General features: G+C 37.6%; 44 protein-coding genes and 1 non-coding gene across 45 annotated transcripts; 18 read left to right on the plus strand and 27 right to left on the minus strand.

Moving 5' to 3' along the window:
• Positions 1-4,840: 4,840 nt before the first annotated feature.
• PKNH_0932900 (DNA-directed RNA polymerase I subunit RPA2, putative) lies at positions 4,841-9,605 on the minus strand (the record flags this gene model as incomplete). The annotated part of the gene is made up of 2 exons (XM_002259318.1): positions 4,841-7,926; positions 8,072-9,605. The coding sequence occupies 2 exons, from the start codon at positions 9,603-9,605 to the stop codon at positions 4,841-4,843; spliced, it is 4,620 nt and encodes a 1,539-aa protein (XP_002259354.1).
• Positions 9,606-11,466: 1,861 nt separating this feature from the next.
• Positions 11,467-13,020, plus strand: PKNH_0933000 (coatomer subunit delta, putative; the record flags this gene model as incomplete). The annotated part of the gene is made up of 1 exon (XM_002259319.1): positions 11,467-13,020. One exon carries the CDS (start codon positions 11,467-11,469, stop codon positions 13,018-13,020), a length of 1,554 nt encoding a protein of 517 aa, XP_002259355.1.
• Positions 13,021-14,099: 1,079 nt separating this feature from the next.
• On the plus strand, positions 14,100-16,100 carry PKNH_0933100 (conserved Plasmodium protein, unknown function; the record flags this gene model as incomplete). The annotated part of the gene is made up of 1 exon (XM_002259320.1): positions 14,100-16,100. The coding sequence occupies one exon, from the start codon at positions 14,100-14,102 to the stop codon at positions 16,098-16,100; it is 2,001 nt and encodes a 666-aa protein (XP_002259356.1).
• A 1,006-nt stretch (positions 16,101-17,106) lies between these two features.
• Positions 17,107-20,040, minus strand: PKNH_0933200 (protein phosphatase PPM8, putative; the record flags this gene model as incomplete). Its single annotated transcript, XM_002259321.1, has 1 exon — positions 17,107-20,040. One exon carries the CDS (start codon positions 20,038-20,040, stop codon positions 17,107-17,109), a length of 2,934 nt encoding a protein of 977 aa, XP_002259357.1.
• Positions 20,041-22,496: 2,456 nt separating this feature from the next.
• Positions 22,497-25,594, minus strand: PKNH_0933300 (regulator of chromosome condensation, putative; the record flags this gene model as incomplete). Its single annotated transcript, XM_039114057.1, has 2 exons — positions 22,497-25,325; positions 25,547-25,594. 2 exons carry the CDS (start codon positions 25,592-25,594, stop codon positions 22,497-22,499), a joined length of 2,877 nt encoding a protein of 958 aa, XP_038969683.1.
• A 1,043-nt stretch (positions 25,595-26,637) lies between these two features.
• PKNH_0933400 (conserved Plasmodium membrane protein, unknown function) lies at positions 26,638-27,867 on the minus strand (the record flags this gene model as incomplete). Its single annotated transcript, XM_002259323.1, has 1 exon — positions 26,638-27,867. One exon carries the CDS (start codon positions 27,865-27,867, stop codon positions 26,638-26,640), a length of 1,230 nt encoding a protein of 409 aa, XP_002259359.1.
• A 2,032-nt stretch (positions 27,868-29,899) lies between these two features.
• Positions 29,900-30,688, minus strand: PKNH_0933500 (conserved Plasmodium protein, unknown function; the record flags this gene model as incomplete). The annotated part of the gene is made up of 1 exon (XM_002259324.1): positions 29,900-30,688. The coding sequence occupies one exon, from the start codon at positions 30,686-30,688 to the stop codon at positions 29,900-29,902; it is 789 nt and encodes a 262-aa protein (XP_002259360.1).
• Positions 30,689-31,673: 985 nt separating this feature from the next.
• PKNH_0933600 (conserved Plasmodium protein, unknown function) lies at positions 31,674-32,525 on the minus strand (the record flags this gene model as incomplete). Its single annotated transcript, XM_002259325.1, has 1 exon — positions 31,674-32,525. One exon carries the CDS (start codon positions 32,523-32,525, stop codon positions 31,674-31,676), a length of 852 nt encoding a protein of 283 aa, XP_002259361.1.
• Positions 32,526-33,833: 1,308 nt separating this feature from the next.
• Positions 33,834-35,699, minus strand: PKNH_0933700 (uncharacterized protein; the record flags this gene model as incomplete). Its single annotated transcript, XM_002259326.2, has 5 exons — positions 33,834-33,861; positions 34,252-34,314; positions 34,500-34,586; positions 34,692-35,384; positions 35,533-35,699. 5 exons carry the CDS (start codon positions 35,697-35,699, stop codon positions 33,834-33,836), a joined length of 1,038 nt encoding a protein of 345 aa, XP_002259362.2.
• Positions 35,700-36,784: 1,085 nt separating this feature from the next.
• Positions 36,785-42,764, plus strand: PKNH_0933800 (condensin-2 complex subunit D3, putative; the record flags this gene model as incomplete). The annotated part of the gene is made up of 5 exons (XM_002259327.1): positions 36,785-37,195; positions 37,602-37,784; positions 37,992-38,136; positions 38,314-38,859; positions 39,052-42,764. The coding sequence occupies 5 exons, from the start codon at positions 36,785-36,787 to the stop codon at positions 42,762-42,764; spliced, it is 4,998 nt and encodes a 1,665-aa protein (XP_002259363.1).
• Positions 42,765-42,886: 122 nt separating this feature from the next.
• Positions 42,887-43,303, minus strand: PKNH_0933900 (conserved Plasmodium protein, unknown function; the record flags this gene model as incomplete). The annotated part of the gene is made up of 2 exons (XM_002259328.1): positions 42,887-42,997; positions 43,190-43,303. The coding sequence occupies 2 exons, from the start codon at positions 43,301-43,303 to the stop codon at positions 42,887-42,889; spliced, it is 225 nt and encodes a 74-aa protein (XP_002259364.1).
• Positions 43,304-44,015: 712 nt separating this feature from the next.
• Positions 44,016-44,480, plus strand: PKNH_0934000 (conserved Plasmodium protein, unknown function; the record flags this gene model as incomplete). The annotated part of the gene is made up of 1 exon (XM_002259329.1): positions 44,016-44,480. The coding sequence occupies one exon, from the start codon at positions 44,016-44,018 to the stop codon at positions 44,478-44,480; it is 465 nt and encodes a 154-aa protein (XP_002259365.1).
• Positions 44,481-45,814: 1,334 nt separating this feature from the next.
• PKNH_0934100 (3-oxo-5-alpha-steroid 4-dehydrogenase, putative) lies at positions 45,815-48,298 on the minus strand (the record flags this gene model as incomplete). Its single annotated transcript, XM_002259330.1, has 10 exons — positions 45,815-45,848; positions 46,028-46,121; positions 46,299-46,415; positions 46,589-46,646; positions 46,826-46,934; positions 47,103-47,225; positions 47,365-47,494; positions 47,636-47,716; positions 47,995-48,036; positions 48,196-48,298. 10 exons carry the CDS (start codon positions 48,296-48,298, stop codon positions 45,815-45,817), a joined length of 891 nt encoding a protein of 296 aa, XP_002259366.1.
• A 3,935-nt stretch (positions 48,299-52,233) lies between these two features.
• Positions 52,234-61,732, plus strand: PKNH_0934200 (conserved Plasmodium protein, unknown function; the record flags this gene model as incomplete). Its single annotated transcript, XM_002259331.2, has 2 exons — positions 52,234-52,300; positions 52,617-61,732. 2 exons carry the CDS (start codon positions 52,234-52,236, stop codon positions 61,730-61,732), a joined length of 9,183 nt encoding a protein of 3,060 aa, XP_002259367.2.
• Positions 61,733-62,730: 998 nt separating this feature from the next.
• On the plus strand, positions 62,731-64,461 carry PKNH_0934300 (conserved Plasmodium protein, unknown function; the record flags this gene model as incomplete). Its single annotated transcript, XM_002259332.1, has 1 exon — positions 62,731-64,461. The coding sequence occupies one exon, from the start codon at positions 62,731-62,733 to the stop codon at positions 64,459-64,461; it is 1,731 nt and encodes a 576-aa protein (XP_002259368.1).
• A 315-nt stretch (positions 64,462-64,776) lies between these two features.
• Positions 64,777-67,652, minus strand: PKNH_0934400 (conserved Plasmodium protein, unknown function; the record flags this gene model as incomplete). The annotated part of the gene is made up of 5 exons (XM_002259333.1): positions 64,777-65,149; positions 65,281-65,527; positions 65,665-65,788; positions 66,032-66,159; positions 66,299-67,652. 5 exons carry the CDS (start codon positions 67,650-67,652, stop codon positions 64,777-64,779), a joined length of 2,226 nt encoding a protein of 741 aa, XP_002259369.1.
• Positions 67,653-70,738: 3,086 nt separating this feature from the next.
• Positions 70,739-74,176, plus strand: PKNH_0934500 (tudor staphylococcal nuclease, putative; the record flags this gene model as incomplete). The annotated part of the gene is made up of 2 exons (XM_002259334.1): positions 70,739-70,811; positions 71,046-74,176. The coding sequence occupies 2 exons, from the start codon at positions 70,739-70,741 to the stop codon at positions 74,174-74,176; spliced, it is 3,204 nt and encodes a 1,067-aa protein (XP_002259370.1).
• A 420-nt stretch (positions 74,177-74,596) lies between these two features.
• Positions 74,597-77,107, minus strand: PKNH_0934600 (signal recognition particle subunit SRP72, putative; the record flags this gene model as incomplete). Its single annotated transcript, XM_002259335.1, has 1 exon — positions 74,597-77,107. The coding sequence occupies one exon, from the start codon at positions 77,105-77,107 to the stop codon at positions 74,597-74,599; it is 2,511 nt and encodes an 836-aa protein (XP_002259371.1).
• A 3,185-nt stretch (positions 77,108-80,292) lies between these two features.
• Positions 80,293-82,680, minus strand: PKNH_0934700 (casein kinase 1, putative; the record flags this gene model as incomplete). Its single annotated transcript, XM_002259336.1, has 8 exons — positions 80,293-80,428; positions 80,672-80,771; positions 81,040-81,216; positions 81,400-81,549; positions 81,693-81,765; positions 81,952-82,100; positions 82,310-82,379; positions 82,564-82,680. 8 exons carry the CDS (start codon positions 82,678-82,680, stop codon positions 80,293-80,295), a joined length of 972 nt encoding a protein of 323 aa, XP_002259372.1.
• A 7,455-nt stretch (positions 82,681-90,135) lies between these two features.
• Positions 90,136-93,066, plus strand: PKNH_0934800 (conserved Plasmodium protein, unknown function; the record flags this gene model as incomplete). Its single annotated transcript, XM_002259337.1, has 1 exon — positions 90,136-93,066. The coding sequence occupies one exon, from the start codon at positions 90,136-90,138 to the stop codon at positions 93,064-93,066; it is 2,931 nt and encodes a 976-aa protein (XP_002259373.1).
• A 1,016-nt stretch (positions 93,067-94,082) lies between these two features.
• Positions 94,083-96,313, plus strand: PKNH_0934900 (armadillo-interacting protein AIP, putative; the record flags this gene model as incomplete). Its single annotated transcript, XM_002259338.1, has 7 exons — positions 94,083-94,155; positions 94,271-94,514; positions 94,656-94,715; positions 94,906-95,006; positions 95,165-95,251; positions 95,451-95,529; positions 95,695-96,313. 7 exons carry the CDS (start codon positions 94,083-94,085, stop codon positions 96,311-96,313), a joined length of 1,263 nt encoding a protein of 420 aa, XP_002259374.1.
• A 1,611-nt stretch (positions 96,314-97,924) lies between these two features.
• PKNH_0935000 (DnaJ protein, putative) lies at positions 97,925-99,699 on the minus strand (the record flags this gene model as incomplete). The annotated part of the gene is made up of 5 exons (XM_002259339.1): positions 97,925-97,966; positions 98,141-98,199; positions 98,395-98,491; positions 98,590-98,718; positions 98,896-99,699. The coding sequence occupies 5 exons, from the start codon at positions 99,697-99,699 to the stop codon at positions 97,925-97,927; spliced, it is 1,131 nt and encodes a 376-aa protein (XP_002259375.1).
• Positions 99,700-105,066: 5,367 nt separating this feature from the next.
• On the plus strand, positions 105,067-109,314 carry PKNH_0935100 (subtilisin-like protease 2, putative; the record flags this gene model as incomplete). The annotated part of the gene is made up of 2 exons (XM_002259340.1): positions 105,067-108,119; positions 108,342-109,314. The coding sequence occupies 2 exons, from the start codon at positions 105,067-105,069 to the stop codon at positions 109,312-109,314; spliced, it is 4,026 nt and encodes a 1,341-aa protein (XP_002259376.1).
• Positions 109,315-111,044: 1,730 nt separating this feature from the next.
• PKNH_0935200 lies at positions 111,045-111,244 on the minus strand. The gene has a single exon (XR_002461727.2). It is a non-coding gene; the product is annotated as a U2 spliceosomal RNA (small nuclear RNA).
• Positions 111,245-112,222: 978 nt separating this feature from the next.
• On the plus strand, positions 112,223-113,134 carry PKNH_0935300 (ribosomal protein S9, mitochondrial, putative; the record flags this gene model as incomplete). Its single annotated transcript, XM_002259341.1, has 1 exon — positions 112,223-113,134. The coding sequence occupies one exon, from the start codon at positions 112,223-112,225 to the stop codon at positions 113,132-113,134; it is 912 nt and encodes a 303-aa protein (XP_002259377.1).
• Positions 113,135-113,774: 640 nt separating this feature from the next.
• PKNH_0935400 (apical exonemal protein, putative) lies at positions 113,775-115,082 on the minus strand (the record flags this gene model as incomplete). Its single annotated transcript, XM_002259342.1, has 1 exon — positions 113,775-115,082. The coding sequence occupies one exon, from the start codon at positions 115,080-115,082 to the stop codon at positions 113,775-113,777; it is 1,308 nt and encodes a 435-aa protein (XP_002259378.1).
• Positions 115,083-116,765: 1,683 nt separating this feature from the next.
• On the minus strand, positions 116,766-118,715 carry PKNH_0935500 (CLPTM1 domain-containing protein, putative; the record flags this gene model as incomplete). The annotated part of the gene is made up of 1 exon (XM_002259343.1): positions 116,766-118,715. The coding sequence occupies one exon, from the start codon at positions 118,713-118,715 to the stop codon at positions 116,766-116,768; it is 1,950 nt and encodes a 649-aa protein (XP_002259379.1).
• Positions 118,716-120,459: 1,744 nt separating this feature from the next.
• Positions 120,460-121,758, minus strand: PKNH_0935600 (conserved Plasmodium protein, unknown function; the record flags this gene model as incomplete). The annotated part of the gene is made up of 1 exon (XM_002259344.1): positions 120,460-121,758. One exon carries the CDS (start codon positions 121,756-121,758, stop codon positions 120,460-120,462), a length of 1,299 nt encoding a protein of 432 aa, XP_002259380.1.
• Positions 121,759-123,476: 1,718 nt separating this feature from the next.
• PKNH_0935700 (ribosomal protein S14, apicoplast, putative) lies at positions 123,477-124,137 on the minus strand (the record flags this gene model as incomplete). The annotated part of the gene is made up of 2 exons (XM_039114060.1): positions 123,477-123,580; positions 123,729-124,137. 2 exons carry the CDS (start codon positions 124,135-124,137, stop codon positions 123,477-123,479), a joined length of 513 nt encoding a protein of 170 aa, XP_038969684.1.
• A 1,140-nt stretch (positions 124,138-125,277) lies between these two features.
• Positions 125,278-126,782, minus strand: PKNH_0935800 (conserved Plasmodium protein, unknown function; the record flags this gene model as incomplete). The annotated part of the gene is made up of 2 exons (XM_002259346.1): positions 125,278-126,351; positions 126,471-126,782. 2 exons carry the CDS (start codon positions 126,780-126,782, stop codon positions 125,278-125,280), a joined length of 1,386 nt encoding a protein of 461 aa, XP_002259382.1.
• A 771-nt stretch (positions 126,783-127,553) lies between these two features.
• PKNH_0935900 (calcium-binding protein, putative) lies at positions 127,554-129,665 on the plus strand (the record flags this gene model as incomplete). Its single annotated transcript, XM_002259347.1, has 1 exon — positions 127,554-129,665. The coding sequence occupies one exon, from the start codon at positions 127,554-127,556 to the stop codon at positions 129,663-129,665; it is 2,112 nt and encodes a 703-aa protein (XP_002259383.1).
• Positions 129,666-130,870: 1,205 nt separating this feature from the next.
• PKNH_0936000 (sporozoite surface protein essential for liver stage development, putative) lies at positions 130,871-131,522 on the minus strand (the record flags this gene model as incomplete). Its single annotated transcript, XM_002259348.1, has 2 exons — positions 130,871-131,292; positions 131,480-131,522. The coding sequence occupies 2 exons, from the start codon at positions 131,520-131,522 to the stop codon at positions 130,871-130,873; spliced, it is 465 nt and encodes a 154-aa protein (XP_002259384.1).
• Positions 131,523-133,649: 2,127 nt separating this feature from the next.
• On the plus strand, positions 133,650-136,266 carry PKNH_0936100 (conserved Plasmodium protein, unknown function; the record flags this gene model as incomplete). The annotated part of the gene is made up of 2 exons (XM_002259349.1): positions 133,650-135,664; positions 135,957-136,266. The coding sequence occupies 2 exons, from the start codon at positions 133,650-133,652 to the stop codon at positions 136,264-136,266; spliced, it is 2,325 nt and encodes a 774-aa protein (XP_002259385.1).
• A 1,632-nt stretch (positions 136,267-137,898) lies between these two features.
• Positions 137,899-146,733, plus strand: PKNH_0936200 (conserved Plasmodium protein, unknown function; the record flags this gene model as incomplete). Its single annotated transcript, XM_002259350.1, has 1 exon — positions 137,899-146,733. One exon carries the CDS (start codon positions 137,899-137,901, stop codon positions 146,731-146,733), a length of 8,835 nt encoding a protein of 2,944 aa, XP_002259386.1.
• A 1,132-nt stretch (positions 146,734-147,865) lies between these two features.
• PKNH_0936300 (ubiquitin-related modifier 1, putative) lies at positions 147,866-148,243 on the plus strand (the record flags this gene model as incomplete). Its single annotated transcript, XM_002259351.1, has 1 exon — positions 147,866-148,243. One exon carries the CDS (start codon positions 147,866-147,868, stop codon positions 148,241-148,243), a length of 378 nt encoding a protein of 125 aa, XP_002259387.1.
• A 793-nt stretch (positions 148,244-149,036) lies between these two features.
• Positions 149,037-149,771, plus strand: PKNH_0936400 (uncharacterized protein; the record flags this gene model as incomplete). The annotated part of the gene is made up of 2 exons (XM_002259352.1): positions 149,037-149,250; positions 149,428-149,771. The coding sequence occupies 2 exons, from the start codon at positions 149,037-149,039 to the stop codon at positions 149,769-149,771; spliced, it is 558 nt and encodes a 185-aa protein (XP_002259388.1).
• Positions 149,772-150,148: 377 nt separating this feature from the next.
• Positions 150,149-150,580, minus strand: PKNH_0936500 (conserved Plasmodium protein, unknown function; the record flags this gene model as incomplete). The annotated part of the gene is made up of 1 exon (XM_002259353.1): positions 150,149-150,580. The coding sequence occupies one exon, from the start codon at positions 150,578-150,580 to the stop codon at positions 150,149-150,151; it is 432 nt and encodes a 143-aa protein (XP_002259389.1).
• Positions 150,581-152,121: 1,541 nt separating this feature from the next.
• On the minus strand, positions 152,122-163,755 carry PKNH_0936600 (guanylyl cyclase, putative; the record flags this gene model as incomplete). Its single annotated transcript, XM_002259354.1, has 1 exon — positions 152,122-163,755. One exon carries the CDS (start codon positions 163,753-163,755, stop codon positions 152,122-152,124), a length of 11,634 nt encoding a protein of 3,877 aa, XP_002259390.1.
• A 5,520-nt stretch (positions 163,756-169,275) lies between these two features.
• On the plus strand, positions 169,276-171,858 carry PKNH_0936700 (protein phosphatase PPM2, putative; the record flags this gene model as incomplete). The annotated part of the gene is made up of 1 exon (XM_002259355.1): positions 169,276-171,858. The coding sequence occupies one exon, from the start codon at positions 169,276-169,278 to the stop codon at positions 171,856-171,858; it is 2,583 nt and encodes an 860-aa protein (XP_002259391.1).
• Positions 171,859-173,257: 1,399 nt separating this feature from the next.
• On the minus strand, positions 173,258-175,159 carry PKNH_0936800 (beta-catenin-like protein 1, putative; the record flags this gene model as incomplete). The annotated part of the gene is made up of 3 exons (XM_002259356.2): positions 173,258-173,358; positions 173,475-174,882; positions 175,100-175,159. 3 exons carry the CDS (start codon positions 175,157-175,159, stop codon positions 173,258-173,260), a joined length of 1,569 nt encoding a protein of 522 aa, XP_002259392.2.
• A 1,858-nt stretch (positions 175,160-177,017) lies between these two features.
• Positions 177,018-183,116, minus strand: PKNH_0936900 (conserved Plasmodium protein, unknown function; the record flags this gene model as incomplete). The annotated part of the gene is made up of 4 exons (XM_002259357.1): positions 177,018-182,438; positions 182,593-182,671; positions 182,848-182,887; positions 183,035-183,116. The coding sequence occupies 4 exons, from the start codon at positions 183,114-183,116 to the stop codon at positions 177,018-177,020; spliced, it is 5,622 nt and encodes a 1,873-aa protein (XP_002259393.1).
• Positions 183,117-185,088: 1,972 nt separating this feature from the next.
• PKNH_0937000 (WD repeat-containing protein, putative) lies at positions 185,089-191,339 on the minus strand (the record flags this gene model as incomplete). Its single annotated transcript, XM_039114063.1, has 7 exons — positions 185,089-185,108; positions 185,255-185,419; positions 185,715-186,032; positions 186,194-186,322; positions 186,459-187,212; positions 187,404-187,629; positions 187,825-191,339. The coding sequence occupies 7 exons, from the start codon at positions 191,337-191,339 to the stop codon at positions 185,089-185,091; spliced, it is 5,127 nt and encodes a 1,708-aa protein (XP_038969685.1).
• Positions 191,340-199,970: 8,631 nt separating this feature from the next.
• Positions 199,971-204,878, plus strand: PKNH_0937100 (RNA-binding protein, putative; the record flags this gene model as incomplete). The annotated part of the gene is made up of 1 exon (XM_002259359.1): positions 199,971-204,878. One exon carries the CDS (start codon positions 199,971-199,973, stop codon positions 204,876-204,878), a length of 4,908 nt encoding a protein of 1,635 aa, XP_002259395.1.
• A 2,163-nt stretch (positions 204,879-207,041) lies between these two features.
• On the minus strand, positions 207,042-208,515 carry PKNH_0937200 (VPS9 domain-containing protein, putative; the record flags this gene model as incomplete). Its single annotated transcript, XM_002259360.1, has 2 exons — positions 207,042-207,362; positions 207,640-208,515. 2 exons carry the CDS (start codon positions 208,513-208,515, stop codon positions 207,042-207,044), a joined length of 1,197 nt encoding a protein of 398 aa, XP_002259396.1.
• Positions 208,516-209,969: 1,454 nt separating this feature from the next.
• On the minus strand, positions 209,970-218,470 carry PKNH_0937300 (AP2 domain transcription factor, putative; the record flags this gene model as incomplete). Its single annotated transcript, XM_002259361.1, has 3 exons — positions 209,970-210,356; positions 210,574-217,505; positions 217,651-218,470. The coding sequence occupies 3 exons, from the start codon at positions 218,468-218,470 to the stop codon at positions 209,970-209,972; spliced, it is 8,139 nt and encodes a 2,712-aa protein (XP_002259397.1).
• Between the last annotated feature and the right edge of the window lie 8,014 nt (positions 218,471-226,484).

Here is a 226,484-nt window from a genome sequence, read left to right on the forward strand (position 1 = left end):
TTCTCACTGCTTTATTCTGCGCGATAACCATTAAAACCATAACGTGCGCCTATAGTACATAAATACAGAAAACAAGCAACAGAATTAATCAAAAGGAGCATGCCCCCTTGCAAAATGAACAAAGAAAGAAAAGAAAAATCCACACACCTATTCACGCAGACGATACAACTAATTGCAGGCGATCCCTCCTTTTAGGAAAAACAAAATGTAAACCCCGAAGTGTCTACACATACGTACGAGCATGACAACATAAAAACATATCAACGTCTGCACACCTCAGTGGTTACCACTTGTCAGTATCACAAAAAAGGGGAAGTATCTCTCTGGAGGGACTCTCCAGCTAATTATTTCTGCGCGATTCGAAAGTATAATTCAAATGCGCGACATGAAGAGAGGCTCATATATGCGATGCTACCCTTACACGGGGAAGGGGGGGAGGAGTAGACGTTACAAAAATTGATTCTGAAAGGGTTACAAACACAAAAAATTGGATACACGCAAGCAGTGCTTCTCTCTTCTCCCAGTACAACTGCACCTTTGTCGCTCGTTTCAAGTGATGTCCTAAAATGGATTATGCACGTATCTATGTGTGTATCTATATGTGTGCATATATGCAAGCACCTAAACACGTAAAATGGTTTTGTAAATACAAATATAGCTGTAAAAATAAATGTACGTCAGGCTTGTTCTGGGGAGCTACTTCTCCCAAAAAATATATTAGGATGACAGTGAATGTGCAAAACGTGTACTCATAAAACTGAACATCACTTTTTTTTTTTTTTTTTTTTTTTTTTTTTCCATATATATATGTAATGAGAAAATATGTAGTATGCTCTTTAATTTTAATATATTTCTCGAAGTCTATGTGAATGACCCTTTTTAAAGTACATTGAACATGTGACTTCAAGCTCATCAGTGGGTGTGCCTGAGCACGGCCCTATATATACACGTATGGTCGGTTACACCTTTAAGGGCATAATACTTTTGCATCAAAATTTTATTTATCCCTTTTGTGCTATCTGCAGCCACGTAGACGCGTTAACACGCAAGCAGAGGAAAATTTTCTTTTCACGTGGCACTAAGGCAAACGGTCTCAAATCAAACGGTGCAAAAAATAAACGCGCCAGATGGGTGTCCAATAAAATGGCGCGCACGAACAACGCAGAAACTCAGTGGAAACTTCCTTCCAGGAAGATCAATATATGTATACGTTCGCGATTGGCTAGCCCCTGTTTGGTTCTGTTTATATTCCGACGTCCTCCTTCATAGGAACAACAGAGCGCGTATACAAAAAGGGACGAATTTGTGCAAAGGCGTATAAGAATATGTACTGAACAGATTGCCTATACAACGCGTATTTTTTATTTAATATATATATCATACGAATGTGTTGTATGCATATAATAATTCCCAGTTGTGTCAGTTGTACTTTTGCCAAAATGGCTTATTTTTCCTTCAATGGACTTTTTTTTTTAATATTTTTTCTTTTCGTAACTGGTACATCTGTGTGCCTCCGAAAATGTAAATATACTCTTTTGACGAGCTTAAAAAACAAAGTGGCAAAAAAGAAATAACGTAAAAACTGTACTATTGAAAAAAAAAATAAAATAAAATAATGAAATGAAAAAAAATTCCAGAGGTCGTAAATTTCATGGTAGATTAACAAACCATGCAATTGTGTAACAAAACTGTGGAAGATCGGGGGTGTGGGCGGCGTGATCTGGGTGTAGAGAGAGTTACACCCCCTTGGTGGAAATGTAACGTGGGCCTGTGACGAATGAACAGGTGTATATATAAGTGTGTAGTACATATATACGTAACGCAAAAAGGGTACGAACTTATAGTGTACAAAAAGGTGTTCTATTTATTTTCAATGTGCAAAAAAAAAAAAAAAAAAATTCCAAAGTTGCAAAGTTGCAAAGCTGCAAACTTTTGGGTTTTCCACTACTATGGTTCTAAGTTTTGTAGAGATTACGGAACGTTTGCGCAACCACTAGGTTTAATTTTTTTCAGCGTATACAAATGGGGGAACCGCGCGTGGGTATGCACATGCGTACATACATGCGCGCGTACGCACGCGTAAATGCTGATGAGTTGTGTAGGATCCCAAGGCGGCATTGCAACCAGCTCTCTCTACAGTGTTGTTCGTTACGTACACGGAAAATGAAGAGTTCTTAACAGGCACAACCGCACAAAGGAGAAAACACGCCCAAATGTATCCTCTTCGGAAAAGGGCAACTAACAATCCAATCCTCTGTTTAAAAAAAAAAAAAAAAAAAAAAAAAAAACGAAGGCTTGCAAGTACACTTAAAGGTACATATGTACGTTACACGCGTGTATGTGTACTGTACTGACGTAGGCCGCTTATAGGAAAATTATACATGCGTGTATCATTACATTCATCCACTTTCACACATGCGTAAGCAACTCAAAACATCTCTATATGCACGTATGTTGTCGAAAGAGAAGGGTTAATTCGTTTTTCAGCTTTTTCGTAGTTTCACAAAAGGAGAAAGAGTTAATTTAATGAAACTGTTATGTAAGGGGTTCCCAAATTTACAGCATATTTTTTTTTAATTATGGTGAAATGTTATTTAAAAAAAAAAATAATAAGGGAAAAATTAAAGGAGAAAAAGAATTTGTTTTAATATACATAGCAGAATTTTTCATTTTATGTCCATCAGGAATTTGTGTTAACCTAACTGCGGTCCGTTTAGTGGGTGAGTAAAAAAAATATATATAAGCAAGTGAACAAGAAAATACGTAAGCAGACCAATGAACTATCATATAATGGGGGAGTTAACTGGAGAATGAACGAGTGGGCGAAGCGGTTGTGGTGATTTAACCGCTAATACACGTAAATCTAGGATACAGCGAAGAAACAAGACCACATACAATTTTGCCAGCCCACATGAACTTCGGGCGAAGCTATTTGTGGTCTGCAATTTGCCCCAATGGGGTGTTATATCGCGGTGCGGGGCAAACACAAAAATGAAGAAAAAAAAAAAAAAAAAAAAAGGCGAAAATAAGCTGTTTCATACTTCTACCCATTTTTATGTAGCTACAAGGGAAAATAATAAGAAAGAACCGGAAAGAAGTAACCACTCTACCTTTGGGGGCGCCGTACTTTTTTGTGTGCATTAATTTTGGTGGAGCTTACAATTATTCTTCCCATGCCACATTAACTTTTGTTTATCGTTGCATTTGATCCATTTAAGTGCACATTATTTTTTTTTTCGTGCATACGTGTGACTACTTCATTTTATGTTTTTTTTTTTTTTTTTTTTTTTTTTTTTCCCATTTGGCCTCCTGGTAGAACAAATCTTTGATAACGGAGAAACGGGGAGCGGAACATTTTGCCCCTAAAAATAACGTACTTTGGGGGAAAGCCTTATCCACCTCCCAAATTGAACACTTCTGCACTTTAGTGAGAATTTGCAAAAGTTTGACGAACAGTTGTGGGTGCCATCATCTTTTACTGGTCCTTTTCAATTTTAAGCTTGTTTGCGCACATATACTGAGATATGCATATAGATATAGGTGTAGTTACTTGTATAAAAAAATATATTCATTTATTCATGTTCGTATGCACACGTGATGATGCACATTTCCATGTTATTGCCACCTCTTCCTGCAAAAAAAAAAAAAAAATGCTTAACTGCACGGAATTTCATACATGTAGAACTATGGCGATCAACATTTTTCACATTTTGCGAGAAACGTTTTTGCAACATTTTTTTTTTTTTTTTTTTTGTTCCATGATAACGTTGCACAGTTATGTACAGAACTATGCTTGAGCGACACGAGAAAAAAAGAAAAATACTCATTGGAACGTAATTCCACTTTGGTATCACCTAGATGATTGATGGGTGGAATGAGCAAATGTCCCCACAAAGGAACTCCTTTTTATGGAAGTGGACCAAATGAGGGTATTTAAAAGAGTTTTTTTTTCCCCTCTGCTGGCCAAACGGGTAAATGTGCAAAAATGTATATATATGAGTATATGTATGGATTACCGACTGCGGAAGCCTGGCCGCGGCGACATGAAGCATCTTTCCCTCGTCAAATATTCCTCTTTTTTTCGCCTCGCTTAAATGGAGAAAAAACGAAAAATGCGAATTTACACACATTACCCAAGCGCGGTGATATTTTATATGTTGGTCTGATATTTAAAAGGCAAAAAATCCGCGCCGTTTTGGAAAACGGGAAAAAAAGGACTTTCTACATTTTGAAAAAAAAGTGCAAAACATACCGTTGTTCTTCATTTTAAAAAGGTTAATTTTGAAAACGAAACTTCTCCTGTTGAAAGAAGTGTCTACATGAGTTATAGCATTAAAAAAAAAAAAAATAAAAGGCTAATTATTTTTGCGAATATTAAGAAGGGTTAAAAGAGGGATTAGCAAAAAGGAAAGTTCTAGCGTAGCCGGCATTAACTTCACGTTTATGTGTAGCCCGTTATTCCCAACGGCTTGCATCGGAAGCTACGCCCTGGTGCAGGCATAGACCAGCACTTCCGGTTCCTTCTTCCCGTTTTGCCAAAAGGGGAAAAATATATTTAATACGTGCATGGGCACGGAAAATAGGGGTGTGGAAAGTATTTTTGTTTCCACTTGGCCATTTTCCCGTATCCTACACGCAAAAAAAAAAAAAAAAAGAACGCCATTACATTAGCGCGCAGAACGAAAACAAATCGAATTGGTCACACGTGGTCCTTGGGTCACGCATAACGTAAGAAAAAAATAAATAAATAAAAATAAATAAATAAAAATAAATAAAATAAAATAACTAAATGACCGCACACACGCGCATGAGCACGATATTCGATGGATACTCAGCCCCCCTACTTCATATCAAACATGTTCTCCACCGACTTGATATTTAGCCGGATGGTGATATTTAGGCAGATTAATTCATTTAGTAAATAGCGCAAAACATAGGGGACATAAACAATTTTACAAGAAACGCCACAAGACTTGCAAACTGCTACTTTACTCCTTCCACCAATGCTTCTCCCCTTAACCATTTCCCCACTACAGGTGAACTGCATAATTGGGGATAGGATTAGTCCACACTGGGGACAAACGAAGCACTCATGTCCATCTGAGTTAATGAGAAATCTTTCATTAATTATAAAACTGCAACCGTGAGATATTAAACCATCTCGTTCCATTTCTCCTAATCTGATTCCTCCATGTTTTTTCTTTCCCTTCAAGGGCTGATGGGTTAAGTTACAGATTGGTCCTGTTCGCCTGACTTGCGCCTTGTCATAAGCCATATGTCTTAACCTTTGGTAATAAATGACGCCAAAGAAAATGTGCGCTTGGAGGGGTACCCCATATATGCCACTGTACAATAACTCCGTTCCATAATAATCGTAGCCCTTGTTTAACAGCAGCTTTGCGAAGTAGTCAATTTTTTCGTCATACGTGATATTGTTTTTTTCGCCCTTTGGGGTTTCTCCCTTGGGAATATCATTTTTTTTTTTCCCCTTATGGCTGTGGCCAACCTCCTCCCCAGGAGCGTGGGAACTACTATCCTTTCCATCTTCATTTTTGCCCTGTTTAACTTGCTCTAGAAATCCCTTAACGCCACAGTTGTCAATCCACTCATTGTTGAAACTTTTCTGTTTGGTGTACTTCCTAAAAGGAGTGGCGTCAATTCTCTTGCCATACATGCAGGCAGCCTTTCCACAAATGCTCTCGATAAGCATACCAATGGTCATACGTGAGGGTATACCATGAGGGTTGAAAATGACATCGGGGACAATACCACTTTCCGAAAAGGGCATATCTTCATGTGGAAACAATCTGGAAACAACTCCCTTTTGTCCATGTCTTGATGCAAATTTATCTCCCACGAGAGGTGGTCTTGTCGTGCGTAATCGGATGATGCCAATTTGATTCTTCGTACTTTTGTAATTAGTTACACAGTCTACGTAATATTCTCCATGTTCTTTAAATTTCTCGTACACGGTTAGTTCGCTTGCTTTATTGACATAGGAGTAGAGCGGATTGAGCTCCACCATCTTCTGTTGCACGCGAGGCAAGCCGTCCTTATTTAAAAACTTGCCCATATGTTCGTACTGAAATTTTAAATTATTCTTCGCTGTGCTGGTACTGTTCGCGCTAGTTGCATTTGTCCCCGCATTTTTGTTCGTGTATCTAACATTATTTCCTAGTGCAAAATCCCCAGCACCATGATTTTTCTTCAAGTCGATAATTATGGTTTTGTAAATATGGGTCCTGAAAATACCTCTTTCTGCACTGGACTTGTTTATAATCAGTGCATCTTCCATATCGTATCCGGTGTACGCCAAAATGGCCACAACTGCATTCGTGCCGCTAGGAAAATTATCCACTCCATACAGTTCGTAATCTCTTGTGACCACTAGTGGATATTGAGGAGTTATCATCCTATAAATTTTGTTCGTGAATGTATACATCATGTTTAAGCTTTGTATACCCATCGTCTGCTTCAACATTTGGCACTGGTAAATATTACGCGGGCTTTGATTGTGGTCGGAAAACGGGGTCAGGGATCCCAAGAAGGACAGGAAAGAGGTCTCCTTCAATTCCATGTATTCGAATTTTTCCGGCATTTGCTCGTAGATGTCAAGGTTTACATTTTCGTCGCTGTCTGTGTAGGAGGTGGGAGGTACGCTGTGGCGATATTTTCCCTCACGTTTGTCGCTTCTGTCGTCACTTTGACGATTGCTTTGATCATCGCTTCCTTCTCCGCACGAGTCCCCGCTCGAGTCGTAGTTTGAGCTGCTTATGTAGTCGTCTTCGCCATCTGTAATGTCCCCCTGGCTATCAGTATGTTCCCTCTCCTTGTTTTCAGAATCTTCCAGAAGTTGCAACACTTTTCTGCTAATCTTCGATTCCGACGCCCCAGAATCCTCCTTCACAGGACTGCTATTTTGCAGAGCATTTCCCTTTGAGGAGGATGCCAATTTCATCCTCCTGGCATGAAATAAATACTGCTCCTTTATAGTCATTTTTTGTTGCGTCCCTTTTTTGGAACGAACTAAGCGCTCCTTCATCCTTAACATTTTTCTAGCTAAATTGTTCTTCTTGATATGTTCGTAATTTATGGCAATAGCTACGTAAGGTTGATAAGCCGGTGAAATGTACTCTATGCACTTCATTTTTAAATTAAACAAGGGCCTGATCAATCTCCCGGGGAAGGTGTTAATTATTATGGAGTCCATCAAGAGGGGTTCATTCAGGTAGGCATTGATTTCAAAGTAGGCTTTTAAATTGTAGAGGTTGTGATTCTTGGCATATTTTAACTTGTATACAACTCTGTTGAAGTCTTGCTCACTTATGTACGTTATGGGAACCGAGTCCACAAGGATGGGGATGGTTTGGTCTTCATATATTGTGGGGATACCACTAGTATCATCCAGATTTACGTTAACGCCAATTTTTTTTAAGTACAATTTTATATTCAATTTATGTGATTCGTTGCTAGCCGAATTGTGAACGTAACTAAATTGAGACAAATGATTTAGCAAACCGCAAGGGGAACCGTCAGGCGTATGGACGGGACATATAAACCCCCATGCTTCTCCCAGTAATTTTCTTGGACTTAAAACTTTAACTTCCTGAAAAAAACATCCTCTATGTATTGCTCTAAAATTGGTAATAAATCGGAGACTGTTAATTTCGTCTGCTCCGATGACCCATCCACTTCTTTGCTGATACCCTATATTTTCTGAAGAAATATTCCCCGTTTTGAAAAAGAATATGATGGGCATAGTGAGCGTTATGAAACTCTTTGAAATATCTACGAAGAGATTGTTGTCGTTGTAAAGCTCCTGAATATAGCTCTCGACGCTGCTGAAGAGCTTTTCCTTCTCGTCCATGAAGATGGATTTTAGTTTTTTCACTGCTTCGCTTTTATTGCTCATGGCGAGCTGGTTACCTGAGGGAGGGGGGGGGGAGAAGAATTAAAAAAATGTACAACAGTTTGTCTATCTATGCGAAAGAGTTAGCCTAGGGATGTATAAGGGTCTATCATATCCTGATGCACGGGCTCGTGCATGCACACGGAGTCACCCTCTGCTCACCTGAATCTGCTGCCTTGGAAATATCCGAGTCATCACCCTCCAGCGGCACCATGTTGAGGTGCTTCTCGTCCAGTTCGTCCATAACCATCTCCTTGTAACGAAGGTAAATCTGCTTCACCATGACCTTAAATGAATCATATTTTTTCTCATAAAATTTGTAAAAATTTCTGCTATATCTGAAAACTAAGCGGCCGAGGCAAGTGAGAATTTGTTCCTTCAACAAGTTTGACAGCAAATGGCTACAAGTGGTGACTGCATGGTTTTCAAGAGAGTCCTTATTAATTTTCGCCATTAACTTAAACTTGCTAAAAATTAATGTCTTAAACATCATGCAAATCGTTTCGAATTTCTCTGAGTAGCTCTGGATGTGAGGTAGAATCGCATACCTGAGAATTATTTTACCTTTTCTCTCACCAGGGGCGACATTATAACGAAATATTCCCCTCCTGAAATAGGAACTGTTGCCTAGATACTTCAAATTATATTTTTCGAAGACTTCTTTTTCGTTTAGTCCATTTTTCATAAATATGGACTGGATATACTGTTCAATATACTTTACTGCATTTTCATTTTTTATTCCCATTTTCATTTTATTGAATAAGTAACTTTTTTTCTTGATGGGACTTAGAAGTAACAGAATAATATGCAGAGGGACTACCATGAGGGAATTTTGGTATCTAGCTCCATAGGTAAAGAAATCAAATTTGGGACAAGACAAAAAGTTTACATAAACTGAATTATCATTTAGTAGGCAATTCATGTGGACTTTATTTTCATCATTAAGTAGAATAGTATTATACTTTGGATGAATTACATATCTTATAACTTTTAAATGTCCTGAGATGACGAAGAATCCTCCTAATAGACTTTCGTCTTCTCCCTTTTGAGGGAGCATCTTTTTACTTAAGCTACTCAAATTACACAGATTTGACAATACCATCACAGGGATGGTTCCTGCACTCACTGTCGTGCTAATTATTTCATCATTCGTTTTTCTGTTTATTTTTAATGTAATTTCTCCTTCATATGTTCTGGCTGATAGTTTACACAGATAGGGATAGTCGTTTCTTGTTTCGCCCTTATCGTTTTTCAACACGGGGTTTCTTATTCTTATGTCACTTACGTAGAATTTTATCGAATCTGTTGATTTACTGTTAAAGTTTTGCGTAGCGTATGTGTTTATTTTGGGGGAGAATTCCACCACTGGAATGTTCTCAGGCATGTTCTTCAGGTACACATTTACGAAGGAGTTGTAGTCATCTATATGAGATTGTATTAGAAATTTGGTGAAAATGTTATACGTCCCGTTTATTAGTTTATCTACTTTGGGCTTCATGTTAGGGTACAGTGCCTCGATTATTTTCAGATGCATCCTGATTTCCTCATCAGTGATTTTCAGGTTTATTTTTTTTAAATCCTCCGCCTCCGCCGCAGGGGGGCTGACACTTGGGTTGTCTCCAACGATTCCGTTGGTTTTGTTCACGCGCGAGGCTCCACCGAGCCTACCGCTCACTCCTTGCTTGTTCTGCATCATCTTCCGTTACGCTTTTTTTTTTCTTTTTCTCTCTCTCACTTATGTGAATGTTTATTTATATGCTCGCCGTTCCTCCTACAAGGGGCCTTAGCTGTGTACTCGATCACAGACGCGCCCCTTTTCGTGGGTTCGCACGTGATAACCTACTGCAGTATGGACCTTTCTACGTGGATGAACAACTTCGCCTAACCCCCCCCTGTTAGCCGTAAATAGTAACAACTACCGAGATTCTATCCGTCAACGCGTTTTCATAATTTTGGGGGGGGTTAATTCACAACACAGAACAGGTTAAGTTGGTGCCAATTTTATAATGCTCTTTTGGGGTGTGAAGAATATAACAAAGAACAAATTTTGCGCAGACAGAAAAAATGGGGAGAAAATGTCACAACGCTGAAACGTTTACTGACCCCGTCGGTATGATCAAAAATAGGATGGCTTAAAAAGGGAAAACAAAAATTGTCCTGTGCTTTTCTGCGTTGTCCTGCACGGAAGGAATTTACAAAAGGCTCTTCAGGGAAACGTTTAAGAATACCCAATTTCGTCGTTCAACTTGGTCAGTTCTCTCTATCCGATGGAGCATCCACGGGATGCACAAAACAATCGGAGAAAACTGGCCTAACGCAAACTTGCCGTAAAATTACGAAACGTTCATTAAATGATGTCGCAAAATGCAGGCCACACGAATAAAATGAAGTTAATTTAAAAGCGCTAAAAAAGTGGCAAACATCATACGCATTAGTGTAGCTACTGTTCTTGCGTATTTTATTTTATTTTATTTTATTTATTTTTGTTTTTTGGAAATTTGCTTTACAACAAGTGGCATATTGAACGAGCACGAAGAATGAGCCAATAAAAAAAAAAAAAAAAAAATTTTCTATACTGACGCTACATGTTAGGGGGGCAAATTATTGTCCCCTGATTTTTCTGGGTTACTCCGTTATTGCGGCATTTTGCCGTTGCTCTTTTTTTTTTTTTTTTTTGAAACCTCGCGCCCATGCGAATGGCCGCATATATATAATGAATGTATATAAACGGGCACCACACGTATAACTACTATTTGTTGTTATTGCGCATATCACATTTATGTTTATATTTCTTTTTTTTTTTTTTTTTTTTTTTTTTTTCCTTCCCGTTCTTGCATTAGGCTAGGCACGCGCGCGAAGGATGGCACATTAGCGAGCAAAACCAGTCTCCTCTACCGCACAAGTCCGTATGTTTACGAACGACGAACTTTTTGCTTGCACTAATTTTTCGTATTAGCATTTCCCTTTGCTCGAACCGCAAAATACACATTACCCTTTTATCGCGCGATTATGCATTATTTTTCTTTCCATGGAATTTGAACTTGCTCCTTTTTTATGTGCCAACCATCCTGTTTAAGTTTGCCCCCCCCCCCCTATTGCTTCCACTCCGTTTGCATATCTCACGGGTATACAGACCGTATGCATATGATGACGTACGTATGTATATTCACCCATATGAATTTTTAAGTGTTCTTTTTTTTTTTTTTTTTTTTTCTTGGGGGGGGGATAGCAGAAAGATTCTTTTTTTCCCTTTTTTATTCATGATGCTATGACCTGAACTGCGTGTTAAAAGCATGTGACCGCTTCTTCGCACAATATTTAATCTTCCTATTTGTTTTTTTTTCTCAATCATATGGGTAGGACACTTTATCATTGCTCCTCCCCCATCTCAGTGTTATTTGCTTTCCGTGTGTTCAGGTATCCTTACACGTAACCACATTGGCATTTCTTGAATGCGATAACAGAATAGTACTATATAACCAGTTTGGCGTAACAACGCGAGATATACCTAAAAGCGCAGTGGCAACCCAACCTGTCGAATAACCAAGGGGGCGAGAATGACTGTATTAAGCGCGGTCATAAGCACAAAGAGCAAAATTTTGGTTTCGCGGCAGTTCCAGAACATAAGCAAATATGACTTGGATTCTCTGACCATTCCGTTTCACAATCTAATAGAACGGGAGAGGAGCGACCACACATATATAGAAACGGACAAAGTGAGATATGTGTACCAGCCTCTGGATAGCATTTATATATTCCTAATAACGAACATAAATTCTAACATTATAGAGGATTTGGAAATAATTAAGGTGCTTAGTCAGATAATTCAAGACCTATGCCAGGGCAACATCAATGAAAGTACCATTTTGAAGAAATGCTTTACCATTATATTTTACATCGATGAGTTGATAAAAAATGGAGTGCGCGAAATAGTAAACAGTAATCAAATAAAAACGTACATTGAAATGGAATCACATGAAGAGAAATTACAGACCATAATTAGGGAGAATAAGGAGAAGGAGGAAAAAGAGAGAAGGAAATTTATTGCTTCCAAGTTGGAAAAGAATAGACAAAAACAGGGCAAAGCTGGTAGTAACAGTTTTCTCTCCAATGACATCATCACAAATGCGGATTACAACAATAACATGGGTTTTAACAGTAACATGGGTTTTAACACCAATATGGGTTATAACAGTAACATGGGTTATAACACGAACATGATGGACCACTTTCTATACAAAACGGAGGAGCCCAGTAGTGATATTATCCTAGATGAAAGCTTCAATGCATATAGAGGAATGCAAATCGCTACGAAAAAGGAGCAAGTGAAAATCCTAAACGTAGTAGACAATAATAAAATGCTGAACAAGCCAAACATAAATGTAAATGCCCTCTTTGATAAGCCTATCAATATAGTTATAACTGAAAATATTATATGTACACTAAGTTCAGAAGGAACTCTGTGCGATTTAGACATCCAAGGAACTTTTAACATGCAAATAAATAATCACAAGTATTCCAAAGTTATCATAGAATTGGATAATGAGTATTCTGATAAAGCCAAGATACACCCCATATTAGACAAAAGCAAATATAATTCTAATGTACTAGAATTAAAAGATAAAGGGAAAAATTTTAGAGTAAATACAACTTATCCTTTACTCAAGTGGAAAATAAATCACCTGAATGATTCGTATATACCACTTAACATTAGTTGCTGGCCATGTGAAGACAATGAAAGTACTCTCCTAAATTTAGAAATTGAAAATAAAAGAAAAAACCCTGATGATGTGATATACGACTTGAACGTGAATTTAATGTGTCCCTCTTCTAGTAAGCCACAAATTATGAGCAAGGACAAAGGAATTATCGAACATGATGGTATTCTGCTGGCCTGGAAGGTAGATGCTCTAAAGAGCAACCAGAATTGTCAAATTGAAATTTCCATTCAATCAAAACCTGAGAGCGTTTTCCCCTTCTCTGTTGAGGCCAAATCAAACATACTGGCGCACAAATTGAACGTCTTGAAGATCTTTGACGAGGATACACACGAAGATATCGAGTATGAAATTAAGAAGAATATTACTTACCTCTTCACCATCAACAAGTAGCTTGTTCCGATGCGGAAACCGGCATACCAGGTGTGCCTCCCACTATAACGGGCAAGATCAATTATGACCCGTTTTTGTGCCAAATTGCATACCCATTTTGTGCCCACCTTATTCTCTTTTTTTTTTTTTTTTTTTGTCATATCGATTCATTTCAAACTATTAAAAAGGCATAGTGCAGCTTAATTGGATCCTGAGGGAGAAGATCCCTCGACCGGCCATCCATTTAATACGTGTCATTTTTATGCAGGGATGATCGTCGCAGCACGTTATCCCTTTCCCCTCCGTACGTGCCCACGGGATGGTGTTGGCTCTCTGCACCTCCATGGGGTCATATAAATTCATGCAAAGAAAAGAAAAGTAAGCATACGATTACAAAGACTGAGGGGAGGTCCAAAGGGTGTGCTCTATAAGAATAGCTACATTGGGGTGAAATCATTTAATGCGTTCTTTCTATAATTGTACCCCCGCATGGCTTCCCATTTGAGCGTATGCATTTTTGAAGGAAAAGGAAAATGCCATTTTAAAGCTTAAAAAGTGTACTCTCCCCCTAATGTGCACAGAGAAGCAGTGATACGAATACGTTCTGGGATGGGAAGAATCCCTACTTTTTTTTTTTTTTTTTTTTCTTCTTTTGTGCATTTTATTATGGGAAAAGCCACGGTAGGAAGACCTCTGACCACTATATGTGTGAATACAATATGGGAGAGTCGTATCATGGAGGATCAGATCTCCTTCGCGTTCGTAACTTCATGGGTCCCTTCGATGTATCCCCTCCTATCCTTGTGCTCGTAAAACTATGCACACAAATCTACGCTTGTCTTTTTTTCTCGCAGGGTAACACTGTGGGAGGGGAGTAATAAACCGCCTTACCAAATCACTTCAGTAGTGGAAGGGAATAAATGCTCACCTCATTTGGACGTGTGCTAATGAACAAAAAAGGGGTGAAAAGAAAGCTTTAAAAAAAGAAAATTCCATCATCAAGTTATCACTGTGCATAGCTTGCTAGATAGAGGATCGAACAAAGAAGTGGATTCGTCCTGGAAGAAGGAAAATTTATTACAATATATTGTGTCAAGTTAATGAACGAGAAGGCGTTGAAAGGATGCTTTTACCGGGACTGCACGCTGTACGTCGGGGAGTATATTCTGGAGGATGAACCCAGTCATGATAAAGTGCTCGCGGAGAGTGGGGCCACTTTGAATAAAGGAAAACATGGAAACATAAAGGGGTGTAAAAACGGGGATACAAATGAGGATCCGCATGGGGACACTAATGATGGGGCGGTAGAAGATATAAGCACTGAAAATATCTCCTTGGACAAGAACTCTAGTCAGGAGGGGTCCCCCGGGAGAGGCATCATTTTCCATGGTCAGGGAAAGTACATCAGAGCGAACGAAATTTTTGTAGGATATTTCCAAAAGGGTAATTACAGAAAAGGCATATGGATAAAGTACAAAAATATTCACAACTTATTTTACTACATGAATATACACCATGCCTTGTCTAGGGAAAAGGACTCCATCAACCAGGGGTCAACAAAAAACTTTAAAAATTTTTTATATGTACCCTTGAAGGAGGTGAATATATACATAGGAGAGTTTGACAATAATATGTTTAATGGTTTTGGCGTGTACTACTTTTATCCGTTTCTCTACGTCGGGTACTTTATAAACAATACGATGGATGGCTACGGCTACATGTTTTACGTTAACTCCGTTGGGGAGAAAATTGGGGAGGATACAAAGAAGGAAGATAACACAAGGGGTACTACTAAAAATTTGTTCGATTTTTTATTTGTGCCAAATGAAAAAGGGGGAATTACCAACATGTCTGCGGAAAAACGAAAGGAAGAAAAAGACGCCAAAGAGGTTGTGCAAAGTGCGGAAAGCGAGAATCGTGTTGGGGGGAAAATGGGCGAAGAGACCTGCAGCACAGGGGGACTGCTCCTTAGGGTGTATGAAAAGTTGGAGAATATGATGAAGGAGTGGGAAGGTGACCTGGGGGAAGAATCGCAGAAGGTGCAGAAAACTCCGCTGTCTAATCAACCAGGGTTCGTGCCCAGCGGGGGAAGCCTCGTGGAAAAGCTCAGAAAGGATATTTTCAAAAACTTCAAAATGCAGACACGCAGAAAAAACAAAGTGAAAAAAATAAAAAAGTTCTTTGAAGAAAATGAGAGGGAAAACATTTTTGATATTTTCAAACTTATATCATATGAACACCTACTCTACCAGGGGTACTTCCATAAGAACAATTTTTTCTCCACCTCGGATGAGCAGATCCTATACAGGAGTTTGTTCCTCCAGATGTATGTCGAAATGGTCATCGAAAAAGTGAACTCTTTTAGAAGAAATTTAGCTGAGGGCATGGAGCCCCAAGACTTGTGCATAAGCGAGGACAATGTTTTGTGCGTGCTAGAAAGGAAGAAGAAAACACCAGAGGGGGAGACGACACAGGGGGGTTCAATCGTCAGTGGTAGTATCATTCCAAATATCAACGCGGATATACGAAATGACGCTGCAAATAACGAGCGCAGCGATGTACCTGAGGAACTGAATGAGAGTGGTTCGCGCGTAGAGGCTAAGCATGGAAGTGTGTCCAGCCCCGACGTGCATGAAGGAATTCACCCTGGAGGTAGTACCCCTAATGCAAGTTTATCAAATGAACACTACAGAGACATCATAGATCTCAACCTTCTCAAACGCATCTTCGAAGCCACAGCAGACGACAATGTTGACTATCAAGTAGAGGTAGTTACGGATAAGAAGCTCTTAAAATATAAAAGTACATTTGGAGGATTAAAAACAGATAAGGAGAAAAACCACCTAGATAAAGCCACACTACATTTAAATGGGTATTACCAACTGGTAATCATAAATATCAAATGTACGAGTGACACATCCTTTAGCTTAAGCACAAAACAATGCAATATACAAAATATTTACAAAATAAAAATGTTCTTAATTTCTTCTACCGAATCATCAATAATTAAGTACAACAAGTTTTTCCTTTACTACATTTATGTGTACGTTAAAAATTGTGATAAAAAAGGGAAAGGGAAAGTGAAGAAGAAGAAGGGTTAGAGCATTTGTGATAACTTCCCCTCGGGAAGTACATGTGTGTATGTGTGTTCGTTTGTGTACGCTTGGCTTTCACACAAGGGGTGCGCAATCAGAGATAGGTTGAAAAAGCGGAGAAGCAGGTGCCACCCGTGCCAAGTAACAAGTTAGACAGTTCATTTTTTTTCAAGTGAACTTTTACAAAAATTTACCCACGAGAGATAAATTACGCCTTCTTAGAGCACATCGCGTTGTATACAGGATACTGTGTGCATTCCGGTCGACATAGGGACAGAAATAAAAAGAGAAAAGCAGCGCGGAGGGGTAGATTGTCTTCCCCTGATGGGACTAACGCCGTAAACACGTAGATGCTTTTTTAAGAATAGCATTATTAAAATTAAAAAATGGTGTATATTCTTACAAGTGTTTATGACGGTTTGAATGAAAGAATAGAAAAAACAAACAAAAAAAAAAAATAAAATAATAAAATAAAATAAAGAAATCTTAAAATTTATTAGAAGCTTATAAAATCACATTAAAAATAACAAAAGGTAGGGTTTGTAATATGATGACACATATGCGTCTGTGCATGCATATTCATACGCGTACATCTAAAAAAAAATATATATTTTTTTTTGAGCTTGCACGCAGAATATAAATATTGAGTAAAATTGTGCTTTTCGCATTTTGAAAAAGAAAAAAAAAAAAAAAAAAAAAAAAACTTCACGTGCATGTGTTTTTGTGCGTGTATTTTAAAGTACGAATTTTAATAACAAATATTATGTGTGAAAAACAAATCTCACATGGCAAAAAAGACAAATGTAGGAGGAGGGAACCTTTTCAAGATTATCATGGAAATCGATTCTCAGTCGTACATTGGTTTGGTTGCCTCGATCCTTGACATGTTCATATTGGCATGTTCATATTGGCATGTTCATGTTGGCATGTTCATGTTGGCATGTTCATGTTGGCATGTTCATGTTGGCATGTTCATATTGACATGTTCACCTTGCTTGTTCACATTTCTTCCTCACTTCAACTTAATGATAACCACCGACATATCGTCGAAGAACTTCCTTCTCTTCTCGAGGGGAACGAACATCAACAATTCCCTGGGGGTCATGCGCTCGTGCAGGGCGGCCTTGGCTAAAACGGTCTGAATCAGAATCTGCGATATCTTATTCACAGAGAAACTGTAGTCTTTCACGATGTCGTATATTTCCCTCTCACTTAAGTGATCCGAAATACCATCAGATAACAACACGAGAAATTCATCATCCTCAGTTCTCCTTATTTTAAGTACTTCGGGAATGGCAGAAATGTAAGGAAAGGAGTGTGGCTCCTTAACGAGGAATCTATTTTTCCTGTAATCGAATGAAAAAAGTTTCTGCTTCAAGTAAAAATCTCCAAAACTCCTTGTGCATTGTAATCTTCCTTTCACATAACATCGTCCAACATTATACACTTGAAAATGTGCACTTTGTGGAGTTAAGTTAGAAATTTCAGTGATTCTTTTATTTCCATATTTCACTGATCTTTTACACATAACCACATCATCTTCGTCTGGATGCTCCTGAACTAATCTCATTCTTTCTGCTATTTCACTGGCATTCTGTATATTATTTAACCTAACAACGGAATCTTTCTTTATTAGTAATCCTTTTGAATCTCCTAGGTTGCTAACATAGAAATAGTTCTTATCCATGAGGACACTGATTGAACAAGAACCGACTCTTGTGTATTTGACATCTCCCTTAAAGAAATATTCCTTTGCTTTCCTTAAAATATCATTGTCTAGCTGAATGTGGGCTTCTTCCAGACTTTGTACTATATCACTTGGGGGTAAAATCTGGTAATCATTACTTCTTAACTTTTCCATCAATTGTTTCTTCACGTAGAATCCTAGCCACCTCTTGACTATGTCTGCAATCACTTCTCCTCCATGACCATCTATCACTGCAGCGAAGAGGAATGATTCATTAAAGGTTCTCATTTCGTCATAATATTGGCTATACCTCTCGAATGCCTTGCTCGATATTTCTTGTTCGTTTAGGTAATCGCTCGGTTTCATTATTGATGGACCTTGTGTGCTACTACCTTCACCTGTTTGGGCTCCCTCATTAGCAGATGTTGAGGTTGAAGGGGTTGCCTCTGTTGCGGTAGATGCTGAGGTTGAAGGGGTTGCCTCTGTTGCGGTAGATGCTGAGGTTGAAGGGGTTGCCTCTGTTGCGGTAGATGCTGAGGTTGAAGGGGTTGCCTCTGTTGCGGTAGATGCTGAGGTTGAAGGGGTTGCCTCTGTTGCGGTAGATGCTGAGGTTGAAGGGGTTGCCTCTGTTGCGGTAGATGCTGAGGTTGAAGGGGTTGCCTCTGTTGCGGTAGATGCTGAGGTTGAAGGGGTTGCCTCTGTTGCGGTAGATGCTGAGGTTGAAGGGATTGCCTCTGTTGCGGTAGATGCTGAGGTTGAAGGGGTTGCCTCTGTTGCGGCAGGTGTTGAGGTTGACGGGGATGCCTCTGTTGCCATAGATTCTGAGGTTGACGGGGTTGCCTCTGTTGCGGTAGATTCTGCATTTTCGGCAACTGGTGCTTTTGCACTTTCCGCAGATCCTTCTTCCATACTTTTCACCGATGCATCGCCTCCTACAGGTTCCACATTTTCGACGACTTTGTCGGAGGTGTTCTCGGTGGCGTTGTCTGCCGCATTGGGTGTTTCTTTGTCTGGCACATTTTCTGCTGCTTCCTCTGTTGCGCCCTCTCCAGAATCCATATTCATCGGATCGGTTGTTGGTTCTGTAGTTTTTCCGGTTGCCTTCGTTTGCACAAAAGCCTGAGGCGACTTAGTGGTCGAGGGTGCTTGTATCGAGGACCCAGATGTGGTCGAGCCATTATCTGGGTTAGACATTTCTACAGATGACCCTGTAGATGACGATCCCATGGATGATGACCCTGTGGATGATGACCCTGTGGATGACGACCCTGTGGATGATGACCATGTGGGCGATGATCCCATGGATGATGACCCTGCGGATGACGATCCCGTGGATGATGACCATGTGGGCGATGATCCCGTGGATGATGACCATGTGGGCGATGATCCCGTGGATGATGACCATGTGGGCGATGATCCCGTGGATGATGATCCCGTTGATGATGACCATGTGGATGATGACCATGTGGGTGACGATCCCGTGGATGATGACCATGTGGGTGATGATCCCGTGGATGATGACCATGTGGGTGATGATCCCGTGGATGATGACCATGTGGGTGATGATCCCGTGGATGATGATCCCACTAGGGATCCACCTACCGGAGTAGGCTTTAGCTCTGTTGAATCCCAGGGTGGCCTTGGTCCTAAGACGGAAGGACCAGCAAACCCTTCCCTATGTACTCCCTTCTTTGTGCTTTTTCCTTTGCCTCTTTCGAGGGCCGTGTTGCTCATATGTCCATTGTAATTACCACCGGTGAGGTGATCAATTGTGTTAACATATTTAATTGCGCTTTTTTCGAAGGCTTTAATAAAATATTTGTCCTCACTATGTTTTATCCTTTGGTAACTACCAATGGGTTCTAAGAATTCATTAGTCATATCTATTTCGTGCACAAAGCATCTGTCCTGTATGGGTTTATTCGCGGGAAATTGAAGCATACTAATTTTCTTGATATTCTCCGTAAAAAAGGAGTTGTTCAGTTCATCCAGATATTCAAATTTCACCCTAGATCCACCAAACCTTAAGCTCCTGTCTTCATATGGATCGTCATCGGGGTAATTGAATTCATCTTCGGGACCATTAAAATTATTATGTTCGTTTATTACTGATTCTTTTGTGGAATTAAATGAGGAGGCATTTACACGACCTGATGCCGTGGCCAGCAGAGTGATAACCGTTAACAGAAGTGGCCATTTTTTCTTCGGCGCGGCCTTCTCGTACAGGTTGAAAACGTTACTTACAATGTTAATTTCCATTTTCGGCGTCCTTCGCTACCATCATTTGTGGCCTGTGGGGCCGTTGTGGACGCGTGTGTTGGTTCGTTTAGCGGATTGCACAATGAGAAGACTATGCGTGTGTGTACAAGGATACCTTCGTGCGTGTGCATGTTTGCACGTCTTTTTTCCTTTCCTTCCTTCCTCCCTCTTCCTTCCTCTTCCTTCCTCTTAGGTGCACCCTTCAAATGAATGAGATCCAATTTTGGGGGGCAGCAAAAAGGACGATGTACCACTCTTACTAGAAATAAATGTTCTCCTTAGAATAACAGGGAAGAAATGTACTTGGGTGCGTTCCCATGCGAACGATGAAGGGATGTAAAAATATATATATATATATAAGTGGCGGGAAAAAAGCAGAGCATGCAAAAATGATGCTCGGTGGCGGAGTGGAGAATCGCACGAATAATTCAAAAGAAGGAATACCAAATGGTCACCATGGATTTAAAATTTTGCGTAAACAAAACTTCGCTCGGCCGGGGGAAAGGTGCTCGAGTGGGGGAGCGATCATTCTCCGTCCACTATCTTTTGAAAAAAATACGTAGATGGGGGGTTCTCCAAAAAATGGGAAGCGCCGGCGAATAGGTAACCTTCATGTATTATGTATATGCAAATGCACTTGTACGCACATATGCGCATATAATAAATGTGCACAAGTTTCTACGTTGCCGGCCCAACGTACTGCTGTTGAAGCTGTGGAAAAAAAAAAAAAACTCGTCCAGGTGTTGTAAACGTGTTCATGCAAAACTCTTGGGGAGAGGAAAAACAGTACACGTAAATTGCGCGAATGGTAAAATTGTACACATATTCGAATAGGTTATATACGCAAGTGGAAGGTTAAAATGAAAAAATAAAAAAAAAACAACAAACATTTCCTAATACCATTACTACATTTACGTAACATGCAATTTTATCTACTAATAAAATACCTGCATAACGCAAACATACGTACACGTGGCGTTTCTTTGCTTCTGAAAAAGTGTGGGTATAGAGAATCTTATTATGTAAACATAACTTTTTTACTACAGAGACAAATCGTGCGAATGTTTTCCCCTTTTCCTTCGATCGTCCATTTGAAACAATGTTTTTTTAAAATAAAAAGGGGGAAGCAGAAAAAAAAAAAAAAAAAAATGTGCAAAGTAAAACAAACGAATTGCAATGCGAAACGAAGCGGAAGCTAATTACTACTCGGTCAAATGAAGCAAAATTTGGTGAGTTCTTTATTCAAATAAAAATATGTATGCTTAAAGTATTATCTATATTATGTATATAAATATAACATTTCTATATAAAAGTAGAAGTTTTATAATTTTTTAAACTTTTAAAATTTTCGTTAAAAAAAAAAAAAAAACTGAAAAATATTCTCAATTATTCATCCACGTCAAAAAAAAGAAAAAAAAAAAAAAAAAAAAAATATATATATATATATATATATATATATATATATATAATACAACAATACGTATTATATATATATACTCATATGTTGAAGCGTCATGTAGGGCTTAGGTGGAGGAGCAATGCGTGGTATGTTTTCCTTCGGGCGAAGTTAATTTGGGGCATAAACATAGAAATACAAATAAATGCTCACAAATGGCGTATAAATAGTGCGTATAGCTATAGGTGTATATATAGTGCATACATATGTATACATTCGTACATGTACCACGTTCACATGCAGTGCGTTTTTTTCCGCCCCGTTTCTTCATATCCTCGAGGGGAAATTATTTCTACGCGAGTAAATTCACCTATCGTGGGCCACTGACAATTGGTACAAACGGAAGGAACATTATTCCTTGTACAACAATTTGAGAAGCATAAAAAAGAAACATATATTTATGCGATTATATAACTCCGCAGCTCTTTTTTAAATATATATATATATATATATATATATATATATATATATATATATGTTCATTCCCCTGCACGCCCTGTATATACTGTATACTACGCGAAAGGGAAATAAGTCAAACCAATCAAAAATGCAGCTTCACAAAGAAAAAGAAGGGGGACCAAATTATTTTACCCCACAATAAAATGATGTTGTTCTTTGTTGAAATAAGGAAGAGACCATTTGATGAAGTGGGAGGGGCATATACGTATATAGGCTTTATGCAAATGGTACCTGCTTATGTAGTGCCTGCTTTATGCGCTCATACTATTTTATATACAGTTATCTGTTGTTATATTCCTTCTTGCACACACATACAGCTTATTTTTAACATGCCTTACGCCACAATCCCCCCTCCGCATCCCCTCCGGAGGATGACAAAACGTTTTCTCGTACTCCCATTTGAATGTTAATATACAGGAGAAATAAGAAAAGCGAAATAAGAAAAGCGAAATAAGAAAAGCGAAATAAGAAAAGCGAAATAAGAAAAGCGAAATAAGAAAAGCGAAATAAGAAAAGCGAAAGAAGAAAACCGATGCTTCTTCTAACTATGCAAAAAAAAAATTGGAATATTGTTCAGTTTATCATTATGGTCATCTTTCCTCTTGACAAACAAATCGGGGGCTACTTCGTCCAAAACCTGCAAATTGTTTGGGACCCCTGGCGCGTTTTCGCTTGTGAGATTTATTAGGTCCGCAGATTGGTTTAGCGAAAAAGTGCCCCCGTTATTTCCGTTGTCATGACAGCGATCATAGGGGCCATCGTGGTTTCCTCCATCCTCATCATTATGTGCACCCCCCAAATGCACGTAATTTTCCCCTCCAGCATAACCATTACACGAAGCAACGCAAACACCTTTTTTCGCACCCCCATCCAAGCACAAATGTAAATTAACGCCTTTATTTTCCTGTCCTCCCTCCGGGGCTACATTTCGCTTTAAATTTGCAAATTTCTGCAAATTCGAAATTTTCCTCTTAAATTTTTTTTTTTCCTCCTTCAACTGGTTTAACTCCCTCTGGAGCCTATTCAGCAGGTGGCAGTAAACGACGTTTATTTTTTTCTGTTTCTTCAGTTCCTGCAGTAGCACGATATTTAATTGTGCGTATTGATCTTCCCCCATAATCGACGTGGGATGCCTTGCTCCGTATTTACGGTTAGATTGATTTCTCCTTTGTCCATTCCGTCCTTTTCTGTGTCCAAAAATGTCCTCCTGTAACCCCAGTTCGCCGTCCAGTGATAGGAGATTTAAACAATGCCTATTCCTGTTAATGATGTGCTCCGTGTGGTTCAGTATGTAGTCCCCTCCCATAGTTACATCTTCTGCGTTTATCGAATTTATCTTCATGTAGCTTCCATTTTGGATGAAGTGATCTCCTACACCATCCCTGTGCTTCGCTTCCTTTTTTTTCCACCTCTGATTATGGCATAAATTATGGTGTATATTATTGCCCTCAGTAGTGCTGCTTTTGTCTGCTCTTTTTTTTTCCACTTCGCACACTCCCTGCAAATACGAATGGTTTTGTCCCATTTTGTTTTTACTTTTCCTAAATTTGACGAATGTTCTTAAGGAGTGCCCTTCCTTATTAATTTCAAAGGGGGACACGTCGGCATATACCTCTTCCTCCGTATATTGTTTTTTCTCCAATTCGTCCTTTGCATCGCACCCTCGGGAGAATGTGTATTCCTCCTCTACTCCAGTTTGCCCCGCTCCTACTGCATCACGCTTTTCATCCCTCCTCTCCCCTTCGTACCTTTCTCCCTTTTTAAGTTCTTTTTTTGTCCGCATTGCATAATCATCTACATTCCCCATTTTTATTCCTCCTCCTGTGCCTGAAAAAGATATTCCATTTTTTGTGGTTGCATTATCCAGGGAATCCACAAGATGGACACCTTCGTTCGCAAGAATCTGACAAGAGAGTGACCCCGTCATTTCGGTTTCTCCGAACTTTGCTTCCATATTCATGGGGCAGAACATTTTCTGTTCCTCCAAGTTAGTAGTTGTACTTGTTGTACGCTCCACCAAATGGGGGTCCTCACAATTTTCTCCCACATTAATATGTTCATCCTTGACGCTAACATCATCTTTCGTGCCCATACTGATATAGGCATATAAATAGTTTCGTCCATTTCCCACAGAGTTGTATTTAATAAGGTTATTGTTTACCTTTTTATTATGTTCCAATTTTGTATTCAGGAGTTTATTCATACATTGAACCTTCTTGGAAGAATCGAATAAAAACAACTTTTCATTTTCTGTCAATATGATAATATTATCATCATTGCATGCAAAATGTCTGATGCGCACATTGGCCATGTTGTTCATTTTTTTTATCCCTCGAATGTTATTACCCCAAATGTAGAAAATATGATTTTTCGTTAAACAGGCTGAGTATAATTTCCCTAGGGATACCTTCACTACTTTGTCCTTTTCGGGTATATCAATTTTTTTTATTTTGTAACTGGACTTGTTGCTTCTTATGCCCAACTCACCATCTCGGCATCCCCCCCAGGTGTATAACCTTCCTTTGCTCGTTAGTAGAGCACTATGGTTGTAGCCGGCGTGTATGCTAGTAATTTTAATTTTTTTTCTTAATTCGATTTTTTTGGGGAAGTACACATTTTCCTCGTCTTTGAAGCCCAGTTTTCCGTCTTCCCCGCAGCCACAGGCGAGGATATGACAATTGGGCCGATCACCACAGAAATCTGCACGGGAATCGACGCAGTCGTTCGGAATATCGTCTGCATCGTCGTCATCCGTTTGATCATCTTCCTCCACGTCATTTTCCTCTTCACCATTGTCGTCTTCCTCCCCATCATTAATATTTATGTCAATTCCTTTGAGGTAGCCTGAGCCCACTTGCTTCTTCCCCTTCATTACACAGGGGGATGTTCCTCCTTCTTCCCTCACCTTTACCTCGGATGCACCCAAATGGCCCCTAGCATTTCCATCTTCACATTCTGTTAAAAAAAGGGAGTGGTTCTTACCACACGCAATGTCTATGATTTTTTCTTGAAAATAAATGAGAAGTGGCATAGAAATTTCATCCGTGTTATTTCCGATGCCTAATTGTCCATAGTTATTATTTCCCCAGACAAAAACATTGTGGTTCCACATCAAGGCAATGATATGCGCATCCCCACATGATACCTTTCGTACTTTCTGTTTTGATAAAATTGGGTTGATGGTCAATTTTATTCTATTCTTTTTGTCGCCCAGACCCAGCTGTCCATAATTATTTAAACCGACGATTTCAAAGTCATCATTTTCGTATATAATTATTAGGTTATTTGGCCCGTTGTATATATCCTTAATGTTTGATGAATTTTTTATGTTAATCAGAGAAAATTTCTGTTTCTTTTCTATTAAGAATTCCTGCGAAGAAAGAGAGGCGACGTTGATAAATGAACGATTGATCGAAAAGTTCAATTTTGCATTTTGGGCCTTTGCTACACTGCTATGTGTGTGCGCTTAGGAGATGCTACTGCTCAAAGACAGTCATTTGGATACATTGTACAACTTGCACTTTCATACATATGTGTGTGTAGGGCGAACATATGACCTTCCAACTTGCGCCCACATGTACAATACCTTACATTCGTTCCGTGAACGATAAGCCGATTTTTCCCCTGTCCATTTCCCATGTTTGGTGTGGAAGGTTTATTCTTATGGAATTATAATACCAAGGAAAAAATAACAAAATGATAAATAAAAAAAAAAATAAAATTTAAGCGTTCAGATATAAAATCCGACTTACACAACAAGTGTGTGCTATCCAAAAATTTTCGGACTCATCAGTTAAGATAAAAAAAACAATTTCCCCCTTCTCACATTTGTGACTGCGGGGGTGAAATGACATAGACATATTCACTCGGCCAGTGCATTTTTTTTTTTTTTTTTTTTTTTTACACTATGCATTGTCCCAAACTTCGTGTACTCCCTTTTCACTTGTGTTTTGCAAACCTTCCCCACGGGTGGGCTGTCCGTAGTGTGGTTTCCTTTTTAAGATCCCCTTTGCTGTGGATAGGTAGCGATTTGAGTGATGAACACCCCCCCCCCCCCCTCACGTTATTCCATTTGCCTTTTCAAATGGCGTCTGTTTGTATCGATTTGATTCCTTCTGTTTGGATACTTATCAGTTAAAATGTACGACGAAAAACTAGACGGCACGGCAAAATAGCAGTAGAAGTAGCCTCCTCCCACAATCCATTTGTACCAATGTTACACGAACGGTATGTGCAGGTATGGCGCAACATTTACGCAAAGTGACATGTTCGATAAATTAAAATTTTTCTTCTTTAAACCTTTTTCAAAGTAGTAAACGGGTAAAGTTGCACATAAAAATCTTCCATCAAATGGCAACACAACATGAATAGGGAAAAAATGGGTTACTTGGAACCCTACATCAATGGTTACTAAATTTACATATTTGACAAATGAAATCAAAAGGGGCGGGTAAACTGTCGTATACATTCAGCGTAAATGGGAGGAACACCCCGCTGTCATTCACCCCCCCCTAAAAAAAAAAAAAAAAAAAAAAAAAAAAAGAAAAAAATACTAAAAATTATAAACCCATGAATGTGTGGCGCGATTGAGGGGTAAGGATGCATTCGGAACAAAAAAAGGATGGACATGTCAGAAAAATACGCACGAAGAAACACGGTATAGGGTGTTCGCTGCTAAATTCTCACACCGCCTTCGAGGCGTACTTGGCTGAAAAGACCATGTAGATGGAGAGTATAAGATCCGCAATGAAGGTGAACAAACAGATAAAGTTATTTGATAAGTACACATACAGAAAGGAATTCAAGTTGCAAAACCATTTGGTTTCGGTGGTGTTGGATGGAGCAATGGAATTCATAATCTTGTGGCCATGATGGATCTGAGTCATCTGCAAATATTCCTCATAAGAGCAGAAGTAAAGGTTTCCTTCAAGTAAGTAGCTGGAATATAATACTTGGCTAAGTACAAAAATTAATGTGCAGGCATTTGTTAAAATGTTAACAAGAAGGGAAAATTTACATGATCTTAAAATTCCATACAAATCGTAATAGCTCAAAAAGGAAAACAGGATGGCCGAAATTATGGTGCTCACGATGAGTAGGTGTAAATAATAATTCTTATGTTTCTGAGTTGAATAAATAATTATCTTAACAGTGTCACTAAAATTGTCCAAATCGTAAACATTATATTCTGATAAAATTTTTTTAAAAAAGGATTTTGTTTTTATAAATATATAAAATAATGCTAGGTATAAATATGCCGAAAACAGTTTTATGTAGAATAGGCAGAATTTTTTTCGAAATGCTTTGTCAGTATTCAAGTACAAGTTGATAAATTCAATCATCGAGAGAAATATAAAAATTGATGGAAATACAAATGCATAATTATGCATGTTGCATAAATTACGTCCTGCGTTGAGAAACAAACCCTGCTTATTGTAGTCTTCAAACCAGTACATATAATTCTCGATGTTACAGAAAAAAGTTCGATTTTCCAAGTTTTGCAGAAAAATGGTACATATAAATAATATGTCCAAATGGAGGCTGATGAACCTTATGTACTTCTTGCAGTTAAATAAATTTATTGAAAAACATTTTACTCGAAAACTTGAAAATATTTTCAACAAATTCAGAAGAATTAGGAAGCAGCCACAAACAATGTTGATTATGCTATATGCTTTGTAATAATTAGTAAAAATTTCGTCATCCTTCAGGATGTTTTTTTCCTCATCTTTTATGCCATAATTTTCCTTTTCTTCCTCCCCCAATGTTAAGAAGTTGTTTATTAGGAAGTTGAAAAGTAAGACATACGTTGCGGTTGCAATTATTGATAGGATTCTTACGCCTACGAGAGCGTACTCGTGCTTCTTCGCTTCTATGTCTGTGTTTGTCGGCGCTACGTACGTTCCCTTCATTTTCTGAGGGTGGGCGCTCGGCGCCTGTTATGCGGTGTGGTCTGTTGCGCAACCCCTCCGTCGTGCGTGTGACGCGTTAATCATTCGCACAGCAGCTTCGCAAGCTATCGGTTTGGTTAGTTTGGTCGGCCAGTTGCCTGGTTTCGTCAGTTTGGATTGGTTCTGTAATGTTTCGTTGCCGTAGTCCCCGTTTTGCCCTCTTTACGTTCCTGTGTCCGTATGGGCCTTCCTCTCGCCGTTCCAATTGCTCCCTTTCTGCGACTTCTCCGCACTTCGCGCGGTTCGTGAAGCCCCAACACGGTGTACTCGGTTGAAAATATGTGTGTCAATTTTTACCTCCTCTTTGGAAAGGTAGAAACGTTGATGGCATTTTGTGAAAATGCTTCTTTTGCGCAAAAGGTGGCGGGCCCAAAAGGCCTTGTTCGGTAAATTCCTACCTTCCGCTTACTTGCAGGTGAATTTTTACCTATCGTTTCCTTAAAAGGGGGGCAAACATATGCATATGTAAGTACGTATTTACCTGTGCGCAAATGTTCGTAAGTATGAACCACCCCTTGCGCATTTCTTTTTCTTTTTTTGTTAAAATATTTACACCGCTCCACTTGGATGCCTTTCCATTTTTTTTTTTTTAAAACTATGGCGATAAATGTGGGAGTTCCAAAATGGCCACGAAGCCGTGTAATTTACCAAATGTTGCCACCTGCGAATGTTTGTCAGCGTATACTCATAATACTTGTGGAGTGCTTAAAACTTCGAATGACCTTTCATTCGATTTGCAGCGCGAGGATGTTTTTATGCCATCGCCTTCGTGTCATCTTTGGGCTGCGGTGTCACACAGCGTGCACTTTATATTTTTCCTCCTCATAAATGTGTGCGTAGGTATGCGTTAAGTATGCGTAGGTCGCGAATGTCACCCGTGATGCGTATTCCACGCATTGTATATACATATGACATACAAAATAGAAAAACTTTGCGCAACGCAAGGAAAGTTCTTTAAGATACCTTTGACTAGTCGCCTGGGCGTACGTGGCTGTATAGTGAACACGTCTGTATGCGCTTTCTCCTTCTATTTCGCTGCCTTTAAACAATGGTCCGGATGATACGCGCTTGCCAGCTGTGAGACGCACGACAGAAAGGAACGTGGTAAGCACTATCGGAAATGCACCTTTTGATGAAGAAGTTATACCAGTTTTCTTTTTCTTTTTTCTTTCACCGGCGCGGTTGTTCAGATAATTTTTGCAACGCAGAGTGTGAACTTTAAGCACAAGGCAATGATTACAAAGCGTGCATAGGCAGACTCATTCGTGTGCACGTCGGATTGTGCGTCTATTTCTGTTCTCATATCTCCTCATAACCGCGGGGAGGGGGAAACGAAAGGGTTACTCTTCCAAGATGGGAGTTTTTTTAAAAAAAAATGTGAATTATCCAACGTGCCGTAGTTAAAATGGAAACAAAATTTTAAAAACTAAAAAAGAAGAAACAATAAAATAAAGATAACATCGCGGTGTAGAGGGAAAAAAGGTTCGCTGAAAAAAGTTGTCGCAATGATGTACACATGTGCGCAGGTTGGTTGAGTTTTTCCCATCTTACTGGCAAAATGGCTAGTCGTTTTTTTTTTTTTTTTTTTTTTTTTTTTTTTTTTTTTTTCTTCTAACATGTGCAATTTTAAAGCTTCCTAAATTCCCTCTACATATGGTGTGGAAAAGGGGAAAGACACATGAAGGAAAAAACAAAAAAAATATAAAATATGCACAACAGGTGGGTAAATGAGTAGACAGTAGTTATCTTAAGCAAAGTAAAACATATACAACTGATAGAGAGTACAACATCGAAGGTTAAAGCTGCTAAGGGAGTATAAGCGGAGGGAGGGGAAAAAAAAAAAATAGGTAGCCAAATATTCAAACTGTGTGCAAAAAGAAGGCATCATTCGCGGTGACAAATGAAAGAGGGACGCGTTCACTATTAACGCGCCACTTTTTCACAGAGGTAGGTAATCAATTACATATGCAAGAGGTGTGCCCCTGCAAGCGAACTAACAAAATACTTTAACAACTTCGTTGAGCTGATCGGCACTCATCGGTGTGTGCTCATTTTTAAAGGAATCATCGATGACACTTTTCTCTCCCTTATCGTCTACTTTCACCAATGTATAAACAACGGAGAAGTAATTTATGCAATTTTTTTTGGAAGCTATTTCTTGCAACAAGGGGTTTTTCATATTAATTGCTTCAGTGATGTTTTGGTGTTCATCCCCCAATTGGTTTAGCAACTTATCGATGCTTTTCTCCTTCCTTATCTGTCTTCTTTTCTTCGTATTATCGTGTAATAAATTCATCCTTAGCATCTCCATCATGCTATCTTCCTCATCACTTCCTTCGCCGCTTCTGTCGTTGCTTTGTTCACCACTTTCGCCTTTCACTTCCTCCTCCCCTTTCATGGTTGATCCCACCCCAAATAAAGTGATCTTCATGGAGGTAACACCATAGCTAGTCACACCCCCGATAATTTTATAAACATTTTCGTACTTGAGGGGGCGGTTATATGAAATGTCAATGTGGCGAACCACGTAATTCATATTTTCAATATCTGTGGATGATATTTTGAGAAGATAACAAATGACCGAATTTCCGCAGTGCTTCACTTGGTTCGAATGGAACATGATGTTGAGAATATCCAAGTCTGAGAATTTCACCTTCTTGGATTCGTATAGCATGGTGTATGTGTTTCCATCTATAAGAAGCTTCAGGTTGATTGCTTCCACTGTCCACCTGTGAAGGTACAGGCAGAGCAGCGCGAGGAGCAGCGCACGTGGGGACATCATCTTGGCCGTTAGAACGCACCAAGTTAAGCAGACTGAGGTGAAGTAACCGAGTTGGCTATGTTGAGTTGGGCGAGTTACAAAGACAGAATGAGTGCTACTGCAAAGTGGTTAACGCTATGTGTGTGTGGGGTATTCGAACTGAGGAGGGCGTTGCCTTGTGGACTTTGGAAAAAATTGCCTCCAGAGGTTCGAAAATGTGGTCAGGGGAAAACACTCATCTGAGTGTACCCGTTCGAGTGCGTATTATATGCAAATACAATGGCAGCGCCCCAGGGGCGCATCAAATCGTGTTGGAAAAAAAAACGATGCATTGTGCCCGGGAGTGCACACTTAGGCATACACCGCGGGTGCACAATTTTCTGTTTCGTTCTCTCTACCCGTTTAGCTATCTGTCCATCTATCTATTCATTTGCCTATTTGTTTATTTACCTATTTTTTTATGTGCCTATTTTTTTATTTGCCTATTTGTTCTTTTACCAATTTAGGCCATCCCATGCTGCTTGCATTACAGAGGAACCCCCAAAGAGAGGTGGCCCCCGGTGGCGCCACCTGTCTGCACGTCATTTCCGCTAGAAGCGATTTAATTAAAGGTTGCTGTTTTTTTCCGTATGGGAAAGGGTGGGAATTATAAAAGGGAGAATACTGTTGTGGAAAAAAAGGAATGAGCATGAAATAAATAGGCTTACTTGTTAGGGAAGCGTGGGCGAAAAAAAAAGATTTAAAAAATGCAGCAAAATGGTGCAAACTACCGCGTGATGCAGCTGAAATAAGGCCACTCAATATTCGTAGGTGCATCGAAATGTTCTATCGAGGATGCACCAAATAGGCAAAGCGGGGCATGCGTGTCCGTTTTTCCATGCCCCCATGCAAAGGGGTGTGGGTGGGCTCTCCACAATGTGGTGTTACCCACCAATGATCAAAGGTGGTGATGATTTATATTTGGTCTTTTTTTTTTTTTTTTTTTTTTTTTTTTTATTCATTTCGCCTAGGAAAATACGTTGACTAACTCCATCAATTTTTCAACTTCAATTGGCGGAAACTCATTTTTAAATTTTTCCTGAATGGGTTCTTTAGTTTCTTGTTTATTTACACGAACTAGAGTATAATGAGCAGTAAAATAATTTATACAATTTTTATGAGATGCTATTTCGTTCATTTTATTCCTACATAGCTTGATAACTGCATTGGCATCATCTTCTTTGTATTCTGCAAGAAGCTTCCCTACATGGAAATCACTTGTGGCGGTCTCTTTTTTTGGATCCCCTCTTGTAGGTACCTCGCTCTGTTCACTTTTGAATTCCCCTTGGTTCTGTGCCCTTGAGATGGACGCCTCTTCATGGACCCCCTTACGATTAGCCGCCTCGTCCAAATGGGCACATGTCCAATTTCGCAAAATATTCTTAACGCCCAAGTAACTGCTACCTGCATTCCTACTGCTTGAACTTGTACCAAATAGAGTTATCCTTAAGGAGGTATTCCCATAGGAAGTTATCCCTCCTATTATTTTGTAACTGTTATCATATTTTAGTGGTTTATCGTAAGATATATCAACATGCCTCACTACATAATCCATTTTATTCAAATCCCTTGATGTCATTTTGGTTAAATAACGGATTAATGCATTGCCGCAATGCTTTACATGGTTTGAGTGGTACATTATTTTAAGAGGATCCAAGTCTGAGAACTTAACCTTCTTTGGTTCGTACAGAATGGTGTACACCTTCCCATCCAGATCTACCTTCACATTTTTTGCCTCCACATTTTCACAACACGGTAGGAAGAATATGCAAGCTAGCAGTTTAATGAATAATGGTAGTACCAGCAGCGCCTTCTTCATTTGAGTTTCCCCGCTGGTCTGATAAAATGAGGAAATGGTAGGGAGGGGGGAAGGTTGCTACGCGAGAGTACTACCCTGGGATACTCCTGCGCGAACTTCTTTTATGTGAGCCGATTTATTTACTCTTCTTAAAGGCTAACTTTTATGGTGGCTCTGTTCGAAAGGCTCACTTTCTGAAGCCTATTTTTGGGGGAAAACTGCCTAATCGCTCTGGCGCCAGTCGCATCTAAGCAACGAAATATCGAATCCTATTTTAGAGAATGAAATATATTTGTTTTCTTTCCCCTTTTTTTTCTGGGATAATCGTTCCCTCCTAGTACGTACTTTTTCTGTGTCGAGTTGGCCTAATCTAACAATCAAAGGGGAATTTTATTTGGACCTAAGACCGAAAGAAAATGGCAAAGCTGAATTAGTTTTCTTTATTCTATACATATAGTGCGTACAAAAAAAAATCCTCCTCTTTTTTCTTTTACCCACTTTGCACTTGTGGATACACCACAGCAATATTTTTACGAAAAAATAAATAAATAAATAAGTTCCTTTTCGCTCTAAAAAAAAAAACTTAAATGGTTTGCACTTTTCTATGGATTAATATGTGTGCGCACCTGCATCGCCACATGGGGAATGTAGAAAGAAAATTTTATCATTTTAAAAGAAGAAAAAAAATTGTTCTGTGAAAATTTGATAGGGAAAAAAAAGAGAAAATAATATATTCCCATGTACGCGCCTGCGTGGGGGTACGTTAACCTAATTGGGGGAAGCTAGTCGCGTCGCCATCGCGCTAGGGTATAATAATATATAGCAGAAACTTTCAGATAATAATTATTTATACATACACAAATATGGCTAAAAGGGGAAGATGAAAGAGGGCTCGAGGTAAAACCAACCCAGTCCTTCGAGTATCCTCCCAATGAGTTAGCTATACTTATCGCTGTAAATTTGCGTCCTCGTTAGCCCTGTCCGCAAGGAAGGTATAAAAACAGGAAAGGAGAACAAACTGGAACAGAAGCGGTTGTTCAATCAGTTTGTTCAATTTGAGCGAGCCAACATGCACAGAAGATACATAAGTCAGGTACCCAACTGTTCCGATGAGACGAATGTGTTACCCCGTAGGAGAATGGGGATTATTAACACGCGGGAAGGAGATAATCAATGTGGGAAAAGCTTTTTTATTTTATTTTATTTTCCTTTCTTTTTTTATTCATACGCTGCAGCATGGTGAAGATCGCGCCTGTCCTTCTTCCCTCCTTGGTTATGCATAAATAGAAGAACATATATTATGTGTGCACTTATATACATTGTTTTTCTTCATTTTTCGCTCCTACTTTTTAGTAACCTGTAAAAAGGGGAAGGGGAAAGAAAAGGGCGATTAGAGTAACACACGCCTGGGGATATCTGATAGACACGTTGACGCACGTGGGAAGTACCCCTGCATGTACACTTAAACATGGGGTAGAAAAAGGATTGTTCATTTTTTTTTTTTTTTTTTTTTTGTGAGCAAGGAGGGGATAAAAGGTAAATGTTAGATGCATGGGTAATACCCCCCCCGTAGATCTCTCATTTGTGGCGCAAAATAAAAAGTGCCAGGGTTATCATAATGGGTAGTTATCCTAACTGTATATTAACTGTCCGTTAACTGTGTGCGCCTTTTGTATTTATAGATACCCCGAGGGTAGTTTGACGTGGCACGGGGCGAGGGAAGCAATCCACTAGCCTTTTTGCTTACTTCTTTTTCTCCTTCCTCTCCTTGTTCAGCTTCAATTTGAATAGGTGCCTTTCATCATGAATTCTGCATTAATCGGGTGTAGGAATTTTCACGCGGCGATTAGATTTGAGCAAAACACAAACGATATGGTTTGTATATTGGTATGCGCTCCATAGTGTGAATGTATGCAGACGGTGGACCGCAGCAGGAACACCAACGTGATTTGCATTAAAGGATATTTCAAATTATCTGGTGCGCTTAATTCTTACTTATAGAAATCCTTCGTCTTTGAAAGGAGCTGCATTTCTTCTTTGAGCTTTTTCGGGTGCTCGTTGTTTAATCTGCTCTCGATTTCGCTGATGGGGAGGCAAAAATGGGGGGTGATATGTCTTACATGTAAATACAAGGTGTCGCGTGTATACATACGCGTAATCTATGCATAGTGCATGTGCAGTTCCTACCCTGGCAACTGCAGGGCATCCTGCCGCCAGTACGGCGAATTCAACGCGCTTGTTCTTTTCTTCAGTTCGATAAGCCTATTATTCAGATAGACGCACAAATGTTGGTCGTCCAGAATCTTGGCGCAAACAGAGACGGCACCGGTTCCATCTTTTATCATCAAAAATAGACGATCAAAGAAGTCCAAAAAAAGTGTCCAGCTGCCAAAAATTTTGTACACAGAAATACCCGATGTTATAATTTTATGCGGGTAAAAACTGTACTCAAAGACGTGCTTGAAAATATCCTTCACATTTAAAATGCACTTGCCATTTTGTAGATATTTAAATAAATTGAGGGCAATATTTATCACGCTATAATTGTAATGGTCTTGTTTAAAAAAATAGTTGTAATCATTTGACTTGTTATTATAAAGGCTTCTAAATTTTAAGATTCTGCTTTGAAGAGATAGGGGCAATCGTATATTCACACTTCGCATACATTTCTGCAAGTCCTTCTTATGGTAGAAAGTAGCGTAGCAGATGTTGTTGTTAATGTATGGGTCGTTTCTGTGACTTAGGCATCTTAATATTTTTAAAGGCCCATATTTGTTTAAGCTTTTTCTGAGCCTTTCCTGGAGGTACTCGTTCGTTCGATTATTCGGTAGGTTCGTAATTTCGATTGTATTTTCTCCGTAAATATACATGTATTCGTACCTGGATGGAAGGGAAGGGGAAGGTAGTTACACATGAGTGTGTGTGCAAAAGGTTGTATGTGCTAAAGCATGCTGATGCATGACTGTGTGCATTCTCGCTTTGTGCTAAGGTTAAACTGTTCCATTTTTTTTCAGCCTCATAGGTTTACCCAGACTTGGGTGTACTGTATCTCCAGTCAATGACCCCCTTGCTGTTCCTGGAGTAGGGTGGCTGATGAAACAGGCTCACGCCAATCCTTTTCTTTCTCTTTTTCTCGATGTAGCATTTGATTCTGCTCCCCCCAGGGTACTTGTGAAAGAACCTTTTGAATATCATGCTGGGGGGATTTATTCAATGGGTCTCCTCTAATTTCATCACGCCCCCTGAGAACTGCGCATTGTAGGTAATAACAGAATAGGCGCTTCCACTTTTTCGTATCTTCCACCCGGTATGTGTTCTTTTTATTTATTTCTTTGGATCTTTCCCAGAGTAACTACACTTATTACACCTGGCGGGTGGGCCAATCAAAGGAGCATACTGGAGAATCAGTGGGCTGGGAAGCGGCGAAACGGTGAACTTGCGGAATAAACAAAAAGCAGCACTTGGCTGTAAGCATTATTGACATATTCCCTTGGCCGGGCGGAAGGAATGAAACATCTCGACGTACGCTTAGAGCCTGTTAAGGGCGATTTTATTTTTTCCAGCGGCGATGACGTTTGCACAGTTTGGCGGGATTGAAGAAACGGGCAAAAGGGAGAGTGTAAAAAGAAGCAATACGTAGGGCGCGAAAGGCACGCGGTGGAAAAAAAAAAAAAATCGCGCGAGAAGAGACAGCGCAAGGCCAAGACGATAAAATAAAATAAAACAAAATAAAGGGCAAATATCAATACCTACATAGGTATACAGACACCTGCGCGATTAAATTAGCAAAAGAATGGCGAAACGGAAATGAGCGTAAAGGAATTAGTAAATGACATGCTAATTGGGAAAAAAGGAAAAAAAAAAAAAAAAATAGGTAGCCAAATATTCAAACTGTGTGCAAAAGGAAGGAACCACTTTCTCCACATCTGCTCACGCCATTCGAAGAAAAAACTTCTGAGAAAAGATAAAAACACATTGTCAATTTTTGTGTCCCTATTATTGCAAATAATTAGGAACAATTAAAACTTCATATGTGAATTACATGGAGGGGGGATTTTCCCAATGCTGATATCGTAAAAGAAATTATGACCAGCTGAAAAATACATATATATATGTATATGTATTGTCCATTTTGGCCCCCCGTTAGGTGGTTTCCTCTGTGCCGACTCCTCCCCTAAAAAAGTTTGGGGTACGTGGACAACGGTTATATTTGCTTTAATATGTAAGGAGACATACAAATATATAGACGATTAGGTACACATCCCCACGCGCAACAAAAAATGGAAAAGGGCGGGAAGAGAAAAATGAAGGATGATAGGGTCGGAAAAGATGAACAGGAAGGCAACGAAAAAAAGAAAAAAAAAAGTAAAATGGAGGCGAACCCGACAAACGATAAGATCCACAGCTGTCTGAACATTCACAACAATATACTGAAAAAAATGCTTAACGAGAACAAACGAAATTTTGAAAAAATGGACAATGAGGAGACTATGTACAAAAAAATAAAGGCTAGCATTACTTCGCTCAATGTGTCAAGTGTTCTAATGGACCACTATGATTCGTTTATTTACTACGAAAAGAACAAAATCGACTTCCTTCTTCCCGAGTTGGATAATATAGTTAATTCGTCCAACTTGGATGTTCTCAAGGGCCTAAGCGAGTTATGCTTTTACCCAATTTACCACGAAACGGTTAGAAGGAACAGGAAAAAAAAAAAAAAAAAAAAAAAAAAAAAAAAAAGACGCACAAATATGGAGCTATATCTACGAAACTATGAAAATGGCCTTTGCACATTTTAAGGCAACATGTACTAGTTTGGATTAAGAGAAATATCGAAAGTTACAGATCAGCCCCATTTGGGTAGTCATCATGATTTGCATACACAGTGTTTCTCACCTATCGAAATTAAACGTTATAACTATGAAGTTGTACCTAGCAGGCAATTTAATGGCGCCCTAACAGGAGAGAGAGAGAAAAAAGAAAAAATGTACTTCATCATATTGGCTCTGTTACTTCGAGTTACGCGACATAGTTTTATTTTGTTTTATTTTGTTCTATTTTTTTTTTTTTTTTTTTTTTTTTTCATTCCGACCAAAGCTGAGAAAAAGAGTACTCGAATGGCTAGCCAAAGACCGTGGGAAGAAACAAAGCGATAAGGAAGATACCGAGAATATGAACATGTCTTATTGGTTTAGTCTGAATCTCCTCCTGACGTATTTGATTTACAAAAATGATGAGTACTCCAGTTATTCATCCCTAGTTCATCTGAATTTGTTGCAGGTATGGCAGACTTTGCAGGAATAGGTGGACACATGCTTGCACGCGGCTTTGTCGTTCTGTTATGAGGGAGGTCGTGATGTCACCACTGTGTATGTGTGTGTGTTGGTGGGTTATAGCAGGGCTTATTAGTTCCGCATTACCATCTCTCTGAACCCCGTCTCTGCATTAAATCCACACCTGCCTGCGTGCCTCCTGATCCCGTTTCAGTGGATGCACCTTGACAAAAGAAGGTTACACTTCCGCCTTTTTACACTGAAAGGAATTCTCAAACGCTTCGTGACTTGCTCCTTCTACTTCAACGACCAAGGAATGTCGAAAGTGAAGAAGGTGGACATCGAGGATGTGAAAAATGGTACGTCTATTTAGGCATCGAAGGAGGCAGGGATGAGCAGTGCGACGCGCGTAAGCAGTGTGCATGTCCCGTAGGTAACGTAAAATGCTGTAATATTCATGCACCAGGCCCACATATTCACCGAAGGAGTAGTTCCCTCATTTCTTCCATACCCCTTTTTTTTTTCCGTGTCCGAAGAGAAAGAATGGATTGTCCTAAAAAATGTATTCATGGCTCTACACGAAAGCATAGAATATCTAGATGTAAGCAACTTGGTGAACATTAACGATAAGAATTGTATCTTTGAGTTAATCAAATTTTTTCTCGAATTATTAAAGAAGCCACTAATTCATTGTATCCATATATTATGCATTAACTACCTCATAAGAATAGTGAGAAGATGTTACGACTTGAGGTTCTCTTACAACATCAACGTAGAGCTGTATGACATCGGCCCGGAGGTTAATATCTTTGTAAAAATAGTGAACCTAATTTTTGCAAAGATATTATTACTCTTGAAGGAGACAAGGATGGAAGATAATACATACTCTATTGATCACATTAATAAAATGAATAACTTAATTATTTTGTTTTTCACGAACGTTGTAAACAGTTGCATTCGAGTCATTGTTCCTGAAGTGCTTTTTAACGAGAAGTTAAAACGGGAATACTTGTCTGCCAGGGAAGGGACTTCATCTGTGGAGAATCAAGTGTTCTTCGAGGATCAGATTGTGGCAAATGCATGTAAGGTGAAAACGCGCTGCATATCGGCGCTCTGTCAGTGGATACGATGCGATGATGTAGCAAATGGACGACTGTCCACCGTGACCATTACCTTTTTCGGATGTTAGGAACAGACCCAAATTTGGTCTCCTCCAATTTATTCATCCTTTTTTCTTTTTGCACTGATTAACATCTTTCCTTTTCGCATCTCAGGCAATCCTGTGTTCTCCTTCATCGAAATATTTATCATTAACAACCATGACTGGAGCGAAAGGAATCTCTTCCTCGACTTAATCAAAACGTTAGTGAAGTTGTGCAGGAAAATAGAAAGCAAATACAATATCATGCGAATTATATGCGATGAGTACATGCTCTTCGTTAAGGGGGACGACAGTAAGAAGAGAGATGCTAGATTTTTGGATAAGAACTATTTAAGGGTTCGGAAAATTAGCAAAAAGAGGATCGACTCCAGTGCATCTTTCACGCTGGAGGATGATTGCAGCTCATCCATGTGTTCCGAGTCGGAGGAAGATTTATACGAAGGGGGGGAAGCGGAGGAGTACACGATGCCTGGCGTATCGAGTGACGAAGCGGACAACGCCGATCCGATCGATGGTGCGGAGGAAAATCGGGAACAAATCCCCCCAGAGAGCCACAGGAGGAAGAAGAGAAAAACGAATATATGGGCAACGAAAAATAGAATACAAAACAGGAGAACGTCCATCCTTGTAATGGATCATAAAAGCTACACCATCACCTACGAGTCGGTGATGGTGAGGTATCTTAATATTCTTATAAAATATATAAACTGCGAAAAGTATCAAATAAGGGGTATCATTCTGGACCTATTCTTAGCATTAATGAAGAAAAAAAAAACGAACAAAAATGAGTCGATTTTCTTGAAATTATTTAAATTATTTTTAGAAAGGTTAGAAGACCCTAACATGGTTGTCAGGGCAAAGGCACTATCCATTTTGGGAATCTTAACGAATAGAAAATATCATGAAAATAATTCACTTGTCTATAAGTTTATATTTAATAAAACGAAGGAGAAGATTAACATGTACAAAATAATTTCAGGAAATATTCTTAGTCATAAAAGTAACATTCGAAAACTTACGGTGCAATATATAGAGGCTATTTTCGAAACTCTCATAGGAAAAAAATTAAGCTATAAATTATTTTTAATTTTTATTTCTAATTATATGTACTGTTTGTCCCTAGACGCCATGTCATCTGTGAGAAGACAAGTTCTTCTGACGGTTAATAATTTATTTGTTAATGCTAGTGAAGATTTGTATATAGCGAAAATGTGGCTGTCCATCATCTTGGTTGCCATAACGGATATAGAAGAAACGGTAAAAGATGAAGCCATTTCAATTTTCTTAAATACATTTATAAAATCTGCTTTTCAGTGCCCCATTTTGAAAGCAAGCGAGAAAAGAATAAAAGATGTTCTGGACAAAAATAAAATAATATATTTTAGGGGAACTCATCAATCACGATCGCTCTGTTCAAGTGGGCACTGCGATCCTGGGGAGGCTGATCACGAGAGGGGGTCCACATTTACCAGTGATATGATAATACCAACAGAGGGAGATTTCCAATCTACGGAGGAAAGAAAGAAAAGCGAAAATAAGGATAACATAAATGAGTGCGACAAAAATAACAACGGAGTGCTACTTCTTATAGACACATGGAAGACTTACTTCGATGAAGAAGTAACGAACTATTTTCTAACCTTACTGCGGACGATGACCAAGTACGACCTACAAAACTTCAACCTCATTATTTTATGCCTCAAGCGGAAGAAGAATAACAGTTTAGAAGAATTTATCAGTCTGTTAAATTCCTTTATGTACAACTTGCGCTACTTTTCCATCAAAATGTGGAATATTTTCTTGCTCGATTTTGTTATAGAATTATCGAAGGAGTACCGGCACAGTGTGAACATCGGAAATATTCTTTTCCTCCTGAGCAGGTGCTACAGGGTGTATCTGCTGAGCACTGCGGGGGGGAAACCTATCCACATGGATAGCAGTAATGGGGATAGTGGTAACGAAATGGTCAAGGAGAACGCCGGTGAGGATCGCCTAATCGAGGAACCCACGGACGATATCCTCACGAAGGATGACTTAATGGATGAGGTAAGCACATGTAGCAAGGGTGTCCTAAAAAACATCATGCTGAAGCTTTTTACGATCGTTTATAACTTACTAGATACGATAGAAGAGCTGAATGAAGATTTTATGAAAAATTTGGAACATGCCATTTTTAATTTCAATTGTCCTCTGTGTCTAATTTATATTATTTTAAACATTTTGATTAAGAAGAAAAAAGATAACGTGAGCGAATTTATTGAAAAGCTAAAATATAAGATTTGCTTCTTCTTCGAAATTGTAGAATCTGTTCCGCACGATATGGTTTTCTGCAACATTTTAATCACGTTCATATTTCTGATGAAGCATTTTAAGAAAGGCGATATGATGCCATTTTTGACCACAGCTAGCCAAAAGCTAAAAAAAATCTACGATCAAGCAATAAGCAAGGGGACAGACGACCATAACAGTATCATGGTAAGGAACTGTATCTATCTAACCCAAAGTATTTTACTAATAGACAAGGGAGTAAATATCAGAAACGATTTATTTTTGAACATTGAAAGGGATTTAAAAAATGGAAACACCTCCATGAATATGCTGAATAATCTAATTATCTTGACTTACTACATGATCATAAATTTCGGAAGTTCATGCAACAAATTTGTATACATCCTTCTACGTTTTTTCAAACATGAAAATAGTTTTATTCGTTATTTGTCTTTTTATATGATATCAAAATTAATATCCGAGGATTACATAAAGTTTAGCAACCATTTTTTCTTCGCATTTTTGTACCTCCTGGCGGATAAGAACGAAACGATACAGAAGCAATCCCTGTCCGTTTTTAAGCACATCCTTTTGATATATAATAAGGCGAATTTAATCAACTACATCATTGAGTTCATCTTTGTGCTGAATAACTTTTACCAATTCAAGTTGAGTAAGCATTTGGCAAACATGGCGAACAGTTACGAAATAAAGGATAAGAAGGACCGATACATCATATATCACTTTCTCCTTGAAAACCTGAACAATAGTGAGAAGTTTTCTCTCCAACAGAAATTAATTAATGACTACCTAATACAGTATGTCTATAATTATGATAATTTTTACTTCTGCGAAGAAGATGTAAATGAAAAGAAAAATGGAAACAGGAGAAATGTGATCCCCTTGAATGATGATGATAATGAAGGAGCCGTCTTACAAGATGTCCTAAATATTTTATCATCCAAATTAATGAAAATAAAAATAAAAAAAGATTTCACCAAATTGGAAGAAAAAAACAAAAATCTCAAATTTAAAAATGTGGAGAATAGTGTTAAAGTTTTAAATGACTTAATGAAAAATATTTTAAAAAAAAATACCCTCCCGATTTTGTTGTCCCTGAGGGCAATTATGCTTAAGGCCAAATCTTTTTTCTACAAAAATATAAATAATTTGATTATTTACCTTTGTCTGGATTATCGAGATTCTCTAGATGACCTAATCCCAGAGGTTCATGTTAGAAATGAGATTGCAAATGACTTACAAAATTTCATCTACGTAGACTTAATCCAATTGCACACTGATCAGGATGATCCCTTTCGGACGAACAACAAGGTCGTTAATATCAATGTGAATTTTCTGGAGTTGTCTCAAAACCAGTTCATCGAGGAGAACCTGGAACGGGAACACCAACTTCAGATGCAGAAAAGGCCCGCCGCTGATTATCACCACAGCGACAGCGAAAGCGAGTACGAGGAGGTCCACAATGTGCTCCACGGGATTCACGACCTTCCGGGCGATTCCTCCAGGAAAAAGAGTGCGCGAAGTAGGCGCAAATAATTTAACTTAATCACCATTCATGCGCAAAGTAAGAGAGGAATTATACGAGACAGGTGGAGAGGTACGCCTAACTTGGGACCCAAGCCGATACATGCGTCTTCCTCCTTCAGGGATTTCCCTGATTACTTCTTCTTGGTTTCCTTTGTGTTCAAAAACTTGAGGTTATTGTTTGTGGACGCGCACATCTTCTTGGCCATTTCCTCAATTTTGTCTATCTTCACCAGTTTGCTTTTCTGTGAGGGGAGAAAAACGAAAGTGCGTACGCATGTATGAGCTCACATATGAACGTAACGTATGTATGAACGCAGCATATGTATGAACGCAGCGTATGTATGAACGCAGCGTATGTATGAACGCTTGTAGGTGCATTTTTATACATGACACGCGGCCACAGCATGCACCCACAAATATATGTACATGCTAACCTTCCTCAAACTTTTGACGTCAATTTTTTCCTTATTCTTTTTGGCCTTTTTCGACTTGTTCTTCCGTTCCGTTATTTTATTCTTCTTCACCTTGACCTTTAAGTTCTGCACCATTTTCTCTTTTTTTACTATCGTTTAAGTTGGTTTTCTCATGTACTTTTTAAGAGGGGCCTTTTTTCCCTTGTGATTTCCGCGTTTGCGTCCGCGTATGATAAAGGTAGTAAATGCAAAGTGGAGCGGGCAATCTGCGGAACAACTATTCAACAGGGGTAAAAACGGAAATTGCGCCCGTCCAATTCATGCAAAAAAGAGGGTAGCCTGTTCCTACCTCTGTAAATATTTTTAAAACATCTTAAAAGTTATCACAAAGATTGAAGAAAAAAATTAATCACAATATGCGACAACGGGGGACGCTACATTTCCGCAGAACCAACTAGCCAAAAAATATTAAAAAAAAAAAAAAAAAAAAAAAAAAAAAAAAAAAAAAAATTAATATATATATATGCACAAGTCGCGGAAAACGGCATTCTACTTTGTAAGACTCGAAATTAAAAGTGGAAAGAATTTGGGGGTCACCACTCCCCGTTCTTTCGAAATGTTTTTAACATACGAGTTTTTTTTTTTTTTCAACTTCTTGGCTAATGCGCAGAAAGTGGCATGTGCTTCGAACCCTTCTGTGAGGGCGAATTTATGCAAACTCGTGCCACTGTATGGAGGAAAGTACATATCCCTTTTTTTCCTTTTTTTTTTTTTGGCAACATAAAAAAATACCCCCTTCTACGAATGCACTCGCGCGTGCGTGATTATCCCCTGGAGGCGAACAATTATGAAGGAGAAAATCCCAGACCTGATTGTTGCGCACGAAAAAAAGGAAAAGGAAAGGTTACGGAGAACTAGAAGGAAAAAAAACACCAACAATTACATACACAGGAGGGACAAGTACAGCTTTATATACTTCCTTTTTTTACATAATAAAAATAAACCCGTTGAAATTACAACCAACAATTTTGATGTTTTAAAAGGAGAAATTAGCGACATAAATAAATACCCCAGTAACAACAAACTAAAGGGAGTCATCCTTACGAACGTCGTAAAAAAAGGATCCGACAAATGTACATTTAAGAAAGCATATATTTCTTTGGCTAATATTCGCTCCTGTGTACCTGTCCGTAGCCATGGGAATACCAAGGTAGCGGGGAGGGAGAAGACAATCTCGAGCGTCATTATCAACGGGTATAAAAATTTAATGGTGAATGAGATATATGAAAAGTTTAAAAGAATTGGGGGATAGGCGAAAGGAAGCCAAGTGAAACGTAACGTAGCGTAACATGTAGGTATCGTTAGGGGTCGTCACAAAATATACGCGACATATGAGGCAAGGATAAATTAGACAACCGGGTTACACCGAGGGACCTCGTCAAAATAATCCTGTAATTATCAAACCATTCTTATGTCTTAATAGGAACACCCCATGTGGTAACGACGCCGAACCAAATCGATCCTTCACAAAATAGCATGAGAGGTATACATCTCTGAAATGAGAAATTACACTACAAATAGGAAGATGCACAAAAGGTCCAGCGCAACGGCGGAATTGTCGGAGGCATTCCTAAAAAAGAACCATTTTTAAGTGTCGAACTGCATCACTTGAAAAATGAGGGGGAAATTCTAAGCACTTATTTGCGTACAACAAATGGGAAAACAATACATGTTGGAGAAAAAATTCGTGCTGTAGAACATGAAAGGTGGAATAGGACCTACAGTGTTTGGTTCTTCAAAAATATGGCAAAGCAGAGTGCGTTGGTTTCCACCACCCATTCGATTGATTCTGCACTAATTGGGAGTAAGTAAAAAGGGGGGCACATAACAGGGCCGAGACGACTATCCCTTACAACCCCACAAGGGTATACGTATTGCGTTGTAAGGTTAATGGAAGGCATGTCTCTTTATGTGTGTAGTGCTTCTTGCCTATATTCATTTCCCATCATGTGAGGATGCTAAACCTCCATTTTCCGTTTCCTATCGTGAAGTATAGCGTCTTTCACACATAGGGAGATCAGGAAAAGGGGCACCAACAGTGAAACTTCCCGCGTAGTCCCAGTTATGCCGCCTCGCAGACCCCAATATGCCTCTTCGTTTTTTGAAGATCTCCACGAAAAACGATTATTCCGTTTCATTTTTACGATTTTCGCTATTTTTATAATTTTTTTTTTTTTTTTTTTTGCGCTTTGCTTCTTCATTTGAAATAGTTTTTCTTTTTTTTCTAATTTAAAAAAAAAAAATTTAAAGATAAATAAATAAAAAAAAAAAAAAAAAAAAAAAAAAGGGGGAAGAAAATCGTTTAAGCATGTATAGACAGTTCCATGATATACATACCAATATATATGTATATATTTACTGTTGTGGAAATGGCAAGAAGTATTTGTAAATATGTTGACCACTCCCTTTTTCGTAACGTCTTTTTGTGCTTTCCTCAACTCAAGTTTATAATTTGCAAATCCATTAACGTTAATGCATTTTTCGTTGAGTGAATTTTATTAAAAAAAAAATGAAAAAAAAAAAAAAAAAAAGGACAATAAAATGATAGTTTATGTGGTGTGGGACGATTTACACACGACTCCCCGTTCACAAGATGAAGGGGAATATGGCTTTTCTGTTTCTGCACAAAGGGGATGAGAAGAAAAAAAAAAAAAAAATGGTGAAATGTTTATAACGGATGCATCGTAAGGGTCTACTAATTTTATCACACCTATATACATATATATATATATATATATATATATATATATATATATATATATATATATATATATGTACATAATTGCGAAAAGGTGTTACTTGGGATAATTAGGGAATTCTCTCTTATAATTGTTGTGCTTCTTTAGTGCCCAAATGGCCATCTGCGTTGTGGCGACTATACTGAAGAGGTAACCTGGAAAAAAGAAAAGGGGGTTACAAATGGGGGGAGATCATATATCAATAGTGGTCTATAGAACGCTATCCCATGTCACCCCCCAAATACGCAGATTCATCTCCGGGTTAGCATTCACACACAGGGGAAAGAGAAGATTGTTCGTTCTATGGTAATGTTGTTTTCCACTCCTTATACCTGTTAATGTATTTATTATGAGGGCGAATATAATCCATATCAACGATTCATAAAAATAATTTGCGCATGAAATGTAATTAAAGCCATATCCGTGGGGTATCCCTCTGCTTTTGGTTCCTTTGAAATGGGGGGGGAGAGGGGTGAATAAAAGGGCGGTCATATAGCACTACAGACGGGGGCCGCAGAGGAGGAGCAATCAACTTAATCTGACCACCCGTATGTGCGGAAAATGTTCCTTCCACCAGTAAGCGCAATGACATAGTGCACACACTGAAGTATGAAGGCCCCACCTCTTGGTCTTAAATTTCTTAATATCAGATGACATTTTAAATTTAGAAACTCCAGAATCTGTATAAAAAAAAAAAAAAAAAAAAAAAAAGGGTGATGTTATAACATATGAAGAAGTAAATATGCTAACCTTTGCGTCTTTTTTTTTCTTTTTTTTTTTGAAGAAAAACGGATAAATGTGCTATGGGAATATAGCACGGTTTTCATTTTTAAGGACCCATATGAGAAGGAAGACTTACTAATAAAACACAAAAAAAAGAATAGACGATGACTGGTTTTGTTTCTAAATTGTATGGTTTGTAAAGGGGATGAAATAGATAATAGCCAATATTTACACCACATAATACCCTGAAAATGGAGATGAGAAAGTGGGGGGTGAAAAAAAAAGAGAAGTTATATTTATTCTATTTACATAGAGGAGGTTCGAATAATCCTGCAGAAGGAACACCCTGCCGATGGATCTAATAACTCTAAAGGGGGCTACGGAAAACACTGTCACCCATAGGTAGCATATACCAATAGTGGCCGCAATTTATGGGAACCCTCCTTATAGGCATTGTGGCATTGCTAAATCGATGTACAAACATAGATTCGAATTCTCGCTTTAAAAAGTGGAACAACAGAAACCACAAGGATAGGCTGTGATGGGGGGGGTGGGGGTAGGAAAAATGGAAAAAATGGAAAAAATGAAAAAATGAAATAAAGAAACGAAGAGATAACTTTCGGCGCGTACACCTCCTCATGTCCACGAAAACCAAGCTTTCGTGCGTGCACTCACATTTGAATGATGTGTTTATTTTTGTTCGCCTGAGGGTAAACATATTTGTCACAGAAGTAAAAAAAAGGAAAAATAAAAATGGGTCCCAGGTATTCTATCACGTAAACTAGTCGCCATGATATTTGGACGCCTGCAAACGGGATAAAATGGTGGTGAATCATGTGATGTAATGTGTTCCGGTGTTAATTTAAGGGGGAGGAGTTTGCGAGGCTCGACTTAGTGGACATCTATTCCAGCATATTGACGCCAACGCACATGCACGCGCGCCTACCGAGATCCTTAAATATTAGAATATCACTGTCTTTTATTCCATTTTCGTGGAACGTTCCACTTTTTAGAGTCTTCCCCGCCGCTGCGCAGATTGAAAAAAAAAAAAAAAAAAAAAAAATTAATAAATAAAATAAAGGTAAATGAAATAATGAAGAGACATAAGGTCTTTGTCCCATAAAATAGTTCCCCTCTCCACCATGTATCGCTACAACGGGAACAAAGGCTCTGACACGTGGGGTATCTTCATCCGGATGCTCCACATTTTCCATCTCTCAGTCATATATTGTTCCTTCACTTTCGGGACATACACATATATATCTATATATATGTATTTATCATTTGCGCGCGTAAAAATCGTACCACTGTCTAAATTCCATTTCTGCCTCTCGGGATAATAATGATCTGGAAAAAAAAAAAAAAAAAGAGAAGGAAAAAAAATTTGCACAAACGTTTTTCTTCACTCTGTTGCGTTGTACTCCGTTAATAGTGGCATATAAGTTATAAACTGTATGGGGGTGGTAGGAAGAACCCATGTTGACCTCTCTCCCTCCATTTCCTTACACTTCTTGTAGTATATTTCCTTGAACTGATCAATGGTGGTTGACGGACTTATGTCAAAGCAGTCTATAAACTTCCCGTTCCTCTTTTTCAAAATTACCTTCATTTTTTTTTTTTTCTTTTTTCAGATTATATTTGTTCTTAAGCCAGGTGTAAATAAGCTAATTTTTCTATGTACGTTTTTTTGTTAATTATAATTTTGAGATGAATATTTCTGTAGGTATCATGAATGACGTGCATTATCTTCCTATGTAGAATAAAACAAAGGACAATTACTTCAACTTGGTCTTGTGCATGGCGCAGGGGGCGTTTCGCTCAGTACGTTTCACACAAAAGCATGTATATTGTTGTTACACTTATCGAAACCCAGCCCAGGGAGGCAAGAATAGTAGAAAGCTGAATACAAAATAATGCGGGTGCGCGCCTTTGGCTCATTTACAGCTAATACACAAATGTGAATTATGTATGCACGCCTACGAACACATGTTTGCATAGGATGGTTCATGTGTACATCCTTCTGCTTGCTACCGGGGGCGCTCTCCCATGCGTGTGGTGATAATTTGTGGGCCGCTTATCCGTATATTTACTATACACGCATATTTACGTCCACGGGGAGGAAAAAATAGTGTTCGCTTCAAGTACAAATATATTCACCCTTGTTCGATGACCTCTTCTCACATGAGTAAAATATAATGGCATTTTTTTTTTTCCGTCCTGGGCGCAATAGGGGGTAAGGCTTCTTCTTTGGTGTGCCTTTGCTGTGTTTACACTGCCTTCCTGCTGCGCTTTTGCTACTTTTTTTCTTTTTTTCTTTTTTTTTTTTCTTTTTTTTTTTTTTTTTGTTATTTTTTCTCGTAATATTTGCTTTCCATGACACGTTAGTCGCAGCGATTGTATTCTTTTCATGGCATGTTTCCCAAATGCGTATTCTCGTGGCACATTTACTTTCTCGCGCTACGATTTTGCTACAGTGGAAATCCTTTAATCTTTTTTTTTAATTTAATATCGTTTTGCATTGTTCATTTGTGTATATATATTTTTATTGCACTTTTCATATGAACAGAAAAAAAAAAAAAAAAAAAAAAAGGAAAACCTAAAACGTATTTAAACTTACATAAGCAACTCATCACAATGGCGGACATGTGCAAATTTTGCGCCATAGCATATTTCCCACTTTGGGAATAACAACACATTGTGAAGCGGAAAAGAAGGCATCCCTCAGGAGGAGAACAGAAGGGTGTATAGCCAGATCATTGGGAGCGAATTGGCAAAACACACATGTCCATCCCTGCCCCTTCGCAACTGTGAAATGACTTTTTAAGAAAAAAAAAAAAAAAAAAAAGGAAAAAGTGGAAAAAGGGAAAAGAAAGGAATTCATTTTTTCATCCCATTTTGCATGCCATACCTCATTCAGCGTATTCTGACTTCCCTTGTTCAACCCAAATGTTCAGCACTAAGTCGAGTTTCAAAACTTTTAGCTTTTAAGATGGTTATCATTTTTTTATGTCTGTTTGGGGCCCCTATCTAATTTTGTGGCCAATTTGTCTGGCCCAGCATTCCCACCGCCTTTCTTGAATTAATTGAAGATTCAGAAATGCGGTGGAAGTGACGCCCAATGCGGCCCATTTTTGAAATGATAATCCTTCCCCCTTGTCTACCAAATGGACAAGTAAAAGCATATTTCACTAAGGATCCTTGCCTTTCTCCCATAACTCACTTCTTATAATCGTTTCTACCACATTTGCTACTCCATGATTATGTCAAATGAGGTGCAAAAAAAAGAAAAAAAAAAAAATTCATTATTCCGCATGGTCAATTATATTTTTTCCCCTTCTCTGTTGTGCAATTAAATGCGTAATTAACCGTCCTTATATTCTTCCAGCACGAAGCAGCTCACCAATTTAATGCGCCATACGAGAATAAACAAAAAAAAAAAAAAAAAAAAAAAAGCAAATTCGAATGAAAAAATACACATTTAATAAAAAGTTCGCACATATGTGTATGTATGCGCAGCGGACACGTCTAATCGGCACATGATTACTAACAACAGGAAAAACATCTCACTTTGTACAATACGCCACTTTTCTGATGTTACTCAAAATGGGAGGAAAAAATTAATTACTTTTTTTTTTTCATATTTAATATGAACAGGTCAGGTAAAAATTGTCATTTTACGAGTTTTTTTTTTTCCCCACGCCCTTGCGTTCTTCCCCATGACAAATTGTTATTTACGATGTGAGGAAAGGCAACTGAAGGTTATCTAAGATGATGCTACGCTTAAGCATATCTGCCAACTAATTAAAAATGTTTTAAAATGGTTGCTTGGAGGTATGCGTAATTGTTACGTTATATCGTTGGATCACTCACAAGGTCGTTTTTGTATAATCATCACTGCGCAGTGATGCTTGGAGGCATTTGTGGTAAGTAATGAGACTTCAACTGGATATCTCGTTATGTGCACGTTTCACCAGTCAAGCTTCATGGACGGAAAGAATGCAACATTCTGTTCTCCCCAAGGGAAGCCATTCCTTGGTTAGTGTCTTTCTTTGCCTACCTGTCTGTCTGTTTACCTTCCCCTTTCTACAATGTAGCACATTTAAGCATGTCAATAATGGGGAACCTCTGCAGATGGAGAGTTGCCAAACCTTCGCAGAATTGCGTGCGCCTCTGCACACACAGAAGAGCATGTGCAGGAAAAATAATAACCTTACGCAAAAAAAAAAAAAAAAAAAAAAATCAACCTTTTTTTGTGTCTCCCCGTATCATCCCTTTTACCAACCCCTTCTGTCTTTACTGCCGTTCGTGCGAAATGAAATTTTTAACCCGCAACGAAAAAGCGGGAAATGATAAAACCTTATCCACAGTACATATGCCTTAATGGCCTGGGTCCTCCATGTTAACAGGAATATATAAACATACAATACTTGCAAATAACAGTAAAGAGATACATTTTGCAGGGAAAATATAAAATGGGAAAATTATTTTTATTTTTTCAAAAGGGCACTCCCTAAGGCTGTTATAAAGGAACAAATGAAGTATTAAGTGGAGACGCCTTAAAAGTGTAATTCATGAATGTACACGTGAGTATGCGCTTGATATTATGCCAACACATGGTAAACACTAATTGCAATAATTCTGTCGAAAGGTTTCTTCATTTTCTTTCGGGATTGGCATCACTGTTAGTGCCTTCTCCCACAGGTTTGTTTACACACATGCGAAACGAACGTATAAATGTGTACCCAATTGTACATTTACACATAAGCTTACACACTAACAACTCATGTGATGCGAAAAGGAGCATCATTTGCCTGAACAGAAATGTATATATATATATATATATATATATTTTTTTTTTTTTTAAAGAACGTTTTTCATCATATTTACGAGTACATAACAACAAAATATAATTGCTTCTTCCGAGAAGTACTTATTTCAACCTCCAATTCCTTCCTCTTTTTTTTTTTTTTTTTTTTTTTTTTTTTTTCCCTTAAATTTTAATGAAGGGGAAAAAGTGTAAATGATGGAAATATACACAGGGGCGTACCGGCGTGAGAATAAAAGCAGTTGCTTCAACACGCACATCATAGCCTTAAAATATGAAGATACATTAATATACAATAATTTTTTTTTTTTTTATTATTTCCCCACTTTTTAAAAAGTGCATTTCATGCGTATGTTTGTATACATACGTTGCGAACGAATGTACGTTTTCTCTCATTTGAAGAGGCAGGGGAGAATATTTAATTTTTCACCCAATTGTGTAATTATTCGTACTTGTGCGCGTTTTTTTGGTATCAAGGAGGGTACGCGTAGTTGCACATGTAAAGCGAGATTATTCGACAGTTTGTACATATGTGGTTATACGTATGTATATATGTATGTATGCGTGTTTTTCTTTTTTCTTTTTTTTTTTTTTTTTAAGTGTAATGGTTTTTAAAGACCATGTTTTTTTCCCCGCCATCTATTTTTAATTGTGTTTACTATCTTCTCATTAAGTGATGTTAATATTATAACAAAAGGAGGAACAGAAAAAAAAAAAATATGGTGGATAATGAATACCATGATGTTCTTGACACATCTGACGGAGTAAATCCTTTGGACGACATAGGTGACTAAAACAAAAACCACATCACTCACTTCGCAAATTCCAACTTAGAGATTGAGTGTACCAATTAAGAGAATTTTAGGGCAGAGGGAGAAAGCAGGAAAAGACTACTGCAGGAAAGAGCTGTTGTGCGAAAAGACAGCCACACTCAACACCATAGAACAAACAGCATCGTGCGTTATGTACCATCGAATGCGCCACGGAGCTTCCCGCCAAAGAAAAGAACTTATTCCTTGTTTGTCATTTGTGCCGTTTCGTCACAAAAATGTATGCATATACATATATATGTATGTATATTTTTCCTCCCACATGTGAACAGGAAGAAAGGCAACTAATTGGAATCCCCAGGGGGCTGCAAAAACTAAAAGCAACGCGACCCATGATGGCGGAAGGAGACACACAACTGACATGAAAGGAATCGCATCGAGAAGCGGAAGCATTAACTTGTACGATAACATAACCGATAGTCTGTCCAAATTAAAAACGATAATAAAATATGACCAGAAGAACGATATGGATAAGGGTGGGGGAGAGGCGCAACAAGGGAAAGCACACGAAGGAGGGCACTGTAAACTAGCTAAAGACGGACCTAATGATGAAGCTAAGTACCGTTTCTTGTGCAGAACGGAGACTACGAATGGGGATCCAAGTCACAGGCAAAAAAGGGATGAGAGGAAATCGCACAGAACGAACAACGAAGAGAAGGAACTGTTGAGGAGCATAGCCAAGGCGAATTCGTTAAAAAAAATAGAAAAAAATATAAGTCTCTTGTTAAGATCGGATGACGAAGAGGGGGATGTGGAAGAAGAAAAAGAAGAACACCATTATGACAGAAGTGATGAATGCGTGGCAGTGGAACCTGGCACAGTGTTTACATCGTTGCATGATTACGACCAAAGGGAAGTCTGTTTGCCAAAGCAACCCCACCCATCCATTGTACAAACGGATGGGGAAATCAGAAGAAAGAATTGTGATGAAGCAATCGAAATGGATAGGGACGTGAATTATAGGGTCAATGCTAATTCTAAAATGGTAGGAGGATTAGGCGGTCTGGAGAAAATTCCTCATTTTAGCAGCACAGGAAATGAGGACAGGATATGTTATAGCAAGGACCTGGTTCAGAGCGGGTATGCCAACATGGTCGATACGGATATGGCTCACAGCACGGATGGTCCTTCGTGGAAGAAACAATTGGATCTATCATTCCTAACAACGGAGGATCTTAAGAAGGAATTTAGTTTTTACTCCCTGAGCGAAAAGAACAGCGTGCACAAGTTTTCCCTTCATAATAATGACATGTTGGATCTGAGCCAAATTTCGAATTTTTCAAAATTTTCGAATTTTTCCAACGGGTTGAGAGGATCCAGGCGGTCCCATTTCGCCAAAGGGTCCAAGCCGAAAGAGGCACCGATGAGCGATAGCAACACGTCAATCAGTTCGTTCACCTTCAATGGAAATTCCAGCAATATTATTGGGAGAAATCTGGAAGGAGAAAACGAATCTGACCGACGGAACCATCATGGCGAACACGGAATCAATTCAGCCATTGCCCTGAACAGTGATCACAGTGCAAAGATTCAAGGCAGAGTTTTTTCCACCACACCAAACGGAATATATAATAAAGGGTTTAGCAAACAAAAAAAATCAGACACATATATAGCGGTGGATAATACTAGCAGTAATAGCGGAACGTATTACGAGAATAGTCTCAAAAGTAACAGAAGTAATTTAGGAACTAGTCGCCAGAACACGTTAGATGAGAGCCATAGGACTTACTTAGGTAGTGGAGATTTCTTTGATCCTAATTTAACTCAAACGAAGGTGGACAGAAATGCCTTGCCTGGTCAGGTAATTTTTCACACGAAAAATATTGAAATGAATGAATCGTTACATAATATAAATGCTAATGGGACAAATCCGAATGGTAATTCCAGTTGGATAAAAAGTGGTGAAAGGGCTTCCTTAAAAAACAGTGGTACATATATGAGAAGAAATTATCTTATCCAAAACAACAGCAACGATGTAGAACTGGCCCATTCACAAATGAGTGCAGGAGTTAAGGAAATCACAACTGATCATGTGATGGATCATGGAGCAAAAGAAAAGAGAAAAGAAAACGTACACCTCGGGTTAAACATCGACTTTGACAATAATATTTTTAAAAACTACAACAAGGAGAAGAAATTAGAAGAAGGTAAAAAATGTGGTAGTGATGTGGAAGGACGATTGCCTTCTGAGGAAGGGATGAGCGAAGTACTTACCCACGCTGCTTCATCAGGTAAAGCTCCAGTGAAAGATGAAGCGGATGGTACTCTCCCCATCAGTGAAGACGATGTGGATAGAAAAAATATTAATGAAATTTATAAAAAAATCAACTCTATTTCTATGCTCAATGATCTTAGTTTGAATAAGCTGGAAAGCCTCAATAGCAGTATTATGGACATATATACAAAAAATAACGATGAAGGGAAATTCCTCGATGATGTAATTTTGGACGATAGTATTTTTATTAAGTCTAACACTCTCTACGGAGAGGAAGGCAGTCCTCATGCTGCCACCGCTCAAGCGGACCTTCCCCCCGAGGAGTACAGAAAAAGGTTTTCCTTTTCGTCTGACCCAGATGTGGCGGATAGCCTTTTTAAAATTTCACTCAGTTGCAACGAGGTCGTTCTCCCCACCTGTGAAGCCTCTCGTTCAAGGGGTGAAACTGAGTCCACGCATAGCAATCGCCCAAAGGTGGAAGAAGCGAAAACGCAACCACCTCCAATCGTTGGACATACACCAAGTAATGAATGCGAAGTTAAAACAACTGATTGTCAGTTTAAGCAACGTGGAGAAGCGAGGGAAACGTCGAAATTTAGAGAAACCATAGAGGAGCAATCCCAACGAAGGAGCAACTCCATTAACCATTTGAAGGACAAGTATAGCAAAAGGAAGGATGACACGATGGAAAATGAAATGAAGTTGTTCGAATCCCCTTCCCAATTAGATAAAAATTCGTTGCTCAAAAATACGTTGACATTGCAGCGTAGTTATAACAATATGGAATGGAGAAAATATAAGACAACCACCTTGGACCAATTCAGAACCCCTTCCACTGATTACCTACTTAGTGGAAAGGATCAGATGGAGAAAAGTATTTTTTCCCGATCGTCTGTCAACAAAACGGACAGTATAAATAGTTCTTCAAAACAGGGCATGTATAAGCATGACGATAGATTATCTAAAAACGAGGTTGATAATCTGCCAAACTTATTTTTAAACAAGAGCGTATTTTCGAAATGCGCTGACATGGTCAGTAAAACCTCAGACATGAACAACACATTGAAAAAATCATATGATGAGGATGCTTCCGATGATCCGCATGCATGTCCATCAAGAGGAAATGACATAAGGAGTGATTTGAACAGTTTTTCGATTAGTAATTATTCTTGTCTCACAGGGAAGACAAACAAAAGGGATCAGATTAAACAAGCCAATTCCTTTTCATCTGTTTTTCCGCATGATGATAAGGCGAACAATGGAGATCCTTCTCACTGCTTTCGCGGCGGCACCAACGGTGGAATGAGGCGCAAGAGAAGCATAAGTGACTGCGAGGGAAAAAGTGCAAATGCGTATAATGATAGCAGTGTTGACAAAATCCACGGCGACAATGCAAATGGGTTGAGAGACAGTTCTGCGTATGATACACTGGAGACGAAATGGGCTATCGGGGGTAACCGTCCCGAGGCTCAATGTACTGATGGTGAGTCTGTCAGTTGTAGGAATAACATGTTAATCGGTGCAAGTGGAAGTAGCATGCAATGGAGCAGACAGGGCGAAGTGATATGGAGCAAGACAAAGGAGGCGAGGGGATCCAGCACAGAGTCTCGTGGCGTGCCAAATGAGTTGGACATATCCAAAAGGGCAAGTCATTGCGCAGTTAACCACCTTAGTGGTTCATGCGCAGAAGATGGTGCTGGGTTTATTCCCCACAGAAATGAAGACACCACTCATATGCGCAACCTCTCCTATGACGGAGCGGTGATAAATGGAAAAATGAGACAAAGTCAAAATGATAATCCACGTTTTTTAAGGCAATTGAGTAGAGGGACTGACTGTGAAGAATCTTCATCTGTCATGAGGTCCAATGGGAAAGAGGTACGCCCTAATGAGGGCAAGTTCTGTCCACTCGATAAGAACACCACTCTGGAGGGGGAAGAGGTATCCCCAATGATGAATAACAAAAATGTAGATGGAATAAACTACACATCGCAACGTTCGAAAGATGATGATATTAAGCACAGTGGGATGACAAGCATGGGAGATATTATCCATTTCAGCCAGAACAACTCCTCCATTTTTTTTTTCGACAACATACATAACTCATCGGAGTATGATTGCATTCCGAAGCCTTTGCATAGTTCGTACTTTGAGAATAAGCGTAAGATCTCTCGGGAAGGGAAGGAACTAATTGAAGAAGACCAAACGACATTTCAATCGAATGGAAACACATTTGAGAGGATCACCAAAGGGAATGTTTGTAGAACATCTCCCCTATCAGACGGCAACTCCCTTATCACACGCCCCAGCATGAATGAATGCTTACGTTATCCAAGTGGGGAGAAGGAAAAACATTTTGAAAAGAACATAATGCGGCCGGGGACAATACAGAGAAAGATGAGCAACGAAGGGGTACCTGACAGACAAGGGTATCCAACAAATCAGACTACATCATGGAGGGGATTGCAAAGAAGTAGTAGCAGCGTGTTGGTTAGTGGATCTAGTGGAAATATCACACCATCTGTGGGTTTTGTCGATGATCCCACAGTTAAGGAAAACACGCATGACGATGGAAATAGCGGTGTTGGTGTAGTTATCGTAGAACAAGGCGTGCAACAGAAGGGTCACACTGATCAGAGTACCACCACGCGTAGTGATGAGACAAACGAACGGAGCTTCGAACAAGTGCAGTTCCAAAAGGGTATGGAACAATCGAGAGAAAAAGGGAAAGCGGAAGATAAGGCGTCATGTGATGCGCCAGGCGAAGGTGCGAATGATGTATTAGAAACTTGCAGCACCAGTTACTCCTTTGAAAAAAGTGAAAGGAGTGGAATAAATGAGCAGAAAAGGGAAGAAGGGAAATCCTACCAATATGTACTGAAGGAAGATTACCAAATATGTGAGCCTGCGCAGAGAGGCGGTAGAAGCGTAGCAACAGAGTATGCCTCAATAAATGTGGAAAGAGGAAATGTAGCAGATGAAAATATAGGAGGTGCAAATGGAGAGAAGAGCAACACGAGGAAGGTAGCAATTCCACCAAGGGAGGAGGAAAGAAGAAAAATGCATCCTAACTCCTACGATGAAGGAAAAAATAATAGAAGGACATCGCCCTGTAGTGGACAAGGAAGAAACACATTTCCTGGTGAATCAAAGTGCGTTAACGGTTACACAGGAAGGAAGGAGAGCACAAATGGATCCCGCCCCAATAGTATGTCCAATGATGTGCATGAGAATAGCGAGATTCGGAAGGAGCATCAGAGCAATGACAATGAAGAGGTTTCCTCTGGGAAAAGTGTCTATGCAAATATGCATCTGCGTAGTGGTAGCAAACGTGATGATCATTCCAATCCCAGATATTTTAATAACAAACCGAGTGTGGATTATCAAGTAATGCAGGACCCAGGGGGGAAGACCACCGACTACATGGGAAGACAGAATCATGAAGAAACATCTAGGAGGAATACACAGTACACTAAAAATTCAAATGCCTCTTATGGAAACCCCTACAGATGCAACAGTGGTCATGCGGGTTATATGAAACAAGGTGGACACATCTATGAGCATGCTTCTGATGAATGCGAAACATTTTTATCACAATGTGGAGAGGAAAACTACACATCACACAAGGGTAACATCAGTGATTACCCCCAAGGAAGGTATTTCAGTAAAGGAAAATGGGGAGACGAATTTTATCCTAATCATTACAATGAGGAAGTGAGAAATAAGGGGGAAATATCCAGGGGTGGTGCATTAAGTGAAGATACATATCTCGGTGCAGTTAATCTAGAAGTGGTGGAACAGAACAGGAGCGAAAGTCGCAGTGGGAGATGTATGCATCAGAAGGACGAGAAGGACGAACATGGTAACGGTTTTCAATCAGAGAAGAATTCGATGAGAGATAAAAATGCGTATGAGAGGAACGACTCGTTAAATACAATTCAACCTTACCGAGTGAACCACCCGAGGGAGGAGGGGGAAAGGAAGATAAGTGCGCATAACTGTGGAAACGGAAGATGTTCTCATCCAAGTAACATACACACAGAGGGATATGGCCGAAAAAACATAAAAGACATGGACTTGAAAAAGAGTAACGAAATAATAATGGCACCAGACCGTTTGCAAAACGTAACTGATTCAACCAACCTTGAAAGGATGAAAGGGAGGAACACATATGATTACGCCGGTGAAAATTTCCCTCAGGAGAGACCAATACAAGATTACCCTTATGGTAGATGCCAAAGCAGAGAAGGGAATTATACAAACGAGCAGTTCAGAAAAGGGGACAACTGTCCTGGTAGACCTATTGTAGAAATGGTTCCAAGCAGGTCGTATGAGTTAAAAACGGATGAGCAATTTGAAGGAGCCATGATCCAACACAAGTACAGGAAAAACGGAACGCAGCATTATGAGGATGAGACAAGTCAGCCGACTTATCCCTTCACGGAAATGCTCCCAAATGATAAAGTTCATTCTGGTCATTTGGGTAGTCTTTCAAGGGAAGAGCAATTCGTCAAGCGCCTTATGGAAGGAAATGTTCGTGATAGGTATAACTCTTTGGGGGGATGCGAAGGGTATGAAAATTGGTCCCAAAGGGAGGGAGGGATTGTGGAGGGGGACAAGGAGAGGTATGGTCCCAGTTGGAATCGCGACGGAGAGTACCAACGTGGCGAACCTTGCGGAAATTACCACGGGGAGAAGCGCTACGGAAGTCACCACCACCCTCTGTACGAAAACTTGGACGAGCACAGTGCGATGGTTTCCCCGCCAAACAGAGTGGAAAAATCGAAAACGAACGTAAAAATTGTGGACCATAATTATTCTTCCGTTGGGAACCCCTATGGAACAGATTTTTACGGACCAGTTATGCCAGATGGGGCGTATGTAAAGGCACACACATCTTACGTGGCCTATGGGGGGGGATGGAAATGGAAGGATAGCAGTACACAACCCGTTGGATGTGCACACGTAGAGGGAAAGAAAGAGACCATTTATAATTATAAGGAGGCACATTTAAAATGTGACATGGTAGGAGAGATACATGAAGGGAAAAACATGGGTAGTCAAGATTATTATGAGCAATGCTTACACGTGGATGGAAGAAGCGACACTGCACTTCCGCACGATTACTACTTCGATGAAGGTGCGCTAAGGGAAGGTGCGCTAAGGGAAGGTGCGCGAAGGGAAGGTGCGCGAAGGGAAGGTGTGCAAAGGGAAGTTGTGCGGCGGTATAGTAAGTATGCCCAGGAGGAGTTGCACAGGAAAGGTGAAAATGTAACAATGCTCCATCCTTCTGGAGTGTCAAGGGATGTAGATAGTCACATGGGTAGAGTAGTTCCCGCCCCGTCATGTCAATACAGTGGCAACAACAGTGGTGGGCCAGTAGCACTTCATTACGATGTGAAAAGAGAGGATAATACGCATGGATTGACCCCCCAAATAGGTGACGACTATCCAAATGAAAATAAAACGTGGAATTGCAGAGAAGGAAAGAATGAACTACCTTTTCGAAAGGCCAACACAAATTATGAGTATTACAAGGTGGCTAGAGACATGGGAACTAACCTTGATGGTCGCATATTTAGACACTCTGATGGAGACACAATTCATAGGGGAGGCATGTCAAGAGGAAACTACCAGGTGGATCACAATACAAGTAGTACCAGTGGAAAGGATGCCAATTATAACGAATTGCTTTACGAACTGTTTAGAGAAAATATAGATAGCCAAGGGAAGGAAAAGAACACCCAAGTTCTAAATAAAATTATGGAGGTTATGATGAACATACAGAATGATTTGAAGGACATGAAGTGTAAACTAATCAGAAAGAAGAAAAACGATTCTCCAGGGGGGGGAGATGCTCCAAGTGAGGATAGTGGTGAACCGAAGGGTCAGCGTGATCATCCGTGCAACAGAAGAAGTAATGAAAGATGTGGTCGTGAAGGTGAAAGTGGTGAAGGTAAAAGTGGTGAAGGTGAAATTGGTGAAGGTGTAATTGGTGAAGGTGTAATTGGTGAAGGTGTAATTGGTGAAGGTGTAATTGGTGAAGGTGAAATTGGTGAAAGGAAGGGCCAATCCAAATGCCTTGATAGCAGCCCAGACGAACGCTCCTCCTCTCTGAATAACCGAGAACAAGATGCGAATCTGACACCCGTCCTAAAGAATCTGAACTACGAAGACGTGAAGGACTCAGCTATGAGCAAGTCGAATAGGTTATATTTATTCAGCAAATTTTTCACTTCCGTTTTTTCTGAGAAAAATATGAAGACGCATAATTTTATTATGTTTAATATATACAACACGGATCAGAAGAGACAGACCCACAAAGTGTCTTTGTTCTTGGAGAGGGACTACAACGACATCTACAGTCTGGCGTACAACAACTTACTATTCTACTCCTTTGATTGTTACAACTTCTACAAGTATATAAAAAGCAAATTCCAAGGAAGTTACAAAATATATGAAAATTCTACCTTGTGCCTTTACATACAGAATAATTACGAGACCAACTTGATTAATAGGCTTTTTATTGAACAGAATAATTTGCACAAAAGCAGGTTTCACTTAAATGAGAAGAGGATTTTGAAGACCTGCACCAAGTATGTAGTGGAATCGTTTCTCTCCCTTCTAGATAAGCAGGTTAACATAAAAAATGTCATTCCTTTTATGAAGAAGAGGAACTACGAGATCGACCAGAAGAATTTATATTTTTTCATCTCGAGGTTTAACTTGATGGATAAAATTTTTAGTGATTCCCATGGCTTCGAATGCAACAAAAAATCGTTTGAGAAATTCTCCCCCAATATGAGAAATTTCGCCATTTTTTTTAAGTACATACGGGATGCCTCCAACTTTTATGACATGCTGGTTGGGGCGGAGGCACCGCAGGAGGCGACTTCTGAGCCAGGTTGCCCGACACACCCCACCAACGATGCACCTACCACGGATTATGCCCCTTCTAATCATACCTATCGGCTTATCATCGTGGCCCTGCACAAAGGGAAATCGTTCCACTACGACAAGGCTCCCATGAGTAGCTTTATAAAATCGGGGCAAAGTGATATGCACCAATATTATAACAATTACGATTCTATGTCTTTCTCCAATGATGAAGTGGTCCTGTTCAACCTATCCTATGCAGTTCCCTTTTACTACATTGAATACTACAGGGATTAGGTCCACATTCAGTTTGTATAGAGAGACATCACATTCGTAGAGGCCCCTTTTTCGATTTTTTTTTTTAAAAATTACTTAATGTGTAGTACCCCATTTGACATTTTTTTTTTTTTTTTTTGTGTAATCGTTTCAATTTTTTTTTTTTTTTATTTAAATCCTTTTCCATTGCATTTTGAAATGTACTGAGGGATTCCCCATACTGGCACAGTTTGTGCATTTTTTTTTTTTTTTTTTTTTATTTCCCGCCCTATTGGTATACCTTTGTTTTGATACTTTTTAAGGCAGAGCAGACCAACGGTGTGTTGATATGGGGCACTGCTCCCTCCACTATGTTTTTTTGAATAACTTTGTAAATAACTCCTCCCATTTTTAATAATTCTGCGACCTTTGCACAGTTGCGACCTTTGCACAGTTGCGACCTTTACACAGTTGCGACCTTTACACAGTTGCGACCTTTACACAGTTGCGACCTTTGCACAGTTGCGGCGTTTGCATGTTTGGACGTTGCGATGCTCAGTTTGGTAGACATGTTGGGCACGCCTCCCCCGAGCAGCGTTCCGCTTCTGCGCGTCTTTTTCCTCCAAATTGTCCCCTTTTTTTTAGCCCTTTTTTTGTACCTACACTAGGGAGTTGCCCATATAAGCAGCGGCAGGAGGGGGCGGGGGTTATGACCAACGGATATATATATGGACGTTCCCCTCGTGGGAGTACTTCTTGGCGAACTTTTGTTGCAACGTAGATGGCCTAAATATGTGTACTTGTTTGGTTTCCTCTGCGCAGGTTACTCTTTGTTCACAACTCTCTCTCCAAAAAATTTAACTGTTGTTCACTTTTGTGCGCACGCTAAAGTGTGTGAAATTTTGTCCCTATGATTATCTGACTGGATAAAAGGCATAGATTCATCCCATAGCAAAATTAATTTTTTTTTCTGTAGGAAGAATATATGTGTCCTCGATAGCTTCAATATAGACGCGGAAAAAATTAATTTACAGGAAAAGATGGAACGGCATAGTTACTCTTTTGTGAGTTGTAAATCTGTTGTTGCTCGCCCTTTAGGTGGTCTCCCTAAGATGAAGCAAAAAACGTTGCTCAAAATTTCAATGCATCTTTTTCTATTTTGTTGTTTGTTAAGCGGTCTAGGAATGGCTTTGACGGTTTCTTCGGAAGAATCCCCCCCCAGGGACAACTTCCTATCCACCTGCATGAATGTCATTGACGCGTTAACATTCTACCAAGACGAGTTGCAAAAGTATAAGTATGATGATATGTGTGCGCCTTATCGGTACATAGGCAATACAGTTTTGGAGAAACACAACTTGAGTAATTACAACTGCTATGCGAAGATGCAGAAAGCGTTGTGTAAACTGAGCTACACTCTTGTCGCGACCCCTGAGGGGGAGAGCGACAAAGGTGAAGCAGATGAAAAAGTTGAAAGACCCCACACGGAAAGTACCAATGAAGAGAATAGCACTAATAAGGAGCACCCGGAGGAGGATTTCCCAATAGAAAGGATGGACGATACTTGCAAAAGAACCAAGGATATGTTCATGTCCTTGTTGAGGAAATGTACCGAAAGAGGATACGCAGACCCCTTGACCCATTGTGCTTCCTTGGATATAGAAAAAAATGTCATCTCAGATGGAGAACTATTCTGTGAGAGTTCGTTCGAAAGAAAAAAAAATGTACAGGAAAATGAGAATCGCAAATCAGTCTACGTGAATGGTTATAAAAAGGATATAACTGAAACATTCCATTTTGAGGAATACCAAAGAAACGACTGCATCGGTATGGTTAATCTGTACAACACCTGCTCCATTGTTAGAAGAAGTGTCTTTGGATATAATTCTCTCAGCCATTGTGCTGAACAAAGTGAAAAGCACTTTTGCAATAGGAGGCTTCAGAAAATGGAGGATAAAAATTATATATACACTTGCTCAGATGTGGTTTTGCCTTATTTGTTAAGCGCAAATAATAAGGAGAAGACGTACAGCCAAATGTGCCACGACGTAAAAGATTACGCAAACATGTTGAAGAATGAAAAAAATGAATTTTTAAGGAGAAAAAAAGAAATACAAGAAAATGTGAAACATATTAAGCTAACACAAAAGTTGTACAAAATTACGGAACATATTTTCCAAACTCTGCAAGAGGAAGTAGAAAAGTACAATCCAGATTTATTTCATCTGTTTAATCTTTTGAAAAACGCAAAGATTATGCTTCCAAATGAGTACATGTTAAAATTGGATGAAATAGCTGATGGAATGATTCACTTGGAGGATGGAGTGAGCAAAATGGTGTACCCCAGCTTGGATGAGAACAACATTCAGGAAAACGTTTTGCTCGTTAATGAAGCGAAGTCTTCCATAGAGAACTTGCTTACCTTGCAAGAGGGCATCGTGGCCACGGTTAGGAAGGTTAATGAGTACATTCGTAAGGCAACCACAGCAACAGCAATCGGCGCAATAGGAAGTTCTCCCCGATATAGGGCTAGCCCGTTTGGCAATCGCGCGAGCCTCGTAAGCTTGGACGAGCTAGAGAAACTGCAAAAAAGGCATGAGAGCATTAACAAAAGAGTAGAAGAATATGCTGATAGACGCAGCCACTCCATTTTGCACGACCATAATTCCATGATGAAAGATTTCCATAACGATATTGAAAAGCTAAATGGATTAATTGAAATTTATACTTCGCAAATTTCTTTGCTAATTGGTAAGGGGTTACTTGCATGATCGGGAGAGGTGTCCATCTGCTCATCGTTCCCATGCGGAGCCACACCGCCCACTACCATGAGACATCCTTGTGTGTATATAAATTGTGTGCGCAACTTTTTCGCAGTAGCATGAGTTAAATTGTTTTAAAAATACTAAACAATGTATGAACAATGGGTGAACAATGGGTGAATAAATCAGGGTGTGGCAAATTGGAAGGGCGAAAAGATGGGAATTAAAAAAAGACGTGGGGAAAGGGTTAAGGAAAAGCGCAGTTTCAAAATAATTGTCGGGCCGGTCACTCCCAAAGGATGTGTAGCCGCATACCCGAAAAAACTAATTAACAAAAAGGAAGTACATAATTATTGGTAGGAAAAGGAGAAGCGCGCTCGGGGCCCCCTTGTGCGAACCACCCTTCTGCGAACTCCCCTTCTGCTTGGAATCGTCTTGCGAATTACCACTCTTGGGCTGTTGCGCATTTGCAGGGGGGTTGACCTGTGCGCCGTTGCTGTTTTGGAGGCTTTGTAACACATTCGTTTGTTGCGTCCCTTGAAGCTTTAGCCAGTTTTCTATAGTTGGGTCCGTCCGCGGGCATTCAATTTTGGCATAGAAAAAGTAGTTTCCCACGTGGTTCCCCTGGTCGTTGGTTATGTCGACACTCAAGTTTCTGCTGTCCAGAAGGTTACTGCTTTCTGGGATAAATAGGCGCCTGGGGGGAATAGACGGTGAAATGGAATATAAATTGCAGCCAATTAACAACGTGCTAGCGCAATGCGGAGCTGCAACGCCCATTTTTACATACTGCGAAAACTAATCGCTGCAGTTATAAGTGGGTATTACTGGTAAAAGGCGAAGGACTGCGCCTGATGAATGCTAAGTGTTTTAAAATTAGCAACATTCAAAGGGCACGTGGGAAGGGAATTATTTCCATTCGGAAATTGCTCATTTGGTTTTAACGAATCAGAGTTGACGTTGTTCATCCTAACGGATACGTTCAATCCGTTCACGCTGTTATCCTCTGTGAGCTTCGTTCCGTATATGTGCAAATTGGCTAGCCTATACAGGTGCTTGTATGCCTCACTTTTATCTACCCAAGGAAACAAAAAAAAAATGTACACATGTATATATACGTGTGTGCGTAAGTGCATGGGCACTCAGTACAACTGAAAGGAGTCGTGTCTTCTAACGCCACGGCAGAAACTCTTTCCCGTTTGGTAAAAATACCTGCATTGGGAAGTCCCTTGGATGCCTGCAGGAATTTATTCACGTCAGGGAGGCACTTGGAAAAGTCCAACAACACCTTGTCCCACTGCAAGGGCACACCTACCAAGCTATTTTGGCTATTCAGCTAAAAAAAAAAAAAAAAAAAAAAAAAATATATATATATATATATATATATATATATGAACAAGGAATAATATTTGGAGAGAAAAAGAAAAAATATATGAACGAGCAATAATATATAGAAAAAAATACAACAAACGTAGCAATGTTGTCATCAACTGTCATAAAAAAAAAAAAAAAAAAGCTAGCTGCATTCCCCGCTGGAGCATAACAATATATGTGTTTTTTTTGTTTTTTCTTTGTTAACATTTGCAGAGTCAACAGAACCCGATGATACGAGGATATTATCTGGGTTAAAACTTTTCATGTTGCTGCACTGGTCTCTTGACGTTGCCAAAATGGAACACCCGCCGCAATACGTTACATTTGTGCAATCTGTAGAGAAGGGGAAAAAAACGGTGTGTGCATCATGCACAACTTGTTTGGTTAGTAAGCCCGCAAAAGTATTCAGGAATGGGATGCGTGTCTGCGCATACACATTCATGCATTAATGTGGGAGGCGGTTTAAACATACCGGTTAGGGGTACCTTCCCGTTGGCGTCATTCGTTAGGGGAGTGCAGTTGATCGAACTGCATATAATTTCGCTCGTATTAAATTTATCGTTATTTTCCATTAATTTTGAAAAAACCTGTACAGTGTTTGCATCTTCAGGGGGGATAGACATGGCCATGTCCGATGTGATTTTTTGAGACCCGTTTGTGTTTGTATTGGGTACATTTGTGCTATTGACATTAGCCGCAGCTACGGAGGCAGCTCCAAGGGCGGCAGCTGCGGTTGTACTCAAGTTGCTGCTTCCATTGGGGATGTTTCCATTAGGGTTATTAACCCCGTTCATGTTATTTCCCCCTATCATGTTGTTTCCTCCATTCGTGTTGTTTTCTCCATTCATGTTGTTTCCTCCATTCATGTTGTTTCCTCCATTCATGTTATTTAACGTATTCACGTTATTTACTCCATTCACGTTATTTACCCCATTCATAGTATTTACCCCATTCACGGTATTTATCGCATTCGTGTTGTTCCCTCCATTCACATTATTTACCCCGTTCACATTATTTACCCCGTTCACATTATTTACCCCGTTCATATTATTTACCCCGTTCATATTATTTACCCCGTTCACATTATTTACCCCGTTCATATTATTTACCCCATTCACGTTATTTACCGCGTTCACATTATTTGCCCCATTCATGTTATTTAACGTATTCACGTTATTTACCCCATTCATGTTATTTAACGTATTCACGTTATTTACCCCATTCACACTGCTATTCACATTGGCGCTGCTCGCACCGTTAGACATTCCGCCTTGCGCGTTTTTTTTATTATGCTTATGGTTCTTCGCCCTGTGGTGCTTGTGCCCCTCACCACCGTCTTCTGGGTTTTGGTTCGATCCGTTGTTATTACCATTGTGGTTGTGCACATTTAAATTTCGTAAAAAATGATTTCTTGAATTTTTTTTTTTATTAGATCCCTTTTTGTCTTGCCAATTATCATTCTGGTCGTTCGATCCGGAAGAATTTGAATCCGTGGAGGAATCATTATCTTCGTCGTCGTTCCCCTGTCCACTTTCCTCCTCCCCCTTTTCATCCTCCTCTTCTTCGTCATCACTTCTTAGTCTTCGATTTCGTATGCACAATTGTAAAAGCGACTGGTCATTTTTTTTTCCGAACAGAGGGTTTAAGGATTCCCAGAAATACAAATTATCGTACCCAGTTCGCTGCGTCAAGCAGGCGCTTTGGTTGGATAAAGTATGCCCCCTTCCGCTGCACTTGATAGATACAGTTATTATGTCTTTGGTGATATGGAACTTATTTTCGAGGGCAATTATTTTTAACAGGGAGCAAAGAAACTTCAGTTTCATTTTAATCACGCGATAGTTGCATTTTGGTCAGATCGCCTTTGCGCTGCTTTTAGGAATGGTCTATTTTGCTTAGCGTTCTGACTGCTTCATTTACGCAACGTTTTAATTAATTTTTCGTCTCATTTAATTTTTTTTTTTTTTTTTTTTTTTTTTTTTTTGTGACAGAAAAAGTTAGACCATTCGCGCTCTCCGTTACTTGCGGTTGGTCATTGTCGCCATTTTGCATACACATCCGAATCTTTAAAAAGTGTTCCGGATTAACATCTATGCTGCGAGTAAAATGTATTGCTGTGTTGTGGCTAATTATATTCGCTTGTACATTCAGGTGTACACGTGTGCACATAAACGTTTGTACGCGTCAGTACGAATGGCTGCATATGTATAGGTGAATGTTGACATATACAAATATGTCCATACCCCCACATGAGCGGTGCGCAGATAGTGTTCTTATCTCCGTGTAGAATGACACTACAAGTGTAAAAAAAAAAAAAAAAAAAAAAAAAAAAAAGAAGAAACACTTTCTTCTGGGACCAATTAAATGATGTACTTCTCGTGCCCCTAGGTGCATATAAATGCAGGATAATAGACGGCTGAGAAAAAGAAAAAAAAAAATTACAACTTTGTGAATAAAAAATGTGCATATTCATTTGTATCTTTCTCTTCGTTTTAAAAATTGTACTAAATATGCAGACGAGTTAGCTGCGATTGTGTAGTGTGCATTATTTTTCCTTTTGATCTAATGTGATTACTTTCCCCAACAAAAATATCGATTCATTGAAGGCATGATCGAGGAAGAGCATTAAAAGTGGAGAAAATTCCTTTGAACGCATTTACCGATTTGTCACCCATTTGAAAATTGGCGCATAAATTGAGCCAAAATGATTCCCCACGGAGGCAGAATTATAGGATGCGAAAATTCTAACATGTGTGAACCTGTGCTGGAATATTTTACCTATTGCCATTTAGTTATATTTGAAAAAAAAATGGTATCACATTTATACATGCAAAAAGCGCGATCATCACTCCAATTAGGGGTGAGTGGGGTTCCTCATACGGAAAAAAGAGCGGTATTTGAAAGAGATTCTATATTTTTATGTTGAAGTTTCTTTCATGTGATAATGTAAACCTATTTATAGGTGTGTCTACATTAACAAGGTAGAACGAGGTGTACCTTTTTTTTTTTTTTTTTTTTTTTTTTTTACAAATAGCTATAGCGGTGTGTTCGAAAATGGGGAATGAAGGCACAGAAATGTTGGACCATTAAAAGGGGTAATTGCTCTGTGTGTCCGTTAAAATGACATTTCCATGGTATACGCATGTGTGCATGCATATTTTCCTACAGGTATTTCTCCCCCTCAGTTGTGTTAGCCCCTGGGGTAGGCATTAATATAAAGCATAACAATAATACTTTTTTTTTTTTTTTTTTTTTTTTATGACTATCCAAAAGACACAAGGATACGTCAATTCACCTATTGGAAAACATTCAAGTGTTCTTTTTATTTTTTGTGAAGGTAGCATAAGGGGGTTGTAAAAGTAGCTTCATTTGCGTTGCCCTTTTAAATGATCGCTTAGAGTTTATCGCTTTGATGTGGCCTCTTTTAAAAAATGTGTTTTTTCCTTTTTTTTTTTTTTTTTTTTTCTGCAAAAGAACAATTTGATTGGGTGGGGTTCACCCGCAGAGTGGCACCCTTCGCGCCTAGGCAATTTGCATGCATATATTTTCGACGAACTCTGAAGAAACCTTCATGTATTGTGCATACAGTGAAGGGAAAATACGTAGGGGGGTATATATACGGGGTGGGGAATTGCTGCACATTCCTTACGCGCGCAACCTACATGGTTTATGGGCTGAAAGGGAACCACAAAGATTGTCGGTCTGTATGCACATACGAGTTGTATGCCACCTTCACTTATGAGTACGTGTACCCCTATAATTCATTCTGCTTGGTGGAACATACACGCAACTGTCAACCTGAGTAGGCGCCCACACGGCAGGTGAGGAAGTGCGTAAACATATCGAAGTTGTAAATGGGACGAAATACGCCCTACTCTATATGTACTCAACATGAATTAGGAAGAACGAAAAAAAAAAAAAAAAAAAAAAAAAAAAAAAAAAAGGGGGGGGAATTCCCCATATGAATGTATACATATGCTCCAGAGCAAACGAAAAGGAAAACATGTACTGGTTGGTGTACTCGTAGGTGCAGGCGCAGATTTCCCCACATACACTGCTTTCTTTTAAATTTCCCCTTCCATTTCATGGAACGCCAGAGGGGGGCGCCGCAGGCTATACATATGAGTACATACCCACGTGATTGGCGGTACACGCGTAGGTACGTACATGTGAACGTCGAAAAAAAAAAAAAGGAGTACAGCACAGGATTAGGATGGCACATTTATGTAGGCATGAGAGAGCTCTCGATTGCAAAGCAGAAAAGGGAGTAAGAAAGATGAAAAAAAAAAAAAAAATTCAAAGTACACATGAAATGGAAAATAAAAAAAAAAAATACGTCGAACTGTGCCAATTGCAAATGCACTAATCGAAAGTTTTTCCCTCTCCATCGAAGGCAATATGCCAACAGGGTTATACATACGTTAGTAAACAATTGTTGAAACGCGCAAATTATTAAACATTTTACAGCCATCTACAGGAACAGAGGAGCGCAAAGGAAAAAAAAAAAAAAAAAAAAAAAAAAAAAAAAAAAAAAAAAAGAAAAAAAAAAAAGCAATAACTATAACAATATCAAAAGTAATAACAAAAGCAGAAGAGTAAGGAAAATTTTATTAACACTTATAAATGCATCCAAACTTTCGCGCGAACAAACAGAAATACTCAACAAAATTGATCAATTTGCTAACCGCTAATTTGCCAGGGCGGAAAATATGTAGCTTTCGCATCAACAGGAGACTATAAAGCAAGAGTAGTCACTTTACCCTCCGGATGCCAACTTGAAAAAAAAAAAAAAAAAAAAAAAAAAAGATACAATTATAGGTATAGGTACATATATTTGGTTTGGACACACTTCCACAGAAGACCACCCCCTCCACTTTTCTCCATTTTATGCATCAGAATATATTGTACCTAAATGGAAAAACTGAACGGGATCGTAAAGCAGGTCGTGTCAGCAGATACCTACATTTTGGCGGGTGCCAAAAAGGGTAAGCACATGATGGAGAAAGTCAGTTGCACGCTAAAACGTGTGAAGGCAAAAAATATATTATTTTACTTTTTTACATACATTTGTTGGTGTGTGCCCGTGAAGCCTATACTACCAACTCTCCATATGCATAAATAATGTGTGCGCGCATTATGTGTAGTTTCATAACTGCATAATACACTTAATTTTGAGCTATGTACTTATGTATCATTCCTACCCCACCCATATCCAATAGGTGGCGTTGCACAGGAAAGACAAGTGAGCTTGGCGTGCATCCAATGTCCCAGGTTGTTTATGAAGAATCAAAATGTGGAGAAAAATGAAGAGCCATTTGCATGGGAAAGCAGAGAATTTATTCGTAAAATGATAATTGGGAAAAATGTCAGCTTCGTAGTGGAATATGTTTATAACAACAGAACCTACTGCAGTGTATCTTACGAGGATAAAAATTTAGCAGTCTTGCTACTCCAGAGGGGATATGCCAATTTGGTGTCCAACAAAAATGTAAAAACAAATGTGTATGCCGAATTGGAGAGTTTCTACATCGAAGCCAAAGAAAAAAAGTTAGGAATTTTTGGAAACAATATTAACAACCATGTTAGAAATATTGTATACTCCTATAATGACAAAAATCAGAATAAAAAAATTTACGATATGTTTGCAAATAAAAATTTGAAATGTGTTGTTGAACACGTGAGGGATGGATCTAACTTTCGTGTCTATGCTGAGATGGAAGGAACTGAGAAGAGAGAGGATAACATGAAAGTAGGTGGGGGAACTGCATTACAAAATGGCACTGTTGGAGAAAGCAACAGCGCAGAAAAGGGTAAAAAGAAAAAAAGCGGAGGTGGGAAAAAAAAAACCCAAAAAAATAATGAAGGAGGAGAAGGAGCAGGTAGTGGTGTTGATGAAGATGGAAAAGTAGCAATGGGTTATAAGACCATGTACTACTTCTCCTTCACTTTGTGCGGTATAATAGTCGATATGTTTAAAAAGGAAGTAGTAAATAATGTAGAAAATGTAAAAGAAGAACAGTATGCCATGGAGACAAAGAAGTTTGTTGAGGCGAGGTTACTAAATAGAGAAATCGAAGTAGTGATCAAGCATATCGATAATAATTGCAATTTGTATGGGAATGTATTTTACAAATTGGGGAATATCTGCACTCTCCTGTTGAAGAATGGCTATGCTTATATTAATGAATATACCATTAAGTACGTAGAAAATGCTATAGAGTATAAAAGGGCTTTGGATGAAGCAATACAACTGCGCAAGAAGAAATGGATTAACTACACGGAGAAAAAAGTGGATTACGAGAAGGAGTACCTTGCAAGCGTTATTGAGGTGGTCTACGGAGATGTTATCATTATAGATTATCACAATGAGGAAAGGAGACTTTACATGGCTTCCATAAAATGTGAAAAACACAGTACTGATTTGGTTCAAAATACACTATGCTTATCAGCCAAGGACTACTTGAAGAATCAAATTGCGGGGCAAGTTGTAAAAATTGTAACGGAGTATGTGAGAACCCCACAGAGCAACAGCGAGGGGTACATTCCACAGTGCTCCGATGATCAGGGAAGGATGCATTTTGTGAGTGTCTACAAAATGGACGACAAGAAGAAGAAGAATAAGGAGAGCGCGAAAGATGTCGCAGCCGTCGCTAGCAATAAATGGGGTGGGGAAGGGGAAGAGAAGAAGAAAAAGAAAAAAAATACAAAGAAAGGGGGCGCTACTACCACTGGTGAGGGTAAGAGTTCGGGAATGAAGAAGGGAGCTAAGATAAATGGAAATGCAGAGGCCAACCTTGGAGAGGAAGATGTAGAGGATGACGAAGATAATAATTGGATCAACATGAACGAACAATTGGTTGCGAGGGGGCTAGCCAAAGTGATGAATCACAGACAGGAAGACGAAAAGGCAGCGAACTACTTCAAACTACAAGAATTAGAAAAGGCAGCACAAGAAAAGAAGGTAGGAAAATATAACCCACACATTGATATTATAAAAATAAATAATATAAGTGGAAGCGAAAATTCATTACGAGCCAGGTCATTTGAAAATGTTCTTAACAAGTATAACAATTTAAACGCATGTGTGGATTACATCTACGGAGCAAATAAATTCAAGCTTCATATTCCTTCGCAGAACTTGTTAGTAAATTTTATCTTACTAGGTATCTCTGTGCAGAAAATTAACTTGAAAGAAATTGGCTCTATCAACATGTCAGCTAGCCAAATGAAAATGAAGAAAGTAAACGGAGTAGGAGAGTATGACGAGGGAGATGCGCACAACATGCTCAATGGAGATGGCAAGTCTACCAGGAAAGAAAAATTGGAACTAAAGGAAATAGCTGTGCAGGCATATAAATATACAAGAAAAATGCTAATGCAGAGAAATGTACAAATAACCATCTTAACGTGCGACAAGGGAGGCAATTTCATAGGTATTTTACGACACCAGAATAAAGATTTTGGATTACACTTACTAAATTTAGGGTATGGAATGCTTAACGAAATAGGATTAAGCAACACGAATGAAAGGAATAATTACGTGAAAGCAGTTGAAGAAGCCAAGAAGGAGAAGAGAAACATATGGGCCCTTGAAAAAATAGATGAAAATGAAGAAGACACGGATAATGCTATGCTCAATGGAAAAAATAACTTATCGCAATTTGACAACATCTACTACTGTTCCTACGTTGAAGATATCAACAACATTTACATTCAGCTGAAAAGCAAACAGGATCAATTAAAAAAATTACAGGAAGAGTTAAATAATCAATCCAATTTAGAATCCTCATCCCAGTATGCTCTCTCCGATGTGAAAAAAAACACGCTAGTCATTGCCAAGTATATAGATAAGTGTTACTACCGGGCTGTCATCCTGCAGGTAAATAAAGCCAAGCAAAAAGCCCTCGTTAAATACATCGACTTTGGAAATGAAGATGAATTAAATTTTGAAGATATTAAAAAGTTGAGTGATGGATTGAGTTTAAAAAATTATCCTCCTTTCAGCATAAGGGTTTCGCTAGCTGGCGTTAAAATTCCCATCGAAAATAAAGCAGATTTGATTATCTACGTGAAGAAATTTTTACTTGATAAATTTTTGTACGTGAAGTTTGAAAAGAAGGAAAAAAATGGCTCCTACTACCATGTTGTTTTTTACGACTACGAGCAGTTCACCACGAATAAGAATGTAAAAAGTGTGAATGAGGATATTGTTTCCAGTGGTATATGCTATGTGGACAACCGCAGTGACACCAAAATATTTGAGAAGCTTAAAAAGGAGGAGGTGGTGGCGAAGAAGGCCAAACTCCTCATTTGGGCCTACGGTGACATCGACTACGATGATGAGAGTTAAATTGCTAAGTGGAGGGGGGGAAATTGCCCTGCAGGAGACAACGAAAGGAACTGATTGATTACTCCGCATGCTTTATACCGTTATCACCATATCCCATGAAGGAAATTTTTTTTTCGAAAATAAAAAAATGCAGGGCAGGTATATTGTATTTTTCCTCCCTGTGTTTTTTTATTCAAAACTTTTTTTTTTTTTTTTTTTTTTTTTTTTTAAAAAAAAAGACGCAAGTTATTCATTTTTTCAAAAATAATATCATTCACCACATTGGCGTGATGATAGCAATTCTTTTAATTATGTTCTTTAGGTAAGGTGGGGAAGCAAAAAATGGGGTTGGCAGAAAAAAAAAGGGAAGGATGCAAAAGTGGACGCACCGACGCATTATAGTGTGATTGAAATTTCGTAGAAATTGTTTTTCCTATGAAGTCACTTTTTACGACGTTTTTTCAAACCTTGCAGTTTGGAAGAAGCGCTTGGGTTGTTTTTTGGCTCCTCCACGATCACCACCTTCGGTTTGGGGGAGGCCTCAGCTGTTTTCTGTTTCTTCTTCTTGGATTTCTTAAAGCCGGTTTTCTCATGTTTCGGGAGCCACTTCTCTGGATCATAACCAGCGTGGTCACCCATCCCTTCCTTTTTATTCTTCACTTTCTTTGATCTCTTTCTTTTTTTCTTGTTTCTATCGATGGGGACTGTGGACAAGGAACCCTTAGGGAGATTTGCATCACCAGGCATAATAGTAGAACCCATGGAGGAGGAAAAACCCAGAGTGATATTTTTATTCTCAAGATCCTCTACATCAATAAGATAAGTTTCGGTCAGGACAGCTTTCTTCAATTTATCTTCATACTTACGTGTAAGTTCCATATTAATAAAGGTATATATATAAGTGAAACAAGAAAAAAAATGAAAATCGTTCTTAACGTGTTTGGACAAATGATCAAAGAGATCTGTGAGTAATTCTTCTTTCCCATGATGTAGTAAATATTTGCTTACTAGAAAAACGGTCTCGTAATTAACAATTCTGATATCTGCCTTGATGGCTTGTTTGTATTTATTGAAAAGATCGATAACAAGTGAGAGGTTATGCGGGGTGATAGTACCATCGGTGGTAATGGAGGAATTATTCTTTCCCATCAAAGGACGCGATTCCCCTCCATAAGGAGCACATATATAAACATAAAATAAGTTCGAAAAAAAAGTACTATAATGATGGATATCCATCTTGAATACATATTCATACTTCCAATACATTTTTACAATTTCTGTAAAACTTTTTTTTTCATAACATAAAGATAAGTACGCGTTGAGGAATTTGATTTTGTTCTGATGAGAGTACATCAGATGGATGTTCTTCAACAGATGGTGCTTACATTTGATGTATGCATTTTCGCTTTTTAAAAAGAGAGCTATTAATTTATCTAGGAGAATAGAATTTCCAAAACGTATCGTAAAACTTTTCAACTTTGATTTGAATTCATCCTTTTGGTCGTTTTTCAGACTACTTATGCATTCGTTAAAGAGCGCTATGGACTTCATAAATTGGCTTTCATCCTTTTGGGAGGAATATTTGTTCATTCGTAGGTCGCTTTTAATTTTGTTTAGTTTTTCTTGAGTCAGGGTGAACATGGGAGGCGATGCGGATGCAACTTGTCCAGATGAGGGAATTCCCGATCCTGGCGTGCTCTTCCCTTTGGGCTTCAAATGGCGAACACTTTCACCTTCATAATTATGCCTCAGGGCGAGGTAGTTATTGTACGCCACCAGAGGGATGAGACTCTCAGTACTTTCGGTATCTCCCTTCTGCGAATTTTCCGCGTAGCTTTCCAAGACATTTTCATATATCGCTATGGCATCCTTCAGACGATTTGACTTGGAGTACACGTAGGCTCTCTGTAACTGCACAAGCATCTGTTTGTTCATTAGTATACCCTCTAGCGAGAGGGAATTTTTCACGCTGTGATTACTCAAACGTTTTTTTCCTTGTTCCACGTGGCTCTCTCGATTATCCTTTCCATCATCCACGTCGTCACCCTCTTCCTGTTCCACTTCCTCTGCAGCATCAGCAACACCACAGTCGGATGCGCTTCCCCCAACAAAGGTGCTCCTACAAATGGCATCTGCCAAATCGAGGAATTTTATCGCCTCAGGATAATTCTTTTCAATTATAAAAAAAGTAGCATAATTAAATATTTGTTCAAAATTATCCCTTTCCTCATCGTACTTAAAACCATCCGTATTCGTTAGGATTTGGTTTTTCACCTCTTCGATGTCTTTCTGTTTCGCCTTATCAGAACTCACTCTGGAGTTAACACTTCGCAAAAAATTATACTCATATAGCAGCTTGAAGTACAAGGAGAAGTAACCGCTATTGACATTAGTGGAAGCCGCCACTACCTGCTTGCCATTTTGGCTCTCTAATAAATTTTCGTACCAAGCAATGGACGCTTCGAAATGGTGTAATCTGAAATTTACCTCTGCTAGGAGTACATCCATAAATTGTGCTAAACTATTTTCCTTCTCAATTACGTATTTCATACACCCGTTCAGTTTTTTCAGCATTTTCAATTTATACATACAATAGAACAACTCGAATAAAACGTTTTTCTTCTTAATACATTCATAGCTTACTTGGAACAGATCCTTAAATGTTTTTTTCCCTTTGTTACCATCCAGGGAGGAACCTTTTCCACACTTTGCAGACTTCTTCGCTCCATCACCTTCAACCAACATGTGCATAATTTCATACAACAATTTTTTAAATTCTCCCTTCTCAATCAGACAGTAGTATCTAGCCCTCAGCGTGTACTCATCCCACTCCTCAGTGGAGTAAATTTTCTTCGTTAAATTAAGTACATGTTCAAATTTCTTCGATTCAAAATGGGATTTTATCTCACCCAGCGTGCAGATTTCCGATGCGTTCGCTTGGGCATCCCTCATGTTTGGAGGGTATGTCAAACTGTGAATACAACTTTACGTCTTCGTATACTTATGCCTCGTCAATAGCGGGAAAATCTTCCTTTTGATTCTGTTTCAATTTACTCCTTTTGTATATTTTGGGGTGCCTCATTCACGAGTGTAAACTTTTTGCGAAGGAACTTTTTTCTGCATCCCTCAAGCTAAAATGTACTAAAATGTACTAAAATGTACTAAAATGTACTAAAATGTACTAAAAAAAAAAAAAAAAAAAATTCAAAATTGTCAAACGGCCAAGGTAACAGGGGAAGGGGGTAGTAGGTCCGTTTCACAACTGCGCAAGGTTGGAGTTTATCCTAAAAGGCACAAAAAAAGAAATGCCCTATTTTTTGTAACCCCATACGGAGAGAAGCGAATTTTATTCTTCTCAAAAAATGAGCAGAGGCATATCATATGTTGCAAAAGCGCCTTTAGATTTTAACGTAAAACACCCGCATAAGGAAGGGGGGGTTGGTTTCAGTAGCCTCCTCACATTACATGAACTGTATGGAAAAGGAAACCATAAAAGGGTGTTAAAAAAAAAATTCGCTCACACAAGAAATAGAATACGGAGAAGCCGCTTTTCACATGAATATATGCCTCACCGCGCAGGATTATTGTTTTCCTTCAAACTTCCCTCATTTTTTTTTTTTGGCGAGAGAACGCACAAGTGAGGGGAAGTACATTTACCCATGAAGTGACCCACGGAGGAACTTTCAATGTTCTCCTTAGCATGTTGTGAAATTGTTACTTTTTTTTTTTTTTTTTTTTTTTTTTTTTAAAGAATCCCAGGCTCTTTTAGCACCTTGGACATGCGCGGCGTTACAACAGAAAAATAAGCTTGTATATATATGTATATGTAATATATATATATACGTATAGCCAAAGAATGCCGCATACACGTAGTGCGTTACCGGGGGCTAGGAGAGGCGGCACAAGAAGAAGGCATAAACTCATTTTATGCCCTTCCCAATTCTTAAGTGCAAAGGGGGAAGGCCATTTCGGTGAAAATTAACATGGCAACTTTCTCCAAAGATGGATAGCCCTATTTGTTCATTCAATTATTAGTTTATCTGTTTATTTATGTATATATTTATTTGTTCTTTTTCCGGCTTGATTATTTATTTATTTATTTATTTATTATTATTATTACTTTTTAATATTTTATTAAAACGTCTTTGGGGGTACATGTCATGAGGTATATTTATGCCACCCTCGTGTAAAAAAGAAAAAATCGAAGAGGACAACTGCGATGTTTCTTCTTTGCCCCCGCTTAATGCTCTAACGGGTCGAAAGAATATCCCCTCCTCATATGTTCACCTGCACATCTGTCATACCCCCCGCCCTTCACTTTTAACACAGTTGTATGTTCACCAGGGTACGTGAGAAAATTCCAGTCGGGGAAAAAGGCAAAGGGCGCTACTGTCCATTTGATCACACACCTATCTGCTCATTTATCGACCTATTTCATTCCGCCTTTGTGTGTGCCAAAGGGATCGTGTCCCGTACAACCTCGACATAAGGAGCAACTCTATATGTGTGTCTGCTAAATCTTATATTTTTTAACTTTTTTTAGAATTTTAAAAATAAATATTTCATATGTTTAAAGGATTCGGGGAAAGGGAGGTATAAAAAAAAAAAAAAAAGGGATAATAATAATGTTTAAAAAAAAAAAAAAAAAAAAAAAAAAAAACAACTACAACTTATAATGCAGAGATAAAAAAAAAAAAAAAAAAAAAAGAGGGAAAAAGAAAAAGAAAAAAGAAAAATATATATCTAGAATCACATAATACTTTAGGTATTTCTAATTTCTTTTTTTTTTTTTTTTTTTTTTTTTCTTTTTTTTTTTTTCCACTTAAAATTATAATCCAATGTTAAAAAATACATACACACATTCACCAGTGTACGCACATACGCGTATACACACATGGCAGTTATATATGTATAAATATATCCGCATACATATCAGCATATGTATGCATTTATATACGTGTTTATATACGCACGTATGTTATTTACATACTGTATACACAGGCGCGTTCGCCTATATTTCCACGCTACTATGTGTATACAACACTGTATTGTAAACCTGGACTATTCTGTAGAGGGGTATAGGGGCACAGCACACATTCACACGTATATGCATGTGTAGGAATATGCATGTTCAGGAATATGCATGTGCAGAAACAGGGATATCCATTATGCGCGCCTGTATATGTATGTCGATATAATATGTACATGTATATATATGTATAAAAAGCCTGTACATACGTCTGGACACACCCTTATGTGGCGGTAGAGGCGTGCTCACACATATTCACATGTGCGTAACGTATTCTTTAAAAAAATGGAAAAAAAAAAAAAAAAAAAAAAAAAAAAAGATAGGCACAAGTGCGAATACGTGTGGAGGGCACATAATACACGTACAAAGGGGTGCGGAACTACGAACACACATAGGGACAAGACACGACATGATATGGCCTGGTATGACATCTACCCGCTGGTACAACGTAGGTACACACACCGACAACCACGCGCGCACACACGTATGCACAAGTTATACATATTAATCGCATAAAGATGATTACATTAACATGTACAATTAAACATATGAGAAGGTAGAGGAAATAAACTGGGCTCTAATGGTGTTGGTACAAATTTAAATGGAGGAGCCTTATTAATAACAATAGAGAGAGTACAGTGTGCGCACATGTGGGGTACCAACATGTAGGAAATGTGTGGTAGCCCATTCATGCGCAAACGCGTGGGGATTCGTCTTGGGGGTGCACCGGGAAGTACGTGTACAAAAGGCGGGCAGACCGAGCAGCACACACGCATGGATGTATGCATGTCTGTAAGCGCGAATATAAAAACATGCACACATGTATTTGTGCACACATTTAGGGGGGATATGTAACTTTTTCAGGTTCACAGTACACAAGAACATTAAGAAAACAGCGCGAGTTTCTTTCTTACCATACTTTTTTATGTCGCGAAGGGAAAAAAAAAAAAAAAAAAAAAAAAAAGACACACATACGTGCATACATACATATATGTGCACATATATATGTAATCACATTCTCATATAAATCTACACATCGATAAAATCTTCATGTAGGCATTTTAAAGTTGGATACTTAATTTTCCCAATATTAGACTCTGAAAAATTGCTAGTTTTGCTTCACTCTGCCTTCCTGATCTGCTGTTTGGTCAAAGCGGTTTTTATTTTCTAACATTTTTTTTTTGTCCTTCTCCGATGCGTAGACACAGGTCCAGTCGAACAAAAAGTCGTACGAGAATCCCTCTCTGTGGCGAAAACGTGGGGAATGGGAGGGGTGGAAATGAATCAAACGTGTAACTACCCGAATGGTGCATAGATAGAAACACCCCATAGAATTCATCTACCATACACGTCTGCTTGCCTAGGCAAACATAACTCTCCCAGGGCGGAATAATCCCCCTCCTCTTAATACAACCATCCTTCGCTCATACAAAAAGTTTCCCTAATCTCTGCTCTATCTGCGGGGTACTTGCTCGCGCGCTACTCACCTTATGAACAAATCCTTCAGGAGTCTTCTTAGGTAGGTATAATCGGGTCTATCTTCAAATCGTAAAGATCGACAGTAATTTAAATAGGTTACAAATTCGACTGCAGAGAGAAAGGGGAAGGTGAACAAATGAGATCGGAATACAAGCGCATATGTACGCATATAAGAAGCTCGGTCCGATTGAAGCAAACATGGAGGAAAGCGGGGGGTAATCATATATATATACTTCATCTCAACACAGTTATCTCTCTCCATCCATACAACACACAATTTGAGAATATTTCGATGGTTCATCACATCTTATCCTCTCCCCCCCCGCCTCCCTCATAAAAGGAAAAAAGAAAAACTCCGCTCGCTCCTTTTCCTTACAGCTTGAATTTCTACACAAGACTTCTACAGAGGTGGATATTTTCTTTTCCATAATTTTATCATATTTATCCTTTTTGGAGATAGCCTTCAGGCCTTGCCATGGTAAACTGCCTCGCAAGAAATACATGAGAACATAACCCAGGGCTTCTATATCATCCCTGCGTGATTGTTCGATGCCTGGCGGGGGAATAATAAGGAGGAGGAGAAAAAAAAAAAAAAAAAAAAAAAAAAAAAAAAAAAATGAGTAAAAGCATGTAGAGGAAGAATTTTACGAACATGCCACATATACAAATATTGGTATTGCTTTCCTACGCTACTTCTTAACAACCCGCGTCGATAACGAAAAGACCAGGAACTCACCTAAATGTGTGTTTATGCTGGCATATCTTGCCGTTCCCGTTAAATTCTTTCCCTCTTTGTATGGAATGTGAGTATGCGATCTTGAATCTCTATATTTTTTCGCAAGTCCAAAATCGATGATATGAATTAGGGTAACTTTTTTTCCTCTTCCTGAAAAAAGGGGGTACAACAGATATAGAGCGTATGCATATTTATACGAAGAAGTTATTATGTACAAATGTAGGCTGGGGATGGAAGACTACTCCACACATTTAAAAAATTCCAACTGGATTAACAACCACCACTCGTCTTACCTATCAAAAAGTTATCCGGTTTGATATCTCTGTGTATGAAGTTTTTGGAGTGAACGTACTCAATTCGGTTTAACTGTAGAAAGGGGGAGGAGAGGGTGAAATTTTTAAAAAAAGAAAAACAAAAATAGTTCATATATATGTGCAGTGCAATCATCTGATCGAGCTGAGGATATGGAATAAAATATTTACTCATTTTTTTTTTTTTTTTTTTTTTTTTTTTTTTTTTTTTTTTTTTTAACGCTTATGCTATTTATCTAACCATTTGGTCGGCTGTCATAAGGACAGTCTTTAAAGAGAATTTTCTGTTACAGAGGGTGAACAAATCTTCTAGAGATGGCCCCAATAGGTCGAGAACCATGATGGTGAAGTCCCCTTCTATGCCATACCAATACACTTTAGGTACTCCGACTAACAGGTGGTGGTGGGAAATGATAAATATGAAAAACCGTGTAACGAAAGTCGTACAGCAAACAAATTTTAGTCTTATACTCCCTCATGCCGGTTGTCTCAATTTACAGTGATGTAACCACGTGCATTCCTCTCTATATATGCGTGCGGCACATTTTTGCGCATAAGGCAACGTTTCAATGTAGGCAAGAAACTCAAAATGAACGTACTTCCTCCTCCCAATATTTTGTACAACTTCGATTCGTACAGCAGCTGAGGGTGCTTCGATCTCGTTGACTCCTGCGAGGCGGGTGGAACAGATATTCAGAATGTTCAAAATGTTGACAAGGATGTGTACAGCACAAATGTAAACAAGAGCAGAGCAAAGATTTATCCTTCCAAGGGGGCTTTGCTGGGTGGAAACCATTTCACAAGCATAACACTTCTAAACGTCAAGTACAACCGGTCCATTCTTTGCACTTACTAATTTTACGGCGTACTCTTCCATTGTTACAATATCTTTGGCGACATAAATGTCACCGAAAGAGCCGCTCCCTAATTTTTTCCCTAAAGCATATTTATTCGCTACTCTTATTTCCATGATTTCTTTGTTGTGTTATAGCTGCAGATGTGGGAAATGGTGAAAAAAAAAATGGAATTATTATGGGCGTGCAGTCGAATGGGGTTACACCTGTACGCACTTAGCGTGCATATGCATATGCATATGGATGTGAATATGGATTTGCATATGGGTGTGAATATGGATTTGCATATGGGTGTGAATATGGATTTGCATATGGGTGTGCATATGGATGTGCGTGTGGGTATGTAAAGCAGAGCCGCCTCGTTCAGGACTGAGCATGTAAATGTGCAAGTGGGCATCTTCATTCTTGCATCCTTTCAGCTGCCAATCCGTCGGCGAATCGACTCGCCCACACATCAACACTCATACATGCACGAACGAAGATGCGTTCGCCGCCTGGTCACACGTGTAAAGAGTAGTACTCCTTATCCAAACAAAGGAAGAGATTCTTCATATGCGAAGAAGTGGCCACGCTTTGGCATGTAGCAAGGAAAGTACATGAATGCAATTTTTATATTTTTAATTTTTTCCCTCAACACAATTGTCTAGCGTACATTATTGACAAAGTAAAATAAAAAATAAAAAAAAAAAGAAAAGAAAAGAAAAAAAGAGGAAACATAAAAATATACTATAAAAGAAATGAAAACAATAACGCTGAGCAATGTTGCGACAATTTTTCTTTTCATGCCAATGTCATATGCAAGTGAAAAATTGGATGAAGCCTCTCCCCGTTTGGTATGATAAAAAATGTCTTTTCGTAAAGAAAAAAAAAAGAAAAAGAAATGACACAATATGCATATTTCACAATAGGTTAAAAGCTTTTTTTTTTTTTTTTTTTTTTTTTTTTTTTTGCACATGTAAGCATTTCACATCATCATCACACCATTCTTATTATGCGCCCTTGGGAAAAATCATATTCTCCTATGTATTTTTCCTTTTCTTTCTTTTTTTTTAATTTTTCTTTACAGAGCACGATTTCTGCGCATACGAGGCGAACGAGCTTCACTTCTGGTGATCACTGCGTAAATGTACATTTGCACATATGCACGCACGGGGAGGGGGCAAAGGAATATATAAACGGAATTATGCATGAATGTGCTCAGACACATTTGTGGTCATATAAATGCATTCGCTTCAACTTGGCGTGCGATGTGCACATCTGCGCCGATTACCGAGCACGGCGGCGAACCGAGGTGACACCCGTTCGATCGTACACACAGATACATTTGTATGCAAGCATGTACATAAGCGCGTACATAATCATGCACATAAGCGTGCCCGTCTGCACATGAGCACGTGCGTATGCATATACATATCAACATATTGTGTACACTACCACGTGCGTTGTTTCGTAACAGTTCAACGGAATATGTACACCCCCTGTATATGACGCTTCCTTTGAGAAAGCGAGGGCGGGACTTGGGGGATATTCGCACGAGCAGAGAGGGGCAAGTTGGACATTTGACACGGGGCACATAGACACACATACATACGAACATGCCCCTTTACCAGTATATAACCCGTTTAGATCGGATGTTTCATACTGGGTTGGGCGGAGAATCCACTGCACATAAGAGTGTACAAGCAGATTCCACACTCACACATACACGTACAATGAGAACAAACATGAAAAAACATATATATATATATATATATTCACATGCCTACGCGCATACAAACACGCTGTGCATGTAGGCCTAGCAACTCTATAACTGTCCCATCGTGGAACGTGCACACCACAGAAAGCATGAAGCTATCACGGTAACATAAGTACACATAACTTGCTACCATGTTTACGTAAATGTATCAAACACAACAGTACACATAATTATGCACGATGGATTAGGTAGGGAATGAAATAACGCTATACTCTGTTGTGCGGCACTTTTACAAGTGATGTGTGTAACATATCACAAGCTCCCCGAATCACACAACATTTGCCAGGCCATCCATTTTTTCCCTTTTTTTCTTTTCCCCCCCCTCGCGTACGCATTTTCCTCGTTACAAATCTATAAAACACACCCAAGTGACATTTTTTGCATACATCATTATGAATGATTACCAAATGAGAAAAGTAACACTCGATCCTTAGTCGTGTTTTAAGTTAACATACTTTCGAATATGTATATTGTTTAAAACAATTTCTTCTTTTTTTTTTTTTTTTTTTTTCCTGCTCTTCGTTTTTTTTCTTGCTCTTCTTTTTTCTGCTTCTTCCTTTTCCTCTTCTTAGGATTATCTTGTTTTCCCCCCTTCCTAATTACTAACCTCTCTTTGTTTCTCGTTTGTAATGATATATTTACATATACAATTAATTATATATATAAATGCATAATCAGTAATTTATGTATAAATGTATATGCATATAATATACATAATGTTTTTTTTTTCTTCTTCTTTTTTTTAATTTTTTTTTTTTTTTTTTTTTCCTCTTTGGAAAAGCTTCGCTTTGCTGGTTTGTTTCTTCTGATTAAGTCAGGCGTTTAATTTTGCTTGGTCAGTAATATATATATATATATATATATAGTGCGATATGTGAGGTAAACGTGTTATTTTTTATGTGTACACCCAAGCATGTAATGTACGCGATAAGTAATGTAATATATAGTGTATATTACATTATATATTGCAGATACATTACGTATAAATATTATTTATATATATATATATACACGTGGACGTAGTGCGCGATGTGAATGAATTAAAAATATACATGTTTCGTAAGAATATACTACACGGTGTATAACATATATGCGTATATGTTCGTCAATATGTATAATGGCACAAATATATGTTCACCCAAGTGTTATGCTATTATACGGATTTGCTTCGACTTTAGGGGAAGGAGCAAAGCATAATGTAAACAAATGAATGTATATATGAGCGCGAAGGGAAGCGTACAAATGGGCATAGCAAGTAAGCGACCACAGGAAGTGTGCTAGCAAGTGTGCTTAGCAAGTGTGCTTAGCAAGCGTAAAGCAAGCGGCCAGTATATATTTATAAGCGCCCCAGTAAGCGGTACAAATGAGCGTAGAAAAAAGAAGCGTACTTATAGGCGCGTGGCGCACAGATGAACACACGCAGAGCACAATACGGAGTAGAAAAAACGTTTCAAATGGCACGGCGAACTAAGAATAAAATAAAATTCCGGGTATAAAAAACTTACCCAGCCATGTAATAAATACGCTATCACGCGCGCGCAAAGTGTTTCCTATTGTAATAATAAGGAAAAGGAAGAAAAAAAAAAAAAAAAAAAAAAAAAAAAAAAAAAAATGCTTTGTACTTTGCGAGTAGTTAATGGTTGTTCATCAAACTCTTATAATTCTTTTCCTTTAAAAGCTATTTCGTTTCGGATTGCAGAAAAAGGTACACATATTGTGTTATATTAAATAGTGTTAAGTATAACATATATGCAATATGTACAATTTTATATGCGGATTGAAAAAAAAAAAAAAATAAAAAAAAAAAGCGAACGAACCAACCAGGATGAAAACTTCACGAATGTTTTAAGTTAGCAAGAGTGAAAGAAGCATCTCGCACAGTTTCACTTGTATAACAACTTTTTTCTTGCATTCATTTTTGTTATTCATTTTAGGCGATCATATTTTAGCAGCAACTTAGCAATCGTTTAGGCATCATTTGTTCCACTTTTTTTTTTTTTTTTTTTTTTTTTTTACCCCTCTATGGGAATAGGATGTGTGCGATTTTTATAATTTTTTTTTTTTTTTTTTTAATTACCTTTAAGAAATCTTATGGGTAGTAAATCACTTCAAAATAACGCATAACATTTTAGCTATTTTTTTTTTTTTTTTTTCCTTCTGGGTCATAGATGATTTATTATAGTTGGTTGTACACATCATTTTTTTTGTCATCATTTTATCTACCACATTGTGCTCCCGCATTTATGCTAAGTTTTGTTACCTTCTTTTGTGTTTTTATTAGTTTTTCTTTTCTTTTCTTTTGTAATTGTGATTGTGATTGTGATTGTGTGTGTATTTTTTTTTTTTTTTTTTTTTATGAACGTTCAGGTAAATATTAGTCTTTTTTTTTTTAGAATTGGCTACTTGGATGGATATATATAGCACACATACACGTACACATGTGATTTTGTACTTTTCCACATAGGTACATAAGTGGTATGCATATAACCCCCCCGTTTGATCTTCACAGTGGCCGCTCAGCGCAATGCATTGCTTGCCCTGGAGCACACATATGCTTGAATGAGTGTATATATATGTATACATATGAACACATCCAGCTGTGCATGCGTTCGGGCTGGCACTCTGCATGAGAAGCCTGGCGCGCAAATGCAGACACGGGCCGTAGCTCACATGGAAATGTAATAGGCACGCGTGCGGATGTATGTACATGCGCTGGTTTCTTTACCCCCTGGATGGTTTCAAACTATGTTTTATTTTTCTTCATTCTGCATCATTTTGCTTTACCTTTTTGAATTCTGCTGAAAAGTTATTCCTTCCAATAAAAGGTGCGCAAATGCAACCACGTCGTTCTGCCCGCATCGCCTTTTTTTCAATTCGACCTCTCACACGTTAGCCTGCTTTCAGGACAGTACTGCTTGTTGTCTTTGCTGCACACGCGGAAGCATGATCAGCATGGTTGCAAGACCCCTTTAGAAAAAAAAAAAATTCTATTTCAGCCATTTAGCCATTTAGAAGGGGAATTAAAACGTCAGCCATGCTTATTTGACATTTACCTCCTCTCACACCATGGGGTTGCTCTGTCAGTGAAGTTGTTCCCTCCCCCTATTGTTTAATATTATGCATTATTATTAAAACGTATATATATATATATATATATATATATATATATAGGGGAGGCGTGCGCATAGAGGTTTCGCACCGAAAGCATGACACCGAATAGGCGTCATCAGAACAAACCATTATCAGTGTCCATACTTTTGGAATATTCCTTTTTTTTCCCTCCTGCCAAATGAAAGGTACATTGAAAATTACGTACATGAGTGTTATGCACATAATAAGGACAAATCATCGGTGTAGCTATCCAATTGACGCGTCGCTCAATCACAGAAATTTCTCCTACCTCAAAGGAGAAGGAAAACACCTTTTCCATTTGTCATAGAGAAACATTCCATTTAGCATCGAATCGAAGAAAAAAAGTAAACGGAAACATAAGGCATTACGCACCCCGGTTAGAAATCGCACAATTGGAAAAAACTATGTACATAGTACGAAATTGTCTTTTTCGCGTCACTCTGTGAGGTCATCAAATGGGGTGGAAAAAGTTGTTATCCCGTTAGAAAGTATTTTGGGTAGTTTTCCTTCATGATCGCATCGGTTTTTATGTGTCTTTTGTCAACTCTTCTTTTTTAGAATCCTTCACGAACGTGAGGTTCTCTCCTCGCCAAAAAAAAAAAAAAAAAATAATAATAAATAAAAAAAATCCAAGAAAAAGCATGGACAGCGGAAATTACATTATTGCGTAACCCTTTTGCGCGGTTGCAAAAAAATCGTACAACTTAAGTTGTACTTATTCGAATGAGGGGTGTCCACATCTTTGTTGCTGCGGCTACATGTTTTTCTTCCCGCTAGAATGGTATATTATCACAGGGATAGATTCCTATTATAACATATGAATCACAAAGCTCTTTAAAAGGTGGGGAATTCTTTACGTCTTTTTTTTTTTTTTTTTTTTCATTTAAATTATTTTGGAACTTTTTACCCCACTTGAAATGGAACAAACGAGGGGTTCTGTATCACCAGGGTTATTCTCCTCCTTTATAATATGCCCATTTGCTGTATATATATATTTTGCTTAGACGCCTCGTAAAGAATGTGAATGACACCAGAGTTCTTTTCGTTTACATTATTCACGCCCGCAGTTCGTCAAATGGAGATGCGATCAGATGAAACCAAACCTCATATATATTTTTTTTTTTTCCACAGACCTCTCGTAGAAAATGTACCAAAAGAAAAAAAATAAACTTCTCGTAAAGTGGCTATATATACTTGTAAAAGTATTTGCGTGTTCATGCGATGAAGAAGAAAATTTTTAAATCTTCATTTTTTAAGTAAAAATTTCTTGCGGTTCTCAATATGTTGTAAGAGTATGTAAAAAAAAAAAAAAAAAAAAAAAAAAAAAGGTGTCGCACTATCCCTTCTTACGACTAAGAGATTGGTAAAGGGGTAAAAAAATATATCTTCAGCTGTGCGGTATATTATCCTATACAATGTGATACATAGGGGCAAGTAGCAAACCTGTTGCCTTTTCTCTGCGGATATTTCGGTGCGCATGCTTCGCTACGCGTGTTGCCAACTCTATATTTCTCATTACGCAGGAACAGTTTGTTCATGTATACTAAATTGAAACACTTCCCTTGGTTTGGAAAAATATACAACCCCGGTGAAAAAAAAAAAAAAAAAAGAAAAAGAAAAAAAAAAATGCATTTGTATTCTTCAATACCACTCTGCTGCTTTATGGGAAAAAAAAAAATAATATTAATATACCTATAAAATGTAGGGCAATTTTTCCTGTTGCATAAAAAAAGGAAGGAAAAGTGCCATTCGCGTTTTTGAGGAAGTCCTTTGTGACACCATTTCGCTTTACAATTTATCTAGCCAAAAGAACGCAAAAAAAAAAAAAAAAAAAAAAAAAAAAAAGGAAAAAGGAAAAAAGAAAAAAGAAAAGAAAAAAAACGAAAAAGAGGAACGGGAGAAACGCATGGCATATATTTACGTTGTACTTTTTTATCTACCTATGTTTGATCATCCAAATTGAAATAAATTTTTTGTTTGAAAACTCGACCCCCTTTTTTCCTCCATTTGGCTTTGAAAAAAGCAAAATTTTGAGTATTCTGAAAAATTGTGAGTTTCCCGTTGAACAAGTGGGCCAAGCAAAACTGTGTGGGGGCATACCACGTAGAAAGGCATATGCAAGCACAAAGAGGTTTAAAGGAGACGCTACAGAATTGTACCATCCTGCGAGCGCAGATAGGTAGATACGCTGAAGGCAAACATATTGTGTGAAGGTGCAGGCCGGACGAACTACATATGTAATAGAAGGGGGAGGCGTTCTTTTGAGAAGTCACCCTAATCGCGGCTAAGGAGGGGAGAACCATACTCCCTGAACCACGTGGCGTATATGTCCATGGAGTTTATCGATTCATATATTCAATTTTACATGTGCTTCAAATATTACATACTTTCAATTCATGTTCCAAGTGGCGGCCAGATCGATATGCCCCCTTTAGCGCATCATTTGTGTGGTAGGAAGGTCTGCATGTACACTCCACGATAGGTGAGACAAAGATAGAGTTACCACACCTGGAATTAACAGTCGATGCATCTTCTCCCCTCGATCCGACATTAATAGCCATCATCACTGTGGTGTACCCAAAAGAGGATCATTTTATGGGGAAAAGGAAATTGCAACGTTGCAGAAAACATTAGAACAGTTTATCCCCAGATTTGGAAAAGAATAAATGCGTCTTACAGAATGATGATAGATTACAACGGAGATGTTATAGACGTGGAGGGAAACGACCTTCTAATAAATCACGCCGATAGTAACGAGAAAGATGGAAAATATAACGTCAGATTGTTTAAACTAAAATCCAAGAACGACAAGTCAAGGCAATATGAAATAAACGACTCCATGTCGTCCGAGGCCTTCTTGAAAGGGTATCTACACAACAACTCCAATTTGGTGATGCTCTCAGATGACACTTTTTCTCTCTACGATTGTGAAAAAAAAAAAAAAAATACGTTAATAAATTTAAATGATTGTGAACCAAGCGACTTTGTATACTTTAAAAAAAACATAATTTTTATACAAAAGAATAAGTGTTCATTATTTCAAGCGAAGACAAATGGCAAATGTAGCATTATGCTAAATTTGAAGGAGCCTCCCGTGAAGGTGAACTTTTGCTCTCATATGAAAAACATTATATATCTCAGTACCAAGAGTAGAGTATACTTTTTAAAGCTTCTACATTTGAAGGACAAAACGTTGAAACTGAGTAATACTAACATGAGCCTTCCTTCAAAATCTCGACAAGAGGAATATGTATATCATTCGCACAGAAATGAACATTCGCAAGGGAGGAACGAGTACAAGGAGGTTATACACGTTTGTAGTTACTCCTATAAGGATGTCACTGTGTACAAATTAGTGAAGGGACAAGTGAAGAATAAGAAGAAGTGCCTCACGAAGCTCGATATAAGGATGCTAAGTGATGAGTTTATAAAAGGGGTTTTCTTCTTCAAAGTCAAACAATCTTCAAAGGGTTGCAAATATGGTGAGAAGTTGGCAGAGGGGGGGGAACATCTTGCTACCTCCAATGCAGGTGATGAAGAAGTGAATCCTGTGAATGATGTGAATCATGCCAACGAGGGAGAAAATTCCCATCATGCTGTAGACTCCAAAGAAACCCTTGGAATAGGTCAAAATGGGGAGGTAGAAATAGCCCATGAAAAACACACAAGGAGCATATCCCCCGCGGAGGAAGATGTTATAAAGCTGTACCTACTTATATACAGCGAAAGTGGCAAAGTTCTGATCTACCTCATCGATCACCTGAACATGCCCGATTTTAAGTTCGGTCTAGCACACGTAAACAAGTGCCCGTTAGCACACCTGGAACTTCCATTCAAAGTAGCACAAATATACAATGCATCTGATAATCTTCTAAAGAGAGTAATGAAACAAAAATATATTATAAAAAAAAAAAAAGAAAATTCTTCGAATTTTTCAAAATATATGGAACATATGGAAAATAAATGCGCATATATAAATTGTAATCTCTTCATTGATACAATTTTTATGAGTGAAAAATCCGCTGTTATTTATACTATACAAATATGTCATAATTTTTTAACAATTCCAGAAGATGGAAAATCTGTGATGCTGAAAGTGATGAACACGAATGAGAAAATCGTGGCCATTAAAGATGTGGAGGATAATGAGGTGAAGAAAAATTTGGTTCATAAAATTTTGAATGAATCTAAATTTTCCTGCTATTCTGATAGCGACTCTTACATTGACAGCGACATCACGTGGAATGACGACAGTGACAAAACGGAGAGTTGCGATGAGGACAAGTCGGATTACAGCGAGTGCGACGTAAGTGTGGACCAGGGCCATGTCAATAATGCCACCGGCGATGACGCAGTGAAGCAAGATGTTCCCCTTCCAGGGGAAAGGACCAACTTAGTACAAATGGTCTGCGATCAGCCGAGTAAAAATGATTCAGAAGCTTATGTCCCTGAGGGTGAGCACAACGATGTGGATGGCAACCATGATGGAAGTGAACTGCATAAGGACACTTCCGCCCCTGAGGAAGAACCCTCTGATGGAAGCAACCATGAAACGGATCATCTCAAAGGGGGCGAGAAACACACCGCAAGGGAAACCTCCCAAGGGGCAGACGAATTTGAAGTCACCACTAATGTATCAAGAAATGATGGAAGTGTGTCGAACTCGACGCGTGAAAAAAACGGGACGAACGCGTCGTGCAGTTCGACGCCTTCCCTAGGAGGAAGCGACAGTGTGCACGGCAGGGTGGAGGAGGAGGAACAAGCGGACGAATTGGGAGATGCAGGAAAAGTAAACGGAATGAATGAAGTGAATGGACTGAACGGAATGAACGGAATGAACGAACTGAACGGAATGAACGGAATGAACGGAATGAACGGAATGAACGGAATGAACGAACTGAACGATGATGTGGCCCAAGGGGGGGGTGAACAAAAGGAAGAGGAAGAGAAAAAAAGAAAATTGAAAAAGGTGGAGGTTACAAAGGAAAATTTTGCACAAGACGAAAATGTTAAGAAGGTTAAATTAGGAGACAATTCATTAGACGAGTTGACATGTGAAGTGACAGATGATGTCCAGAGACGTAGCAGAACGAAGAAGACGGAGGATTGCTTCAACGATATGGACAGCAATTCCGAAAGTGAGAGGAAAAACAACGATGAAAAAACTTTAGTTACCTCCAGTGATAAATTTCTAGCCTTGTCATCCATGATAAAGTTAAATATATCCCTAGGAAGATACAATACTATAATTATGTTGGTTAATGTAAAGGACAAGAGGTTGATCAAAGATACAGTTTCGAATTTGGGAAAAAAATATTCCATAAAATTGTTAGAGGTTCTTTTGAATTCTCTGGCGAGGAATAGATTTTTTCTAGGTACTTTTTTTTTCTGGATTAAAGCCATATGTAAAGAGTATAAAGACACGCTAAAGGGCAAGAAGCATCGTAGATTGGTAACCCAAATATCTCTCCTCGCGGAAAATAATTTGAAGAATGAATGTATAATAAAACATGTTATAAACAAAATTGATTTTACTGTCGATCATATTAGAAGAAACCTAATTTCAGACAATGGTGAAATTTTAAATTATCAAGATGGAACCATCATGAAGTGAAAATAGTACTACAGGGGAAAATGCTTTATCGCATTGCAAAAAAAAGAAAAAAAAACACATCTTGTCAGGAATGGTGTCTCATCATGCAAAATGACCCATTTAGCATTAGACGCACTCGTGCAGGGCGTACTTTATGGGTACCACCATACGTGTAATGCGCGTGCGTAGCAATTGTAAAGGAAAAAGCAAAACGTTGAATTTTTTTTTTTTTTCCTTCTTTCAGTGTAAATTATGGGAGACCAATGTGTGTACACAATTTACATGCATCTTTCCCAACATACATGTATTTGTCCAAGTATGCAAACAGTACGCCGTGAACCGCACACATATGGGCGAAAAGGGTGGTGTAACCCTAACAGAGAACCGCCCCAACTGCATACTTTTTTTTTTTTTTTTTTTTTACCATTTGAACGTGTATTCGCCTGATCATTGCCTGTTTGCATGAAATTGCTAACCGGAAAAGAAAACGAATACCACTTCATACGGGTAATTGCGGAATCATAGTTTGTGCGCAGTTAAAAATAAAAAACGAAATAATATTTCGTTTATATATCAGAATTTTATGTACATTTTTTAAGTGCGCATCTTCATTTCGCTTAAGTTTTTATTTGTTTTCCTGTTCCTATTGACTACTTTTTTTTTTTTTTTTTAATGTTGTTTATTCGTTACCCATTCGGTTGATCATTCGTTGCATATGTGTTACCTATTTGTAGCCTATTCGTTATCTATGCATTCACCTAATTAACTTTTTTTTTTTTTCTTAAAAATGTTTAACCTCCCCAAAGGAAGTTTTAAAAAATGATACCCGTAGCTTAACAAAGCGGAAGGAGCCAATGAGCAACAAAGCAGCTGTGACCCTTTTGAAAATATCTCCGCGTCACGTCCCTACAGTTATATATGAACATGTGCTTGTGCATATACGTGCATACAATAAGTGCCTGTTCACGCCCATTATCTGTACGAATTTCCTCCTTCCTCATTATCGTTTCCCGCTGCAACCCTCATTTAATGGGTGAATGAAAGAACAACTTGTCCACTCATTAATGGACGAAAACATGGATGAAGTTTTTGTGTCCTACAATGATATGAGTACGTCTATACGTCAGCACGCTTCCTACAAAGAAGAGTTAATTCGCCCCTTTTTTCCCCCATTTTTTTTTGCGCAAAAAAATAACATGGTAGCCTTCCTTAACCTATTTTTTAGTACAAGACAATGAGTATGCGACAAGCGTGGAATCATACAAAGATGTGTACGAATTTTTGGAAAATTCTGCTGAATCCGATTTCTACTATTCAAATGAAAGTCAAAATTCTAGTCTTGGCAACTCGTGTTCCACGGATGAAAAAAACATCCCTCTATTCTCCTACGTAAGTAATGATTTCAAGTTGAGAAAGGGGAAAAAGTATAAAAAATGCTACACAGCTAGCTACATAAATAATATGAACAGGTCAGTAAAAAAAAAAAAAAAAAAAAAAAAAAAAAGAAAGCCAAAAAAACATCTAAAAACATTCAAGGAACAGCCAAAAAATGTTGTACCAAATTAACCACCAATCCTGCTTAATTCACTCCCATTTCCTACCTCCGAAAGTGCTGATAACTTCCCGCTTAAGGCATATGGACGAGTACCCCCCAACAGAGATAAAACAAAGTGAGTCATCTTTCAATTTCCTCGCTAAATAACCCTACACAATTCGATATTTTGTGTGTGCACAGAACTGCTCGCTTTATACAACAAAGAATAGATCCAGCCGAGCTTCTGCTTACGTGCAAAAGGTTATGTCATTTCTACATCGAAAACCTTACATTATGTAACACTGTGCGTCCATCCCATGTGTTAGCAGAATATCCAGTTTTCAGTGGAAACCCTTAGGAAAAAACGTTCCCGAAATTGATAAGATAAACTTATCCTATAAGAAAGCTTGGGATATAGGAAAAGAAGGTATAAACAAGAGTGTAAAAAATGAATGCTTCTCTGTTTAAGCAAAACAGAGACACTATGTCTTGTCTTCTACTTTAAAATACCTTGTATGTATCATTTAAATCATTTTGCGCGGTGAGAGGACAGGCACAAAATTTTTCCATTTCCTTCTTTCACAGGTTGTAATGGATTACTCATTAAAAATATGTTCGAAAGTTATAAACAAAGAAAGCTGAATTACATGGTGTTAGATGGCACAAATATAGGTACATCACTTTCGTAATAATAAAAAGTGCTAGCTTTCTTTTGAATAAATAAACCTATACATGTACAGAATGCACATGTATCCGCATTCTTGCTGTTCACCTATTTAGCTACATTTGGTGAACGCAGTGTTTTCGATTGATAGTATGTCTATACAACGGGTATGATGCTCAAATTTCATTTACTGATTCACCTCTATAGACAACTTTTTGACGGTGTACTCTCACACATACCAGGCCGCTATAAAGGGCGTGACCCCCAATGTGCTACGAACGTTCAGGTAAATATCGCATACCAAAGGGACGCCTTCCTAAAAATGGAAGAGTGTGTTCATACCGATAGGTATCACTATTTATGGGCGAATGAACGTTCCACGCTCCTTCCAAATTTTAAGAGGAGGTAGAATCTACACACAATGCCTCCTTTCCTTTGCATCAATATGCAGCTTCTATGATCTAGAGAATGCGTACTTTATGTACGACGTTAAAAGCATCCACATTTTCAGAAAAATTAAGGATAAGGATAAAGGAAGAAACGTAATATTAAAAGGCCTAAACGATAACTTCTTTAACGCTATATTGGTCTGTATGTACGAAATAGTAATTTATTTAAATTTCGCCAATTATAAGTATGACTCGACAAATAAGCCAAGTAACAAAAAGAAAAAAAAAAAGGGGGAAGAGCGAAATGACAAAACCTACTACGTTAAATCTGCGAGGAATGAACACAATGCGTATCGAAGTAACATAAGGGAGGTTATATCCCATAATAAAAATAAGAAAAAAATAAATGGTACCGGGGGAAATTCAACTTTTATCCGTGAAGAAATGAGAAACGTGGAACCAAGTACAAATCATGCCGGAGACGGAAAAAACATGAACGCTGATAAAGAGAATTCAAACGATATCTCACTCTGGTCGTCCAATAATCAAGAAGAGTTTGGTTATGAGTACATCAAAGACATAATAAAAAAAGAAGAAAAGGAATTATACGAGACGGACAAAATGTACCACAACAGCAATGATGAGTACTCATCCCATACGTCTGAAAGCGTAGTGCAGTAAATATATGCAAGCTCCCAGAGCGGTTCACGGAGAGAATTTCACCTACGTGAACGATGCCCGAAGTATTAGCTTATCCAGGGATCACCCAATGGGAGTGTCCACTCAGGGGAACCACATATCAAAGTATGCTCACACACATACAGAGGCGATGAGTAGTGCACAAATATCAACTTTGTAATAGTAGAAAAGATGGGATGTGCAACATCTGGGGATAGGACAAATAACGGGACGAAAACGGAAAGAACACCCACCTACCCCCGCAGATAGATCCACTACAGAGTGCGCAGCGTTCGCATCCTTTCCCCTATCGTTACATCCCTCTGTTGCGCATATTCACCTAAAAATAAGTGCTAGTTAATTATTCTTCATATTTTGGGTACCGTATTACTATAAAAATTAAGTTCCGGCACAGAGCCGTACACTCATGCATGCGCACGGGTATATATAAAACATATATAAGTACATACATACGTACGCAAATATATATGGACATATATATATGTACTATGCGCGCGTTGTCTGCATATGCGCGCTTGCACACACGAAAATGTTGCCAGTGGCTAGAAAAAAAAATTAAAAAAAATAAAGAAGAAAGAAAAATGGCGCAAGCGAAAAAAATTTACGCAACACGAACGATTTAAAAAAAAAAAAAGAAAATAGGAGAAAAGGGAAAAAGAAAGAAGAGCAGTTTCATACCTTATGCGCCGAGGGCGCAAGAGGGCGGGGGGAATAAAATATATTTTACACACTACGGGGAAGCCCGTTACACGAATGGATGAATGGTCTAAGATGTGTACCTTAAACCATTCCCATTTTTGATGTACGGATGAGTATGCACATACATACAAACAAATATGTATGTAGCGGGGTGAGGGAAGTCGTTATACATTTGTGCACTTATATGTATATGTATAGAATACATACTTGTGCATATGAACATGGTTATACAATTTTTAAGCATACTCATCTAATTAGATTGAATTTAAAAAAAAAAAAAAAAAAGAAAGAAAGGGGAGGCAATGTTGAAACTACAAATAGATAAACGAAAAAAGTGAGATGTGTGGAGTAGGCAGGGTGGGAAGGGAAAGCGAAGCATGAGGCAAAACGTGATGGTGTAATTACGTAATGGTGTAATTACGTAATGGTGTAATTACGTAATGGTATAATTACGTAATGGTATAATTACGTAATGGTATAATTACGTAATGATGTAATCACGTAGTAACGTAAAAATGGTAAAACTGCAGATTGCGAAATAAAAGTGATTGGGAAGGCATAAACTCTATGGGGTAAAATCCATTCGTGTACAAGCATTAACAACTGTGTTTGAAATGCTTAAGTCTGGGAATCACGGATGGGCGAAGGGAATGGGGGTTGTGTTTATAAGTCGTGGTGTTATAATTAAATAGGGACAAATTTGTGTCGCTTTAAAATATTATTTCACAAAAGAAGGGGGGGAAGAGGATTATTTAAAACAAGAAGAAAAGGGTATGGCATTCCGAAATGTTAAAATCAAAAAGGGGGGGGAAATTGTTTATCATTTTTATTTTACTTATTCAAACAGACTGTTCTGAATTTAAAAGTGAATTCATCATGTGTGTATATTTTTTGCTATCGTCTTTTTAACTTCATGATGTAGTTGTTGTATTGGTCCTGTGATGGGAAAAGAAAAAAAAAAAAAAAAAAAAAAAGTGTGGATAAATGTTCGCATGCTGTTATGCATCTCACATATGCGAATGTGAATAGTACGCGTGTAGGCAGACGTACAAGTATATTCGTACGCATGTCGTCTCTATATCGCACGACGCAGTTGGGGAAGGGAATTACCTCTAGCGTTTTCAACTTCATACAGCTTTCCGGAATTTCGTGGTAATTTATTTTTTTTTCTGACAAAAAAGGAAAAAAAAGGAGGATGTCACCAAACTGTTTTATCACTGTGGAGAGACACGCAAAAAAAATGTATAGTACTAATATGCTGATGTATATGCGCATTTGAGAAGCGTACTAAACCACCCAAGACAATATTTTTCACTATATGTAGAATAACAGAAAAAGAGAGGCGCATATAAAAATTGCATTACGGTATTGGTTTTTTTCCCGGTAGTAATCATTTTTTATTTTCTTCGTTAACATTTGACATTCGTGCTCGTAATATTTGTACTCAACTTCGTACTCGATCTGTGATAAGGGCGATGGGGAGGTGACACAAAATTTTGGTATGGTGTAACGAATGAAATGACGATGAGGCAATTCTGCACATAGTGTGGCAAACTTACTTGAAAACGCGGATGGCTATTCTTCGGGTAATTATAATTAAACGTCTTCTTTGTGTAAAATCGTACTTTGTTCAACGACGTATAATTTAGCGTATCAAAGTAGCTCGTTTTATTGAGCGAGTAGATAGCCTAAACGGGGACAAAGGGGGGAGGGGGGAAATCAATATATAAAATCATTGTAAAATGTTAAAATTAGCTGACTTGTTCATAATTTTTTTTTTTTTTTTTTCACTTTCGTTTTGGCTATTTGCTCGTAACGCACACAACAGAGAGGTGCGGCAAAGAATGGATTAAATGCGCATTTACCTTAGGCTGCTCGAAATGACTTGATAAGAAAAAAATAACAAACATGATAAAAAATATAGCAATTTGAATGAAGGAATGAGTCCGTTGGCTATTGGCACTATTGCTACTATTTGTATAGGCCCTGGTGTTGTTCATATTTGTCCTGAACGTTCTGTTATTACACGTTGCAAAATTGATGCCAAAAAAATTACGAAAAATATCTTCAGGCGTAAACATATCATCATTATAATAATAGTGTGTCGTTCTATACGTTGGATGATGATGTGAATGGTCCGTTTCTGAATTGTTGTCATATTCGTGTCTTTTTTCTTTATTTATTAAATTTTGAAAGGCTATTGAAACTTTTTTGAAAGCTTCTTCCGTTCCTTTTTCTTTGTTCTTATCTGGGTGATATAACTTTGCCAGTTTTTTATATGCAGCTCTAATCGTTTCATCATTGCTGTTTTTTGGAATGCCCAAAATTTCGTAATAATTGTTTGTCCTTAATATTCTTCCTATGCCGTCATCCTTTGCCCCAACATGGCGTTCATGCAGATTGTTATGATTTGGTCGATACGTTGTGCTGTTGTAATTATCACTGTTATTGTTGTTTCCGTTGGCGTGGCTTGAGTTGCTCTGTGCTTCGGCGTTTTCCCTCTTCCGTAATTCCTCTTCGCATATTTTCACTTGCTCACTAATGTCAATATCGGGGAACATGCGCTTGGATTTAAGAAAAAGGTTCTTCGCATGGCTGTAATTCCCCGCCTTCAGGTATCGGTTCGCCAGATTGAAACATTCGTACGCGTCTTCTTTGTTCCCTATCATTTTGCTCGACGCCAGGGGATGGAGGCTATACCTACAGTCTCCTTCTAGTTAATGATCTTCCGCTTAATTTCCTCACGGACCAACTCACCGATTAGACAACCTATTAGCTGCTTCTGTTTCGACTAGTTCCGCGCGTTTCTCCTCCGTATGCTACTCTCTCCCCAAATTGCTTTATACTACGTTGTTCTTTTTGTCAGGTGTTTGGGAAATTTCACCCCTACGAATGGACCTGTGTGGACATACCCTTGTATGAATGTGTATATGTAGATGTCCCTCTCTCCACTTTTACCATCCGACCGAATACAATTTAACGAAACAAAGTTATGCGAACATGAGAAGTGGCATTAACATGTGTGCAATATGTCAACGGGATTCTGTGTGTATGAATACGGAGGGGGAAAAGAGCAAAGTGGGGCGTTCATGCGCTGGTATGCATGAGAGGGGATAACTGTGCTGATTTTGATAAACAGTAGCGCATAGGAAAAGCAGTCCCCCAATTTTTTATTTTTTTTATTCTTCTCTTCCCTTTGACTATTCTTCCTTTTAAATGTTCTTCCTTTGGGGAATAAACCCAACTTTGTGAATTCTCCTTTTGGCAAAATGCTCCCTCCAACTGCTGGATCACAAATTGGTTGTCTCTTCTTCTGGACAAGCGTATAAGCATGTGCGCATTTACATAGGTACGTATATACACGCTCCTTTCTCGCATATTTGTAAAGTTCCCTGGGACGATGTCTTTATGTTGCTACGCAATATGTGCCCCGTTACGCAGCAATTCTGTATATTCACGTAAATGTATATATATATATTCTTTTCCCCTTGTTGCTATTCTGGGTATACTTGTGTGGTATACATTTGTGGGTGACAAGAAAAAAAAAAAAAAAAAAAAAAAAAAAGGGGGAGGGAAGCATTCCTCTGTTACCCATTCAAGAAGATATTTGAATTAATGTACAGATAACTTGTGGGAGATATTAAAATATACAAATTGGAAAATACTCCCTTCCTTTTATATCGTGTTGAAGGGCTTCTTCACCTACGGTTCCCTTTTTATTTGTGGGTCCCTCATAAAAATATAAGCACGTATTTTTCATCATATATGTTCCAATTATGTGTATCTTCTGGATGGGTTAACAAAAAGCAGCGCAGTAAAAATTGGCTACTTCCGTTTGAAGGATTCCTGCTCCTTTGATATAAATGTTCGCATTAAATGAGGGGGGAAAAAAGAAAAAAAAATAATTAAGGAATATCTCCGAATGACACGTAAAAATGGGGGAAAAAAAAAAAATACCCCCGCTAAGAAAACGAATAAATGTACAGTCGCATGGCACCACAATGGAGTGAGCGCATGAATTTGTATACTGGAACATATAACCCCAATATGCGGATGTAATTCTCGCATAAGTCACGTTTGTTACTTTCTCTACGCACAGATAAGCTTATACGAACGAATCAGAAAAATGAAATATTCTTCAAAGAACGAAAAAAAAAAAAAAAAAAAAAAAATGCCTTTTCAACTTTAAAAAAATCAGCTGGCTGCTTCACTTTTGAGATATTTAACTTTCCCTTCAATGTCGAATGTATTAGTGCGTGTTTCTTGGCTATAATATAACAAATTCATTCATCCTTTCTTCCTACCTTTCTTTGTTTCCTTTTTTTTTTTTTTTTCCTATTCTTAACCGTTCCTTCATTCATTGTTTCATCTTTGGTATTAACTTATCACTTAGCTTTTTGGGAATAAAAAAAAAAAAAAAAAAATGTTAAGCGCCAAAAAACTCAGTAGGAAGTTTTCCTTATTTTTTTTGAGAAGGCAAAAATGGGTTATTAAAAAAAATGTACGCACAAAATTTTGACCTGTTGAGGGAAAGTAAAAAAAAACGGGATGGTACATTTGCGAATACGTATATAAAATAAGCTTAGGTGTACACTTTGGGTAGCATATTTTGGGGGGATATACCCCCTCTTTGCTTTGTTCTGTGTGGAACACCCAATTTGATGCGCCAACAGAATGAACGAATTGTTGTGTAACCGAATGACTTAGCGAACAGCACTGCAAAGGTGCGAAATAGAGGAAAAAGTGCAGGACAAATGCATACGTGGTAAACGTTGAATAAAGGGATAAGGTCATATAATATGTTTTGTATATGGGTAATGTCATTGTACCCCTGGAATTACACCTTATGTGCAAGTCCACCACGAGTTTGAGTTGGTGGAGTAGTTACTTATCATCCCATGTGGCCCCCTCGGTCAGTGTAGCTATATGCACACATTTGTGGACAAGGAAAATATCTAGCATATAGAAAGAAATGCGGCACACAGTTATGTGCCACCTATTTGTCAGGACAAGGTGGAAGAGGCGTACCCCTAGTGTGTGTATGTTATGTTTGTATATTTTCTTACACACCTTTTCTTATTTGGCTATCGTTGTCCCCCCTTTTCGTGAAAAGTTTTGATTTGCACAGGTGATAATTGAAATGGAAAAGATGTGGACAATGGAAGGAAAGGAAGGAGGTTGTTTTGCGCCCCATTGGGGATTCATCCATTTGGTATATATAATTCATGAGAAAAAAAAAAAAATATATATTTTGTTGAACTTTTTTGTTTTAAAAAATTTCGCCATTTTATAAAAAGCAACAAACATTTTTAGCAACATTTTGACGGCAATAAAATTGTATGTCGCAGAATATTCTGCGCAAACCTAAATTTGTAATGGGAACTACTTTGAACTATCCATTTCTTTTCTGCCTATTTTGTAGGCAAATGTTTGATAAAAAAAATTGCGTTACGATGTGTAAACACCATTTGTATGTTTTCCGCAACGGAATATTATACCCTTAAATGTGTTTTCTTTTTTTTTTTTAAGAGTAAATAAATGAGAGGTAAGTTCAATCTTTAACAATTATTTTGCATGTTATGTTTTTTCAAGTTTGCTTTTTTGCGCAGGGGGAAATTCATAATAGTGACTTTTTTTCCTTTTCTTTTTTTTTTCTAAATGTATAATGCAATACCCCTCAAAGATTAGCCACATTGAACGGGGGAAAAAAATGTTCAAAAAAGGATTTGGCGATTAATGGTGAAAAGTGCTTCGTTCAATAAGAGTGGAAGAAATCGATAAGTTGAGTGCACGTTGAGTACGAATTCAAGGTGCCGCAGAAACTATTTTGCACAACTGGATCTATAGCAGTTGCAACGACACACTTCGTGGATTAAAAAAATTTCTCTACATGGTCCTAAATGTTCCCTTAGTTTATGGAAAATTTTCCTTAAGTTTTGCTTATCTTATGGGGGTATATTTTCCTCTGGCTACTCTCCACTTTTTCCTTTTTTTTTCCCAAATTTCCAGAAAATGACGCCCAAAATGTTTACACATAAATTCCCCCCTTCAACGGAAAATTTGCCCAAAAAGGAAAATTTCTCCTATCGCAAAGCAACTTATTTTTCCTTCTTTTTTGAACAAGTTCGAACATTCGCAACATAGCAAGATTAAAAAAAAAATTAAGAAGATTTATAAATTGCGCAATTTGTAGATAAGTGCTTTTTTTTTTTTTTTTTTTTTTTTTTTTTTTTAATATTTTTGCCCTCTCCTTTTTTTTCGACAATTTTTTCGGATTTTACCCAAGTTACACATTCTAGGCGCTCTCACAGTTCTGCAACATCTTTGCGACACGTTTGCGGTTGTTTTCCACGTTCTTCCAATTCTCCTTCGGCACTTGAATTTTCATGTGAAAAAGCATGGCTTGCTATAGAGCCACGAGGCAACAGTTGTGTGATTTGTTCTCCGATAAAATTAAAAAGTTCCCCTTTTTTTTTTTTTCCAAAAAAAGAGAGACTTCCACATATATACTTATAAATGAGTATTAAAAAAAAAAAAAAAAAAAAAAAACTTGTAAGCAGAATAATGCCAATGAGTGAAAGAGAAGAAAATTAAATAGCTCATTTGGAATCATTGTTGAATTTTTTTCCCAATTTAACAATTTTTTCCCTTATGCCAACTATTTTCGATCTGTCCCTGAATGGTTTACTTTAAGCACAAAAAAAATATATATATATATATACATGTACACATGTCCCTATATACATTTGAAGAAATATAGAACACGTGGAGAACATTGAGAAAAACATTTAACTCATGTTTGAAGCATTTTGAGGAGTCGTTTTTTTTTTTTTTTTTTTTTCCGTTCTTCCTTTTTTACACTTTCCATTTTTTTTTTTTTTTTTTTCCCATGAGGAACACAGCATCCTCAAGTTTCTTTCCACGAACTTTTATTTGCTTTAAAAATGCTTTACAATAATAAGATTCGAAACTATATAGGCCACAAATTTTGACAAAAAAAAAAAAAAAAAGAAAAAAAAAAAAAGAATTAAATGTTACAGAAGAGGAAGCATGTGTCATACGTGTTTTCTTTTGAATAAATTGAATTGTTTGTATTGGAGCGCTTTTTTTTTTTTTTTTTTTTTTTTTTTTTTTTTTTACACATTTGTTTTTCGAGTGAAAATGCTCAACTAGCAATAGAGACCATTTTACACACACCGGTGAAACGCACATTCTCGCGGGCAATGGTAAGAGCGTGTAATGCTCAAAGTGAGTGTGCCGTTTGGCAATTGTGGAAATAAGCGAATGTGGAAGTGTGCTCAGGTGCGAATGTATACCTACATGTGCGTGGATGCCCTTCTACATCATTGCTTCGCGACCACGGATAGATAAGGACATAGTGGAAAATAAATTTTACAGGGCTACGGCTCTGCCAGTCCGCTCTGTACAAGTGCATTTGCACGTTCCTTTTTTTTGTTGTTTGTTTCAATTTTTCATGTCTTCATTTTCTAAGTTTTTTTTTCTTTCATCTTAATAATATTCTCCCATTTTTTCCACGTTTGCAAGGTTTAAGCCATTTGTGCCGCAACACTGTTCGCAACATTTCCCCACTGTATATATGTTTTCTCGTGTGGGGAGAGTGAGCAACGAGCCACACTGTATTTTTCTTATCAACATATGGGTACACCTGTTGTGTTAATATTTTTCGTGAACGCCATTAATGTGCATTCCCTGTGCAGTTGTAAAGATTTGCGTCTGCATACGGTGATGAGCTTTCCACTGAGGGGTGATGTTTCGCCCATTTTCAGCTAGCTCAACCTTCCGTCCTGTGAGCACGCCGAAGTGTGCATCAATATATACGCGCCCTCATATATGCATCCGAGTTGACTCCACCTATAGCGCTTTAGACGTTATAACATGGGTGAATGTTAATTTTGTTTTAAATTAAAGAAAGGACCCCTCAAAATGTAATTAGACTTTTTTATTTGCCTCTTCCCTCTCTCACCTTTTTTTTTTTTTTTTTTGTGTACTTTTCTTTTTCCTAAATTGTTCATAAAATGCTGAGCTTACTTTATGTGTTGTGGCTCATGCTGATGAATATTTTTTTTCAGTATGACTGGCATAGGAAGAAGATTTTAAGCGAGTTGGGGAATTATAACGTCAAATTGGTGAAGAGAAAAAGTCGTATTTTATCAGACAGCAAGACAGGTCGAATAAACTTTTTGGATGAAATTAAAGAAAGCTATCGACCGTTGTTTGACGTGTACGAGTTGTCGGCCAAATTTGAAAAATTAAGAAATACCAAGGAGAAAGAGGAAGAAAAAAGAGGACGACAAAAACAAAAACAAAAAAAAAAAAAAAAAAAAAAAAAAAAAAATGACCATATAGAAGAGGAGGAACAGGACAAAAAGACGCCCTCCTTAAACCTAATCCAATTGTCTTCTACACAATCTGATGAGACTGAACATATTAAAAAAAGAATTTCCAAACCATTCCCAATTGCTCTAGCACACAGGAGAAAACCAATTAGCATAAAGAAACATGCTGCTGATTCAATACACATGTTGAATGATGGGAAGTCGGATAAAGAAGGAGATGCACGAATGAATGTGAATAATGACGCAGATGTATTTACCAAATTAGTTAACGAAGGAAATATAGAAGACTTCGGTAAGTTGGGGGAAGACGAACAGGGGGAAACGAAGGAAAGAAACCTGAAGAGTCAATCTTTCCAGGGTGATGATACGGAAGAAGTGAATTCGGTCGTTAAGGAGGGGCGACATTCCAATGAGAGGAAGAGGGAGGATAAGAACGATGATGAAGATGATCAAGACGTCGAAGGCAAAGCGGATCAGGAAACGATTCAAAAAACGGATCAGAGAGCAGAGCAGGAAGCCAATCAGAGAGCAGTGCAGGAAACCAATCAGAGAGAAGAGCAGGAAGCCAATCAGAGAGAAGAGCAGGAAGCCAATCAGAGAGAAGAGCAGGAAGCTGATGAGGAATCCAATCAGAGAGCAGAGCAGGAAGCCAATCAGAGAGAAGAGCAGGAAGCTGATGAGGAATCCAATCAGAGAGCAGAGCAGGAAGCTGATGAGGAATCCAATCAGAGAGCAGAGCAGGAAGCTGATGAGGAAGCCGATCAGGAGGCGGAATACGAACTAAAAGAAGGAGAAAACGTCGCACAACAGGATATCATAGTACAAGAATTTGATCACTACAAAATCGTCACAAACTCTCATGATATCCTTAACGACATCTATGTTGATGCATCAGATATTTCGAAACTGAGCATTGGAAGCATAAATATAGCTTACAGCGAACAGAACAAAACTTCCTTCACGCACCAGAGACACATAGTTTTAAATAACAGGGGAAATAAAAAATATAGAGTTGTTTTGATGACAAAGAATCCCAAATTTACCGAATTGGAAGATGAAGAAAGTGAAAACGCTGCGACCAATACATTCATTGAGAAAGAGAAGGTGGAAAGGAAAAAGACATCAGATGGTCATGGTGAAGAAGATAACGACCGAACTAATTTGTATGGGGGGAAAGGTACACTCGATTTTAGTAAGGCTTATCGGAACAATAGGAAGGGTAGCGGTAGACAGGTGGGAAATCCCAATGTGGAAATGTACAGCGCTGGTGATACCAGTGGGGGTGGCATAAGGGGAACGATAAACCGGCTCTTCAGCTTTTTATCCTTTAAGGGGAATCCAGATGAATCTGCCAGTGGTACGGATCCATCGAAGGACAGTGGCGGAAGGAGTGGAGACAATGAGGATCAAAAGGGAAACGCTAACGAAGGAGGTAACCGCCATGGTTCCATCCCCCAGGATGATCGTACGCATGACTTGAACGAAATTTTGAGTGTCGACAAGCTGGTGGACCAGTACCTGTTAAACCTGAAAAACAACACGCCCGACAAGCAAGAGCTAATATTGGTTTTGAGAGGAGATTTGGATTTGCATTCACCATACATGAAATTGGTTATTAAAAGAAGTAACGCGAAATTTGAGCAACACATAAAGAGAAATTTCGAGCAAATAGACAAAATAGTTTATGATATTTCATCGCCCATAAACTTTCTGTGTTTCTTTGTGCCAACGATTTTTGACATGAACAACTTTCACTTGTTGAAGGAGGCGCTGATGGTGTTGCACAAGGAGTTGGAGAGATACATGGAGAACTGGAGCTTCTCCAATACGTACGTAACCTTGGACGCGCCACAAATTCAGGGCGATGGTAGTGGTGCTTCGGCGGATTGGAGAAATGATAGTCAGAAGAAGGATGCACCCGTTGAGGGCGGTGCAGGAAGCCAAGCAGATCATCATGGAAATGATCACGCGGAAGGATCCCAATACAGGAAGGGAAGAAAATTCATCAAGAAGAAAAAAAAATTGTACAACGGTAAGTACTCATTTCTACGCAAAATCTGGAGCTTCGACACAATCAGTGCATTCGCTGCAAAAATGAAGAAGAAAAACACGGATATAGAAAATGAAATTCTAAACTTCCTACCCAAGGAGTTGAGGGAGTATTCTACGTGGAATCTGTCCGTCATCCGGGTATTCAATGCGTGGTTTCTAGCAGGCTATGGAAACAAAAATGTGAAAGTGTGTATAATAGACTCTGGAATCGATAAGAATCACGTAGATCTAATGAAAAATGTTTACATCCCTGAATATTCTGAACAATACGAAATGACGGAAGATTTTTACGACTTTATGGTGAAAAATCCAACAGACTCCTCTGGGCATGGGACACATGTTACAGGAATTGTCGGTGGAGTAGCCAATGGTTTAGGCATGGTTGGTGTAGCACCCGATGTTACTTTAATATCCTTACGGTTTATTGATGGAGTGAAGTATGGAGGAAGTTTCCATGCCATTAAAGCAATTAACGTTTGTATTTTAAATAAAACCCCCATCATCAATGCCAGTTGGGGATCTAACAAATATGATGCCAATATTTACCTTGCTGTGCAAAGGCTAAAATACACCTTTAACGGCAAGGGTACCGTTTTGGTCACTGCTGCTGGTAACGAGAACAAGAACAATGATGAGCATCCCTTATATCCCTCCAATTTTAAGTTACCTCACGTATACAGGTACTTTTTCCCACTATATGCGAACCCATTTCTACGTCTTCAAAATTTATTTCTTTTATTTTCTGCTTGAAAATCTGTCTGGAATTTCTTTCCATTTTCTTTTTTTTTTCCACTTCCATTCACCCCCCACACATACACACATACACACATACACACATACACACATACACACACACATACACACATACATACAAACACACACCCTTTTATACCCCCATGCAGCGTTGCCTCTATCAGCAAGAACTTTGAAATTTCTCCCTTCTCAAACTACGGAGTGAAAAGCGTGCACATCATGGCACCGGGCCACCACATATACTCCACGACGCCAAACAATTCGTACAAAATAAATACGGGCACCTCGATGGCAGCCCCGCATGTGTGTGGAGTGAATGCCTTAATCTACTCAGTGTGTTACAACCAAGGGTTCATTCCATCCGCAGAAGAAGTATTAGATATATTAACTAGGACAGCTATAAAAATTATCTCACGAAGAAGAAGAACAATTAATGACAGTTTGGTGAATGCAGAAGCAGCTGTGCTCACAACATTGTTAGGAGGGCTGTGGATGCAGATGGACTGTCATTTTGTTAAGTTCAATTTGGAGAGTGGAAAAAAAAAACACATCCCCGTTGTATTTTCAGCATATAAAAAAGGAATATACGAAACAGACATTGTTATAGCAGTTATATCTACAGAGGAGAACTCCAATGTATATGGTGAAATTTTAATACCTATAAGAATAGTAACAGATCCCAAAGTAGACAATTTTAAGGAATCCCCCCGAACTGGGAAAAAAATGATAATAGATGAGAATGAAGCAAGTCATGATGAAGTACTATCCTATATTTGTGAAAATGCCTTATACAATTTGTATGAGATGGATAGTAATTTCCTTGTAACTTCCTTAGTTCTATTCTTTGTAGCGTTTATTTTGATGGTCGTCGGAACGATTATATTTATAAAGAGAAAGCGTCACAGCAAATACTGCGACGATGAAGACCATTATCACAATATCTTGAGGAGCAGTGTCCTCGAACAACACCACATTTTAGGCAATACCACAAACCAACAACTTGAAGTAGCCAAACGTAACCATGCAGAAAAAATGAGACACAGCGTCCGATTCAGTCTTCTGATGGGCAAACAAAACGCATGTCTCTTCAAGGAAAGGGCATCCCAAAGGTTAAATTTCTAGATTTAGGCCAGTTCGGTAAAAAAAAAAAAAAAAAAAAAAAAAAAAAAAAAAAAAAAAAACCTTCTAGAATTTACCCACAACAAATTCACCATTAACACGCTGGAGCAGAAAGTGTGGGTGTGAAATGCAAATAAGAAAAGTCCAAACAATTGACCAGAATATGAGGACATCACATAAGAGGCAGAGCGTATCCCTTCGCCGATCCTTTTCTTGAGGAAGGTGAAAAAATGGGTGAACAAACATTGAAGTTCATTTTTTTTTTTTTTTTAGCCCGAATTTGTTCACATAATTTTTTTTTCCCCTCGGCTGCATGTTATGAAGGGAACGGAAGGAACGCCGAGAAGAAACCATTACAAGGAATTTGTTGCCAGAAAAGAATAAAGCACAAACATTTGTTGTTACTTTTTTTTTTTCTCTCCTTTTGTTAGACAATATGTCCCCATATGCGTAGAAAATTGTTAAGTGACACTTACAACTCTTTTTTTTCTCATTCCATCTGAAAGCTTCAACAATCTTATCGTTTTTTTTTTTTTTTTTTTTTTTAATATTCCTTCTTTCTTTATGATTTTTTAGGATCCTTAATTTGGTATACGAATACACATGTGCATGCATGTGTACATATTATTTTTTTCCCTACAGTTTATTTCTCTTTTCAGTTTTTTATGTGCGTTTTTTCAAGTTACCATTACCGCTGGATTCACCTCACTCCCTGGTGAATTGTTCATTTACGACATACAGCACGCAATAGCTTTTAATAAAGGAGTACCACACCTTTGCCCCTTTTACATAAGTGAACAGGAAGGCGGTGAGGTGGAATTGATTAGCCTACCGCATGCGTACCACGCTGCACACGCACGTACATATATACTACTATCTATGCATTCACAAGCGGTGCTCGTGCCTGCAGAACAAACTCTCATCAACATTCCCAAACTCATACTAAGGGCTGCAACTTTTAGCAGCCAAGTTCAGTTCTGGTAAATACTCCAGCGAATAACAACGGGCGTAAACGCAGTCATCGGACCAACACGCGCTGAATAAAGGAACACACACATATACATACATATACATATATATATATACATATTCTACTAGGAATGGTTGAAAATTACCCTCTGTCAGAAGAACCGTCATAATATGTATACGATATATATACATCTTTATGCAGTGCGCTTTATAATTTATATTTCGCACGATTGTAAAAACTCATCACTGTACTCTTTCAATGGGTCAAAATAAGGTAAAATGACGTAAACCCGCAAAATAGCTATACCCATTATGGAAAAATAGAAATAACGAAACAATTAATACGCTAAATTATATCATCCCCCCGGCCGCCACGATGCCCTACTTTAAACGAACAATAATGATGCTGTTTATATAGCTAAATAAATATAATCCATGAGAAAAAAAAGTGGATTGAATTAAAGATCCTACCGTTTCGAGGAAAATAATGCGATGAAAAAAAAAACGCCATAAGGGGGGTTATATGAAATGGGAACTGGGTTTATTTATAATTACTACAGAACTTCCTTCGGTACACTGTTTTTAAAGGGCGCTGCGCAATGGCAAAAAAGTGAGAATATAAAAAATAGCTATATTAAATTTGTTAATATTTAGGGGAAAAAAAAAAAAAATTAGCACATTTAGCAAATTTAGCTAGCTGACGCTGACATAAGATTTATAGATAATTGGATGACACATGAAAAAGTTTGATTCGTTATAATTGTAAAGGGTGCACTGTACAAACCTATGAGTGCTAGGGTAGGACAACGCGCGAAAGGTTACATGAAGCAAGCTTCAAATTATCCTTTCCCCCATCAAAAATTACTGTGAAAATTGATAAGGTCTCGATTGAGACCATATCAGCTATCACGCTGATAAGAACAGGTACTACAAATTGATCTTAGCCAAGAGGCCGAGAAGGTTAAACTTTAATTCACTTCAAATCGCACTAGGTATATCTTTCCCTACCAAAAGTGTACCTATTCGAAATATAATTCGGTTGGAACAGTGTGGGTTAATTTAGGGGCGTTAGGCAAAAAATAGCGCACCATGAAAGTGCAGTGGGCATATGATTTATAAGCTACATGTATCCTGTAGGAAAAATTATTTGCCCACATATGCACTACGCATCTCAAACGTGTGATCCTTTCCCATTTTTAAAGGAAAAACATACGGTTAAGTGCATAACTATGTGTTTTGGAGAACACACCTGTGAGCATGTAAGAACATTTGTGCGCTCTGTAAATATGTTATGAATAAAAGTGCATGGCCAATTTTCGAAAATACCTTCCCGTTTAAGTTGCGCATATTTGTAGTCCCATTTCGTATGCGCTTTTATGGATCCCTTTTTTTTTTTTTTTTTTTTTTTTCCGATATTGCCTTTATTGCATATTATATAAGAATAAAAAAGGCACTATAACCCCAGTAACCGTAAAATGCTTGACGAAACAACCGGGGGAGTAGGCAAGTTATAAAATATAAATTATGAATTTATAAGATACATTTTAAAATGGGCAAAGAAGAGGTTCCTTAGGGAAGTATCTCTGCAAGGTGTTAGTGTAACGCAGATACAACAACGCGACACGGAAACCTTGTAGTGTGCTTGCTAAATCGTGAAACACTGAGGATTCCACACGACACTGAAACGGTATAACACCTTTCGTAATGCAACACTGCATAGAAACCCCTTTTTTCTCGACCTGCTATTAATATCACTTTCCCCTTTATCAAGAGAGACACCGCGGAGTTCTCTCCCTTCAAATAAAAAAAGGAGCGACCAAAATGGAAGCACACCCCTAAGAACTGAGAACAACAGATAGCTAGTGTGTACCCCAAAGTGTTAGCGACCATTCCACTACAAGTGCATGTTATAACGGTATGATAAAAACTAAGCACCTAAAGAATGATGGCTATAAGAAATATGCTCCGAAAAATAATTATAAAACATGGAAAAGTCGCAAATGCCGTGTGGGTTCCTAAGCGATTTATAAACATGAACCCTACGGGGAATGAAGAAAAGGTAACGCAGGAAAGGAACAAAAGGGATTACATATTATCGCTGGATGAAGCATTATATTTGTCCAAAGAAATGGGGATCAAGACGACCACGGAGATTCAAAAAATTATAATGAGATCCCCCCCTTTTTCGCCTGACATGAGCCCATTCCTCATTGATAATTTTCTGTCTAGTGCGAATAAGGATAGGCATTCCGATGAGATAGATCAAATTGATCTGAAATTGAAAGAGTTACAGGAAAGGGATAGTAACCCTGAAGAAAGTGAACAAGGAGAAGACGAAGGCGCTGTGGAAAACAGTAAAATAAATATCTCTCATGATCGTGAGGAAAATATTATTAACAAAATTCTTATTGATAAATTTAATAAAAAAAGGGGAAAGACATTTATCCATAATGATATGGAATGGTTGGAAGAGTCAGAAGGAATTGGCACGAACAAAAGGTCGTGTGCTTATGTTTATATAAAAAGAGGCAGTGGTATTGTTAAAGTAAATGATGAAGAAGATCTATACATTAGATGGCCTTATTTTTATAATCGAATGGACGTTCTGGAACCCTTTTATGTGACCAACACTTCCTGTGTTTTTGATGTGTTTATAAAATTGAAAGGTGGTGGAATCAGTGGGCAATCAAAAGCAGCTAGGTTGGCCATAGGACGAGCTCTACTCAACGCTTGTCCTCTCATTTATGATGATCTTCAACAACACCACATTCTGTATGAAGATATGAGGCAGAAATTTCCAAAAATGCCAGGACGGAAAAAATCAAGAGCTATGAAGCAGTGGTCCAAGAGGTGACTCTCCCCAAGCAGCGCCGCCAAACATATGTTGCTACCATGTGTCATATGGTTTGTTTTTTCACTCTTCTCTTAATTTCCCAATATTGTGATATAACGGGTGCACCGCCCATGGTATGGAAAGGCTACAATTGTTCCTGTGCGAAGACGAATCAGATGTTATGGAAACATCAAGCTTGAATATACATGACCTGCTTGTTTTACACCTCGAGGAGGAGAACGCACCCTCCGAAATGTAAACTCTGAAATATTTTTTTTTTATAATTCATATCCGATGGTTCAGAAGGTTAAGTAAATTTGTCCCTCCCTTTTAGGCATACCTACAGCCATAAATGGTGTGCCCCATTTTCCATCACTCCATATGGAGCAGATGACATTCTGTGAATGTATCTGTTTCGATGTTTTTTTCGTACAAGCATAAATTAGTAATTATTTTGCTTTTTTTAAAAAAATTGACTCCCGATATGGAGGATCCCCCGCAGCGAATGTGACGAGAAGCACATAGAGAGATGACTCCTCAGAAGGGTAATTGTCCAAACGTGTGCATACCATTTTGGTCGGGCAAAAAAAAAAAAAAAAAAAAAAAAAAAAAGGCTCATAATTCTCCATTCCTGCATATCTTCCCCATTGTACTTTCCTTACTACACGACATACCTACCGTTGCACACTGTTTTCATTTTATTTTCCTTTTTTGGTATCTTAAAGTTTATATTAATGTTGGCCGCTTTTTTTCCTTCCGTATCCTCACTCTTTAGTAAATTTCTCAATTTGGCACTGGAACTTTCTAGCTGCTCCTTGGTCACTGAATAGATATCCTTTTTATAGCCTTTTTTTATTTTCTCCGATTTTATATTATTCATAACTTCCTTTTCATTTGTTTTCCAGTACTTTCCGAGTTCTGCATCGATAGCGGTGTAAATGTAGGGACACTTGAAAAGGTCGTCAATAAATTTTGCATATGTGTGTAGGCTACTGAGGGGAACTAAACAATTTTTTGGATGTTTTGTTTTCCGAACATTGGCAGGTAAGATAATATCAGGAATTTGTCCAAATAATAATTCTTTTTTTTTTATTTCTGGCAAATCTTGTTCAAAGATATTTTTATTTTTTTTGTAAAATTTGTAAGTACTTAGATAACTTTCAAAATTATTTTCTTCTTTTAATTTTACTATAAATTCTTGATCCTTAAAACTTAATTTTTCATATTCCTTTTGGAATTTTTTTTTTTCTTCTTCCTCTTTTTTTTCTTCTTTCACATTTTTTTCTTTTTTTTTATTTATCTCCTCATTCAGTTGCATGCGTCTGATAAAAAATTCATCATCCAAGTTGTAGTACTTTCTGTAAATATCTTCATGCTCGTTCATATCTAGTTTTTTCCCGTAAAGGTAGTACTTACCTCCTTCATCTTTTTTTTTCACTTGGTAAGGTTTTTTAAAGAATCGCTCGTAATCCTTGGCTACTTGTTGTTCCACATAATCTTCATAGAACATGACTTCACCGTCGTAGATTTTTTTTCGCAGACTTTTTTTTTCCTTCACTTTTTTTTGTCGCTCTTGTTCATTTTGAGGAATCCAAATTTTTAAATCCCCTTCGTACCACTTCTGGTTATTTTCCCTTCCTTCTGCCGTTGATTTGCCAAGTTTTTCCCCTGCAAAGTGTGCATTTATTTTGTCATATATGTATTCTGTTTTTATTTCATCAAAATTGGGATTTTTTAATTTTGGGGGGTATCTGTATGGAGACACAGGCAACTTGTTAACCCCCTTAATTCCATTTTTTTCTTTGTATTTTCTGTACAGTTCAGTGTAGTCTAGGAAGTTGTGGAGCGCCAGACTTTGGCCATCTTCATCGTCCGCCACCCCCGCAGCGCCCCAACGCTCTTCTTCCTCCTTTACCCCTCTGCTGTGCGCGGGTCTGTCTAAAATTTCGCAGTTGAAGAGTTTTTCCATGTCTGGTGGGGGGAAACGGTAAAATTCGGAACCATATATATATATATATATATATATATATACCTTCTCTGTAATATACTTGTAAAAAAAATTGCAACAATATTTAACAACGAAAGGAAGATGCCAATACGACCGGCAGGCCGGCGAGGTCAAATATGTCCGAGAGCAGATTGGACACTTTGCACATCCTTTCGTCAAAACTGACGCGCAAATTTTATTTTTCTGAGGAACAACTACTAACAAAAAGGCCAAACGGAAGGTGTTAAAAAAGATAAAAAAAAAAAAAAAAAAAAAAAACTTAAACGTATAAGTATACGTACACCTTGCACGCACTGCATGTTGTAAACGTATGACAAAAACAACTGGCAATTTTACAATGAAGCGTGGAAAAAAAAAAAAATAAATAAAAAAATAAAAAATAAAAAATAAAAAATAAAATAACACAACAGAGCGCTGCACACATGTAAATTGCTCACATTCATATTTTTTAAAATGTACAAAAGAAAATATATCTTCCATCTATGCATGTCGCATGTATACGTTGTATTTAGTTGCCCGAACATCTGCACACGCGCGTCCTTTTACTAATCCACTAATTAGACAAAACCGATGTAGCGCCAATTGTGTTCACACACATTTGTTTCATCATCTGTGGATAACCTCCAAAAGAGGAAAAAAGCTTTCCTTCGCGAAATTTATTCTCTACACTGTCAAATTAGCCACATGTTCCTGTTGCCTCTTCGGCCTTCCAATTCCTATGCATTTTTGATCCCCATCATGAAGTATCCCCCCTTCGTAGCGAACAAGTGTCAATTCTCCAGGTCGGTAAAATCTATGCTAATTCTGTAATTATTTAACTGTGCGTATGTGTAAAACTGTTCAAGTGGCAGGATGAGATACTTATGCTTCGAGTAATTCTTACACTTGGTGAAATTCTGCGTTACCTTTTCGGCATTCCTTTTTTCCCGATTTTGTTTTATGACCCCCCTCCCCCTATAACGGTCCGTAATTGAAAAGAAAGGAACTATTTATTTTTTCAAGTTTAGGGTTATAAAAAAAAAAAAAAAAAAAAAAAAAAAAAATTAATTGTAAACGTAGATACGCAAACTGGCAAAAAGTGTAAAAAAAATTATAAACAAGGATATGGTAAAAAGGACGGCGTGGAAAAGTTGGGAATTCATGATTGGTTAGTACAAGTGAAATAAGAAAAAATGAGGTTTACACTTTCGGTATAAGTTAAAACAATTTTAAAAATTTACCAGGAATAGATTTAACGTTGGTGGATGCACAGCGCTATGTGTGTGTGCGTACCTACAATCCCGACGAATGATACGCATGTGTTATTCGCTGCTATTACCGAATCCACCAGATCCATCCCCAGGTCAAAGGATGGGAAAACGTGCCAGTATACGCACAGTGCGGACATTCAACTGACTATATCTGTGCACTCCTCTTCCCAAACACGCAAAAAAGGGAGAGGGAAAACACGCACATGTTCCGGCAAAAGGAAAACATATACACACATACCTGCTGGCTTTAGGCGGCCAAATGAAGAGGAGGCCGGTGGATTAAAAAAAGAAAAAAAAAAAAAAAAAAAAAAATGTAAAAACATGTAAAAACATGTAAAAACTTGCAGAGACAGAGTAGACGCATACGTGTGGTCATGAAGTTGCGTAGCGACAGCTAGTCGTTCTTCTTGTCTCCGGGCCCAGACTGAGCCACCACTTGGTTTTGCCCCTGGGCTAACTGCTCGTTCCGATTCTTGTCCACTTTATATATGCACCTCTGGTATATGTAGCACAAAAATATAACATCGTCTCGAAAGCAGGAAAGCTTATGCATCCATGGCATGTCAATTAGGAAAAAGGCAATGTCATCGATGAAGGTGTTTAGCGACTTGTAAATCAGAGCTTTCCATGGTAGGTGCTCAACAGATTTTAACTTATAATTTATGTACAGTTGTGGAGTCATCATAATGAAACCAAAGGTATAAACGGTTCCAGCAAGCACAGAGATGATGTAGGAGTACCAAGATTTGTACTTGTAGTAGAATAGAGAGTAAATAGCATATCCAATAAAACAAGGGATGAGAACAATGCCTACATATTTCACCGCAACTTTATCATACTTCTTCGTCATGGATTCTGTGTAATTTTTCTTGTCCTTTAATAAAATATAGGGATAGGATTTACTGAAAGATACATGAACAGCCTTGGTAACTTTCCACGCAGAGAGCGCCACGCCAACAAACATCTCGAATAGAAGTAACCAGGATGTACTCTCAGAATCATATAAATATAAGGCTAATATAATGTCACACACAAAAGTTGTTATAACGCTAAGAGCTGATAATCCCTCCATGGACTCATTTTGATACCAAAATTGCATATCATTTTTGAAGGCGAAAAAAGAGAATATGGAATGGAGTAAAATAAAGAGAGCAGAGAAAATTAACATGTAAATATTTGTAGTCATTATAATTTTTTTCATCATGTTAATTTCTTTTGTAGCTGTTGCATTCGTCAAATTTTGAAATGAAAAGGATTGGTCATTTTTATCCATCATCTGTATAGATGTATCCATTTGCTTTATGAACATATAATACATAAAACTGCAGGTGCCATAATTGATTTCAATATGTATTAACTTATTTTCGTCTGCATTTTTTTCTATCACATGGGAATGAATATCTTTCTCACTCTTTCTTATCCTATATGGATCATACACGGAGATGTAACTTATCCTTTTGTCCTTATCTTTTAAAAAGGTTCTGTCTAATACATAGTAATCATTTTCTATCAACCAGAAATCGGATAAAAATATTGGAGGAGTGTACGTACTATTGTGTACATTAATTTTCCATCTTTTCAAATGAGGCATATTAAATTCGCTAACTCGATGTTTTGCTTCATCATAAATAATGTTAATATCTATTCTCTTTTTTATGTGATAAAATTCTTCTTTTTTTTCCTTTTCACCTTTCTTTTCTTTTTCCTCTTTAATTCTTTTTTTCTTATTTTGAAAACTTCCATCCATCAAGTTATATTTCTCATTTTCTTCCGATTCGAAAGGCTTCATTTTCACCGTCAGCGGGATGTTTTCGATTAGGAGTTGTTTCTTCAGCTCGTTCTTTATTGTGCTACTCAGTAAATCTGATCCATTACGATTTTTATAAAAGTGCAGTGGGATCATAATGACGCTGAGATATTTTTCTCCCTTCCAAGAATCATTTAAATAGAAGCTAAATTTACTGGGTTCATATTTGCTGAACTTTTTATATGTGTATAATTCCTTTTCCCTCACTTGTATCATTTTACTTTTTTTTTTAATGTATTCATAATCGACTGAATGGTTGTCACTCAGAAATAGGTAGAGATCAAATATATCTCCATGTTCTAGGCTATTGCTTAGTGTTAAATTATTGCCTTCTATTTTATTTCCATGTTTTGATCCTGTCTTGTTTTTTCCTCCAGTTATGAAATACATCACCATGTGCATAATTAGCATTTGCACAATTATGGAGATAAGTTTCTGGAAAAATGGGGTCCTGGCATTTTCATTTCCAGCTCCGTTATCGTTCGCGGCGTTCGCCTCGCCGCCTGGGGCACTTGGTACACTTAACGCGGATCCCATAGTTCTCGGCTCGCTACTGTTTCGGGGAAAGGGGGGGGGATAATACTCCTATCGTCGACGCGGGGGGTACGATGGAATGTTGGTATACTCTGGTGTTGGGCTCTACACAGGAGAGGGGTGTTACTCCCACAGGTATTTGCGCATTCACACGTATGAAGTACTTTGAGGTGGGGGAGGAGGTTAAATATTCTGGTACCCACAGACCCCTTCACTGATCTCTTCTGTACACAATACGATTTCCCCTAACCTGCAGTGTAGTAACTGTTCTTTCCCGTGCGTGTACTCTTCTGTGTTCTCACCTTGGCTAAACAACCTTGCGCATTTACATGGCTTCTATGTGGTGTTCAGTTTACAAGCGGCGAAAACGGTTGGCTGCGATTCCCTAACACAGGCGGTACAGGCGGTACAGGCGGTACAGGTGGTACAGGTGGTACAGGCGGTACAGGTGGTACAGGCGGTACAGGCGGAAATGCAATAGCACTGCGAGGAGAGGAATATACATATGGGCACGCTACGTGCAGAGATAATATTATATACATAAATTCATCCACATGTCAGAGCCATGGGAAAATTCCATCTACATGGTCATATTGAAACACACGCAAATTCGGCGTATACTACTGGGCGTTTAATTCAACATGGTCAACCCTCATACAAGTGATTTTTCCTTTTTCCTCCTTTTGATTTTTTTACATCCCCGTAAAAATATATGAACCCATGTGGTAGAACAAGGGCAATTTCCTCCTTATATTTTGATGAAAAGAGATGACATTCGTTTTTCTACTTCGGCACTTGAAAAAAAAAAAAAAAAAAGGCTAAAATGGGGGAGTTATAAACCCAGCAGTTTGAAAAAAGTAGTGCTGAGATTTAGAAGTCAATCCAGTGCTATAAAATGTGTTCTCTCCCTATAACGCATTAATATTGTTATTTTAATTTTTTTTTTTATTTTGTTATTTTTCCAAATGTTAAAAGAGGCAAAATTCGCATTTCTTTCATTTGCCCCTTAAATGAAGTGGTCCTTACTTTTTCACATTTGTGTACATCCCCATGTTGGAAATATGCGAAAAAAAAAAAAAAAAAAAAAAACTCCCCAAATGACTAGGATGCATCTACAGGCTTTTGCCAGTCTATGAATAAATTCTCCCGTTTAGAAGGAATACCTTCATGGGTGATAGATTTTACACGCTATCGATATGCGAACTGTGCTTTGATATAGTTTGCACAGTTGCTATAAGAAAGAAAAAAAAGGTGTAACATATTTGCCGCGGTCAAAATTTTCGTGCCTTATGTAGAGCATATGGAAGGGAGTAAAACACCTACGTGGTAAACAATTGCGGAGATGTGTCAGGCGCTCCCCTTGTTTTCCCCTTTTTTTTAAGCAGAATGGAACATACGTTGTATGATTTTTGAAAGGGAATAAATGAAGGGCAAATGGAGGCACTTGCTTCTTTGTTTTTAAGTCCAAGAATATTCAGGAAAGACAAAAAAAAAAAAGAAAAAAAAAAAAAAATTGAACATGAACATGAACATTAATCGTAAATGGTAAATGGTAAATGGTAAAACGTGTCGCGTGAAACGCTAGGCGGGCGAAACGGAATGACGGTGCCCTTCCCCGAAAGTGGACCGCCAACAAATGAACTGTACCATGGGTGTATCCGACTGGGTGGCTACAAAACTAGGAGCACACCATGTGCTAAAAGGGGATAACGTAGGATTGGATGGCCATATTCACATCGCAGACACATCAATCCACGACCAAGGTCTTGGCGAGAACCCTTCCTCGGCCACAAGAAATGTCGCAAACGATTTCTCCATTAAAAAGTTCGGTGTCCACGAGCGTAGGTTCGTTATGATTTTTTTTATCCTTTAAAGCCAAACAGGAGGAATTGTATTTTCCCCAAGAGTACAATTTATTGTCGGAAAGAAGCATAGAATAGTAGTAGGTATTTCCACCTGCCTGTATTTTATCTATATTTTTTTTAATTATGCTATTTTGGTAGAGGGGGCTAAGGGTTATGGCTTTAGGTTCCAACCATGCCCTGGATCCCCAAAAAAATATGACATTATTTTCTGAGCAAGCAATCATATGATTGTCACCACAAGCAATAAATTTTATTTTTATATTTTCCATGTCGAAATATTTCACCTTATTTGGGTATACCTCATGAGAGTATAAATCTCCGATACTATTTTCTATGCCCAGTTGTCCATAGTCATTCCTTCCCCAAACGTAGACCTCCCCATGAGTTGACAAGGCTGCAGAAAAACTATGACCACATGAAATTTCCTTCACAATGATATTGTTACTAATGAAAAAATCAATTTCTTCAAAAAATAATTGATCCCCGTGGTTTCCTTTACCTAATCTACCAAACTCACCTCGTCCACATGCGTATACCTTCCCATTTTTTGTTAATACTAAACTGTGTTGATCACCACAACAGATATTTACAAATTCAGAATCATCACTTTTGAATGTCTCTACTTTTTTCGGGGTACTTAAATTCTGCTTGTTTCCATGCCCCAGTCCATTTGCTCCTTTAAAAAAATTGCCACCCCATCCCCAACTGTATAAGTTATTATTTACATCTACTGCCAATGTGTGTTTGAAACCACAACATACATCTCTGAATTTTATATCTCCATCCGTCTTCACTACCTTTGGTGTTAGGGAATAATTTTTATTTCCATCCTTCTCCTCCTCTATCGACCTTCCTAGTTGGCCTTTGTCATTCAAACCGTAGGTGTATATTTTTCCGTCGACTATAAAAGCTGAGTGATTGCACCCAGCTGATAGTTTTTCAATTTTTGCATTTTGGAAATTTGGTACTTTTTCCGGCATTTTGTTTTTCTCTCCAACCTTCACTGAGGAAAAAATGCTTTCGCCTGAGCACCCCCACCTCCACAGGTTGTACCTCTTCTCCTTCCCCTTCTGATGCCCACTCTCCGCCTTCTTTTCCACCTTTAACTTGCTACTGTAAAACTTCTCGTCCCATTTGAAGAAGCGACTTCTTCGCTTCACCTCGTTTTGAATTTTTTGCATTTTCGCATCTTACGCAATGTGTGTACTTCTAGGGTGAGGCTCCGCGGGGAAAGACGAAGCGGTAAATGGAACAATGGAATGTTTACAAAGCAGTAGAGAGACAAGGACAAACAAATCTTCCGCTTTTGCGTAGACACTTTTCGGATGCACAAGAGATGTGTTGCGTTTGCATATACGTTCCTTATGTGTGTTCTGTGCGGGAAAACGTGCACCCGTTGTGAGGATCGTTCGTTCTGGTTCAATTTTCTACTACCACGTGTGATGCCACTGTGTGGGTTTTGCCTCTACAGATAAACCAACTTAAGCATAATAGAAATTGCATCTTCTCATTTGCTAACAAAGGGTTGCACTTTACTTGATTTAAAAAGTTCAAATGGCGATATTCCCCATAGGAGCTAAGCTAACTAGGTCCTTTTTTTTTTTTTTTAAATTATTTTTTTCCAATGTTCATTTGATCCATTGGTGGAATTGTAAAAATGTACTAAGGCAAGGTAAGCACGTATCGCCACAAGGAATAGAGAGCAACTTCTCACCTGTGGATAACCTTTCACTTAAAAATACAATACACGGGGGAATAAGGAAATAAATAAAAAATATATATATACAATAAAATAAAAATCTACGAATTATTTTACAAATATACGAAAATTAAAAAAAAAAGAACTATAATTTTTTTCTACGGATAAAAAAAAAAAAAAAAAAAAAAAAAAAAAAAAAAAACTCTACAAAGAACGTTGCGCAGAGAAAAGAAAAGGCATTATGTTATCACTGGGTTGTGCTTTTTTTTTTTTTCTCTCTCTCCCTTTTTATTTAACTCCATTTTACTGCGCTGTATTGGTGCTTAGCATATATACATACTCATGCTCTTACCTGTCACCTACAACAAATGACACACAAATGCGGTGCAGCCTACAACTACGGGATGCATGAAAAATGGACTGTACAAATTTTGTCGCATATATGTCACACCCCCGGCAAGAAATGAGAGAGGATCATTTGAAAAAATAAAGAAAAAAGTTAAGCTTAGAAGACGAACATACGTGTAGGCAAACAACTAGCACACAAATCCCACCACCTCCCCCTGACGCAAAGGAACACATACATATGGCGGAATTTCTTCTTTTGAAACGATGTCAAACCTTTCGCGCACCTTATGTGAAGGGGAAGAACAAGCGACTTTTGACTGGTCGCAAAAAGCGGATTAAAAAAAAAAATAAATAAATAAATTTCTTCTTTTTCCCATGTGTGCAGGGCACTGAATTAGCCAAAATTCTCGCAAGCACTTTTGGGAAATAGTTGGAGTAAGCTTTCACGCATTGGGAAGTTGGCAAGCATGCAAAAATAACCTTCTCAGGAAGGGGAGAGAGAGAGAAAAAAAAAAAAAAAGGAAACAAAAGAAAATGTCAAACGTGCTAATCAAATGTCCATTTATTATTTATTTTTTTTTTTTACTACTATTTTATGTTAACGTTGTGTTGTACCTGGGTTGGCACTTTGCAAGTAGGGGAATACAGATAACTGTTTCGAGAACTGCGTTGTATTCCCCCAAAACGAGGTAAAAAAAAAAAAAAAAAAAAAAAAAAACACAAAAGTGAAGCACATGGAAAACGTTATAACATCCATTTGTCAATTTGCCTGTGTCTGACATAGCCGCGAAATCATCACGCGCGGTGTCACAATTGCTTCTCATCGATGATCCATGGATAACTTTTCAAATGCTACCAACATGCCTTGACAAAACCAGGGAAGAACAATTTCTGTATGAGAGCACGAGCTTGGTGTCTGCACAGGCCGAAGAAGGTGTAATATCCGCGAGCCCTGCCTGGGGAGGGGATGAAAAAAAACGCATTTTATTGTATTCACATTTTGTAGGAGTTAGGTATATGCATACAAATATGGACATTTTTTTTTCTTTTTTTTTTTTTTTTTCTTTTTCTTGCATTTTTGTGCCGCCCGCTGTTCACACCTACCTGTGATGGCACACCTGTTCCGGAACCTCACAGGGCACGAGTCCCTGGGAAGAGAAGACAACTTGTATTTCCAGTAAACATATTCAATAGGGGAGGACGCCTCTGCTATGTATTTTTTTAGTAACTCTCTTTTTTCCTTGTATCTTTCAATCAGATACTTCCTCTTTAAATTTCTCTGTACTTTTGCTTCATGTCTTTTGATTACTGTGTACTTGTCGTTAGGGTTCAGCCTTTTCCTCAAATATAAGGGAGTTATTTTTCCAACACAACTTTGGCTCTTTCTTCTTGCACCAAACGTTGTGGAACCATTTAAAAACAAAGGGAACCGGTATCTCTCATTCGTACAACAGACCTTCTTAGCGTTTGTTAAAATCAGGTAAACGAAAAAAAATTTTATGAACTTCAACATTTCACATCTTCATCCGCTGGAGAGAAATACGTTCCGCGTGGTTGTTTATGTGAGTATATATTTGTGTGTGAGAGAGGGAGGAAGGACAAAATAGGACGACAAATACCCAGTTTGTGAAGCGTACTGGAATGAAAGAGCCTCCTCTGGCATGCCAAACAGGTATGACATGCTAAACTGATGTGGCATGCTAAACTGGTGTGGCATGCTAAATTGGTGTGATCCTTATTTACTACCCCTCAGCAACTGCGCACATGTGTGTGCAGGTACATATGCGCATCGTCGCGAGTGTCCTTATATATGAGCCATGTTAATCCAAAAGAGGAATTCCTCATGTTTGCGCTTCTTCTTTTGACACATTGGAGGATGAAAAGGTTGCTCATCCGTTCCAACAGGAGGATATATGCAAATGTTCTGTGATTTCTTCAGAGGTCACCTTTAAGATGTTCTCATATGAACAAAAAAAAAAAAAAAAATGAAAATGAAAACGAAAATGAAAACGAAAATGAAAATTGTACTAAACTAAGATACCTGAGAAATCATTTTGAACAACTCCCCGCTATTTGCCACTTCAGAATTGAAGTAAAAAATTGGTCATTTTTATAGCGAGGGAAAGGAAAAAAAAAATAAGAGCACCGCTGCGTTGTCGGGGTAGGCAGGTCGTTTTTCTTTTTTCACCCTTCCTCAGAGTGGATAATATTTTAAAGGCAGCCCAAAGGTGGAGAATATATATATATATATATATATATATATTTTTTTTTCCTTTTCAGGGTTTCCACTCCCCGCCCGCATAACTTCCAAAATGTTGCTTTAAAAATGAAAGAATTTTTAAAAAACATATATGCACATGAAATTCAGAAATTTTTAAAAGACCAAAAAATGTAACTGTACAGTGAGGAGATACATACACTATGTACTACTTTAAAAAAAAAAACACACTGACAAGACAAACGGTTCATAATGAGCGTGTTCCAAATAACCGAATGTTTATAATGGGAACTTCCCACTGAGAGATTCATATTTAATGGGGCAGGGACACTTATATAAAGGCACTTAATAGGGATGTACTGTTGTAATCACCCTATGTATTTCCCCCTAGGGGAATAGTCTACGGTGAAACGCTACACACGTACAAAATAGGCATTACAGGCAAATAATATGATCAACAGAATTTTTGTTCTGATTAACCAAGTGTTGACGTGGATTCATAATTTCCCGATGTATAGTGTTATATTTGACGTACTTGGGAGTACTGCTACTTTCGATATGCTCCAAGGAGGCCTTACTCATTCGATTATTTAAGATATCCATAATATTGCTTTGAACGCTTGGGATTTTATTGGAAGTGTTCTTTGCGGCCATATCGTGAGTTTGTTTTTTTTCCTTACTACTACTTATATCGTTTACCAAATTGTCTAACCTTTTTTTTATGTCCTTATCATAATCCTCAATGTCTTCCAGCCTCTTTCGTACATCCACTTTGGTTCCATTTATTTTTTTGTACGTTACTTTTTCACGTATTTTTCCATCCCATTTATCTGCACTTTGGATAAATTTGATGTCCTCATCATTCTCCAATTGATACTTATGCATATTTTCATTTTCAAATTCTGAATGGAATGGCTCATCAAGCTGACTATCTAATGTTTTTTTTTTTTTTTTTTTTTTCTGCTTTGACGAAAAGGGAATTTTTTCATTTGGTTTTTTACTTTCATGGGAATTGCCAGATTTGGAAGAATCATTGTCTATATTTCTGAATGATTCGCATAAACTTTTTATCTTTTCAATTCTTTCGTTGCACCTGTCCTGCTCTTTCATTCGTAACTCATCAAGTGGACACATATCGGGATGGTTGCATGTTTCACCATGCGTGCTCATCCTGTTATGTGTGCGTTCCCTTGTGATGGTTAAATAATTAGACGATTTTTTGTGTATTTCTTTTTCTTCATCTTCCGAATTGGCGCAACCTCGATTGTTGTCGTCTTGGTCATTGTCAGATGTGCAGGCTGAAGAGGACCCTTTTGTCTTTTCCCTTTGGAGGTAGCTTTCCCCATCAAGTGGGTTGCTAGCACGGGGAGAGGCACTTCCTTCTCCTTGTTCGCCATCTGGGTTCAACAAAACAATCGATTGGATAATTTTATTCAGGTTTGCAAAGAAGTTTCTAAAGTACTTGTCTTGCTCTCCGATCAGTTCGCAGCACTCGTTATGTTTATCCTTCTACAGGGTAAGCGTGGAGGGAGAAGTGGTTAACCGGGGGGTAGTGTATATTTGGTTGCTTCGACGCAGAACGTACTGGCGCGGTATTCCCCCAGGAATGCCCTTAAGTGCACACTTACTGCATAACCCAAGAGCACATTTACTTTTTGACTGAGCTTATCTAACTTGTCCTTGTAGCTTTTTCCATTTTGATAAAACTTATCATAATTTTTTGCTAAGCTTTCTAAATTCCTCACCCTGACGGTAAGGATATTTATTTTTTTCAGCGATTCAATGTTCACTGAATGCAACCTTTTATTTTCGTTGTTCAGGAAGGTTATTAAATTTTTAAGCTCTTCCAGAGTTTCGCAGTCGTTTTCTTTTAGCATGTCCTGAATACATTTCTTTTCGACTTTCCCCTGTCTGTCAGGGGCTTCTGCATTTTTCTTCATTTTGTTCTCTCCTTTCTGTATTTACTTCTGATATTCCTGCTAGGGATGGTTAATTTTTTTTTTTTTTTTCCTTTTCCCCTTCACTTCCACCAGGTCAAGGTTCTTCAAGATGTGCTATTTTATGTAATTAAACGGATTAACGAATCAGCCAAGGGAAGAAGGGAGGGGAGAGAAAAATACTCTGGTGCTTTCCCCTTACATTTGTGCATGCATGATTGAGCATATGTTTACGTTCAAACAGATGTCGTATGGGATCCCAATGTGCAGTGCGCCGGCTGAGTATACTCTTTTGCCAAGCCTGCAAAAACGCTCTCACGCCGAATGAGTAAAACAATTGTATCATTTCTACAGCTCTCTTTTTGAGAACATTCCCATGAGACGAATTTATCCGAACCACAAACATGTGCAATGAAGCAAAAAGGGGGAGCGCTTATTATGAGGAAAAAAAAAAAAAAAAAAAAAAAAAAAAAAAAAAAAAAGACATTTATTTGGAGGACCCCGCGGGGAGAGTAAAACTTCTCAGGCATATGAAATCATTATCCTTTTTTAAAAATAAGCCGTTTTGATTTTTTAAGTATTGATTATTGTGTATTTGTGTATACTTCCACTTCTTACTTCTATGAAATATTCCTTTTTATCCACCCACTTATCCACTTCGGTGCGAGTATAATGACTCGCTCATACAGGCTATAGCCACCCTTATTGCGAACAGGGCATGAAAATACTATTACGTTCTATGCTCTTTTTACCAAACCTGTTCGTTTATCCTTAATGGCAACAAGAAAAAAGGAAAGATGTCATAAGACAGGGAAATCGAACAAACCAGGTTTCCACTCCGCCGTGTCTGATTTTTCCAATGTGTGCGATGGCCGTGCCGATGGCCGTGCCGATGTCCATGGCGATGACCATGGCGATGTCCATGGCGATGACCATGGCAATGGTGACAGGCGAGGAAACTCGGTCACTTCTCGAGTAATAAATAGTGCCATATTTTCAAACCAACTAAAGGAGAAGCATGAAAAGGAACGAGGGGAATTTCTGCAAATTGCGAAAAATGAAAAGAAGTGGGGGAAGGAAGAGTTTGTCCAACTTTCTAAAATTACTGATGGTGTGCAAAATGGCTATGTTAAAGATACCCCATGTAAATTTAAGCCTAACAAATGCAAAAAAAAAATAAACGTAACAAATGTGAAGGTACATGATAGCTCAAATGACAAAGTCGAAAAAGAGATTGACGTGACGGAGTTGTGGAGTTATTTAAGTCACGTACACAACTCAGAGGGTAGCAGGCTGAGGTACAAAATTGGCCAAATAATGGACACGCGAAATGCAAAAGGTCAATCAGAAATGGAAAATGGAAGGCAAGGGGACAACAATCCATCCAGAGGAATCGACAAAGAAGAAAAAATTAATTATGAGGAATATAAACACATGGTAAAATATATACTTCCTAGCATGGGGGAGAACAAGATAAAATACTCCTGGTGTGTTTTGAAAAGCAATTTAAATTGCCAAGGAGAAGAAATAAACTATAAGGATTTTTCCACATTTATTAATCTCAAGGGGGGAAATGACGAAAATAGCTATGTAAACAAAATTGTGTGTAGCAAGTTAAAAAACAAAATGCTAAAGTACAATTTTAATCCAGAGGATGTGAAGCTAAAAACAATTAACTACATCGACAATGTCAGGCTGAAAGCTTCGGAATTTTCCAAACAGTTTAAGGAACTCATATCGCAGAGGGAGCTAGCTGATTTGTTCAAAGGTAAAGACAAAATAAAAATTGACGACCTGGAAAAATACGTCACAGAAATAATTGAAGAACGAGGAAAGGATGTTCCTCATTCATCGAGTGGACAATGCTGGAACAACAGTGATTATTCCTACCAATCGGAGAATAAATCAAAAGGAGCAAAAAAACGAGAGGGATTGACAGAATTTAACATGAAGGCTTATATATCCACCCTGTTAACTAACAAAGACAACGAAGTGTGCGTGGATCACTTCATCAAAAATTTAAACATCGACTACGAAATGTTGAATAGCCAAAACAAAAGTATAAAAGACGCATACGATTTCTACTCCAGAAATATCCCCCCCTCGGAAGTTGTAGGGGAGTTATACGCGGAGGAATTGAAGAAGGACGAAATTAAAAGGGCAAAATTTTTAATAGAAGAAATAGACTACTCGGTGAGGAACAATTTCAAGTCAAATTATTTAGGCACAAAAAAGGAGAATAAGAAAACGGATTCGCAAGTTTCGTATTTATCCATTTACGAAATTTTTAAACATCTAGACATTGACAAAGATAGTTACATAACGAAGGAAGATTTACGTAAAAGTTTCCAAAAGTTAAAAATTAAGGATATCTCAAATACCGATGTTGACATACTGCTAAAATATATCGATACGGAAAAAAAGGGATTCATCAATGTGAATGATTTTCTGGCAAATTATCAACTTGAGGAAAAGTCTATGCTCAATTGGATTAAAAATACCAACAAGCCATATTTCGAATTCGTTAAAAATTTGCAGAGGGAGAGATATAACTCTGGCAGGGGTGCTCGTGAAAGATCCTCCAGTGACCATGTTATTAACGACAGAAATGCCAATATTGCAAAAAAATACGACGACGTGGTTGCCAATTACAACTTACAGCTGGACCCTTTTTGCCCCTCCTATGTTATAAGAGAGAGAATACGGGACAACTTCATGGCTAAGAAGGAAGACTTCTTAAACAAACACTTGAATGCTACTAGATTCCACTTAACGCAATACAAAAATACCAATAACCTGGTCCAACCAATTGAAAATTCAGATCTTTACATGAGTGAAAATTTGAGGTTTAAAACGACCTACAATTACAGTTACAACAAGTCGTAAGAAGTTTGCGCAAGGAGGTGAAGGAACATACATATCATGGATTAGCGCATGGTGACCGTGTGGTGGTGCAGACTGCTGTGATTACGAGAGGAAAGAATTAAACATGGTGTAAACCTACGGTACAGTGTAGTTCAGTATACATTGTAGTGGACAGAACTTACCTGACAACATTGCTCAATCAGACCGGCGCCTTTCCTTTTGGTTAATATTTGTTCAAAGCACATAGGACTCGTTTGCCGCAAATATTGGGAACAAGCATGCAGCGCATCAATCTTCAATAAAATACAAGGCGAACTTTTTCATTCAGTTTCTTCGCGGATTTGCGTACTTTTACATCGAGGGAGAACTTTCTCTCAGGGATTCCTAAATAAGTCTCTCCTCTTTTCTACCTACAGCTAGAAGTGATGGAGTTGCAAGTGAGCACACACACATCACCCTTTTAATTTTGAATTTTTCCTATGATTTATTTTTCTTCTTATTTTTATTTTATTATTATTTTATTTATTTTATTTTTTTTTTTTTGTAACATCATCCGGATTATTCTTCAATCGAGGCAGTCGCTTCATCCGCGCACCCATTTGATGAACCTTTTTGTTTTTAAAGAAATTGGTTAAAGTAGAAAAATGCGTACTTTAATGCGATGCTTGAGTTATGTTCGCAGGTTAATAATGATCATTTCAAGGGGGAACATTTTGTATGAACGGTTCAGGTAAAAAAAAAAAAAAAAAACATTATTAAAGAAACATTGTAAAAACGTCGCAAAGTTGTAAAACGAATTTGTTCTTAAAAGGAAAAGAGAAACGTGTGCTACTGCAACAAATATTAAATATAAAAGACAGAAAAAATTAAAAAGAAGGATATCCAAAAGTATGGGATCTTACGATAAGTGAAAAAAATAGGAAATATTAAAATTGTCATGAAGTAAGCCACTTTTTTTTTTTTTTTTTTTTTTTTTTTTTTTTTTTTTTTTTTCTTCTTCACGGGGGGATAATCAAAATGGTTCATATATATATATATATATATATATATATATATATATATATATGTGCCTGCCCCGTGAGTTTTACGACGATTCTAACGCATGGAGGAGGAAAATTCACGCATCCGCGAACCGGTGTATAAAATGGCATATATAACATTCGGGGCATTTTCCATGCAGGCTTTTCCGCCTACACGATCTTTCTACCCTATTGCTGCGGCGAACACTATGGGAAAAGAATTGCACGTGGAACATAATAGCTGCTGGTGTAATAGAACGGTTCCACTACGGGTAGGTAAGTCCTCACCACTCTTTCTCCTTCAGCATATTCATTCTTTTTTTTGCCTGAACTTTTTTTTAATTCTTCTTCTTTTTCACTTCCCTCCTTTGAAGATTCGTCTTTTAGTTCTTTCTTATCTTCGTCCTTCTTCTTTTTTTTATCTTTGATTACTTTTTTATTCGATGAGCACACGGTGGACGATTCGACCGGGGTGTAATAAACATAGTAATAGTAATATGGGTAGTAGTATGTCTCTGGGGTCAAGGTGTATTTTTTCGTCGTGCCAAAGCAACCTGTCGATTTAGAGCTTACGACATATTTCCACGTCATGCCTAGGGGGTAATAGTATGTCCTTGCTGGTTGCGGTCCTGCGGAAAAAAAAAAAAAAAAACATATACAGCTGTATATGTGCTAATGTTCACGTGCATGGACATATTTTGCAACGAAAAGAGGCTCCTCTCAAGCTACGCATTGGATGAATTTTCCACATATAAATGACGCGCGAACGTACATATATATATAGAGCTAATTTTCTTTTTTTTTTTTTTTAATTACTTAAATAGACGCAATCATATGTATCTACAACTAGAGGACTCATTCTGTTCGCTTTTCTTGTGTCTACTCTCTTGAGGTGTAAAATTTTTGCGCGCAGGGATTATTGCTATACGTATGTATGTTGTTGTAAATATCAATGTATATTGCGTAAAGGGGGATATTTAGCTGAAGGAGTTTTTCAAACCAATGTGTATAAATAAAATTTCGTTTTTGAAATTTTATTTAAATGTTTTTATTGTGATATTTTTAATTTAATTTTTAACACAACGAATGGCCTTTTTTTTTTTTTTTTTTTTTCGTTTTCTCTGAATTAATTTTTAAATGCCTTTGTGTGTGACATTCCTTATGAGCAGTTTTTTCTGCTTTTTCGTTTTTGCCATTTTTCTCCCTTTGTTTTTTTTTTTTTTTTAAATGATTTAATGTGGAAGACGAATAAAAAGAGCGAAAAATCATTTCAAGCTCAAAAGCTCTGAAACATCAGGAACAGTTGTACATATTTGTGACATCCCTGTAGAAGAGGAACAAAATATGCCTCCATTTCACTAGTTTATTGAAATTTTTCCTTTTACAGATTTGTTCTTTCCCCTATTTTTTGTTAATAAAGTCCTCTGCTAACATTAATTGCTCACGCAGTTTGCATGCATGAGTGTGAAAAATATGAAAAGGCATTGTCTTCCATCAAAGTGGGAAGAAAAATTTGTGCTCACCGACCTATTTTACTTGGTTCTGTTTTGCTTCATTTTATCCTTTTGTGGGAACCCAAACTTCGTTTGCATGTAACGTACTGAACACATAACGTATATCCGCCTTTTTGTCAACATTGGCCGATTCTCACATGTCAATGCTTAATCGCGCATAGGAGGAAAAACGTTCCAATTGACCCATCTGTGTGTGCGTTTCTGTTCATTTGTAGGAACTCTCACAGCAGTGTCATAGACAACAGATTAAACAGCGTGCATGGTGGGAAAAGTGTGTAGGTACATTTGGCGCCTTATTATTATTATTTTTTTTTTCTCCCCAAAGGATTAAAACACGTGAAAAATATGGTGATGAAAACAAATCCCTTTAAAAGGGCAAAAATTAAACATTATAGCTGCATGCTCATTTGGTAAAATAAAAAAAATATATATACTTTTTTTAACGAGATTTATGCGGAGCGCAGTATGAAATGGTGGAGACCTCTTGTACAGAACTACCTACAAAAAGATATGAAACAAAATTGATGGTTTCCTTCAACAAATTCGCCGTTTCCCATAAGTGACTGGCACGCTGGGGTTCCTGATCACGTGTGCCAAGGGGGGCTATTTTAAAAAAGATGGAACACACAATGGGCCAAATAAAGGGACAATTTATTTTCCACGTAAGATTGCAGAAAATAGAAAAACATAGGCTCTGCAAAGAAAACAAACGGAGGCATAATTGTGTTAAGAAAAAAGTACGGTTTAAAAAAAATGATCACTACACAGGTGTTCACCTCAAGTGAATTAAAAAGACTTAAAAAAAAAGAAATGAAGTTCACTCTGTATCTTCATAAATTGTAATCACTAGAAAATATTTATTCCTCTACTTTGTTATATGAGGTATGAGCAATAGAGGTGTGGGAATTTTCCTCGGTCTATAATAAGTGTAGCACTGTATAGGAGCAAAGCGTGATGCTATTTTCTCCGTTTCTCCCCTTCCTACTTCATTATATATATATATATACTTTTTTTTTTTTTTTTTTTTTTTTTTTTTTTTCCTCCTATTTTGCGCATTAATCATTTGCACCTTTAAAAGAAATCCTACACTCATTTTTGCGCTCTCATTTTCGCCTCTTAATTTTGTCCTCCCCAAATGCTTGCCCTAAATTTTTCCTTTCTAATTCCAAAGTGAATTCTGCAAAAGGTCATGTCCTATGAGTACAAATAAATGATAATAAAATAAAAAAACGCAGATTTTCCTACGCGCGTAATTGTCCTGGAGGGGGAATTAAAAAAAAAAAAAAAAAGGAAGGGCGCGCAATTTATTGTTATTTTTAAGCGAGCCTGCCTTGGGAACTTGTCTATGTACATATGTGTCCAAACATGCCAACATATGAACCCATGTCTATGCATACATATCCACGAATATCTCCACAAACAAGCATACGCATGCACGCGCAGTGCGTTGCCCCTCCAACCCAGCATTTACAATGCCAACTGAAAATAAAAATCTTGTGAATAACGTGATTTACGAGTGCCATGGGAAATTAAAGTTGTACATAAAAGTAAAGCAGAAAATTACCAACCATGGCGCAGTAAGCAAGGAAGTGGAGGAACTGGAAGAGCGTTATAAAAAGTGTGTAAATTCGAACCCGGCACAGTTTCGTCAAGTGCAGTATATGTACGATGGTGGTGCTAAGGACGACGCCAAGTTATTCAGCTGTGCCGACTGCTCCAACGAGGATAAAATGAATAAAGACATATTAAATGGCTTGTTGAGGAGTCACGGAGAATATGGAAGTGGCTGTGTCGTCTCATTTATTAGGAACGCGAACAAGTCGCACACATGTAAATACAACAACGATGGGGTTAAAAGGAATGACCCCGTTTATAGACATAGCCATGTGCAAATAAGAAACTTGGTAGATTTTTTCTTTAAAAAAAAAAATGAACAGAAAAGGTACTCATTAAGATATGGCCTCCTGAATTCACGAAGTTGGTACGACCTTTTACAAAATTGTTGTGAGAATAAAAAGTATTACCAAAAAATAAAAAGTTGCACTTTAAGGGGCAATGAAAAAAACATCAAAAGTAGAATTAAAAGTGAGAAGGAGAGGAAATTAAATAGCTCTTTCCAGAGTGAATTAAAAGAATTCAGAGAAAAAACAACCCCAGTAGAATTTTCAGACCCGCAAAAGTTAAAGGATATACTCGACTTTGCAGCAAAAGAGAGGAAATCCTTCCGGAGTGATGCTATAAAAAAGGGAGAACATTTCTTCTGTACATTAATCAGCATACACATTAGCAGCGTAAAAGGGAGCGAAGCGCTAAATAGGGATTTTGTGAGCGATGGTGAAAGTGACATTGTGGGGAGGAACAACTTCTTCTTTGTTAACGTTTATTGCGGTGGGCAGGGGAAAAAAAAAGAGACAGAAGAGGCTAATATTTTTGAAGAGGCTAATATTTTCGAAGAGGCTGATAACGTCGAAGTGAATATGGCGCTCGCTCAGTTGAGCAGATTCGTTAGACAAACCTCCACGGGGGAGGGTTCCCTGGTGAATGTTTCAAATTTTAACAGAGTAGCAAAAATGATATGCGAAATATATTGCAATATGGCTGACATGCACTGGAATGTCCACCTCAACATGTGCAGCGATTCTGGTATGAAGGAAGAGGACGAACCGATTTTCAAGTTCCTCTGCTCGGTTGATGCCCCCTTGGAGGAATTCCTCAAGGTGTACATAAATTATGTAAAGAAATCCCAAATGGAAGGAGAAAATTTGTGGAAAAAAGACGAAGATGAAAAGGATGAGAAACACTCAGAAAAGGAGGAAATGCCACAAAAATCGGAAACGCTGAAAAGGATAGAAGATGCCCTATTTGGTACTATTTCCTTGGATGAAGAATCCAAATCTTATTTAATAAAAGAAGTGATTAATTTACCGGAGCAATACATAAACAAATTGACCTCATTAAACAAAACACTACAACATAATTATGCCTTCTTTAAGGAAAGTGAAAAAAAATTGCAACATAGCATTGCGCAAATAGTGGAGAAGCAGAACAAAATGATGAAAGACTATCAGGAGGAGGAAAAAAAAAGAAAAAATGAAATAATTCAAATTCTTGAAGAAATATCATTTGTCAGCGAACAAAATATGCAAATAAAAAATGAAATAGAAAACCATAGAGGGTTGAATTTCAAATATGCGGAAATCGAGAAGGATAGACAAGAGCAGCAGTTGAAGAAATTCCAGTCAGTCGATACTATCCTTGACAGAGAGTTCGAATCGTTCCTCAAGTTTAGACACGAGTCCTTAGTAAATAGCGAGAGGGTAGGTATATCCAACAACAAAAGGGAAGAGCAAACTGCTGATGATGCTAATTCCACTTCGCAAGCTGCTATAAGAGATATCCAGAAAAAGGACGAAGAACAATACTTGAAAAATTTAAACGAAGCGATGAACCATGCGGAGAAAATATTTCGGGAAACTCAGGACATGAGGTAATGATCCAGAGAATTTTTGCCGAGTTTTGTATCCCCCCAAAACATGGCGTGGAAAATGATGGGGAATTGTCTTCCATGAACTGATGCATAATGGCGGAGTAGATCGAAAAAAAAAGGAAGAGGCACTTCCAACTTTTTGTAAACAAAGGATTAGCGCACATGTGCGGTGCACATATAAACTGTGAGAATATTTGTTTTTCCCCTTGCGTTTTAGATGATACATAATATATGATACATTTTTTTTTTTTTTTTTTTTTTTTTTTTTTTTCTCCCGCTGCGAACTGTTCAGGAAAAAGTATGACGAGGCCATACGGCAGAGGGCGGAATTGTTTTCCATTTTAAAGGACACCGCGATGAAGTTCAACGAAAGAGCAAATCTTCTGATGAACAATTTTAAAGGCACAAAGGGTTTGAAACTGGTAACCCCCATAGAGGACAAGTGCGTAAACTTCATGGAAAAATACGAGCGCCAAAGCTTAGTTATAAATAATGACATGCGCGAGTATAAGGCTCTACTGGAGGAGCTACAGACACGCAATTTTAATGAGACACAGCTGCGTTGGATTCACAAAATGAATTCTTTGTCCAGGCATTTTTAGAGGTCTCCGCATATGCATGTGGTGTGGAGTGCGGCATGTGCACACACAAGTGCGGCGTAAGGAACGTTCAGGGGAAGGACCCATAGGGGCGCTTCAAAGTTGGGAAATTCAAAAATTAAGGGGATTCGCAAAAAATTGTGACATACTTAGGGAGAAAGAGAATAATCTTTGCATTTCCACTGTTATCATTTAGTCATAATTCTGCCATTATTTTAGTGGTGCATTTTCTGGCATTTTTTTTTTTTTTTTTATCTTCAATTTTTAACATTTTTTAAATGGTGCATTCCTTTTTTTTTTTTTTTTTTTTTTTTTTTTTCCTTATTTTCCCTTTTTTACGTATTTTCCCATTTAGCATCCTTGTGCATTTGCCACTTTTGGACAATTTCGTGCTAAACGAATGTCTTACATAATGGGGCAACCTAACAATTTTTACAATTTTTTTTTTTAATAAAAATATACGACTTTGCAACTGATCTTGGTGTCAGAAAAATTCGTAAATGATGTCTCAGTAGGGCATTGTTGAACTGACAGGTGAAATTTGTTTGTGCACGCTCGGGGATGCATATACAACACGCGCATGCGCATGTGTGTTTGTATGTGTATGCTTATGTACATACGTATGCCGAGGAGGAAAATACAAATTCTGAAAATTGTGTAAGAGTGCTTGTTGCACGTTTTGCGGTGCATGGTAAGTCCATCCTTAGATTTTCCCAATTTTGCAAATGTGGTAAAAAAAAAAAAAAAAAAAAATCCCCACAAAAAAATTAAAGAAAAAGTGCCTCCATTTTTTTTTTTTTTACATTCACCAATTTGGTCTCCGTTTGAACATTTATGAGAATGCGTGTACTGGTGGAGGAACTTAGACAAAATGAAGAATATCAAATTAGTTCAAGCGATTTTTTATGGGAATCGTGGAAGTGTTCTTTTTTTTAGACATTTTCCTTACAAATGTGTAAAAGAATACAGATTTTTTTTTTTTTTTTGTAATCCTCTTTGAGGGAAAATTAAAAACTTTGCAATACTAAGCGGAAGTGTACATGCTTTGCGCGGACATGTTTATTTTTACTTCTTTTGGATTTATTTTCGAATTTTTTTTCGTTGTGTTTGAGTTTTTCCAATTCGCAATTTTTTTAGACAGTTGGTCTTGCCTCGACTGTAACCCATTTTTGCCGCTTTTATGTTTTCTTATTGATAGACGTATATATGCATGGAAGGAAGTATGTTCCAAGCTGCATATGCATATTTATGAGTGTATTTCCTTCCATTCATGTGTGTATCAAAATTGCATATGTCCTGCAACAGATTTCCTTACATGCGCAATTTGTTCAATTCCGATCGCTTTTGAGGGATACATAGAGTAATCCCCTCAAAGCAACACCTTATATCTGTGATTTTTTTTTTTTTTTTTTTTTTTTTTTTTTTTTTCATGCTCATTTTTCTTACCCCTTGAGAGGAAATTTATATTTTGGAGAAGTGTTCTCCTTTTGTCATTCCACCTGTGCACAAGGGGGCAATCTCAAATATGTCCTCCGGGATGAGTACATAGAGAATCCTCTGCGTCTATGTGTATATTGACGGTTAAGCCTGTGTGAAAATTCGATCACCTCATTCAAATCTGAAGCGCAACGAAAAATGAGCAGTCAGTACGAATTTGGCTTCTATGAAAATACCATGAAAAGACAACTTAGGGATTACGAAACGCATTCAGACATTTCTTGCAAAATCGGATATAGCGACTCCGAATCGGAAGGAGTAGCTTCCATAAAGGACGTACCATATTATGCATATAACCATAATTTGAACAATTCTAAAAAGGAGAAATTAGAAAAACCCGTTTGGAAAAGTATTTATGATATTGAGGAGACAACCAAAAATTCGTTTTCCGATTATGAGTACAACAGAAATGGACAGTGTGATAGTGGAGTGGAGTCGCCAAGGTTTGGAAATACGTCGGGGGAGGAGGACACAGAGGAACAGTTCCATCAGAATGAGGGAGAAGAATCATATGCAGAGGAGGATGAAGATGACGAAGATATGGAAGGTGGAAAAATCGGAAAAATGGCTCCGATGAGAAAAGTCAATCAAATGGAAGACACCGAAGAAGACGAGTGGGGAAAGGAACAAATCAAGGCAGCTAGTCATCCTCAAAAATTATATCCACTCAGAAAAGAAGGCGATCAAATAGGATCCCTCCCTTTTAGGCAATCATATGGAAATTTTCTGAATGAAGGTACGCACATTGCTAACCATCTGAGTTATGATTTTAGAAAGGAATTTGAAAATAATATGTACAACAACTTGAGTGCCTTTAAAAGTACCCAGAATAAATATTCTGTCGACGAAGGTGATGATGCGTCCAGGCATTTCCTCAAACCCAAGACATTTAAGGACAGTAATGGTTTATTTGATGACTTGGGGGAGGAGAAGTTGGATATCGACTTCTTGAGAAGGGAGCATGAGAAGCTAATGAAGGAGGGGGCATCGGTGAAGGCGGAAAATACTGGAAAAGAGACGAACGTGAAAAACTGGACTAACACTATCAACGCGGTAAGTGTGGCGAAAAGATCAAATGGTTCTACCACACCAGGACAGTCCTTCCACAACCCCGATGGCGCCAAACAGAAGAGCAAACAAAATGTTATAAAATTAAAAAAAAATAATACACACCAGTATGTTGAAAATAGTGTAGATAGGAACTCCACTTTATCATCCGGCAACAGCACGTCAGATACCTACGAACAGGATTTTGTAGGCAAAGGGAAGGTGCACTTTAAGAGCGAGCAAATGGACAAGGAGGGTGCTGCAGATTGGGGGAACCCTATTGGGGGAGAAGATGACAACCATGAGGAGGATGAGGAAGAGGAGGTGGACGAAGAGGAAGAAAATGATGAGGAGGAGGAGGATGACGATGGAGAGGAAGACGATGACGAAGCGGATGATGATGCAGAAGAGGAGGAGGAGGAAGTGAGTGACGAGATGGAAGACAACACGGACGATGCCTTCGCACACCAAGCTAAAACCGCCGATCATCCAGTGCGAAAACAAGAAAGAGGACATCCTAATACGAGGGAGAAAAATATCACATACAAGAAAAATACTGGAGAAGGAGACGACACAGACCAGAAGAAAGGGGGGTCTACGCCAAGCCGAAGGGATGCAGAAAGAGAAAATACACCGTTGAAGGGGGGAGAAGACGATGATCGCATGAAGGAACTCATTGCGAAACAAATGAAGTTTCAGTGGTGGAAGGTTCACGAAAAAACGACTAGTCCAAAGGACGTAGCAATGTCACAGGAGGGAAATGAAGATAAGGGAAATGAAGATGAGGGAAATGAAGATGAGGGAAGTGAAGATAAGGGAAAGATATTAAATCGTTATGAAATACCAAAAGATATCTCCTACTATGTGGAAAGATATCAAAGGAGAAAGGATGGAAATACTTCAGGTAAAAGCGATGAGACAATGAAGGATGGTAAAGAGGGAAAGGGAGAGTTAATTGAGGAGGACTTCATCGATGGTAAGACTAACCCGCGTAGTTACATCAGTAAAGGGAATTTCAAAGTAGAGGAAATGTATTATAAGAACCACGAGAAGGTTAGTAGTTACCCATTTTTAAGTGAACAATTTGGGGGAGTGCATAATGGAGGAGATGCAGATGATACAGGTGAAGCAACTGGAGAGGCGCCACAAAATGGAGATGTCCTCAGCCAAGGAAGCTTCGTAGCCTCATCCCCCACAGATGGTATCAAAAAGGTCGTGCATAATAACGAAATTGAAGAAGGAGTATTTGAAATTTTTAATCCAACGAAGGAACAGTACTCTAATAAAAGTAGCACGAAAGGAAAGGAAGTACATACAGGTGTTGACATTAGAGGGGGTGGTTCATCATGTGACTATTTTTTTTATGATGACAAGACGGGGGAGAGAATTATTTTGCAGGCATCACCAGAGGGAAATTTGAACCGGGAGAATTATATAACTGATGGGAATTCTCCCTCCATGGACGAAATATATGATAAAATAAATGCCCACTTTGGCGAACATATGAACAGGAACAACTACATGCAGATTAAGGCGGAGGACATTCATAGCGGTAATAAAAATATTCGTCCAAGTAAAATGGGATCACAGAATGGGCAATTTTTAGAAGGAGAGAAAAAAAAAAAAATGGATATCTTCTTAAACTACTTAAAATGCATTGATGGGGATTCATTAAATAAGGCCTTCCAATACTTCGTCGAAAATGAGAATGACGAAAGTGTGAAGAAGCAACTGGAAATTTGCTTAATGGGAAAGGAAAAGGAGAGGACAGCAAATAAAGGTACATTGACTGATGCGCAAACAAGCACTCTAGTAGTGAGCAATCAAGACACGCAAACGGTTAGCGCAAGTTTGAAGAATGAACAAATTCAGACGAACAGTAAGGGAGATAATATGGAGGATAATTTTATGCAGACGGATATAAAAGATGTGAACACCAAATTGTATGTTAAAAACGAGATGATAAATAAGAAGACAAGTGTGGATTCTATTTTTTTTAGAAGCTTAAGCAGGGATGACAAAAATAACCCGAAAAGTGATGCTGAAAATGGTGAAGAAGTTATACAATTTGAAACAAGCGAAAAGAAAAAGGACAAGGACCCTTCTCATGATGAGCACAATCCTGCGGATAATAATATAAGTCGGGAAGAATACAACGAACTGAAAAAGATAAACGAATTGAAAGAAAAAATTCTAGAAAAAATTAAAAATTGTTATGATAACATGAGCGAAAATAATGACGAGGAAGCTGCCATCCTAATGCTTCATGATAGGAAGGAAGGAAATAATTTGTGGAGTTCCAACGGGATGGATAAAAGTAGCAATGGTTATGATGAGCGAAGCAAGAATTGCAGTGCTAAGGGGAAGAAGAAAAAAAGAAGCAAAGGCGTTCTCACGATGGAAACATTGGAGTCGATGAAATCTTTCGAAAAAGAAATGAATTTGTTAAAATCGCACAACGAAAGGTTAAAAAGGAGAATTGAAAAATTGTATGGAGAGAAGGAGAAGCTAAAAAGTGATTACGCCAAGATGGAAAAAATTAAGGAAAGCCAAGATAGCCTTTTTCTAGCAACGGAAAAGCATATAGAGAAGTTACACGACCAGTTGGATAATCTGTCAAGACAGAACGAAAACATGAAGGGAGATTTGAAGCAAAAAAATATTCAAATTATTGCGCTTGAGTCACAAATAGATTTAGATGATGCATCTGGAAATAATAACGAAAGGGAAGATTCTATGGAGGAATTCGTACAGCAAAAAATATGCAAACCAAGCGGAGATAAGACAAAGAATAAGCAGCCCTTGCTCGAACTGAACAGACAATTAGACAATTTCAAGGGACAAATAACAGATAAAAATATAATAAAGGAACAAATAAACCAGATGCAAAAACAACTGCACAATCTAAAAGATGATATTAAAATGATGGAATCTCTAAAAATGGAAAATGAAAAATTGAAGAAATTGTTAAGTAGGAAAAATTCAAACCTTAACGAGTATGAAAAGAATATAGATAAGTTAGAAAGAAATATTGGAATTTTGAACGATCATAATTTTGATTTGCGTAAGGAAAACACAAAATTGAGTGCAAATATGATGGCCTTATCACGTTGCGATGAGACCATAACTGATGCCTTCGACCCAGCGCAAAAGGTAACTCGTTCAGATGGCAAGGAAGCATACAATGGACAAGAAATAATCGATAGAGAAAACAAAATAAGGGATTTAGAATCACACGTTGATAAATTGAAGCAAACCATTTTTGATCTGAAGGAAGAGATCTTCGACTTGAAGGAAAAAAACGTCGAGTTGAAGAAATCAGCCATGCTGCACAACACTGACGACATCCAAACGGTACAATCAGAGGCGGAGAAAATATATGTCGATAAAATTAACATGCTAAAAGGGAAGTTAGAAGAAAGTAAAACCAAAATTAACATGCTTAACGGTTTGCTCAAAACGTCGAACAATCAAACTACTCAGTTGAATAAGAAGGTCAGGACAATACTGAAAGAAAATAAAGCCTGGCAGAAAAAATATGAAAAATGCCTCATCTATTTGGAGAGCCTTAAGGAGAAATATGATGAAGAAGTTTTAAAAATTCAACGAGGCAAAGCTTCTTTCGTTGGGGGTGCTTCTAGGGAAGCGAGTGCGTCACCTCTGTGTAGTGGAGGAAGATGGATCAAGGAACAAAATGGACAGAATGCTCTTAATACCAATGCCTCAATAAAACAAAATCCTCCAAAGTGTTTCCAAGGGGAAATTCATCCAGATGAAGAAGTTCCTCTTGAAGAGGAAAAGAAAGGAGAAATGGAACATGTTAACAGTGCAGACGCGAAAGGTAATTGCCCAGGACGGATGGATAGTCATATCAGAAGAACCTTGAATCATAAAGATGAAGAGAAAGAAAATGAAAATGTGGGTAAGTGGTACAATGTTTCAAAAAATAAAGGTGCAGAATCCGATGGAAACCTTTTCCTTCCCCTTGGTGAGAACTCAAAGGCGAGTTTCAATTTGGTTCAGAACGAAAACAATGAAGTTAGCATAAATGACATCTTCGAAATTGACAACATCACGAAAGATATCCATCGTATGTTCTCCGATAATGAGGAGAGTTTACATGTGAATGGGGAAAATGGATCCTACTTCACCGAAAGGGATACACATCATTACACTGAAAAAGTTATGAAGGCCGAACATAAGGGCAGAAGGGAGGGAATCTTAAAAAGTATAGAAAAAATATACGTAGCGAATAGGATAAAGGAGATGAACGAAGATATTCATAAATATATAATTCAAAGGAAAGAAAAAATGGACAAACAGTATGGTACGAATTTACTACATAAAGGAGATACTCAGAATAAGGGAAACACCCAAGGCGATTGTTCACAGGGAGATTACACTAATTTGTCGCTTAAAGGAAAAGAACACTTGGATGATGTTACACAGGATGATTGCACCACAACCGAACAGGTGTACTATCCGTATGAAATTCCCCAGTTAACCCAAAGGAACCCTACCGCTGATAAAATCAGCTTCACCGATACACATGTAGTCAGAGGCACTGAGGAATCCTATCTTCTGAATAACCATTTAAGAGCCGGAAACGAAACGAATATCTCGCACAGCGGCGAATTCCCAAATGTGTCAAACAACTCTATGCAGAAGAGCGAAAAAAATTTGAGAAGCGTGTTCAGGTATAAAATAAACGGTGACGAGGAAGATGTCCAAATAGGGAATTACATGGGGGGCAATTACCCACAAAGTAACAATGGCACAAAAAGCAGGATCGACAAAACGCAGAAAAGCGGAATGAACGAATTGAGGAACTCAAAATTTGGTAACCAGATCATGGACGAGATTTACACTAAGGAAAATTTGAATAGATTTCCCACCGTAAGTAGACATAACACTTTAGTAGATGATAATGAATCCACAATGAATCATTTGAACTCTCTGAGGTATAATCCGTATGAACGTAACAACGTGTCGTGTGGCATCACCACAGATGTAAGAAAGTTGGATATTCCGAGAGAGGACATTAGGAATAACAACCCCAATAGCAACGATAAGCCAAAAGATGAACCAAACGGAAAGGATGAAAATATTAAAAACAGGAAATCGGAGGCATGGATAATTGACATCAAAAATAATGAAGTGTTCCCATATAGGAAGTTGCAGAATACGCTTCTAACGGATGAAGAAATACACGTGAATTTGGAAGGAGGTCCAAAAAGTGGTAAAAATAAGGCTCCAAAAAAAGGCCAAGCTGGTCTGAAAGGACCAAAAAAGAAGGAAAAGGTAACCAAGCTCACTCAGAGGGAAGGAAAAAAAAATGGTGAAAATAATCGCATGAAAAAAAACACAAATTTTAGGACATTCCTGCGCAATCAGAAATGCACAAAGGGACAGTTAGCCAAAAAGGCAAAGAGTAATGAAAAACTACACCTACTGGTTAATAACATATCTAAACTAGTTAAGAACAAAATAAAGGAGGAACTAAGCAACAAGAATATTTCTAAGGACATACTGAACTTTGAGATTACGAAAATAAAAAAAAAAAAAAATAGATCAAAGGACAGTTTGCATAATAAACGGCAGGATACCACCATCATCTTGAGCAATGATTCCATGTCCCTATCGTCTGAAACACTAAATGGAACGTTAGAAACGGAAGGCGGTTTGCACAAGTTCGGAAAGGAGCGTAATGAGAATGCGACTTCTTCCGCTAGTGAAAGGGGCACACGCATGCATGCAAGCACGAATTCCACAGACAGTTCCATGGATATTAATTCTGGAAAAATTGGTGTGGAAGGAACCAGAGAAATGTGTGAAACGCGTTATACAAATGGTCCACATATCGGCAATCCACCGAGACAGCCAAACCATAAACATAGCGCGAGTGAGGCGTTTACCGGTAAAAAGAACTCCCCCCTAGTAGGTAAAGAAGATTATCTATATGACGATTTAATGTCCACCAATTTTATGTTAAATAATATCAGCCTTAACAATGCCACGTGCTTAGGTCCAAATATGATTGGCATCGAACAAAACTTTCCACCAGAATTAGCCCTTGCCAACATGAAAGGGGAAGAAGCACTCCACATGAATAAACTCCCCATGAGCTATTTAAACAATATGAACTTATGTCACAACGCAGATAGAAATAGAACATTCCACATGGGTCATAATAGCTTTATGGAGATGAACCCTTTAACCGGTGGAAAGGGCGGAGCTTTCGCTTCGAAACCGTTGGACTGTAACCATGGCAATGAGGAGAAGAAGGCAAACATAAATAACATTCCAATTAATGGGGATTTAAAAATGAACATGGGGATGCTTCATAACGAGGTAGGAGGTCAAATGGCAACACATGCATACTATGGAGTTAATAAAGGCGTCGAGAATTTTAACAAACCGTGGGATGTAAATACGATAAGTGGTGATTACCAAGGAGTAGGCAGTGTGCCGATAGGAGGTATGTATTATCCCCCCGCCGCAAACTACGTCAACAGCGACAACACCATTTTCCAAGTTGAGAAGCTGAACAGCTCCTTCCTTTTCGACATTAACTCGCTGAGGCCTGAAGCGAACCCCCCATTTTATGATCACTCCTTTTTAAATTACAACCAGATGGACAGAAGCAGTGTGAAGGAGGGAAATGAGGAATACACGTTACTCAGCAGTGAAGGAATTCCTAACTTTTGTAATGAGGAAAAGAGTACAGTTGGTGCAAACTCCAATAGCAGTCATGTGCCCCCCCCCAATTGCAACAAAGCCATATCGCATAGTCAACCGGAAATAGATGATAAACCATGCGAAGATAATGGAACGAAGGACACGAAGGACACTAATGATAGGAATGATAGGAACGAATGTGGGAAGATAAAGGAATATTTGCGAGACAACCAGAAGGGGGGCCTCAAAAATACTAGGAGGTCCAAATCGGTGGACCTTAAAAAGGTAGGAGTGAGAAACTCCTGGACTAATGACACCCTTTCCGAGAAGCCTAAAATGAAGACGCAAATATTTAACTACTCAGGAAATAGAAAAAACGGACTGAGAGATATGTCAACATATGCTGATAAAGTTCTTGAGGATATGAAGTCCCTCATCCCTTCGAACGTCAGTAGCATACTTGAGAAATCTCCCAGAGGGGGAAAGGTCAGTAGTAGTGTTAACGAACTCGTTCCTATTAAGTGCAATTCTAATGGAAAGGTAAACCAGAGTAAAAACCCCAATATGGGTGATGAAGATAAGGTAGGTATATTGGGCAAAGAAAATGATAAACTGCTGCATTTGCACAAAGAGGGGATCATTATTAAGGGCAATTCTGTAGATGCCAATTTAGACGGTACGACTAAGACATCTGATTTGAGCCATACATCGCAGGATACCCTTCCATCATTTAGCATAAAGGAACGAGAAAGGGTAAACTCCATGAGGAAGTACAATATGGAAGACAGCGGATATGTGAGGGACATAAACAAATCGAATGATACGAAAAGGAATGACTATTTTTTAGATGGGGTAAATAATGAGGACGTACTGCTAGGCAAACACTACTCTCGTGATGGAGAGCAAAACAAAAACTTCACTTCGTTGGAAGAAAAGAATAGTGATGAACATGGAAAAGTAAATACCCATTTAGGTAGTAACATGGGTGACATAGCGTTCTCTGACATTAGGGACCTTCCCCTCAACACATTTAGGTTGGATAATATGCTAAAGGAAATGCACATAAATAGTTACGCAAATAACGGAAGCAATGTCTTAGGTAATTCCATAATTCCCAATCCTAGTTTTGTTGAAAACGGATTGACATATAAAAACCGTACGGAAGAAAAACATCAATTTCAGTCTGAAACTCGAAAGAGCTTAAGCAGCTTCCGGGAAGCTTTAAAAAAACAAGGGATTTTGGGTTAGAAAATTATGTACAAATATGTTACCCTTCCCCAAGTGGGTCCACTTATCCACCCACTGTGTTCTGTATGATACTTACAACAATTTGTAACGTTTTTTTTTTTTTTTTTTTTTTCTTTTTTTTGTGATTTGTTTTATCCACCTATGGCAAGCGTTATTATATGGGAGGAATGCGTGTATTTTTGAGCATATTTTCGGCCCGCTTTACTTTTTTCAAAGATTTTTTTTTTTTTTCGTTTTTTTAGCAGCCTGTTGGGTCACCACAGGTCTGCAGATATTCTGCGGCACACTTGGAGACCGTGTGAAGACTCATCCTTATGTTACTTAAAAAAAGTTATGTTTTCCCTTGAGCCGTGGTAAACATGTAAAAATGTGAAACATTTAGACACGGTATAGTCATTATTTCTCTTTGTTCCACTTTTGCGGGTCGAAGGGGATGCACACAGGACGCGAATTGGAAAGTGGAGCGTCAGAATGGAGGTACCAACGTTGCATCCACATGTTGCATTAAAAACTATCCCCATGGAGTAACGCCAAAATGTAACTAACGCTGTAGAAGGGCTTCTCGGTAATTAAGAAATTACCAGTTTTCATACATGATGGCCCAAGTATAATGGTTTCCCCTTCTTTCTCGTATAAATCGGTTAATAACTGTGTATGCCTGATGAGAGCTAGCATGATGGTCAAAAAATGGAGATCCAAATAAGCTGCAAGAATTGCCGACGCATAGCTCCTCATGCGAGTTGTGCACAAAATGATATGTAGCCCCGTAGATAAAAAAAAAAAAAAAAATATATATATATAGCTAACCGTATGAACCGTTCAGGTGAAAAACTTTCCAAATGGCGCTAGTAAAAAAAAAAAAAAAAAAAAAAAAATAGGAAATGCTTTTTTTTTTTTTTTTTTTTAACGCGTTGAATTTATCATCCTGAGAAGGAGCGAAAAAGGGTTGAAAACTAACTGCGTAAACATATAGCCAACTTTTGTGGCACTACAAAGTTGCAAACTCCAATTTCATGGGCCCAACACCTTCGAAAAGCACCCCGTTGATTGCCAAGAATAAACCTGGCCCACCTTCTTTGCTGACCACAAAGCTGCCAACCCATTTGGTTTAACAGAAAACACGTCTTACACCATGACGAAGAAAATAGAATTAAAATTTCTGGGAGGACTGGAAAGTTATTTGGAGGATAAGTCCAAAAATATTGTGACGCTAGAAATAGAATCTGACAAGTTAAATTTTGAAAATTTAATTGCCTACATAAGAAATCACATCCTCGTTGACAGGAAAGACGTTTTTGCAGACCATGTTATATGTGATGGCATGGAGTTTTGCCAAGTTCTGGTTGACAATGTAGAACGTAAGAACTACAATTTAAATGAAAAAGCCAAGATAAAACCGGGAATTATAGTCCTCATTAATGAATACGATTGGGAAATTATGCACATGTATGAGTACCAGATTAAGGATGGCGACAAGCTCTGCTTCTTGTCAACTTTGCACGGAGGTTGACTTGGAATGGGAGCGCAATTTTTTTGTGTGTGTACACATGTGGATGTGCATGAGTATATGCGTGGAGCAGTGGCAGGAAGGAAGGCCTTCCTTGTCACATTGCGCTTCCTTGACGTGGTAAAATACACGACTGTGAATTGCAACATTCTTCACCCCACCCCAACAACCACCAAAAGGGATGGCGGTGTGAATTTTTTTTTTTTTTTTTTTTTTTTTTTTTTTTTTTGTTCAACTTTTTTGTAGAAACGAATAAATAGACCTTCTACATTTTCTAAAGAAAAAAAAAATTCCTCCACTCCTTATGGTGGGCAGCTCCTTTGAAATATGCAGAAAAGAAAAAAGAAAAGGAAAAATGCAAATCAAGAGATTACATTATCTTGCACAGTGAAATGACATTTGTAGGCATTCGGAATATACCCAGACGGTTTCATACCGTCTATTATACACCCTAGTTTATTTCCTTCGAACTGACCACCGTTATTTTGTCACTTCGCCTCCCTTACGTTTTTATAGGTTGTATGCGTGTGTATGTGATTATGTATCTTTCCTTTTTTTTACCAAGACATTTTTGTAAATTTTATTTTTTAAGTGGGCACCTGTGGCCGCAAAATTGTTCATCTTTCTCATAAGGGGAGAAGGTACATCGACCTGTACTTGTCCTACATATAGGAAGTGTAAGCACGTGCAAACATTTTTTCATATATATTTTTTTTGCTCTTTTCAAAACCGAAGGGGGATAAAGAAAAACCCGATCAAGTTATATATATATATATTTTTTTTTTTTCTGTTCGAAATGAAAATTCTGAACTATATATGCGGGCGCCCCTTGAGAAGCGCAGGGACGGCCCCCCTCATTTACAACCCCATTCGAAAGTGGCTTATCATTTTAATGACACTATACATATGCTTGTCACTTTTGTCTTATGGAGTCTTTTTATACCCGAAGGCATCAGACTTGCATTGCTCCCCTCTGATTGACTCCTTGTTCAGCTTTTCCGTATCTATAGGTAAGTACTCTAACTTGCAATAATGTCTAGAACGTTTGGTCTAGATGGGTTTTAGCCCACTCGCTTTCACGAGTTCTTTCATTTTTTAAACATTTTTTCCTCCCTTTCCCCCCTCCTTTTTTTTTTTTTTTTTTTTTTTTTTTTTCTTTTCTATTTCACCCTTTTCACATTCTCAAGGGGCCTCTAACCTCATGGCTCCATACTACTCCGTGATTAGCTGCAGAGAATGGGGAACGGAAAACGAGTGGTCCGTGGTAGCAGTCGTTTCAGCTGTCATGGCAATTATAGACTTGAGTTCCAGCTTCTACGGGATATATGTGCTGTGCACAATTATTGATGTTGTTTTTACTAACATTACTGGGATGCCTGATTGTACTTGTTACAAAGCTATAGTTTTTTTCTTTGCAAATGCTACTTTAGTTTTTATCCACTTAGTTGTTGCCATAGTGAGCATTGTTGTGTATTTCGTACTCATGGCGAATATAGATAAACAGTTGGAGGACAATAGAAATGTTATTTGAAGTTTTTCTAAAAATGCAGGAAGCATTTTTAGAGGGGTGTATTATGCAAATTGGTTTTATCGCCTCATTTAGTTCTGCAGCCGTTCACCAGTCTTTTTTTTTTTTTTTCTTTTCCCCTTTGTTGATCCATATCTCCTCACCCGTTTTGTTATTTCATTTAATTATTTTAAATTTATTTTATTTATTTTTTTTTTTGGAAAGGATGTGTGTTAGATGTGTACAAATTGGGAAGGGTCAAATAGTTTATCGCTTTAAGAAAAGGGCACAGAAAAAAAAAAAAAAAAAAAAAAAAAAAAATTAACAACTGGTGAATTACCCACTTGTAAAGGGTGTACACTAAGATTTAATTTAAAGAAAAACTGGAAGCCATTCGTCGTTTATATTTTTTTCTTTTCTTCATTTTCCACATCAGCCATAATAAGTACTAAACCGACGATGATGAAAAGTCCTCCTAGAATCCAATAGGAGTCTCTCTTCTCACTGAAAAAAAGTATACCCATTATAGCACTTAAAAAAAAATTAAAAACAAAATTCAGAATGGTCGCAAGGAAAGCCGAGTAGTGCTTCATCAATAGGAGGTAGTATTTAAGCATCAGCACATTGAAAATGAGAAACAGCAATAGGTAAATTATTCTCACTCCAATTTCGGCGCTCCATGATATATTCACTCCATCCAAATTGGTACGAAAAATAGACACATCTGATGCCTTTTTGAAAAAGACCGAGGCCAGGGTCCCTGACAGGCTGCTAATAAGCGACTTGAAAATGTGGCAACTGCATACTTTGCTGATCAGGTGGCGAGTACTCATCGTATTTACTTTTTACGAAGCTGAATTTTTGGAGGGTACGAAAGAAGAAAAAAAAAATTGCACAAAAATATACACCTACTCGTATACAACAAGATATATACATACACATACACACACACCGTTTGGAAGAAAGCTTGTCCACTGAAAAAAAAAAAAGGCGTTTCGGGGATGATTCCTCGATGGCCTATCTGCTTACGAAAAGGAAGGTATTCCTTATAGTTTGAAATATGTTAAAATAAAAGTTAAAAATTATGTTCCTTCTCTGATAATTGAAATTCCCAGGTTGGGGTAGTCTCTTGCTGTGAGGATGCACAGGTTCAATTTGGTCCGCTGGCTTCTGCGAGAATTTCGGTTTGGCTGCTATTCGTTCTTTAAATAGGTGTGTGAAATGGTCTGCTCGGGTTAGGGCCGTAAAGGAGAGAAATGAACATGACAATGGTGAAAATAATGGTGTAATAAAAAAAAGTGCATGGGAAAGAAAAGGTTAAAAACAGTCACTTGTTGGTGAGGCATTTTGTCTGCCCTACAACATTGTGAGGTGTGCTCTATGCATGGCTACCAGCGCATCATTTAAATTTGTGCTTCCCCCCTAACATTATAATGAATGCATAGTATTCCTATTTTTTGGTGCGTACCAATTTCATCCTGTTTTAGTGCCACAAGGCGCTCGGCCAATTTTAAAACCTTTGGGTTTGCATTTTTTTTGCTCATTTCGTTCGAACGGATTGCGCAGTTTCGTCTTTTCGAAAAAGGAACATTATAAAAAGGAGTTGAGAGGGGAGGTAATATTCCAACCTTCTTCCAGTGGGAGAAGATGCCTCAGTGGAATCGAAGCTGACACAGAAGGGGTAGGCGTCCGTCCGCGCATGCGTGTAGATATAAAATGCATTCCCGCGATGGTTCAAAGAAACAACTGCTAAAAATGCAGAATAACAAGGATTCAAAAGAAGATCGAGAAATAATGTTCGTGTGCAAGTTGGCTTAAAAAAAAAAAAAAAAAAAAAATGGATGAAACGCAACAAGCCATGTATTCACGTTGTTGACTTAAGCGCACGATGCGGGCGTTAATATCGGGGGAATTATAAAACTCTGTTTCACAAAAAAAAAAAAGAAAAAAAAAAAAAAAGGATTTGCACAAAAGGGAAAAATCAAAATGAAACAAAAAATGGCCATGTGCGCATAAGGGAAAAATATAACACAAGTGGGTGTTCGCGCACAAAGCAAATCAAAGGAAAAGAAAGAAAAACAACGTTCCATCCAAGGTATATATATGAATATATCATATGATGCTTCGAAAAAGTGCAGTAATTTGATAAGTGCACAAAAAAAAAAAGGACAGTTTGAATTAATTATGAAAGATTAATTATAGTTACTAAAATTTTGCAAAAACGTGTTAATTACGGAAATGCGCAAAAGGTACAATAGAAAAAAAGGGGGACATGCACAGGTGTATAATATAATACATATATTTGTGCATGCATGTATGCAGCACTTTTGGAACACCCCCAGCTGCGCTAACAAAGTATCGCCGAAGGGAGCGCCTAAATGTTGGACTCCTCCTCTTTCACATTAATGTAATACAAATCTCTGTTGGGCGTCTGGCTATTATCAAACGAATTGGAATTGCACATGGAGCGAGTAAAGGTGCCCGGTTTCTTGCCATCAAATAGAAGATCTGGATACAACTGGTTCTGTCTGCGAATTTTCCGGTTAAGTAAATATCCTCGGTTGTGTAAGTTCTTGGAATTACTCGTCGCATCGATTTCTTTCTTATCAGTTATGATAAAAGATTTGACGTCTTTATATATAACGCGAACGGTACTATGCGGTTTAAATATGAATCTATTTTTAAACTGTTGTAGGAGAAAATTCTTGAGTGTTTCTGAAACATTAATTTTGCCAGGCACTCCGTTACTCTCCATGAGATTGCCCGTAAGAACATCAATGCCCCATAGGTCATATCTTAGTCGACCAGATCCAATAACTCCCCCGACGCATGACCCATAATGTAATCCAATACGCATATTTAAATTCGGGATACATAATTTCTCTCTTATTTCTTTTATAATTCGGATCATCGAATATGCCATTTCCAGTACTCTCTCCGTTCCATCAACAGGATCATAATCTTGGTTGTCCTCTGTCACTGGCTCACTTATAGCTACGTATGCATCCCCGATGGTGCATAATTTGTATAGGCCATATTTAGTGCTATCGTTGTCAAACTTGGCAAATAATTTCTGCAGTAATGTCAGAACCTCAGATGCGTCAACTCCATTGGCCCAAGAAGTAAATCCACATATGTCTGCAAAGAGAAAAGTTAATCTGTCGTGTGTATACGCAAGTTTGAGTCTATCTTGTTGAAATTCTTCTAACACATGTTTTGGAAGCATATCATTAAGAAGTTCTGTAGCTCTGTTTTCTGTTCTTTTGGCACTTTCATTTGCGTAAAAGGTTCTTCTATCAATGGATTCCTTACAGTAAGTAGATATCAAATTGAAGGCCACATACCACGGGATGAGCATTACAGTGGAGTCGGTAGTTATAGTCTTCACTACGCTAGTGGATATGAACGTTAAAGACATTGTAATGAATAACAGGTCTACTAGAATGCATGTCTGGAATAGCATTCCCGTGTTATGGTGCAATATAACTAGGTAGAAAAAGAACTCAATCGTATCATTCGTCATCCATATGGTGTATGAAGTTGTCTGATCCGTGTCGGAAATCGCCCATAAATATGCAATGGAAAAAACGCAAGCGGCAGATATGAATAACAAATTAAGAAAAAATATCATCCACTTTATGTTTAGTAGGGATGACACTTCAGGCTTCGTTCTGTAGTGAAAAAGTAGCCAAAGGATAAAGCCAAGGTAGGTGTACAGAGAACGCACAGACCAGTACGCAAAGTAGTTTACTTCTAATGTCTGCGTTGCAAACTTGTGGTCCACAAATACGATGGATACTGTACTCGAAATTAAGGTTTGCATGACAAAGGTAACTAGAAATATAATCAGTGCCTGCTCAATAGAATTGATATTCGATTTGTTGCTGTAGAAGTGGGCCCTATATTTTGCCTCTAAATTTTTATCGCTAAATTTGAGGAAAATCCACTCGCTGTTCAGCGATATTACACGTTTGAATTTTTCTTCCTTTTCAACTAAGGATGGGTTTTTCTCTGGCTGATCTTTTGGAGGGCAAGTTTGTCTTGTGCTTCTTTTCGAAGAACCCAGTTTTTTTTTTTTTCCTTGAACGTTGAAACTTTCCTTCCATTTTCCCCATCCCAAAATGGAAAATACTTTTGATAAGAAGGAAGCCACATTGCTAGACCATAGTAACCCCCCCTTGGATCCCCGTCCATCCATTTCTTCCTTCCTTTCTGAATCCTTTTTTGCATCCTTCCTAATATTCTTAAGATAATTCCTCCTTATATTACTGAGCATTTTATGATAAGACACATGATTGACATGATCATAATTGATACAATCATTTGGAGTACAATAGTTCTCACCACAAACGTTGCATTTCCGTGTGCACAGTTGGATGTCCTTGTAATCATCTTCATTGTTGTCCACAGTATCTCTATTTGAATGGATAGAATTTTGTATGCTGTGTTTAGTAGGCTGATCAATTATTTCCTGCGTGCCAACTTTGCACCTCTGCTGAAGGTTCTCATTTTCTGCATCCTTCTTTATGAAGTTATCATTTAAGTAATATAGGGAGTCACTGAGGGAGAGTTTGTTCATCCCTACATCAAATTCTTTTACTTCCTCGAAATTATTATTACTTTCAATGTAGGGAGTGAAATTTGTTGTGGTGTCATTGTTCAGGCCATTATTTAAAAATGTCATGTTCAGAACATCCTTCTGTTTCAATTGATGTCCTACAGCTGTTCCTATCTTTAAATTTCTCAACTTAATAATTTCGTAAAAATGGGTATTAACATCTCTAATGTATTCATTGGGAACATCATGAAGAGATGGCTCTTTCAAATTCACGTATTCGTTATTTGTGTTATTATCTGATTCGTTCAAACTGTATTCATCATTATATATGGTATCATTTATGTAATATTCATTGTTCTGGTTAACCTTGTTTGAGTAGAAGCCTAAAATGTTGTGGGTTTGGTCCAGGTTTATATTATTATTTGGGTCATTACTATCTAGATAGAAATCGGATGCAAAATTACACTTTCCGTCGTCTGTCGCTTCCTCTATAAATGGATAGTTCAATCCGATGACAGATGTTAGTAGGTATGTGGTCATCGTTCCTTTCCCTTTAATTTCTGTTTCCTTCTTTTCATATATCAATGTTTTGTCATCCTTTACCAAATCGTATGTCGCTTCGGATATGTGTATGTAGTCTGGTTTTCCTGTCGTCTTCATTCTAGATGCTGTGTTTACTGTGTCTCCGAATAGGGCGTACTGCGGTTTCTTGGACCCCACCACACCTGCAATGATTCTGCCGGAGTTTATTCCTATTTTGACTCTGATTCGGCTGGGCCTTCTCTCTGCGCCCGTGCTACCGTTACCGCCGCTTGTTCCTGCCGTTCCGGGAGCGCTGGCGACACCGTGGGGGAATGTGTGTTTTTTCGCTGCACCCTCCTCGCTCCCTTCCGCCCCACTACCGAATGACTCTCCCCCTTTGAACATATGCTTCGTCTTCTCGTACTTCATGTGACTGCTAACCTGCAAAATTGACAATGCAAAGTCGATAGAATCGTGGGCATCCCGTTGCCCTTTATTTTCTTTGGACTCCGTTCCCTCCTTCTTTACCAACCCGCATGCAGCAAGGTATGTTTCGAAGACAGTTTCAATTTTGGTACAGTTAAACTGTTCTGTGCATTTGTCAAAACAGAGAAATAGTCTGTCCAACACTTCTACCAGTCGGGTAGGTTCAATACTAGCAACGATATTTTGAAAATCATATATATCACAGAAAATTATCGTAACGGTTTCTATATCTTCTGCTTTTAACGAAATGGGTATTCCTTCTTCATTCAGTTCAGAATAAATCATCTCATCAACAACAAAAGGAGGAAGCATTGTATTCAATATTTCTCTTTGCTTTCGTCTGGATGCCTCCACTGAATATTCTAGTAGGAAATTTTTTCTTTGATTATATTCCAAGCGATAACCAACAAAACCTACAAATACATCAACGCCGATAAATAAAGGAATGTAATGTGCTAATCCTTTTTTATCTAAGAAGTGATCCCCTTTAAATCTAATAATGAAGAGACTTAAGAAAATTATGTTACACAACACCGCATTAACAAAAGGTAATCTCAAAATGACAAATGTATAAAGAGGGAAAAGAACTGCTTGAAAAACTCCATCGATGTGCGTAATGGAGTAAGTAACCACATGATGAGTTATGATCAATACCACCACAGCGCTGATAATTTTATTAAAATTTTCTATAAATATATTTTGAAAAAAAGTAGTAATCGTTGCTGCTAGTAGAACTAATTCTAGTAGTAAGGACAAGATAAGAATGAAAAAATCTGTGGAAGAATTTGATGATATGTTCCAATACTTACTTAGTGATGACTCTAACTTCCATATGTACAGAAAAAAAATACCAAGGAGGATAAAAATGAATCTATACCAAGGGGTAAAAATTTTGTAAAATTTATTCTTCTTATGAATTTGGAACCCTGATTCCAGTTGCATGTCTTTAAATGCTAAAGTAAATCTGTTAATTAGGTTGCTAACTTTTACAATTTCTTTTTGTGCGTCTTCCTTTTTTTTCTTCTTTTTCCCATTGCTGTCATTCATACTCTCCGTACTTGTGTATGAGAACTCCGATGTTGATTCGTTGTCGTAAAAATCAGCCTTATTTTGTATAATGTGATAGTTCCTCTTGTTCACATCTAGCGGTTCTGGAATGTGTTCCATCCTCTCGTTGTTTTTAAAATAGATGTGTTCCTCATTAATACGGAAGCGCTTTCCTTGGGGTAGCAAATCCACTAGAAAGGTGTTCCTTAACGGGTTCAAGCAATTTTTCAATTCAATCATTAGGGGCTCATCAATTCTGGCAATGGACGACTCGGTGTGTTCATCGGAGGCCGACTCGATGAGGTTCACTCGGTCACCTTCGTCATTTGCAGTGTCGTCATTTTTTCCCGTATTATTCTCCCTTTCGGAAATCATCGGATTAGGTTCTTTTTTCCTTAATGGTGCCAGTTCCACTTCCTCTTGTGCTCCAACTTTACTCTTTCTCGTTTTCATCACTACTTCTCTGTTGGATGGTGTGGTGTCCCCATTCAGATCCGTTCGATTTTTATGCAGATCATCACTTTTTCGATGTTCCTTTCTGTGCTTATTCTGCAAACGGGATTTATAGCTCTGTTCTTCTGATATTCCCGCTTTTTTTTCATGTCGTCTCTCGTTGTCATTTCCGCTGTTTGGATTGCCCCATCTAGTCTTCTTACGTTCACCGCCCTTGATCTTCTTTCTGGTGTCTCCTTGCACATCCCACTTCTCACTTACACTTTCTGAGTTATTCAAATTCTCCATCCCATGAACAGCCTGTTCACACAAGGTAACTCTGGCGCTACCATAAATTTTCTCCACATCGAACTGGGTATCATCATTGCAACCAAGGCAGACATCATCTCCATCAAAAATACTTTCGTCAAATTTGGAATTTCTTTCCTCATTGAATCCCTTGGTGGAAGATGCATCATTGTGTAGATTGCGCTGTTTGTTTAGGTACTTGCTCCTGTTCGTTGTGTTGTTCTCTTCGATATTTAACTTCTTCATGGTTGGCTTAAATTTGTATGTCTTGTGGACGGTTTTGCTAAATCTGTGCTTAAATTTCCTTCCAATTTTTTTTAAGTTAAGGAATTTTTTCTTTCCCCATAGAAAGTAGACGTACTTATACTTGTTGTGCTTCTCCTGGTACTCCTCGAAGAGCCAGTGATTGACAACGCTGTAGATATTTGGAAACATCACAGCTTTTACAAAATTAATAAATATATAGCAGATGATGCAGGTAGTAAACCAGAGAATTAGGAGAATGTAGAGAGGTGTCCACATGAAGGTTTGTCTAAAGACCTCCCTTATGTAGTCATTAGAAATGTAGGCAAACAATATAAATAGAATGGAGGGGAAAAAGACAAAAAGAAAGAAACCAAAACAGGTGATCAATATGGATGGCGACCATAGAGATCCCTCCAGAAAAAGACGAACAATACAAATTAAAAAACAACCAAGAAAACAAATATTGCCAAAAGTGCTAATCGTAACGACTTCTCCATTATTCAAATGAGAATTCTCCCGAAGTGCTGTGTATGCAAAAAAAAAGACAACGATAGAATAAAAAATGCCTTCGCCAATCCAAGGGAAAAATTTTAACGTGCTCATGTTGTACTTCCTTCTACTAAGAGCATAAAATAAAGGAATGTTATACAGTACGTCATAATTCAAATTGTGCTGCAAGAAGATGTAATAAATTACAGGAATAAAAATCCAGAAAATGTTGAAAAAGGTATATAATAATTCTGGGTAGATCTTTACACAACTCCATGATGCATATGCTTGATAAAAAAAAACGGGTAGTATTAGGACGATATTTTTAAAAAAATTCCAGTACAAGATAATGCTCATGGTGTATAAATGTTTCGAGCCATATATAAATAGTAACTTGCGAAGACAACAAAAATTTTGTATACAATAATCTGCATAGCCAGAAGAAATTATACATTCAGGTGTCATGATACTTACTCCTATATTTGCTTCTTGCAACATTGCTATATCGTTAGCTCCATCTCCGATGGCTAATGTGTTGGGGGTTGGAGTTAGTCTATGTTTTATCAACTGTACAATGAATGCCTTCTGTTTTGCAGTGATTCTACAGGCTATTACTACATCGGAACTGCATGCCATATTGAGAAAATGGGTTTGTAAATCAGTATGGTTTAAAAAGGTTTGTAAATTTTTTCCATTTATTAGTAGACATAATTTTTCGTGGATTTTCTTTTCTTCCTTCTCTAATTGAAATAATTCATACAATGCTTTTCCTTCCCTTTTTAATTTTTTACAATTAGTATTTTCCAACATGGCGTGAAATATCTTCGTATGCGAATTTAAAAATTTACATAAAAAGGAAATGTGTAATGAGTACTCTACATTGTCTCCTGTCAGCATCCATATTCGGATTCCTGACTGTCCCAAAATTTCTATCGTTTTGGATACCTTCTTCTGTAACCTATCCTTAACCCCGGTAATGCCTAAGTAGGTTAACTGCGTCTCTACCGTTTCGGCTACCTTTTCTAGTTTCTCCTCTTTATTATATATCGAGACACACGCATCATCATACATCTTTTTATATTTTACCGTTTCTTCTTCGTTCAGATATTTAAAGGCAAACACCATAGTTCTTAGCCCCTTCACGGAGAACTTCCGCAACTGTTTTTCTAGTTGGCGGTAACGCTTTGCGAATCTGCAACTTTCGCTCCTCCCGTTGGATTCTGCATCGAGATGTGCATCTGTTCGATGATGAGGGCATTCACCGTCAGTGTTAATCCCACTGGTGGAGCTCTTCCCTTGACTCGCGTCCAATTTGTCTCTTCCCTTGCTGCTGGATAGCACCGTCGGAATCGCTCTGCCCTGACTCCTCTCCTTGTGCGCCTTCTTTTTTCGTCTCCTTCTTTTTCCTTCCCTTTCCAAAAAACTGCTATACTTCAAGTCGAGCAGGGACAGTATAGACGTGTCGGATCCCTTCACATAGAGAATGGACCCAGACTGCATAAACTCTGGCTTGACGACAATAGACATTCGTCCTCTCTTGTTTGTGAATTCATTAATCCCGATGATGGTCCACTTGTGCAAGTTGCCATCTATTTCGACGCACATGGTATTCTTGTTTCTCAGTATGAGTCTATACCCAATGTAGTTGGAGGTGTAAATTAGGCATTCCTCGTCGAGGGAGCTGGACTGATATTTGATGGCATCCAAGTAGGCATTGGAATCGGAGGTATAGTTATCCGTCATTCGGGGGTCTTTGCATTTGTCTAGATCAAAATCGGAGTGTTGTATGGTATTGCGATCCTCCGTCTTTTTGGAGGTTCCTCCGTCATCATACACTGAGGGTGGAGCATTGGCGCTCTTACTTGGGGCGTTACTTGCGATGTTACTTCTGACGTGGCTCCGGGATACCTTCTCATTACCTAAGGAAGTAAATTCGCAGATCTTTTCATCTAAGTTTCGCGACTTGGTTTTGTATTTTCTTTCCACTCCAAATGCTCCATCTTCACTATTTCGATTACTTGCGTAGCTGTTCATCGAAAGCAATTTCTCCTTCGATATTTGCTTAAATGAAACTGCGCTAATCCTTTTGGAGATGTAAGCGCTTTCATTCATTTTTTTCTTCTCATTCAAAAACAAATTTTTATTCTTCCTAATACTGAAATAGGCATTCCACCTGCTCTTGTCTTTTTTTTCTGTTCCTTTGTAAATCTCTGAGCTGGCGACAGAAGTGTAACTTTTTTTTTTTTTCTTAAATTTTTTATTAAGAAGGAATTTAAATTTTATGTTACTTTTTTTTTCATTCTTAAGCTTCATAGTGTTTAACGAGTTGTAATTGTACAGGTTCGTTTCATTTTTCTTTTTCTCCTTCTTTTCACTGTTGCAATTTTTGATAGTGTCTGATATTTCCGTGATCCATTTTTCTTGTCTATCCGCAAATTTACTTACCCTCTGATGTTCTTCTTCTTCTTCTTCCTCTTCCAATTCATCATACCCTATGGACATTTGTAAATTCAGCTCATTCTTCGCCTTGACAATATCATTTGACTGTTGCTTCGGATTATTGTTGTACTTTTCCATATAATGGGAAATTCCCTTGGAGCTCCTCGAGGGGAAATGTGTTAAATTCTTATTTCGGATATAATCAAATTGAATGAAAGGAACTACTGCATGGCACAGAGTCATACATTTGAAGAATTCATCAATGTAGTAGCCTCTCCATGTGTTTGAATTCAAATCCTCATAAATTCTTTTGTCATTAAAATCGCATATTGCTTTAACAGATCCTGTGTTCATGTTTTTTCGAAAACTTTTGGGTCTCCAAAATTTATGTTGCATTAAGTATGTTTGATAATTTCGATCAAAGAAATTCGACAAATCAGCATTTTCCTGTGGGAATTTATTTGTATATTCCTCAGGGCATCCATGGGAGTATTCCTCTCTTTCTTTTCCTGTGTCCGTTCCTTCTTCCTTAGTGTCATCTTGCAGATGTGTGTGGTTATTTTTTACCTTCTCCAATTCGGAATAGCTCTTGATGCTATCAAAATCGTTTGCCATTTCGTGATGATCCTTGTTGGACGAGGAATATAAGAAGGACGAATTTACCTTATTGTGGACACCGCAGGAGGAGGCGTAAGAAGCATAAGATGAAGAAGATGATAAGCATGACGATGTGAAAGAAGATGTGTAGGAGGATGAACGGGGTGAAGATGAAGTGGCGGAAAAACGGGAAGAAGACCTTGGTGATATGGAAGAGGATAATGTCACAGAATTCTGCAAAGATGGACATTTATTTAATGAGTTACCGGAAATTTTTCGATTTATACTCTTCGATTGGTAACTCCAAAATGAACTGCCTTTATAGTTTGGAAATATGTTCTCTTCTTTCTTCGTATCATCAGCATCTTGAGATTGTGCATTCTCCGATTGATTCTCACTTGTGTTATTCCCACGCAATTCTTCATGGCGATTATGGAGATGATCCCTCTTTTTGCGTGCCTCCTCAGTTTCCTTCTCATCTTCGTCAGATGATTCATTGCAGATGTTCGTGGCGAAGGAAATTTTTTTTACCAGAGCATCATCCGAGTTTAGCTTTTTAAAAAAGCGATTATTATTGTCATTCTTCTTCACATCATTATCACCATTGTGAGAGAATCTCATTTGATTACAATTGGGAGGTATTCCTCTCCCCTTTTTTACCTTCTTCCCTTTCTGTCGTTTTTCTCCATACGTTTTACCAGCAATGGAGCACATGTTGAAAGACATTTCATTGCTTGTCAAGGTTCCCGTCTTGTCTGTAAATATAAAATCCACATTTCCTAAATCTCCATGCAGGTTAGAATTGAGACAGATTCCCCAGCCACATTCATCCTCCTTTGGAGTAGAACAATCCCTGGGGAGGTAGCATTTACTGGCACTCTTCATTTTATGCACTTTTTTAATCTCATCAATTGCTTTCTTTGTCTTCTTTCGCCTTCTAAAAAATGGGAGAAGGGCGTATAGGGGGTTTCTTCTTCGCCTCTGAGCATCATCAGTGTTCAGTCCTGTTGGCTTGTCATTAATGGGGAATTTGTCGGCACGGTTGCTAACATGGCAGTTAGCCTCCCCGTCAAGATGGCCGCTAACCTCTACGTCAATTTTTCCGCTCAGGGGATACTGCTTGTTAGAGACCGCAGGAGAGGAGCAGCTGCTCTTCATGTGTCCATGATAGGGCATACTGTGCTTGGCTACCACATTCGCCTGAAAATTCACAATTTTCTCTTTCCTCCAGAAGGTATTTTTGACCCTTGCGAAGAAGTGATTCTTTCTGTTTGCCTTTCCCCCCTTCACACTGTTATTCTCACCCAGACAGTTCCTATTATAAGAAGTATTCACCTGCGACCTGTTGTTTATCAAGCTGCCCTTTTTATTAAAGAAACTTTTAAAGGCTCTCAGTCTGTCAAAGGTACCTATTAAGTTCTTCTTGCTGTCCAAATTCGTTTCTGTGTTGGCGGAAGAGAATATACTTTGGGTAAAGTTCCTTCTGCTCATATTATTCAGAAAGAAGGTGTATTTTCTGAAGAATTTAAAGGATTTTGTAATTTTCAAATCAGCACGCTCATCACTTTCATCAATGAGGGATGGTTCGGATAATTCATTTTCGAAGGTACTAATTCTATTGTCATTTTCGATAAGGACACTTTGCAGAATAGAAATAAGGTCGACCGTTATGAGGATACTAATAGGAATGATGTTGGAATAAAGCAGCGTGTACTTTATGATAGATTCGAACAAATTATCTTTCGCTGTAATAAGCAAAAAGTGAATTCCATTTTTGAACTTATCATCTTCTGTCCATTTGCACAACACTGATATAAACACACAAATGAAGGTAAAAATAATCGTCAAAATTGTGTATATATTTAATTCTCTATTTACATTTCCAGATTTGTATGCACTCTTTAATATATTTTTCATAATTTTTGTATCCGTTCCTGTGTAAATGATAACTCCGAAAATGTAATCTGTGTTTTTTATGTATGACCCTTTAAAGACAACGTTGTTAATTGATAGGGAGGTAGCACGAGGATGAGCATCTAATTTCAACGACCCATTAAATGATTCCATATTGCTATTTGGCTTTTCACAAATTATTCTTCCTCTTATGTTACAGATCCCATAAATAGAAGTTTCATTCCTTGTTTCATTAACACAAGATTTTTTGTTTAAATTTGTTTGCCCATTTATTAGAGATGTTTCTATGTATACCAACCCTTCATTGTTGTTACAACTTAACAGAAGAATATCTGCAGGCACTTGCTCATTTTCTATCAAGCGAATGATACTACCGACTGTTAGATCCATCCACCTCACTGCTTTTAGCTGACTATTGGAACCGTCAACAACGTGGCACAACCTGTTATTGATCTGAGAGTCTATGTTTGATCTCCTAGAATCTTCATACACATTTTTTACAATTGAGACGAATACAAAAATGGCTAGCAGATAAATGGATGACTGCTTAGTATAGTACATATAGTTTGACAAATTCTGAAAGGCTGGTATATATTCTAACAGACAGATAATCAAGAACCAAACGTTTGGTAATCGTAAGAATTGCTCATATAGGCTCTTAAAGAGGAAAGAATATGTTCCATACTTATTGGAGGATATCTGATTTGAAGGAAAACTAATCATTTCCTCTGTGTCCGTTGGGTTGATTTGTATTTTTCGAAAATCCCACAAGGGCTGATTATTTGTGTCTTTGTACAGCTTTTGCTTCTTTTCCATCCACGCTGCTTCCGCTGAGGTAAAGTCGTTTTGCTTTTTATTTTCGTTCACATTTTGATTATTCATGTTTGCATGATTTCCGAATAACTTCCCAGAGTACTTTTCCTTGTATCCATTATTTGTCTTTTGCCGAATTTTTTTTTGTTCCATCATTTTCGCTTATTTATATGTTGACATAGTTCATCTATCTTGGTTGCGTTAACGTGGGCATGTTTTTCAGAGCTCGCGAATAGGTGCACATTTTCGCCCTTTGCGCGTTAAGGAAGGGGGAAGACGCACAGTACAAGTTACCATAAATGAGAAAAAGGGCATATCAGGAAGGTGTATTCTCTATGCCTACAACGGTTACGAGGGTACTCTCTACCCACACGATCACTGGTTCCACGCAAAATTTACGTGCTTGTATTTACCAAATTTTTAATCACACACAGGGGGGGGGATTTGAAACAGGGAAAATTGGAACCTCCGCTGGAGCAACTTTCTGTGTTAGTAAGGAACTACAGAAACACAAAGGCAGGCACAGACACAGAGTAAGATTCAAACGTATACGTACGCGCGAATGTCCAGTTCTAGCTAGGAGCTAACGATGGGCCGGTTCACAAGATTCTAACAAAAAGACCCACACAATATAATCGTAGTTAAAAAATTTAGGTACCAAGGAGTAGGGCCTAATTTACTTTGGCTTCTCCCCTAGGGTAGCTCGCTTTCTGCAAGTGCGAGCAAATCTGACCATCTGAGAACTGTATACGGGTGTCAAGCGCGGGTTATACAAAAGCGCAGAAATGCATATCAATTTGCATGAATTTACACAAATTTATAAAAAAAATTTCCAAACTTGGCACCAAGTGTATATCCCTGCGAAGCAAAAAAAAAAAAAAAAAAAACTCCAAAAAAAAAATTAATAAGAGAAACATTAATTAGAAGATAAGTGGGAAATTATCGAAATGCTCTTTACACATGTGCTCATAAAATAAGCGTACAATTTGGACATGCCCAGAATAAGATAATAAAAAAAAAATAATAAAATAATATAATAAATAAAAAATAAACAAAAATTAAAAAAGGGGAAAATGCTGTGAAAATTTAAACAAATATGTGAACTGTTTGAGTGTAAACAAATGATATTCTCGAAATGATTAAAAATATTTTTACTATGAAATTATTCGCGACTGAGGCAGGCATACGGTGTGTAGTTTTTTAACGTTTTTTAAATTGATACTTTTTTAATATTTTTAGCATCTTTTCGGCACTCGTTCGACTTCCTTTGGGGAATTCTTGAAGCAATTTTGGGTAGCTCCTTATTCTAGGAATTTTTGGAACCTCTTTTTTGGAGCAATATATCCAATGACCTTTTTTAGAGGAACCCTTTTCCCACTTTTTTCTGAAATTTATTCCAATTCCTTATGTCAATGCTACTCCATTTAGCCCGCATGGTGAGCATCCTTCAACACCTTAAACGGTATAGGAGAAAATAGACCGAAAATTGAAACACAAATACCATATCATGTAACATTTGTGTGCATTGAAAATGTGTATTCGTAAAAGAGGGGGGGAGATCTTTGCACATTTGAGATAGCAATAGAGGGGTGAAATATTCCTACGTGTGTACACAGGCTCATGCGTTTGCCAATACGTATGAAATGATAAAATGTAAAATGAAGATTGGCGAAATTTTGTGCAAGGGGGGCAAATTTCCCTACATCATTTTTCTTAATAAATGAGAACTGTTAGGAGAGAATAACGAGGGAATGGAGAAATAGCTGTGCTTGCTTATTCACCACGTTGTTCTTAAAATTGAAGATCGTACGGAACAAGTCATACCTTTAATTTGTGGAATAGAAGTTTACGCCATTTTTCCATGTGGCATAAATCGGAAAGTGGGCAAATGAGGGGGTCCTCGAATAAATAAGGAACTCGCACAAGGAAAATAGACTGTCTTAACAACAAATGTAACTGTGGTAGGCCGGAGCGGAACATAGCAAAACGCACAACCATCCATTGTGTACATGGCACTTTTGAACCGAGCACGTTCTTAAAGGTGAGACAAAAATTGGCAGTGCTTAAATACACGTGTAGACCAAATGTGCACACCATTATATTAAACAGAAGTGTGTAAACGAATTAATGGCACAAAAATTCAGCCGCATTTTAATGTTTCATTCAGTCCTGTGGCTTTAATGAGATCGTATTTTTTTTTTTTTTTTTTTTTTTTTTTTCTCTCCCATGGCAGAGAAATAAGGAGAAACGTATACACACACATGCTGTTGGTTGTTCGATCACGCCCTCCCCGTGTTGGTATGAAAAAAAGAAAAAAAAAAAAAAATTGTACACTCAAGTTGGTTTTGCATATGCTCACTTCCTTAACCTACCACACTTAAAGGGGGCGAACAAATTGCAAGATTATTTTTTCGCATAATCAAAATGGAAGAACAAAGCGATGTAATAACATCAACAATTTTTATGACCATTTCATTTTGCGTAAATTCCGTAATTTTCCAACCTTGGGAGATGCTTACATGGGTGAGAAGACATATGAAGAGGGGCTCGTTTCTAATTCTTTAATTTTGTGTGATTCAGGGGCTGGGAAGAGGTTTTTTTCGCGCAACGATATTTTTCACACTTTCACTCGGTTTAAAGAAAAATTGAGTTAACTACCCCGTTTTGCATATGCGAAATGTTAACATAGGGGATTATCGTTGAGTACAACGGAAAATTAAAAAAAATATTATAATAAAATACATTTAAATATGACGCAAATTTATACATTACGTTCACCTCTCCTTATCTTTGCACCTCCCGCTTGAAATTAAAACATTGATTCCCTTTTGTTTGTCCTAATTTGAGAATAGCACATACTAAGGGAATGCACTTAAAAATGGAGACAATTTCCAAACCTTTGTTTTCGTGATGAATATTGGTTTTGCCTTTAGCGACGAAGGAATTTTCCTTTCCTGCTGTGTGTTACCGTACTTTTCCTTTAAGGGAAATAAAATGGCTCTTTTCCACGCCCTACATTGCCATTAAACTATGTGATCGTGATCTTAAGGGCATAAGCACAGGGCGCACACCGTTCACGCGTGCATATAAATGTACACATATATGGACATGCACAGATTGCTCTTATAATTGCGAATTTGATAATGTGTTAATGGGCATCCTAAGTGGCTACGCAGAACTGGCATTTGGCATATAGTTGTACACATTTTTGGATTCATTTGGGAAATAATTGAAGGCAAAAGAATGTCCTAAATTTAGGGAGTATAAGTACTGGCCTCAAACGCGAACACCTCAAAATATGTGCCAAACTCCTCAAGGAAATATTTTTCCAAAAAATTTTGTCACCACGCTTTTCCCCCTCTTATATGAACGTGTTACACCCAGTAGTGAAAGAAGATCTTTGCGCATTCTACACAATATGCATATGTGTAAGCACATGCTACTGATACTCATGTGTCCTTGTAATTACAGTGAAAAGGAAAAAAATAAAAAAATATTTCATTGAAAAATAATGCTGCTTTGTTTGAATATAATAAAGACTGGAATTATTTCACCCTTTTTGCTTGATGTGTATGTATTTAAAAAAAAAAAAAAAAAAAAAAAACATTTCGCAGGGTAAATGAATACATTTTATACTTTTACGTTCGCGCATATGTTCATTTTTATACAATGTTCTAAAGTCAACGATGATGTGAACCTTGCAGGTGACGTAATTTCGAAGCGAACTTACACGTTCGTTAATTTCGTATGCATGTATTTACCTGTATCAAAATGTATGGTACAACATATGCGAGGGTGAAATGGCGCAGTATAATAGGGGTCATTACTCCATTAAGCACTGTTTTTCGAGGATGCGTTTTAAGCAGAATTTTTTTTTTTTTCTTTTTTTTTGCATTTCGTTACATATGTAGGGGATAACCGAATTGTTCAAATTACTCCAACACTATTTAAAATGCCCCATAACTGTGCGTACACATTTTACGAACATGTATACATTTCAGTTTATGCTTAAGGTGACGACGCATACATGTGTAAGTTTGAATATACTTTTATACACGTAGCATTTCTCTGCAATACAAAATGTTACGAGAAATTCCTACACGTGTGAAGCATAACGATCGGTGAGTAACATTGCAAGGTATCGGCAAAGGGAAAAAATTACTTCCTCCCAAGTTTTGTGCAGTTTTCCCATTTCACGCATTTCGCCCAGTTGACACAACCCTTTCAAAGTTGGTACAAATTTCTTTTTTTCAAACCCAGCTGTGCAAAAAGCCCGAGATGGGCCTTATGAAAAAGCTTCGCGAAAAATCCAAAGTGTAATTTGATATCAAAGAAAATTTAATGTGTTACGAATGTAAATTATGTTCCAATATACAAATAGCTTAACCATGCTATTTTCCGGTGGTTTAATTTTTCTAAAAAATTGCGTACGTGTTTTTACGCCCGCATGTACATTCTCACATATATATATATATATGCATGGATATGTGAAGGAAATATGTATTTATAACACATGCTGCACGTGTTATTGAAAACCAAATTTGTATGTTTACATAATAAGCATGCAATTATACAAGCGTGCATACGAACTTGCCATATATACTATTCGCGGTTTTATATTCATACTTATAAATATAACAATATATGTTATATGCTCAATATGGATGTATATACATGCGGATTTACAGTTTATTTTATGTGTATATTTTTGATATAAAAAATTTTTTCTTTTTTTTTATGCCATTTTTTAATTTTTACAATTGAAGCTCCATCTTTAATGAATTTTTTTTTTTTTTTTTTTCCTTTCTCATGAGTATAATATTTATACAGAAAGAGAGGAAACCATTTTTTGTTTTTCAAACATTAAGCATATTGCTCTCATATTCCATACTGGGGATTATATATACGGTTTAGCAACTTTGGAAGGAAGGAGATAAATGGTCACCTGGATGTTTTTGAAGCTGTAAGGGAAGGTCATAAAGGTAAAGAGAAAAAAAAAAAAAAAAATAATACCAAGTAACTTGTTTAAGCATTACAACAATAGATGTATTCGCGCCCCTGCATTCCATACATGTTTTATGTGAACAGCTAACGTACGATCGTAATGAGGGGAAAAAGTGATGAGAGGAGTATTATGTAAGAACTGAGAGGGAGGGGGGCGCTTAATGAAGATATAATATTTTACTACCTGTCGCAATACACGGAAAAGCGTGCACGTAAATGTACTATGTTACGCCAAACGGATGTGTGAACAATTTAAGAAAAAAAAAATAAATAAATAAAAATAACTGCTACACGCAAGGAAAGAATTATGTAATTGCCAACAAACAACTCCCCCCCCCAAAAGAAAGAAATAACACCATAACTGTACAACCAAAGTGTATCATAAGAAAGTGCATGCACATGTAAGGGGTAAAACGGCAGTAATGAACGTATGTAACCACATAAGTGTAACTTAAGTACATTTATTTTCAGCGAGAAAAAGTAATAAGTGAAAGTTTCCGTAATGATACAGTTGCAGATCGTGTGGTCTATATTTATCTGATTGCACGTGCACATACGAGAAGAAGCGTCAAGGCCATATCGCTTCCATCTCATTGGTGATAACAATTTTTTTTTTTTTTTTTTTTTACTGTTCATATATTGCATATCGATCAATTCACTATATTCCAACAGATGGGAGCGTACTTGTCAGCACCTAAAACGAATAAGGAGTCCCTGGACGGAGGAAACTTAGAGCTAGACCCAAGCAGATATGGACTGTCGTGCATGCAAGGATGGAGGAAGAACATGGAAGATAGTCACATTTGCTACAACAATCTGAAACTGAACGAAATAGAGGAGGATGTATCCATTTATGGTGTTTTCGATGGACATGGAGGACCAAATGTATCAAAATGGATTTCGTATAATTTCCGAAGGATCTTTTTAAGGTGCATAAAAGAAGCTAGTGAAGAATTAACAAAGAAGAATCTGAACAAGTCTAAACATTATAAATTGAAACTAATAAAATTAACCCTTGAAAAAACCTTTTTAAAATTAGATGAAGAAATGCTGCTCACGGAGAATCAAGAAAAATTAAAAAAATATAGCGTACCAACACAAGAAAATGAAGAGGAATCGGACACTAGGGAGAATTATTTGTATTCCATTTTGAACGACATAATATCGAAAAATATCAGCATCAAAGCTATAGAGAAAGATGGGAAGAGGTGTTTACAGGTTGTTTATAATAAGGACGGAAATCCAGTAGAAGAGGGCAGTGCAGAATCATCCACCACGCTAACCGATGAGGAAAATAACAAATCACTGGATTTGTTAGGCGACACGGATAGTTTAGTTAAGAACGAGGAGGACAAGAACGAAAACGAAGATGGTGATGAAGGTGGGCAAAAGGAAACAGAAGAAGAGAAGGGAGCGAATAAAGTTGCCCTGAAGGAGAGCTGCAAAGACGATGGAAGCACGCAAGATGGGAACAGTAAAATTTTAAAGAAAGACGACGAAATTTCGGAGAGTTTAACCGCCAAGGGTGAAGAAGAAAAAGGTGCTATCAAGGGGGAAGTAGAAAAGTGCAAAAAGGACGAAAAAACAGAAGACGATAAGGAGAAAAATAGTACATGTAAGATAGAAAAAACAAATGAAGAGGAGAAAAATAAGGAAGCATATGTGACTGGGGGTAAATGTGAGATGGACACAAATAAGGCAATATCAAATTCAAGTGGCAGCGAAAATAATGGCAAGGTGAAAGACGAAGATGGTAAGGAAAATGTGGATGGATATGCCAAGGACGGCGAAAGCGCAGAAACGAATGCGAAGAGGTTAAAGAAAGGCATGAATAACGAGTATTCTAGCAACGAAAAGGAAATGAACAAGGAGGAGGACCTCAGTGATGTCGGTAGTGGAAGTACATGCGAACCGGTGGTTAAAGCCGAACTGACGTATGACAATCTAAAATGCATGGAGGAAGCAGCGGCGAAGGAAGCGAAAAATAATGGGGCAAATGGGAATTTATCTGGGTTTGACGAAAGCGCCCTGAGGTTATATGAAAAAGGAAGTAGTAGCAGTGAAGAAGGATTTTCCTACGACGAGACTGTCACAAATGTTATAGATAACAACATAAGTAGTAACAACGACACGAGTAACGAGGCAGACGATTGCAATGGATTATACTCGTCTGATGAATTACGCCTATTTGAAAATTACTATTCAAATGATTATGAGGATAACATAGCTTATAGTTGCGGGTCGACAGCACTAGTAGCAGTTATCCTTAAGGGGTACCTTATAGTTGCCAATGCAGGAGATTCTAGAGCCATCGTTTGTTTTAATGGAAACTCGTTAGGTATGTCTACTGACCATAAGCCTCATTTGCAGGAAGAAGAAGCCCGCATTAAAAAGGCAGGAGGATATATTTCCAATGGAAGGGTAGATGGAAATTTAAATTTGACAAGAGCTATTGGTGATTTGCACTATAAAAGGGATCCATTTTTACCTCAGAAGGATCAGAAAATTTCTGCATTTCCGGAAGTTACTTGTGTTACATTAACTCCAGAAGATGAATTTTTATTTCTTGCTTGTGATGGTATATGGGATTGTAAGGATGGACAAGACGTGGTCGGGTTCGTTAAGACCAGACTTGAAAAGTTCGAAGAACCAACAAGTGACGAAGCTGTAATTGACAGTACAGACAACAGTAATGAAAATGCCACAACGACTATTACGACTAATGAAAATATCGTTAACAGTATGGGTAATGACGAAAAGGAGAAATCGAAAGAGTTAGAACAAAGTGCAGAAAGCAAGGAGAAGACAAATGTACAAGGAGGGGTAGTGGACTCACCGATAGGTAAGAAGAACAACAACAAAATATCTCCCAAGGGAACGAATAATAACGATGAGGGTGTTGAAAATGGTAGTGAGAAAGAAAGCAAAGAGGAACAAAGAGAACTTTCTGAAGATGCTCAGGGGGAGGATGACTTGGATGAAGAAGATGACGACAACGATGGATTAGAAATGGATAGGTATGATGAGGATGACACCAAATTTGATTCCGCACCAGTTATTGTCAGGAAAAAATTCGAAAAATTTAATAAGCTCTCTCAGATTTGTGAAGAGCTGTGTGATGAGTGCTTGTCCAACAATTACAAGGAGAACGATGGAATTGGATGCGATAACATGACATGCCTGATCGTTCAGTACAATCCTGTTTATAAAATACACACAGAGAAGAAGTTTTTAAATATAGACGATATTGAGTGAACTCCCAGAGGCGTCTTGTGTTTTGTAGAGACTATACAACTGTGCGATGGACATGTAACAGAAAATGGTTGCGTATTCCAAGATGAATGGGCTCACCTCTGTACATGCTTTATGTGTGTGTCACGCACTCGTAATGGCTACATTTGTTCAGTTACTTCACATTTTAAAATAGCAAGGGCGCAGATTAATTTGCGCTATTTAAATGTGCACTCAGGAACATTTACATGCCCCAATGCTCTGCGAAGTTTTTCCCTCTTTATTTTGCCACCCTGAACTTTAAACAGTAGGTACTGTGCATATTGTTTCAAGGACGACGGGACGAGAAGAAATGGGGGAAAGCAAAATAAGAATAAAATTTCGAATAATGAAAGTGCCAGTTTGAGGGGAGATCCTTTTCATATGCATGAAAAAAATGCCCCTTATCCTTTTAAGAATGTGTGCCACGATGCCTACATTTTTATATTCCAGACTTTAGTTATACTCACTGGAATGTATGCACTGGAAGGGTTGCGCCCCATACGGGCCCCCTTGGCGCGCTCTTCCCTCCGTGCCCTTGTTTATATATATGTGTGTGTTATACCCTTATTACTATTACCATTACCATTAATGCTACAGCTACTGTTACTATTATTGTTATTTATTTTTTTTTTTTTTTTTGAAGCTACAGCTCCCCCTTTTTTTTTTTTTCATTATCCCTTCTAATGCCATGTTACTGACATGCTAATATTTTTCTCACAATGTGAATAGATTATATTTTATCTATACAAATGGATTATTATGCAAATATGCCTCTGCGCATGTGTGTGCAGGGAGGTCGTGGCGCTCCTTTTGTTGCTGTGTTGGAATGAGGCTGCACACAATGTGTCTACGCCTGTACGTGCACACACCGTGGTAGGCAACAGACCTACACGCGTTAGCGCATATTACTGCGCAAACGAAAAAACACATAAATAGTATAATCTCACATAAAAAAAAAAAAAAAAAAAAAAAAAAAAAAAACGCGTGACTATATATTTATATATATATATATATATATATATATATGCATATGCATGAGAATACATATACGTACAAGTGTCTTACTGCCACTTACATGGTAATTTTTTCATACCCTATTTAACTGTCAATTATTAAAAAAATACCCTAAATTAATAAAAAAAAAAAATGTATATATATATATATATATATATGCTTAATTTTTCATGCGTCTCTCCTGGACCATTTTGTAAAATAAGACGAAAACGTGTACAGGCGGGGGAAGCAGCTTTGGTACAGTGTATCCCACATAGGAGATACAGTTCGGGAATGGAGTTAACGTCAAAAGGGGATAAAACTTCTCCTGCACGGCATACATGCCGAAAGGTGATACGCAAGGGAGGGGGAAAAAGGTGCCTGGGGTTCATGTGAATAGATTTGATTCCTTGGAAGATGTCAGAAAAAATGTCAGCATTGTTTTGAGCTTCTTTTTCAGTTCGTCGTCGTCTAGGCAGTCCAAGAAATCTGCACAAGGGGGGAAGTTAAAGAGGGCACACATGTGTAACGCTCATAGGGTTAACCCATATTAAAGCAAAAACACTCATGGGATGTATGCGCATGCAGAGTACGGGCTTGCCTACCCAGTATGTTTTCATATATGGACTGTATATCAACACCACGCGTGTATAGGTGAATAAAAATGTTGTTTGAAATATAAGAGTTGTTCTGAAAGAAAAGAGCTATCAAAATGACGTCGGTCAGCTGATAAATGAGATACCCTTTATCACACAATTCGATATATTCTAAATTCTTTTTACAATCATCATCAATTTGTATGTTCATTTTTTGTAAATTTTCATTTAATAACAATTTTTGCTTTTTTTTTTTTTTATCGTTGAGAATAATGTCGCTATATTTTTGTCTAATTTCTAGCAGACGACTTAATTTTTCACATTTTTTTTCTCCAAATTTGTTGAGGACTCTGCCCAGGGAAGTGCCCGTACAGTACAAGCACAAGTTCGAAATGACGGTAATTATATTTTCCTCGAATTCAAAAATGTGGACTTTACTCTTTTTAATATTCCTTAACATAAATAAACAGAAGAGATATTTGAGCCCGTTTAACTCCACAAATCTGTTACATGTATCCTTCTCGTTAAGTGTGATGGCAAAAATTTTAAGGGAAGGGAAACAAAGGAATTTCCTCTCACTAAGTAACTTTAGCATTAATTCGAAACCATTAGTGCTATCGAATACATTTCTGTTTTCACTTAGGAGAAGCAAATTCCCAAGTGCTTGAAAAAGGTTAAGTAATATTTCTTTCTTGTTAATATTTGGGGGATCCTTATCCTTGTATTTTGAAATGTACTTCAAAATAGAGTTGAAAATGGAAATGGTGTAATAAAAATCCTTGTACACATTTTCTGCAAATTGGTTAATCCTCAAAATTAGAAGGACTAATATTTCACTAGCATTTAACGAATTTGAATCATCACTTCTCACCTCCCTACTTATTCTTTTTAAGAGAAAAAATAATAACTTGGAATTTGTTAGTAAATCATTTTGTAAATCATTTTCCAGCTCGAAAATATTTTCCAAAATGTTCAGAATAGAGGATATGGCATTGTAGTATTCCTCATTTTCTTCTTCGTTTATTCTATCCAAAATGTTTATAAGAAAATGGCACAATTTTTTCTTGTTCAAACATTCCACTACCATGTCGTTTTGTTTCTTGTTCAATTCATACAAATTGGATGGGTTAGTTATTTCCTTAATGATGTCAATAACCTCAATCACGATGTCGTTGTTCGGGTGGTTTAACAAGTCAATGATGTCTTCCATAATTTCGCTCTCAACCATGCTACTGTAGAGGTTTGAGCACACACTCAGGTTTTTTATATTCACTAAAATTTCGTCTAGATCCACTTCGCTCATCACCCACTTTTCGGGGTTGTCTGGGTGTTCCATTCTGTCTCGCTCATTTTTGTTTTTTTTTTTTCTCAAAACGGTAGCCAATTTTTTTATGCTGTTTTCGTCTACGCATTCGATCTGAGAGGCGGAGGAAAAAGAAATGAAGGAATTTTCAAATGACACGGTATGTACAGGGCCACATGAAGAAAACACATTGAGGTTGAAATCAAGTCGTTTATTCCAGGCGGTTGGAGTGAGGGTGAAGTAGTGGGTAAAAGCCGAAGCATGTTTTACGCGCCCCCCTTTATATTATAGCCACTTCGTTACTCCATTTCAGCTACTTCACAGAACTTACGTTCTCGGCCTGCTTCAGAATTTCCTCCACGTCGATATCGTCTTCGTCGCTGTATTCCATGGTGCCCCGTGGTTACATTTTATCAGGTAGGAGAGGAGCAAAAAAACCCCAGGAATGAATGCAAAAATGGAAGTAAAATGCAGTAACAACAGGAACAGAAAAATATTGATAAAAGTGTAGTATAAAGCGAATATGACGCCCGTTCAACACGAAAGGTTAGCTAAAAAGGAGTCTATGCATTTTTCACATTTTTGTGAATTTCCTAACATTTGAAAAAAAAAAAAAAAATTTAATAAGTGAAGCCAATTTTGTGCCGCATTGGTGCATAATATATCTGCATGAATAAATGCAAAGAAGCAGCCACAAATAATACCAGACGTATTTTTAAGGAAGCCACCAAAAGTAACTTTGAAAATTTTTATCGTGGAGGGTGGCGCACAACGGGACGGCAAGGTATAAAAATCATGAGTTGAGAATATCATTAGGAGTGTGAATTTTTATAGTGGCATAACAAACGCACCCCAAAGATGAAGGAAATTTTATTACCTGCTTAAAATACAAATAAATTGATGAATAACTCACAAAAGAGGGAAACTACCCTAACAGATTATAATTGATCAAAAGAACCATCCATAATTTTAGGTTGGAGGATTATAACTTGATAATTATTTATCCATTGAGAATGCCAAACGAATCGGGGGATAGATAAAACCGCACAGGACGCAGAAAAAAACATAGCTAACACGGGATGTGAAGGTGTAGTCCTTGAATGAGAGGCATAATAGGAGGGAGGAACATAAATATAAATTATCCTTTAGTGATTTAGTTTCCCTTTTTGACTTTATATTACATTTTGTAAAATGGGCAATCACTCGCAAGGAAAGGTTTCCATCAAAGAAAGCACACAGGGCCACCAGCTTTTCAGTATATCCTTTTCTTATGTATCATATTTTTTTCAGCATACTCTGCTCCATGTTTCTGATGTACACCTGTTTGGGGGTGTACATTTTGTATGTTATGTAGCTGCCCGTGTAGTTTCCAATTTGGTTGACCTTTTCGTGAAATGGGTAGTTAGTCTAATGTGAAAAAGGCTTCGTGTAGGAAGTAAAGGTATGAAGTGGTACATTTTCTTTTTCTTTTTTTTTTGTCCCCACGGATTTAAAAAAGGGAGAAATGGAATAGCAATTTTGTAATGTTAAATTAAGGCGCTAGTAATTTAGCAATTCTTACGGGAGGAAGTACGACTATATGGGGGAATGTAAAACCCAAAGGTAGACTAGATGCAGCCGGTGGGGAAGCCCACATCAGTGCTGAATGGAGGAGTGTCGTAAGATTGACAATCAGCGAGCATCCACTGAGACCACCACTGTAACTCATTTAAGGGGTGCAAAGTTGGGGGTGGACTTAATGATAGATTTCATCGGGTTGGTGAAATAGCATCCACGTGAAATGGAAATTTTTCACTTTTATTGGAAAACGAATCACGGAGAGAAACAACATGGTGTGTTTGTTGAGACTCCCTTAGCGAAAAAGTTAAGGAACAAAAAAAAAAAAAAAAAAATGAAAAAATGAAAAAATGAAAAAATGCAAAAAAGGGTATAAAATTGTGCAATTGAACAAACAGACGAACAAATCAGTGGTGCAAAATTGAACGGGGTGAAAATCAAATAACAAAAAAATACACAAAAAAAAATTCGTTTCAAATACAGTTCTCGTTCGATGATTGGCTGGTACAGAACAAAGACGTAGATGCTGTACCCAATGTGTATATCACTGCTAGGGGAGGGGGCTATGAAAGCACTGGGGAAGGGAGTGGAAAGTAAAAAGAAATGCGGAAAAATAGGTGGGCAAAATGGATCCCCCCAAAAAAACACAACAAATCTTGGTAGAGTGCACCTTTTTCCCCCCACGAGAGGAACTACAAAATTTGTTTAAACAAATTTACGGAGAAGCTAATCAAACTGTTGGACAGAGACACAAAATGTAACTTCACCGTATCATTGGAGCAGCCATTCTTTTTCTTCACGAAATCGCACACAATTAGCAAAAGCATCTTACATTTATCATTAACAGGATATGTACTGTACAGAATATTGTAACTGTCAAAATGGAAAACGTTAAAGGAGTTGTACAGTTTTATCGAATTGATAAAATCCTTAAACGTTGAAAAATCTACCATATTGTAGTAGTAAGATTTGTAATAATATTTTTGCTTTCCTGAGAAATTTTTTACAAAATCGTTCAGATAAAAGCTATTTGGTTTTAGGAGAAATATATGAGGTAGGGGTAAAGCGATTTTCAGCTTGATGGTACTGTTGTCATTATTTAAGCATTCTACATTTAAGAATAGGGGCAATTTTTGAAGATGATTTTTTTTAAAGCATAAGGTGTACAGTAAACATATTTCATTTTTCTTTAAATTTATGTAGTCATTTTCTTCTGTCACTTTATTATAATTTTTTTTCAAATTTCTTTTGATAATTTTGATGTGGTCCATTTTGTTTTCACTCAGATCACTTTTGATATAAATGATGTTATAAAGAATTGACTTCACGTAGATATTCATGTAAATGTTTTCTTTTTTTGGTATTTTTTCTGCTTTGCTCTCCGTGCCCTTTTTACAGTCATTCCGATTGGTTTCACCATCTTTCATGGTAACTATATTGCCGTCATTTTTGCATGCATCATTGGTACTTCCACATGGACGAACTCTGCTCGTGTCACCAGTGCCATCGTGCTTGTCAGAGTCTAACAACCCTTTCTTTTTATACCCACTGCTTTTCCCTGAAGCTTCATTCACATAGTAAAGTTTCGCATATATCTTAACAAGGGTGTTTTCAAAAATGAGACCCTTGGTATTCTTCCTGTAAAAATTGCGCAACCTATTTTTATGCTTCTTTATGTCTTCGTCTGATAAAAACATGGACTTTATTTGCGTTCTAAGGTAACTATCGAGATAGGAAAATGTCTGCTCCTTATTATTGCATTTGTTGATAATTCTTTCCAAATTGGTGAAGTAGCTTTTTTTGTTCATCTTGACCGGATAACTTATTTTGTCGCTGCTATTGGAGAGAAGGCTTCCTTGCAAATTTTTGGATACCTTCACAAAGTAGTTAAATTTTTTTTCGAAATTTTTGTAGTCACTCATGTAGTCGTTGGTTGTTTTTTTTTTCAAGTGAATGAATCCCTTATGCTTCAAATCTTTGTCTTTCCCCCATTTAACACTTCTGCCGCTTCGATTACTGTGTCTGTTATCCTTATGGGGACCCTTTTCTTCGTCAAGTTCGTTTTCCCCTAAGGGATCCTTCCACATGGGTGAACCCTCCTCGTGCTTCTTCTTCTGCTTGCGTCTATTTCTACCCCTTTCGTTTAAATAAGTATCACTCACTATGTTCTTCTCTTTTTTGCTTCTTACTTTCGATGGACCTTCTTCCACCCCTTGGGATCCCTCATCGCTGGACATTTCACAGTTGCTGAAGGTGTAATTTTCGTTGTACACCAATTTGTTTCTCTTTTTTTTTTTGTAATTACTTACTGAGTGTTTTTTAATACCTTTGTTCTCCATTCTGCTTCTCAAGGGAAAGAAGTCGCTATCGTAATCATCATAGTAATGATAGGCATCATCATGGTCCATGATGTCTCTGCGCAGGCCCTTTTTGTCTTTTCCGTTTGTAGCTCTATCCCTTCCTTCTTTCAACGCATAACTCTGCTTCTTCCTCTGCTCCTTTACCTTTTCTTTTAATTCTGGTTGTCCCATTTGGTAAGTCTCATTTGTGTTATTTCCCCCTTCAGCGTTTTTGCTCTTTTTGCCCTTCTTCTGTTTTTTCAGGTCACCCCAATTTGCGTTATTCTTTACGTTGAAGGAAAATGTACTATTCGTGTCCTTATCTGAGGGGTCTCTGGAGTGATTGAAAAAATCATCATGGAAAATATCGTTTGTATGGTGCCTCATTTGGAAGCTACTGTTCATCTCACTTAGGATTCGCCTCGTTTGAAATTTTTCTTTATCATTCAGTAGGTGCCTCTTCTTTTTCCCTCCCCGGGAGATAGCTTCTTCATCCTCATCCACTTGATCCATTCGCTTCATATTAATATCGAATGAATGTCTCTGTTTTTTTTTCGCCTCCTCATCGCTGCTCCAGTTCATTTGGTCAAACATGTATGTGACATTATTAGGGGAACTCTTCTCTTTTCGTTCATTTTGGGGTACCCCTTTTAGTGTACTTTTTCCATTTCGTTTTTCCTTCATCTTTTTCTTTCCAAGTGGGTGATTCATTTCCCTTCCCTTTGCCATATGATGCTCTAAATTTATATCCGTTGATGAAGTGGCGGTTATATATTTTTTGTATCCCTTCACGAGAAAGTCATCAATGTGGATATCCTTCTCATCATCGTGCGATGCATCCAATTCGTCCGAGGGGGTAGCACTTTTGTAAGTATCACCACTGACCATAGGTTTCCCTTTTTGAAGATTACGTGTACAAGAATTTTTTACCCCTTTGCTGTTGTCACTGCTATAGTTCAGAATTTGCTTTTTGGGATCATTACTTATGCCTAGAATTTTATACAAATGCTTTGGGTTCACATTAATACTTTTATTACTTTTGATGAAATCATTGAGAAAAATATCTGGGTACTTGGAAGGGGTTTTCACATAATTGCATTTGTTTGTAATGTCGTGTAGCATATCTGGGTAATCCTTACCAATTTGTGATCCTTCTAAACTCCAATTAATATTTTTTAACTTCATTAGACTTAACATATTCGCTTCATCATCGCAACTACTTTTGTGGATATGTTTTACCAAGTAGGATAAGTACAACAGAAGTTTTTCATTTTTCATCTGAGCATTTTGCAGTTGGAATAACAAATTATTTACCTTGCTGTTCAGGTTTTCATTAACTTGATCAGAATTTTTTAACTTCATTTTATTTTCCTCAAAATTGGTACTGAGTTTGGTAATTTGTTCTGATAAAAAAAGGTTTTCCTTTTTATTTTCTTCGATAAGTTTTTCTGCCTCTACAACTCTTTCATTTTCTTTTTCCAATTTTTCTATTTTGTTATTTTTCTTCTGTACAATATTTTCGATTACCTTTATTATTTCTTTGTTCGACTCGATAATTTCCTTCAACTTGTTGTTGGCTTCTACATAATTTTCGTTGTCCAACTCGAGTAGCATTACTGCTTTGTCCAGTTCTTCTATTTTCCTTTCATTTTCTTTGTTTTTATTTTCATAGTACACTTTTTCTTTGTTGCACACGTTATATAGTTGCTTGTACAGGTTCAAATTGTTCTGTTTCATTAATTCCGTTTCGTGATCGATATCCTTGTTTTTTAAAAAAATGCTCATTATAACGTAGGAGCAATCACTTGAGAAGTTCTTTTCATTTTTAGCTAGCTCGTTTTTTTTTTTTTTTTCTTCCTCCTCACTTCTTGCTTTTTCGATTGCTTTGGTTAGTCGTATGCTTGGGGAGGCCATCTGGGGGGATTCGCTTAAGTCTTTTTTGCTCTCGGCCATGTTCGTGCTGTTGAGGGCAAAGGGGTCCAAGTTGGTTTGACCAACTTTGGGGGGGCTATTGTTGTAGTTGTTGAAGGTGGAATTATTACTGAGGTTTCTATTGGTCTCGGCAAATGATGGATCTCCAAATGACGGATCTCTAAACGATGGATCTCTAAACGATTGGCCTCCGAATGATGGTCCACCAAATGATGGTCCACCAAATGAAGGCCCTCCAAATGATGGCCCTCCAAATGATGGGCTACCAAAGCTGTGGGTGCCAAAATTTGTTGTGCCAAAACCCTGGTTGCCATTTTCCCAATTGTATATATTCCTATTTGCGACATTTCTGCTGACGAAATTGAAGTTGTTCGAATTAGGACCATTTTGATTTGTACGCGCAAAATTGAAGTTAGTTAAATTAGGGTTCCGCAGGTTCTTGTTCATAGCGTACAAGTTGTTTGGGTTGCCTCTCCCTACGGGAAAGTCATTCAATCGGTTGTTCGGACGATTTATGCCAGTGGGGTTAATAGCGAAAAGGTCATCCTTCGGGAACTTGTCAACAGGTTGATGACCCTGTCCACGACGATCCAAAGCACTTCCCCATGGAGAGGAATTAACGGTAGGAGATATAAATGAGAAATTCTTCATATCCATATCGATGTTTTCGCCCTTGGAATTCTGATGATTGACAGAAAATTTTATCGGGTTCGTAGGAATCAAATTTTGGTTACCACGTTTGTCATCAGAATTATCACTAACTTGTGTTAATAAGAATGCTGTGGGTACAAGCAATCGAGTTTTCTTCAAAATTTTATTATCCAAATTTATTAAACACCTGTAACAATAACTCTTTTTTTCTTTGTCCACTACATCTATATACAAGAATAATTCTTTCTTATGAGAAACAGAAAATTCAAAAAGTTCAGATACGTTTATAGAAAAATTATTCACGTCTTTACTTTTGGTTTTCTTTCTTATACTAATTTTCTTATCTATCGATTTTAGGGTTAAATAAATATAAACCGTTTTAAGATTTTGTGAAACGTTTATAATATCTGAAATGTGAATTACTATGACCACGGGGTGGTGCTTGCCATGTGTACTCATTGCTTTCCCCCTTTTGTTTGTTTTATCCTTTGTACTGTTACTACTTCTGGGACTTAAATCATCTAGCGAATCAATGTGATTGTTACTTAAAAATAGATCTTCACTGTCGTTTTCGTTAGCGCTACCATGTTGTCCCTTTAATTTTCCATCATGTTTTTTTTTTTTCTTTTTTTCTTTCTTTTTCTGTTTAATTTGAAAATCGTCCAGGTCATCTTCCATTTCACTGCTCAAAAGGTTCATCGTATCATGGAAAGTGCCAAATGCTTTATTAAAAGATTCTAGGGAATCTGACTTTATCATTTTTCTATTTTCATTCGTATCTTTTTCTTTGCTATTATTTTCTTCATCACTTTGGAAGTACGTTCTTCTTTCCTTCCCCTTTTTCTTTTTTTTTTTTCCCCTCTTTTCATGTTCTTTTCTTTTTCCGGAGTTTCTGCTTAAGCTTCCACTTTGGCTTCTGCTCATGCTTTGGCTTCTACTTCGATTCCTTCTTTCACTGTCTTCCTCCTCGTCATCCCCGCTTTTGTATTTCTTCTCTCTCCTTTTATTGTCACGTTTCTTATACCCTTCGTGCGATTTTTTCCTTTTGGAAAGGTCTCTATCATCGTGTGCCACTTGGATTGCCCCATTTTGCGAGGACCATCCTCCGTCTTGGAAACTTCGCCTGCGCTCCTTGTGGTCTTTCTCGAAGCTTTCGAACAGTTTGATGGATCGGTTCACGTGGGTGGACGCCTGCGCCCGTAGGGATCAAAAAGTGGGTTGCATACATTAGTGCATATACTAACAAATGCATAAACGTATAAAAGAATAAGAGCATTCATATGCGTTGGAGTTGAGATACCCCACTGCACAAGTGAGCCAGTGTAAGATGAAAGAATAAGCATACCTCTACTAACTGCTCGAACAGGTGCGCGTTTCCTTTTTCCAATGCCTCCAACGTTAGCTTCTCCAGAGTGATTAGGTCTCTAAAGGAGGGAAAACAAGCGATCATGTGAATGGGAGCACAGGAGCAGACAAGCAGTTTATGCAGGAAACCTGTTTATGCAGACAACCCCATCGACGTAGACCCATCTTCTCATTGATATATTGTGAAGTTCCTTCTAGTAGACTTTCACAATAGACATTTTTTCACGCTCCTTACTTTTTACATTCCGCGTAAATGTCCTGCATCACTTCGATATCTACATAAAAAAAAATAAAAATAAAAAAATAAAAAAATAAAAAGTTTCAATTTGAGGTGAATTAATGTGCTACTTTCCGGTTTTTTCTAAATCATACACGCTCACATACGTGGGCTCCCGTGTCTGCAAAAGTTAATCCTTCATTACCCGTTGAGTTGTACCGTACACATGCCTCCAGTTGCTTGGCTAGGTCCTTAAAATTTATGATATTTTCCTTGACGTTTTTCATTGTTTCGAAGATGGCAAATTTTAATTAATAATATAATAACTTTAAAAAAATATATATAAGATTCTGTATTTTCTTCTTCTCAATTGGTATTTATCATGTATGTTCTCCTTTTGGAAAACATTTTAGAAATGGTTCTCCATAATAATAAAAAAAAAAAAGAAAAAAAAAAGGAAAATAGGAGAAAAGGAAGAAACGAAATTTATTATGTTCTTATGCAAATGCGATGGTACTCTTAACATTACGAGAGATCATTGCTACCACTGTTGCATAATTAATGCTAAGGCGTGATGATCATCACAGCCTGAACAAATCAGTCTCGCTTCCTATTTCTAGGTTTCGAAAAGGTATACATAAAAAAAAGGAAAAAGAAAAGCAAAATGGGCGAGATGGACAAAACTTGCGTATTAGTATTAGTATTAGTATTAGTATTAGTATTAGTACATACAAAAATGCAAACATAAGGATTTATGGATTTGCATAAATGTATATATAAAAATAAGCATATGATTAATTAAAGGGTAAATAAATAAATAAATAAAAAAAAAAAAAAAAAAAAAAAAAGCCGGAAAAATCAAATAGTCCTTTTGCCACTAATTTGGCCATAAAAATATTTCATGCCTTTTTTTTTTTTTTTTTTTTTTTTTTTCTAATTTTTCAAAAAATATTTGAAATAAATCAATGGGCCTATATATATTTTTTCCTTTTTTTGTTTATGCGTTTTTATAATGTATATTTTCCATCGGGGCTTCATATGTTATACTTCACTGCCCATTCGCTGTGGTGGATAAATTGGCCGTTTATGGTCTAAAACGGTAATTGTTTAATCGGTCTGTTGCCCAGTCACTGAATTCTTTTTCCCCTATTGAGCAATTCAGTGGGGGTTACCCAAATGAATTTTTCCCTTTTTCCAACCGTTTGTCCCATAAAAAAATCAACGCGTAAATAGCTGTTCACACTTACGACCATTTAAAATTGTACGCGTTATTTCTTTGCCAAACCTTTTTCTATAAATTTCCTTAATCCAAAAAATGTGGACTTACTGTTTTTTTCCCAAATGGGCACAACTTTTTTTGTAAATTAAGGAAAACGGGGTGTCGAAGTTTTTATAACTGCATTTGCACAGAGTCGAGCTGGAGGTGAGATTGCCTGTTTGGCACGTCATTCATCATATTTGTGCAGTATAAGCAAATTTACAGATTTCCACGTTTGCACTTTCGCGTTTCCACGTTTTCATCTTTATAGATTTGTTGCATGCCTATCCACACTCACATGTTCCGTTTTCCTTTTTCTCTCTATACACTATTTGGCTCTGGCATTTTCCCATAAATTCGGAAAAAAAAGGAAAAAAAAGTTCCTTCAACGTAACGCGAATTCCTTTGGAAAAGTCATAAATCAGGGGTGCAAAAAGTAGTGAGGAAAATTTGAAAAAAACGTGACACGAATTGGTACAAACTCAAAACACGAAGGGGACGGGGAAAGGATGGGACAAATACTTTCCAATTCACGCATTTAAATTAGCAAAAATTAGGCGAAACATATTGGACAATGTCAAAAAAATGCAAGCGGGCGAAAACGTAAGGTGAAAATGGTAAAACGAAAAAGAAGAAACGCTTAATCAAACAAACAACGTGAATCATTGAATTATTAAAAAATTGCGGAAAAAATGTGTAAACAGGGGGGGGGAAGGAAAATTGGAAGGAAAATCGACGTGTACGTGCTGTTTCTATGTTGGTATAATATGCATGTGCACATAGGGAAAACATTGTATACACAAGAGTAAAAAATAAAAAAAAAAAAAAAAAAAAAAAAAAAAAAAACTAATTTGCAAAAATACCAACAAGGAATGTACCACTAAAACATGTTTTTTATAGAAAAAAATATGAAGTTTTTGCACATTAAAAAATGTTGTAAAATCAAAAAAAACTGAAACAATGTTGAAGGGGGGACAAGGAGGAGTCTATGGCCTTTGCCATCATATTAAGGTATTTATGCCTGCGAGGGGGGTTAAAATGTTTACATAATATGGCTAGCGAATTAGCGAATAAGTTGAAAGCGAAAAATAGGAAGTCCATCTTGCACACATACAAAAGAGGGTAAAAAAAATGCATGTTCGTCGTATAGTTATATATAAGTCTTACCAAACAGGAGGAGTACATTCTCGGGCGTAAATTTTGCAGACATTAAATTTGAGTGGTTAACGCCGTACGATTTGGATAGTTTGACATATGGGCGGTTCCTTCTTCCTTTGGGCTCTTCCAATTTAATTTTCTTTTTCTCTGTCGAATGTTTTATCTCATGTGATGCTGCGAAGGGGATGGAGTGGCGTGGCGACACAAGTTTATATTTGTGTGAAGGCTATATATCGCAAGAGAGTATATTTCCGTAGACTATGTGAGCGATAAATAGTCATCTCTCTTCCTACACACACGTATATCATGAACGTGAACGTAAATGTGAACCTGTGTTCTCTTTTTTTTTTTTTTTTTCTTTTTCCCCACGCGCGGTCATCATCAACAAGTATGTACACAATTGTAGTAACGAGGGCGGGTAGGGGCAATTTTGACAGCTCCACTCTTATCTTCGTCGTTCTCTCCTCACCTTTGGAGCAATTGTAAAAATCGATGAGGTTATTACAACACATGGAAACTAATAAGTTATTGTCATAACTAAAGTCGATACTTAAAATTTTGTCCTCAAAGGAGTTTAAATCAGTGCCAAGTGGAACCGTGCCATTTTCTTTTCCTTTATTTTTTATGTTTAGCAAATTTGTATCAAAATAAGCTTCAAACGGTTTGGAGGTTTCGGTATATTCTTCATCATTGTGACAGGGCTCCGCTGAAATGGCCATTTTGGGTTCCACGTCAATAAATTTATCCATTGCCAGATCGATTAAATTGAGGCTATTTGTATAGCCACCTGGTCGCATAAAAAAAAAGAGGGGGTAGGAAAGATGTGTATCCGTGATGCCTCACCACCTTCTGCTAACACAATATGTGTTATTCAATCTGATGATATGAATAACTAAGGAACGCAACCAATCATTCAATCAAAGCGAAATGAAGGAAAAAGAAAAATACCTGCATATGATAGTAGCCTTCCATTTTTGGAAAAACTCAAGGAAGTAACTCCCTCGTTGCTTGGGTAGTTATTTTTGAATCTCTTGATAAAGGAGTTTACTCTAACATCGTACAGATGTACATAATTGTCTAACACGGGCAGGGGGGGGGGGGAGAGGGAGGTTGTGACAAAGGTGCATAACTATAGTGGATAGTGTCAATGGGCATTTAGGTGGGAACATATGGAGTCCCTCTGATTGAGCCTCACATTATATTATGCTCTTACCATAGTAGCCACAGGCCACAAGAGTGCTGTTGTAATGGTATTTGGAAATATTGGCGGGGCAGTTATACGTGTAAGTAATAAAGGGGTATGTTCTATTGGTAGAGTAGATCCTTAAATTACCATCATCTTCACTGGAACAAAAAAAGTAGCCTAAAAAGGCCGTGTCCAGAGACCATATAGGTGTGTGTCCACCTACATACTTCACATAATTTTTGTTACTTATTGTGCTGTATAAATATACATCCCCATTAACATTTCCAGAGAGTAATATTTTATTCGATTCACCAAAACGTAAACTCGTAACATTAAAAACATTCCCATATAAAGTGCTAATTCCATCATTTTCTTCATGATAATCTAATTCTATGGACGTTGTATTATTTTCTTCCAAATAATCATGTCTCCTTGTCATGGTATCGTTTATGTTAACTTTATTAATCTCCTCCATGTCTTTTTTTTTTTTTTTTTTTATTTTGTTCATTTGGGATTCTTTGATATTCCACAATTTTATTATGTTATTCGAATGCGCTGTGGCGACAAAGGATCCATCAAGGCCAGAAATTTCTGCACATGTCATGTCACTACAATTGTTTACGCAGTAATACAGCATACTGGGCATTCTGTTTTTTGTCACCTTTAGTCTGTTCTTTTTTTGCACTTTCAATATATGTTTGTAGTAATAGAAGGCATCACTACTTTCGTTGGGCACGTAGTGATTTTCTTCCTTTTCACACCCAGGTTTGTTGCTTTCGTCCTGTGATGATTGGAGGAGGGAGGGACAAAGTAGCGGGTGCAACAGTTAGCATGTTTGTGGTAACACAAACTTTTTGTCACATGAAAACTCATACATTAATAAGCAGATAGGTTTCTTCCCTCCCACCCACCCGCACACACACACACACACACATACGTGGGGGAGCACGGTTTGTTCCTTTCGCCCATTACCTCCATAATTTCGTCCTTCGTCAAATAAATAGACGGCAACGACCACATAACGGGAAAATCCAGCTTTGCATTGTAGAGAAAATTGGCCGAAACAAAGGAATTGAAAAAATTAAAATTCCTCTTCTGGTCTTCGATTTCTATTATTTTAATTTTTGTCGTAATTAAATTGTATAGCGAAATGCCTCCGTACACAGTTAGGTACTGCCACAGGGATTTCTTTCCTAGCCTGAAGGGAAGGAGGAGGATGGACGAGGGGTATGTACGTAGAAGAAGTAGGAATGGCAAATGAAAAAGGACTCCTGGAAATGAGCAAATTAGGGATAACATCAAAATGTTGCAAAGACTGCATTTTCACATAGCGCAACCTCGCGCGACCTCGCGCGACTTGGCGCGACTTGGCGAACGACTTGGTGAAACCTACTTGGTCATATGAACGACGTGCTTGGCATTTTTCTCCTTAAAGCGAACAAGCGATATCTCAAACATCTGGCTCACGTTAACACAGGTGGACAAAAACTTTATCACCGGCTCGTAGGCAGAAAATTTGTTTAAATATTTTTTCTTAAAATCGGAAACATGTCCATAACTGTTTGTTAATATGAGTACAAAAATTTCCAGCAATAAACAGAAGGACACATTCTGTAGTTGGAGTTTTATTTGAATTAAATTATTTTCATACCAATTTATAAAATCATCAAAGAGAGTTAACAGTTTTGCTAAATCGAAGTTTTCTCTTTCCTCTTTTGGTTCCGTTATCTCTTCATGATGAACCGTCGAGCGTATAGTCACATTAATATTTCTGTTAATGTTATTTATTTTTTCCTTCAGTATATCAAGGACATCCTTATCTATATTTAAATTATTTAACAATGTGTCCAGGGACATATTTTTCAATAATTCTAGATTATGTGGGGGATTATTCCTTAACGTGGAGGGTGTTGGTGAATATGGCTTATTTTCCATCACACCATCACTTATTTTGCTACTTCGCATGTTGTCATTTTCGTCAATTACGTCCCCAAAAAGTTGGGTCAGGGCTATCAATTTTCTGTCGCTTTCCATTTGTTCAGGCGTAAGGGCTGTTGTCTCCTCACCGTATAGTTCACTCAAATTTTCTTTCATTTTGGATGATCTAAAATCGTCTTCATTTAGTACGTCTATTCGATTTAGCATACTTTTGTCATTGTCCATATACATGTTTGATGCATTTTTATTCGAGTCGTTATTTGCTAAGGAAAAAGTGTTTTCGTTATGCATATTGTTTTGGTCCTTCACATTTGTTGGAACGTTCGAGGATGCGTTGAGGGACTCATTTGGTGATTCCTTTAGCGATGCATTCATAGGGGCACCCATTTGCATGTCCATGTACATGTTCCTAAGCATGTCTGTACCGGGTGTTACATTCAAACCTCTGCTGTTCATGTAGCTATCCGTCGTCTGTAGTAGACTCTTCGTTGTGCTATTAAAAACACCTTGTTCGCTGCTCTCAGTTATGTGGTACAAATAATTATTATAATCAAGATTTTTCTTTTTCCCCTTGAAATTTTGATCAAATGGAAATAATCCTCCTTTTTCATTTTTAGTCATTTCTGTATTTTTATCTTTCCCCTTTTCTTCCTTTTTCTCTCTTTTCTTTTTCCTTTTTTTCTCCTCAGTTTGTTCGTTCTTTTTTAAATTTTCATCATCGGCTTTTTGTTCTATCTGTGCACTTTCTTTATATGGCACTAGAGTATCCGTTTCGTTTCCAATTACTCCATTTTTGCTGCTACTCATGTTGAACATGCCAGTATTATAGGGAGAGCTAGTGCTGATGGTAGATCCTCCCACATCTCTAGTCAGATTTGTCATGTTGATATTATTTTCATCCAATGGGTTCCCTTTAAACTGGGCTGGATAATTTCCTGGTTTTTCGAAAGGAACTCCACTGTTTTCCATTTTCATCTCTTCATAGGCTCTACTATTATTTAAATTTATAATACCCCCCGTAATAGTACCATCATTATCATGCCCTCTTTTGTTAACTAAATCTGCGTCTATTTTAGGCATTGAGGGAATCACGTTTTCTGTTTCATCTGCTTGCTTCATAATTTTGTTGTTATTGGCGTACGTTTTTATCGAAATATTCTTTGCTTTATTATTATCTTTTAGAATATTCACTGGGTTTGTAAAATGAGGAACTTCCTTTCCATTTAGGTTTTCCTTATTCATGTAAAATTTGTATGCATCTGTGTTGTCAATGTTGATGGAGGGATTCGCATGATTATTACTCCTTGGTATGACCACGCTTGGAATGAGCCCATTAGACAAATCCCCAGTCTTCAGGTTCATCTTCTGATTGTTCGTGTTAATCTTTCCAAACGCCGATGGAGCCATGCTGGCGTTTTCGGGGTTGGGGCCACTGTTCGCCTTACTCCCCTCAATTAAATTATTATATCTTACTTGTGTGTCTTCCTTGCCGATTTTGTGTTCTTTAAAAATTTCCACATTCTTCTTGTACGGCTTGGCATCTAATAAAACATTTGGTGCGGCAAAAAAAGGTTTTGTACTGCTGGCCGTGGTTTCCGTCGGGATACTGCTTCCGTGATGATGGGTGCTATTTCCCGAGTGACCGCTATTCACTCCATAAGGACCATATTTTGCCTGCTCGTTAAACAACATATTAACCGATCTGTTCACATGGCTGTAGTGTGCGTCCTTCGCCTGGTTGTTCAGCTTAGCGTCGGCCAAGACTTCCGCGTGGAAGTTGCCTTTATCATTTGGGCTAAAGTTGAATACTTTATTCATATTTGTTTTGGCACCCATCGGGGTTATATTCATGGTGTTGTATATTGGGAGGCCGTCTAAATTTTTCAAATTTCTCGTATGGGCAGAGATATTGCTCATGCCGGTAGCACCACTCATGGTGCCACCGCTTGGGGTGTTCCCAGAGCTCAAGTTATTCAACTGCTTAGACGAGATATACAAATTATCGTTTTCGCTTTTACCTAACAAATACTTATCCCTGTTTTTATAAACACTTTCTAGATATTCCTTTTCCCTATATGGAGGCATAGAGCTGCTTTGGCTATCCTTTACATTGTTCATTTTATTGTTTAATTGGATCCTATTGCTCTCCACATTTTTCATGTCATTCACGTAAAATCTGTTCATGCTACTTCCATCAGAATTCCGATAGAGCTTGTTATTCACACTGCTCTGCACAACCATTTTGTTACTATTAAATCTGTTGCCAAACATTTCAGCATTCTTATTTGCGCCATTACTATCTTGCAGAGGTTTTCCTGCATTTTCCCCACTTAACAATTTATTATTCATATCCATGTTACTTTTCATCATACTATTATAATTCACATTGTTGTAATTATAGTTTAAGTTGTTCATTATATTTTCTCTTAGGTTGTTATTGTTACTTTTGCTGAAAAGGTTTGTCATATTTCTGTTGCCATTTGGTATGTCGGAACTACCCATTTGAATTCTGTTTTTCAAATTTATGTCTGTTTGCATATTCACGCTACTGTTGCTCATGTTTATTTTGGAGTTTATGTTACTCATTGGGGGGTTTGCGGCGCTCCGCATCATACTAATGTTGCCATGCCCCCCCGGCAGTGTGTTCATTCCAGCGGGAATATTGCTCATACCTCCTGGAATGCCATTTCCATAGCCAGACATGCTGTGCTTCATATTGTTAGCTAAACTATTGAGGTTACTGGGGGGCATGTTCTTTAAATTCCCGTGCATCTTGCTCATATTGCCATGGAGTTGAGCCATTCCGTTGACGTTGCTCATCCCGCCCATGCTGTGGGGAACACTCATATTACTCCCTACCATGCCACTGGAATTGTTCCTGATGTTGTTGTAGCTCTCCTTATTGTTGCCATTGTTACTGCGGCTGGTGTTGTTGCTATTGTTCCTATTGTTATTCTTATTATTATTCATGTTACTTTTTCGGATTCTGTGGGTTTTCACCGTCACGCTTACGTTATGTGTGTTCTCGTGCTGTGGTCATGGACTGCTCCTTCTGCGAACGACTGAGATTCGGAAAGTGCGACAAACTGCGCAGGTCTAGGAAGTAATAACTTCCTATGGCTCACTCTGCCGCAAAGGTTTATTGCTCAAAAGTTCTTGGAGCGAGCGTTTTTGACGCGACGTTTTTGACGTTAATTCTTTGCCAACCGCATTTATCATATCCGTTCTTCCTCTAATATGGTGTCCCTCTGTGTTGTGTTCTATTTATTTTATTTTTCCTCTTATATATAATCCCTATTGCTAAATATGCTTACTTATGTACACTCCCATACGTTCATTTTCTTTTTCTTCTCTTCAATGAATTGAAACGCCTGCCTTCTTCAGAAATCATGATTTACCGAGCCCTTCTCATTTATTCCCAGTTTTGCTGAATGCTACTTATTTTTTTTCTTTTCTTATTTATTTTTTTTTTTTTTTCTCACTCCTGTTTTATTTAATGTAAGTCTGAATGGAATTGCCTAGTCTCATCCCTTCTCATCATTGTACTCGTCCCCAAAAATGGGCAATATATTTCTGCCTGCTGACTACTGCCGCACGCCGTTCCCAAATATGATACGTGTGACCATGAAATGGGCAAGTTCAAAAAAATATGGAATGTTTTTACTAAATTTTATAAGCAGCGGGTGGATGTTCACAGTTTTTGGCGAACAAAAAAACTTGAGCGATTTTTCACCCCACTGATAATTTACGCAAAATGAGCGAACTTTGACAATTCTCAAGAAATCCACCAAATTCGCCAATTTGCCAATTCGCCAATTCGCGCAAGTTAGCAGCCCGTTTTGAAATAACCGTATGACGCTTTCTTCCCAGTTTTTTTTTTACGAATTACGCCTCAGATCGTTCACCATGCATACATTTGCGTACGCTTACATATAAAAACACGCACATGTATTTATGCGTACGACACACAGTACACCTTAACATGCCCGCAAAGCTGTACGAATATTCGCTTCATATTGTAACAAACGGAAAAGGAAGGAAAAAGAAATAAAAAAGGTACAGTGTCCAAAAAGTTATACATAATTTTGTATGGCCTTATTTTTGTTTACCCGTAGTTTTTACATAAATTGTACTTCAGCACATGGGGAACAAGAATTATCCTGTGCTTGTACGGAAATGTATGTTATAATATGTGTAAAAAAAGAAATTGCTTTGTATTTGTAGCCACCTTTTAAGAAAGTAAATATGTTATCTGCATATATTAAGCCTCATGTAATAAACATCCTTTGAAATTATTTTTTCACCCGCAAAAGTGAAGTTTCGAAAATGAGCTATTGCTTTTTCATTTTTTTACTTTTTTTTTCAAGTTATAAAGGGGTGTATGGTATATCACTTCAATCCGCGCATTCTTCGCACGTTTTATCACCACGAAATGTTCTCTTCTTCCTTTATCGTAATAAGAAGATATGTATTAGTGAAGGCGATTTGTTTCTCGCTCTCCCATACAATGCTAACAGGGCCGTAAATCCTTGGGAACAGTTCGAAAAGAGGAACAGAACAAAATTTTCGCAGTTGCTAAGAGATGGCAAATGGTTATGATTGTTGTACTCCACATATACTGCGTATGCGAACGCATGGTGAACAAAAAAAAATATGCGGATTGTGTGGGCATTTTTATGCGCCTACATCACACATTGATTGTGAAATATGTGCAGTGAAATAACGGTAAGGATTAAATTCTGTTCGTGTAAACCTCGCGCGGAGGATTCTGCAACGCATTTTTTAAGGAATTATACTTCGTCATTAAGCAAAATGAAGGGGAAAAAAAAATAAAAGGAAAGGAACGAAAAACAAAGAAGCCGTAATTATATGCCCCAATTCTTCAACGAATAAAATTTTTTTTTTTTTTGTGCAAATGTCATGTCAACTATGGACATTAGCTGTCTTAAGTGAAATATTATTTTTTTCTAGCTCCATTAATAACCATTTTAATGAAGTTAAGAAGAAAAAGGAAAGTTCACCGTTCAAAGCAAACCCCACGGTGCAGCATGCACATGATGAATTAATGTGTACATTTTTTTTTTTTTTTTTTTTTTCTATTTTGTCACTACTTCGTATGCGGCGTACGCATAAGACCAACCGTTCATCTTCTTTGGGGGGAAAGCGGGAACTTTTTTCCGCAAAGAAGCAAAAGGAGAAGGCCCCAAAAAAGTAAAAAAAAAAAAAAAGCCATTTCACTTAGCATTGTGAGAGAAAAATGAAATTAAATAAATATAAGCACATCTGAACTTCTGAGATCTGAAGCTACACGGCAGGAAAGTTGAATATCCACTTTTAAAAATAGCGGAAAAAAAAAAAAAAAATAAAATAATGACAGGATGAACCTAATAAACAAAAGATTCCTCTATATTTATAAGTGCGTACCTCCCATTTTTGTTTTTCCTCTTTTGACCTTTTTCCGTTTGAATGTAATACACGCGAAGAGAGAAAATAAGCGCGCTACCGATTACGCGTTTGTGGCTGCCCTAAAATTTAAAGCTGATTCTCCCCTCTTCTGAAGGAAGAAAGAGAGGTTATTATTCTCTAACGATATTTTATCTAAAATGAATTCTTCGTAGAAGGAATGAAGAACAATGATTTTCCTCGCTCTAATATTTAAAATAAACATTTTCTTTTTCCTTCTCGCATTCTAAGGAAAGGCGCGAAACACGTTTTCGTACCATTAGGGAAGAAAAGGCGGAAGGAAAAAGAACATCACACATATTTTGTGTACACACGTGTGTTTATAAAACTATTTTTCAGAAAAACGAAAGAAAAAGAGAAACTTTTAAGCATAATTTTTTTCTTTTCACAAAATCACACCTAGCGATATGAATACACATGGTCATCATGTGCGCATGTAACTCCATGTGCAGCATCCGCGAATTTAAAATACATCATCTGAATCAATGTTTTCCTAAATTGTACGCACATTCGTGAATCATCCTTCCACTTAAAAAATGAAATGTGTATTTTACATGAATTTATATATCTGAATCACATTGAATCGGGCACATTTTCCCTCGAATATTCCCTGAAAATTTTAACTTTTCCTCGCGGCACCACGCAATTAATTTGGGTGTTTTGTTCTAATAATTGCATTGCTTTTTTCTTCTTCTTCTGTTTTATCGCATAAAAATTTGCTGTACTTCACAAAGCAATGTATTTATTGAATGAAGTAAAAAATAAGAAGATTAAAGGAGAAATAAGAAAATGTGCAAAGGGATTTATCTCATTGCATAATGTAAACCAATATGTCATATTACTGAATAACGGATTCGGTGACAAAAAAAAAAAAATTTCAATGTTTTTAGTCAAAAGGCACATACGGATCTTCCTTTAATTTTTTCATTTTTCATTTTCATAACTTTATTTTTCCTTCGCAATGGAAAGAATAAGAATGAGCAAAGAAATTTCATACAAAAAAATGATTGTTTCCTTTTGTATATTTTTTCCTTCCCAAAAAAAGGGCTAGTTCTTTTTTAAAATATATTCCAGAATTTTTGAAAAAATTAAATTCACTTTACGTGTAAAGAATACACATTCTAAAGAGCTAATGTAAATTACCCTCTTGAGCAAATGTGCATTATACATATCACCGAAATGACTATAGTGTATACTCGTTTAACACATTCCCTTTTTCTTCTTCCTTTAACTACTTCTCCCACTAAATTTGCTTATGTGCTTATATATTTCATTAGCCATTTTGTAAGAGCAAAAAATTGCGCGCCATTCTATGGACGTGCCTTAAGTATGGATAGTGCAGTTTCTGTCATTTTATAAAAAAGAATGTATGTGCAATAAAATCATGTTCCCACGTTTGGAAATTAAATGCATTTGCATGTGTAAAAAAAAAAAAAAAGTGCTTCAAAATTGGCCCTCTTCGCTTAAATAAAATTCCCTTTTCACTATAAAAATTTATTAAATGATAAAAATACGTATTTCACGTGGGTTTGCTAAACAATAGGGCATGTGCAAAGAAAAGCCCAAGGCCAAATTGCTAAGATTAAAAGGCGAACACACATTTGTAAAATCCACACGGTAAGAGCCAATTGATGAAAAGGCCAAAAGGGAAGGGTCAGAAATTGAAAGTTGCAAAGAAAAAATCTCAAATGGGACACCCCCTCCGTGTGACATAAAAAAAGAAATACCTTGCAAAAAGAAAAAACAAAGAAAAAGTAAAAAGGAGAATCATGGCAAATTAATTATATATATGCTTACACATGCATAAATGCGTACTTAGGAATAAGGAGCAGTGATGCTTCTCATATGTGGTTAAGGAAAAAAGGGAGCAAAATGTTTAAGCATGCACGTATCACATTTTACCTTTAAGCGAAATAGCCAAAATTGTATAAATTATTTATGTACAGCTATTTTTTTTTTTTTTTTTTTTTTTTTTTTTTTTTTTTATTTATTATTATTATTGGCTATTTATTAAATAGCGATGGAAACAACTTGTTTTTCAAGTCATGATCAGTACTTGAGGGAAATAAAACATTTTTATGGAAAATAAATAAATAAGTGTTCCTGTGTATCTCATATGATTAGTGAAGTTGTTTTTTTTCCCAGCATTTTAGAAGCTTTTATTGTTTTAACTTTATATCTTATTTTTGTTTTTCGATTTTACATATATATGGTTGTTTATAAGAGTATGTACATATTCTCATATCAAAGTATGTACATTTGTGCGTAACCTCTAAGTGCATAATGGAGTGGGTCGAATTTGCATACTACCACATCTTAAGTGTATGAGTATTGATCTTTTCAGTTTCATTTGTGTGATTAGTTTAAATTTAAGAAATTTAAAATTTCATACACACAATTATTTCCTTCTTTATGTTTTTCTATTTTACTTAAAATATATATATATATATATATTTTTTTTTTTTTTTCATGAGTGCATTCAGTTTTATTTGACCTTTATTTTTACATCCCCGAATGAACATTTCTTGCAGGTTGCAAATAAATGAAACGACAACTAAATTCTTCATGTATTTTCTTCATCCTTGATATTTATTTGTAACAGTTTCGATTTCATTTTAACACCAAAATTTTGTTCTTTTGAATTCTTTTCGGATGTTATATTGCATACATATGCATGTGCATATGCACGTTTTTAATTTTTACGCATACTGGCATGCACGCATATTAATTTATACGTTTATGAAAGTGCACTTATGTCGACCTGTCGATATGGGTATATCTACATATGACGACTTTTGCGTGTAACTAGATGTATATATACCAACTTAAGCATACATTAACCAGTATATTTCGTATGCATGGGTTTCCCTATATTAACCTGAACATATATGAGCTCTTGCGTAATTTTCGGCAGCATACGTATTAGCTCGCTTTTGTTTGGCTACTAAGTGCATCGACCTCCACACCTATTTTCCTGCGTGCTTATTGCCCTCTATATATATTAATGTGCACTTATATTTCCTGGTGCATACTTTTCCCAGCACATACACTAGCTTGTTTATATGTATGTTTACACCAACGTACATGAACTTGTGTATATATGCATCTTTACATACGTGTTCTGGTATATATGAACATACTTTAATACACATCATGTGCGAGCCCCTGTAAGAAGTGGTTCATGTATGTGCCAAGAAATAGAAGTTTATAAGGCTTTAAAACGACTCTTTACAGTTAATGTTAAGGTTGATAAGCCGAGTGAAAACCCCAGTGCGCATGTTTTATGTATGTGTATAATTTTTCCCCCTTTTTTTGGATCACTTTTGGTTTACCTTTTCGCCCCTTTCATCATTCCCCCCTTCTCTTGTTTTACAGTTTTAAACTTTCATTTTCGAGAGGTGCTTTATTTGTGTACATCTTAATATATATATATATATTTTTTTTTTTTTTTTCATTAAGCACCCTGTAAGTTTTTTCTGAAAAATTCTGTAGAGTACCTATGATACTTGTAAATACAAATTTTTTACGGTTAACACCAATAGAGTTTTTTTTTCCCCCTTCTGGGTTCTTTTCATCTGTTGTTTGTTATGCTTGTCAAGTGAGAACATATTGTTTACGTTCGATACATGCAACTTTGTGTCAAAGATGAGTGCATTCTTAAGGTTTAATGAAAAATGAGTTCATAATTGCCCCCATGAACTAAATTTTATGTATATAAGGGAGGAACATTTATATGACATGGTGTAAGTGCATTTTGTTACGTAAAACCTTAATTTTTTTCTCCTAATTTGTTAGCGAAGTGCTTTGTCATTTGTTAACGAACTCTCGTGAGAACTTGTCGACAACCTGTGCTCCCACGTTATTGGCAAATTGCGCTTCGAATTTTTTTCATAAGTGTTTCACAGAATTGTTCGAGAAAAATTTCGCGAACCCCACCACGTTTTTTTTTTCCCCCCCATACAATTTTTCTTTATTAACGATAAATGTGGTGACGCTGCCCTGTTGTTTGTAGTTATTAATTTTTAATTTTTGGTATTTGGCGGAAGAGCGAAAATATTTACAAATGCATATATGCTTTCGTTGCATGTACATCCTATCTGTTCCATATATTTTTTGCATTTTCCACCAACATTTTTCATAATTGTCCTCAGATCACGTGAATGTAGGATCCTTTGTTTTTTATGCAAGCGTTATCACTGGGAAGGGTGTCCACCACGGTGTCCCAGCGACTCGCATCGTTTTGCATTATTCTCTCTCATTTCGCTCTTTTTTGCACGTTTACTCCTCTATGAGCTTCCCTTTTGTATGCTTACATATCAGGGTTGCTTCGTAAGAGTGTTTATACTCTGGCACCATTACGTGTTCTTGCGCCACTTCCCTTTGTGTTTAACTCATTCCTTTTGTTACTAACTCATGCGTTCCTTTTTTCACCGTTTCGCATAGTTTCGAACTATTTGACATTAACCCAAGCCATTTCGTATTTTTATCGATTTATTTCGTATTCTTGTCGATTCATTTCGTATCCTTTCCATCCTATTTATGTTATCTCGATTCAGTTCGTCATATTTTTAACCATTTCGAGCTATACGTACCTTATTTGGCATTCTTGTGGAACGTTTCTTGTCATTTCACAATTTTCGTAAAATTTCATCCTTCCTAGGGTTATTATGCATCTCTTAGAATAATTTTATAGCTTTTCGAATTTTTACATTTACAATCATGTGCCCTGACGCCCGCCCAATTACATAATGCACTTTCTCCAGGGTGCATCTTCCACAAGTGTACATGAAAATGTGCTTTTGTTAGAATATACACATGAACAATTGTACGCATATATATATACATATGTGTATATGTATATATGTATATATATGTATATATGTATGTGTATACCTGTTTGCGTGCATATTTCTCCTTGTGCTTATTTTTCCTTTATATTTTGAATTCCCATTAAAATCCCCCCATGCAAGTTATGTTATGTATATAGAAAAGAGAGTTGTGAACAAATAAAAAAAAGAAGAGAGAATGTAAAAATGTACACATCAACTGTATGCATCTATCGTGTTTGTACGCGCACACATCGCCATAGTCCTATTCATAGGTGTACTCAAGTGTACCTGTGAAGGCAAAAACGTGCGACAGCGCAAATTAATATGTGAACGAATGTGTGAATGTACCACTGCATGAACGTACGAATGTGCATGCGTGTGGAAACCCATATGCACGCTTTAAGAACTGTGCAAAAGCTCTAATGCGCAAAATTGTTCGTACGCTCATGAGCACCCATATGTCACAGGTGCATATGTGCTCATTTGTACACGCATGCGTGTGGGGGTCGTTTCTCTCCCCAGAGAAAGTGCATTTGATAGTAATTCCTCCAGAGCTCCATTTGCGTTATTTGCATTAATTGCCTAATTTGAGTTATTACATCGTTACATGCATGCTAAGAAACAGTTTCGAATATTGAAAAGGGGGTGGGGGACTACTAGTGCACATTTTTAGATAAAAAAAAAAGGCGAAAAAGTTAGAAGAAAAGAAAAAAAAAAGAAAAACAAGGTCCTATATTAATGAAAGAACTAAATAAATTACTTTCTTCTAATTGTAATTTACATTTTAGAGGAAAAAAAGGAAAAAGAAGAAGGAACAAAGAAAGCGAATTAGTATAAGCGTGCACAAATTGGTACTTCATATTAGTAGACCTGCACGCAAGCAGTAGATAATTTTATTCTTTTCATATTTTCTTTCTTATTCTTTTATATTTTACATTGCCCAGTTTCATTTTACCTAAATATACAATATTTATTTTAAGGTTCTTTATTTTTTCCCCCTACTTTGCTCCGTGCGCCCTATTTTTATTTTATTTTATTTTTTGGGAAGGCACAGGATGTATTTGTTTTTTAGTAATTCTGTAAGATTTCTATATTTATTTGCTATTTATTTTTGTATTTTTTTTTTTTTTTTACTTTTTCTTTTTGTTTTTTTTATTCTTCCATTCTTCCATTCTTTTTTCAATTTTTGGCCTAATTCTTTTTCTCTGGCGCACTTGGCCTTTTTTTTTTTTTTTTTTAATTACGTTGCCCCGAGTACCCCAGAATAGCCCACCTTTTATTAATTACTGCACAACATTGGGTCGAAAAAATGAAAGGCACTTGTTACGATACAAAAGATAACAACTCGAATGACAACATGAATGATGATTTTTTGAACTATCCGAATTTTAGAAAATTCATTGACAGTAATAATAATTATGTTGATCATGAAAATTTCGAGGAGTCAAGAAAGTACATACACAGGGAGATAACGAAAACGCTTAATGCGAATTCGGTGAAAGTATGCAGGAATATGGATGAGCGAATATTGGCAGGAAATACGTCGTCTAATAAATTTTGTTTAGAAAGTATGGAAAAGAAGAATGGCAGAAAGGACTTTTCCTGCAGTGGTAGAAATGATTTAGAAATGAATGGGAGTAGGAGCCTGAGGAAGTTTGCGCATTGTAGTAGTAGTAGTAGCGGTAGGAGGAGCAACGAGGAAAGTAGCCTTAGCGCTCAAACAGGTCAGAGCAATATTTGTCACCCAAACAGCTGCAGAGGAATGAACAATAATCTTGGCCATGGAAGCAATCTAGGAAGCATAAACAGTCACCGTGGCGGAAGTGGAGAAGGAAATTTTGGAGCAGGACCTCCTCCGTCATCGCAATTTCTTCATGGAGCCCGTTCAAACGAGTTAAGTGATAATAATAACAATCATCACCGTGCGATTAATTACTTGAAGAGAGGAGAAATGAACAATGAAGATGTGGATCGAATAAACGAAGGAGTATTATTAAAGGAGAAAAATAATTTATTAAAACATGAATTTTTTTTGTCGGAACCAAGATACAACAATCCCCCCGAAGAGGGAGATAACAGAACCACTCTGAATTTAGATAATTCTATGTGTGAAAATGACCATAAGTTAGATTATGCGCGAAATAGCAATATAAATAACAATCCATACGATTTAGTGAGAAGCAATGGAATCATGGAGGACGTTAAATTTAGTGCTTTCAGCTCTAACGAGTTTGGCTGCATGCGAAGGGAACCGCCCGGTTTGGTTCCTATAAAAGGGGAGGATATAAAGAAGAAGAAAATAAAGAAAAAGGAAAGGGATAAAGAAAAATTAAAACTTAAGGAGGAAGAAAAAGTGAATGAAGGAGAAAAGGGGAGGGAACTTGAGAAGGGAGATGTAAGCGAAAAGAAAAAAAAGGGTGAACAGGAGAAGGCAAAGAAGGACGAGAATCAGAAGATAAAAAAGAACGAACATGAGAACATTGCACATTTTATTAAACAGCAAATTTTAGAGAATGCGAAAATGGAAAGGGGTGCGTCTGGTGATCATTTCAGGGGTAGTGAACTATTTCCCAACTTGCATGCAAAGGCTGTTGGGGCTCCCCGGGACAGTAGCAGCGCCAGCAGGAGTATGGGCAATTTAGTTAGGACCATGCACACTGGGATATCTAGTGGTATGCACTATGGTAACCGCCTTCAGAGATATGAAGTAAAAAACCACATGTCGGAGTTCCAAGGAAGAATGAGTGAAAAGAAGGGCGTGAATAACTTTGTCGGATTGGAGAGCGATTCAAACAAGGTTAAGAAGTACAATCACCTTAAAGACAACTTTCACTTGAATAGCAACCAGACGCATTTCTACCCAAATATGGACCACAGGAAGAATAATTCAGAAGTTTTCCTAAGCACCGATGTTAATGACAAGGTGTATGCAAATAATATAATGTATGATGATTATTTTACCATTGAAAATATGGAAACATGTGAAGAGAAAAAGGAGTTTTTTAAGAATGAGGGATATAGCAACAAAATGAAGAAAGAAAATTCGTTAGCATTTCGCATGCACCCAAATTTTAATACCAAGGAATTATTGGCAAACAGAAAAAAATATTTCCATTCAGCTGGAAATAGGGATTTAAGTACCAGCACCAACTACATGAAGAGTGATTATTACAATGAAAGTAATATTAGCGACTTTTGCCTCGATGGGGGGGTTCCTAGTCAATATGTTCTTTCCAATAAGGACTATGTAGGCAACAACTTGAATGGCGAAGTTTCAGGTATGAATGGGCATATGGAGAAAATGGAATACGGTTCTTCCTTCTTAGGTGAGGGTAGAGGAGATCGATATTCTCAACCTTGCACGAGGTTACCAAATGGTGTCATTGTAGAACCGTCAATGATGTACGATAATTGCAATGATCATTTGGCTCGTCAGAAGAACGGTAGTACCATTATGCATGCGAACTTTGGAAGTATTCCAGTGCACGGAAATATGAGAATTACCACGGTGCATACCGATAACAGCGGGCAGGAGGAAGAAGACGGAACGATGAGTAGTACCTTGGTTAATGCATTTACGCTGAAAAGGGAAGAAAATTATTACCAAAATGGGAGGGAGATAATGCGGGCAAATGAGATGACCAGAACCAATAGCGCTAATATGGCAGACATGAACAGCGTTCTTTTTAACTGGAACAACAGTAACGTGAACCCCAGCAGTAATGTCAGTATTGGCAATTTGCCTGGCAGAGGTGTCGAGGATTCCAATTCGAGCATGTTCAGAACGTACGATATAGTTTCTGCAGAGGATGGCATCCGTAATGGCGCACATGGTGAGGGTAACATGAACGGTAGCAATCTGGAGCAGGGTGAAAATAAGGGGATCGATGTGGAGGTCGAGAAGAAGGGGATCAAAGATGGGATCAAAAATGGAATTGAAAATGGAATCGAAAATGGAATCGGGAACATGGTAGAAAATGAGAATGAGGAGCCTGTCATAAAATTATTTTTCGGAAACCTCGCTCCAATCACCACGGAAAAGGACATGCATAACCTCTTCAGCAATTTTGGCAAGTGCGATTCTTTGATCATATTAAAAGATAGGAGGAGCAAATCCAGGGGTTCTGGATTCGTCACCTTTTACAATATGCAAGAAGCAGTGAATGCGATCAAAAGTTTAAATAATAAAATAATTCTGTCCGGGGCTCATAAACCGCTGGAAGTTCGATTCCCTGAGAATAAGGAAGAGAAAAAACTAAGGACGAAACTGCTAAATGCGGCAAAATGGAAAGGGAAGAAAATTGCTCCCAGTGGATGTTTGCCAATAAGTACAGAGGATATATTAAATCAGAGCAGTTTACAAGTGAATAATGGCCCAGGAGGAATCTCGGGGGGGAATCATTGCCTCCCTCTTCTAAACCAGTTGGAGACACCATCCAACTTTTTAACAGAGAATAATGAGGAAGCTTTGTATGACATTAAGGAAACCGTCAGCTTCGGTTACACAGGTGAGGGTATGCTGGAATGCGCAAAGATGAACATGCTGCAGCGGGGGAATGCAAATCATTATGCCTGTTCAGAGGATTTTTCCGAACTGAGAAAGGCAGCTAGCGAAACAACGAACGACACGGTAATCACAGATTATGTGAATCGGGTAGAAGAGGGCAGTAACATTTACAGTAGTAGCCGACACAATTCATACAAAGAGGAGCAAGACAATTTACCTGATGAAATGAACAATATGAGTTTGTCCATTGAGAGGAAAGAGTACAGTAAGTTTCTGCCGAATTTTCTCTTAGATAATAACTCCCATGGAAATGGAGCCTCGAATTCGTTTCAATCTCTTGATGAGGCTTTTGGTACCATCCGTAAATTTTCCCTTGATGCGGATATGGAAGAGGTAAATATGCGTTCGAATGGATTTTCTGGAGGGTTAGAGGTGAATGGGGGCTTGAGTCGCAAGGTAGTCCACGAAATAGTGCATGAGAAGATGCCTGGCTTGAGGAGTGAGTCGAGCACCATGGGGGAGGACACTGCGTGTCGTCATGATAGTATCGATTCTGTGAAGAGTTTTCGCAAGGGGGATGTCCATAATGCAAGTGCTGCGAGGGCGAGTAATTTCTGTGCAAAGGGCTTCGTCGAGAATTCCTTCCCGAGCAGCAATTTTCCTCCCAGCACCTTCAACTCTAGCGGGCGGATCCTGGACGATGGGGACGAGGCCAATTCGTACTTCTCCAGTTTTTGTCAGGGTTTCCCACTACAGAGTAAGATAGTGGAAGAGCAAGACGACACGCTCTTTTCATACCTGAACAAGGAGAAGAGTTTGTTGAAACATAACATGGGAGAGGAAGAAGTGTACCAAGGGAAAATCGACTATTGTAGGAAGAGGGGAGATTTCCCTGGAATAAACGAATTGGAAGAAATAAATCATTTCCGGCAGTTGACGGAATTGGAAGGGGTGAGTGAAGCATATGAACGAGGAAGGAGTGATAATGGCATGCGCAATGTGTTGTTACGTGGATCAGAAGAAATGGTAGAGGTAGGAAAGGAGGAGAATCTGTTTGGCGACATTTATGAGGGCAACAAAGGTATGGGCTCTCCACCTATGGATGATGATGGATACAGTAACATGAACGTACATTATCTAGGATTCGATTTGTCCCGCCTGATACAGATAAATGAGGACATATTGTTACCCCAGGGAGAGGATATGAAGAAGAAGAACAACAACAACAACACAAGCAGCACCTGCTTCAACAACACCAATTTCAAAGTGGGCGGAACTAGCCACGGCGCGATGGAAATTAGCCATCTAAATGGAGAGGAAATAATGGCAAGCAATTTTTACCACCACGGGAAGGGTAACAGTAGCAGTAATGGTAATAGTCGTAGCGGTACTAGTGCAAGCCGTAATGATGCTGAAGACATGTGCAAAGCCAAGGTTGGACAGGCGCATGGAACGATGGATCTACTAAATGTTGATCTATTTGGAAATAAAAATTTTGATGTAAATGACAACTTAAGTGATGAAATGCTAGGGAATTTAATAAGCCTTTATGCTCAGAATAAATCCTCCATGATTACTTCGCACATGTTTAGTTACTTGAATAATGTCTTGGGTGAGATAAACAGCGCCCTGGATATTTTTAACAAATTCAGTGTGAAGACATCGATGAAGAATATAGCGGAGGAGAAGGAGGATAATCCTCCTGAGTGATGAAGTGTACATACGGTGAGGAGTCGAGGCGGAACAACTGCATAGCGACTGATGATAAGTCCCTGATTTAGACCCCCCACGAGCCTTTTATTTTATTTTATTTTTTTCTTTTCTTTACTCCAAGATGAGCATTATAAGTAAACTGATATATACACAAGCGCATATGCATACAAGGTGTATACGTATGTATGTGTGCAGAAACGGAAGAAGGGGGAGAAACCGATAGCGCAAACTATGACGATGTGGATGTAGAGGTTGACGACATCATCGAAGAAGATGCTGGACGTTCTTGCGACAAATCCACACGTTAGCATTATCTCCCTCTTTCGCGCCTTCTCTTTCATTTTCTCCTGATGGGAATGCTTCTTTGTCATGGCGAAACAGCAAGAATGCACCAAACGCATGTTCTGATTTTGGCAAAAAAAAATAAAGGATCAAAATCAACTAATAAGTTGTACTCACATTTAAAAGTACACATATAGGTGCACACGCCATGTATAGAAAGAGGTACCATATGAGTAATTTAAATAAATGATGATAATACGTAGTTGTTAGGAAAGCATATGGGGATGATTCTACAAGTGCGGGACACCTCACGAAGAAATTCATCAAAACTTGGGTTCTCAACATATGCGCGTTAAATGGAAGAATGCAACAGAAAAATGCAACAGAAAAATGCAACAGAAAAATGCAACAGAAAAATGCAGCAGAAAAATGCAACAGAAAAATGCAATAAAAAAACGCAACAAAATAAATATAATAAAATTTAGTAAAATTACATTTTCTCATAGCGCACTTCAGTGGAAAGTGTAATTTTCTCTTTTTTCTTTTCTTCATCACTGCGTGAACAGCATTCCTCGCAGTCAAGCGCATTTTTGTACCAAGCCAATTTTCATAAATCTCTCTTTACATATTTTTTTGTTTTATATGTGTTTATCACCATCTGCATGTAAATACGTGCATACGATGGAGATTATTATGCATTAGCGCAACTGATGCATTATTCCCTTGATGACGTTACTGCTGAAAGTCAATGTATTTTCAGCTAAAGAAACGCAAGGGCGGGAGTAACAGAAATGAGGAAGAAAAAAAGGAGTCGAAAACAACATACAACAGAAGAAGCATAGGGAGACGGATGGCAGGAGGAGAGCCTTATATAATACTAAAGGAATGTAATTCCACAGTTTTTTGCTCTTTTTTTTTTTTACCTTCTCATACTGTTTACACCTATAGGCATGTATATACGCACACATAAATAGCATACTTAATGCTTGTCTTATTTGCAAAGACTGAAAAAAACATTCCTTTTCAGTTAAATGAGAAAAAAGAAGAAAAAAAAAAAAAAGTACAAACAAATAAGAAAAGTTACATATTAGACAATAAGAGAAGTTTCTTCTCATTTGATAACAACAAATTATGAGACTCACAAATTTGTTTTTATGATTACATAAATTATGATTTACTTTCTTCATCGATCATTTTTTTATTTTTTTTCATTTTAGCAAATTCTTTGCCCTGTAGAAGTGCGCTTTATTACAACGCACTGGGGTTTCATTTTACGTTTTTTTCTGTTATTTATTCATTTCATTACGCCTTTTTTCCATTTTTTTACTTTTTGGTTTTTTTTTTTTTTTTTTTTTTTTTTTTGCCTTAATTTTAGCCCAAACTTGTAATATAAAATTGTTGAAAATCTACAATATTCCATTTCTGCTGTAAAGGAGATTGACCACACGGCGGGGAGCATAATCATATGTATACACTTGCGTGTACACATATTCAGCCATGGGCGTTTAAACCGGGGACAATTCCCACATGTACAGAATGTAGGTGTGTGTATGCGGGGGTAGTCTTTTCATTTGTAAATTTGAAATGGGAGAAAGCTGTCTATGGTTTCCTTTCAAAGGGGTGAACAAAAGTTTCTTCTTTTTTTTTTTTTTTTTTTTTGTGGAGGCAGGGGTTTTGTGTATCAGGTGCATCGAATGTAAGCCAAAGTGGGAACAAATGTAAACATAAACAGTTTTTAGAATAAAAAAAAAAAAAAAAAAAAAAAAAAGTCAAACGGAGTAAAAAAGGGGGGGAAAACTAAAGATGGAAAATCCACAGTATGCATCTTCCTCTTTATCTGTCTGGGCGCGGTAGACTGCCACGAGATAGTGCCCAAGGCTATGCTTCCTTCATATCGCAGAGGTAAATAATTGAAGAGTGAAATATTGTGAAGACAAATGATAATTTATCAATTTTTTCGGATGCCTTTAAATTATCTATGTACATGTGCAAATGAATGGAATGGCTAATTATGTTTTTTATCTGACCAAAAGAAATTGCCGCTACGAGGATTGAAATAAGACTGTCACTGTTAATGTCGTAAGTTTTTAAGTTTTGTTTTTTCAACTTTTGATTTGTGCATGAAATAATTTCGCATATTATTTTGCTGATGTTATCTAGGATGTATATTTTGTCGATTGGGTTGTTGCACTTTTCCATCTGCAGCGGAGGAAGGGAGAGGGGTAAAACACGGGTGTGATAGCTAACATGTGCAATGGGTACAAATGCATACAATTGTGCATGCACAGGGTGTACAAACGATGCAATAAATATTCATGTAGAGAGTGGTCTACACACAATGATCTGCACAGATAGTTGTTTCAAGTATTGAAATATGCACCGTTTTATATTTGTGTGCTCGCCCGTTCGTTCATTTATTTATTTATTTATTTATTTTATTTATTTTTTTTTTTTTTGCCTCGCCGATCTTCCTAACCTGCTTAATATGGAAGGCAGTTGTTTCCACGTGGAACATGCTGATATTTCGTAGATTTAACTTTTTTAAAAATCCGCTAATGTCCTTTCTCACGTAATTCATTTTTTCCTGAACTTTATTTTCTATTTGTTGGTAATTTTTAGTTAGCTGTTTCCATATAATGTTATACAGATAAGAATAGGTGTACTTCATTAGAGGCATCCTTATGTCACTTTTTAATGTACTTTCATTGACTTGGATTTGTAATTTTAGTGTGTCATCTACCATGTTGATAATTTTTTTTCCAATGCAATTTTCGAAGCCCTTAACGATAATGTACGAGTGGGAAAATTGCCAAAGTTGTGTGTATAGAAATTCTCGGCAGTTTTCGTTCTGCTTAAAAAATAGCGTTACGTCGTGTTTCCACTGCATTGCATTTGGTTTCCCCCACGAGGGGTTCCTGAACTGGTGATCCTTCTGCCCATCTACCTCTCCATCAGCTTTACCATCTTCATCGTTAATATAACTCATGGATTCACTATCTTGGTATCCTCCTTCCAATGGAATGTTAATAAAAATAATTTTCAAAAATCTATAATTGGCATTCGTTTCTATTTTTAAAATTTCGCAGATCCTACTCTCCTCAAATCCATATCCTGTGCAAACATACTTGCCATCAATTTCGATGGACTGCCCGGACAAATTTATGTATACATTCTTTAAGTGGCTCTTGTAGCATATATGCTTTTTCAGGAAATCTATATCTATGCTTATATTTACGAGGGTTTTAGCCTCTGGGAGTAGAATTATATGCGTCCTGTTGGACAGGTTTTCATGGAAGGATTTGTACTTGCTCCCCAGGATGCTGAGCACGGGGTGCACTCTGACGGGTTCCATTTGGGTGGGCTTGTCCTCAGGTGGGGTTGCTCGGAAATCGGCAGAAGGTTATTCACAGGTGTTAGCACTTTATGCTCCTTCACTCAGCTTTGTGTCACCTTGCATAGCGCCCCGTCTGGTGGGTAAAATAATACCTCAGTAGGGGGGCGTCGCTTTAATGGGCTGCCTTTCCCACGAAAGGGGATAACCTCTCATCTGACTCGAATTGAATTTCATTTAGAGTAACCCCTATGGCGACATATGCTGAGGGGATCATTCCACGGAGTTTACTGCCCTCTGAGAGGCTTACCCTTCCGTAATCGGGGTCGTGGGAAAGTAACTCACGCGCTATGTCAACCAATTTGTGCAACTGCGATTATGCATTTTCCTTTCTGCGTAGCAGCATATTTTACCTTCAGTGGAGCTTAGCGATACTGGTGATATATATATTTTCCTTCCATTTTGTGAAAACACCCCACCCCGCGGTGAGTGCGCGGTACACGTAATGAAAAAAAAACAGCGTGAACTTTTTAGAGAAGCTGTTTAATTTTTTTTTTTTTTTTAATAAAAAAGGAGCCCAATAAATGACATGTGATTTGCCCTTGTGGAGCAAAATAAAATGGGCTACTTCAAATTATGTCACGGTATAAATTAAGGCTTTTTCGCCGGTTGGCATTTCAAATTAACTGCAGTAATTTTTTCAAAAAGAAGTTACCCATCTGCTGGTTGTCATTTTTTTTTTTTTTTTTTTTTTCTGAGTGCACTTTTTCAGTCGTCCGGAAAGAACTGCAAAATGATTTTAAACTGTTTGCCTTCGTATCCAATATGGTGCACATTTCGCCAAGCATTGCTACACCATGACATGCTACATTTTGTTCTTTTTTTCCCTACTAAAAAGCCATCTCCTCTCCACCACCCCTCTATGCATCACCATTCTATGTATGCGCCTTTTGTAGTTGAACGGAACGCATCGTTATCTCACCCACAAAAGAGCTGCTTAATGGCAAAGGCAGGAACACGTGTATTTAGAAAAAAGCGTTTTGGACTTTTTACTTATAAAATTTTCTTCTATTTCCTCTACGTCTGCATATCCAGCGAGATATGTGTTAGAAAGGTAGGCTCGTTGCTGGGTCTCCTTTGCAGACACATGCGAAGGTAAAAGTTACAAAAAAACTTCAAAATGGAAGAGTGGGTAAATAAAAAAAGAACCATAAATGTGCAACTCAAAAAAAAAATACAACGATTAAATATCAACAGAATGTGATATACACATTAATTATATAAAAAAAAAAAAAAAAAAAAAAAAAAAATCCACTTTTGGCGGCCCGTCGATTTAATTATACATATATGTGTGGGTGTACGTACAATCCGCGAGTTGCCTTTTTTTTCTTTTTTTAATTCTTGCTTTATGTGGTGCATTTTCACTCGTTGGGTAATTTGGCGCTTTCGTCTCCCCTTGTTGTTGCTGCGGGGCTTCAGTATGACGTGTTGTAGGTTTGCAAATCGAGGGAGTGGATGATCTGCCTCTGAATTTCGAGGGACTGAGTTGACGGCAGAACGTTATTTAAAATTTCCATGCTGAACAGTCGGAGGTAAGGAATAAGGGATGAAACCCCAATAGAATTCTGGGTGTATTCTATGTGGTACTTGATGGATTGCTCCTTCCTCTTCTTCTCGTTATTTAACACGTCTGCAATTTTTACGTTCGTTGTGGAACTGATGTTTTTGTATAGGTGAAACAACTTCGGAATGGAATTCATTAAAATGTCATTCAGGCAAATTATGATGGCTGTTTTTAGCAGCTCGTAGTACTTGTCGTCAATGTTCAGGGTTGGGAAGGAAGTGCTATTCTCTCTTGGGATCTATACATTGGAAAGAACGGGAGAAGAAAAAAATAAATGTAAAATATATTTATAAAATATGTACAGCTCAGATATTACGTAGTTGCCACATTAGCAAAATGAAAGCGCACCAGGTTGGTAACCCCCCCCCCCTCCATTAGTATGCTCAGATGAACGAGTCATGCATGTATAATACAGCGGATGGAGAGATATACACATTAAGGGTGATGATTATTACCTTTTTCGTTTCTCCCAAGGAATCTTCTCTGTTCAAGTCCACTTGGGTGGAACCATTATTGCTTACATCAGGTGCGTTTTCAAACATGCCATCTGCGAAATCGTTGTGCGCTTCCTGCTTTTTCTTGTACTGATAGTTATAGAGCGAGCTATGTTTGGAGTTTTCGGGGCTGGAATTGTAAAGCTGCGTTAAGTTGTTGGAGTTTATTTGTCCCTGCTCAGATGTGCTGTTCAGTTTTCCGCCGATGAGGTTTCCACTGCTTGGGCTGTTGCCGTTGAGGCCGATACCCAGACTATTTAATCCTCCCACTTGTGCCTGTCTGCGAATCTGTTGAATGGCTTCAATGCTCAACTTGTAGGCCTCTTTAACACCTCGCCTTATAACTGAGTAGGCCTTCCTATACCCATTAATCTTAATTCGGAAACACTTGTTCGCTTCGTCGTATATGAGTCCTTCGACAAATTTGCATTTGTGAACCTCTTTGTTTATTCGGATATCCCTTTCCTCAACTGTTTCGTCTAGCAGTCCACTAAAATTGAACGACTTATTTTCCCCATCGAAGTTGTATGTTTTGTATAGGTCTTCTTTTCCATGTTCATAGTTTTCGTCTCCTGGGTAAGCCATATTATTTGAATAAGAGAAGCACAAGTTCTCATCGATGTTGTGCGATATCAATTTATTTAATAATTCTACTTCCATCAGTGCCTTACTGTTATGTGTGTGAGTATCTTGGTCATTATGAGTGATGTTTTTTCCGTAGGGTTCCTCATGTGAGGGTTGTTCTCCGAACGTGGTTGATATTTTATGCAGGTTGTTATTTGGACCATCGTCGCTGTCCAATCCAGCAAAACTCACGTGACCCGTCTTGCTTCCATCATCACTGTTCATGCCACTTTTTGTGAAATTTATATTTGGACTAACATTGTTGCTACTACTGTTGCTTTTTCCATTTTTTAAATCTTCTAATTTATTCAACTCACTTTTTCCATCCTCCCCCTTCAAGTAATAATCCTGATTACCGTTAATATTATCAACTTCGTATATATGTGTTGGGGAATAATTCGCTGGGTTGCCACCGCTGTTGCTTATGGCACTGTTGCTAGATGACGCATTGTGTCCATTTAGTTTCTTCAATTGGCTAGTTCTATTCTCTTTAAGGAATGTCTCTCCTCCTGCTAAAATGGATGCCGTAGGTCCTGTTCCTTCGTTTAACAGGTGCATTAAATTGGAATCCGTCATCATTGACATGATCCCATTTTCATTCTTGGATGGGTAATAATTTCCTCGAAGCCTCCTTTCACCATTGCACTTATTATTCTTCCCATTGAAGTTTGTTTTATCATCCTCCAAATTAGAAAAATTATCGTCGTGGCTTACGCTGTTCGTGCTACTGTTGTTCGTTAGATCCTTCTTACCTCCACTACAGTTGCCTGAGCAAATTCCTCCGCACGTTCCGCTGCAATTTGTACTACTTCCGCCAATTGCGGTACACAACCCCGTACAGACTGCACCACAAACTGCACTACAACTACTTGTCGTTGCACCTCCAATTCCGTTCGCCTTCTTATCCCAAAGGTAATCATAAACGTTGGAAGTAACGTATCCAAGGTTGTTGTTTCCCTTTGTACCGAAGGCAGCACTTACTATGCCTGCTATACCTCGTGGATCTCCCCCACCAGGAACGAGATCCTTGTCATTATTACCATTACCCATATTACACAAGGACATGGCTTTTTTTTTTAAATTTTCCTCCTCCATATTGTGGGCAGCAGATTCATGTGTGAAACTACTTTTTTCGTCTTTAATCAGTCCATTATTGCTGGTATTTTTTAAATTATATTTGTAGTTGCTAGACATACTTGAGCTTTTCTGCGGATAGCATTTCCCTTTATTCGTTTCTAAGATGCGGTTACGAAATTCGGCTGCTAATTTGTATGCTTGGTATACTCCTCTCGTTCGAACTCCAAAAGATTTTCTAAATCCGCATACACTTACAGTCCAGTAGTTTCTTCTTTTATCAAAGAACATTCCTTGCAACTTTGGCAGGCTGGCAGCTTGGTTCAGTATTTCACTTTTGGGCAATCTCACATTTATGTTGTTATCAATAAGGGAATCTAGTTTCTCATTCGTTTTGTTAATGGATTTATTCTCCATATTGGACATGTATTTTTCATAATTACGAAGACCTGCCCCTTTTCCGTTACTATTATTACTATGCGTCAAGTCTGTATTCAGGGTAGTAGTAGACGTACTGATGTTACTACCTGCAGTAGCGTTATCGGCATTATTTCTAACATACTCTAGCATAGCGGCAATGTCTCCTCCCGCCACAACTCCCTGTTGTTGCTTCAACAAATTTATATGATTACTATTTCCGTTCTTTCCATGCATCATTATATCACTATTTGAGTCCATGCTATTCCCTCCTAGAAAGTTCGAATCATAATTTTCTTCGTTTTTTATGCCTCTTCCACCGATAGAGCTCTTCGTGGTTGCAGTCGCGGTCGCACCGCCATCCTCCTGATAAGCATTGCTGTTGTTCGTACCGGATGTGGTGTTATAACCATATTCATTCGTTCGATTTGTCTTCTTCTGCCTATCCGATCCGGAGTAATCCATTTTGTAACTTGCATCTTCTTCATTCAACAGATAGTCATTATTTCCGTTAAGTAGGTGGCTACCTTCACGGAGGTCAAAATATTTTTTGCTCTCCATTAGTAGTCCCTTCCGCATACTACCACTATTGCTGCTATTTCGATTTCCATCATTTCGATCATTAGCATCGTCACTTTCTGTGTTATCGCTACCTGCACCAGCATTTTCTGCGATATCTCCAATGCCATTTTTGCCCTTTCCAATGCTTCGTGCGTTAGCCTTTCTCCTCTTCCTTGTTTTCTCATTTTCATTATCAATAGAATTGGTATGATTCATGTGGTTAAAAAATTCGCTATTGTGCGTAAGCAGCAAGTCGTCTTTCCCATTGCCTTTCCGACTGGCTAGATCTGTTGCGTACTTATATGCTTGAAGTAGCGCCGCTGTGTTCTTCCCCTTTATGTCATTCCCATTCTGAGAGGAATGAACAACCTCTCCGTTGGGTAACTCGAACTTTATTAACTTCCTTGGGTCTGCATAACTCAAATTGTTACTCTCACTTCCACTGTTCATCATGAGGAATTTTCTTTTCTCAGCCATTTTTCCCAAACCTGGAAACTCCTGCCTATAAACTGCATCTTCCTGTTCCTCCTCCTCATCATCATAATGTTCATTTCCTGTAGTTCCATTACAATTGTTATTTCCCTTTCGCATGGACATCAGCATTTCACTTATCTTACTGAGGTAGTTAGTATTCACCTGAGTACAATCACCTAAATTTATATGGTCCTTATTTTTACTATAATAATCTAGGGTTTTGTGTTGGTTGCTTTGTTTTAGATCTTCGCCGGTACCACGTTCATCGAAATCCTCCTCCTCATTGTTATCTTCATTGAGGTGATGCTCACTGTTTGTGTTGTCAAACTCAAAATTGTTAAGGAACTCTCGAATGGACTCGGAAAAATCCTCCTTATTTTCATCAAAGTTGTTGGATTTTTTAATTTGAAGAAAATACTCACAGCATTTTTTATACGAGAGTATAACATCGTTATTATAATCACATGGATTGAAAAAGCTGATTCGTAGATTTTTATTTATGTCTTTAAAAAACACAACCCATTTTCTCATTTTCTCTTCCCAAATTATTCCTTTTACCCAAGGTTTCAAGCTGTTCGCTAACTTGGTCTGCTCGCACGTATTACTACTTGGTAATTTTTGGATGCACTCGAAGTATTTCAATTCTTTGAACGTGTCGTCTAGCTGGGCGTGGTTCCTTTCGTCTTGAACAAAGTCAGCAATGTTGTACGGGCTGTGGCTGCCAACCGTTTGGTTGTTGTCATCCGTTTGGCTATTTTCACCTGTCCCCCTTTTGACGCTCACCTGGCTATCCCCTTCGGCCTCGTCCTCTGCTCCAGTTTGGCTTTGACCATCACATCGATCAGCACGATCAGCACCATCAGCACCATCAGCGCCATCAACACCATCAACACCATCAACACCATCAACACCATCAACACCATCAGCACCATCAACACCATCGTCAAGCTGTTCGCCATCCTTTTCCGCATGCTCTGTTGCGCTCTTTTCCTCCCCTTTTCGCTTATTCAAATACTCCACGGCATCCTCAAACGCCCTGCATATCCCCCCTTCGAATGAGTACCTCTTCTTTTCCTCATCCTTGTAGTTCACCACAAAGCACAGGTTTTCGAGGTCATGAGAAATTTCTTCAATTGAGGGGAATTTCTTCAATTCACTACTTAAGTAAAAAGAAAATGAATTCATTCTCAACTTTGAGCAATAGTTATAACCAATTTCTACTCCTTCTTTGTTCTTCACGTAGATATGTTTTGTAATTTCGTTTCCACTTTCGTCCCATAATTTGCATACCCACATATTTCTTTGCTTGTTCCACTGTATGCCTTTTTTCCACGGGTATAACTTGGTAGCAATTTCGTTACATTCGTGATTTTTCTTTGTTTTTTTTTCCTCCACTTGTTTTTCTTCCGTTGAGTTGTCCTCCTTCTGCATTGTTGTCATGGCATCGCTTGATGCACTGTCGTTCTCTTCCTTCTGTTCGGTCATATTTTCCACATCTTTTTCTAGGCATTCCCCTTCCATTTCTCTTTGCGTATCCTGATCAGCTGAATTATCCCCATTCGATTTTCCTTCCTCCTGGGTAACTACGTTTGCATCTTCTTCACTTCCTGGATTGTCCGTTACCGCGTCGCCATTACTACTCGTATGATTAACAGATGTATCATTCTGAGCAGACTGCACATGGTTTTCACTTTCGGTATCCCCTAAAGGAGATGAATCCTCCCGTTCTTCCTCCTCCACATTCATCACATCATCGTCTTCTTCATCTTTCACTGTGATGTAATCATCATAATTCATAGAGGCTTCCACGTGTCTTCTGATTACACTTTGCAGTTCGTTCATCGTACAAGCACTATAACTACTTTGTTCATTTTCCCTGTTCGGATCCGTTACGTTTTCATCCGTTTTATCCCCTACAGAAGTAGTAGTCATATTTATTAAATTGTTCATTTCTTTAATAATTTTATCATCCTCCTCAACCTTATTATTATTATTATTCATTAGGTTCTTTATCATTTTGTTAAAGTTTAGTATATTTTCGTAATTTAAATGTTCATTTATTTTTTGTTTTTTTTCTACTTCATTTTGGAAATGTTCTTCATCATCATTGGCATGCCCTGATCCTTCTCTTTCTCTTTGGAAAAATTGCCCAAAGGCGAGGTTTTCCTCCTCCCGGTTGGTGGGGTCATTATCATCGATGTGGCTGCCCTCTCCGATATCTTCACCATAGTGTCGTGATCCATTTCGCACAGGTTTGTCTTCCAAGGATTGATCATTATCGTCCATATTTATGGATGAGTCTAATGCTCCATCTTTTTCGCCGCTCAATTTTAAAAATGCCCCAAAGATTTGTGGATCTGTTATACCTCCACTGATACTCCCTTGAAAGGGATTCTTCTTCTTCCTACTACTACTACTACTACCGCTACAGGCGTTGTTCATGTTGTTGTGGCTACTACTGCTATAATCCTCGTTATTGTTTACCGCTCCATACTCTTGACTCTTTACGAGATGGTCCCATTTTACTACTCCTATTGCCCTTTTTGCATTATCCTCCTCATCCAAGGTATGGTTCATCGTGGTGCTAATACTTTCGATGGATTTATTATTCGTGTTACCATTTTTAAGTACGTTGCTCAGAAGGTGGTAAGTATTTTGGTCTTCCTCGCTTATAAGGCTCGTGCTCAGAAGGTGCAATAGCTTCGCACTGTTATCATCATTGTTCTTTTTCATACTACTCAAGTAGGCTAAACTTGATTGTTCATTACTGCTCTTGCCTGCCATATTACTACTACTATTTGTGAGAATATTTTTATGACTACCAAAATCGCTTCCAGTAATTCCATCATCTTCTAGGATGGGAAAGCTGGAACCGTTCACTGCTGCGTAACTTGACTCGTTGTACAAGTCGGACTTGAAATGACTACTACTACTACTATCATTCGCGTTGTTGTTGTTACTTGCTCCGTATGCGCGAGGGGCTAAGCCTTTGATACGCGCCAATAAATCACTACCCTCATCATTTTCATTCGCACTGTTTGTGCTGTTTAACTGCTTTACTGCATTGTTAAAATAATGAAAATCGTTACTCAAAAACGATGTTTCATTTTTGTAAAAATTGTTATATTCATTTGGATGGGTGCTCTTATCCGAACGAGGATTCCCTACATCTGAATCTGATTGTCCCACTTTCTGCTTCTTGTCAGAAAGGTATTCACTGTACGTGTTATTGTTGTACTCCCCTCCAAGGAAATGTTTATTACCTCCGTTGTATATATTATTTTCATGATGGGAAATTAGCCCATTCATTTCTCCACTGTCTATTGGGGTTGTCAATAGCTTGTTTGCTAGGTTAAACAATTTACTTGTTTTTTCTTTACGTTGTTCCAGGGATGAAGAGCCAACACCCCCTTGTTCGCTGAGGTCATTTTCTGACGCAATTAGTCCTTTCATATTTTCCCCTTTGAACATTTTTGCAATTTGGCCGCCATTTGCACCTCCATTTTGATTGCCATTTTGGCTAGCATCTTGATTGACATTTTTACACATTTTATCCTGATTACAGACGGTCAATCTGTTGATGCACTGAACGGCCATTTCGTATGCGTTATTGTATCCATAAATATCCACGGGGAATTTATTAACCAGGACCTTATTGTCATAGTCATACGTGACTACCCACTCCTTTTGGATGGAATCATACGACAGGTACTTGAAGATCAGTTTGTTTTTCCCTTGGATATCTGCAAGGAAATGAGGAAACGAGAAGGTGAGGAAATTTGTCATCATATAAGGGACACCACGTATACATAACGGGGGTGAAAACTACATACTAGTGCTATTATGAAGTATTTGCAACACGGTGTCCGTGGGGTCCATTTTGCATACCTTTAAATCCATTTGGAATTTGCGAATTGATATTCAGAAGATTCAGATGGGACGTTTTCGATTCGCCTTGCTGCTTCTTCAAGTGACCCAAATTAGCCGTTTCGAAATTTTTCCTGTGCTGTATGGCTAGCCGTCTGGCTTCTTCGAACCCATACTTATAAACAGGAAAGTATCTATTGATGCACCTTCCATTAATACAAATGCCGGAAAGCCATCTGTTCTGTGATTTGTCGAATCGAACACCAACTACGTGAGGTAACTTCTCTGCCATTTTGGCATAATTATTTTCACTGCTATTGGATAAATGTTTGGCTCGATTACAATTTGCTTTGCTCGAACCATTTGTACCAGGGTTGTAGCTCTTCCCTTTATCTGCCCTAAGTGAGTTGTTACTTCCATTATGTTCCATTTTTACTTCATTCTTTAAGTTTAGAATTTCTTCGTTTTGCGCCCTGTGGTTTTTTATTCTCATTCTTTTTTCATTGTCACTTGAATCTTTTAAGTTATTACTATCGTCAAAAAACACACTTTTTTTATTCTCATGCGATATGATCGAATTGACATGGAGGTCATTCATCATTGGGTTGTCTCCTACCCTTTGGTTGGGGTTATACATGTCATGATATTTTCTCTGTTCTTTTGTTCTATTCGTCCCCGATGTTTCATATTCATCTGAGGCTTCACCATTTTTTAGAAAACTCACTCGACCTTTGGACTCCTCGCTGTTTAAGTCATTACTGTAATCGCTGTTATAATAAAGCGAATTCATAGTTTTCTTCCTCCTCGCTCTGACTGGCCTTTTATTTAAATCTTTCTTCATTTTCCTCTATTTATTTATCTTATTATTATATTTTTTTTTTTATTCCTTTCTCCCCTGATTTACTGATCTAACGACTAGTTAGAGACTTCCCTCTAGCGATGTATCAAAGACGTTGTCTAACGATATATTGATTCACCACTCTTCGGATTCTCCACTTTGTTGATTTATACAAATTTCATAATATGAAGACTGGCACGTGGAAAGCAGGTATGGGATGGTTGTACTGTGTACAGCACTAGGATTATCTATGGGTCCGTCTAGGGGGTTGCCTATGCGCTCGTCTGCGTCTCCACCAACGTGTCTTTCCACGTATATGTATGTACGAAAGAAGCGCAGGCTAGTATACGCAGGAAGAGCAAATTCAGCTCTCGCAGTTACAAAAAATATTCAAGTATTACGAAACAGATGGTGATATGTGCAGAGGAATATGAAGAAAATATTACATAAATTCAGTGGAAGAAATAAACAAAAAAAAAAAAAAGGCAATACTTACATTAAACACTACTACTACTACTGTGGCATTATATATATATACGAATGTATGCACTTATGCACTATGCGTAGTAATTTTTTGAAAGACTATAAAAAAATACTGAAAAAAAAAAAAAAAAAAAAAAAGACCAAAGAAAGAGGGAGTATGTGGGAGGCGCTATAAAAAGGAACTATGTGAGGAACTACAAAAAGACATACCAAGGGACGTACAAAAATAGGTACAAAAATAAATACAAAAAGGAACTACAAAAAGAGTGGTTACAAAAAGACTACAAAGGGAACCACAAAAAACTGTAGAAAAAACTACATATGAACTATAAAAAACGATAAAAAAAAAAATTATTCAAAAAAAAATTTATAAGAGGGACAATAAAAAAAAATTAGAAAAAATAGGAAAAGAAAAATCATAATATGTTATAAAAAGGTGATAAGAAAATATAAAAAATATATATATAAAAACTGCTCTTAAAATTTTGTACAGAACGGGTTACAAAAGTATGGAACATGTAAATAATATCTCCGCCAATGAATTTATTAAATAGAGAAAAAAAGAAAAAAATGGAAACATACGAGTGCAAAAAAAAAAAAAAAAAAAGGAATGTTGTTGTAAAATTATTTGTACGAAGTATTCACGCATGCCGTGGGCATATATATATGCGCACGGGGTGGCAAATACAGACGCATACAGAATAAACCAACATCTACATATCCACAGGGCGCAATGAAACAAAAATATAGATGAGGATAAATTACAATTTTGTCTGTACTAATATTATTCTACATGTCATATTGTGTACCTTGTGGCGATATTATGCCATGCACTATATAGTACACGCTTAGTGATATATCTAAACGATAAAAGTTGAATAGAAGAAGGCTTAACTACATGTACATGTATTATGCCCACATTGCACGGGTGTATCCTTAGGTTACATGCCTACATCTGATTGCATCTGCATCTGTAATAGTGCAGGATATCAGTGTATATATATATGCGCATATAGGCAAAAAGGAAATTGCGCAAACACGTTTGTGTTTCTCTAGGGACACAAATTCCAATTCGCAAAACTTCCTCTTGGTCTGTATTATGCACAATTCTAAATGTAAAAACAGGTAAAGAACGGGTAAAAAAAGATAAGTAAAAAAAAAAAAAAAAAAAAGAGAGATAAAAAAAAAAAGGGGAAATAAATAATGAAAAATGGGGATAAAAGAAAACAGATACAAGTTAAGAAGAAAATTCAATCTAATGCAATTTAGTTTACTTTAGCTCAGTTCAGTTTATATAAAGTGATAAAAAAAAAAAATGTATACATAATATATATTATATACACGGATATAATATACGCACGAATAGAGTAAACTTACGATAAAAACTGTATCTTCAATTATTCCACATTCATAAAAATAGAATGAAAATAATTCTCAAAAATTAAAAAGGTAATATGGAATAAATAATACATCTAAAAAAAAAAAAAAAAAAGAAAAAGAAAAAAGATCGATTTAATATATTTTTTTAATTTAATTTTTCCAAATTTAGAGTAATTTTTTTTAATTTAATAAAATGGAAAAATAGAGCAAAGCAATTTTAAAATGTATAGAATAAAATTTTCTTTTTTAATTAATCTAAAATAAATCTATTACATGTATAACGGGACAACTATTTTCTCTTTTCCCCACATGACGTTAATGCAGTATACCATTTTTTTCCTTCGACAGTAGTTGTAAGTGTTGCAATGGATACAATGCATATAATTATGGTATGGCTAACGGGTCGGCATAGGAAATATGCACGGAATGGGTGAAGAAAATAACCGTGCGAATATGTATATACAATGCAAGGGTATTTATATAATGTAATAGGTTATACAACAATCTCTTGGTGCACAGCCTGAGCGTCTTAAGCGTATATACGCAAACTCTTATGCGCATGTGTTTAGTACATACGGCGGCGACCCTATATTATACACGGGGTGGAACCTCCGTCATGCAGTGGAAACATGTATATGGTAATAAGTATATTTTACATATATTATGTACATGCATACGTACAACTTATGATATACATATATATATATACATTCATACGCACCTGCTTAAGAGCCCATAACTTCCCAATAAATTTTTACAGGCCTACGCGAGAGTGTACAAAATATACATGCAGTTTCTGCTTTACAATGTGGGTATATTTTTGTACAGCTTATTTCCCGGCATGTATTTTTATACATATATAAAATACAAAAAAAAAAAAAAAAAAAAAAAAAAACAGCCTTGCTTACACTATGTTTTATATATTCATTTATTTAATTTTGTATACATGCGCGATATATAGATGCGAAGGTGGCGCGCGCGGTGGGTGGAGAAATTAAAAAAAAGGCTATATTGATTAACAACAACGCAAAGTGTTGTAAACGTATATATGTATACCTACTTATATATACATGTTTATGCATACATTTCATAGCGCACTTTATACATGTACGTAAGTACAACAACGCGTTAAGTGCACAGTGCGTGTATGCGAAAAAAAAAAAAAAGAAAAAAAAAAAACGACTTAAATCTTAAATGAACGATAATTTTGGACACTTAAAACTGTTGCGACACATAGCGCATAAATATATACGTACAGGAAAAAACAAACAAATAAATGGAAAAGCAAAGGAGAACAAACTAAAAATGAATAAAGAAACAAGCGAACAAATGATACATAAAATGCAATAACGTACACAATTGCATATATAACATACAATCATATATTTATATATATGCATACAAATACCATGTGCACTCTTTTGAATCTCCTGCTTAAGTGAATTTTTCAAGATTTCCTCTTTTTAACAATACTCTGCGAACATCAAAAAAAAAAGAAAAAATAAAATAAAATAAAAATATATAAAAGTATATAAAATAAATAAAAATAAAGTAAAATAAACTTAATTTAATTTGCTTTAATTTGTTTTAATTTAGCAAAAGGAATTTCCCCCTTTTTTTCGTTTATTTTATCTTCTTTCACAAAATATTAATTTATAAAATAAATTTATAAAATAAAGAAATTAACAAAGTGTATATGTATATTGGCACAAATGACGCATTAAACTGAGCACATATACACTACTACACATATGTATGGATTGCGCGGATGTATAAATATGGAGCATGTGTAAACAACACACGTATGGTCTTTACACACATAGATAGCTTTAATCTGCCTTTTTAATTTATCCTGTGGAGAACGTACCCCTAGGTAATCATCAATTCACCTGAAGTGTAGGAAGCGCTAATGGCTTTATCCACATCTAGGTTATTTATGTATATATATGCAAGTGCATACGGGTATATTTTGTGTATGTACAAATTTATAAATTCAAGAATTTACAGATGTAATCTTTTTGTATCTACGTGACATATGCATACAGCCTGTACATCTGCACATGGAAAAAAAAAAAAAAGAAAAAAAAAAAAGACCATGAGTTGCACTCCGCTAGTACAAGTTTATACGCACGGACACATACATATGGGTATGTTCACCACCACAGAGCAATTATAATGAAACAAAACAAGCACTACGAATTGTGTACGCACCCCAATTCATTCACACACAAGTTGTACATGCGTTGTATGTACGTTGTGTATAGGTTGCATGTACGTTGTGTATAGGTTGCATGAAATGATATGTACTTTCACATACACAGATGCATTTGCGCCTATTTCTATGCACGTAGCATCGATCACATCGCCACTTCCACTTTGGTATATGCCTGCACGCTAACGTCACATGGAATGAAAGTAGCTTCTATATGTACTGCGTGAAGGAACAGGTTTAAATACACAGATGCGTGACGACAAAAGGCGTTGTGTGAAAAAGTGTAGATGTCCCATCTGTTTATAGAAACTATTAGTTCGTGTATGTGAAGCATCAGAGCTGATGACAGAACGAGGGGCCGCGACGCATCGGGTAACTACATTGATGTAAACACATACTAGTAGTGCACAAGAATGTCATTACACGCTATGCAGTTCCGCTTTGGTGTGATAATGCATATGTATAGGCGGCTGTTCATATGCAACGAAGATTACCTTAGTGTATACGCAGAGGTACGTACGTGCTAGTAGTTCTGCAGTTACATGTATGTTACGCACGTGTACATGTGCTTACGCGTAGGCGCATTTTCGTATATTACATGTCGTGCTTGTGCAAAACTTAGAGATAAGCATATGCGTACAAGCCTGAACAGCTAAGTATGAAACGAAAGCGCAAGGTTGTTCAGAAAAAAAAAAAAAAAAGAAAGAAAGAAAAAAAGAAATGTACATATGTTCACGTATGGTACTCTTACATGTGCTTTGTATACGTAAGCCATGAAGGCACTATAGCGAAACGTAAGAGCGAGCGTAAACACGTTTTATCTACGGTCGCGTATACAACGTGAAGAATTTTTTTTTTTTTTTTTTGCAATAATTGATCTCTTCGGTACACGAGTTAAATCAAAGATACAGTATATAGGTGCGAGTTCATTTATGACATGTAGTCGTATATAATGCTCCTTTTTCTGAACATTGCAATGTAGCATGTTTGCACAAGTAGGTGGAGATGCACTTTTGTACAAGCACCTGATTAACATGTAAGTATGTGTGAATAAGTATTCATATATGCATAGGTATGAACATTTGTACACGATTATATATACATGCATAGTTAACTTCTTACACGCAAAAAGCACCACGTGTGGTGGGAGGAGTATGCAAATCAAAGGGAGCTATACCCCACCGCCTAGCTGGTTCTGAGTGGCTGTATAATAAACCAGCTGTGATCTTGAGTTGTTTATTAATCTTTTTTTTTTTTTTTTTTTTTTTTTTTTCTTACTATACTATTAACAATTGGTGCAGCTCCTCCTAAATTCTCAGTTCAGTAGAATATATGATCCGTATGTTGAGTAGTTTCTGTGATTGAAATTTCTGTAACGGCAAAAAAAAAAAAAAAAAAAAAAAAAATCCACAGCCACAGCTTCGAAAGGTTATTTTTTAAAAATTCTGTAACGTCATAAAAGTGACTACAATGATAATTCCAGTAAGGAAGTCAAGGTATGTCAGTTTATTCTTTTGCTGTGTTTTTATTTTTATTTTATTTATATATATATATATTTTTTTTTTTTGCGCTCAATCACAGAATGTTCTTAGTAGAACATAAATTATTCGGCATCACAACTTTTGTGAAAGCGATTTACACGTTGGTAGATAAACGAAGAAGCACATCCGCGAAAGTATTCTTACGTAAATATGTACATGTATGCATAAGAATATAACTGCAATATACATGTGGATGAGCTTTTATGGCCACGCAGCTGTTGGCCAAATGGAAGCACGCGGGTGTAGAGGGAGTCACGTACCAAGTGGCATATGCAAAAAATGTGTGCGTTGTTATGTATGTTGTTATATATGTTGTTATGCACGAAGTTATATACAAAGTTATTCACGAAGTTATATACAAAGTTATTCACGAAGTTATATACAAAGTTATTCACGAAGTTATATACAAAGTTATTCACGAAGTTACACGCAGAGATACACAAACACGTATGCTTATTCACACGTGTGTGTGTTTTTTTTTTTTTTTTTTTTTTTTGTTCCTTTTTGTTCTTCCTATTACAACTTGTAATGCGTTGCTACTGTATCGCCACTCAGTCGTTTTCGTCGAAGGATCAGAAAGAACAACAGGGCGAACAGCGCGTGTGGATGTGCAAGTCGACACATGTGCACATTCGACAAGTGCACTTAGAAAAAAAAAAAATGGACACGTGTACGTACAGGGATGATAGCCACTCGTATGTCGCTCTATTTACCTTCCCACTTATACGAAATGATTCATTAATCAAAATGTAACGCTGTTGTACGCAGGTTATTGGAAAAAAAAAAAAAAAAAAAAGTTATTCAATTAACAAGTATGCTGTCGAAGTATGCAAAAAAGGATAAAGCAAGGGGATTAATGGTACGTCAAAATGTTAATAACTGTGTTTACACAGGACAATTGTAGATTTCCCCGGCTGTCTATTGGTGCCTTCACACTCACTGTGTGTTTGTAAATATATGCTCATATGCGCTTTTCCCAAAAGGGAAATTCGTACATGTGAATCTAGAACGTGTAGAAAGAAAGGATGGAGAACAACAGCATATGCATGTGCCTAAAGGCGTGAAAGCTTTCTGCACTGGAAACGCAAAAAATATTCGCGCACTTGCAATATGTAATTTATTTTACTCACACTTGCAGTTAAACTTGCACTCATTTACATGTATATGTCGAGAAGGAAACACAAAGGGAAGTACTGCGCCCTGTTTCTCTAATTCTCATTAACATGTGTTGTTTTTTCGCACAAAAATTCCGCAATTTAAAGGGAGAAGAACGCAAAAGAGAGGTGAAATTGTGTGGAATATTTTGGATGAAAAATGCTAAGTAGATAGCGCAAAAAGATAAACGAGAAAGGAAAAAGGAATTGTAAAGAGATATAGCATCAATGTAATAAACTGGAAAAATGGTGAAAATAGGAAAAGGAAGGTTTTGCGATAAAGTAATCGTTCTGATGTCGAATTTAGTTCTTGCCAATTGTTCAACATCAAGAGGCACACTTTTTCACTTTAGGAATTGTATCAGAATAAAAAATAAAAAAGAATAATAAAAATGAAAAAAAAAAATGAATAAAGCAAAATGAAAAAAAAAAAAAATGAGAAATATGAAACGAGAAAAATAAAATGAGAAAAATAAAATGAGAAAAAATGGAGTACGCGAAACTGCAAAAATTCCCAATAGCTCGCGGACACACTTATGCTGCAGCTGCGCTAGCGCAGTTTCCGGCTCTATGCCGTTGCTAGGTAAGACCTGGTGAGCACGGGGCGGTATATAAAAGCACCTATTTTTGTACTTTATATGTGAGCCTCCTCACTGGCGTACTTTTGCACCGTTATCACGAGAACACATGTAAAAAGCTAGTTAAAAAGAGAACGTCCCCGCCGTTCTTGGGGCTAGTTCAAGAACTACACTTCTGCAGGGTAACTAAGCTGCGAAGAGATCCTTCCACTTGTTTAAATAAGAACTGCACAAGATTTTTAAAACATTCGCAAAGTTACCAAGCGTAGAATGAACGTTCAGCAGATGCACATCAGTAAAACAAAATGTAGAAAAAAAAACAATTTGAGTGAGCTTCGATGTCATACTTTTCTCAGAAGTTATCTTTCGAAAATCCGTATGTCCACTTATATACATAGGTACATATATTTTTTTTTAAAAAAAAAAAAAGACCTCGAAAAATGGGAACTCTCACCACTTGTTAGCACGTAAACAGTTTTGTAAACCGGAGTAGATGCATAAATGGTGTGCATGAACATGAGACAAAAAAAAAAAAAAAAAAAAAAATTAACTAACTACATGTATAAAAAGAGCAAGGAGCGACATTACGGATAATTTTACAAAGTACCAACAGCACCAACCGCGCCAACGGAAATGGTAAAACGGGGATATTTTTATTTTTCTCCCTTA

Source organism: Plasmodium knowlesi (genome assembly GCF_000006355.2).
Source record: "Plasmodium knowlesi strain H genome assembly, chromosome: 9".
Taxonomy (NCBI): domain Eukaryota; phylum Apicomplexa; class Aconoidasida; order Haemosporida; family Plasmodiidae; genus Plasmodium; species Plasmodium knowlesi.